Source organism: Triturus cristatus, chromosome 1_1, assembly GCF_964204655.1.
Source record: "Triturus cristatus chromosome 1_1, aTriCri1.1, whole genome shotgun sequence".
NCBI lineage: Eukaryota > Metazoa > Chordata > Amphibia > Caudata > Salamandridae > Triturus > Triturus cristatus.
In genome coordinates, this window is record NC_140579.1 from 959,493,497 (window position 1) to 959,779,820 (window position 286,324).

A 286,324-nucleotide genomic window follows, 5' to 3' on the forward strand; every position below is an offset into this window, starting at 1 on the left:
CGAACTGAGGAACCACATGATTGGATGGCAAGCAGGTGAATGGGAACGTGAGCGCAGGGAGGAAGAAAGGGCCCGGGCCTCACACCTGGAGGGTGGTGGGTCTGTGGGGAGCCCTGAAGATTCAGAAGAAAATGACAGTACCTGGACGCCAGTAGAGAGTGAGGACCCCGTAGGTAGGGAGTCCCTTGCTGGGTCCAGCGTAGGAGATAGCGCCTCATCCCTTTCCCTGTCCCCTGAGCACAGTGGTAGTTTTCTGGATTCCCCAGTGAGGGTGGAGTCCAGTGGTGGCAGCGATATAGAGTGCAGTACAGAGAGTCCCATTCCCAGTTCACCCAGTCTGGTACCTGTTTCCCAAGAAGAGGAGTATAGGTTGAAATTCAGGGGCAGTAGGAAGCTGTCTCACCATTCTTGGGAGGAGTTTTTGGGGGAATGTGATGATGCACTGTTTGATTGGGTAAGAGTTACCACAGAAGATGATTTTGATAAACTGTATAGACTGGTTATCAAAGAGCAGATGCTCAGTAGTTGTTCTCCAGGGTTGCGCCAACACCTGTTGAGGTATGGCTCTTTTTGTCCATTTGAACTTGCAGAGGAAGCAGGCCGCTGGGAAAGGGCCAGAGGTTCTCTAGAGTCATTAATGAGTGATTCCAACAATAGTGGGTCAGAGATCCTCCAGCCCAGTGTGGTGAAGGAGGCTCAGTGTAGCCCAGCTAGGTCCCAGGATAGCGAGGAGGGTGTAGGGGCTCACTGCCTGGCTCAATGGAGCAGGAGTGAGGGGGTGACCGAGGGTCCCCAGACGGCCGAAACCCTGCCTCAGGACTTGGATGGTTTCATGAGGGAACACCAAGTTGGGGACCTAGGCTGTCCTGTTAGTCCACTTGAGGAAGATCTCTTAGTGAGTAGAGGACCTGGAGCACCTGTAAACAGGGCTCCTGTGGTTCTGGAGTCTGGCAGTACCGCTCCGGTAGGGAGGGTACAGGAGTCCAGCGTGAGCAGTGATTGGGGGATGAGTTCCCCAGTGGAAGAACCGGTGGGTCAGGGACTACCCAGTTGGGCTAGGATCCCGTGTAGTGACCAGGGTGACACCACTTCTTTTCTGGGGGATCTCCGCGCACTGTCAGGTGGACAGGGGACAGGAGATCAGCGCCAAACAGACAGTCGCTCGACATATGTGTCATTTGATAGCCTCAGGGGGATGGAGTGTAAGTCCCCAGAAGTCCTGGAGTGCCAGGCAATTATTCCACCAAAGGTTCTAGGCCGGAGGTTGGGAGGCCAGGTTCAGGATCAGCCTGACCTGAAGGGTGGGACGTCTATAACCAGCGTCCCGACCGGTTCTTCTTCCAGAGGTACCGCCCCAGTTGGTAGGGAGCACAGCTCTGGAAGGGGGTGCAGAGGGTGGGAGAGCCCACCTCTGGCCCCGGTACAACCTGAGGGGTTAAACCCTGGGTTGGAATGGCGTTCTAGGTGTACCCCTCACCGGAGGAGGAGGAACCCTAGGAGAAGAGGTAGGGGGAGGAGAGCCTTCCCCGAGACTCCTGGTCCGCCTGAGGGTGCAGACCCTAGGCCGGAGAACCAGTGGCAGTCTAGTCCTGTCTTGCAGACAGGAAGAGTGGAGAATGGACGCTATGTGCCAGGGGTTCCTACCCCCCACTCTATGGTTAGGCAAAGACTGGTGGCACCTGGGTGGCCTAGGGCCTGGTCTTGGCCATGGACAGCTTGGGAGTACCAGTGGGGTAGCCCAGTTGGTCCAGACAGTGGTGTTAGAAAGAATTCCATGGGTTCACCGTGGCGTAGAACCGGAGGGTGTCCCTGCAGTTGCGGGCCCGCGTCCATGTTCTATCGCCCCAAGCAGGGAAGTCCATCACGGTGGTGATTGGTCTGCCCTGCGTTTTGGCTGGAAGGGGGTTGTGTTGGACTTGGCCCTTCTGGCAGGTTCACCCCTGAACTTTTTTGTTTTTATTGGTGACTTGGTGTGGTGATTTTTGGTTTCTGCGCACTTTCCCTGTGTCCCAGGGTAAAGTGCGTGCGCACTCTGAGTGCATGTGGTGAGATAGGCCTGCCCTCCCATAGGAATGCATGGGGAATGTATGTGTCCCTAGTAGTTCCTGATGCGTGGGGTGTGCAGGCCCGAGTTTGGTATGTGCCGACTCGTGTGATTGAATGCTGCGCGATGATGTGTGTGGCGTGCATGTACCTCATGTGGAAGTGCCACTTCTAGAAGTGGGCACTTCTGTGTGCAGTGTGTCTGGCGTGTGATTGGCTGGAGCTGGCTGGTGAGCCTGGCTCCAGGAGTCTGGTTGGGTCTGCCCCAGTGGTGAGTGTGAGATTAGCATGCTGATGGCTGGGGAGGAGTGCACCTTGGACCTGAATAGGGCAGGGCTTTCCCCACACAATGCTGGCTCCGCCCCCTGTTGTGCGACTGACGACCCTAGCCCTGCCAGTGAATAGAGTGAGGGGCTAAGCACATCAAGGGTGCTCCCCAACCAGCTGCGACTGGTTTTCCCCCTCATCCTAAACCAAGAACAAAGGGTTTTAGTGTATAAAAATGGGGCTGTGTCCCCACAGAAGCTGTTCTCTTCCAGGATCCTGCCTGAGGGGGCTGCTGCTGTTGCTGGGCCAGAGGACCGCCACTTGGACTACCTCCCTGCCTGGAGGCCCAGTGAGCTGGCTCTGGGCCCAGCCTTGCCCCCTGCCTACCTTCCTAAAAACCTTGCCAGGACTTTGTTGTGCTGGACCGTGCTTATAGCGCTGAGAGCGCTTCATTTGTAGTGCGGAGTGCTTTTCTCCGCCAAGGAGCACGTGGGCTCTGCAGCACTGAGCTGCCTCATCCACCGAGGGAATCCCGCCGTAGGGATTCCCCCGCAACTGCCCTTTGTCAAAAGCAGGTGCCCACCCTGCATCTGTGCCGGTTTGTTTGGCAGATTTATAATTCGAGGGAGCCCACCCCTCATCGCCGCTTTGGAGACGAAGAAAATCACCGCCGCAGGCCCGGAGTCTCCTCGGCGTCATCTCTCTGCCGCGCTGGGATTGGCCCAGCGGGATAGAGTGCTTCCCCGTATCGGGAGGCTCGACCGAGGGAGCTGCACGGTGATTGGAGGGAGCTCACGCCCCCTCGTGCTCTTCCCCGAGGCCACTGCGGAAGTGGAAGTTCAGCAGCGGCCGCCTCAGCGCGATCCGGGGAGAGACTGACAAGCGTGGCGGAGCCCTCCCCGCGACACGGCCTGGAGCCTCGCCAGTTCGCGGTAAGTAAAGCTGGCTGGGGGGGATAACCAAATCAAAGCACCACTCCGGTGCCTCCCTCCCGAGCAGCCCCACCTGACAGGGCGTGCTCCAACACCCGAGACATACCGGAGCAACCCCGCTGGTGCAGGCCGCCCCCAAACCAAGGCCCGAGTTTTCTCCTTGTGGTCCCGGCCACATTCCTTCCGGAGCGGCCCCACTTGGCAGCGGGCCGCTCCAACGAGGCCCGCCTCCCCGTGACAAAAGTGGCATTATTACTGCTGAGTCCCCCGAGTGGGACTCCAACGACGGGGCACGTTGTTCTCGAGCCTAGAAGGCTCCCACGTACTCGGGGGCATTGTTGTAGTTTCTGAGCGCGTGGCGCTCCAACGACGGGGCAAGATTTGCGAGAGCCCATCGAGGCTCCACCTAAAGGGGGCACCAGTTGTTTCGTGACGGGGCGGCCCCAGATGGCAGCGGGTCGCTCCCCCCTTGCCCCACAGTAACGTTTAGGGCCACGAAGGCTCTAGGGGGCATTTTAATTGTTTTAGAGCCCAGGGAGGCTCCACGGGAGCAACAGAGTTGTTTTAAAGGGCACAGTGGTGCCACGTTCATTCCTCCAGCTGCCCAGCACTTAGTGGGCAGCTGCAACGTTTAGGTTGGGAACTCTACACTCTTGGCTTGCGCAGCTGGCGCAGCCTTATCTGGACAGGGTGTCCCAGCCCCAACGAGGCCTGTTGGCCTAGGGACTGCCACAGTGTGGCTAATGTGAGTTTTGCGTTATTCTTCCTAACCTGCACCGCTGAATGTGTTTTTATGCATCATGTGCTTTCTTTTACCCCGCTGAATGTATTTTATGCATCATGTGTTTTCCTTCCCTACACCTCTGAATGTGCTGCATCATGTGTAACGTGCTATTACCCCTACAGGTATTGTGATACTTAGGTGGTTGTTTTTCTTCCTAGTACAGGTGGTACTAGTGGGGTCCTGATTCCCTGCGCAATATTTTCCTCAGGTGGTTAGGGTTGCGTAGGTGGTACTTACCTGATACCAGTAGTTACTGGTTGTGTGCGATATTTGTTATTTTGTGCTACAGTAATTTTATATCCTATTTCTAAAAAGTGCTAATCCCTGACAGTGGTCCATGTGGCCCTGTCCCCTGTACATATAATCCCTTGTAAATTCTGCCCGTGCCTGTTGGCACATTGTAAAGTGTGTGTTTTTATCTAATGTGTTTTGTAGAATACAAAGGCTATTTTTATAGAATACCTTGTGTGGAGTTTCCTTTGTGGTGGGCCTTGGGTGTTGTTGCTGGGTACGCGCGCAAACGCTTTACACATTGCCTCAGAGATAAGCCTGACTGCTCGTGCCAAGCTACCAAGGGGGTGAGCAGGGGTTATCTTTGGCGTGTAACTTCCTTGCCCTGACTAGAGTGGTGGTTTCTGCCTGACTTTGGCGCAAGCCTTAGCCAACCAGAAATCCCATTTCTAACATTTGCCTAGATGGCCGCAGAGCACTGGGCCAAAAACCCAGGTGACCCCCCTTGCAAAACCAGGTGGTTTTGAGATAGGCAAATTTGAAGTCACCTCACTATGTTTTGGGCCCTTGCCTGTCGCGGGAACTTGAGCCTCCCACACAAGTGAGGCACAATTTTTACCGGGAGACCCAGGGGAATGCTGGGAGGTGGGAAATTTGAGTGAGCCCGGTGATGCCACAACTTTCCCACACAAAAATGTGTGAAAAAAGTGATTCTTTAAGCTAAAATTGAGGTTTGCAGGGGATTCTGGGTAAGGAAACATTGGGGGATCCACGCAAGCCATACCTCCCTGGAAGCCCCCGGGTGTCTAGTTTTCAGAAATGCATGGGTTCGGTAGGTTTCCCTAGCTGGCCGCAGAGCACCGGGCCAAAAACCCAGGTGACCCCCCTTGCAAAACCAGGTGGTTTTGAGATAGGCAAATTTGAAGTCACCTCACTACGTTTTGGGCCCTTGCCTGTCGCGGGAACTTGGGCCTCCCACACAAGTGAGGCACCATTTTTACCGGGAGACCCAGGGGAACGCTGGGAGGTGGGAAATTTGAGTGAGCCCGGTGATGCCACAACTTTCCCACACAAAAATGTGTGAAAAAAGTGCTTTTTTCAGCTAAAATTAAGGTTTGCAGTGGATTCTGGGTAAGGAAACGTTGGGGAATCCACGCAAGCCATACCTCCCTGGAAGCCCCCGGGTGTCTAGTTTTCAGAAATGGATGGGTTTGGTAGGTTTCCCTAGATGGCCGCAGAGCACCGGGCCAAAAACCCAGGTGACCCCCCTTGCAAAACCAGGTGGTTTTGAGATAGGCAATTTTGATGTCACCTCACTATGTTTTGGGCCCTTGCCTGTCGCGGGTACTTGGGCCTCCCACACAAGTGAGGCGCCATTTTTACCAGGAGACCCAGGGGAACGCTGGGAGGTGGGAAATTTGAGTGAGCCCAGTGATACCACAACTTTCCCACACAAAAATGTGTGAAAAAAGTGATTTTTTCAGCTAAAATTGAGGTTTGCAGGGTATTCTGGGTAAGGAAACGTTGGGGGATCCACGCAAGCCATACCTCCCTGGAAGCCACCGGGTGTCTAGTTTTCAGAAATGTATGGGTTTGGTAGGTTTCCCTAGATGGCTGCCGAACACCGGGCCAAAAACCCAGGTGACCCCCCTTGCAAAACCAGGTGGTTTTGAGATAGGCAAATTTGAAGTCACCTCACTACGTTTTGGGCCCTTGCCTGTCGCGGGAACTTGGGCCTCCCACACAAGTGAGGCACCATTTTTACCGGGAGACCCAGGGGAATGCTGGGAGGTGGGAAATTTGAGTGAGCCCGGTGATGCCACAACTTTCCCACACAAAAATGTGTGAAAAAAGTGATTCTTTAAGCTAAAATTGAGGTTTGCAGGGGATTCTGGGTAAGGAAACATTGGGGGATCCACGCAAGCCATACCTCCCTGGAAGCCCCCGGGTGTCTAGTTTTCAGAAATGCATGGGTTCGGTAGGTTTCCCTAGCTGGCCGCAGAGCACCGGGCCAAAAACCCAGGTGACCCCCCTTGCAAAACCAGGTGGTTTTGAGATAGGCAAATTTGAAGTCACCTCACTACGTTTTGGGCCCTTGCCTGTCGCGGGAACTTGGGCCTCCCACACAAGTGAGGCACCATTTTTACCGGGAGACCCAGGGGAACGCTGGGAGGTGGGAAATTTGAGTGAGCCCGGTGATGCCACAACTTTCCCACACAAAAATGTGTGAAAAAAGTGCTTTTTTCAGCTAAAATTAAGGTTTGCAGTGGATTCTGGGTAAGGAAACGTTGGGGAATCCACGCAAGCCATACCTCCCTGGAAGCCCCCGGGTGTCTAGTTTTCAGAAATGGATGGGTTTGGTAGGTTTCCCTAGATGGCCGCAGAGCACCGGGCCAAAAACCCAGGTGACCCCCCTTGCAAAACCAGGTGGTTTTGAGATAGGCAATTTTGATGTCACCTCACTATGTTTTGGGCCCTTGCCTGTCGCGGGTACTTGGGCCTCCCACACAAGTGAGGCGCCATTTTTACCAGGAGACCCAGGGGAACGCTGGGAGGTGGGAAATTTGAGTGAGCCCGGTGATACCACAACTTTCCCACACAAAAATGTGTGAAAAAAGTGATTTTTTCAGCTAAAATTGAGGTTTGCAGGGTATTCTGGGTAAGGAAACGTTGGGGGATCCACGCAAGCCATACCTCCCTGGAAGCCACCGGGTGTCTAGTTTTCAGAAATGTATGGGTTTGGTAGGTTTCCCTAGATGGCTGCCGAACACCGGGCCAAAAACCCAGGTGACCCCCCTTGCAAAACCAGGTGGTTTTGAGATAGGCAAATTTGAAGTCACCTCACTACGTTTTGGGCCCTTGCCTGTCGCGGGAACTTGGGCCTCCCACACAAGTGAGGCACCATTTTTACCGGGAGACCCAGGGGAATGCTGGGAGGTGGGAAATTTGAGTGAGCCCAGTGATGCCACAACTTTCCCACACAAAAATGTGTGAAAAAAGTTATTTTTTTCAGCTAAAATTGAGGTTTGCAGGGGATTCTGGGTAAGGAAACGTTGGGGAATCCACGCAAGCCATACCTCCCTGGAAGCCCCCAGGTGTCTAGTTTTCAGAAATGCATGGGTTTGGTAGGTTTCCCTAGATGGCCGCAGATCACCGGGCCAAAAACCCAGGTGACCCCCCTTGCAAAACCAGGTGGTTTTGAGATAGGCAAATTTTTAGTCACCTCACTACGTTTTGGGCCCTTGCCTGTCGCGGGAACTTGGGCCTCCCACACAAGTGAGGCACCATTTTTACCGGGAGACCCAGGGGAACGCTGGGAGGTGGGAAATTTGAGTGAGCCCGGTGATACCACAACTTTCCCACACAAAAATGTGTGAAAAATGTGATTTTTTCAGCTAAAATTGAGGTTTGCAGGGTATTCTGGGTAAGGAAACGTTAGGGGATCCACGCAAGCCATACCTCCCTGGAAGCCCCCGGGTGTCTAGTTTTTAGAAATGTATGGGTTTGGCAGGTTTCCCTAGATGGCCGCCGAACACTGGGCCAAAAACCCAGGTGACCCCCCTTGCAAAACCAGGTGGTTTTGAGATAGGCAAATTTGAAGTCACCTCACTACGTTTTGGGCCCTTGCCTGTCGCGGGAACTTGGGCCTCCCACACAAGTGAGGCACCATTTTTACCGGGAAACCCAGGGGAACGCTGGGAGGTGGGAAATTTGAGTTAGCCCGGTGATGCCACAACTTTCCCACACAAAAATGTGTGAAAAAAGTGATTTTTTTCAGGTAAAACTGAGGTTTGCAGGGGGTTCTGGGTAAGGAAACGTTGGGGGATCCACGCAAGCCATACCTCCCTGGAAGCCCCCGGGTGTCTAGTTTTCAGAAATGGATGGGTTTGGTAGGTTTCCTTAGATGGCCGCCGAACACCGGGCCAAAAACCCAGGTGACCCCCCTTGCAAAACCAGGTGGTTTTGAGATAGGCAATTTTGCTGTCACCTCACTACGTTTTGGGTCCTTGCCTGTCGCGGGAACTTGGGCCTCCCACACAAGTGAGGCACCATTTTTACCGGGAGACCCAGGGGAACGCTGGGAGGTGGGAAATTTGAGTGAGCCCGGTGATACCACAACTTTCCCACACAAAAATGTGTGAAAAAAGTGATTTTTTCAGCTAAAATTGAGGTTTGCAGGGTATTCTGGGTAAGGAAACGTTGGGGGATCCACGCAAGCCATACCTCCCTGGAAGCCACCGGGTGTCTAGTTTTCAGAAATGTATGGGTTTGGTAGGTTTCCCTAGATGGCTGCCGAACACCGGGCCAAAAACCCAGGTGACCCCCCTTGCAAAACCAGGTGGTTTTGAGATAGGCAAATTTGAAGTCACCTCACTACGTTTTGGGCCCTTGCCTGTCGCGGGAACTTGGGCCTCCCACACAAGTGAGGCACCATTTTTACCGGGAGACCCAGGGGAATGCTGGGAGGTGGGAAATTTGAGTGAGCCCAGTGATGCCACAACTTTCCCACACAAAAATGTGTGAAAAAAGTTATTTTTTTCAGCTAAAATTGAGGTTTGCAGGGGATTCTGGGTAAGGAAACGTTGGGGAATCCACGCAAGCCATACCTCCCTGGAAGCCCCCAGGTGTCTAGTTTTCAGAAATGCATGGGTTTGGTAGGTTTCCCTAGATGGCCGCAGATCACCGGGCCAAAAACCCAGGTGACCCCCCTTGCAAAACCAGGTGGTTTTGAGATAGGCAAATTTTTAGTCACCTCACTACTTTTTGGGCCCTTGCCTGTCGCGGGAACTTGGGCCTCCCACACAAGTGAGGCACCATTTTTACCGGGAGACCCAGGGGAACGCTGGGAGGTGGGAAATTTGAGTGAGCCCGGTGATACCACAACTTTCCCACACAAAAATGTGTGAAAAATGTGATTTTTTCAGCTAAAATTGAGGTTTGCAGGGTATTCTGGGTAAGGAAACGTTAGGGGATCCACGCAAGCCATACCTCCCTGGAAGCCCCCGGGTGTCTAGTTTTTAGAAATGTATGGGTTTGGCAGGTTTCCCTAGATGGCCGCCGAACACTGGGCCGAAAACCCAGGTGACCCCCCTTGCAAAACCAGGTGGTTTTGAGATAGGCAAATTTGAAGTCACCTCACTACGTTTTGGGCCCTTGCCTGTCGCGGGAACTTGGGCCTCCCACACAAGTGAGGCACCATTTTTACCGGGAAACCCAGGGGAACGCTGGGAGGTGGGAAATTTGAGTTAGCCCGGTGATGCCACAACTTTCCCACACAAAAATGTGTGAAAAAAGTGATTTTTTTCAGGTAAAACTGAGGTTTGCAGGGGGTTCTGGGTAAGGAAACGTTGGGGGATCCACGCAAGCCATACCTCCCTGGAAGCCCCCGGGTGTCTAGTTTTCAGAAATGGATGGGTTTGGTAGGTTTCCTTAGATGGCCGCCGAACACCGGGCCAAAAACCCAGGTGACCCCCCTTGCAAAACCAGGTGGTTTTGAGATAGGCAATTTTGCTGTCACCTCACTACGTTTTGGGTCCTTGCCTGTCGCGGGAACTTGGGCCTCCCACACAAGTGAGGCACCATTTTTACCGAGAGACCCAGGGGAACGCTGGGAGGTGGGAAATTTGAGTGAGCCCGGTGATGCCACAACTTTCCCACACAAAAATGTGTGAAAAAAGTGATTTTTTTCAGGTAAAATTGAGGTTTGCAGGGGATTCTGGGAAAGGAAACATTGGGGGATCCATGCAAGCCATACCTCCCTGGAAGCCCCCGGGTGTCTAGTTTTCAGAAATGTATGGGTTTGGTAGGTTTCCCTAGATGGCCGCCGAACACTGGGCCAAAATCCCAGGTGACCCCCCTTGCAAAACCAGGTGGTTTTGAGATAGGCAAATTTGAAGTCACCTCACTACGTTTTGGGCCCTTGCCTGTCGCGGGAACTTGGGCCTCCCACACAAGTGAGGCACCATTTTTACCGGGAGACCCAGGGGATTGCTGGGAGGTGGGAAATTTGAGTGAGCCCGGTGATGCCACAACTTTCCCACACGAAAATGTGTGAAAAAAGTTATTTGTTTCAGCTAAAATTGAGGTTTGCAGGGGATTCTGGGTAAGGAAACGTTGGGGGATCCACGCAAGCCATACCTCCCTGGAAGCCCCCGGGTGTCTCGTTTTCAGAAATGTATGGGTTTGGTAGGTTTCCCTAGATGGCCGCAGAGCACCGGGCCAAAAACCCAGGTGACCCCCCTTGCAAAACCCGGTGGTTTTGAGACAGGCAAATTTGAAGTCACCTCACTACGTTTTGGGCCCTTGCCTGTCACGGGAACTTGGGCCTCGCACACAAGTGAGGCACCATTTTTACCGGGAGACCCAGGGGAACGCTGGAGGTGGGAAATTTGAGTGAGCCCGGTGATACCACAACTTTCCCACACAAAAATGTGTGAAAAAAGTGATTTTTTTCAGCTAAAATTGAGGTTTGCAGGGGATTCTGGGTAAGGAAACATTGGGGGATCCATGCAAGCCATTCCTCCCTAGAAGCCCCCGGGTGTCTAGTTTTCAGAAATATATGGGTTTGGTAGGTTTCCCTAGATGGCCGCAGAGCACCGGGCCCAACACCCAGGTGACCCCCCTTGCAAAACCAGGTGGTTATGAGATAGGCAAATTTGAAGTCACCTCACTGCGTTTTGGGCCTTAGCCTGTCGCGGGAACTTGGGCCTCCCACACAAGTGAGGCACCATTTTTACCGGGAGACCCAGGGGATTGCTGGGAGGTGGGAAATTTGAGTGAGCCCGGTGATGCCACAACTTTCCCACACGAAAATGTGTGAAAAAAGTTATTTGTTTCAGCTAAAATTGAGGTTTGCAGGGGATTCTGGGTAAGGAAACGTTGGGGGATCCACGCAAGCCATACCTCCCTGGAAGCCCCCGGGTGTCTCATTTTCAGAAATGTATGGGTTTGGTAGGTTTCCCTAGATGGCCGCAGAGCACCGGGCCAAAAACCCAGGTGACCCCCCTTGCAAAACCAGGTGGTTTTGAGACAGGCAAATTTGAAGTCACCTCACTACGTTTTGGGCCCTTGCCTGTCACGGGAACTTGGGCCTCGCACACAAGTGAGGCACCATTTTTACCGGGAGACCCAGGGGAACGCTGGAGGTGGGAAATTTGAGTGAGCCCGGTGATACCACAACTTTCCCACACAAAAATGTGTGAAAAAAAGTGATTTTTTCAGCTAAAATTGAGGTTTGCAGGGGATTCTGGGTAAGGAAACATTGGGGGATCCATGCAAGCCATACCTCCCTAGAAGCCCCCGGGTGTCTAGTTTTCAGAAATATATGGGTTTGGTAGGTTTCCCTAGATGGCCGCAGAGCACCGGGCCCAACACCCAGGTGACCCCCCTTGCAAAACCAGGTGGTTATGAGATAGGCAAATTTGAAGTCACCTCACTACGTTTTGGGCCCTTGCCTGTCGCGGGAACTTGGGCCTCCCACAGAAGTGAGGCACCATTTTTACCGGGAGACCCAGGGGAACGCTGGGAGGTGGGAAATTTGAGTGAGCCCGGTGATGCCACAACTTTCCCACACAACAATGTGTGAAAAAAGTGCTTTTTTCAGCTAAAATTGAGGTTTGCAGTGGATTCTGGGTAAGGAAAAGTTGGGGGATCCACGCAAGCCATACCTCCCTGGAAGCCCCCGGGTATGTAGTTGTCAGAAATGTATGGGTTTGGTAGGTTTCCCTAGATGGCCGCAGAGCACCGTGCCAAAAACCCAGGTGACCCCCCCTTGCAAAACCAGGTGGTTTTGAGATAGGCAATTTTGATGTCACCTCACTAAGTTTTGGGCCCTTGCCTGTCGCGGGTACTTGGGCCTCCCACACAAGTGAGGCACCATTTTTACCGGGAGACCCAGGGGAATGCAGGGAGGTGGGAAATTTGAGTGAGCCCGGTGATGCCACAACTTTCCCACACAAAAATGTGTGAAAAAAGTGCTTTTTTCAGCTAAAATTGAGGTTTGCAGGGTATTCTGGGTAAGGAAACGTTGGGGGATCCACGCAAGCCATACCTCCCTGGAAGCCACCGGGTGTCTAGTTTTCAGAAATGTATGGGTTTGGTAGGTGTCCCTAGATGGCTGCCGAACACCGGGCCAAAAACCCAGGTGACCCCCCTTGCAAAACCAGGTGGTTTTGAGATAGGCAAATTTGAAGTCACCTCACTAAGTTTTGGGCCCTTGCCTGTCGCGGAACCTTGGGCCTCCCACTCAAGTGAGGCACCATTTTTACCGGGAGACCCAGGGGAATGCTGGGAGGTGGGAAATTTGAGTGAGCCCAGTGATGCCACAACTTTCCCACACAAAAATGTGTGAAAAAAGTTATTTTTTTCAGCTAAAATTGAGGTTTGCAGGGGATTCTGGGTAAGGAAACGTTGGGGAATCCACGCAAGCCATACCTCCCTGGAAGCCCCCAGGTGTCTAGTTTTCAGAAATGCATGGGTTTGGTAGGTTTCCCTAGATGGCCGCAGATCACCGGGCCAAAAACCCAGGTGACCCCCCTTGCAAAACCAGGTGGTTTTGAGATAGGCAAATTTTTAGTCGCCTCACTACGTTTTGGGCCCTTGCCTGTCGCGGGAACTTGGGCCTCCCACACAAGTGAGGCACCATTTTTACCGGGAGACCCAGGGGAACGCTGGGAGGTGGGAAATTTGAGTGAGCCCGGTGATACCACAACTTTCCCACACAAAAATGTGTGAAAAATGTGATTTTTTCAGCTAAAATTGAGGTTTGCAGGGTATTCTGGGTAAGGAAACGTTAGGGGATCCACGCAAGCCATACCTCCCTGGAAGCCCCCGGGTGTCTAGTTTTTAGAAATGTATGGGTTTGGCAGGTTTCCCTAGATGGCCGCCGAACACTGGGCTGAAAACCCAGGTGACCCCCCTTGCAAAACCAGGTGGTTTTGAGATAGGCAAATTTGAAGTCACCTCACTACGTTTTGGGCCCTTGCCTGTCGCGGGAACTTGGGCCTCCCACACAAGTGAGGCACCATTTTTACCGGGAAACCCAGGGGAACGCTGGGAGGTGGGAAATTTGAGTTAGCCCGGTGATGCCACAACTTTCCCACACAAAAATGTGTGAAAAAAGTGATTTTTTTCAGGTAAAACTGAGGTTTGCAGGGGGTTCTGGGTAAGGAAACGTTGGGGGATCCACGCAAGCCATACCTCCCTGGAAGCCCCCGGGTGTCTAGTTTTCAGAAATGGATGGGTTTGGTAGGTTTCCTTAGATGGCCGCCGAACACCGGGCCAAAAACCCAGGTGACCCCCCTTGCAAAACCAGGTGGTTTTGAGATAGGCAATTTTGCTGTCACCTCACTACGTTTTGGGTCCTTGCCTGTCGCGGGAACTTGGGCCTCCCACACAAGTGAGGCACCATTTTTACCGGGAGACCCAGGGGAACGCTGGGAGGTGGGAAATTTGAGTGAGCCCGGTGATGCCACAACTTTCCCACACAAAAATGTGTGAAAAAAGTGATTTTTTTCAGGTAAAATTGAGGTTTGCAGGGGATTCTGGGAAAGGAAACATTGGGGGATCCATGCAAGCCATACCTCCCTGGAAGCCCCCGGGTGTCTAGTTTTCAGAAATGTATGGGTTTGGTAGGTTTCCCTAGATGGCCGCCGAACACTGGGCCAAAATCCCAGGTGACCCCCCTTGCAAAACCAGGTGGTTTTGAGATAGGCAAATTTGAAGTCACCTCACTACGTTTTGGGCCCTTGCCTGTCGCGGGAACTTGGGCCTCCCACACAAGTGAGGCACCATTTTTACCGGGAGACCCAGGGGATTGCTGGGAGGTGGGAAATTTGAGTGAGCCCGGTGATGCCACAACTTTCCCACACGAAAATGTGTGAAAAAAGTTATTTGTTTCAGCTAAAATTGAGGTTTGCAGGGGATTCTGGGTAAGGAAACGTTGGGGGATCCACGCAAGCCATACCTCCCTGGAAGCCCCCGGGTGTCTCGTTTTCAGAAATGTATGGGTTTGGTAGGTTTCCCTAGATGGCCGCAGAGCACCGGGCCAAAAACCCAGGTGACCCCCCTTGCAGAACCAGGTGGTTTTGAGACAGGCAAATTTGAAGTCACCTCACTACGTTTTGGGCCCTTGCCTGTCACGGGAACTTGGGCCTCGCACACAAGTGAGGCACCATTTTTACCGGGAGACCCAGGGGAACGCTGGAGGTGGGAAATTTGAGTGAGCCCGGTGATACCACAACTTTCCCACACAAAAATGTGTGAAAAAAGTGATTTTTTTCAGCTAAAATTGAGGTTTGCAGGGGATTCTGGGTAAGGAAACATTGGGGGATCCATGCAAGCCATACCTCCCTAGAAGCCCCCGGGTGTCTAGTTTTCAGAAATATATGGGTTTGGTAGGTTTCCCTAGATGGCCGCAGAGCACCGGGCCCAACACCCAGGTGACCCCCCTTGCAAAACCAGGTGGTTATGAGATAGGCAAATTTGAAGTCACCTCACTACGTTTTGGGCCCTTGCCTGTCGCGGGAACTTGGGCCTCCCACACAAGTGAGGCACCATTTTTACCGGGAGACCCAGGGGATTGCTGGGAGGTGGGAAATTTGAGTGAGCCCGGTGATGCCACAACTTTCCCACACGAAAATGGGTGAAAAAAGTTATTTGTTTCAGCTAAAATTGAGGTTTGCAGGGGATTCTGGGTAAGGAAACGTTGGGGGATCCACGCAAGCCATACCTCCCTGGAAGCCCCCGGGTGTCTCATTTTCAGAAATGTATGGGTTTGGTAGGTTTCCCTAGATGGCCGCAGAGCACCGGGCCAAAAACCCAGGTGACCCCCCTTGCAAAACCAGGTGGTTTTGAGACAGGCAAATTTGAAGTCACCTCACTACGTTTTGGGCCCTTGCCTGTCACGGGAACTTGGGCCTCGCACACAAGTGAGGCACCATTTTTACCGGGAGACCCAGGGGAACGCTGGAGGTGGGAAATTTGAGTGAGCCCGGTGATACCACAACTTTCCCACACAAAAATGTGTGAAAAAAAGTGATTTTTTCAGCTAAAATTGAGGTTTGCAGGGGATTCTGGGTAAGGAAACATTGGGGGATCCATGCAAGCCATACCTCCCTAGAAGCCCCCGGGTGTCTAGTTTTCAGAAATATATGGGTTTGGTAGGTTTCCCTAGATGGCCGCAGAGCACCGGGCCCAACACCCAGGTGACCCCCCTTGCAAAACCAGGTGGTTATGAGATAGGCAAATTTGAAGTCACCTCACTACGTTTTGGGCCCTTGCCTGTCGCGGGAACTTGGGCCTCCCACAGAAGTGAGGCACCATTTTTACCGGGAGACCCAGGGGAACGCTGGGAGGTGGGAAATTTGAGTGAGCCCGGTGATGCCACAACTTTCCCACACAACAATGTGTGAAAAAAGTGCTTTTTTCAGCTAAAATTGAGGTTTGCAGTGGATTCTGGGTAAGGAAAAGTTGGGGGATCCACGCAAGCCATACCTCCCTGGAAGCCCCCGGGTATGTAGTTGTCAGAAATGTATGGGTTTGGTAGGTTTCCCTAGATGGCCGCAGAGCACCGTGCCAAAAACCCAGGTGACCCCCCCTTGCAAAACCAGGTGGTTTTGAGATAGGCAATTTTGATGTCACCTCACTAAGTTTTGGGCCCTTGCCTGTCGCGGGTACTTGGGCCTCCCACACAAGTGAGGCACCATTTTTACCGGGAGACCCAGGGGAATGCAGGGAGGTGGGAAATTTGAGTGAGCCCGGTGATGCCACAACTTTCCCACACAAAAATGTGTGAAAAAAGTGATTCTTTCAGCTAAAATTGAGGTTTGCAGGGGGTTCTGGGTAAGGAAACGTTGGGGGATCCACGCAAGCCATACCTCCCTGGAAGCCCCCGGGTGTCCAGTTTTCTGAAATGCATGGGTTTGGTAGGTTTCCCTAGATGGCCGCAGAGCACCGGGCCAAAAACCCAGGTGACCCCCCTTGCAAAACCAGGTGGTTTTGAGATAGGCAAATTTGAAGTCACCTCACTACGTTTTGGGCCCTTGCCTGTCACTGAAACTTGGGTCTCCCACACAAGTGAGGCACCATATTTACCGGGAGACCCAGGGGAATGCTGGGAGGTGGGAAATTTGAGTGAGCCCAGTGATGCAACAACTTTCCCACACAAAAATGTGTGAAAAAGGTGATTTTTTCAGCTAAAATTGAGGTTTGCAGGGGATTCTGGGTAAGGAAACTTTGGGGGATCCACGCAAGCCATACCTCACTGGAGGCCCCCGGGTGTGTAGTTTTCAGAAATGTATGGGTTTGGTAGGTTTCCCTAGATGGCCGCAGAGCACCGGGCCAAAAACCGAGGTGACCCCCCTTACAAAACCAGGTGGTTTTGAGATAGGCAATTTTGATGTCACCTCACTATGTTTTGGGCCCTTGCCTGTCGCGGGTACTTGGGCCTCCCACACAAGTGAGGCACCATTTTTACCAGGAGACCCAGGGGAACGCTGGGAGGTGGGAAATTTGAGTGAGCCCGGTGATACCACAACTTTCCCACACAAAAATGTTTGAGAAATTTGATTTTTTCAGCTAAAATTGAGGTTTGCAGGGTATTCTGGGTAAGGAAACGTTGGGGGATCCACGCAAGCCATACCTCCCTGAAAGCCACCGGGTGTCTAGTTTTTAGAAATGTATGGGTTTGGTAGGTTTCCCTAGATGGCCGCCGAACACCGGGCCAAAAACCCAGGTGACCCCCCTTGCAAAAACAGGTGGTTTTGAGATAGGCAAATTTGAAGTCACCTCACTACGTTTTGGGCCCTTGCCTGTCGCGGGAACTTGGGCCTCCCACACAAGTGAGGCACCATTTTTACCGGGAGACCCAGGGGAATGCTGGGAGGTGGGAAATTTGAGTGAGCCCAGTGATGCCACAACTTTCCCACACAAAAATGTGTGAAAAAAGTTATTTTTTTCAGCTAAAATTGAGGTTTGCAGGGGATTCTGGGTAAGGAAACGTTGGGGGATCCACGCAAGCCATACCTCCCTGGAAGCCCCCGGGTGTCTAGTTTTCAGAAATGCATGGGTTTGGTAGGTTTCCCTAGATGGCCGCAGATCACCGGGCCAAAAACCCCAGGTGACCCCCTTGCAAAACCAGGTGGTTTTGAGATAGGCAAATTTTTAGTCACCTCACTACGTTTTGGGCCCTTGTCTGTCGCGGGAACTTGGGCCTCCCACACAAGTGAGGCACCATTTTTACCGGGAGACCCAGGGGAACGCTGGGAGGTGGGAAATTTGAGTGAGCCCGGTGATGCCACAACTTTCCCACACAAAAATGTGTGAAAAAAGTTATTTTTTTCAGCTAAAATTGAGGTTTGCAGGGTATTCTGGGTAAGGAAACGTTGGGGGATCCACGCAAGCCATACCTCCCTGGAAGCCCCCGGGTGTCTAGTTTTTAGAAATGTATGGGTTTGGCAGGTTTCCCTAGATGGCCGCCGAACACTGGGCCGAAAACCCAGGTGACCCCCCTTGCAAAACCAGGTGGTTTTGAGATAGGCAATTTTGATGTCACCTCACTATGTTTTGGGCCCTTGCCTGTCGCGGGTACTTGGGCCTCCCACACAAGTGAGGCACCATTTTAACCAGGAGACCAAGGGGAACGCTGGGAGGTGGGAAATTTGAGTGAGCCCGGTGATACCACAACTTTCCCACACAAAAATGTGTGAAAAAAGTGATTTTTTCAGCTAAAATTGAGGTTTGCAGGGTATTCTGGGTAAGGAAACGTTGGGGGATCCACGCAAGCCATACCTTCCTGGAAGCCATTGGGTGTCTAGTTTTCATAAATGTATGGGTTTGGTAGGTTTCCCTAGATGGCCGCCGAACACCGGGCCAAAAACCCAGGTGACCCCCCTTGCAAAACCAGGTGGTTTTGAGATAGGCAAATTTGAAGTCACCTCACTACGTTTTGGGCCCTTGCCTGCCGCGGGAACTTGGGCCTCCCACACAAGTGAGGCACCATTTTTACCGGGAGACCCAGGGGAATGCTGGGAGGTGGGAAATTTGAGTGAGCCCAGTGATGCCACAACTTTCCCACACAAAAATGTATGAAAAAAGTTATTTTTTTCAGCTAAAATTGAGGTTTGCAGGGGATTCTGGGTAAGGAAACGTTGGGGGATCCACGCAAGCCATACCTCCCTGGAAGCCCCCGGGTGTCTAGTTTTCAGAAATGCATGGGTTTGGTAGGTTTCCCTAGATGGCCGCAGATCACCGGGCCAAAAACCTAGGTGACCCCCTTGCAAAACCAGGTGGTTTTGAGATAGGCAAATTTGAAGTCACCTCACTACGTTTTGGGCCCTTGCCTGTCGCGGGAACTTGGGCCTCCCACACAAGTGAGGCACCATTTTTACCGGGAAACCCAGGGGAACGCTGGGAGGTGGGAAATTTGAGTTAGCCCGGTGATGCCACAACTTTCCCACACAAAAATGTGTGAAAAAAGTGATTTTTTTCAGGTAAAATTGAGGTTTGCAGGGCGTTCTGGGTAAGGAAACGTTGGGGGATCCACGCAAGCCATACCTCCCTGGAAGCCCCCGGGTGTCTAGTTTTCAGAAATGGATGGGTTTGGTAGGTTTCCCTAGATGGCCGCCGAACACCGGGCCAAAAACCCAGGTGACCCCCCTTGCAAAACCAGGTGGTTTTGAGATAGGCAATTTTGATGTCACCTCACTACGTTTTGGGTCCTTGCCTGTCGCGGGTACTTGGGCCTCCCACACAAGTGAGGCACCATTTTTACTGGGAGACCCAGGGGAACGCTGGGAGGTGGGAAATTTGAGTGAGCCCAGTGATGCCACAACTTTCCCACACAAAAATGTGTGAAAGAAGTGATTTTTTTCAGGTAAAATTGAGGTTTGCAGGGGATTCTGGGAAAGGAAACATTGGGGGATCCATGCAAGCCATACCTCCCTGGAAGCCCCCGGGTGTCTAGTTTTCAGAAATGTATGGGTTTGGTAGGTTTCCCTAGATGGCCGCCGAACACTGGGCCAAAATCCCAGGTGACCCCCCTTGCAAAACCAGGTGGTTTTGAGATAGGCAAATTTGAAGTCACCTCACTACGTTTTGGGCCCTTGCCTGTCGCGGGAACTTGGGCCTCCCACACAAGTGAGGCAACATTTTTACCGGGAGACCCAGGGGATTGCTGGGAGGTGGGAAATTTGAGTGAGCCCGGTGATGCCACAACTTTCCCACACGAAAATGTGTGAAAAAAGTTATTTGTTTCAGCTAAAATTGAGGTTTGCAGGGGATTCTGGGTAAGGAAACGTTGGGGGATCCACGCAAGCCATACCTCCCTGGAAGCCCCCGGGTGTCTCGTTTTCAGAAATGTAAGGGTTTGGTAGGTTTCCCTAGATGGCCGCAGAGCACCGGGCCAAAAACCCAGGTGACCCCCCTTGCAAAACCAGGTGGTTTTGAGACAGGCAAATTTGAAGTCACCTCACTACGTTTTGGGCCCTTGCCTGTCACGGGAACTTGGGCCTCGCAGACAAGTGAGGAACCATTTTTACCGGGAGACCCAGGGGAACGCTGGGAGGTGGGAAATTTGAGTGAGCCCGGTGATACCACAACTTTCCCACACAAAAATGTGTGAAAAAAGTGATTTTTTTCAGCTAAAATTGAGGTTTGCAGGGGATTCTGGGTAAGGAAACATTGGGGGATCCATGCAAGCCATACCTCCCTGGAAGCCCCCGGGTGTCTAGTTTTCAGAAATATATGGGTTTGGTAGGTTTCCTTAGATGGCCCCAGAGCACCGGGCCCAACACCCAGGTGACCCCCCTTGCAAAACCAGGTGGTTTTGAGATAGGCAAATTTGAAGTCACCTCACTACGTTTTGGGCCCTTGCCTGTCGCGGGAACTTGGTCCTCCCACAGAAGTGAGGCACCATTTTTACCGGGAGACCCAGGGGAACGCTGGGAGGTGGGAAATTTGAGTGAGCCCGGTGATGCCACAACTTTCCCACACAAAAATGTGTGAAAAAGTGCTTTTTTCAGCTAAAATTGAGGTTTGCAGTGGATTCTGGGTAAGGAAAAGTTGGGGGATCCACGCAAGCCATACCTCCCTGGAAGCCCCCGGGTATGTAGTTGTCAGAAATGTATGGGTTTGGTAGGTTTCCCTAGATGGCCGCAGAGCACCGTGCCAAAAACCCAGGTGACCCCCCTTGCAAAACCAGGTGGTTTTGAGATAGGCAATTTTGATGTCACCTCACTAAGTTTTGGGCCCTTGCCTGTCGCGGGTACTTGGGCCTCCCACACAAGTGAGGCACCATTTTTACCGGGAGACCCAGGGGAATGCTGGGAGGTGGGAAATTTGAGTGAGCCCTGTGATGCCACAACTTTCCCACACAAAAATGTGTGAAAAAAGTGATTCTTTCAGCTAAAATTGAGGTTTGCAGGGGATTCTGGGTAAGGAAACTTTGGGGGATCCACGCAAGCCATACCTCCCTGGAAGCCCCCGGGTGTCTAGTTTTCAGAAATGCATGGGTTTGGTAGGTTTCCCTAGATGGCCGCAGAGCACCGGGCCAAAAACCCAGGTGACCCCCCTTGCAAAACCAGGTGGTTTTGAGATAGGCAAATTTGAAGTCACCTCACTACGTTTTGGGCCCTTGCCTGTCACTGAAACTTGGGTCTCCCACACAAGTGAGGCACCATATTTACCGGGAGACCCAGGGGAACGCTGGGAGGTGGGAAATTTGAGTGAGCCCAGTGATGCAACAACTTTCCCACACAAAAATGTGTGAAAAAGGTGATTTTTTCAGCTAAAATTGAGGTTTGCAGGGGATTCTGGGTAAGGAAACTTTGGGGGAGCCACGCAAGCCATACCTCACTGGAGGCCCCCGGGTGTGTAGTTTTCAGAAATGTATGGGTTTGGTAGGTTTCCCTAGATGGCCGCAGAGCACCGGGCCAAAAACCGAGGTGACCCCCCTTACAAAACCAGGTGGTTTTGAGATAGGCAATTTTGATGTCACCTCACTATGTTTTGGGCCCTTGCCTGTCGCGGGTACTTGGGCCTCCCACACAAGTGAGGCACCATTTTTACCAGGAGACACAGGGGAATGCTGGGAGGTGGGAAATTTGAGTGAGCCCGGTGATACCACAACTTTCCCACACAAAAATGTTTGAAAAAAGTGATTTTTTCAGCTAAAATTGAGGTTTGCAGGGTATTCTGGGTAAGGAAACGTTGGGGGATCCACGCAAGCCATACCTCCCTGGAAGCCACCGGGTGTCTAGTTTTTTGAAATGTATGGGTTTGGTAGGTTTCCCTAGATGGCCGCCGAACACCGGGCCAAAAACCCAGGTGACCCCCCTTGCAAAACCAGGTGGTTTTGAGATAGGCAAATTTTTAGTCACCTCACTACGTTTTGGGCCCTTGCCTGTCGCGGGAACTTGGGCCTCCCACACAAGTGAGGCACCATTTTTACCGGGAGACCCAGGGGAACGCTGGGAGGTGGGAAATTTGAGTGAGCCCGGTGATACCACAACTTTCCCACACAAAAATGTGTGAAAAAAGTGATTTTTTCAGCTAAAATTGAGGTTTGCAGGGGATTCTGGGAAAGGAAACATTGGGGGATCCATGCAAGCCATACCTCCCTGGAAGCCCCCGGGTGTCTAGTTTTCAGAAATGTATGGGTTTGGTAGGTTTCCCTAGATGGCCGCCGAACACTGGGCCAAAATCCCAGGTGACCCCCCTTGCAAAACCAGGTGGTTTTGAGATAGGCAAATTTGAAGTCACCTCACTACGTTTTGGGCCCTTGCCTGTCGCGGGAACTTGGGCCTCCCACACAAGTGAGGCAACATTTTTACCGGGAGACCCAGGGGATTGCTGGGAGGTGGGAAATTTGAGTGAGCCCGGTGATGCCACAACTTTCCCACACGAAAATGTGTGAAAAAAGTTATTTGTTTCAGCTAAAATTGAGGTTTGCAGGGGATTCTGGGTAAGGAAACGTTGGGGGATCCACGCAAGCCATACCTCCCTGGAAGCCCCCGGGTGTCTCGTTTTCAGAAATGTAAGGGTTTGGTAGGTTTCCCTAGATGGCCGCAGAGCACCGGGCCAAAAACCCAGGTGACCCCCCTTGCAAAACCAGGTGGTTTTGAGACAGGCAAATTTGAAGTCACCTCACTACGTTTTGGGCCCTTGCCTGTCACGGGAACTTGGGCCTCGCAGACAAGTGAGGAACCATTTTTACCGGGAGACCCAGGGGAACGCTGGGAGGTGGGAAATTTGAGTGAGCCCGGTGATACCACAACTTTCCCACACAAAAATGTGTGAAAAAAGTGATTTTTTTCAGCTAAAATTGAGGTTTGCAGGGGATTCTGGGTAAGGAAACATTGGGGGATCCATGCAAGCCATACCTCCCTGGAAGCCCCCGGGTGTCTAGTTTTCAGAAATATATGGGTTTGGTAGGTTTCCTTAGATGGCCCCAGAGCACCGGGCCCAACACCCAGGTGACCCCCCTTGCAAAACCAGGTGGTTTTGAGATAGGCAAATTTGAAGTCACCTCACTACGTTTTGGGCCCTTGCCTGTCGCGGGAACTTGGGCCTCCCACAGAAGTGAGGCACCATTTTTACCGGGAGACCCAGGGGAACGCTGGGAGGTGGGAAATTTGAGTGAGCCCGGTGATGCCACAACTTTCCCACACAAAAATGTGTGAAAAAGTGCTTTTTTCAGCTAAAATTGAGGTTTGCAGTGGATTCTGGGTAAGGAAAAGTTGGGGGATCCACGCAAGCCATACCTCCCTGGAAGCCCCCGGGTATGTAGTTGTCAGAAATGTATGGGTTTGGTAGGTTTCCCTAGATGGCCGCAGAGCACCGTGCCAAAAACCCAGGTGACCCCCCTTGCAAAACCAGGTGGTTTTGAGATAGGCAATTTTGATGTCACCTCACTAAGTTTTGGGCCCTTGCCTGTCGCGGGTACTTGGGCCTCCCACACAAGTGAGGCACCATTTTTACCGGGAGACCCAGGGGAATGCTGGGAGGTGGGAAATTTGAGTGAGCCCTGTGATGCCACAACTTTCCCACACAAAAATGTGTGAAAAAAGTGATTCTTTCAGCTAAAATTGAGGTTTGCAGGGGATTCTGGGTAAGGAAACGTTGGGGGATCCACGCAAGCCATACCTCCCTGGAAGCCCCCGGGTGTCTAGTTTTCAGAAATGCATGGGTTTGGTAGGTTTCCCTAGATGGCCGCAGAGCACCGGGCCAAAAACCCAGGTGACCCCCCTTGCAAAACCAGGTGGTTTTGAGATAGGCAAATTTGAAGTCACCTCACTACGTTTTGGGCCCTTGCCTGTCACTGAAACTTGGGTCTCCCACACAAGTGAGGCACCATATTTACCGGGAGACCCAGGGGAACGCTGGGAGGTGGGAAATTTGAGTGAGCCCAGTGATGCAACAACTTTCCCACACAAAAATGTGTGAAAAAGGTGATTTTTTCAGCTAAAATTGAGGTTTGCAGGGGATTCTGGGTAAGGAAACTTTGGGGGAGCCACGCAAGCCATACCTCACTGGAGGCCCCCGGGTGTGTAGTTTTCAGAAATGTATGGGTTTGGTAGGTTTCCCTAGATGGCCGCAGAGCACCGGGCCAAAAACCGAGGTGACCCCCCTTACAAAACCAGGTGGTTTTGAGATAGGCAATTTTGATGTCACCTCACTATGTTTTGGGCCCTTGCCTGTCGCGGGTACTTGGGCCTCCCACACAAGTGAGGCACCATTTTTACCAGGAGACACAGGGGAATGCTGGGAGGTGGGAAATTTGAGTGAGCCCGGTGATACCACAACTTTCCCACACAAAAATGTTTGAAAAAAGTGATTTTTTCAGCTAAAATTGAGGTTTGCAGGGTATTCTGGGTAAGGAAACGTTGGGGGATCCACGCAAGCCATACCTCCCTGGAAGCCACCGGGTGTCTAGTTTTTTGAAATGTATGGGTTTGGTAGGTTTCCCTAGATGGCCGCCGAACACCGGGCCAAAAACCCAGGTGACCCCCCTTGCAAAACCAGGTGGTTTTGAGATAGGCAAATTTTTAGTCACCTCACTACGTTTTGGGCCCTTGCCTGTCGCGGGAACTTGGGCCTCCCACACAAGTGAGGCACCATTTTTACCGGGAGACCCAGGGGAACGCTGGGAGGTGGGAAATTTGAGTGAGCCCGGTGATACCACAACTTTCCCACACAAAAATGTGTGAAAAAAGTGATTTTTTCAGCTAAAATTGAGGTTTGCAGGGTATTCTGGGTAAGGAAACGTTGGGGGATCCATGCAAGCCATACCTCCCTGGAAGCCCCTGGGTGTCTAGTTTTCAGAAATGTATGGGTTTGGCAGGTTTCCCTAGATGGCCGCTGAACACTGGGCCGAAAACCCAGGTGACCCCCCTTGCAAAACCAGGTGGTTTTGAGATAGGCAAATTTGAAGTCACCTCACTATGTTTTGGGCCCTTGCCTGTCGCGGGAACTTGGGCCTCCCACACAAGTGAGGCACCATTTTTACCGGGAAAGCCAGGGGAACGCTGGGAGGTGGGAAATTTGAGTTAGCCCGGTGATGCCACAACTTTCCCACACAAAAATGTGTGAAAAAAGTGATTTTTTTCAGGTAAAATTGAGGTTTGCAGGGGATTCTGGGAAAGGAAACATTGGGGGATCCATGCAAGCCATACCTCCCTGGAAGCCCCCGGGTGTCTAGTTTTCAGAAATGTATGGGTTTGGTAGGTTGCCTTAGATGGCCGCCAAACACCGGGCCAAAAACCCAGGTGACCCCCCTTGCAAAACCAGGTGGTTTTGAGATAGGCAAATTTGAAGTCACCTCACCACGTTTTGGGCCCTTGCCTGTCGCGGGAACTTGGGCCTCCCACACAAGTGAGGCACCATTTTTACCGGGAGACCCAGGGGAATGCTGGGAGGTGGGAAATTTGAGTGAGCCCGGTGATGCCACAACTTTCCCACACAAAAATGTGTGAAAAAAGTTATTTTTTTCAGCTAAAATTGAGGTTTGCAGGGGATTCTGGGTAAGGAAACGTTGGGGGATCCACGCAAGCCATACCTCCCTGGAAGCCCCCTGGTGTCTAGTTTTCAGAAATGTATGGGTTTGGTAGGTTTCCCTCAATGGCCGCAGAGCACCGGGCCAAAAACCCAGGTGACCCCCCTTGCAAAACCAGGTGGTTTTGAGACAGGCAAATTTGAAGTCACCTCACTACGTTTTGGGCCCTTGCCTGTCACGGGAACTTGGGCCTCCCTCACAAGTGAGGCACCATTTTTACCGGGAGACCCAGTGGAAAGCTGGGAGGTGGGAAATTTGAGTGAGCCCGGTGATGCCACATGTGTGAAAAAAGTGATTTTTTCAGCTAAAATTGAGGTTTGCAGGGGGTTCTGGGTAAGGACACGTTGGGGGATCCACGCAAGCCATACCTCCGTGGAAGCCCCCGGGTATCTAGTTTTCAGAAATGGATGGGTTTGGTAGATTTCCCTAGATGGCCGCCGAACACCGGGCCAAAAACCCAGGTGACCCCCCTTGCAAAACCAGGTGGTTTTGAGATAGGCAATTTTGATGTCACCTCACTACGTTTTGGGCCCTTGCCTGTCGCGGGTACTTGGGCCTCCCACACAAGTGAGGCACCATTTTTACCGGGAGACCCAGGGGAACACTTGGAGGTGGGAAATTTGAGTGAGCCCGGTGATGCCACAACTTTCCTACACAAAAATGTGTGAAAAAAGTAATTTTTTCAGCTAAAATCGAGGTTTGCAGGGGATTCTGGGTAAGGAAACGTTGGGGGATCCACACAAGCCATACCTCCCTGGAAGCCCCCGGGTGTCTAGTTTTCAGAAATGTATGGGTTTGGTAGGTTTCCCTAGATGGCCGCAGAATACCGGGCCAAAAACCGAGGTGACCCCCCTTGCAAAACCAGGTGGTTTTGAGATAGGCAAATTTGAAGTCACCTCACTACGTTTTGGGCCCTTGCCTGTCACTGAAAGTTGGGTCTCCCACACAAGTGAGGCACCATATTTACCGGGAGACCCAGGGGAACGCTGGGAGGTGGGAAATTTGAGTGAGCCCAGTGATGCAACAACTTTCCTACACAAAAATGTGTGCAAAAAGTGATTTTTTCAGCTAAAATCGAGGATTGCAGGGGATTCTGGGTAAAGAAACGTTGGGGGATCCACGCAAGCCATACCTCCCTGGAAGACCCCGGGTGTCTAGTTTTCAGAAATGTATGGGTTTGGTAGGTTTCCTTAGATGGCCGCAGAGCACCGGGCCAAAAACCCAGGTGACCCCCCTTGCAAAACCAGGTGGTTTTGAGATAGGCAAATTTGAAGTCACCTCACTACGTTTTGGGCCCTTGCCTGTCGCGGGAACTTGGGCCTCCCAGACAAGTGAGGCACCATTTTTACCGGGAGACCCAGGGGAATTCTGGGAGGTAAGAAATTTGAGTGAGCCCGGTGATACCACAACTTTCCCACACAAAAATGTTTGAAATAAGTGATTTTTTCACCTAAAATTGAGGTTTGCAGGGTATTCTGGGTAAGGAAACGTTGGGGGATCGACGCAAGCCATACCTCCCTGGAAGCCCCTGGGTGTCTAGCTTTCAGAAATGGATGGGTTTGGTGGGTTTCCCTAGATGGCCGCCAAACACCGGGCCAAAAACCCAGGTGACCCCCCTTGCAAAACCAGGTGGTTTTGAGATAGGCAATTTTGATGTCACCTCACTACGTTTTGGGCCCTTGCCTGTCGCGGGTACTTGGGCCTCCCACACAAGTGAGGCACCATTTTTACCGGGAGACCGAGGGGAACACTGGGAGGTGAGAAATTTGAGTGAGCCCGGTGATGCCACAACTTTCCCACACAAAAATGTGTGAAAAAAGGGATTCTTTCAGCTAAAATTGAGGTTTGCAGGGGATTCTGGGTAAGGAAAGGTTGGGGGATCCACGCAAGCCATACCTCCCTGGAAGCCCCCGGGTGTCTAGTTTTCAGAAATGCATGGGTTTGGTATGTTTCCCTAGATGGCCGCAGAGCACCGGGCCTAAAACCTGAGGTGACCCCCCTTGCAAAACCAGGTGGTTTTGAGATAGGCAAATTTGAAGTCACCTCACTACGTTTTGGGCTTCTTCTTTCAGAGTGCAGGGCAGAGTCAGCAGACGCTCCACAGGGGGCGGAGCCGGCATTGAGGTGGCAGAGCACTGTCCTATTCAGAGCCTAGGAGTACTCCTCCCCCCCATCTACCTGTCGATCGTCCTATTCACCACCAGGCTACCTAGCCCTGCCCATCTGGGTTCCCCCAGCCCTGTCACTCACACCAGCCAGACATCAGATACACATCACGCAGAGGCGGGCTGAAATGTTTAGGCAAGCAAAGGCCAGCTTTCCAAAAGCGGCATTTGCAAACGCAGAATATTAAAATAAACCTTGGAAAAAGATGTACCTTATTATTCCAAGTTCAGGCATACTAAACTCGATCTTCTACCATGTTCCCTGGGTCGGTTAGGATCATAGGATGTAACAATCCTCGCCGCCCATACTGGCCTATGAGAACAGGGTAGCCTTACAGTAGTGAACAACAAGATGGCGGTCATTCACTACTAGGACTTGCCACGCATCCAGGTTTGTCCTACCTTAGGCTTACAACGCACCCTGCCCGTGGGCCTACCAGAGGGGTGACTAACATGAAGTTAAGGGAAGGTTTAGGGACCGGCAAGTGTGGGCACTTGCCAGTCAGCATGTCAGTACCAGACTGCACGCAGGTTCTGCGATGGCAGACCTTAGACATATTTTACCGGCCGCTTCTGTGGGTGGCACAACCAGTGCTGCAAGCCCACCAGCGGTGTTTGCATTTACATGCCCTGGCGCTCCTGGCGCACTTTACTGGGGTCTGACAGTAAACCAAACGATCCAATCATGGAATCCAACCAACATATATAATTTACAAGGGAGCACTCGCACCGCGACACTGGTTGGCAGTGGCACAGCGCGCTGAGCGGCCAACACCATAAAAGCACGTGAGGCACAGCGACAAAAAGAGGAAGGGAGACTCACGCCAAGGTGCCAGGTCTAACACGTGTCCCCTCCAGCTGAAAAGTGGGGAGAACTACCCTACCCCAGGGAGTTCCTCATCACTTAGGCGGAAAAATCTGGACAGACCGTCAGCATTGGCGTGATCTGTACCAGGGCGATGTTCCACCGTGAAATCCATACCCTGTAGGGAAATGGACCACCTCAACAGCTTCGGATTCTCACCCCTCATATGCATCAACCATCTGAGGGGCCTGTGGTCCGTCTGAACCCGGAAGTGAGACCCAAACAGGTAGGGTCTTAGCTTCTTCAGCGCCCAGACCACAGCAAATGCCTCACGCTCAATAGCACTCCACCTCTGTTCCCGTGGAAGTAACCTCCTGCTAAGAAAGGCTACGGGTTGATCTAGGCCCTCCTCATTAATCTGTGAAAGAACAGCCCCCACACCATGCTCTGAAGCGTCTGTCTGAACGATAAACTCTTTGGAGAAGTTGGGAGCCAAGAGCACGGGCGCCGTGCACATAGCAGTTTTCAAGGCATCAAAAGCTTTCTGACAGGTGTCAGTCCAAATCACTTTCCTGGGCTGCTTCTTCGAAGTCAGCGCTGTCAAGGGGGCAACCATGTTGCCATACCCCTTGACAAACCTCCTGTAGTACCCGGTGAGACCTAGGAAGCCTCTCACCTCTGTCTGGGTTTTGGGCGACTCCCAATTCAGGATGGTTTCTATCTTGGGCTGAAGGGGTGCCACCAGGCCATTCCCAACTTGGTGTCCCAAGTACACCACGGAACCCTGCCCGATCTGGCACTTACTTGCCTTGATCGTGAGGCCTGCCTTGCGCAGCGCCATCAACACTTCCCAGAGGTGGCGCAGGTGTTCTTCCCAAGTGGAGCTGAACACTGCGATGTCATCCAGGTAGGCTGCACTGAACGAATCCAGCCCAGCCAACACCTGGTTGACCAATCTCTGAAAGGTGGCAGGTGCATTCTTCATCCCAAAGGGCATAACCCAGAACTGGTAGTGCCCATCTGGGGTGGAAAATGCTGACCTCTCTTTGACCCCCTTGGTCAAGGCGATCTGCCAATACCCAGACGTTAAATCAAACGTGCTGAGGTAGTTGGCAGCCCCTAGCCGATCTATGAGCTCATCAGCTCTGGGGATGGGGTGTGCGTCGGTTTTAGTGACCGAATTGAGTCCTCTGTAGTCCACACAGAACCGGAGTTTGGGTGTGGCTCCCGGCGCTGCAGCCTTTGGGACCAAGACCACGGGGCTGGCCCAAGGACTGCTAGAAGACTCAATTACCCCGAGTGCAAACATCTTGGAGACCTCCTCCTTGATGCATGTCCTCACCCTGTCAGTCACCCTGTAGGCCTTGTGCCGCACAGGTGTACTCTCCCCAGTGTCCACATCATGGACGCACCAATCAGTGACACCAGGGACCAGGGAAAACAGGTCAGAAAATTGTCCCAGCAACTGGCGACAATCATTCTGTTGCTCAGGGGTCAGGGTGGAAGAGAGGATGACACCATCCACTGACCCATCTTGCTCCTTGGCTGACAGGAGGTCAGGAAGAGGTTCTGTCTCCTCTTCCATCCCAGCATCTGTTGCCAAGAGCATGCCCACTTGGGACCTCTCCAAGTGGGGCTTGAGGCGGTTGACATGTAGGACCCTTAAAGGGTTCCTAGGAGACTTCAGGTCCACCACGTAGGTAACAGGACTCTTGCGCTCCACCACCTCAAAGGGACCGGTCCACTTATCCTGGAGCGCACACGGCTCCACGGGGGCTAAGACCCATACCTTCTGTCCAGGCTGAAGCTCTACCAGAGTGGCATTCTGGTCGTACCACCGCTTCATCTCCTCCTGGCTGGCTTCCAGATTTGCCTCAGCAAGTTGCCTGAATCGCCTAGTCTGATTCCTGAAGGCCAGCATGTAACTATATACATTCTGGGGAGGTTTCCTGGGAGATTGCTCCCAGCCTTCCTTGACCAGACTTAGAGGTCCTCTGACTGGGTGACCATACAGAAGCTCAAAGGGACTGAACCCCAGAGACTTCTGTGGCACCTCACGGTAAGCGAAGAGAAGGCATGGTAAGAGGACGTCCCACTTACGCCTCATGGGTCCTTCTAGGCCCATTATCATGCCTTTGAGGGTTCGGTTGAATCTCTCAACCAACCCTTTTCCTTGGGGGTGGTAAGGTGTGGTGAACTTGTAGGTTACACCACACTCTTGCCAAAGGGATTTCATGTACTTGGACATGAAATTGGTACCTCGGTCAGACACCACCTCTAGAGGGAATCCCACTCGGGAGAAAATTCCCATCAGCGCACGTCCCACCACGGGGGCCGTCACTGTCCTCAGAGGAATGGCTTCCGGGTACCGGGTGGCATGGTCCACCAGGACCAGGATGAACCTGTTGCCCATCACTGTCCTGGGGTCCAGTGGCCCTACAATGTCAATCCCCACTCGCTGGAACGGGGTACTGACCACAGGGAATGGCTGGAGTGGAGCCTTTTGCTTCCTTCCACTCTTTCCACTTGCCTGGCAAGTCTGGCATGTCCTGCAGTATCTGAACTCCTGCGCATTTGAGGCCAATAAAAGTGGGTGACAAGCCTTTCAAAGGTCTTGTCCTGCCCCAAATGCCCTGCCAATGGCACATCGTGAGCCAGCTCCAGTAGGAAGGCTCTGAAGTCCTGGGGTACCACCAGCGCATGGGCTGACCCAGGCTCAGCAACCTTAGGCTCTGTATATAGGAGGTCGTTCTCCCAGTAAACGAAATGTGATCCTGACTGATCACCTGCGACCTGGTCTGCAGCCTGCTGCGGCATACCCACGAGAGAAGGGCACTCCTTCTGTGCCTTGCAAAAGTCCTCCCTGGTGGGACCTCCTTCCTGCTGCCAATGGGTCAGCTCCGGCAGGTCTCCCAGTTCAGCTATTTGCTCCCCTGTAGGCTCCAGGGCATCCCCCTCAAGGTCTGCTTCCTCCTGGACCGTGGGAACTTCAGGGGCCGGCTTCCCGCGCCCCTTGCTCCTTCTCTCTGAGGCCGGTTCCTGGGCCTCCCTCTCAGGCTCCAGGACCTCTTGAGTACCTCTACTGGCTGCCATGGACCGTGTGGTGACACACGCCCAATCCGGCATACCCAACATCTCCAGGTGAGCACGCCGCTCCACCTTAGCCCAAGGTGAGCTCTCCAAATCGTTCCCTAACAAACAGTCTACAGGCATGGCGGGCCTCACAGCTACCTGAAGAGTACCAGAGACCCCCCCAACTCAAAGGGAACCTGAGCCACCTTGCAGTGCCTCTCTGTGTTGTCAGCGGCAACAACGGGATAGAATGCATTGGGGACCACCTGCTCCTGAGACACCAGGTGACACCTGACAGCGGTCACACTGGCTCCTGTATCTCTAAGAGCTTCCACTCTATGGCCATTTATGGTCACCCACTGCCTGTACTTCTTAGTGTTCTCAGGCAGCTGGGTTGGAGGGACCACTTCACGGTCTCCTAGCGAGACAAGGGACATCTATGCAGGACCCCACCCACCTTGGATATCCCTCTCCTCCCCCAAGGCTACACTAGCCACCTGCCGGGGTGGAGCACCAGTGGGTGCTGGTTTACCAAATAATGGACACTTTACATCAGAGGCAAAATGCCCCAAATTGTTACACCTGTAACATCTTACGGGCCCCTTCTGAACAGGAGGACCTGTCGGGCCCCGGTCGGCTTCTGGGGTGGGGGAGGCTGAGAACCCTTCCCTTGGTTCCCTTGGGGACTACTTTGGGGCCCTTTTGGGAACTGCTTCTGTTTACCCCTGTCCCCCCCACTCTTCTGCTGGGGACCCTGCCCACCTGTGGCGGAATCTCCCACTGGACCCTTGTGGACCCTGGTACTGACCCAGCGGTCCGCCTCCTCAGTAAGCTTCCTAGGGTTAGTCAGCCTACTATCTATCAGGTGCTGGCGTAGCTCAGGAAAACAATTACTGGACAAGTGCTCCCATGCCATTAAATCAAAAAGCCCTTGATAATCATTTACCTTACTACCCTTTACCCAACCATCCAGCGCTCTGCAAAAGAAAGTCACATACTCCACATACGTACTATTGGGAATCTTAGTGCAACCCCTGAACCTCTGTCTATATAACTCAGGGGTCAACCCATACCTAGTCATCAAGGCTTCCTTCATATGGGCGTAAGAATTATGAACATCAGCAGGTAAATCTAACAGTGTGTCCCGCCCTTCACTCAGGAACCGTCCCCACAACCCCGCTCCCCAATCTCTCTCAGGGACCCGGTGGGAAGACATGGCTACCTCGTAGGCTCTGAACCACTGCCCGATGTCGTCATTCTTAAAGAACTCCTTCACTACATCCTTGGGAATATAAACTCTTGGTTCCGCCGGGACTGGCGGTGTGCTGCCACCAGAGGGATTAAGCTCCAAACTTTTTGCTTTCAGCTCCAGCTCCCTCAGCTTCATGTCATGCTCTAATTGTAGTTTCTTTTCTTCCATGGCTGATCTTTGTTTTTCCATATCCATCTGCCCATTAAGTCTTGCCATCTCCACTTCGTGTGCCCGGGTTGCTGCCCTGTCTGCCAACTCTTCTGGCGACAGGCCTCTGCCAAACTCATGGACACTTTCTGGTGGATCCATTTCCACCTGATTCTCGGGTGCCTTTGACTCATACCAGGCCCTCAGCGCCTTCACGAGTTGGGCCTTCTTTTTCAATCCAGTTTGGGCAATTCTGAACTTGGAGCAAAAACCTTTCAATTCTTCATTGGTATGATTCTGAAGTGCGCTTTCTTCCCAATCTATGTCCTCAAATCCAGAGATTATAGAAGCTGCCCTTTCGGCGGGAAGTGAACCAGGCATGGCTCTAACAACGGAGATTCTTGGCAAAACAAAAACAATTGCTAGTCTTGTGGCTGTGTTACTGGTCTGCTCTCACTACATGGTGATCAGTGGTTCACTATACGCAAACCACAAATGCAAATCCGTAAATCCTCACCGCTGCCACCAATGTTAGAAAGGAGGGGGCTCTGGTTGACGCAGGTGAGTACCCACAACAAGCAGGGACCCTTTACTTCTTGTCAGGGCGAAGGATGACTCCCCAGAATAACCCCTGCTCACCCTCTAGGTGCGTGGCGCGAGCAGTCTAGGCTAAGTCTCAGGCGTACACGGTTAAGCAAATGCAATTTCACATACAGTAAACCCCTTGCATGCACCACAAACGGACACCAATCCGGAAGTATATAAAAATAAGCTTTTATGTAGATTCAGCAGATTCAAATACAAGGCCCAGTAACGTTAAACTGATGGGGCCACAATTCTTAGGAATACGGTAAAGTTCTCTTGGTTACGGAAAGTTCTTTAGGCGGGCACAAGGTAACTGTGGGCCTCAGCGCACTTCGTGCTGAGGCGGCGCCCGGGAAGCACACGGCAGATGATAGGGAAATCAGAACGTTGCGGACCCTGGATCTGATGCGAGCTCGCGGTCGAGTTCGTAAGTACAGTACCTTGTTTCTTGATGCGAAGGCGGGTGCGGGCTTTCAGCGGCTCTTCGACAGAAGGGCGAGGCGGCGTCCGGGGCTCCCACACTTCACGATGGGGGTCTGATCTTCAGGCTCACGACAAGAGCGGGGTGTTGTAGGTGGCGGGTGAACAAAGCGGGGCAGCCGGGCCCGCAGATTATGTCCGGGCCGTCCGAGGCTTGGAGATGCTCACAACGCCAATTCCGGCGGGAGGGTGAAGGTGCGCAGCAAGCCTCCAGCGAGCGAGGTGACAGGGGCAGCCCAGCACAGCATAGGGGGAGCGGCTCCGATCAAGCAAGGCTCTTCCCAAGGCGGGGGCGGCTAAGCAGTCCTGGTCACGGCTCAGGGAGGGACTGGGGCACGAGGGTCACAGCCCCGGCGAGGGAAAGGACACCACAGTCCAGCGGCAGGCGAGTGAAGATCAGGTAGAGCTCAATGGTCCTGGGGCTCAGTTCAGGGGGCAAGTTCGTCTCAGGCCCTTGGAGATCGTTTTGAAAAGCACAAGTCTTGAAAGTAAAAATAAAGCAAAGTCTTCAGCAACAGTTTCTCTTCTCCCCTTTGGTAGCAAGGTCACGACTGCAGGCCAATCCCCCAGGACAGGGACAGTCTTCCTCCTACAGCTTTCCCGGTGCCTCCTCCTCAGGCAGAGATTCTTCTTGGTCAAAAGCGGATCTAGTTTCTTAGGAGCCGGGCTCCCACATTTATACAGCAAATCTTTTGTTCTCCCAGGCCAGGGGGGCCCTTGCCTAGTCCAGTCCGGTTTCTGAGCACTTTGTTTACGCGATGCAGGCTTCTTCTTTCAGAGTGCAGGGCAGAGTCATCAGACGCTCCACAGGGGGCGGAGCCGGCATTGAGGTGGCAGAGAACTGTCCTATTCAGAGCCTAGGAGTACTCCTCCCCCCCATCTACCTGTCGATCGTCCTATTCACCACCAGGCTACCTAGCCCTGCCCATCTGGGTTACCCCAGCCCTGTCACTCACACCAGCCAGACATCAGATACACATCACGCAGAGGCGGGCTGAAATGTTTAGGCAAGCAAAGGCCAGCTTTCTAAAAGCGGCATTTACAAACGCGGAATATTAAAATAAACCTTGGAAAAAGATGTACCTTATTATTCCGAGTTCAGGCATACTAAACTCGATCTTCTACCATGTTCCCTGGGTCGGTTAGGATCATAGGATGTAACAATCCTCGCCGCCCATACTGGCCTATGAGAACAGGGTAGCCTTACAGTAGTGAACAACAAGATGGCGGTCATTCACTACTAGGACATGCCACGCATCCAGGCTTGTCCTACCTTAGGCTTACAACGCACCCTGCCCGTGGGCCTACCAGAGGGGTGACTAACATGAAGTTAAGGGAAGGTTTAGGGACTGGCAAGTGTGGGCACTTGCCAGTCAGCATGTCAGTACCAGACTGCACGCAGGTTCTGCGATGGCAGACCTTAGACATATTTTACCGGCCGCTTCTGTGGGTGGCACAACCAGTGCTGCAAGCCCACCAGCGGTGTTTGCATTTACATGCCCTGGCGCTCCTGGCGCACTTTACTGGGGTCTGACAGTAAACCAAACAATCCAATCATGGAATCCAACCAACATATATAATTTACAAGGGAGCACTCGCACCGCGACAATGGTTGGCAGTGGCACAGCGCGCTGAGCGGCCAACACCATAAAAGCACATGAGGCACAGCGACAAAAAGAGGAAGGGAGACTCACGCCAAGGTGCCAGGTCTAACATTTCCCTAGATGGCCGCAGAGCACCGGGCTAAAAACCGAGGTGACCCCCCTTGCAAAACCAGGTGGTTTTGAGATAGGCAAATTTGAAGTCACCTCACTACGTTTTGGGCCCTTGCCTGTCGCGGGTACTTGGGCCTCCCACACAAGTGAGGCACCATTTTTACCGGGAGACCCAGGGGAACGCTGGGAGGTGGGAAATTTGAGTGAGCCCGGTGATACCACAACTTTCCCACACAAAAATGTGTGAAAAAAGTGATTTTTTCAGCTAAAATTGAGGTTTGCAGGGTATTCTGGGTAAGGAAACGTTGGGGGATCCACGCAAGCCATACCTCCCTGGAAGCCCCCGGGTGTCTAGTTTTCAGAAATGTATGGGTTTGGTAGGTTTCCCTAGATGGCCGCCGAACACCGGGCCAAAAACCCAGGTGACCCCCCTTGCAAAACCAGGTGGTTTTGAGATAGGCAAATTTGAAGTCACCTCACTACGTTTTGGGCCCTTGCCTGTCGCGGGAACTTAGGCCTCCCACACAAGTGAGGCACCATTTTTAACGGGAGACCCAGGGGAATGCTGGGAGGTGGGAAATTTGAGTGAGCCCGGTGATGCCACAACTTTCCCACACAAAAATGTGTGAAAAAAGTTATTTTTTTCAGCTAAAATTGAGGTTTGCAGGGGATTCTGGGTAAGGAAACGTTGGGGGATCGACGCAAGCCATACCTCCTTGGAAGCCCCCGGGTGTCTAGATTTCAGAAATGTATGGGTTTGGTAGGTTTCCCTAGATGGCCGCAGAGCACCGGGCCAAAAACCCAGGTGACCCCCCTTGCAAAACCAGGTGGTTTTGAGATAGGCAAATTTGAAGTCACCTCACTACGTTTTGGGCCCTTGCCTGTCGCCGGAACTTGGGCCTCCCACACAAGTGAGGCTCCATTTTTACCGGGAGACCCAGGGGAACGCTGGTAGATGGGAAATTTGAGTGAGCCCGGTGATGCCACAACTTTCCCACACAAAAATGTGTGAAAAAAGCGATTTTTTCAGCTAAAATTGAGGTTTGCAGGGGATTCTGGGTAAGGAAACGTTGGGGGATCCACGCAAGCCAAATCTCCCTGGAAGCCCCCGGGTGTCTAGTTTTAATAAATGCATGGGTTTGGTAGGTTTCCCTAGATGGCCGCAGAGCACCGGGCCAAAAACCCAGGTGACCCCCCTTGCAAAACCAGGTGGTTTTGAGATAGGCAAATTTGAAGTCACCTCACTATGTTTTGGGCCCTTGCCTGTCGCGGGAACTTGGGCCTCCCACACAAGTGAGGCACCATTTTTACCGGGAGACCCAGGGGAATGCTGGGAGGTGGGAAACTTGAGTGAGCCCGGTGATGCCACAACTTTCCCACACAAAAATGTGTGAAAAAAGTGATTCTTTCAGCTAAAATTGAGGTTTGCAGGGGATTCTGGGTAAGGAAACGTTGGGGGATCCACGCAAGCCATACCTCCCTGGAAGCCCCCGGGTGTCTAGTTTTCAGAAATGCATGGGTTTGGTAGGTTTCCTGTTAGAAATGAGGGGGCTCTGGTTGACGCAGGTGTGAACCCACAACAAGCAGGGACCCTTTACTTCTTGTCAGGGCGAAGGATGACTCCCCAGAATAACCCCTGCTTACCCTCTAGGTGCGTGGCGCGAGCAGTCTAGGCTAAGTCTCAGGCGTACACGGTTAAGCAAATGCAATTACACATACAGTAAACCCCTTGCATGCACCACAAATGGACACCAATCAGGCAGTATATAAAAATAAGCTTTTATGTAGTTTCAGCAGAGTTAAATACAAGGCCCAGTAACGTTGAACTGATGGGGCCACAATTCTTGGAAATACGGTCAAGTTCTCTTTGTACGGAAAGTTCTTTAGGCGGGCACAAGGTGACTGTAGGCCTCAGCACACTCCGGGCTGAGGCGGCGACCGGGAAGCACACGGCAGATGACAGGGAAATCAGAACGTTGCGGACCCTGGATCCGATGCGAGCTCGCGGTCGAGTTCGTAAGTACAGTACCTTGTTTCTTGTCGCGAAGGTGGGTGCGGGATGTCAGCGGCTCCTCCACAGAAGAGCAGGGCGGCGTCCGGGGCTCCCACACGTCACGATGGGTGTCTGATCCTCAGGCTCACGACCAGAGCGGGGTGTTGCAGGTGGCGGGTGAACAAAGCGGGGCAGCCGGGCACGCAGATGCGTCCGGGCCGTCCGAGGCTTGGAGATGCTCACAAACGCCGATTCCGGCGGGAGGGTGAAGGTGCACAGCGAGCCTCCAGCGAGCGAGGTGACAGGGGCAGCCCAGCACAGCGTCGGGGGAGCGGCTCCGATCGAGCGAGGCTCTTCCCAAGGCGGGAGCGGCTAAGCAGTCCTGGTCACGGCTCAGGGAGGGACTGCGGCACGAGGGTCACAGCTCCGGCGAGGGAAAGGACACCACGGTCTAGCAGCAGGCGAGTGAAGATCAGGTAGAGCCCAATGGTCCTGGGGCTCAGTTCAGGGGGCAAGCTCAGTTCCAAGCCCTTGGAGATCGTTTTGGAAAAGCACAAGTCTTGAAAGTAAACATAAAGCAAAGTCTTCAGCAACAGTTTCTCTTCTCCCCTTTGGCAGCGAGGTCACCACTGCAGGCCAATCCCCCAGGATAGGGACAGTCTTCCTCCTACAGCTTTCCCGGTGCCTCCTCCTCAGGCAGAGATTCTTCTTGGTCAAAAGCGGATCTAGTTTCTTAGGAGCAGGGCTCCTCCATTTATACCACAAATCTTTTGTTCTCCCAGGCCAGGGGGGCCCTTGCCTAGTTCAGTCCGGTTTCTGAGCACTTTGTTTACGTGATGCAGGCTTCTTCTTTCAGAGTGCAGGGCAGAGTCATCAGACGCTCCACAGGGGGTGGAGCCGGCATAGAGGTAGCGGAGCACTGTCCTATTCAGAACCTAGGAGCACTCCTCCCACCCATCTACCTGTCGATCGTCCTATTCATACCAGGCTACCTGGCCCTGCCCATCTGGGTTCCCCCAGCCCTGTCACTCACACCAGCCAGACATCAGATACACATCACGCAGAGGCGGCTGAAATGTTTAGGCAAGCAAAGGCCGACTTTCTAAAAGCGGCATTTGCAAACCCGGAATATTAAAATAAACCTTGCGAAAAGATGTACCTTATTATTCCGAGTTCAGGCATACTAAACTCGATCTTCTACCATGTTCCCTGGGTCGGTTAGGATCATAGGGTGTAATAATCCAGGCCGCCCATACTGGCCTATGAGAACAGGGTAGCCTTGCAGTAGTGAACAACAAGATGGCGGTAATTCACTACTAGGACATGCCACGCATCCGGGCTTGTCCTACCTTAGGCTTACAACGCACCCTGCCCGTGGGCCTACCAGAGGGGTGACTAACATGCAGCTAAGGGAAGGTTTTAGGGACTGGCAAGTGTGGGCACTTGCCGGTCAGCATGTCAGTATCAGACTGCACGCAGGTTCTGCGGTGGCAGACCTCAGACATATTTTACCGGCCGCTCCTGTGGGTGGCACAACCAGTGCTGCAAGCCCACCAGCGGTGTTCGCATTTACATGCCCTGGCGCCCCTGGCGCACTTTACTGGGGTCTGACAGTAAATCAAACAGTCCAATCATGGAATCCAACCAACATATACAATTTACATAGGGAGCACTCGCACCGCGACACTGGTTGGCAGTGGCACAGCGCGCTGAGCGGCCAACACCATAAAAACACATGAGGCACAGCGACAAAAAGAGGAAAGGGAGACTCACGCCAAGGTGCCAGGTCTAACACGTGTCCCCTCCAGCTGAAAAGTGGGGAGAACTACCCTACCCCAGGGAGTTCCTCATCACTAAGGCGGAAAAATCTGGACAGACCGTCAGCATTGGCGTGATCTGTACCAGGGCGATGTTCCACCGTGAAATCCATACCCTGTAGGGAAATGGACCACCTCAACAGCTTTGGATTCTCACCCCTCATATGCATCAACCATCTGAGGGGCCTGTGGTCCGTCTGAACCCGGAAGTGAGACCCAAACAAGTAGGGTCTTAGCTTCTTCAGCGCCCAGACCACAGCAAATGCCTCACGCTCAATAGCACTCCACCTTTGTTCCCGTGGAAGTAACCTCCTGCTAAGAAAGGCTACGGGTTGATCTAGGCCCTCCTCATTAATCTGTGAAAGAACAGCCCCCACACCATGCTCTGAAGCGTCTGTCTGAACGATAAACTCTTTGGAGAAGTTGGGAGCCAAGAGCATGGGCGCCGTGCACATAGCAGTTTTCAAGGCCTCAAAAGCTTTCTGACAGGTGTCAGTCCAAATCACTTTCCTGGGCTGCTTCTTCGAAGTCAGCGCTGTCAAGGGGGCAACCATGTTGCCATACCCCTTGACAAACCTCCTGTAGTACCCGGTGAGACCTAGGAAGGCTCTCACCTCCGTCTGGGTTTTGGGCGCCTCCCAATTCAGGATGGTTTCTATCTTGGGCTGAAGGGGTGCCACCTGGCCACTCCCAACTTGGTGTCCCAAGTACACCACGGAACCCTGCCCAATCTGGCACTTACTCGCCTTGATCGTGAGGCCTGCCTTGCGCAGCGCCATCAACACTTCCCAGAGGTGACGCAAGTGTTCCTCCCAAGTGGAGCTGAACACTGCGATGTCATCCAGGTAGGCTGCACTGAACGAATCCAGCCCAGCCAACACCTGGTTGACCAATCTCTGGAAGGTGGCAGGGGCATTCTTCATCCCAAATGGCATAACCCGGAACTGGTAGTGCCCATCTGGGGTGGAAAATGCTGACCTCTCTTTGGCCCCCTCGGTCAAGGCGATCTGCCAATACCCAGACGTTAAATCAAACGTGCTGAGGTAGTTGGCAGCCCCTAGCCGATCGATGAGCTCATCAGCTCTGGGGATGGGGTGGGCGTCTGTCCTAGTGACCGAATTGAGTCCTCTGTAGTCCACACAGAACCGGAGTTCGGGTGTGGCTCCCGGCGCTGCAGCCTTTGGGACCAAGACCACGGGGCTGGCCCAAGGACTGCTAGAAGACTCAATTACCCCGAGTGCAAACATCTTGGAGACCTCCTCCTTGATGCATGTCCTCACCCTGTCAGTCACCCTGTAGGCCTTGTGCCGCACAGGTGGACTATCCCCAGTGTCCACATCATGGACGCACCAATCAGTGACACCAGGGACCAGGGAAAACAGGTCAGAAAACTGTCCCAGCAACTGGCGACAATCATTCTGTTGCTCAGGGGTCAGGGTGGAAGAGAGGATGACACCATCCACTGACCCATCTTGCTCCTTGGCTGACAGGAGGTCAGGAAGAGGTTCTGTCTCCTCTTCCATTCCAGCATCTGTTGCCAAGAGCATGCCCACTTGGGACCTCTCCAAGTGGGGCTTGAGGCGGTTGACATGTAGGACCCTTAAGGGGTTCCTAGGAGACTTCAGGTCCACCACGTAGGTAACAGGACTCTTGCGCTCCACCACCTCAAAGGGACCGGTCCACTTATCCTGGAGCGCACACGGCTCCACGGGGGCCAAGACCCATACTTTCTGTCCAGGCTGAAGCTCTGCCAGAGTGGCATTCTGGTCGTACCACCGCTTCATCTCCTCCTGGCTGGCTTCCAGATTTGCCTCAGCAAGTTGCCTGAATCGCCTAGTCTGATTCCTGAAGGCCAGCATGTAACTATATACATTCTGGGGAGGCTTCCTGGGAGATTGCTCCCAGCCTTCTCTGACCAGACTTAGAGGTCCTCTGACTGGGTGGCCATACAGAAGCTCAAAGGGACTGAACCCCAGAGACTTCTGTGGCACCTCACGGTAAGCGAAGAGAAGGCATGGTAAGAGGACATCCCACTTACGCCTCATGGCTCCTTCTAGGCCCATTATCATGCCTTTGAGGGTTCGGTTGAATCTCTCAACCAACCCGTTTCCTTGGGGGTGGTAATGGGTGGTGAACTTGTAGGTTACACCACACTCTTGCCAAAGAGATTTCATGTACTTGGACATGAAATTGGTACCTCGGTCAGACACCACTTCTAGAGGGAATCCCACTCGGGAGAAAATTCCCATCAGTGCCCGTCCCACCACGGGGGCCGTCACTGTCCTTAGAGGAATGGCTTCCGGGTACCGGGTGGCATGGTCCACCAGGACCAGGATGAACCTATTGCCCATCGCTGTCCTGGGGTCCAGTGGCCCTACAATGTCAATCCCCACTCGCTGGAATGGGGTACCGACCACAGGGAATGGCTGGAGTGGAGCCTTCTGCTTCCTTCCACTCTTTCCACTGGCCTGGCAAGTCTGGCATGTCCTGCAGTGAGTATCTGAACTCCTGCGCATTTGAGGCCAATAAAAGTGGGTGACAAGCCTTTCAAAGGTCTTGTCCTGCCCCAAATGCCCTGCCAATGGCACATCGTGAGCCAGCCCCAGTAGGAAGGCTCTGAAGTCCTGGGGTACCACCAGCGCACGGGCTGACCCAGGCTCAGCAACCTTAGGCTCTGTATATAGGAGGTCGTTCTCCCAGTAAACGAAATGTGATCCTGACTGATCACCTGCGGCCTGGTCTGCAGCCTGCTGCCGCATACCCACGAGAGAAGGGCACTCCTTCTGTGTCTTGCAAAAGTCCTCCCTGGTGGGACCCCCTTCCTGCTGCCAATGGGTCAGCTCCGGCAGGTCTCCCAGTTCAGCTATCTGCTCCCCTGTAGGCTCCAGGGCATCCCCCTCAAGGTCTGCTCCCTCCTGGACCGTGGGAACTTCAGGGGCCGGCTTCCCGCGCCCCTTGCTCCTTCTCTCTGAGGCCGGTTCCTGGGCCTCCCTCTCAGGCTCCAGGACCTCTTGAGTACCTCTACTGGCTGCCATGGACCGTGTGGTGACACACGCCCAATCCGGCATACCCAACATCTCCAGGTGAGCACTCCGCTCCACCTTAGCCCAAGGTGAGCTCTCCAAATCGTTCCCTAACAAACAGTCTACAGGCATGGCGGGCCTCACAGCTACCTGAAGAGTACCAGAGACCCCCCCCCACTCAAAGGGAACCTGAGCCACCTTGCAGTGTCTCTCTGTGTTGTCAGCGGCAACAACGGGATAGAATGCATTGGGGACCACCTGCTCCTGAGACACCAGGTGACACCTGACAGCTGTCACACTGGCTCCTGTATCCCTAAGAGCTTCCACTCGATGGCCATTTATGGTCACCCACTGCCTGTACTTCTTAGTGTTCTCAGGCAGCTGGGTTGGAGGGACCACTTCACGGTCTCCTAGCGAGACCAGGGACATCTCTGCGGGACCCCACCCACCTTGGACATCCCTCTCCTCCCCCAAGGCTACACTAGTCACCTGCCGGGATGGAGCACCAGTGGGTGCTGGTTTACCAAACAATGGACACTTTACATCAGAGGCAAAATGCCCCAAATTGTTACACCTGTAACATCTTACGGGCCCCTTTTGAACAGGAGGACCTGTCGGGCCCCGGTCGGTTTCTGGGGTGGGGGAGGCTGAGAACCCTTCCCTTGGTTCCCTTGGGGACTATTTTGGGGCCCTTTTTGGAACTGCTTCTGTTTACCCCTGTCCCCCCCACTCTTCTGCTGGGGACCCTGCCCACCTTTGGCGGAATCTCCCACGGTACCCTTGTGGACCCTGGTACTGACCCAGCGGTCCGCCTCCTCAGCAAGCTTCCTAGGGTTAGTCAGCCTACTATCGATCAGGTGCTGGCGTAGCTCAGGAAAACAATTACTGGACAAGTGCTCCCATGCCATTAAATCAAGAAGCCCTTGATAATCATTCACCTTACTACCCTTTACCCAACCATCCAGCGCTCTGCAAAAGAAAGTCACATACTCCACATACGTACTATTGGGAATCTTAGTGCAACCCCTGAACCTCTGTCTATATAACTCAGGGGTCAACCCATACCTAGCCATCAATGCTTCCTTCATATGGGCATAAGAATTATGAACATCAGCAGGTAAATCTAACAGTGTGTCCCGCCCTTCACTCAGGAACCGTCCCCACAACCCCGCTCCCCAATCTTTCTCAGGGACCCGGTGGGAAGACATGGCTACCTCGTAGGCTCTGAACCACTGCCCGATGTCGTCATTCTTGAAGAACTCCTTCACCACATCCTTGGGAATATAAACTCTTGGTTCCGCCGGTACTGGCGGTGTGCTGCCACCAGAGGGATTAAGCTCCAAACTTTTTGCTTTCAGCTCCAGCTCCCTCAGCTTCATGTCATGCTCTAATTGTAGTTTCTTTTCTTCCATGGCTAGTCTTTGTTTTTCCATATCCATCTGCCCATGAAGTTTTGCCATTTCCACCTCGTGTGCCCGGGTTGCTGCCCTGTCCGCCAACTCTTCTGGCGACAGGCATCTGCCAAACTCATGGACACTTTCTGGTGGAACCACTTCCACCTGATTCTCTGGTGCCTTTGACTCATACCAGGCCCTCAGCGCCTTCACAAATTGCTCCTTCTTTTTCAATCCAGTTTGGGCAATCCTGAACTTGGAGCAAAGACCTTTCAAGTCTTCATTGGTACGATCCTGAAGTGCGCCTTCTTCCCAATCTACGTCTTCAAATCCAGAGATTATGGAAGCCGCCCTTCCGGCGGAAAGTGAACCAGGCATGGCTCTAACAACGGAGATTCTTGGCAACACAAAACAAATGCTAGCCTTGTGGCTGTGTTACTGGTCTGCTCTCACTACGTGGTGATCAGTGATTCACTATACGCAAACCACAAATGCAAATTCGTAAATCCTCACCGCTGCCACCAATGTTAGAAATGAGGGGGCTCTGGTTGACGCAGGTGTGAACCCACAACAAGCAGGGACCCTTTACTTCTTGTCAGGGCGAAGGATGACTCCCCAGAATAACCCCTGCTCACCCTCTAGGTGCGTGGCGCGAGCAGTCTAGGCTAAGTCTCAGGCGTACACGGTTAAGCAAATGCAATTACACATACAGTAAACCCCTTGCATGCACCACAAATGGACACCAATCAGGCAGTATATAAAAATAAGCTTTTATGTAGTTTCAGCAGAGTTAAATACAAGGCCCAGTAACGTTGAACTGATGGGGCCACAATTCTTGGAAATACGGTCAAGTTCTCTTTGTACGGAAAGTTCTTTAGGCGGGCACAAGGTGACTGTAGGCCTCAGCACACTCCGGGCTGAGGCGGCGACCGGGAAGCACACGGCAGATGACAGGGAAATCAGAACGTTGCGGACCCTGGATCCGATGCGAGCTCGCGGTCGAGTTCGTAAGTACAGTACCTTGTTTCTTGTCGCGAAGGTGGGTGCGGGATGTCAGCGGCTCCTCCACAGAAGAGCGGGGCGGCGTCCGGGGCTCCCACACTTCACGATGGGTGTCTGATCCTCAGGCTCACGACCAGAGCGGGGTGTTGCAGGTGGCGGGTGAACAAAGCGGGGCAGCCGGGCACGCAGATGCGTCCGGGCCGTCCGAGGCTTGGAGATGCTCACAAACGCCGATTCCGGCGGGAGGGTGAAGGTGCACAGCGAGCCTCCAGCGAGCGAGGTGACAGGGGCAGCCCAGCACAGCGTCGGGGGAGCGGCTCCGATCGAGCGAGGCTCTTCCCAAGGCGGGAGCGGCTAAGCAGTCCTGGTCACGGCTCAGGGAGGGACTGCGGCACGCGGGTCACAGCTCCGGCGAGGGAAAGGACACCACGGTCTAGCAGCAGGCGAGTGAAGATCAGGTAGAGCCCAATGGTCCTGGGGCTCAGTTCAGGGGGCAAGCTCAGTTCCAAGCCCTTGGAGATCGTTTTGGAAAAGCACAAGTCTTGAAAGTAAACATAAAGCAAAGTCTTCAGCAACAGTTTCTCTTCTCCCCTTTGGCAGCGAGGTCACCACTGCAGGCCAATCCCCCAGGATAGGGACAGTCTTCCTCCTACAGCTTTCCCGGTGCCTCCTCCTCAGGCAGAGATTCTTCTTGGTCAAAAGCGGATCTAGTTTCTTAGGAGCAGGGCTCCTCCATTTATACCACAAATCTTTTGTTCTCCCAGGCCAGGGGGGCCCTTGCCTAGTTCAGTCCGGTTTCTGAGCACTTTGTTTACGTGATGCAGGCTTCTTCTTTCAGAGTGCAGGGCAGAGTCATCAGACGCTCCACAGGGGGTGGAGCCGGCATCGAGGTAGCGGAGCACTGTCCTATTCAGAACCTAGGAGCACTCCTCCCACCCATCTACCTGTCGATCGTCCTATTCATACCAGGCTACCTGGCCCTGCCCATCTGGGTTCCCCCAGCCCTGTCACTCACACCAGCCAGACATCAGATACACATCACGCAGAGGCGGCTGAAATGTTTAGGCAAGCAAAGGCCGACTTTCTAAAAGCGGCATTTGCAAACCCGGAATATTAAAATAAACCTTGCGAAAAGATGTACCTTATTATTCCGAGTTCAGGCATACTAAACTCGATCTTCTACCATGTTCCCTGGGTCGGTTAGGATCATAGGGTGTAATAATCCAGGCCGCCCATACTGGCCTATGAGAACAGGGTAGCCTTGCAGTAGTGAACAACAAGATGGCGGTAATTCACTACTAGGACATGCCACGCATCCGGGCTTGTCCTACCTTAGGCTTACAACGCACCCTGCCCGTGGGCCTACCAGAGGGGTGACAAACATGCAGCTAAGGGAAGGTTTTAGGGACTGGCAAGTGTGGGCACTTGCCGGTCAGCATGTCAGTACCAGACTGCACGCAGGTTCTGCGGTGGCAGACCTCAGACATATTTTACCGGCCGCTCCTGTGGGTGGCACAACCAGTGCTGCAAGCCCACCAGCGGTGTTCGCATTTACATGCCCTGGCGCCCCTGGCGCACTTTACTGGGGTCTGACAGTAAATCAAACAGTCCAATCATGGAATCCAACCAACATATACAATTTACATAGGGAGCACTCGCACCGCGACACTGGTTGGCAGTGGCACAGCGCGCTGAGCGGCCAACACCATAAAAACACATGAGGCACAGCGACAAAAAGAGGAAGGGAGACTCACGCCAAGGTGCCAGGTCTAACATTTCCCTTGATGGCGGCAGAGCACCGGGCCAAAAACCCAGGTGACCCCCCTTACAAAACCAGGTGGTTTTGAGATAGGCAAATTTGAAGTCACCTCACTACGTTTTGGGCCCTTGCCTGTCGCGGCAACTTGGGCCTCCCACACAAGTGAGGCACCATTTTTACTGGGAGACCCAGGGGAATGCTGGGATGTGGGAAATTTGAGTGAGCCCTGTGATGCCACAACTTTCCCACACAAAAATGTGTGAAAAAAGTGAGTTTTTTCAGCTAAAATTGAGGTTTGCAGGGGATTCTGGGTAAGGAAACGTTGGGGGATCCACGCAAGCCATACCTCCCTGGAAGCCCCCGGGTGTCTAATTTTCAGAAATGTATGGGTTTGGTAGGTTTCCCTAGATGGCCGCAGAGCACCGGGCCAAAAACCCAGGTGACCCCCCTTGCAAAACCAGGTGGTTTTGAGATAGGCAATTTTGATGTCACCTCACTATGTTTTGGGCCCTAGCCTGTCGCGGGTACTTGGGCCTCCCACACAAGTGAGGCACCATTTTTACCGGGAGACCCAGGGGAACGCTGGGAGGTGGGAAATTTGAGTGAGCCCGGTGATACCACAACTTTCCCACACAAAAATGTGTGAAAAAAGTGATTTTTTCAGCTAAAATTGAGGTTTGCAGGGTATTCTGGGTAAGGAAACGTTGGGAGATCCACGCAAGCCATACCTCCCTGGAAGCCCCCGGGTGTCTAGTTTTCAGAAATGCATGGGTTTGGTAGGTTTCCCTAGATGGCGGCAGAGCAGCGGGCCAAAAACCCAGGTGACCCCCCTTGCAAAACCAGGTGGTTTTGAGATAGGCAATTTTAATGTCACCTCACTATGTTTTGGGCCCTTGCCTGTCGCGGGAACTTGGGCCTCCCACACAAGTGAGGCACGATTTTTACCGGGAGACCCAGGGGAATACTGGGAGGTGGGAAATTTGAGTGAGCCCGGTGATGCCACAACTTTCCCACACAAAAATGTGTGAAAAAAGTGATTTTTTCAGCTAAAATTGAGGTTTGCAGGGGATTCTGGGGAAGGGAACGTTGGGGGATCCATGCAAGCCATACCTCCCTGGAAGCCCCCGGGTGTCTAGTTTACAGAAATGTATGGGTTTGGTAGGCTTCCCTAGATGGCCGCAGAGCTCCGGGCCAAAAACCAAGGTGAGCCCCCTTGCAAAACCAGGTGGTTTTGAGATAGGTAATTTTGATGTCACCTCACTATGTTTTGGGCCCTTGCCTGTCGCGGGAACTTGGGCCTCCCACACAAGTGAGGCACCATTTTTACCGGGAGACCCAGGGGAACGCTGGGAGGTGGGAAATTTGAGTGAGCCCGGTGATGCCACAACTTTCCCACACAAAAATGTGTGAAAAAAGTGTTTTTTTCAGCTAAAATTGAGGTTTGCAGGGGATTCTGGGTAAGGAAACTTTGGGGAATCCACGCAAGCCATACCTCCCTGGAAGCCCCCGGGTGTCTAGTTTTCAGAAATGCATGGGTTTGGTAGGTTTCCCTAGATGGCCGCAGAGCACCGGGCCAAAAACCCAGGTGACCCCCCTTGCAAAACCAGGTGGTTTTGAGATAGGCAAATCTGAAGACACCTCACTACGTTTTGGGCCCTTGCCTGTCGTGGGAACTTGGGCCTCCCACACAAGTGAGGAACCATTTTTACCGGGAGACCCAGGGCAATGCTGGGAGGTGGGAAATTTGAGTGAGCCCAGTGATTCCACAACTTCCCACACAAAAATGTGTGAAAAAAGTGATTTTTTCAGCTAAAATTGAGGTTTGCAGGGGATTCTGGGTAAGGAAACGTTGGGGGATCCACACAAGCCATACCTCCCTGGAAGCCCCCGGGTGTCTAGTGTTCAGAAATGCATGGGTTTGGTAGGTTTCCCTAGATGGACGCAGAGCACCGGGCCAAAAACCCAGGTGACCCCCCTTGCAAAACCAGGTGGTTTTGAGATAGGCAAATTTGAAGTCACCTCACTACGTTTTGGGCCCTTGCCTGTCGCGGGAACTTGGGCCTCCCACACAAGTGAGGCACCATTTTTACCGGGAGACCCAGGGGAACGCTGGGAGGTGGGAAATTTGAGTGAGCCCGGTGATGCCACAACTTTCCCACACAAAAATGTGTGAAAAAAGTGATTTTCTTCAGCTAAAATTGAGGTTTGCAGGGGATTCTGGGTAAGGAAACGTTGGGGGATCCACGCAAGCCATACCTCCCTGGAAGCCCCCGGGTGTCTAGTTTTCAGAAATGTATGGGTTTGGTAGGTTTCCCTAGATGGCCGCAGAGCACCAGGCCAAAAACCCAGGTGACCCCCCTTGGAAAACCAGGTGGTTTTGAGATAGGCAATTTTGATGTCACCTCACTACGTTTTGGGCCCTTGCCTGTCGCGGGTACTTACGCCTCCCACACAAGTGAGCCACCACTTTTACCGGGAGACCCAGGGGAACACTGGGAGGTGGGAAATTTGAGTGAGACCGGTGATGCCACAACTTTCCCACACGAAAATGTGTGAAGAAAAAGTGATTTTTTAAGCTAAAATTGAGGTTTGCAGGGGATTCTGGGTAAGGAAACTTTGGGGGATCCACGCAAGCCATACCTCCCTGGAAGCCCCCGGGTGTCTAGTTTTCAGAAATGTATGGGTTTGGTAGGTTTCCCTCGATGGCCGCAGAGCACCGGGCCAAAAACCCAGGTGACCCCCCTTGCAAAACCAGGTGGTTTTGAGACAGGCAAATTTGAAGTCACCTCACTACGTTTTGGGCCCTTGCCTGTCACGGGAACTTGGGCCTCCCTCATAAGTGAGGCACCATTTTTACCGGGAGACCCATTGGAATGCTGGGAGGTGGGAAATTTGAGTGAGCCCGGTGATGCCACAACTTTCCCACACAAAAATGTGTGAAAAAAGTGATTTTTTCAGCTAAAATTGAGGTTTGCAGGGGGTTCTGGGTAAGGAAACTTTGGGGGATCTGTGGTAAATAAAATTCCTTTACCGGGACTTAATTTGATACAGAAACATAATAAAATAGCTCAGTAAAATGAGAGGCAGAATCCGTGGTATTAGAGGTTCGGAATGGGCTTTATTCCAATGATCGATTATAATCGGTTGCTCCAAGTTCCATCACCACGGGGGTTCAGGAAGTGAAGTACATACATTATTGACAAGAAATGACTTTTATAGATCATACATTACAATGAGGCGAATGCAGTAGGCGTAACAATTGATAAGGAAAATGACGATTTATCTGCGTAACCAAAAATGGGTGTAATAAGGAGTAAAAAGGAACATAATTGGTTATGATGTCACATATAGGTGGATCTATAAGATAATACTTGGCATAGATGCGCGCGCAGCAGCATGACGTGTAATTGACGTGCGACTAGGGGGTGAAGGGGACTTGACATTTAGCTCTACATGTGGAGACAAGAAGTCTGGGGGGTCAAGTCAACCTAATCCCAAATCATATCTAACATCCTATGTTTAAAGAACTATGTTATCCACGAAAGAAGGACTCTCGGACAGAATCTATTCTATACTGACTGTGCGTGCGTGTACAAGCGTCTAAGTGTCTACACTAAATGCGAGGGGGTAGAAATATTCCATGGTAACAGGACTATGAATTACTTGCATGAGGACAGAGAAGCCGGGCCTTTTGCTCGGTAACTGGAAGAATGTTTACTTAAACTACTAGGCAGGAATGCATCGGCTGAGGGGGAAGCAGATAATTCGAAGGTGAAATACAGATCTTGGCAGAGAATAGGCTGATGTCAGGCTTCGTGAGCCGCGCAGAGAATGAGACAAAGTTCATGGTCACAGATGCAGGCTCAGACTGGAGCTTTCAGAGGCAGAAGGCAAGAAGAGTTTGATGACAGAATCAGGGCCTACTTGCCTGGACTGCAAAATGGAGTAACTGAGCCATATAAAGCCGGTGGCCTTTCATATTTAGGAATGGAATATCCGGCCTATTCATGGCGGATCTGACAGAGGACATGTTGACGGTGGACGCACATGTATTTGCGTCTTCATAACTGGAACTGGAGGAAGCATACATGTACTTGTAACATGCACATAGAACCGTTGGGGTCCAAGATAGGGGACATAACTGACCAGAAAAATCCATATTTCCACATTCCCTCCTTGTCCCCTACTTGCCCGTCAAGAGATATCAATCTTCATTAATCCATTGATCTGTTCATATAGCATCATTTGTTCTTCTTTCTTCTTCCGTGACGAATGAAATCTTGGTGGTGGAATACACGATGTGGTACACAGACCACAAATCGCTGGTCCTCATTGTAGACATAGACAGCAACTAAATAGTATGAGGAGGCCAATACCTAGGAAGGATAAAACTCTCCATCCCCAGGCTGATATCACACTCCAAAACCAACTGGACCAAGTCCAAGTGCCTGGGTTCTGGTGTATCTGGTTTACAATCTTATGAAGGCGAGTTATGGCTTTATATACTGATGGCGAATTTTCTGGTATGAATACGCAGCAGCTTGATCCGATGACCCTACAAGCTCCGCCCCTATCAGCCAGGATGACGTCAAGGACAAGACGATTTTGAAGCACAACAATCCGCATAGCAGACTGCTCTTCTGTTAAATTGCCTAGGGCGGAAATAGTTTCATTCACTACTGCTTCAAGGGTTCTAGTTAATCTACGTATCAGTTTACTATTAGTAACAGTACCTATATAAGGAAAGATGCCTTTATTGAAATCTGTGTATTTTTCCCATGCTGTTTCAGTGTAATCGACAATTGGGAGATCTCTCCGCTCTCTGTTGTGTACTAAATGAATATTTCTGTAATAATCAGGAGGAGCTAGGAAAACAGGTGGCAAAAGGAATGCAATGTAGCAGGTACCATCCCAATCTAGAGGTAGACGCATATATGCGGTCTGACCACATATAAAGTAGGAGTGGCGAGAAGCTCTAAATGAAGATTTGCCTTGATCACTGAATTCTACTATAGTAGTGCATTTACTATGGCCCATATGTATGGAACCAACCTTTCTTACACACAATTCACCCTTCGCTGGGAATACTGACATGGTGGGTAAGACTAGTTCAACTTCGGATACGACATTTAGAATCATGAGATTAGGTGTAAAATTACCTAATCCATATACTTCATTTTCTAGATCAGTTCCTGTTCTTTTGGGGCGACCCTCCTTGTCAGGGTAGCAGACCTTGAGTAAAACTAGGTTCAGGTTTCCCCATACCCAATGATCTTGGTAAACTGCTGTGTCTGAGTCTATGGAATTGATTAAACTAAACCATGCTCCACAGGAGCCATTATGTGTAAATGGGTGTGGAAAGAATGGCAGGACTCCTTCATAATTCTGATAGGGAGGGAGCCGACCACACACCCAACAATTGGTGGCATTACTAGTCTGATGGGAATGATGTAACATACTAATGAAAGTGTTATTGCGCAGCGCAAGTCTATAAGACAATTCATGCGGAGGTAAGTCACTAAAAGAATGTTCAGCAGTAACATTATAAACATGTCTAGAAATAGGGTAATATATGTGCAGCAATATACTTGCAGTAATTATTAAAAGACTCAAGAAAAACAAGATTAATAATGTCACTATGCAGTGGCTACGCAGTGATTTACAATACGCCTGTCGTTTCAACATTTTCCGCGACTGTCCATGATTCAGGTCTAGAGGATACATGTCAGAGACAAATTCAACCGCTTCACCTTGGAGAGGACTTAAACAATCAAATTGTCTGACGTTCTAGGCCTCAATTTTACTTTATAGAGTTCGGTTTTAGTCTTTTCAACCAAAGGAAGTTTTGAATCAGTCTGTGAGGGAGTGCAGGGCACAATGTCTATATCCGAGGATAGTCCATGAAATTTCTTGATATGACTTGAATGAATCCAGCCCTTGCGGCCCTCGATCTTCACGGCTGTCCTTGTAGTGAGCAGAACCAACTTGGGTGTCTTCCACCTGGGCTCCAGCTGAGTCTTTCGGTCGAAATTTCTCACAAATACGAGATCACCCGGAACTACGTCATGGGGTTTCACCTCCGTGTTGTCGGGAAAGGCTGCAGCTACCTGTGAACGACAAGATTGTAGTGCAGACATCAAGGAAGCCAAGTAATCTGTCAGCATATTACAGTCAACATCAGTTATTTTGCGTGGTACAGGCGTCCCCCACATATTTGGTGGTCTGCCGAAGATCACCTCATACGGGGATAGCCCTGTTCGAGAGTGTGCTACCATTCTCATGTAAAAGAGTGCAACTGGTAACGCTACTATCCAGTCGACACCTTTTTCTCGGCATATTTTGGACAATCTAATTTTCAGGATCTGGTTATGTCTTTCTACGAGACCTGCTGCCTCGGGGTGTCGGACACAGTGGAATTTCCACTGATATCCTAACAGAAGTGAAACATGTTTCATTAATTCGGATGAGAACGGCTGGCCGTTATCTGAGTAGACAACACGTGGTAAACCGTATCGTGGGAAGAATTCTCGAACCAACTGTTTGGCAGTAGTCGGGGCAGTGTAATCTGAAACCGGGTATGCCTCCGTCCAACGGGACAGAGCGCAGACAACTACGAGAACATATCTGAATCCTCGACATCGTTCCATCTGGATATAATCCATCTGGAGCACTTCAAAAGGGTGATCAGGAGGATGAAATCCACCCTGTTCTACGGGAACGCTTTTTCCTGGGTTGAACTGGCAACAGATCATACAGGTACGGACCTTTTGTTTGGCTGCTGCTCGTAAATGTTTATTGAACCAAATGTGTTGAATGCTGTCTAGCATAGCTTTTTCTCCTAGATGTGCTGGACTATGTATACTGTTAATTATAACTTGGACCATTGAATCAGGAAGGAACCATACAGACTTTTCCTTCATCATCCATCCTTGGTCCGTTTGGATCCCTCCTAATTCAGTCCATTTCTTTATTTCGTCTGGTGTAGCATGTGTCTGTATGTCAATTACGTCAAGAGTAGGATCTTTAACTGTCATACACTGTGTCGGTGTCGGGACTATTGTCTTTATCATGTCGGGGGTTTGAGTTTGAGCAGTCTGTTTAGCTGTTCTGTCGGCTAGATCATTGCCTTGGGAAATGATATCAGTAACCTTCGTATGAGCCTTACATTTCATAATTGATATTGCAGTGGGTCGATGTATTGCATCTAATAAGGCATGAATGAGGGGTCCGTGCTGAATGTGGGCACCGTGGGAAGTTAAATAACCTCTCTCTCGCCACAGCACGCCGAAGTCATGTACAACTCCGAATGCATAACGTGAATCAGTGTATATGTTGACTTTTTTATTTGTGGCTTGAATACAGGCTTGTGTCAGAGCGATGAGCTCTGCGGCTTGAGCTGACAAAGTATTTATACGATTAGTTTCGATGACTTCAGTATCTGTGGTGACTGCGTAAGCAGCCACTAACTCTCCTGTACTTGTTCTCATACATGAACCATCTACATACAATGTCAGGTCTGGATCTGACAATGGGACATCGGTTAAGTCTTGTCTGGGTTTTGTCGTTATAGTAATAACTTCAATACAGTCATGAGCTAGTGGGTCTGTTCCGGTTACTGGCAAAAGTGTGGCAGGATTCAATGTGTTACAGCGTCTGATTTCTATATGTGGCTGAAACAATGTAAGTTCGTACCCTGTAAGTCGCGCTATAGTCAAGTGTTGTGTTTGCGTTCTATTTACAAGAACCTCTACTGCGTGTGGTACTTGAACTGTCAATGGATGTCCTAACACTATGGCATCGCTTTGTCTGATTGCTAAAGCTGTCGCTGCTACTGATTTCAGGCACGCAGGCAAAGCCTGAGCTACGGGATCTAATGTACTAGAAAAGTAAGCACATGGTTTGTGTGCTCCTGCTTGTTCCTGTGTGAGTACTGACAAGGCAGTACCTTCGCGTTCTGTAACAAAGAGTGTAAACTGTTTTCTGTAACATGGGGTTGCTAAAACAGGTGCTTGACATAAAGCTTTCTTTAGGCTTTCAAAAGCTTGTGTATGTTCCTGAGTCCAAGGGAGAACAGTCGATGTGGCTGCCTCCTGTGTGGTTAACTGAATGAGTGGTTTTGCTAGAAATGCGTACTGAGGGATCCACTGCCTGCAATATGAAGTGAGACCTATGAAAGCCCGCACCTCCTTTTGTGTCTTGGGTATTGGCATGTTAGCTATTAACTGAATGCGGTCCGGTGTAAGCTGCCTTCCCTCCTTGGACAGCGAGTGTCCAAGATAAACAACTCGCTGGACACAGAATTGCAGCTTAGAAGGGGACACCTTGTGCCCCTTTTCGGCTAGAAATTTTAAAACTGTCAGTGATGCTTTTTCACATTCCGGTTCGCTTCTTGCGGTGATCAGCAGATCATCGACGTATTGGAGCAGAGCAGTGTTAACTGGCATGTGGATACTATCTAGTTCTCGTTTCAGTGCTTGGCTATAGATGCTGGGGCTTTCTGTAAATCCTTGAGGTGCGCGTGAGAATTTAAAGCTACGTCCATTTAAACTAAATCCGAACAAATATTGGCTCTCCGGATCTATTGGGACGCTGAAAAAAGCATTCTTGAGATCAATTACAGTAAAGAATGTTGCTTCGGAATCAATGGCTGTCAGTAATGACGAGATATCTGGGACCACAGGGAATTGTGGCACAATGCACTTGTTTAATTCGCGCAGATCAATAACCAATCGATATACTGGCGGGGCCTTTGGATCTGTTCGTTTAAGAATCGGAATTATCGGTGAATTACATACATTGGAGTCTGTTTCCACAACTACTCCTTGGGCAATGAGCTCGTCAATGATTTGTAGTAAAGCCACTACAGCATCTGGTGGTAACTTGTATTGTCGCATTCGTGGTAGCACCACTCCTGCCTTTAATGTGACTCGATATGGTGTAATATTCATGCAACCAACATCAGTAGGGCCTTGTGCCCATAGATGTGTAGGTAAAGTCTGCAGTCGGGGATCCATGTCTCTAGACACATAGTGACCTTTAAAATCACGTAAAAACAACCTTACTCCTTCCGGAGAACAACATATTATGGCTCCTAGAGCTTTCAGTGTTTTTATTCCTAACAGATTTTCTGGACATGATTTAGTAAGCAATAAATCTGTAGTTCGGGTCAGAGGTCCTATCGTAAGTGGAAGAGGCTGTGATACTTCATTAACAATAGGTTTTCCTGAAAAACCAAGGGAAATATTCTGAGAGCCTGAGAGGGGTGCCCCTGGAACTTCACTACGTTTTATAGTTGTTCGACTTGCCCCTGTATCGAGTAAAAATTTTCTATCTTGGCCTAATAATTCACTATGTACATAAGGTCCTTCTTGATCTACAGGTATTTCAATAAGGGGTAAGTCAACTTCCCTCTCTAGGCTAGTTCATGCGTAACGCTGATACTCAGGATATTCATACTGTGCGGTCTGATACATTTGTCGTGTTGTTGTCTGTGTGGCAGCAACAGGCAACGGTGGTGCAGCTGGCACAAACTGTATTGGCTGTTGTGCGGCTGGCATGGCCTGGGCATGCTGCAGAGCTCCTTGTTCATTCTGATCTTGTCTGAGTGGCCGTGATCTTTCTTGTGTTTTACCTATGGCGATATTATGTTTTAAAACTGGACAGTCGTGTACGTAATGACCTGGCTTTTTACAATAATTGCATGTCCCTTTTACAGGTCCTGCTGAATCGGAATGTGTCATACCCTTTTTATGTCCTTCAGCTGGAACTGTCTGGGAAACTAGCATTTTCATTTTCGTGTCTTTCATGCGTCTGTGTTCATGTTCTTGTTCCTCTCTAATTCTATTGTGGTGGTACTGTAACATTTGTAACATTTGTGATGGAGTGTTACCTTGCCAGGTACTCTCGAATTTTAATACTCTATTCTTTACTGGGGGCAGGGCATTTTCTACTAATTTTGTTACAAACAGATGTGGGTATGATTCGCTACTTGCTTTTATGCCACTATTTATACCAAAACATTTTTCAAATCGGGCATAGTAATCACTAGTGTCTTCATCTTGCTTCTGTTTACAGGCTGAAATTGTACCCCAATCTTCCTTTTTCGTAGTTAATAAACGTGGCAGTACCTGTACTAATAAACCTGGTAGTGCTTTAGTTTTATCCCCAAGTCCTGCTCCTGCAGTTCGGGCCTTTTCTTCCGCTTCTAACACTGACCATTCTATCTTTTGGTCTCCTACCTCCCACTCTTTTTCCTTGAGTTTCTCATAAATACCAGCAGGCATCAATACCTTTAATATTGTCATAATGTCGGGATAGGTATACTCTCCCATGAGTAACATGTCTTTAATTTCTCGGTGAAAACCCGCTGGATCTTTGTCATGACTGGGTACCACTTTCTTCATTTGTAACAATTCTATTTTTGATATGGGCGTATATACAAATACGCGCTTAAACTCGTTGTCCTCGCCTTTTATTGGGTGCACTTCTCGTAAGGGATTCTGTCTATCCATGTGATACGTGGTTCTTTCCTTGACGGGCAATGAGACATGCTCTGCGCATACAAAAAGAATATACTGCTTTCTTGATTCTAGAATTTCTTTAATTAATTTAGTACCTGCACCTCTCCATTTATTCATAAGCAATTCAGTCAATATGTCAGGTAAGGGACCAGGGTCCGAACGCTGACTCCGATATAGTATAATGAGTTGTTGAATCATATAAATCCCAACTAACCTCTGTTCATCTGGGGTGAGATTCAAAAATGTGCGTACTACTGTATCATCACTATATTTTCCGGGACTGTCCACCCAATGGACAGCTGCCCTGGCTAAATCTTGTTCATCCATAGAATCGAGGAAGTGATAACCCCTTCGTTCTCGGAGTAGTTTGTCGGCGGTTTGGAACGAATGCTCGTTAGACCTTATATTAATTATAGGTATTTGGAAATTCCTGTTATTATCTGGACATATCGGACGTATCGGGTCAATAAGACATCTATTACTATTACAAGATCTTCCTCTACCTACATAGGCTATGGTGTCTGACTGTCCTGCGGGCAGTCCAGACCATTCCTCCTCGTTTTGTTCGAACTCGTCTACCGCTAATCTTTCTTCGTGTAGGCGTTCTATTTCTTTACGGATCTTTCGGCACATGGCTATTATACAATTTTGTTTATCATGTCTACCTTCTGATATATTCTGGCTCCATCTTGTAAGAATTTGCATTGCTTCCGGGTCTACCCCCGGTCGGTCTTGATTTCTGATCACACAATTTATGAGGAAACGTAACAGTTCCCCCTGTATCTCTACTTTCTGGTATTCCATAGCTCTGTTAATACATTCTGGATCTCGCCCTGTTTGGACAAAATGATATATTTTATCTAGATGCGCAGTCATTCCTGGTAACTTCCCTAAATACACTGCGGCTCGTCTGATACGCAATGATGCCAGGGTCATTTCGTCCTCTTTACCGGGCACAGGGTCATATCTGCAATCTATAAGAAGTTCCTTCAGCGTACGGGCACTTATGAGTTTGGGTGTACGTGAATGTGCTGACTCTTGAAAAGTAAGTTTATTTATTCTGGATGGCGTAGAAAAAATATTGGTAGCACCTCCCCTGGCCCCATCTGGGGTATCGGGCGTGAAAGGATTCGTTGAACGTGACACAGCAACTACAGGTGTGGACACAGCTATAGAAGTAGCTGTAGGAGCGGATGCAGAAACAGATGTGCTTGCCGGAACTTGTGACTCGATTTGTTGCTGTAGGGATACGGGTACTGGATCTTGGCGTTGGACCTCCCTGGTATGCGGTCTATGCGGGGCGGAATTAGCATACTCGGGAGCTGCGTCATCTAAATATGAGGAAAGAAAAACATCTTCTGCGGTTCTAGGATGCCCCTTAGGATGTACCTTTATTGGGAACAATGGGGGTGGCAAGTCTTTCGGTTTTTCTGGAGTAGCCTTAGGTAATCCTTCGGCCAGGAGGGGATACATACCATTCATAAGGGCATTTCCTTGCCTATCTACTTGTTCTGATTTCACTCGGATACCTTCCTCAATTAATGGATTCTCTCGAACTTTATTTGAACTCTCTTTATTCTTTTCTTCCTGTCTACGTGCTTTTTCTGTGCGTCTATGAGATTCTTTACGCCATAACTCAACGGCGTCTTTCTGTGACTGTCTGACCTTCCTTTTCCATAACTCTTCCTCGACTTTCATGATGCACTCCGCATCCCAGGTTCCCGCTGCGGGCCACCTCTGACTTTCTGGTAATCCCTTGGTGTAGTCTACCCATAAATCAAGAAATAATATAGCGTCTAAGCCATGTTTATGATACATGAAGTACCCTGGAGTGTCCCTAGGAGGAATAGGAACGGCTTCTTCGAGTACCCCTTTTCTTGTAGTGATCTGTCTTAGTTTCGAAAAGAACGGCATATTGAGAACTGACCTTATACTTGATTTTGACCAACTGACCTGATACTTGATTTTGAACAGACTTAATACAATAAACACGATAAAGAACAGTCATTCATACCACAATATGCAGAACGTACTTAAAACATTTAACATTTAACATTAAACCTTTAACTGAAACAACAATGATGATCGTCTGCATAACTAATCACCAAGCTTAATTCTTGACAATAACTAGATACTTCGGAATACTTGATATACTGCTAAACAGTACAGATACACTGCTAAAACAGTGCAGACCGGATTTGTGTACCCAAACCCGTCCCGACCGGCACAACCTATGTGCACGTCAGAAATGCCTCCCCAGTAATGGTACTCACCGGGTAGCTTCGGAAACGGAAGGCCTCGGTAACTTGAACTTGAACCGGACTGGACTCGACTCGACTCGTCGGACACTGGGCTTGACTTCGAACTGGTGGGTCTCTGTATACCTCGGATCTTGCTCTCTCAGCTAGGCTCTGGTCGGGATACTTCGCACTTCTCACCGCCTCGTCTGGGTGTTGATCGCAGTCTCAGTCGCCCCCGCTTGACCGGAGGGAGCTACAGGAAATCCTGCTGGTACGCGTTATTGTCCGTCCAGCTGTGGCAGGAGACCGGGCCTGCAACTCACCGCCGGCGCGTGAGATGAGAAAGTGTCCCTGTTCGGGCGCCATTCATGTGGTAAATAAAATTCCTTTACCGGGACTTAATTTGATACAGAAACATAATAAAATAGCTCAGTAAAATGAGAGGCAGAATCCGTGGTATTAGAGGTTCGGAATGGGCTTTATTCCAATGATCGATTATAATCGGTTGCTCCAAGTTCCATCTCCACGGGGGTTCAGGAAGTGAAGTACATACATTATTGACAAGAAATGACTTTTATAGATCATACATTACAATGAGGCGAATGCAGTAGGCGTAACAATTGATAAGGAAAATGACGATTTATCTGCGTAACCAAAAATGGGTGTAATAAGGAGTAAAAAGGAACATAATTGGTTATGATGTCACATATAGGTGGATCTATAAGATAATACTTGGCATAGATGCGCGCGCAGCAGCATGACGTGTAATTGACGTGCGACTAGGGGGTGAAGGGGACTTGACATTTAGCTCTACATGTGGAGACAAGAAGTCTGGGGGGTCAAGTCAACCTAATCCCAAATCATATCTAACATCCTATGTTTAAAGAACTATGTTATCCACGAAAGAAGGACTCTCGGACAGAATCTATTCTATACTGACTGTGCGTGCGTGTACAAGCGTCTAAGTGTCTACACTAAATGCGAGGGGGTAGAAATATTCCATGGTAACAGGACTATGAATTACTTGCATGAGGACAGAGAAGCCGGGCCTTTTGCTCGGTAACTGGAAGAATGTTTACTTAAACTACTAGGCAGGAATGCATCGGCTGAGGGGGAAGCAGATAATTCGAAGGTGAAATACAGTTCTTGGCAGAGAATAGGCTGATGTCAGGCTTCGTGAGCCGCGCAGAGAATGAGACAAAGTTCATGGTCACAGATGCAGGCTCAGACTGGAGCTTTCAGAGGCAGAAGGCAAGAAGAGTTTGATGACAGAATCAGGGCCTACTTGCCTGGACTGCAAAATGGAGTAACTGAGCCATATAAAGCCGGTGGCCTTTCATATTTAGGAATGGAATATCCGGCCTATTCATGGCGGATCTGACAGAGGACATGTTGACGGTGGACGCACATGTATTTGCGTCTTCATAACTGGAACTGGAGGAAACATACATGTACTTGTAACATGCACATAGAACCGTTGGGGTCCAAGATAGGGGACATAACTGACCAGAAAAATCCATATTTCCACAGATCCACGCAAGCCATACCTCCCTCGAAGCCCCCGGGTGTCTAGTTTTCAGAAATGGATGGGTTTGGTAGGTTTCCCTAGATGGCCGCCGAACACCGGGCCAAAAACCCAGGTGACCCCCCTTGCAAAACCAGGTGGTTTTGAGATAGGCAATTTTGATGTCACCTCACTACGTTTTGGGCCCTTGCCTGTCGCGGGTACTTGGGCCTCCCACACAAGTGAGGCACCATTTTTACCGGGAGACAGAGGGGAATGCTGGGAGGTGGGAAATTTGAGTGAGCCCAGTGATGCCACAACTTCCCACACAAAAATGTGTGAAAAAAGTGATTCTTTCAGCTAAAATTGAGGTTTGCAGGGGATTCTGGGTAAGGAAACGTTGGGGGATCCACGCAAGCCATACCTCCCTGGAAGCCCCCGGGTGTCTAGTTTTCAGAAATGTATGGGTTTGGTAGGTTTCCCTAGATGGCCGCAGAGCACCGGGCGAAAACCCCAGGTGACCCCCCTTGCAAAACCAGGTGGTTTTGAGATAGGCAAATTTGAAGTCACCTCACTACGTTTTGGGCCCTTGCCTGTCGCGGGAACTTTGGCCTCCCACACAAGTGAGGCACCATTTTTACCGGGAGACCCAGGGGAACGCTGGGAGGTGGGAAATTTGAGTGAGCCCGTTGTTGCCACAACTTTCCCACACAAAAATGTGTGAAAAAAGTGATTCTTTCAGCTAAAATTGAGGTTTGCAGGGGATTCTGGGTAAGGAAACGTTGGGGGATCCACGGAAGCCATACCTCCCTGGAAGCCCCCTGGTGTCTAGTTTTCAGAAATATATGGGTTTGGTAGGTTTCCCTCAATGGCCGCAGAGCAGCGGGCCAAAAACCCAGGTGACCCCCCTTGCAAAACCAGGTGGTTTTGAGACAGGCAAATTTGAAGTCACCTCACTACGTTTTGGGCCCTTGCCTGTCACGGGAACTTGGGCCTCCCACAGAAGTGAGGCACCATTTTTACCGGGAGACCCAGGGGAACGCTGGGAGGTGGGAAATTTGAGTGAGCCCGGTGATGCCACAACTTTCCCACACAAAAATGTGTGAAAAAAGTGATTTTTTCAGCTAAAATTGAGGTTTGCAGGGGGTTTTGGGTAAGGAAACGTTGGGGGATCCACGCAAGCCAAATCTCCCTGGAAGCCCCCGGGAGTCTAGTTTTCATAAATGCATGGGTTTGGTAGGTTTCCCTAGATGGCCGCAGAGCACCGGGCCAAAAACCCAGGTGACCCCCTTGCAAAACCAGGTGGTTTTGAGATAGGAAAATTTGAAGTCACCTCACTAAGTTTTGGGCCCTTGCCTGTCGCGTGAACTTGGGCCTCCCACACAAGTGAGGCACCATTTTTACCGGGAGACCCAGGGGAATGCTGAGAGGTGGGAAACTTGAGTGAGCCCGGTGATGCCACAACTTTCCCACACAAAAATGTGTGAAAAAAGTGATTCTTTCAGCTAAAATTGAGGTTTGCAGGGGATTCTGGGTAAGGAAACGTTGGGGGATCCACGCAAGCCATACCTCCCTGGAAGCCCCCGGGTGTCTAGTTTTCAGAAATGCATGGGTTTGGTAGGTTTCCCTTGATGGCGGCAGAGCACCGGGCCAAAAACCCAGGTGACCCCCCTTACAAAACCAGGTGGTTTTGAGATAGGCAAATTTGAAGTTACCTCACTACGTTTTGGGCCCTTGCCTGTCGCGGGAACTTGAGCCTCCCACACAAGTGAGGCACCATTTTTACTGGGAGACCCAGGGGAATGCTGGGATGTGGGAAATTTGAGTGAGCCCGGTGATGCCACAACTTTCCCACACAAAAATGTGTGAAAAAAGTGAGTTTTTTCAGCTAAAATTGAGGTTTGCAGGGGATTCTGGGTAAGGAAACGTTGGGGGATCCACGCAAGCCATACCTCCCTGGAAGCCCCCGGGTGTCTAATTTTCAGAAATGTATGGGTTTGGTAGGTTTCCCTAGATGGCCGCAGAGCACGGGGCCAAAAACCCAGGTGACCCCCCTTGCAAAACCAGGTGGTTTTGAGATAGGCAATTTTGAAGTCACCTCACTATGTTTTGGGCCCTTGCCTGTCGCGGGTACTTGGGCCTCCCACACAAGTGAGGCACCATTTTTACCGGGAGACCCAGGGGAACGCTAGGAGGTGGGAAATTTGAGTGAGCCCGGTGATACCACAACTTTCCCACACAAAAATGTGTGAAAAAAGTGATTTTTTTCAGCTAAAATTGAGGTTTGTAGGGTATTCTGGGTAAGGAAACGTTGGGAGATCCACGCAAGCCATACCTCCCTGGAAGCCCCCGGGTGTCTAGTTTTCAGAAATGCATGGGTTTGGTAGGTTTCCCTAGATGGCAGCAGAGCAGCGGGCCAAAAACCCAGGTGACCCCCCCTGCAAAACCAGGTGGTTTTGAGATAGGCAATTTTGATGTCACCTCACTATGTTTTGGGCCCTTGCCTGTCGCGGGAACTTGGGCCTCCCACACAAGTGAGGCACGATTTTTACCGGGAGACCCAGGGGAATACTGGGAGGTGGGAAATTTGAGTGAGCCCGGTGATGCCACAACTTTCCCACACAAAAATGTGTGAAAAAAGTGATTTTTTCAGCTAAAATTGAGGTTTGCAGGGGATTCTGGGGAAGGGAACGTTGGGGGATCCATGCAAGCCATACCTCCCTGGAAGCCCCCGGGTGTCTAGTTTACAGAAATGTATGGGTTTGGTAGGCTTCCCTAGATGGCCGCAGAGCTCCGGGCCAAAAACCAAGGTGAGCCCCCTTGCAAAACCAGGTGGTTTTGAGATAGGCAATTTTGATGTCACCTCACTATGTTTTGGGCCCTTGCCTGTCGCGGGAACTTGGGCCTCCCACACAAGTGAGGCACCATTTTTACCGGGAGACCCAGGGGAACGCTGGGAGGTGGGAAATTTGAGTGAGCCCGGTGATGCCACAACTTTCCCACACAAAAATGTGTGAAAAAAGTGATTTTTTCAGCTAAAATTGAGGTTTGCAGGGGATTCTGGGTAAGGAAACTTTGGGGAATCCACGCAAGCCATACCTCCCTGGAAGCCCCCGGGTGTCTAGTTTTCAGAAATGCATGGGTTTGGTAGGTTTCCCTAGATGGCCGCAGAGCACCGGGCCAAAAACCCAGGTGACCCCCCTTGCAAAACTAGGTGGTTTTGAGATAGGCAAATCTGAAGACACCTCACTACGTTTTGGGCCCTTGCCTGTCGTGGGAACTTGGGCCTCCCACACAAGTGAGGAACCATTTTTACCGGGAGACCCAGGGGAACGCTGGGAGGTGGGAAATTTGAGTGAGCCCAGTGATGCCACAACTTCCCACACAAAAATGTGTGAAAAAAGTGATTTTTTCAGCTAAAATTGAGGTTTGCAGGGGATTCTGGGTAAGGAAACGTTGGGGGATCCACGCAAGCCATACCTCCCTGGAAGCCCCCAGGTGTCCAGTTTTCAGAAATGGATGGGTTTGGTAGGTTTCCCTAGATGGCCGCCGAACACCGGGCCAAAAACCCAGGTGACCCCCCTTGCAAAACCAGGTGGTTTTGAGATAGGCAATTTTGATTTCACCTCACTACGTTTTGGGCCCTTGCCTGTCGCGGGTACTTACGCCTCCCACACAAGTGAGCCACCACTTTTACTGGGAGACCCAGGGGAACACTGGGAGGTGGGAAATTTGAGTGAGCCCGGTGATGCCACAACTTTCCCACACGAAAATGTGTGAATTAAAAGTGATTTTTTCAGCTAAAATTGAGGTTTGCAGGGGATTCTGGGTAAGGAAACGTTGGGGGATCCACGCAAGCCATACCTCCCTGGAAGCCCCCGGGTATGTAGTTGTCAGAAATGTATGGGTTTGGTAGGTTTCCCTAGATGGCCGCAGAGCACCGTGCCAAAAACCCAGGTGACCCCCCTTGCAAAACCAGGTGGTTTTGAGAGAGGCAATTTTGATGTCACCTCGCTACGTTTTGGGCCCTTGCCTGTCACGGGAACTTGGGCCTCCCACAGAAGTGAGGCACCATTTTTACCGGGAGACCCAGGGGAACGCTGGGAGGTGGGAAATTTGAGTGAGCCCGGTGATGCCACAACTTTCCCACACAAAAATGTGTGAAAAAAGTGATTTTTTCAGCTAAAATTGAGGTTTGCAGGGGATTCTGGGTAAGGAAACGTTGGGGGATCCACACAAGCCATACCTCCCTGGAAGCCCCCGGGTGTCTAGTGTTCAGAAATGCATGGGTTTGGTAGGTTTCCCTAGATGGACGCAGAGCACCGGGCCAAAAACCCAGGTGACCCCCCTTGCAAAACCAGGTGGTTTTGAGACAGGCAAATTTGAAGTCACCTCACTACGTTTTGGGCCCTTGCCTGTCACGGGAACTTGGGACTCCCTCACAAATGAGGCACTATTTTTACCGGGAGACCCAGTGGAACGCTGGGAGGTGGGAAATTTGAGTGAGCCCGGTGATGCCACAACTTTCCCACACAAAAATGTGTGAAAAAAGTGATTTTTTCAGCTAAAATTGAGGTTTGCAGGGGGTTCTGGGTAAGGAAACATTGGGGGATCCACACAAGCCATACCTCCCTGGAAGCCCCCGGGTGTCCAGTTTTCAGAAATGGATGGGTTTGGTAGGTTTCCCTAGATGGCCGCCGAACACCGGGCCAAAAACCCAGGTGACCCCCCTTGCAAAACCAGGTGGTTTTGAGATAGGCAATTTTGATTTCACCTCACTACGTTTTGGGCCCTTGCCTGTCACGGGAACTTGGGCCTCCCACAGAAGTGAGGCACCATTTTTACCGGGAGACCCAGGGGAACGCTGGGAGGTGGGAAATTTGAGTGTGCCCGGTGATGCCACAACTTTCCCACACAAAAATGTGTGAAAAAAGTGATTTTTTTCAGATAAAATTACGGTTTGCAGTGGATTCTGGGTAAGGAAACATTGGGGGATCCACGCAAGCCATACCTCCCTGGAAGCCCCCGGTTGTCTAGTTTTCAGAAATGCATGGGTTTGGTAAGTTTCCCTAGATGGCCGCCGAACACCGGGCCAAAAACCCAGGTGACCCCCCTTGCAAAACCAGGTGGTTTTGAGATAGGCAATTTTGAAGTCACCTCACTACGTTTTGGGCCCTTGCCTGTCGCGGGAACTTGGGCCTCCCACACAAGTGAGGCACCATTTTTACCGGGAGACCCAGGGGAACGCTGGGAGGTGGGAAATTTGAGTGAGCCCGGTGATGCCACAACTTTCCCACACAAAAATGTGTGAAAAAAGTGATTTTTTCAGATAAAATTGAGGTTTGCAGGGGATTCTGGGTAAGGAAACGTTGGGGGATCCACGCAAGCCATACCTCCCTGGAAGCCCCTTCGTGTCTAGTTTTCAGAAATGTATGGGTTTGGTAGGTTTCCCTCGATGGCCGCAGAGCACCGGGCCAAAAACCCAGGTGACCCCCCTTGCAAAACCAGGTGGTTTTGAGACAGGCAAATTTGAAGTCACCTCACTACGTTTTGGGCCCTTGCCTGTCACGGGAACTTGGGCCTCCCTCACAAGTGAGGCACCATTTTTACCGGGAGACCCAGTGGAACGCTGGGAGGTGGGAAATTTGAGTGAGCCCGGTGATGCCACAACTTTCCCACACAAAAATGTGTGAAAAAAGTGATTTTTTCAGCTAAAATTGAGGTTTGCAGGGGGTTCTGGGTAAGGAAACGTTGGGGGATCCATGCAAGCCATACCTCCCTTGAAGCCCCCGGGTGTCTAGTTTTCAGAAATGGATGGGTTTGGTAGGTTTCCCTAGATGGCCGCCGAACACCGGGCCAAAAACCCAGGTGACCCCCCTTGCAAAACCAGGTGGTTTTGAGATAGGCAATTTTGATGTCACCTCACTACGTTTTGGGCCCTTGCCTGTCGCGGGTACTTGGGCCTCCCACACAAGTGAGGCACCATTTTTACCGGGAGACAGAGGGGAATGCTGGGAGGTGGGAAATTTGAGTGAGCCCGGTGATGCCACAACTTCCCACACAAAAATGTGTGAAAAAAGTGATTCTTTCAGCTAAAATTGAGGTTTGCAGGGGATTCTGGGTAAGGAAACGTTGGGGGATCCACGCAAGCCATACCTCCCTGGAAGCCCCCGGGTGTCTAGTTTTCAGAAATGTATGGGTTTGGTAGGTTTCCCTAGATGGCCGCAGAGCACCAGGCCAAAAACCCAGGTGACCCCCCTTGGAAAACCAGGTGGTTTTGAGACAGGCAAATTTGAAGTCACCTCACTACGTTTTGGGCCCTTGCCTGTCACGGGAACTTGGGACTCCCTCACAAATGAGGCACTATTTTTACCGGGAGACCCAGTGGAACGCTGGGAGGTGGGAAATTTGAGTGAGCCCGGTGATGCCACAACTTTCCCACACAAAAATGTGTGAAAAAAGTAATTTTTTCAGCTAAAATTGAGGTTTGCAGGGGGTTCTGGGTAAGGAAACGTTGGGGGATCCACGCAAGCCATACCTCCCTGGAAGCCCCCGGGTGTCTAGTTTTCAGAAATGGATGGGTTTGGTAGGTTTCCCTAGATGGCCGCCGAACACCGGGCCAAAAACCCAGGTGACCCCCCTTGCAAAACCAGGTGGTTTTGAGATAGGCAATTTTGATGTCACCTCACTACGTTTTGGGCCCTTGCCTGTCGCGGGTACTTGGGCCTCCCACACAAGTGAGGCACCATTTTTACCGGGAGACAGAGGGGAATGCTGGGAGGTGGGAAATTTGAGTGAGCCCGGTGATGCCACAACTTCCCACACAAAAATGTGTGAAAAAAGTGATTCTTTCAGCTAAAATTGAGGTTTGCAGGGGATTCTGGGTAAGGAAACGTTGGGGGATCCACGCAAGCCATACCTCCCTGGAAGCCCCCGGGTGTCTAGTTTTCAGAAATGTATGGGTTTGGTAGGTTTCCCTAGATGGCCGCAGAGCACCGGGCGAAAAACCCAGGTGACCCCCCTTGCAAAACCAGGTGGTTTTGAGATAGGCAAATTTGAAGTCACCTCACTACGTTTTGGGCCCTTGCCTGTCGCGGGAACTTGGGCCTCCCACACAAGTGAGGCACCATTTTTACCGGGAGACCCAGGGGAACGCTGGGAGGTGGGAAATTTGAGTGAGCCCGGTGATGCCACAACTTTCCCACACAAAAATGTGTGATAAAAGTGATTTTTTCAGCTACAATTGAGGTTTGCAGGGGATTCTGGGTAAGGAAACGTTGGGGGATCCACGGAAGCCATACCTCCCTGGAAGCCCCCTGGTGTCTAGTTTTCAGAAATGTATGGGTTTGGTAGGTTTCCCTCAATGGCCGCAGAGCACCGGGCCAAAAACCCAGGTGACCCCCCTTGCAAAACCAGGTGGTTTTGAGATAGGCAAATTTGAAGTCACCTCACTACGTTTTGGGTCCTTGCCTGTCGCGGGAACTTGGGCCTCCCACACAAGTGAGGCACCATTTTTACCGGGAGACAGAGGGGAATGCTGGGAGGTGGGAAATTTGAGTGAGCCCGGTGATGCCACAACTTCCCACACAAAAATGTGTGAAAAAAGTGATTCTTTCAGCTAAAATTGAGGTTTGCAGGGGATTCTGGGTAAGGAAACGTTGGGGGATCCACGCAAGCCATACCTCCCTGGAAGCCCCCGGGTGTCTAGTTTTCAGAAATGTATGGGTTTGGTAGGTTTCCCTAGATGGCCGCAGAGCACCGGGCGAAAAACCCAGGTGACCCCCCTTGCAAAACCAGGTGGTTTTGAGATAGGCAAATTTGAAGTCACCTCACTACGTTTTGGGCCCTTGCCTGTCGCGGGAACTTGGGCCTCCCACACAAGTGAGGCACCATTTTTACCGGGAGACCCAGGGGAACGCTGGGAGGTGGGAAATTTGAGTGAGCCCGGTGATGCCACAACTTTCCCACACAAAAATGTGTGATAAAAGTGATTTTTTCAGCTACAATTGAGGTTTGCAGGGGATTCTGGGTAAGGAAACGTTGGGGGATCCACGGAAGCCATACCTCCCTGGAAGCCCCCTGGTGTCTAGTTTTCAGAAATGTATGGGTTTGGTAGGTTTCCCTCAATGGCCGCAGAGCACCGGGCCAAAAACCCAGGTGACCCCCCTTGCAAAACCAGGTGGTTTTGAGACAGGCAAATTTGAAGTCACCTCACTACGTTTTGGGCCCTTGCCTGTCACGGGAACTTGGGCCTCCCATACAAGTGAGGCACCATTTTTACCGGGAGACCCAGTGGAACGCTGGGAGGTGGGAAATTTGAGTGAGCTCGGTGATGCCACAACTTTCCCACACAAAAATGTGTGAAAAAAAGTGATTTTTTCAGCTAAAATTGAGGTTTGCAGGGGGTTCTGGGTAAGGAAACGTTGGGGGATCCACACAAGCCATACCTCCCTGGAAGCCCCCGGGTGTCTAGTTTTCAGAAATGTATGGGTTTGGTAGGTTTCCCTAGATGGCCGCAGAGCACCGGGCCAAAAACCGAGGTGACCCCCCTTGCAAAACCAGGTGGTTTTGAGATAGGCAAATTTGAAGTCACCTCACTACGTTTTGGGCCCTTGCCTGTCACGGGATCTTGGGCCTCCCACACAAGTGAGGCACCATTTTTACCGGGAGACCCAGGGGAACACTGGGAGGTGGGAAATTTGAGTGAGCCCGGTGATGCCACAACTTTCCTACACAAAAATGTGTGAAAAAAGTGATTTTTTTCAGCTAAAATCGAGGTTTGCAGGGGATTCTGGGTAAGGAAACGTTGGGGGATCCACACAAGCCATACCTCCCTGGAAGCCCCCGGGTGTCTAGTTTTCAGAAATGTATGGGTTTGGTAGGTTTCCCTAGATGGCCGCAGAGCACCGGGCCAAAAACCGAGGTGACCCCCCTTGCAAAACCAGGTGGTTTTGAGATAGGCAAATTTGAAGTCACCTCACTACGTTTTGGGCCCTTGCCTGTCACGGGAACTTGGGCCTCCCACAGAAGTGAGGCACCATTTTTACCGGGAGACCCAGGGGAACGCTGGGAGGTGGGAAATTTGAGTGAGCCCGGTGATACCACAACTTTCCCACACAAAAATGTTTGAAAAAAGTGATTTTTTCACCTAAAATTGAGGTTTGCAGGGTATTCTGGGTAAGGAAACGTTGGGGGATCGACGCAAGCCATACCTCCCTGGAAGCCCCTGGGTGTCTAGTTTTCAGAAATGGATGGGTTTGGTTGGTTTCCCTAGATGGCCGCCGAACACCGGGCCAAAAACCCAGGTGACCCCCTTGCAAAACCAGGTGGTTTTGAGATAGGCAATTTTGATGTCACCTCACTACGTTTTTGGCCCTTGCCTGTCGCGGGTACTTGGGCCTCCCACACAAGTGAGGCACCATTTTTACCGAGAGACCGAGGGGAACGCTGGGAGGTGAGAAATTTGAGTGAGCCCGGTGATACCACAACTTTCCCACACAAAAATGTTTGAAAAAAGTGATTTTTTCACCTAAAATTGAGGTTTGCAGGGTATTCTGGGTAAGGAAACGTTGGGGGATCGACGCAAGCCATACCTCCCTGGAAGCCCCTGGGTGTCTAGTTTTCAGAAATGGATGGGTTTGGTGGGTTTCCCTAGATGGCCGCCAAACACCGGGCCAAAAACCCAGTTGACCCCCCTTGCAAAACCAGGTGGTTTTGAGATAGGCAATTTTGATGTCACCTCACTACGTTTTGGGCCCTTGCCTGTTGCGGGTACTTGGGCCTCCCACACAAGTGAGGCACCATTTTTACCGGGAGACCGAGGGGAACACTGGGAGGTGAGAAATTTGAGTGAGCCCGGTGATGCCACAACTTTCCCACACAAAAATGTGTGAAAAAAGTGATTCTTTCAGCTAAAATTGAGGTTTGCAGGGGATTCTGGGTAAGGAAAGGTTGGGGGATCCACGCAAGCCATACCTCCCTGGAAGCCCCCGGGTGTCTAGTTTTCAGAAATGCATGGGTTTGGTAGGTTTACCTAGATGGCCGCAGAGCACCGGGCCAAAAACCCAGGTGACCCCCCTTGCCAAACCAGGTGGTTTTGAGATAGGCAAATTTGAAGTCACCTCACTACGTTTTGGGCTTCTTCTTTCAGAGTGCAGGGCAGAGTCAGCAGACGCTCCACAGGGGGCGGAGCCGGCATTGAGGTGGCAGAGCACTGTCCTATTCAGAGCCTAGGAGTACTTCTCCCCCCCATCTACCTGTCGATCGTCCTATTCACCACCAGGCTACCTAGCCCTGCCCATCTGGGTTCCCCCAGCCCTGTCACTCACACCAGCCAGACATCAGATACACATCACGCAGAGGCGGGCTGAAATGTTTAGGCAAGCAAAGGCCAGCTTTCCAAAAGCGGCATTTGCAAACGCAGAATATTAAAATAAACCTTGGAAAAATATGTACCTTATTATTCCGAGTTCAGGCATACTAAACTCGATCTTCTACCATGTTCCCTGGGTCGGTTAGGATCATAGGATGTGTTGGACTTGGCCCTTCTGGCAGGTTCACCCCTGAACTTTTTGCTTTTTATTGGTGACTTGGTGTGGTGATTTGTTTGGTTCCTGCGCACTTTCCCTGTGTCCCAGGGTAAAGTGCGTGCGTGCTCTGAGTGCATGTGGTGAGATAGGCCTGCCCTCCCATAGGAATGCATGGGGAATGTATGTGTCCCTAGTAGTTCCTGAGGTGTGGGGTGTGCAGGCCCGAGTTTGGTATGTGCGGACTCGTGGGAGTGAATGCTGCGCGATGATGTGTGCGGCGTGCATGTACCTAGTGTGGAAGTGCCACTTCTAGAAGTGGGCACTTCTGTGTGCAGTGCGTCTGGCGTGTGATTGGCTGGAGCTGGCTGGTGAGCCTGGCTCCAGGAGTCTGGTTGGGTCTGCCCCAGTGGTGAGTGTGAGATTAGCATGCTGATGGCTGGGGAGGAGTGCACCTTGGACCTGAATAGGGCAGGGTTTTTCCCACACACTGCTGGCTCCGCCCCCTGTGGTGCGACTGACGACCCTAGCCCTGCCAGTGAATAGAGTGAGGGGCTGAGCACATCAAGGGTGCTCCCCAACCAGCTGCGACTGGTTTTCCCCCTCACCCTGAACCCTGACAAAGGGATTTGGTATATAAAAAGGGGCTGTGTCCCCTTACAAAATGTTCTTGTTCTGACTTGAATCTGCCAGGGGCGTGCTGCTGCTGGGGCCCAGGGTAAGGCTTGCCTCCCTGGGCCCTGCCCAGCCCCTGGATGCCCTGGGCGCTGGAGGACTTCTTGGACCATTCTTGCTATTGCCCCTTCCTTTCTGAAGACCTCTTTGCTGGGAGCTTTTTGCTCCATTTCTTTATGCCTCCAGGACTTTATTGACCTAGCGCCTGGAAAGCGCTAGCTTTTCCCCCAGGAAGGAGGAACTTGTGGGCCTTGGCAGCGCTGGGCTGCGATCTCCGCTGCGGGAATCCCGACGTAGGGATTCCCCCGTAATGCTGGTCTCGCGGGTGCCCACCCCGCTGCCTTTACGTTCATTCTATGCAGGTGCCCACCCTGCGTCTTCGTGCTTAAGGAGTAATACGGGTGCCTACCCCGCGTATTTAATGATTTCAAATTGCGGGTGCCCACCCCGCACTTTGCCCGCAAAAGAAATCACCGCCGCGGCCCGAGCCGCATTCAAAACTCGCCGCCGCGGCCCGCCTGGTTGTGGGCGGGGCCGCGTGACGGAAGCGGAAGTGCCGCCATTCTCCCTGGATGTGAAAGTCAGAGCCTCGCAGGCTCCTTCAGAGAAATCCCGGTCCCGAGATGGGGGACCGGGTAAAGACCGTGGCGCGTCTAGAGGACGGGCTCTCCCGAGGTGAGAGAGCCCCGCCATGATCACCGCTGAAGAGTTCGCCCCGCAAAGAGAAGCGAAGGAGTCTGCCTGCAATAGCCCGGTGAGTAGGGCTGTGTGGAGTGTCCGGGGAGGGGTGAGAGCGCGCCTTCCCCCCCCCCCCAGGCCGCCGAAGTCCCGAGAGTGCCAGTGAAGGCACAGTGTTCCGGTTTCCTGGGCGGCCCCGTCTGGCAGCGGGTCGCCCCTTCGATGGGACATGGCCATTCTAGAGCCAGAGAAGGCTCCAACGGTTGGGGCAGTGGTTAGTGGTTGTGTTTAGAGCGCTAGTGCGCTCGGCTTCAGGGGCATTTCCTGGGTTTTCTGAGCCCACGAGGCTCCAACGCTTGGGCACGATTGTTTCTCGAGCCTACCTGGCTCCCACAAGCCTAATTGTTTCTTGAGCCCACGAGGCTCCAACGGAGGGCGCCTGTATGTCGATTTAGAGCCCCAGACGGCTCCAACGCTGGGGCATAATGATTTCAGGAGCCAGTGTGCTCCAGGGGGACATGTCATTTTCGAGCCTAGGTGGCTCCAACGTTCTGGATATTGTTTCAGGGGCTAGGGAGAGCCCCTGCCTACTATGTGCCGTCCCCAGCTGTGCAGCACTTAGTGCCAGCTGCAGCGTTTAGGCCCTGTTCTTGTCCCCAGCTGCCCAGCAAGTAGTGGGCAGCTGCTACGTTTAGGTTCTGGCGCAACCGGGACTCTGATGTGATTTGGGTGCTAGGAAATGTACGGTGTATAGTATGTTTTGCGCACCCTGTGTTGTGTACCTCTAAATGTGGTTAGTTCTGCCTAGGAGGTTGTTTTACCTTGTTTAGGTTGATGGTAGGGAGAATGTACTTCCCTGTGTTATGTACGCCCCTAGTGTAAGTATACTTAGGTGGCTAGGTCTAAGGCGTTAGACTTGCGAGAATTGCATAATGTGATTTATGCCCCTGTGATAGATACAGGATAGGTTTTATACCTGATGCTAGTGTGATGACACTGAGGTCATTATTGCGCCAGTAGATACTGGTTATGTTCTACATGTACACTTGGTAATTTGTGTTATGTTCTAAGAGTGCTAATTCCTGACAGTGGTCCATGTGGCCCTGTCCCCTGTATATATAATTCCTTGTAAATTCTGCCCGTGCCTGTTGGCACATTGTAGAGTGTGTGTTTTTATCTAATGTGTTGTGTATAATACAAAGGCTATTTTTATAGAATACCTTGTGTGGAGTTTCCTTTGTGGTGGGCCTTGGGTGTTGTTGCTGGGTGCGCGCGCAAACGCTTTACACATCGCCTCAGGGATAAGCCTGTCTGCTCGTGCCAAGCTACCAAGGGGGTGAGCAGGGGTTATCTTTGGCGTGTAACTTCCTTGCCCTGACTAGAGTGGTGGTTTCTGCCTGACTTTGGCGCAAGCCTTAGCCAACCAGAAATCCCATTTCTAACATTGGTGATCAGCGGTGGGATTTGGACTTGCGTTTGCGCTGTACCGCAGCAGCAACTGGCCGCACTACAAAACTCTGCATTTAGATAAATCACATGGTATAGGGATTATTGTTCTAAGGTTGCTTTTAAATGTCATTTCTTTGGAAATGTGTTTTTTTTGTGCACTGTGAGTTAGGTGTCCCTAGCTCGGGAGGGTAGATCATCCCCCTTAGTGCATTGTGTTTTCTGGATTCACCAGAGGGTGGGATCCAGTGGTGGCAGCAGATGTGTCCAGTGCATGTATTCCCATTCCCAGTTCCAGGGGTAGTGGTACCTGTGTCACGTGGTGGTCAGGTTGAGAAATCAGGGGCGGTAGAAACTGTCTTACCAGTCTTGGGAGAGGTGGGGATGAATGTGTAATGCGCTGGATGAATGTGAATGTCCCATTCCCAGTTCCCAGAGTGATAGTACCTGTGTCACGTGGTGGTCAGGTTGAGAAAATCAGGGGCGGTAGAAACTGTCTTACTAGTCTGGGGGGTGTGTGTGTGGATGAATGGTGTGAGTTCTCTGAAATAAGGAGCTTGCTGAATTCTTTGGTGTGAGTTCTCTGAAATAAGGAGCTTGCTGGTTGATTGGGTGTGAGTTCTCTGGGATAGGGAACTTGCATTGGGGAGTGATTCCAAAAGTAGTGGCTGAGGTGTCTTCCAGCCCAGCGTGGTGGAAGAGGTTCAGAGTAGCCCAGCTAGGTCTCGGTGTAGGGGCTCACGGCTTGTCTCTGCGGAGAAGGAGTGGGTGGGACTGCGTGTCTCCAGGTGCCCGAAACCCAGTGTCAGGGCCTGGATGGTTTCTTTAAGGAACATCAGGTCGGGGGCCTAGGCTGTACCAATAGGTCACTTGAGGAGGATCTCCCAGTGTCTAGAGGACGTGGAGCATCTGTAATCAGACCTCCAGTAGTCCTGGTGTCTGGCGGTACCGCTCCAGTTGGGAGGGTGCGGAAGTCCAGAGGGAGGGGTGAGAGGGGGAGGGATTCCCCAGTGGGAACCAGTAGGTCAGGGACCAGCCGGGAGGGCTGTGTCGCCACTGAGTGACCGTGGTGTCGCCACTTCTGTCCTGGGGGGTCTGCACGCACTGTCAGATGGACAGGAGGTAGTGAGATCAGCGCCAGGCAGACTGTCACACGACCCATTAGTTATGTGTCACCCTCGTTAAGTCCTGGTTCGCCAGGCATCTGACCAAAGGGTACGTCCCTCGGTTGGGGAGCCAGTAGTCGGTGTTTCCGGATCTGGACGTAAGGGCGGCTGTAGTCCTGAGGGCAGGTGGGGCTCATCTTAGGTGAAGAGACCCTGCTCTACAGTGGAAGGGGGTGCAGAGGGAGGGAGTCCTCGCCTCTGACCCCTTGGATCCCAGGTGGTAGACCAGTTGGTGGAGAGAGGTCCTGAACTGGTGGGAGAGTTGTGTTCTGGTGGGTGCTTCCCTGGGAGGGTGCGGAACCCCAGAAGTAGAGGTAGGGTGGGGCATTCTTGCCCGTGACCTCTGGTCAGCCTGAGGGTGCGGACCCTAGGTTGAAGGATCAGTGGTAGTTGGGAACTACACTGAGAGGGAGAGTGGAGAATGGCTTGTATGCCAGGGGTTACTACCCCCCACTCTGGGTTTGGCAAGGACCAGTGGTATCTGTGTGGCCTAGGGCCTGGTCCTGGCCGTGGACAACTAGGTAGTACCAGTGGGGTAGCCTAGTTGGGCCTGAGTTCTTTGCGGTTGTTTTTTTTTTCAGATGGAACCATGTTGATTGAGAATGGCGTAGAACCGGAGAGTGTCCCTGCAGTGCGGGCCTGCGTCCGTGTTCTATCGCCCCAAGCAGGGAAGACCATCACGGTGGTGATTGGTCTGCCCTGCGTTTTGGCTGGAAGGGGGTTGTGTTGGACTTGGCCCTTCTGGCAGGTTCACCCCTGAACTTTTTGCTTTTTATTGGTGACTTGGTGTGGTGATTTGTTTGGTTCCTGCGCACTTTCCCTGTGTCCCAGGGTAAAGTGCGTGCGTGCTCTGAGTGCCTGTGGTGAGATAGGCCTGCCCTCCCATAGGAATGCATGGGGAATGTATGTGTCCCTAGTAGTTCCTGAGGTGTGGGGTGTGCAGGCCCGAGTTTGGTATGTGCGGACTCGTGGGAGTGAATGCTGCGCGATGATGTGTGCGGCGTGCATGTACCTAGTGTGGAAGTGCCACTTCTAGAAGTGGGCACTTCTGTGTGCAGTGCGTCTGGCGTGTGATTGGCTGGAGCTGGCTGGTGAGCCTGGCTCCAGGAGTCTGGTTGGGTCTGCCCCAGTGGTGAGTGTGAGATTAGCATGCTGATGGCTGGGGAGGAGTGCACCTTGGACCTGAATAGGGCAGGGTTTTCCCCACACACTGCTGGCTCCGCCCCCTGTGGTGCGACTGACGACCCTAGCCCTGCCAGTGAATAGAGTGAGGGGCTGAGCACATCAAGGGTGCTCCCCAACCAGCTGCGACTGGTTTTCCCCCTCACCCTGAACCCAGACAAAGGGATTTGGTATATAAAAAGGGGCTGTGTCCCCTTACAAAATGTTCTTGTTCTGACTTGAATCTGCCAGGGGCGTGCTGCTGCTGGGGCCCAGGGTAAGGCTTGCCTCCCTGGGCCCTGCCCAGCCCCTGGATGCCCTGGGCGCTGGAGGACTTCTTGGACCATTCTTGCTATTGCCCCTTCCTTTCTGAAGACCTCTTTGCTGGGAGCTTTTTGCTCCATTTCTTTATGCCTCCAGGACTTTATTGACCTAGCGCCTGGAAAGCGCTAGCTTTTCCCCCAGGAAGGAGGAACTTGTGGGCCTTGGCAGCGCTGGGCTGCGATCTCCGCTGCGGGAATCCCGACGTAGGGATTCCCCCGTAATGCTGGTCTCGCGGGTGCCCACCCCGCTGCCTTTACGTTCATTCTATGCAGGTGCCCACCCTGCGTCTTCGTGCTTAAGGAGTAATATGGGTGCCTACCCCGCGTATTTAATGATTTCAAATTGCGGGTGCCCACCCCGCACTTTGCCCGCAAAAGAAATCACCGCCGCGGCCCGAGCCGCATTCAAAACTCGCTGCCGCGGCCCGCCTGGTTGTGGGCGGGGCCGCGTGACGGAAGCGGAAGTGCCGCCATTCTCCCTGGATGTGAAAGTCAGAGCCTCGCAGGCTCCTTCAGAGAAATCCCGGTCCCGAGATGGGGGACCGGGTAAAGACCGTGGCGCGTCTAGAGGACGGGCTCTCCCGAGGTGAGAGAGCCCCGCCATGATCACCGCTGAAGAGTTCGCCCCGCAAAGAGAAGCGAAGGAGTCTGCCTGCAATAGCCCGGTGAGTAGGGCTGTGTGGAGTGTCCGGGGAGGGGTGAGAGCGCGCCTTCCCCCCCCCCCAGGCCGCCGAAGTCCCGAGAGTGCCAGTGAAGGCACAGTGTTCCGGTTTCCTGGGCGGCCCCGTCTGGCAGCGGGTCGCCCCTTCGATGGGACATGGCCATTCTAGAGCCAGAGAAGGCTCCAACGGTTGGGGCAGTGGTTAGTGGTTGTGTTTAGAGCGCTAGTGCGCTCGGCTTCGGGGGCATTTCCTGGGTTTTCTGAGCCCACGAGGCTCCAACGCTTGGGCACGATTGTTTCTCGAGCCTACCTGGCTCCCACAAGCCTAATTGTTTCTTGAGCCCACGAGGCTCCAACGGAGGGCGCCTGTATGTCGATTTAGAGCCCCAGACGGCTCCAACGCTGGGGCATAATGATTTCAGGAGCCAGTGTGCTCCAGGGGGACATGTCATTTTCGAGCCTAGGTGGCTCCAACGTTCTGGATATTGTTTCAGGGGCTAGGGAGAGCCCCTGCCTACTATGTGCCGTCCCCAGCTGCGCAGCACTTAGTGCCAGCTGCAGCGTTTAGGCCCTGTTCTTGTCCCCAGCTGCCCAGCAAGTAGTGGGCAGCTGCTACGTTTAGGTTCTGGCGCAACCGGGACTCTGATGTGATTTGGGTGCTAGGAAATGTACGGTGTATAGTATGTTTTGCGCACCCTGTGTTGTGTACCTCTAAATGTGGTTAGTTCTGCCTAGGAGGTTGTTTTACCTTGTTTAGGTTGATGGTAGGGAGAATGTACTTCCCTGTGTTATGTACGCCCCTAGTGTAAGTATACTTAGGTGGCTAGGTCTAAGGCGTTAGACTTGCGAGAATTGCATAATGTGATTTATGCCCCTGTGATAGATACAGGATAGGTTTTATACCTGATGCTAGTGTGATGACACTGAGGTCATTATTGCGCCAGTAGATACTGGTTATGTTCTACATGTACACTTGGTAATTTGTGTTATGTTCTAAGAGTGCTAATTCCTGACAGTGGTCCATGTGGCCCTGTCCCCTGTATATATAATTCCTTGTAAATTCTGCCCGTGCCTGTTGGCACATTGTAGAGTGTGTGTTTTTATCTAATGTGTTGTGTATAATACAAAGGCTATTTTTATAGAATACCTTGTGTGGAGTTTCCTTTGTGGTGGGCCTTGGGTGTTGTTGCTGGGTGCGCGCGCAAACGCTTTACACATCGCCTCAGGGATAAGCCTGTCTGCTCGTGCCAAGCTACCAAGGGGGTGAGCAGGGGTTATCTTTGGCGTGTAACTTCCTTGCCCTGACTAGAGTGGTGGTTTCTGCCTGACTTTGGCGCAAGCCTTAGCCAACCAGAAATCCCATTTCTAACAGGATGTAACAATCCTCGCCGCCCATACTGGCCTATGAGAACAGGGTAGCCTTACAGTAGTGAACAACAAGATGGCGGTCATTCACTACTAGGACATTCCACGCATCCAGGTTTGTCCTACCTTAGGCTTACAACGCACCCTGCCCGTGGGCCTACCAGAGGGGTGACTAACATGAAGTTAAGGGAAGGTTTAGGGACCGGCAAGTGTGGGCACTTGCCAGTCAGCATGTCAGTACCAGACTGCACGCAGGTTCTGCGATGGCAGACCTTAGACATATTTTACCGGCCGCTTCTGTGGGTGGCACAACCAGTGCTGCAAGCCCACCAGCGGTGTTTGCATTTACATGCCCTGGCGCTCCTGGCGCACTTTACTGGGGTCTGACAGTAAACCAAACGATCCAATCATGGAATCCAACCAACATATATAATTTACAAGGAAGCACTCGCACCGCGACACTGGTTGGCAGTGGCACAGCGCGCTGAGCGGCCAACACCATAAAAGCACATGAGGCACAGCGACAAAAAGAGGAAGGGAGACTCACGCCAAGGTGCCAGGTCTAACACGTGTCCCCTCCAGCTGAAAAGTGGGGAGAACTACCCTAGCCCAGGGAGTTCCTCATCACTAAGGCGGAAAAATCTGGACAGACCGTCAGCATTGGCGTGATCTGTACCAGGGCGATGTTCCACCGTGAAATCCATACCCTGTAGGGAAATGGACCACCTCAACAGCTTCGGATTCTCACCCCTCATATGCATCAACCATCTGAGGGGCCTGTGGTCCGTCTGAACCCGGAAGTGAGACCCAAACAGGTAGGGTCTTAGCTTCTTCAGCGCCCAGACCACAGCAAATGCCTCACGCTCAATAGCACTCCACCTCTGTTCCCGTGGAAGTAACCTCCTGCTAAGAAAGGCTACGGGTTGATCTAGGCCCTCCTCATTAATCTGTGAAAGAACAGCCCCCACACCATGCTCTGAAGCGTCTGTCTGAACAATAAACTCTTTGGAGAAGTTGGGAGCCAAGAGCACGGGCGCCGTGCACATAGCAGTTTTCAAGGCATCAAAAGCTTTCTGACAGGTGTCAGTCCAAATCACTTTCCTGGGCTGCTTCTTCGAAGTCAGCGCTGTCAAGGGGGCAACCATGTTGCCATACCCCTTGACAAACCTCCTGTAGTACCCGGTGAGACCTAGGAAGGCTCTCACCTCTGTCTGGGTTTTGGGCGACTCCCAATTCAGGATGGTTTCTATCTTGGGCTGAAGGGGTGCCACCAGGCCATTCCCAACTTGGTGTCCCAAGTACACCACGGAACCCTGCCCGATCTGGCACTTACTTGCCTTGATCGTGAGGCCTGCCTTGCGCAGCGCCATCAACACTTCCCAGAGGTGGCGCAGGTGTTCTTCCCAAGTGGAGCTGAACACTGCGATGTCATCCAGGTAGGCTGCACTGAACGAATCCAGCCCAGCCAACACCTGGTTGACCAATCTCTGAAAGGTGGCAGGGGCATTCTTCATCCCAAAGGGCATAACCCGGAACTGGTAGTGCCCATCTGGGGTGGAAAATGCTGACCTCTCTTTGGCCCCCTTGGTCAAGGCGATCTGCCAATACCCAGACGTTAAATCAAACGTGCTGAGGTAGTTGGCAGCCCCTAGCCGATCTATGAGCTCATCAGCTCTGGGGATGGGGTGTGCGTCGGTCCTAGTGACCGAATTGAGTCCTCTGTAGTCCACACAGAACCGGAGTTCGGGTGTGGCTCCCGGCGCTGCAGCCTTTGGGACCAAGACCACGGGGCTGGCCCAAGGACTGCTAGAAGACTCAATTACCCCGAGTGCAAACATCTTGGAGACCTCCTCCTTGATGCATGTCCTCACCCTGTCAGTCACCCTGTAGGCCTTGTGCCGCACAGGTGTACTCTCCCCAGTGTCCACATCATGGACGCACCAATCATTGACACCAGGGACCAGGGAAAACAGATCAGAAAATTGTCCCAGCAACTGGCGACAATCATTCTGTTGCTCAGGGGTCAGGGTGGAAGAGAGGATGACACCATCCACTGGCCCATCTTGCTCCTTGGCTGACAGGAGGTCAGGAAGAGGTTCTGTCTCCTCTTCCATCCCAGCATCTGTTGCCAAGAGCATGCCCACTTGGGACCTCTCCAAGTGGGGCTTGAGGCGGTTGACATGTAGGACCCTTAAGGGGTTCCTAGGAGACTTCAGGTCCACCACGTAGGTAACAGGACTCTTGCGCTCCACCACCTCAAAGGGACCGGTCCACTTATCCTGGAGCGCACACGGCTCCACGGGGGCCAAGACCCATACCTTCTGTCCAGGCTGAAGCTCTACCAGAGTGGCATTCTGGTCGTACCACCGCTTCATCTCCTCCTGGCTGGCTTCCAGATTTGCCTCAGCAAGTTGCCTGAATCGCCTAGTCTGATTCCTGAAGGCCAGCATGTAACTATATACATTCTGGGGAGGTTTCCTGGGAGATTGCTCCCAGCCTTCCTTGACCAGACTTAGAGGTCCTCTGACTGGGTGACCATACAGAAGCTCAAAGGGACTGAACCCCAGAGACTTCTGTGGCACCTCACGGTAAGCGAAGAGAAGGCATGGTAAGAGGACGTCCCACTTACGCCTCATGGGTCCTTCTAGGCCCATTATCATGCCTTTGAGGGTTCGGTTGAATCTCTCAACCAACCCGTTTCCTTGGGGGTGGTAAGGTGTGGTGAACTTGTAGGTTACACCACACTCTTGCCAAAGGGATTTCATGTACTTGGACATGAAATTGGTACCTCGGTCAGACACCACCTCTAGAGGGAATCCCACTCGGGAGAAAATTCCCATCAGCGCACGTCCCACCACGGGGGCCGTCACTGTCCTCAGAGGAATGGCTTCCGGGTACCGGGTGGCATGGTCCACCAGGACCAGGATGAACCTGTTGCCCATCGCTGTCCTGGGGTCCAGTGGCCCTACAATGTCAATCCCCACTCGCTGGAACGGGGTACTGACCACAGGGAATGGCTGGAGTGGAGCCTTTTGCTTCCTTCCACTCTTTCCACTTGCCTGGCAAGTCTGGCATGTCCTGCAGTGAGTATCTGAACTCCTGTGCATTTGAGGCCAATAAAAGTGGGTGACAAGCCTTTCAAAGGTCTTGTCCTGCCCCAAATGCCCTGCCAATGGCACATCGTGAGCCAGCCCCAGTAGGAAGGCTCTGAAGTCCTGGGGTACCACCAGCGCACGGGCTGACCCAGGCTCAGCAACCTTAGGCTCTGTATATAGGAGGTCGTTCTCCCAGTAAACGAAATGTGATCCTGACTGATCACCTGCGACCTGGTCTGCAGCCTGCTGCCGCATACCCACGAGAGAAGGGCACTCCTTCTGTGCCTTGCAAAAGTCCTCCCTGGTGGGACCTCCTTCCTGCTGTCAATGGGTCAGCTCCGACAGGTCTCCCAGTTCAGCTATCTGCTCCCCTGTAGGCTCCAGGGCATCCCCCTCAAGGTCTGCTTCCTCCTGGACCGTGGGAACTTCAGGGGCCGGCTTCCCGTGCCCCTTGCTCCTTCTCTCTGAGACCGGTTCCTGGGCCTCCCTCTCAGGCTCCAGGACCTCTTGAGTACCTCTACTGGCTGCCATGGACCGTGTGGTGACACACGCCCAATCCGGCATACCCAACATCTCCAGGTGAGCACGCCGCTCCACCTTAGCCCAAGGTGAGCTCTCCAAATCGTTCCCTAACAAACAGTCTACAGGCATGGCGGGCCTCACAGCTACCTGAAGAGTACCAGAGACCCCCCCCAACTCAAAGGGAACCTGAGCCACCTTGCAGTGCCTCTCTGTGTTGTCAGCGGCAACAACGGGATAGAATGCATTGGGGACCACCTGCTCCTGAGACACCAGGTGACACCTGACAGTGGTCACACTGGCTCCTGTATCTCTAAGAGCTTCCACTCTATGGCCATTTATGGTCACCCACTGCCTGTACTTCTTAGTGTTCTCAGGCAGCTGGGTTGGAGGGACCACTTCACGGTCTCCTAGCGAGACAAGGGACATCTCTGGAGGACCCCACCCACCTTGGATATCCCTCTCCTCCCCCAAGGCTACACTAGCCACCTGCCGGGGTGGAGCACCAGTGGGTGCTGGTTTACGAAATAATGGACACTTTACATCAGAGGCAAAATGCCCCAAATTGTTACACCTGTAACATCTTACGGGCCCCTTCTGAACAGGAGGACCTGTCGGGCCCCGGTCGGCTTCTGGGGTGGGGGAGGCTGAGAACCCTTCCCTTGGTTCCGTTGGGGACTACTTTGGGGCCCTTTTGGGAACTGCTTCTGTTTACCCCTGTCCCCCCCACTCTTCTGCTGGGGACCCTGCCCACCTGTGGCGCAATCTCCCACTGGACCCTTGTGGACCCTGGTACTGACCCAGCGGTCCGCCTCCTCAGTAAGCTTCCTAGGGTTAGTCAGCCTACTATCTATCAGGTGCTGGCGTAGCTCAGGAAAACAATTACTGTACAAGTGCTCCCATGCCATTAAATCAAGAAGCCCTTGATAATCATTTACCTTACTACCCTTTACCCAACCATCCAGCGCTCTGCAAAAGAAAGTCACATACTCCACATACGTACTATTGGGAATCTTAGTGCAACCCCTGAACCTCTGTCTATATAACTCAGGGGTCAACCCATACCTAGTCATCAAGGCTTCCTTCATATGGGCGTAAGAATTATGAACATCAGCAGGTAAATCTAACAGTGTGTCCCGCCCTTCACTCAGGAACCGTCCCCACAACCCCGCTCCCCAATCTCTCTCAGGGACCCGGTGGGAAGACATGGCTACCTCGTAGGCTCTGAACCACTGCCCGATGTCGTCATTCTTAAAGAACTCCTTCACTACATCCTTGGGAATATAAACTCTTGGTTCCGCCGGGACTGGCGGTGTGCTGCCACCAGAGGGATTAAGCTCCAAACTTTTTGCTTTCAGCTCCAGCTCCCTCAGCTTCAAGTCATGCTCTAATTGTAGTTTCTTTTCTTCCATGGCTAATCTTTGTTTTTCCATATCCATCTGCCCATTAAGTCTTGCCATTTCCACTTCGTGTGCCCGGGTTGCTGCCCTGTCTGCCAACTCTTCTGGCGACAGGCCTCTGCCAAACTCATGGACACTTTCTGGTGGAACCATTTCCACCTGATTCTCGGGTGCCTTTGACTCATAGCAGGCCCTCAGCGCCTTCACGAGTTGGGCCTTCTTTTTCAATCCAGTTTGGGCAATTCTGAACTTGGAGCAAAAACCTTTCAATTCTTCATTGGTATGATTCTGAAGTGCGCTTTCTTCCCAATCTATGTCCTCAAATCCAGAGATTATAGAAGCTGCCCTTTTGGCGGGAAGTGAACCAGGCATGGCTCTAACAACGGAGATTCTTGGCAAAACAAAAACAATTGCTAGTCTTGTGGCTGTGTTACTGGTCTGCTCTCACTACGTGGTGATCAGTGGTTCACTATACGCAAACCACAAATGCAAATCCGTAAATCCTCACCGCTGCCACCAATGTTAGAAAGGAGGGGGCTCTGGTTGACGCAGGTGTGTACCCACAACAAGCAGGGACCCTTTACTTCTTGTCAGGGCGAAGGATGACTCCCCAGAATAACCCCTGCTCACCCTCTAGGTGCGTGGCGCGAGCAGTCTAGGCTAAGTCTCAGGCGTACACGGTTAAGCAAATGCAATTTCACATACAGTAAACCCCTTGCATGCACCACAAACGGACACCAATCCGGAAGTATATAAAAATAAGCTTTTATGTAGATTCACCATATTCAAATACAAGGCCCAGTAACGTTAAACTGATGGGGCCACAATTCTTAGGAATACGGTAAAGTTCTCTTGGTTACGGAAAGTTCTTTAGGCGGGCACAAGGTAACTGTGGGCCTCAGCGCACTTCGTGCTGAGGCGGCGCCCGGGAAGCACACGGCAGATGACAGAGAAATCAGAACGTTGCGGACCCTGGATCTGATGCGAGCTCGCGGTCGAGTTCGTAAGTACAGTACCTTGTTTCTTGACGCGAAGGCGGGTGCGGGATTTCAGCGGCTCTTCAACAGAAGGGCGAGGCGGCGTCCGGGGCTCCCACACTTCACGATGGGGGTCTGATCTTCAGGCTCACGACAAGAGCGGGGTGTTGTAGGTGGCGGGTGAACAAAGCGGGGCAGCCGGGCCCGCAGATTACGTCCAGGCCGTCCGAGGCTTGGAGATGCTCACACCGCCGATTCCGGCGGGAGGGTGAAGGTGCGCAGCGAGCCTCCAGCGAGCGAGGTGACAGGGGCAGCCCAGCACAGCGTAGGGGGAGCGGCTCCGATCAAGCAAGGCTCTTCCCAAGGCGGGGGCGGCTAAGCAGTCCTGGTCACGGCTCAGGGAGGGACTGGGGCACGAGGGTCACAGCTCCGGCGAGGGAAAGGACAGGCGAGTGAAGATCAGGTAGAGCTCAATGGTCCTGGGGCTCAGTTCAGGGGGCAAGTTCGTCTCAGGCCCTTGGAGATCGTTTTGAAAAGCACAAGTCTTGAAAGTAAAAATAAAGCAAAGTCTTCAGCAACAGTTTCTCTTCTCCCCTTTGGTAGCAAGGTCACCACTGCAGGCCAATCCCCAGGACAGGGACAGTCTTCCTCCTACAGCTTTCCCGGGCCTCCTCCTCAGGCAGAGATTCTTCTTGGTCAAAAGCGGATCTAGTTTCTTAGGAGCCGGGCTCCCACATTTATACAGCAAATCTTTTGTTCTCCCAGGCCAGGGGGGCCCTTGCCTAGGCCAGTCCGGTTTCTGAGCACTTTGTTTACGCGATGCAGGCTTCTTCTTTCAGAGTGCAGGGCAGAGTCATCAGACGCTCCACAGGGGGCGGAGCCGGCATTGAGGTGGCAGAGAACTGTCCTATTCAGAGCCTAGGAGTACTCCTCCCCCCCCATCTACCTGTCGATCGTCCTATTCACCACCAGGCTACCTAGCCCTGCCCATCTGGGTTACCCCAGCCCTGTCACTCACACCAGCCAGACATCAGATACACATCACGCAGAGGCGGGCTGAAATGTTTAGGCAAGCAAAGGCCAGCTTTCTAAAAGCGGCATTTACAAACGCGGAATATTAAAATAAACCTTGGAAAAAGATGTACCTTATTATTCCGAGTTCAGGCATACTAAACTCGATCTTCTACCATGTTCCCTGGGTCGGTTAGGATCATAGGATGTAACAATCCTCGCCGCCCATACTGGCCTATGAGAACAGGGTAGCCTTACAGTAGTGAACAACAAGATGGCGGTCATTCACTACTAGGACATGCCACGCATCCAGGCTTGTCCTACCTTAGGCTTACAACGCACCCTGCCCATGGGCCTACCAGAGGGGTGACTAACATGAAGTTAAGGGAAGGTTTAGGGACCGGCAAGTGTGGGCACTTGCCAGTCAGCATGTCAGTACCAGACTGCACGCAGGTTCTGTGATGGCAGACCTTAGACATATTTTACCGGCCGCTTCTGTGGGTGGCCCAACCAGTGCTGCAAGCCCACCAGCGGTGTTTGCATTTACATGCCCTGGCGCTCCTGGCGCACTTTACTGGGGTCTGACAGTAAACCAAACAATCCAATCATGGAATCCAACCAACATATATAATTTACAAGGGAGCACTCGCACTGCGACAATGGTTGGCAGTGGCACAGCGCGCTGAGCGGCCAACACCATAAAAGCACATGAGGCACAGCGACAAAAAGAGGAAGGGAGACTCACGCCAAGGTGCCAGGTCTAACATTTCCCTAGATGGCCGCAGAGCACCGGGCTAAAAACCGAGGTGACCCCCCTTGCAAAACCAGGTGGTTTTGAGATAGGCAAATTTGAAGTCACCTCACTACGTTTTGGGCCCTTGCCTGTCGCGGGTACTTGGGCCTCCCACACAAGTGAGGCACCATTTTTACCGGGAGACCCAGGGGAACGCTGGGAGGTAGGAAATTTGAGTGAGCCCGGTGATACCACAACTTTCCCACACAAAAATGTGTGAAAAAGTGATTTTTTCAGCTAAAATTGAGGTTTGCAGGGTATTCTGGGTAAGGAAACGTTGGGGGATCCACGCAAGCCATACCTCCCTGGAAGCCCCCGGGTGTCTAGTTTTCAGAAATGTATGGGTTTGGTAGGTTTCCCTAGATGGCCGTAGAGCACCGGGCCAAAAACCCAGGTGACCCCCCTTGCAAAACCAGGTGGTTTTGAGATAGGCAAATTTGAAGTCACCTCACTACGTTTTGGGCCCTTGCCTGTCGCCGGAACTTGGGCCTCCCACACAAGTGAGGCGCCATTTTTACCGGGAGACCCAGGGGAACGCTGGGAGGTGGGAAATTTGAGTGAGCCCGGTGATGCCACAACTTTCCCACACAAAAATGTGTGAAAAAAGTGATTTTCTCAGCTGAAATTGAGGTTTGCAGGGGATTCTGGGTAAGGAAACATTGGGGGATCCACGCAAGCCAAATCTCCCTGGAAGCCCCCGGGTGTCTAGTTTTCATACATGCATGGGTTTGGTAGGTTTCCCTAGATGGCCGCAGAGCACCGAGCCAAAAACCCAGGTGACCCCCCTTGCAAAACCAGGTGGTTTTGAAATAGGCAAATTTGAAGTCACCTCACTACGTTTTGGGCCCTTGCCTGTCGCGGGAACTTGGGCCTCCCACACAAGTGAGGCACCATTTTTACCGGGAGACCCAGGGGAATGCTGGGAGGTGGGAAACTTGAGTGAGCCCGGTGATGCCACAACTTTCCCACACAAAAATGTGTGAAAAAAGTGATTCTTTCAGCTAAAATTGAGGTTTGCAGGGGATTCTGGGTAAGGAAACGTTGGGGGATCCACGCAAGCCATACCTCCCTGGAATCCCCCGGGTGTCTAGTTTTCAGAAATGCATGGGTTTGGTAGGTTTCCCTAGATGGCGGCAGAGCACCGGGCCAAAAACCCAGGTGACCCCCCTTACAAAACCAGGTGGTTTTGAGATAGGCAAATTTGAAGTCACCTCACTAAGTTTTGGGCCCTTGCCTGTCGCGGAAACTTGGGCCTCCCACACAAGTGAGGCACCATTTTTACCGGGAGACCCAGGGGAATGCTGGGATGTGGGAAATTTGAGTGAGCCCAGTGATGCCACAACTTTCCCACACAAAAATGTGTGAAAAAAGTGATTTTTCAGCTAAAATTGAGGTTTGCAGGGTATTCTGGGTAAGGAAACGTTGGGGGATCCACACAAGCCATACCTCCCTGGAAGCCCCCGGGTGTCTAGTGTTCAGAAATGCATAGATTTGGTAGGTTTCCCTAGATGGACGCAGAGCACCGGGCCAAAAACCCAGGTGACCCCCCTTGCAAAACCAGGTGGTTTTGAGATAGGCAAATTTGAAGTCACCTCACTACGTTTTGGGCCCTTGCCTGTCGCGGGAACTTGGGCCTCCCACACAAGTGAGGCACCATTTTTACCGGGAGACCCAGGGGAATGCTGGGAGGTGGGAAATTTGAGTGAGCCCGGTGATGCCACAACTTTCCCACACAAAAATGTGTGAAAAAAGTGATTTTTTCAGCTAAAATTGAGGTTTGCAGGGTATTCTGGGTAAGGAAACGTCGGGGGATCCACACAAGCCATACCTCCCTGGTAGCCCCCTGGTGTCTATTGTTCAGAAATGCATAGGTTTGGTAGGTTTCCCTAGATGGACGCAGAGCACCGGGCCAAAAACCCAGGTGACCCCCCTTGCAAAACCAGGTGGTTTTGAGATAGGCAAATTTGAAGTCACCTCACTACGTTTTGGGCCCTTGCCTGTCGCGGGAACTTGGGCCTCCCACACAAGTGAGGCACCATTTTTACCGGGAGACCCAGGGGAATGCTGGGAGGTGGGAAATTTGAGTGAGCCCGGTGATGCCACAACTTTCCCACACAAAAATGTGTGAAAAAAGTGATTTTTTTCAGCTAAAATTGAGGTTTGCAGGGGATTCTGGTTAAGGAAACTTTGGGGGATCCATGCAAGCCATACCTCCCTGGAAGCCCCCGGGTGTCTAGTTTTCAGAAATGTATGGGTTTGGTAGGTTTCCCTAGATGGCCGCAGAGCACCAGGCCAAAAACCCAGGTGACCCCCCTTGCAAAACCAGGTGGTTTTGAGACAGGCAAATTTGAAGTCACCTCACTACGTTTTGGGACCTTGCCTGTCACGGGAACTTGGGCCTCCCTCACAAATGAGGCACTATTTTTACCGGGAGACCCAGTGGAACGCTGGGAGGTGGGAAATTTGAGTGAGCCCGGTGATGCCACAACTTTCCCACACAAAAATATGTGAAAAAGGTGATTTTTTCAGCTAAAATTGAGGTTTGCAGGGGGTTCTGGGTAAGGAAACGTTGGGGGATCCACGTAAGCCATACCTCCCTTGAAGCCCCCGGGTGTCTAGTTTTCAGAAATGGATGGGTTTGGTAGGTTTCCCTAGATGGCCGCCGAACACCGGGCCAAAAACCAAGGTGACCCCCCTTGCAAAACCAGGTGGTTTTGAGATAGGCAATTTTGATGTCACCTCACTACGTTTTGGGCCCTTGCCTGTCGCGGGTACTTACGCCTCCCACACAAGTGAGCCACCACTTTTACCGGGAGACCCAGGGCAACACTGGGAGGTGGGAAATTTGAGTGAGCCCGGTGATGCCACAACTTTCCCACACGAAAATGTGTGAAGAAAAAGTGATTTTTTCAGCTAAAATTGAGGTTTGCAGGGGATTCTGGGTAAGGAAACGTTGGGGGATCCACGCAAGCCATACCTCCCTGGAAGTCCCCGGGTGTCTAGTTTTCAGAAATGTATGGGTTTGGTAGGTTTCCCTCGATGGCCGCAGAGCACCGGGCCAAAAACCCAGGTGACCCCCCTTGCAAAACCAGGTGGTTTTGAGATAGGCAATTTTGATGTCACCTCACTACGTTTTGGGCCCTTGCCTGTCACGGGTACTTGGGCCTCCCACACAAGTGAGGCACCATTTTTACCGGGAGAACCAGGGGAATGCTGGGAGGTGGGAAATTTGAGTGAGCCCTGTGATGCCACAACTTCCCACACAAAAATGTGTGAAAAAAGTGATTCTTTCAGCTAAAATTGAGGTTTGCAGGGGATTCTGGGTAAGGAAACGTTGGGGGATCCACGCAAGCCATACCTCCCTGGAAGCCCCCGGGTGTCTAGTTTTCAGAAATGTATGGGTTTGGTAGGTTTCCCTAGATGGCCGCAGAGCACCGGGCCAAAAACCCAGGTGACCCCCCTTGCAAAACCAGGTGGTTTTGAGATAGGCAAATTTGAAGTCACCTCACTACGTTTTGGGCCCTTGTCTGTCGTGAGAACTTGGGCCTCCCACACAACTTGAGGCACCATTTTTACTGGGAGACCCAGGGGAACGCTGGGAGGTGGGAAATTTGAGTGAGCCCGGTGATGCCACAACTTTCCCACACAAAAATGTGTGAAAAAAGTGATTTTTTCACCTAAAATTGAGGTTTGCAGGGTATTCTGGGTAAGGAAACGTTGGGGGATCGACGCAAGCCATACCTCCCTGGAAGCCCCTGGGTGTCTAGCTTTCAGAAATGGATGGGTTTGGTGGGTTTCCCTAGATGGCCGCCAAACACCGGGCCAAAAACCCAGGTGACCCCCCTTGCAAAACCAGGTGGTTTTGAGATAGGCAATTTTGATGTCACCTCACTACGTTTTGGGCCCTTGCCTGTCGCGGGAACTTGGGCCTCCCACACAAGTGAGGCACCATTTTTACCAGGAGACCCAGGGGAACGCTGGGAGGTGGGAAATTTGAGTGAGCCCGATGATGCCACAACTTTCCCACACAAAAATGTGTGAAAAAAGTGTTTTTTTCAGATAAAATTTAGGTTTGCAGGGGATTTTGGGTAAGGAAACATTGGGGGATCCACGCAAGCCATACCTCCCTGGAAGCCCCCGGGTATGTAGTTGGCAGAAATGTATGGGTTTGGTAGGTTTCCCTAGATGGCCGCAGAGCACCGTGCCAAAAACCCAGGTGACCCCCCTTGCAAAACCAGGTGGTTTTGAGATAGGCAATTTTGATGTCACCTCACTACGTTTTGGGCCCTTGCCTGTCACGGGTACTTGGGCCTCCCACACAAGTGAGGCACCATTTTTACCGGGAGAACCAGGGGAATGCTGGGAGGTGGGAAATTTGAGTGAGCCCGGTGATACCACAACTTTCCCACACAAAAATGTGTGAAAAAAGTGATTCTTTCAGCTAAAATTAAGGTTTGCAGGGGATTCTGGGTAAGGAAACTTTGGGGGATCCACGCAAGCCATACCTCCCTGGAAGCCCCCGGGTGTCTAGTTTTCAGAAATGCATGGGTTTGGTAGGTTTCCCTAGATGGCCGCCGAACACCGGGCCAAAAACCCAGGTGACCCCCCTTGCAAAACCAGGTGGTTTTGAGATAGGCAATTTTGATGTCACCTCACTACGTTTTGGGCCCTTGCCTGTCGCGGGTACTTGGGCCTCCCACACAAGTGAGGCACCATTTTTACTGGGAGACAGAGGGGAATGCTGGGAGGTGGGAAATTTGAGTGAGCCCTGTGATGCCACAACTTCCCACACAAAAATGTGTGAAAAAAGTGATTCTTTCAGCTAAAATTGAGGTTTGCAGGGGATTCTGGGTAAGGAAACGTTGGGGGATCCACGCAAGCCATACCTCCCTGGAAGCCCCCGGGTGTCTAGTTTTCAGAAATGTATGGGTTTGGTAGGTTTCCCTAGATGGCCGCAGAGCACCGGGCCAAAAACCCAGGTGACCCCCCTTGCAAAACCAGGTGGTTTTGAGATAGGCAAATTTGAAGTCACCTCACTACGTTTTGGGCCCTTGTCTGTCGTGGGAACTTGGGCCTCCCACACAAGTGAGGCACCATTTTTACTGGGAGACCCAGGGGAACGCTGGGAGGTGGGAAATTTGAGTGAGCCCGGTGATGCCACAACTTTCCCACACAAAAATGTGTGAAAAAAGTGATTTTTTCAGCTAAAATTGAGGTTTGCAGGGGATTCTGGGTAAGGAAACGTTGGGGGATCCACGCAAGCCAAATCTCCCTGGAAGCCCCCGGGTGTCTAGATTTCATAAATGCATGGGTTAGGTAGGTTACCCTAGATGGCCGCAGAGCACCGGGCCAAAGACCCAGGTGACCCCCCTTGCAAAACCAGGTGGTTTTGAGATAGGCAAATTTGAAGTCACCTCACTACGTTTTGGGCCCTTGCCTGTCGCGGGAACTTGGGCCTCCCACACAAGTGAGGCACCATTTTTACCGGGAGACCCAGGGGAACGCTGGGAGGTGGGAAATTTGAGTGAGCCCAGTGATGCCACACCTTTCCCACACAAAAATGTGTGAAAAAAGTGATTCTTTCAGCTAAAATTGAGTTTTGCAGGGGATTCTGGGTAAGGAAACGTTGGGGGATCCACGCAAGCCATACCTCCGTGGAAGCCCCCGGGTGTCTAGTTTTCAGAAATGCATGGGTTTGGTAGGTTTCCTGTTAGAGTCGGGGATCTCTGGTTGGCGCAAGGTTGCCCTTGAGTCAAGCAGAAACCCTCTCCTCCACGTCAGGGCGCAGGATAACCCCTCGCCAATGACCCTTGCTCACCCTCTAGGTGCGTGGCGTGAGCAGCCAAGGCGATTCCTCAGGCGTTGTTGGTTAAGCACTTACAATCATACACACAGTAAATACATCAATCCCCCCAGAAACGGACACCAGACTTGGATATATATAAAAATACGTTTCTTTATGTAAAAATAAGGTATATATCTCTCAGCAGACTTATCACAAGACCAATAACGTTTTCGCTAGGCCACCAGGTTATACAGCAGGTAAATGTTCTTGGTTCGTAGTTTCAAATGGATAGTTCGTAGTCTCTTTACTTGTAGTTCCAGTACTCACAGAGATCGGTTCCTGCGAACGGGGAAATAAGGCGTTGCGGGCCCCGAGCCCGATACTGGAACTTCTTTCGTGATGTGGAGAGTCGGCACAGGTCGGGGCGACTCTCAGCTTGGGAAGTGTTCTTGGGTCCTCAATCAGCAGGTGTGGGCACGTAGGCAGGCGCGGCCAGCGACCCTTTAGCACGGCGGTGCAGGAGGGTCTCCACAGCGGGGGCGGCGCGGCCTGAGATGTCCGGGGATAGCGAAGCGGGGTCACAGGGCACGGTCAGTGCAGCTGGGTGACCCGGCGTGGATCACAGTCATCGGACGGCTTCCGGCAGGAGGGGTGATAGCGCGTTCAGCGCACTCCAATGGCAGGCGGTGACAGGGGTGCAGGCGGCCTGGCCCGGGGACAGAGAGCGGCTCCGGACGGAGCGGGGCTCTCACGGGATTGCGGCAGGCGAGCTCCTGAGTGTCACGGCCCTAGGAGGGGCGATGAGGGGCGCAGTCTCTTTTCCAGCGGGATGCCCACACGGCTCGAATTGGAGGATGAGCAAGAAGCACAGAGAACCCACTGTTCCTGGGGTTCAGTTCAGGGGGCAAGCTCACATCAAGCCCTTGGAGAATGTTCAAGCACAAAGTAGCAAAGTCTTTTCAGTAAGTCTCTTCCTCTCCTTTCTCAGCAAGGCAGGCAGCAGGCCAGCTCCTCCAGCGTCTCCTTCTCCTTCTAGTCGGGCAGAGGTTCTTTGTGGTAAACAGGATTCTGATTTCTTAGGAGCCAGGCTCCTACTTTTATACCATGATTCTTTTGTTCTTTAGCGCCAGGGGGCCTAGGCCTGGCTCAGTCCAGTTCTGGAGCACTTTGTTGTGGTGACTCTGCTCTTTCCTTTCAGCAGCAGGGCAGAGACATCAGCCGCCCCACAGGGGGTGGCGCCGGCTTTGTGGTGGCAGAGCACAGGTCTATTCAAGAGTCAAGGTGTACTCCTCCCACCCATCCAGGTGTCACCTCTCTACCCACCACCTGGCAGCCAACCTGTCTCTGGGGATTCCCCAACCCTGCTCCTTACTGTTGCCAGGCAGAACACATACACACAGCAGAGGCGGACTGAGATGGTCAGGTCAGTAAATACTAACTTTCTAAAAGTAGTATTTACAAACCCAGGATATTAAAATAAACTTGACTACAAGAAGTATTTTATTATTCTGAGTTCAGGCATACTAAACTTGACACTTCTACCATGCTCTCTGAGTCCACTGAGGTCACAGCGTTGGCGTGATCCCGGCAGCCCATTCTGGCCTATGGAGAGCAGGTAGCCTTCAATAGTGAAAAACGACAAGGGCTGTAATTCACTACTAAGACATGCCACACACACAGGGCATGTCCTACCTTATGCCTACAATGCACCCTGCCCTTGGGCCTACCAGAGGGGTGGCTAATATGTAGGTAAGGGAAGGTTTAGGGACTGGCAAGTGGGGGCACTTGCGCAGTCAGCGCGACGGTCCCGGACCGCGCACAGGGTCTGCGGTGGCAGGCCCTAGACACACTTTACAAGGCCGCTTCCGTGGGTGGCGCAACCAGCGCTGCAAGCCCACCAGCAGCATTGGCATTCACAAGCCCTGGCACCCTCGGTGCACTTTACTGGGGACTGACAGTGAATCCAATAAACCAATCATGGACATCAATTACAGGTACATTTTACTTTGGGAGCACTTGCACTGCGGCACGGATTAGCCGTGGCGCAGTGCCCTGAGCGGACAACACCAGCAAAACAGTCGAGGCACACCATCAAAAAGTGGAAGGGAAACTCACGCCAAGGTGCCAGGTCTAACATTTCCCTAGATGGCCGCAGAGCACCGGGCCAAAAACCCAGGTGACCCACCTTGCAAAACCAGGCGGTTTGGAGATAGGCAAATTTGAAGTCACCTCACTATGTTTTGGGCCCTTAACTGTCGCGGGAACTTGGGCCTCCCACACAAGTGAGGCACGATTTTTACCGGGAGACCCAGGGGAATTCTGGGAGGTGGGAAATTTGAGTGAGCCCGGTGATGCCACAACTTTCCCACACAAAAATGTGTGAAAAAAGTGATTCTTTCAGCTAAAATTGAGGTTTGCAGGTGATTCTGGGTAAGGAAACGTTGGGGGATCCACGCAAGCCATACCTCCCTGGAAGCCCCCGGGTGTCTAGTTTTCAGAAATGTATGGGTTTGGTAGGTTTCCCTAGATGGCCACAGAGCACCAGGCCAAAAACCCAGGTGACCCCCCTTGCAAAACCAGGTGGTTTTGAGACAGGCAAATTTGAAGTCACCTCACTACGTTTTGGGCCCTTGCCTGTCACGGGAACTTGGGCCTCCCTCACAAATGAGGCACTATTTTTACCGGGAGACCCAGTGGAATGCTGGGAGGTGGGAAATTTGAGTGAGCCCGGTGATGCCACAACTTTCCCACACAAAAATGTGTGAAAAAAGTGATTTTTTCAGCTAAAATTGAGGTTTGCAGGGGGTTCTGGGTAAGGAAACGTTGGGGGATCCACGTAAGCCATACCTCCCTGGAAGCCCCCGGGTGTCTAGTTTTCAGAAATGGATGGGTTTGGTAGGTTTCCCTAGATGGCCGCCGAACACCGGGCCAAAAACCCAGGTGACCCCCCTTGCAAAACCAGGTGGTTTTGAGATAGGCAATTTTGATGTCACCTCACTACGTTTTGGGCCCTTGCCTGTCGCGGGTACTTACGCCTCCCACACAAGTGAGCCACCACTTTTACCGGGAGACCCAGGGGAATACTGGGAGGTGGGAAATTTGAGTGAGCCCGGTGATGCCACAACTTTCCCACACGAAAATGTGTGAAGAAAAAGTGATTTTTTCAGCTAAAATTGAGGTTTGCAGGGGATTCTGGGTAAGGAAACGTTGGGGGATCCACGCAAGCCATACCTCCCTGGAAGTCCCCGGGTGTCTAGTTTTCAGAAATGTATGGGTTTGGTAGGTTTCCCTAGATGGCCGCAGAGCACCGGGCCAAAAACCCAGGTGACCCCCCTTGCAAAACCAGGTGGTTTTGAGATAGGCAAATTTGAAGTCACCTCTCTACGTTTTGGACCCTTGCCTGTCGCGGGTACTTGGGCCTCCCACACAAGTGAGGCACCATTTTTACCAGGAGACCCAGGGGAATGCTGGGAGGTGGGAAATTTGAGTGAGCCCGATGATGCCACAACTTTCCCACACAAAAATGTGTGAAAAAAGTGTTTTTTTCAGATAAAATTGAGGTTTGCAGGGGATTTTGGGTAAGGAAACATTGGGGGATCCACGCAAGCCATACCTCCCTGGAAGCCCCAGGGTATGTAGTTGGCAGAAATGTATGGGTTTGGTAGGTTTCCCTAGATGGCCGCAGAGCACCGTGCCAAAAACCCAGGTGACCCCCCTTGCAAAACCAGGTGGTTTTGAGATAGGCAATTTTGATGTCACCTCACTACGTTTTGGGCCCTTGCCTGTCACGGGTACTTGGGCCTCCCACACAAGTGAGGCACCATTTTTACCGGGAGAACCAGGGGAATGCTGGGAGGTGGGAAATTTGAGTGAGCCCGGTGATACCACAACTTTCCCACACAAAAATGTGTGAAAAAAGTGATTTTTTTCAGCTAAAATTAAGGTTTGCAGGGGATTCTGGGTAAGGAAACTTTGGGGGATCCACGCAAGCCATACCTCCCTGGAAGCCCCCGGGTGTCTAGTTTTCAGAAATGCATGGGTTTGGTAGGTTTCCCTAGATGGCCGCCGAACACCGGGCCAAAAACCCAGGTGACCCCCCTTGCAAAACCAGGTGGTTTTGAGATAGGCAATTTTGATGTCACCTCACTACGTTTTGGGCCCTTGCCTGTCGCGGGTACTTGGGCCTCCCACACAAGTGAGACACGATTTTTACCGGGAGACAGAGGGGAATGCTGGGAGGTGGGAAATTTGAGTGAGCCCTGTGATGCCACAACTTCCCACACAAAAATGTGTGAAAAAAGTGATTCTTTCAGCTAAAATTGAGGTTTGCAGGGGATTCTGGGTAAGGAAACGTTGGGGGATCCACGCAAGCCATACCTCCCTGGAAGCCCCCGGGTGTCTAGTTTTCAGAAATGTATGGGTTTGGTAGGTTTCCCTAGATGGCCGCAGAGCACCGGGCCAAAAACCCAGGTGACCCCCCTTGCAAAACCAGGTGGTTTTGAGATAGGCAAATTTGAAGTCACCTCACTACGTTTTGGGCCCTTGTCTGTCGTGGGAACTTGGGCCTCCCACACAAGTGAGGCACCATTTTTACCGGGAGACCCAGGGGAACGCTGGGAGGTGGGAAATTTGAGTGAGCCCGGTGATGCCACAACTTTCCCACACAAAAATGTGTGAAAAAAGTGATTTTTTCAGCTAAAATTGAGGTTTGCAGGGGATTCTGGGTAAGGAAACGTTGGGGGATCCACGCAAGCCAAATCTCCCTGGAAGCCCCCGGGTGTCTAGATTTCATAAATGCATGGGTTAGGTAGGTTTCCCTAGATGGCCGCAGAGCACCGGGCCAAAGACCCAGGTGACCCCCCTTGCAAAACCAGGTGGTTTTGAGATAGGCAAATTTGAAGTCACCTCACTACGTTTTGGGCCCTTGCCTGTCGCGGGAACTTGGGCCTCCCACACAAGTGAGGCACCATTTTTACCGGGAGACCCAGGGGAACGCTGGGAGGTGGGAAATTTGAGTGAGCCCAGTGATGCCACACCTTTCCCACACAAAAATGTGTGAAAAAAGTGATTTTTTCAGCTAAAATTGAGGTTTGCAGGGGATTCTGGGTAAGGAAACGTTGGGGGATCCACGCAAGCCATACCTCCCTGGAAGCCCCCGGGAGTCTAGTTTTCAGAAATGCATGGGTTTGGTAGGTTTCCCTAGATGGCCGCAGAGCACCGGGCCAAAAACCCAGGTGACCCCCCTTGCAAAACCAGGTGGTTTTGAGATAGGCAAATTTGAAGTCACCTCACTATGTTTTGGGCCGTTGCCTGTCGCGGGAACTTGGGCCTCCCACACAAGTGAGGCACGATTTTTACCGGGAGACCCAGGGGAACGCTGGGAGGTAGGAAATTTGAGTGAGTCGGTGATGCCACAACTTTCCCACACAAAAATGTGTGAAAAAAGTGATTCTTTCAGCTAAAATTGAGGTTTGCAGGGGATTCTGGGTAAGGAAACGTTGGGGGATACACGCAAGCCATACCTCCCTGGAAACCCCCGGGTGTCTAGTTTTCAGAAATGCATGGGTTTGGTAGGTTTCCCTAGATGGCCGCAGAGCACCGGGCCAAAAACCGAGGTGACCCCCCTTGCAAAACCAGGTGGTTTTGAGATAGGCAAATTCGAAGTCACCTCACTACGTTTTGGGCCCTTGCCTGTCGCAGGAACTTGGGCCTCCCACACAAGTGAGGCACCATTTTTACCAGGAGGCCCAGGGGAACGCTGGGAGGTGGGAAATTTGAGTGAGCCCAGTGATGCCACAACTTTCCCACACAAAAATGTGTGAAAAAAGTGATTTTTTTCAGCTAAAATTGAGGTTTGCAGGGGATTTTGGGTAAGGAAACTGTAGGGGATCCGCGCAAGCCATACCTCCCTGGAAGCCCCCTGGTGTGTAGTTTTCAGAAATGTATGGGTTTGGTAGGTTTCCCTAGATGGCCGCAGAGCACCGGGCCAAAAACCCAGATGACCCCCTTGCAAAACCAGGTGGTTTTGAGATAGGCAATTTTGATGTCACCTCACTTTGTTTTGGGCCCTTGCCTGAAGCGGGTACTTCGGCCTCCCACACAAGTGAGGCACCATTTTTACCGGGAGACCCAGGGGAACGGTGGGAGGTGGGAAATTTGAGTGAGCCCGGTGATACCACAACTTTCCCACACAAAAATGTGTGAAAAAAGTGATTTTTTTCAGCTAAAATTGAGGTTTGCAGGGTATTCTGGGTAAGGAAACTTTGGGGGATCCACGCAAGCCATACCTCACTAGAAGCCCCCGGGTGTCTAGTTTTCAGAAATGTATGGGTTTGGTATGTTTCCCTAGATGGCCGCCGAACACCGGGCCGAAAACCCAGGTGACCCCCCTTGCAAAACCAGGTGGTTTTGAGATAGGCAAATTCGAAGTCACCTCACTACGTTTTGGGCCCTTGCCTGTCGCAGGAACTTGGGCCTCCCACACAAGTGAGGCACCATTTTTACCAGGAGGCCCAGGGGAACGCTGGGAGGTGGGAAATTTGAGTGAGCCCAGTGATGCCACAACTTTCCCACACAAAAATGTGTGAAAAAAGTGATTTTTTTCAGCTAAAATTGAGGTTTGCAGGGGATTTTGGGTAAGGAAACTGTAGGGGATCCGCGCAAGCCATACCTCCCTGGAAGCCCCCTGGTGTGTAGTTTTCAGAAATGTATGGGTTTGGTAGGTTTCCCTAGATGGCCGCAGAGCACCGGGCCAAAAACCCAGATGACCCCCTTGCAAAACCAGGTGGTTTTGAGATAGGCAATTTTGATGTCACCTCACTTTGTTTTGGGCCCTTGCCTGAAGCGGGTACTTCGGCCTCCCACACAAGTGAGGCACCATTTTTACCGGGAGACCCAGGGGAACGGTGGGAGGTGGGAAATTTGAGTGAGCCCGGTGATACCACAACTTTCCCACACAAAAATGTGTGAAAAAAGTGATTTTTTTCAGCTAAAATTGAGGTTTGCAGGGTATTCTGGGTAAGGAAACTTTGGGGGATCCACGCAAGCCATACCTCACTAGAAGCCCCCGGGTGTCTAGTTTTCAGAAATGTATGGGTTTGGTATGTTTCCCTAGATGGCCGCCGAACACCGGGCCGAAAACCCAGGTGACCCCCCTTGCAAAACCAGGTGGTTTTGAGATAGGCAATTTTGATGTCACCTCACTAGGTTTTGGGCCCTTGCCTGTCGCGGGTACTTGGGCCTCCCACACAGGTGAGGCACCATTTTTACCGGGAGACCCAGGGGAACGCTGGGAGGTGGGAAGTTTGAGTGAGCCCGGTGATGCCACAACTTTCCCACACAAAAATGTGTGAAAAAAGTGATTTTTTCAGCTAAAATTGAGGTTTGCAGGGGATTCTGGGTAAGGAAACGTTGGGGGATCCACGCAAGCCATACCTCCCTGGAAGCCCCCGTGAGTCTAGTTTTCAGAAATGCATGGGTTTGGTAGGTTTCCCTAGATGGCCGCAGAGCACCGGGCAAAAAACCCAGGTGACCCCCCTTGCAAAACCAGGTGGTTTTGAGATAGGCAAATTTGAAGTCACCTCACTATGTTTTGGGCCCTTGCCTGTCGCGGGAACTTGGGCCTCCCACACAAGTGAGGCACGATTTTTACCGGGAGACCCAGGGGAATGCTGGGAGGTAGGAAATTTGAGTGAGTCGATGATGCCACAACTTTCCCACACAAAAATGTGTGAAAAAAGTGATTCTTTCAGCTAAAATTGAGGTTTGCAGGGGATTCTTGGTAAGGAAACGTTGGGGGATCCACGCAAGCCATACCTCCCTGGAAGCCCCCGGGTGTCTAGTTTTCAGAAATGCATGGGTTTGGTAGGTTTCCCTCGATGGCCGCAGAGCACCGGGCCAAAAACCCAGGTGACCCCCCTTGCAAAACCAGGTGGTCTTGAGTTAGGCAAATTTGAAGTTACCTCACTACGTTTTGGGCCCTTGCCTGTCGCGGGAACTTGGGCCTCCCACACAAGTGAGGCACCATTTTTACCGGGAGACCCAGGGGAACGCTGGGAGGTGGGAAATTTGAGTGAGCCCAGTGATGCCACAACTTTCCCACACAAAAATGTGTGAAAAAAGTGATTTTTTCAGCTAAAATTGAGGTTTGCAGGGGATTCTGGGTAAGGAAACTTTGGGGGATCCACGCAAGCCATACCTCCCTGGAAGCCCCCGGTTGTGTAGTTTTCAGAAATGTATGGGTTTGGTAGGTTTCCCTAGATGGCCGCAGAGCACCGGGCCAAAAACCCAGGTGACCCCCCTTGCTAAACCAGTTGGTCTTGAGATAGGCAAATTTGAAGTCACCTCACTACGTTTTGGGCCCTTGCCTGTCGCGGGAACTTGGGCCTCCCACACAAGTGAGGCACCATTTTTACCGGGAGACCCAGGGGAATGCTGGGAGGTGGGAAATTTGAGTGAGCCCGGTGATGCCACAACTTTCCCACACAAAAATGTGTGAAAAAAGTGATTTTTTTCAGCTAAAATTGAGGTTTGCAGGGGATTCTGGGTAAGGAAACGTTTGGGGATCCATGCAAGCCATACCTCCCTGGAAGCCCCCAGGTGTCTAGTTTTCAGAAATTCATGGGTTTGGTAGGTTTCCCTAGATCGCCGCAGAGCACCGGGTCAAAAACCCAGGTGACCCCCATTGCAAAACCAGGTGGTTTTGAGATAGGCAAATTTGAAGACACCTCACTACGTTTTGGGCCCTTGCCTGTCGCGGGAACTTGGGCCTCCCACACAAGTGAGGCACCATTTTTACCGGGCGACCCAGGGGAACGCTGGTAGGTGGGAAATTTGAGTGAGCCCAGTGATGCCACAACTTTCCCACACAAAAATGTGTCAAAAAAGTGATTTTTCAGCTAAAATTGAGGTTTGCAGGGGATTCTGGGTAAGGAAACTTTGGGGGATCCACGCAAGCCATACCTCACTGGAAGCCCCCGGGTGTCTAGTTTTCAGAAATGTATGGGTTTGGTAGGTTTCCTTAGATGGCCGCCGAACACCGGGCCAAAAATCCAGGTGACCCCCCCTTGCAAAACCAGGTGGTTTTGAGATAGGCAATTTTGATGTCACCTCACTACGTTTTGGGCCCTTGCCTGTCGCGGGTACTTGGGCCTCCCACACAAGTGAGGCACCATTTTTACCAGGAGACCCAGGGGAACGCTTAGAGGTGGGAAATTTGAGTGAGCCCAGTGATGCCACAACTTTCCCACACAAAAATGTGTGAAAAAAGTGATTTTTTCAGCTACAATTGAGGTTTGCAGGGGATTCTGGGTAAGGAAACTTTGGGGGATCCACGCAAGCCATACCTCCCTGGAAGCCCCCGGGTGTCTAGTTTTCAGAAATGCATGGGTTTGGTAGGTTTCCCTCGATGGCTGCAGAGCACCGGGCCAAAAACCCAGGTGACCCCCCTTGCAAAACCAGGTGGTCTTGAGTTAGGCAAATTTGAAGTCACCTCACTACGTTTTGGGCCCTTGCCTGTCGCAGGAACTTGGGCCTCCCACACAAGTGAGGCACCATTTTTACCGGGAGACCGAGGGGAATGCTGGGAGGTGGGAAATTTGAGTGAGCCCAGTGATGCCACAACTTTCCCACACAAAAATGTGTGAAAAAAGTGATTTTTTTCAGCTAAAATTGAGGTTTGCAGGGGATTTTGGGTAAGGAAACTGTAGGGGATCCACGCAAGCCATACCTCCCTGGAAGCCCCCTGGTGTGTAGTTTTCAGAAATGTATGGGTTTGGTAGGTTTCCCTAGATGGCCGCAGAGCACCGGGCCAAAAACCCAGATGACCCCCTTGCAAAACCAGGTGGTTTTGAGATAGGCAATTTTGATGTCACCTCACTTTGTTTTGGGCCCTTGCCTGAAGCGGGTACTTCGGCCTCCCACACAAGTGAGGCACCATTTTTACCGGGAGACCCAGGGGAACGGTGGGAGGTGGGAAATTTGAGTGAGCCCGGTGATACCACAACTTTCCCACACAAAAATGTGTGAAAAAAGTGATTTTTTTCAGCTAAAATTGAGGTTTGCAGGGTATTCTGGGTAAGGAAACTTTGGGGGATCCACGCAAGCCATACCTCACTAGAAGCCCCCGGGTGTCTAGTTTTCAGAAATGTATGGGTTTGGTATGTTTCCCTAGATGGCCGCCGAACACCGGGCCGAAAACCCAGGTGACCCCCCTTGCAAAACCAGGTGGTTTTGAGATAGGCAATTTTGATGTCACCTCACTAGGTTTTGGGCCCTTGCCTGTCGCGGGTACTTGGGCCTCCCACACAGGTGAGGCACCATTTTTACCGGGAGACCCAGGGGAACGCTGGGAGGTGGGAAGTTTGAGTGAGCCCGGTGATGCCACAACTTTCCCACACAAAAATGTGTGAAAAAAGTGATTTTTTCAGCTAAAATTGAGGTTTGCAGGGGATTCTGGGTAAGGAAACGTTGGGGGATCCACGCAAGCCATACCTCCCTGGAAGCCCCCGTGAGTCTAGTTTTCAGAAATGCATGGGTTTGGTAGGTTTCCCTAGATGGCCGCAGAGCACCGGGCAAAAAACCCAGGTGACCCCCCTTGCAAAACCAGGTGGTTTTGAGATAGGCAAATTTGAAGTCACCTCACTATGTTTTGGGCCCTTGCCTGTCGCGGGAACTTGGGCCTCCCACACAAGTGAGGCACGATTTTTACCGGGAGACCCAGGGGAATGCTGGGAGGTAGGAAATTTGAGTGAGTCGATGATGCCACAACTTTCCCACACAAAAATGTGTGAAAAAAGTGATTCTTTCAGCTAAAATTGAGGTTTGCAGGGGATTCTTGGTAAGGAAACGTTGGGGGATCCACGCAAGCCATACCTCCCTGGAAGCCCCCGGGTGTCTAGTTTTCAGAAATGCATGGGTTTGGTAGGTTTCCCTCGATGGCCGCAGAGCACCGGGCCAAAAACCCAGGTGACCCCCCTTGCAAAACCAGGTGGTCTTGAGTTAGGCAAATTTGAAGTTACCTCACTACGTTTTGGGCCCTTGCCTGTCGCGGGAACTTGGGCCTCCCACACAAGTGAGGCACCATTTTTACCGGGAGACCCAGGGGAACGCTGGGAGGTGGGAAATTTGAGTGAGCCCAGTGATGCCACAACTTTCCCACACAAAAATGTGTGAAAAAAGTGATTTTTTCAGCTAAAATTGAGGTTTGCAGGGGATTCTGGGTAAGGAAACTTTGGGGGATCCACGCAAGCCATACCTCCCTGGAAGCCCCCGGGTGTGTAGTTTTCAGAAATGTATGGGTTTGGTAGGTTTCCCTAGATGGCCGCAGAGCACCGGGCCAAAAACCCAGGTGACCCCCCTTGCTAAACCAATTGGTCTTGAGATAGGCAAATTTGAAGTCACCTCACTACGTTTTGGGCCCTTGCCTGTCGCGGGAACTTGGGCCTCCCACACAAGTGAGGCACCATTTTTACCGGGAGACCCAGGGGAATGCTGGGAGGTGGGAAATTTGAGTGAGCCCGGTGATGCCACAACTTTCCCACACAAAAATGTGTGAAAAAAGTGATTTTTTTCAGCTAAAATTGAGGTTTGCAGGGGATTCTGGGTAAGGAAACGTTTGGGGATCCATGCAAGCCATACCTCCCTGGAAGCCCCCAGGTGTCTAGTTTTCAGAAATTCATGGGTTTGGTAGGTTTCCCTAGATCGCCGCAGAGCACCGGGTCAAAAACCCAGGTGACCCCCATTGCAAAACCAGGTGGTTTTGAGATAGGCAAATTTGAAGACACCTCACTACGTTTTGGGCCCTTGCCTGTCGCGGGAACTTGGGCCTCCCACACAAGTGAGGCACCATTTTTACCGGGCGACCCAGGGGAACGCTGGTAGGTGGGAAATTTGAGTGAGCCCAGTGATGCCACAACTTTCCCACACAAAAATGTGTCAAAAAAGTGATTTTTCAGCTAAAATTGAGGTTTGCAGGGGATTCTGGGTAAGGAAACTTTGGGGGATCCACGCAAGCCATACCTCACTGGAAGCCCCCGGGTGTCTAGTTTTCAGAAATGTATGGGTTTGGTAGGTTTCCTTAGATGGCCGCCGAACACCGGGCCAAAAATCCAGGTGACCCCCCCTTGCAAAACCAGGTGGTTTTGAGATAGGCAATTTTGATGTCACCTCACTACGTTTTGGGCCCTTGCCTGTCGCGGGTACTTGGGCCTCCCACACAAGTGAGGCACCATTTTTACCAGGAGACCCAGGGGAACGCTTAGAGGTGGGAAATTTGAGTGAGCCCAGTGATGCCACAACTTTCCCACACAAAAATGTGTGAAAAAAGTGATTTTTTCAGCTACAATTGAGGTTTGCAGGGGATTCTGGGTAAGGAAACTTTGGGGGATCCACGCAAGCCATACCTCCCTGGAAGCCCCCGGGTGTCTAGTTTTCAGAAATGCATGGGTTTGGTAGGTTTCCCTCGATGGCTGCAGAGCACCGGGCCAAAAACCCAGGTGACCCCCCTTGCAAAACCAGGTGGTCTTGAGTTAGGCAAATTTGAAGTCACCTCACTACGTTTTGGGCCCTTGCCTGTCGCGGGAACTTGGGCCTCCCACACAAGTGAGGCACCATTTTTACCGGGAGACCCAGGGGAACGCTGGGAGGTGGGAAATTTGAGTGAGCCCAGTGATGCCACAACTTTCCCACACAAAAATGTGTGAAAAAAGTGATTTTTTCAGCTAAAATTGAGGTTTGCAGGGGATTCTGGGTAAGGAAACTTTGGGGGATCCACGCAAGCCATACCTCCCTGGAAGCCCCCGGGTGTGTAGTTTTCAGAAATGTATGGGTTTGGTAGGTTTCCCTAGATGGCCGCAGAGCACCGGGCCAAAAACCCAGGTGACCCCCTTGCTAAACCAGTTGGTCTTGAGATAGGCAAATTTGAAGTCACCTCACTACGTTTTGGGCCCTTGCCTGTCGCGGGAACTTGGGCCTCCCACACAAGTGAGGCACCATTTTTACCGGGAGACCCAGGGGAATGCTGGGAGGTGGGAAATTTGAGTGAGCCCGGTGATGCCACAACTTTCCCACACAAAAATGTGTGAAAAAAGTGATTTTTTTCAGCTAAAATTGAGGTTTGCAGGGGATTCTGGGTAAGGAAACGTTTGGGGATCCATGCAAGCCATACCTCCCTGGAAGCCCCCAGGTGTCTAGTTTTCAGAAATGCATGGGTTTGGTAGGTTTCCCTAGATCGCCGCAGAGCACCGGGTCAAAAACCCAGGTGACCCCCATTGCAAAACCAGGTGATTTTGAGATAGGCAAATTTGAAGACACCTCACTACGTTTTGGGCCCTTGCCTGTCGCGGGAACTTGGGCCTCCCACACAAGTGAGGCACCATTTTTACCGGGCGACCCAGGGGAACGCTGGGAGGTGGGAAATTTGAGTGAGCCCAGTGATGCCACAACTTTCCCACACAAAAATGTGTCAAAAAAGTGATTTTTCAGCTAAAATTGAGGTTTGCAGGGGATTCTGGGTAAGGAAACTTTGGGGGATCCACGCAAGCCATACCTCACTGGAAGCCCCCGGGTGTCTAGTTTTCAGAAATGTATGGGTTTGGTAGGTTTCCTTAGATGGCCGCCGAGCACCGGGCCAAAAATCCAGGTGACCCCCCCTTGCAAAACCAGGTGGTTTTGAGATAGGCAATTTTGATGTCACCTCACTACGTTTTGGGCCCTTGCCTGTCGCGGGTACTTGGGCCTCCCACACAAGTGAGGCACCATTTTTACCAGGAGACCCAGGGGAACGCTGGGAGGTGGGAAATTTGAGTGAGCCCAGTGATGCCACAACTTTCCCACACAAAAATGTGTGAAAAAAATGATTTTTTCAGCTACAATTGAGGTTTGCAGGGGATTCTGGGTAAGGAAACTTTGGGGGATCCACGCAAGCCATACCTCCCTGGAAGCCTCCGGGTGTGTAGTTTTCAGAAATGTATGGGTTTGGCAGGTTTCCCTAGATGGCCGCAGAGCACCGTGCCAAAAACCCAGGTGACCCCCCTTGCAAAACCAGGTGGTTTTTAGATAGGCAATTTTGATGTCACCTCACTACGTTTTGGGCCCTTGCCTGTCGCGGGTACTTGGGCCTCCCACACAAGTGAGGCACCATTTTTACCAGGAGACCCAGGGGAACGCTGGGAGGTGGGAAATTTGAGTGAGCCCAGTGATGCCACAACTTTCCCACACAAAAATGTGTGAAAAAAGTGATTTTTTCAGCTACAATTGAGGTTTGCAGGGGATTCTGGGTAAGGAAACTTTGGGGGATCCACGCAAGCCATACCTCCCTGGAAGCCTCCGGGTGTGTAGTTTTCAGAAATGTATGGGTTTGGTAGGTTTCCCTAGATGGCCGCAGAGCACCGTGCCAAAAACCCAGGTGACCCCCCTTGCAAAACCAGGTGGTTTTTAGATAGGCAATTTTGATGTCACCTCACTACGTTTTGGGCCCTTGCCTGTCGCGGGTACTTGGGCCTCCCACACAAGTGAGGCACCATTTTTACCGGGAGACCCAGGGGAACGCTGGGAGGTGGGAAATTTGAGTGAGCCCAGTGATACCACAACTTTCCCACACAAAAATGTGTGAAAAAAGTGATTTTTTCAGCTCAAATTGAGGTTTGCCTGGTATTCTGGGTAAGGAAACTTTGGGGGATCCACGCAAGCCATACCTCCCTGGAAGCCCCCGGGTGTCTAGTTTTCAGAAATGGATGGGTTTGGTAGGTTTCCCTAGATGGCCGCCGAACACCGGGCCAAAAACCCAGGTGACCCCCCTTGCAAAACCAGGTGGTTTTGAGATAGGCAATTTTGATGTCACCTCACTACGTTTTGGGCCCTTGCCTGTCGTGGGTACTTGGGCCTCCCACACAAGAGCGGCACCATTTTTACCGGGAGACCCAGGGGAACGCTGGGAGGTGGGAAATTTTAGTGAGCCCGGTGATGCCACAACTTTCCCACACAAAAATGTGTGAAAAAAAGTGATTTTTTTCAGCTAAAATTGAGGTTTGCAGGGGATTCTTGGTAAGGAAACGTTGGGGGATCCACGCAAGCCATACCTCCCTGGTAGCCCCCGGGTGTCTATTTTTCAGAAATGCATGGGTTTGGTAGGTTTCCCTCGATGGCCGCAGAGCACCGGGCCAAAAACCCAGGTGACCCCCTTTCCAAAACCAGGTGGTCTTGAGTTAGGCAAATTGAAGTCACCTCACTACGTTTTGGGCCCTTGCCTGTCGCGGGAACTTGGGCCTCCCACACAAGTGAGGCACCATTTTTACCGGGAGACCCAGGGGAACGCTGGGAGGTGGGAAATTTTAGTGAGCCCGGTGATGCCACAACTTTCCCACACAAAAATGTGTGAAAAAAAGTGATTTTTTTCAGCTAAAATTGAGGTTTGCAGGGGATTCTGGGTAAGGAAACTTTGGGGGATACACGCAAGCCATACCTCCCTGGAAGCCCCCGGGTGTGTAGTTTTCAGAAATGTATGGGTTTGGTAGGTTTCCCTAGATGGCCGCAGAGCACCGGGCCAAAAACCCAGGTGACCCCCCTTGCTAAACCAGTTGGTCTTGAGATAGGCAAATTTGAAGTCACCTCATTACGTTTTGGGCCCTTGCCTGTCGCGGGAACTTGGGCCTCCCACACAAGTGAGGCACCATTTTTACTGGGAGACCCAGGGGAATGCTGGGAGGTGGGAAATTTGAGTGAGCCCGGTGATGCCACAACTTTCCCACACAAAAATGTGTGAAAAAAGTGATTTTTTTCAGCTAAAATTGAGGTTTGCAGGGGATTCTGGGTAAGGAAACGTTTGGGGATCCACGCAAGCCATACCTCCCTGGAAGCCCCCGGGTGTCTAGTTTTCAGAAATGCATGGGTTTGGTAGGTTTCCCTAGATGGCTCAGAGCACCGGGCCAAAAACCCAGGTGACCCCTCTTTCAAAACCAGGTGGTTTTGAGATAGGCAATTTTGATGTCACCTCACTATGTTTTGGGCCCTTGCCTGTCGCGGGTACTTGGGCCTCCCACACAAGTGAGGCACCATTTTTACCGGGAGACCCAGGGGAATGCTGGGAGGTGGGAAATTTGAGTGAGCCCGGTGATACCACAACTTTCCCACACAAAAATGTGTGAAAAAAGTGATTTTTTCAGCTAAAATTGAGGTTTGCAGGGGATTCTGGGTAAGGAAACTTTGGGGGATCCACGCAAGCCATACCTCCCTGGAAGCCCCCGGGTGTCTAGTTTTCAGAAATGGATGGGTTTGGTAGGTTTCCCTAGATGGCCGCCGAACACCAGGCCAAAAACCCAGGTGACCCCCCTTGCAAAACCAGGTGGTTTTGAGATAGGCAATTTTGATGTCACCTCACTACGTTTTGGGCCCTTGCCTGTCGCGGGTACTTGGGCCTCCCACACAAGTGAGGCACCATTTTTACCGGGAGACCCAGGGGAGCGCTGGGAGGTGGGAAATTTGAGTGAGCCCAGTGATGCCACAACTTTCCCACACAAAAATGTGTGAAAAAAGTGATTTTTTTCAGCTAAAATTGAGGTTTGCAGGGGATTCTGGGTAAGGAAACGTTGGGGGATCCATGCAAGCCATACCTTCCTGGAAGCCCCCGGGTGTCTAGTTTTCAGAAATGTATGGGTTTGGTAGGTTTCCCTAGATGGCCGCAGAGCACCGGGCCAAAAACCCAGGTGACCCCCCTTGCAAAACCAGGTGGTTTTGAGATAGGCAAATTTGAAGTCACCTCACTACGTTTTGGGCCCTTGCCTGTCGCGGGAACTTGGGCCTCCCACACAAGTGAGGCACCATTTTTACCGGGAGACCCAGGGGAATGCTGGGAGGTGGGAAATTTGAGTGAGCCCGGTGATGCCACAACTTTCCCACACAAAAATGTGTGAAAAAAGTCATTTTTTCAACTAAAATTGAGGTTTGCAGGGGATTCTGGGTAAGGAAATGTTGGGGGATCCATGCAAGCCATACCTCCCTGGAAGCCCCCAGGTGTCTAGTTTTCAGAAATGCATGGGTTTGGTAGGTTTCCCTAGATCGCCGCAGAGCACCGGGCCAAAAACCCAGGTGACCCCCATTGCAAAACCAGGTGGTTTTGAGATAGGCAAATTTGAAGTCACCTCACTACGTTTTGGGCCCTTGCCTGTCGCGGGAACTTGGGCCTCCCACACAAGTGAGGCAACATTTTTACCGGGAGACCCAGGGGAACGCTGGGAGGTGGGAAATTTGAGTGAGCCCGGTGATGCCACAACTTTCCCACACAAAAATGTGTGAAAAAAAGTGATTTTTTTCAGCTAAAATTGAGGTTTGCAGGGGATTCTGGGTAAGGAAACGTTGGGGGATCCACGCAAGCCATACCTCCCTGGAAGCCCCCGGGTGTCTAGTTTTCAGAAATGCATGGGTTTGGTAGGTTTCCCTCGATGGCCGCAGAGCACCGGGCCAAAAACCCAGGTGACCCCCCTTGCAAAACCAGGTGGTTTTGAGATAGGCAATTTTGATGTCACCTCACTACGTTTTGGGCCCTTGCCTGTCGCGGGTACTTGGGCCTCCCACACAAGTGAGGCACCATTTTTACCGGGAGACCCAGGGGAACGCTGGGAGGTGGGAAATTTGAGTGAGCCCAGTGATACCACAACTTTCCCACACAAAAATGTGTGAAAAAAGTGATTTTTTCAGCTCAAATTGAGGTTTGCCTGGTATTCTGGGTAAGGAAACTTTGGGGGATCCACGCAAGCCATACCTCCCTGGAAGCCCCCGGGTGTCTAGTTTTCAGAAATGGATGGGTTTGGTAGGTTTCCCTAGATGGCCGCCGAACACCGGGCCAAAAACCCAGGTGACCCCCCTTGCAAAACCAGGTGGTTTTGAGATAGGCAATTTTGATGTCACCTCACTACGTTTTGGGCCCTTGCCTGTCGCGGGTACTTGGGCCTCCCACACAAGTGCGGCACCATTTTTACCGGGAGACCCAGGGGAACGCTGGGAGGTGGGAAATTTGAGTGAGCCCGGTGATGCCACAACTTTCCCACACAAAAATGTGTGAAAAAAAGTGATTTTTTTCAGCTAAAATTGAGGTTTGCAGGGGATTCTTGGTAAGGAAACGTTGGGGGATCCACGCAAGCCATACCTCCCTGGTAGCCCCCGGGTGTCTAGTTTTCAGAAATGCATGGGTTTGGTAGGTTTCCCTCGATGGCCGCAGAGCACCGGGCCAAAAACCCAGGTGACCCCCTTTCCAAAACCAGGTGGTCTTGAGTTAGGCAAATTGAAGTCACCTCACTACGTTTTGGGCCCTTGCCTGTCGCGGGAACTTGGGCCTCCCACACAAGTGAGGCACCATTTTTACCGGGAGACCCAGGGGAACGCTGGGAGGTGGGAAATTTGAGTGAGCCCAGTGATGCCACAACTTTCCCACACAAAAATGTGTGAAAAAAGTGATTTTTTCAGCTAAAATTGAGGTTTGCAGGGGATTCTGGGTAAGGAAACTTTGGGGGATACACGCAAGCCATACCTCCCTGGAAGCCCCCGGGTGTGTAGTTTTCAGAAATGTATGGGTTTGGTAGGTTTCCCTAGATGGCCGCAGAGCACCGGGCCAAAAACCCAGGTGACCCCCCTTGCAAAACCAGGTGGTTTTGAGATAGGCAAATTTGAAGTCACCTCACTACGTTTTGGGCCCTTGCCTGTCGCGGGAACTTGGGCCTCCCACACAAGTGAGGCACCATTTTTACCGGGCGACCCAGGGGAATGCTGGGAGGTGGGAAATTTGAGTGAGCCCAGTGATGCCACAACTTTCCCACACAAAAATGTGTCAAAAAAGTGATTTTTCAGCTAAAATTGAGGTTTGCAGGGGATTCTGGGTAAGGAAACTTTGGGGGATCCACGCAAGCCATACCTCACTGGAAGCCCCCGGTTATCTAGTTTTCAGAAATGTATGGGTTTGGTAGGTTTCCCTAGATGGCCACAGAGCACCGTGCCAAAAACCCAGGTGACCCCCCTTGCAAAACCAGGTGGTTTTTAGATAGGCAATTTTGATGTCACCTCACTACGTTTTGGGCCCTTGCCTGTCGCGGGTACTTGGGCCTCCCACACAAGTGAGGCACCATTTTTACCGGGAGACCCAGGGGAACGCTTGGAGGTGGGAAATTTGAGTGAGCCCAGTGATACCACAACTTTCCCACACAAAAATGTGTGAAAAAAGTGATTTTTTCAGCTCAAATTGAGGTTTGCCTGGTATTCTGGGTAAGGAAACTTTGGGGGATCCACGCAAGCCATACCTCCCTGGAAGCCCCTGGGTGTCTAGTTTTCAGAAATGGATGGGTTTGGTAGGTTTCCCTAGATGGCCGCCGAACACCGGGCCAAAAACCCAGGTGACCCCCCTTGCAAAACCAGGTGGTTTTGAGATAGGCAATTTTGATGTCACCTCACTACGTTTTGGGCCCTTGCCTGTCGCGGGTACTTGGGCCTCCCACACAAGTGCGGCACCATTTTTACCGGGAGACCCAGGGGAATGCTGGGAGGTGGGAAATTTGAGTGAGCCCGGTGATGCCACAACTTTCCCACACAAAAAAACAGTGAAAAAAGTGATTTTTTCAGCTAAAATTGAGGTTTGCAGGGGATTCTGGGTAAGGAAACGTTGGGGGATCCATGCAAGCCATACCTCCCTGGAAGCCCCCGGGTGTCTAGTTTTCAGAAATGTATGGGTTTGGTAGGTTTCCCTAGATGGCCGCAGATCACCGGGCCAAAAACCCAGGTGACCCCCCTTGCAAAACCAGGTGGTTTTGAGATAGGCAATTTTGATGTCACCTCACTACGTTTTGGGCCCTTGCCTGTCGCGGGTACTTGGGCCTCCCACACAAGTGCAGCACCATTTTTACCGGGAGACCCAGGGGAATGCTGGGAGGTGGGAAATTTGAGTGAGCCCGGTGATGCCACAACTTTCCCACACAAAAAAACAGTGAAAAAAGTGATTTTTTCAGCTAAAATTGAGGTTTGCAGGGGATTCTGGGTAAGGAAACGTTGGGGGATCCATGCAAGCCATACCTCCCTGGAAGCCCCCGGGTGTCTAGTTTTCAGAAATGTATGGGTTTGGTAGGTTTCCCTAGATGGCCGCAGATCACCGGGCCAAAAACCCAGGTGACCCCCCTTGCAAAACCAGGTGGTTTTGAGATAGGCAAATTTGAAGTCACCTCACTACGTTTTGGGCCCTTGCCTGTCGCGGGAACTTGGGTCTCCCACACAAGTGAGGCACCATTTTTACCGGGAGACCCAGGGGAACGCTGGGAGGTGGGAAATTTGAGTGAGCCCAGTGATGCCACAACTTTCCCACTCAAAAATGTGTGAAAAAAGTGATTTTTTCAGCTAAAATTGAGGTTTGCAGGGGATTCTGGGTAAGGAAACGTTGGGGGATCCACGCAAGCCATACCTCCCTGGAAGCCCCCGGGTGTCTAGTTTTCAGAAATGCATGGGTTTGGTAGGTTTCCCTAGATGGCCGCAGAGCACCGGGCCAAAAACCCAGGTGACCCCCTGTTAGACCTGGCACCTTGGCGTGAGTCTCCCTTCCTCTTTTTGTCGCTGTGCCTCATGTGTTTTTATGGTTTTGGCCGCTCAGCGCACTGTGCCACTGCCAACCAGTGTCGTGGTGCGAGTGCTCCCTATGTAAATTGTATATGTTGGTTGGATTCCATGATTGGATTGTTTGATTTACTGTCAGACCCCAGTAAAGTGCGCCAGGAGCGCCAGGGCATGTAAAGGCAAACACCGCTGGTGGGCTTGCAGCACGGGTTGTGCCACCCACAGAAGCGGCCGGTAAAATATGTCTAAGGTCTGCCATCGCAGAACCTGCGTGCAGTCTGGTACTGACATGCTGACTGGCAAGTGCCCACACTTGCCGGTCCCTAAAACCTTCCCTTAACTTCATGTTAGTCACTCCTCTGGTAGGCCCACGGGCAGGGTGCGTTGCAAGCATAAGGTAGGACAAGCCTGGATGCGTGGCATGTCCTGGTAGTGAATGACCGCCATTTTGTTGTTCACTACTGTAAGGCTACCCTGTTCTCATAGGCCAGTATGGGCGGCTTGGATTGTTACACCCGATGATCCTAACCGACCCAGGGAACATGGTAGAAGGTCGAGTTTAGTATGCCTGAACTCGGAATAATAAGGTACATCTTTTCGCAAGGTTTATTTTAATATTCCGGGTTTGCAAATGCCGCTTTTAGAAAGCTGGCCTTTGCTTGCCTAAACATTTCAGCCCGCCTCTGCGTGATGTGTATCTGATGTCTGGCTGGTGTGAGTGACAGGGCTGGGGGAACCCAGATGGGCAGGTCTAGGTAGCCTGGTGGTGAATAGGACGATCGACAGGTAGATGGGTGGGAGGAGTACTCCTAGGCTCTGAATAGGACAGTGCTCTGCCACCTCAATGCCGGCTCCGCCCCCTGTGGAGCATCTGAGGACTCTGCCCTGCACTCTGGAAGAAGAAGCCGGCATCGCGTAAACAAAGTGCTCAGAAACCGGACTGGACTAGGCAAGGGCCCCCCTGGCCTGGGAGAACAAAAGATTTGCTGTATAAATGTAGGAGCCCTGCTCCTAAGAAACTAGATCCGCTTTTGACCAAGAAGAATCTCTGCCTGAGGAGGAGGCACCGGGAAAGCTGTAGGAGGAAGACTGTCCCTATCCTGGGGGATTGGCCTGCAGTGGTGACCTTGCTGCCAAAGGGGAGAAGAGAAACTGTTGCTGAAGACTTTGCTTTATTTTTACTTTCAAGACTTGTGCTTTTCCAAAACGATCTCCAAGGGCTTGGAACTGAGCTTGCCCCCTGAACTGAGCCCCAGGACCATTGGGCTCTACCTGATCTTCACTCGCCTGCCGCTGGACTGTGGTGTCCTTTCCCTCGCTGGAGCTAAGACCCTCGTGCCCCAGTCCCTCCCTGAGCCATGACCAGGACTGCTTAGCCGCCCCCGCCTTGGGAAGAGCCTCGCTCGATCGGAGCCGCTCCCCCTACGCTGTGCTGGGCTGCCCCTGTCACCTCGCTCGCTGGAGGCTCACTGTGCACCTTCACCGTCCCGCCGGAATCGGCGTTGTGAGCATCACCAAGCCTCGGACGGCCCGGACGTAATCTGCGTGCCCGGCTGCCCCACTTTGTTCACCCGCCACCTGCAACACCCACTCTTGTCGTGAGCCTGAAGATCAGACCCCCATCGTGAAGTGTGGGAGCCCCGGACGCCGCCTCGCTCTTCTGTCGAAGAGCCGCTGAAATCCCGCACCCGCCTTTGCGTCAAGAAACAAGGTACTGTACTTACGAACTCGACCGCGAGCTCGCATCGGATCCAGGGTCCGCAACGTTCTGATTTCCCTGTCATCTGCTGCGTGATTCCCGGGCGCCGCCTCAGCACGAAGTGCGCTGAGGCCTACAGTTACCTTGTGCCCGCCTAAAGAACTTTCCGTAACAAAGAGAACTTTACCGTATTCCTAAGAATTGTGGCCCCATCAGTTTAACGTTACTGGGCCTTGTATTGAATCTGCTGAATCTACATAAAAGCTTATTTTTATATACTTCCTGATTGGTGTCCGTTTGTGGTGCATGCAGGGGGTTTACTGTATGTGTAATTGCATTTGCTTAACCGTGTACGCCTGAGACTTAGCCTAGACTGCTCGCGCCACGCACCTAGAGGGTGAGCAGGGGTTATTCTGGGGAGTCATCCTTCGCCCTGAAAAGAAGTAAAGGGTCCCTGCTTGTTGTGGGTTCACACCTGCGTCAACCAGAGCCCCCTCATTTCTAACACCCCCCTTGCAAAACCAGGTGGTTTTGAGATAGGCAAATTTGAAGTCACCTCACAACGTTTTGGGCCCTTGCCTGTCGCGGGAACTTGGGCCTCCCACACAAGTGAGGCACCATTTTTACCGGGAGACCCAGGGGAATGCTGGGAGGTGGGAAATGTAAGTGAGCCCGGTGATGCCACAAGTTTCCCACACAAAAATGTGTGAAAAAAGTGATTTTTTTCAGCTAAAATTGAGGTTTTCAGGGGATTCTGGGTAAGGAAACGTTGGGGGATCCATGCAAGCCATACCTCCCTGGAAGCCCCCGGGTGTCTAGTTTTCAGAAATGCATGGGTTTGGTAGGTTTCCCTCGATGGCCGCAGAGCACCGGGCCTAAAAACCCAGGTGACCCCCCTTGCAAAACCAGGTGGTTTTGAGATAGGCAATTTTGATGACACCTCACTACGTTTTGGGCCCTTGCCTGTCGCGGGTACTTGGGCCTCCCACACAAGTGAGGCACCATTTTTACCGGGAGACCCAGGGGAATGCTGGGAGGTGGGAAATTTGAGTGAGCCCGGTGATACCACAACTTTCCCACACAAAAATGTGTGAAAAAAGTGATTTTTTCAGCTAAAATTGAGGTTTGCTGGGGATTCTGGGTAAGGAAACTTTGGGGGATCCACGCAAGCCATACCTCCCTGGAAGCCCCCGGGTGTCTAGTTTTCAGAAATGGATAGGTTTGGTAGGTTTCCCTAGATGGCCGCCGAACACCAGGCCAAAAACCCAGGTGACCCCCCTTGCAAAACCAGGTGGTTTTGAGATAGGCAATTTTGATGTCACCTCACTACGTTTTGGGCCCTTGCATGTCGCGGGTACTTGGGCCTCCCACACAAGTGAGGCACCATTTTTACCGGGAGACCCAGGGGAACGCTGGGATGTGGGAAATTTGAGTGAGCCCGGTGATGCCACAACTTTCCCACACAAAAATGTGTGAAAAAAGTGATTTTTTCAGCTAGAATTGAGGTTTGCAGGGGATTCTGGGTAAGGAAACGTTGGGGGATCCATGCAAGCCATACCTTCCTGGAAGCCCCCGGGTGTCTAGTTTTCAGAAATGTATGGGTTTGGTAGGTTTCCCTTGATGGCGGCAGAGCACCGGGCCAAAAACCCAGGTGACCCCCTTGCAAAACCAGGTTGTTTTGAGATAGGCAAATTTGAAGTCACCTCACTACGTTTTGGGCCCTTGCCTGTCGCGGGAACTTGGGCCTCCCACACAAGTGAGGCACCATTTTTACCGGGAGACCCAGGGGAATGCTGGGAGGTGGGAAATTTGAGTGAGCCCGGTGATGCCACAACTTTCCCACACAAAAATGTGTGAAAAAAGTGATTTTTTTCAGCTAAAATTGAGGTTTGCAGGGGATTCTGGGTAAGGAAACGGTTGTGGATCCACGCAAGCCATACCTCCCTGGAAGCCCCCGGGTGTCTAGTTTTCAGAAATGCATGGGTTTGGTAGGTTTCCCTAGATGGCCGCAGAGCACCGGGCCAAAAACCCAGGTGACCCCTCTTTCAAAACCAGGTGGTTTTGAGATAGGCAATTTTGATGTCACCTCACTACGTTTTGGGCCCTTGCCTGTCGCGGGTACTTGGGCCTCCCACACAAGTGAGGCACCATTCTTACCGGGAGACCCAGGGGAACGCTGGGAGGTGGGAAATTTGAGTGAGCCCGGTGATACCACAACTTTCCCACACAAAAATGTGTGAAAAAAGTGATTTTTTCAGCTAAAATTGAGGTTTGCAGGGGATTCTGGGTAAGGAAACTTTGGGGGATCCACGCAAGCCATACCTCCCTGGAAGCCCCCGGGTGTCTAGTTTTCAGAAATGGATGGGTTTGGTAGGTTTCCCTAGATGGCCGCCGAACACCAGGCCAAAAACCCAGGTGACCCCCCTTGCAAAACCAGGTGGTTTTGAGATAGGCAATTTTGATGTCACCTCACTACGTTTTGGGCCCTTGCCTGTCGCGGGAACTTGGGCCTCCCACACAAGTGAGGCACCATTTTTACCGGGAGACCCAGGGGAATGCTGGGAGGTGGGAAATTTGAGTGAGCCCGGTGATGCCACAACTTTCCCACACAAAAATGTGTGAAAAAAGTGATTTTTTTTCAGCTAAAATTGAGGTTTGCAGGGGATTCTGGGTAAGGAAACGTTTGGGGATCCACGCAAGCCATACCTCCCTGGAAGCCCCCGGGTGTCTAGTTTTCAGAAATGCATGGGTTTGGTAGGTTTCCCTAGATGGCCGCAGAGCACCGGGCCAAAAACCCAGGTGACCCCTCTTTCAAAACCATGTGGTTTTGAGATAGGCAATTTTGATGTCACCTCACTACGTTTTGGGCCCTTGCCTGTCGCGGGTAATTGCGCCTCCCACACAAGTGAGGCACCATTTTTACTGGGAGACCCAGGGGAATGCTGGGAGGTGGGAAATTTGAGTGAGCCCGGTGATACCACAACTTTCCCACACAAAAATGTGTGAAAAAAGTGATTTTTTCAGCTAAAATTGAGGTTTGCTGGGGATTCTGGGTAAGGAAACTTTGGGGGATCCACGCAAGCCATACCTCCCTGGAAGCCCCCGGGTGTCTAGTTTTCAGAAATGGATAGGTTTGGTAGGTTTCCCTAGATGGCCGCCGAACACCAGGCCAAAAACCCAGGTGACCCCCCTTGCAAAACCAGGTGGTTTTGAGATAGGCAATTTTGATGTCACCTCACTACGTTTTGGGCCCTTGCATGTCGCGGGTACTTGGGCCTCCCACACAAGTGAGGCACCATTTTTACCGGGAGACCCAGGGGAACGCTGGGATGTGGGAAATTTGAGTGAGCCCGGTGATGCCACAACTTTCCCACACAAAAATGTGTGAAAAAAGTGATTTTTTCAGCTAGAATTGAGGTTTGCAGGGGATTCTGGGTAAGGAAACGTTGGGGGATCCATGCAAGCCATACCTTCCTGGAAGCCCCCGGGTGTCTAGTTTTCAGAAATGTATGGGTTTGGTAGGTTTCCCTTGATGGCGGCAGAGCACCGGGCCAAAAACCCAGGTGACCCCCCTTGCAAAACCAGGTTGTTTTGAGATAGGCAAATTTGAAGTCACCTCACTACGTTTTGGGCCCTTGCCTGTCGCGGGAACTTGGGCCTCCCACACAAGTGAGGCACCATTTTTACCGGGAGACCCAGGGGAATGCTGGGAGGTGGGAAATTTGAGTGAGCCCGGTGATGCCACAACTTTCCCACACAAAAATGTGTGAAAAAAGTGATTTTTTTCAGCTAAAATTGAGGTTTGCAGGGGATTCTGGGTAAGGAAACGGTTGTGGATCCACGCAAGCCATACCTCCCTGGAAGCCCCCGGGTGTCTAGTTTTCAGAAATGCATGGGTTTGGTAGGTTTCCCTAGATGGCCGCAGAGCACCGGGCCAAAAACCCAGGTGACCCCTCTTTCAAAACCAGGTGGTTTTGAGATAGGCAATTTTGATGTCACCTCACTACGTTTTGGGCCCTTGCCTGTCGCGGGTACTTGGGCCTCCCACACAAGTGAGGCACCATTCTTACCGGGAGACCCAGGGGAACGCTGGGAGGTGGGAAATTTGAGTGAGCCCGGTGATACCACAACTTTCCCACACAAAAATGTGTGAAAAAAGTGATTTTTTCAGCTAAAATTGAGGTTTGCAGGGGATTCTGGGTAAGGAAACTTTGGGGGATCCACGCAAGCCATACCTCCCTGGAAGCCCCCGGGTGTCTAGTTTTCAGAAATGGATGGGTTTGGTAGGTTTCCCTAGATGGCCGCCGAACACCAGGCCAAAAACCCAGGTGACCCCCCTTGCAAAACCAGGTGGTTTTGAGATAGGCAATTTTGATGTCACCTCACTACGTTTTGGGCCCTTGCCTGTCGCGGGTACTTGGGCCTCCCACACAAGTGAGGCACCATTTTTACCGGGAGACCAAGGGGAACGCTGGGAGGTGGGAAATTTAAGTGAGCCCGGTGATGCCACAACTTTCCCACACAAAAATGTGTGAAAAAAGTAATTTTTTCAGCTAAAATTGAGGTTTGCAGGGGATTCTGGGTAAGGAAACGTTGGGGGATCCATGCAAGCCATACCTTCCTGGAAGCCCCCGGGTGTCTAGTTTTCAGAAATGTGTGGGTTTGGTAGGTTTCCCTTGATGGCGGCAGAGCACCGGGCCAAAAACCCAGGTGACCCCCCTTGCAAAACTAGGTGGTTTTGAGATAGGCACATTTGAAGTAACCTCACTACGTTTTGGGCCCTTGCCTGTCGCGGGAACTTGGGCCTCCCACACAAGTGAGGCACCATTTTTACCGGGAGTCCCAGGGGAATGCTGAGAGGTGGGAAATTTGAGTGAGCCCGGTGATGCCACAACTTTCCCACACAAAAATGTGTGAAAAAAGTCATTTTTTCAACTAAAATTGACATTTGCAGGGGATTCTGGGTAAGGAAATGTTGGGGGATCCATGCAAGCCATACCTCCCTGGAAGCCCCCAGGTGTCTAGTTTTCAGAAATGCATGGGTTTGGTAGGTTTCCCTAGATCGCCGCAGAGCACCGGGCCAAAAACCCAGGTGACCCCCATTGCAAAACCAGGTGGTTTTGAGCTAGGCAAATTTGAAGACAGTGATTTTTTCAGCTAAAATTGAGGTTTGCTGGGGATTCTGGGTAAGGAAACTTTGGGGGATCCACGCAAGCCATACCTCCCTGGAAGCCCCCGGGTGTCTAGTTTTCAGAAATGGATAGGTTTGGTAGGTTTCCCTAGATGGCCGCCGAACACCAGGCCAAAAACCCAGGTGACCCCCCTTGCAAAACCAGGTGGTTTTGAGATAGGCAATTTTGATGTCACCTCACTACGTTTTGGGCCCTTGCCTGTCGCGGGAACTTGGGCCTCCCACACAAGTGAGGCACCATTTTTACCGGGAGACCCAGGGGAATGCTGGGAGGTGGGAAATTTGAGTGAGCCCGGTGATGCCACAACTTTCCCACACAAAAATGTGTGAAAAAAGTGATTTTTTTTCAGCTAAAATTGAGGTTTGCAGGGGATTCTGGGTAAGGAAACGTTTGGGGATCCACGCAAGCCATACCTCCCTGGAAGCCCCCGGGTGTCTAGTTTTCAGAAATGCATGGGTTTGGTAGGTTTCCCTAGATGGCCGCAGAGCACCGGGCCAAAAACCCAGGTGACCCCTCTTTCAAAACCATGTGGTTTTGAGATAGGCAATTTTGATGTCACCTCACTACGTTTTGGGCCCTTGCCTGTCGCGGGTAATTGCGCCTCCCACACAAGTGAGGCACCATTTTTACCGGGAGACCCAGGGGAATGCTGGGAGGTGGGAAATTTGAGTGAGCCCGGTGATACCACAACTTTCCCACACAAAAATGTGTGAAAAAAGTGATTTTTTCAGCTAAAATTGAGGTTTGCTGGGGATTCTGGGTAAGGAAACTTTGGGGGATCCACGCAAGCCATACCTCCCTGGAAGCCCCCGGGTGTCTAGTTTTCAGAAATGGATAGGTTTGGTAGGTTTCCCTAGATGGCCGCCGAACACCAGGCCAAAAACCCAGGTGACCCCCCTTGCAAAACCAGGTGGTTTTGAGATAGGCAATTTTGATGTCACCTCACTACGTTTTGGGCCCTTGCATGTCGCGGGTACTTGGGCCTCCCACACAAGTGAGGCACCATTTTTACCGGGAGACCCAGGGGAACGCTGGGATGTGGGAAATTTGAGTGAGCCCGGTGATGCCACAACTTTCCCACACAAAAATGTGTGAAAAAAGTGATTTTTTCAGCTAGAATTGAGGTTTGCAGGGGATTCTGGGTAAGGAAACGTTGGGGGATCCATGCAAGCCATACCTTCCTGGAAGCCCCCGGGTGTCTAGTTTTCAGAAATGTATGGGTTTGGTAGGTTTCCCTTGATGGCGGCAGAGCACCGGGCCAAAAACCCAGGTGACCCCCCTTGCAAAACCAGGTTGTTTTGAGATAGGCAAATTTGAAGTCACCTCACTACGTTTTGGGCCCTTGCCTGTCGCGGGAACTTGGGCCTCCCACACAAGTGAGGCACCATTTTTACCGGGAGACCCAGGGGAATGCTGGGAGGTGGGAAATTTGAGTGAGCCCGGTGATGCCACAACTTTCCCACACAAAAATGTGTGAAAAAAGGGATTTTTTTCAGCTAAAATTGAGGTTTGCAGGGGATTCTGGGTAAGGAAACGGTTGTGGATCCACGCAAGCCATACCTCCCTGGAAGCCCCCGGGTGTCTAGTTTTCAGAAATGCATGGGTTTGGTAGGTTTCCCTAGATGGCCGCAGAGCACCGGGCCAAAAACCCAGGTGACCCCTCTTTCAAAACCAGGTGGTTTTGAGATAGGCAATTTTGATGTCACCTCACTACGTTTTGGGCCCTTGCCTGTCGCGGGTACTTGGGCCTCCCACACAAGTGAGGCACCATTCTTACCGGGAGACCCAGGGGAACGCTGGGAGGTGGGAAATTTGAGTGAGCCCGGTGATACCACAACTTTCCCACACAAAAATGTGTGAAAAAAGTGATTTTTTCAGCTAAAATTGAGGTTTGCAGGGGATTCTGGGTAAGGAAACTTTGGGGGATCCACGCAAGCCATACCTCCCTGGAAGCCCCCGGGTGTCTAGTTTTCAGAAATGGATGGGTTTGGTAGGTTTCCCTAGATGGCCGCCGAACACCAGGCCAAAAACCCAGGTGACCCCCCTTGCAAAACCAGGTGGTTTTGAGATAGGCAATTTTGATGTCACCTCACTACGTTTTGGGCCCTTGCCTGTCGCGGGTACTTGGGCCTCCCACACAAGTGAGGCACCATTTTTACCGGGAGACCAAGGGGAACGCTGGGAGGTGGGAAATTTAAGTGAGCCCGGTGATGCCACAACTTTCCCACACAAAAATGTGTGAAAAAAGTAATTTTTTCAGCTAAAATTGAGGTTTGCAGGGGATTCTGGGTAAGGAAACGTTGGGGGATCCATGCAAGCCATACCTTCCTGGAAGCCCCCGGGTGTCTAGTTTTCAGAAATGTGTGGGTTTGGTAGGTTTCCCTTGATGGCGGCAGAGCACCGGGCCAAAAACCCAGGTGACCCCCCTTGCAAAACTAGGTGGTTTTGAGATAGGCACATTTGAAGTAACCTCACTACGTTTTGGGCCCTTGCCTGTCGCGGGAACTTGGGCCTCCCACACAAGTGAGGCACCATTTTTACCGGGAGTCCCAGGGGAATGCTGAGAGGTGGGAAATTTGAGTGAGCCCGGTGATGCCACAACTTTCCCACACAAAAATGTGTGAAAAAAGTCATTTTTTCAACTAAAATTGACATTTGCAGGGGATTCTGGGTAAGGAAATGTTGGGGGATCCATGCAAGCCATACCTCCCTGGAAGCCCCCAGGTGTCTAGTTTTCAGAAATGCATGGGTTTGGTAGGTTTCCCTAGATCGCCGCAGAGCACCGGGCCAAAAACCCAGGTGACCCCCATTGCAAAACCAGGTGGTTTTGAGCTAGGCAAATTTGAAGACACCTCACTACGTTTTGGGCCCTTGCCTGTCGCGGGAACTTGGGCCTCCCACACAAGTGAGGCACCATTTTTACCTGGCGACCCAGGGGAACGCTGGGAGGTGGGAAATTTGAGTGAGCCCGGTGATGCCACAACTTTCCCACACAAAAATGTGTGAAAAAAGTGATTTTTTTCTGCTAAAATTGAGGTTTTCAGGGGATTCTGGGTAAGGAAACGTTGGGGGATCCACGCAAGCCATACCTCCCTGGAAGCCCCCGGGTGTCTAGTTTGCAGAAATGTATGGGTTTGGTAGGTTTCCCTCAATGGCCGCAGAGCACCAGGCCAAAAACCCAGGTGACCCCCCTTGCAAAACCAGGTGGTCTTGAGTTAGGCAAATTTGAAGTCACCTCACTACGTTTTGGGCCCTTGCCTGTCGCGGGAACTTGGGCCTCCCACACAAGTGAGGCACCATTTTTACCGGGAGACCCAGGGGAATGCTGGGAGGTGGGAAATTTGAGTGAGCCCGGTGATACCACAACTTTCCCACACAAAAATGTGTGAAAAAAGTGATTTTTTCAGCTAAAATTGAGGTTTGCTGGGGATTCTGGGTAAGGAAACTTTGGGGGATCCACGCAAGCCATACCTCCCTGGAAGCCCCCGGGTGTCTAGTTTTCAGAAATGGATAGGTTTGGTAGGTTTCCCTAGATGGCCGCCGAACACCAGGCCAAAAACCCAGGTGACCCCCCTTGCAAAACCAGGTGGTTTTGAGATAGGCAATTTTGATGTCACCTCACTACGTTTTGGGCCCTTGCATGTCGCGGGTACTTGGGCCTCCCACACAAGTGAGGCACCATTTTTACCGGGAGACCCAGGGGAACGCTGGGATGTGGGAAATTTGAGTGAGCCCGGTGATGCCACAACTTTCCCACACAAAAATGTGTGAAAAAAGTGATTTTTTCAGCTAAAATTGAGGTTTGCAGGGGATTCTGGGTAAGGAAACGTTGGGGGATCCATGCAAGCCATACCTTCCTGGAAGCCCCCGGGTGTCTAGTTTTCAGAAATGTATGGGTTTGGTAGGTTTCCCTTGATGGCGGCAGAGCACCGGGCCAAAAACCCAGGTGACCCCCCTTGCAAAACCAGGTGGATTTGAGATAGGCAAATTTGAAGTCACCTCACTACGTTTTGGGCCCTTGCCTGTCGCGGGAACTTGGGCCTCCCACACAAGTGAGGCACCATTTTTACCGGGAGACCCAGGGGAATGCTGGGAGGTGGGAAATTTGAGTGAGCCCGGTGATGCCACAACTTTCCCACACAAAAATGTGTGAAAAAAGTGATTTTTTTCAGCTAAAATTGAGGTTTGCAGGGGATTCTGGGTAAGGAAACGGTTGTGGATCCACGCAAGCCATACCTCCCTGGAAGCCCCCGGGTGTCTAGTTTTCAGAAATGCATGGGTTTGGTAGGTTTCCCTAGATGGCCGCCGAACACCAGGCCAAAAACCCAGGTGACCCCCCTTGCAAAACCAGGTGGTTTTGAGATAGGCAATTTTGATGTCACCTCACTACGTTTTGGACCCTTGCCTGTCGCGGGTACTTGGGCCTCCCACACAAGTGAGGCACCATTTTTACCGGGAGACCCAGGGGAACGCTGGGAGGTGGGAAATTTAAGTGAGCCCGGTGATGCCACAACTTTCCCACACAAAAATGTGTGAAAAAAGTAATTTTTTCAGCTAAAATTGAGGTTTGCAGGGGATTCTGGGTAAGGAAACGTTGGGGGATCCATGCAAGCCATACCTTCCTGGAAGCCCCCGGGTGTCTAGTTTTCAGAAATGTGTGGGTTTGGTAGGTTTCCCTTGATGGCGGCAGAGCACCGGGCCAAAAACCCAGGTGACCCCCCTTGCAAAACCAGGTGGTTTTGAGATAGGCACATTTGAAGTAACCTCACTACGTTTTGGGCCCTTGCCTGTCGCGGGAACTTGGGCCTCCCACACAAGTGAGGCACCATTTTTACCGGGAGTCCCAGGGGAATGCTGAGAGGTGGGAAATTTGAGTGAGCCCGGTGATGCCACAACTTTCCCACACAAAAATGTGTGAAAAAAGTCATTTTTTTAACTAAAATTGACGTTTGCAGGGGATTCTGGGTAAGGAAATGTTGGGGGATCCATGCAAGCCATACCTCCCTGGAAGCCCCCAGGTGTCTAGTTTTCAGAAATGCATGGGTTTGGTAGGTTTCCCTAGATCGCCGCAGAGCACCGGGCCAAAAACCCAGGTGACCCCCATTGCAAAACCAGGTGGTTTTGAGCTAGGCAAATTTGAAGACACCTCACTACGTTTTGGGCCCTTGCCTGTCGCGGGAACTTGGGCCTCCCACACAAGTGAGGCACCATTTTTACCTGGCGACCCAGGGGAACGCTGGGAGGTGGGAAATTTGAGTGAGCCCAGTGATACCACAACTTTCCCACACAAAAATGTGTGAAAAAAGTGATTTTTTCAGCTCAAATTGAGGTTTGCCTGGTATTCTGGGTAAGGAAACTTTGGGGGATCCATGCAAGCCATACCTCCCTGGAAGCCCCCGGGTGTCTAGTTTTCAGAAATGGATGGGTTTGGTAGGTTTCCCTAGATGGCCGCCGAACACCGGGCCAAAAACCCAGGTGACCCCCCTTGCAAAACCAGGTGGTTTTGAGATAGGCAATTTTGATGTCACCTCACTACGTTTTGGGCCCTTGCCTGTCGCGGGTACTTGGGCCTCCCACACAAGTGCGGCACCATTTTTACCGGGAAACCCAGGGGAACGCTGGGAGGTGGGAAATTTGAGTGAGCCCGGTGATGCCACAACTTTCCCACACAAAAAACAGTGAAAAAAGTGATTTTTTTCAGCTAAAATTGAGGTTTGCAGGGGATTCTGGGTAAGGAAACGTTGGGGGATCCATGCAAGCCATACCTCCCTGGAAGCCCCCGGGTGTCTAGTTTTCAGAAATGTATGGGTTTGGTAGGTTTCCCTAGATGGCCGCAGATCACCGGGCCAAAAACCCAGGTGACCCCCTTGCAAAACCAGGTGGTTTTGAGATAGGCAAATTTGAAGTCACCTCACTACGTTTTGGGCCCTTGCCTGTCGCGGGAACTTGGGTCTCCCACACAAGTGAGGCACCATTTTTACCGGGAGACCCAGGGGAACGCTGGGAGGTTTGAAATTTGAGTGAGCCCAGTGATGCCACAACTTTCCCACTCAACAATGTGTGAAAAAAGTGATTTTTTCAGCTAAAATTGAGGTTTGCAGGGGATTCTGGGTAAGGAAACGTTGGGGGATCCACGCAAGCCATACCTCCCTGGAAGCCCCCGGGTGTCTAGTTTTCATAAATGCATGGGTTTGGTAGGTTTTCCTAGATGGCCGCAGAGCACCGGGCCAAAAACCCAGGTGACCCCCTGTTAGACCTGGCACCTTGGCGTGAGTCTCCCTTCCTCTTTTTGTCGCTGTGCCTCATGTGTTTTTATGGTGTTGGCCGCTCAGCGCACTGTGCCACTGCCAACCAGTGTCACGGTGTGAGTGCTCCCTATGTAAATTGTATATGTTGGTTGGATTCCATGATTGGATTGTTTGATTTACTGTCAGACCCCAGTAAAGTGCGCCAGGAGCGCCAGGGCATGTAAAGGCAAACACCGCTGGTGGGCTTGCAGCACGGGTTGTGCCACCCACAGAAGCGGCCGGTAAAATATGTCTAAGGTCTGCCATCACAGAACCTGCGTGCAGTCTGGTACTGACATGCTGACTGGCAAGTGCCCACACTTGCCGGTCCCTAAAACCTTCCCTTAACTTCATGTTAGTCACCCCTCTGGTAGGCCCACGGGCAGGGTGCGTTGCAAGAATAAGGTAGGACAAGCCTGGATGCGTGGCATGTCCTGGTAGTGAATGACCACCATTTTGTTGTTCACTACTGTAAGGCTACCCTGTTCTCATAGGCCAGTATGGGCGGCTTGGATTGTTACACCCGATGATCCTAACCGACCCAGGGAACATGGTAGAAGGTCGAGTTTAGTATGCCTGAACTCGGAATAATAAGGTACATTTTTTCGCAAGGTTTATTTTAATATTCCGGGTTTGCAAATGCCGCTTTTAGAAAGCTGGCCTTTGCTTGCCTAAACATTTCAGCCCGCCTCTGCGTGATGTGTATCTGATGTCTGGCTGGTGTGAGTGACAGGGCTGGGGGAACCCAGATGGGCAGGGCTAGGTAGCCTGGTGGTGAATAGGACGATCGACAGGTAGATGGGTGGGAGGAGTACTCCTAGGCTCTGAATAGGACAGTGCTCTGCCACCTCAATGCCGGCTCCGCCCCCTGTGGAGCGTCTGAGGACTCTGCCCTGCACTCTGGAAGAAGAAGCCGGCATCGCGTAAACAAAGTGCTCAGAAACCGGACTGGACTAGGCAAGGGCCCCCCTGGCCTGGGAGAACAAAAGATTTGCTGTATAAATGTAGGAGCTCTGCTCCTAAGAAACTAGATCCGCTTTTGACCAAGAAGAATCTCTGCCTGAGGAGGAGGCACCGGGAAAGCTGTAGGAGGAAGACTGTCCCTATCCTGGGGGATTGGCCTGCAGTGGTGACCTTGCTGCCAAAGGGGAGAAGAGAAACTGTTGCTGAAGACTTTGCTTTATTTTTACTTTCAAGACATGTGCTTTTCCAAAACGATCTCCAAGGGCTTGGAACTGAGCTTGCCCCCTGAACTGAGCCCCAGGACCATTGGGCTCTACCTGATCTTCACTCGCCTGCCGCTGGACTGTGGTGTCCTTTCCCTCGCTGGAGCTGTGACCCTCGTGCCCCAGTCCCTCCCTGAGCCGTGACCAGGACTGCTTAGCCGCCCCCGCCTTGGGAAGAGCCTCGCTCGATCGGAGCCGCTCCCCCTACGCTGTGCTGGGCTGCCCCTGTCACCTCGCTCGCTGGAGGCTCGCTGTGCACCTTCACCCTCCCGCCGGAATCGGCGTTGTGAGCATCACCAAGCCTCGGACGGCCCGGACGTAATCTGCGTGCCCGGCTGCCCCGCTTTGTTCACCCGCCACCTGCAACACCCGCTCTTGTCGTGAGCCTGAAGATCAGACCCCCATCGTGAAGTGTGGGAGCCCCGGACGCCGCCTCGCTCTTCTGTCGAAGAGCCGCTAAAATCCCGCACCCGCCTTTGCGTCAAGAAACAAGGTACTGTACTTACGAACTCGACCGCGAGCTCGCATCGGATCCAGGGTCTGCAACGTTCTGATTTCCCTGTCATCTGCTGCGTGCTTCCCGGGCGCCGCCTCAGCACGAAGTGCGCTGAGGCCTACAGTTACCTTGTGCCCGCCTAAAGAACTTTCCGTAAGAAAGAGAACTTTACCGTATTCCTAAGAATTGTGGCCCCATCAGTTTAACGTTACTGGGCCTTGTATTGAATCTGCTGAATCTACATAAAAGCTTATTTTTATATACTTCCTGATTGGTGTCCGTTTGTGGTGCATGCAGGGGGTTTACTGTATGTGTAATTGCATTTGCTTAACCGTGTACGCCTGAGACTTAGCCTAGACTGCTCGCGCCACGCACCTCGAGGGTGAGCAGGGGTTATTCTGGGGAGTCATCCTTCGCCCTGACAAGAAGTAAAGGGTCCCTGCTTGTTGTGGGTTCACACCTGCGTCAACCAGAGCCCCCTCATTTCTAACACCCCCTTGCAAAACCAGGTGGTTTTGAGATAGGCAAATTTGAAGTCACCTCACAACGTTTTGGGCCCTTGCCTGTCGCGGGAACTTGGGCCTCCCACACAAGTGAGGCACCATTTTTACCGGGAGACCCAGGGGAACGCTGGGAGGTGGGAAATTTGAGTGAGCCCGGTGATGCCACAACTTTCCCACACAAAAATGTGTGAAAAAAAGTGATTTTTTTCAGCTAAAATTGAGGTTTTCAGGGGATTCTGGGTAAGGAAACGTTGGGGGATCCATGCAAGCCATACCTCCCTGGAAGCCCCCGGGTGTCTAGTTTTCAGAAATGCATGGGTTTGGTAGGTTTCCCTCGATGGCCGCAGAGCACCGGGCCAAAAACCCAGGTGACCACCCTTGCAAAACCAGGTGGTCTTGAGTTAGGCAAATTTGAAGTCACCTCACTACGTTTTGGGCCCTTGCCTGTCGCGGGTACTTGGGCCTCCCACACAAGTGAGGCACCATTTTTACCGGGAGACCCAGGGGAGTGCTGGGAGGTGGGAAATTTGAGTGAGCCCGGTGATGCCACAACTTTCCCACACAAAAATGTGTGAAAAAGTGATTTTTTTCAGCTAAAATTGAGGTTTGCAGGGGATTCTGGGTAAGGAAACGTTTGGGGATCCACGCAAGCCATACCTCCCTGGAAGCCCCCGGGTGTCTAGTTTTCAGAAATGCATGGGTTTGGTAGGTTTCCCTAGATGGCCGCAGAGCACCGGGCCAAAAACCCAGGTGACCCCTCTTTCAAAACCAGGTGGTTTTGAGATAGGCAATTTTGATGTCACCTCACTACGTTTTGGGCCCTTGCCTGTCGCGGGTACTTGGGCCTCCCACACAAGTGAGGCACCATTCTTACCGGGAGACCCAGGGGAATGCTGGGAGGTGGGAAATTTGAGTGAGCCCGGTGATACCACAACTTTCCCACACAAAAATGTGTGAAAAAAGTGATTTTTTCAGCTAAAATTGAGGTTTGCAGGGGATTCTGGGTAAGGAAACTTTGGGGGATCCACGCAAGCCATACCTCCCTGGAAGCCCCCGGGTGTCTAGTTTTCAGAAATGGATGGGTTTGGTAGGTTTCCCTAGATGGCCGCCGAACACCAGGCCAAAAACCCAGGTGACCCCCCTTGCAAAACCAGGTGGTTTTGAGATAGGCAATTTTGATGTCACCTCACTACGTTTTGGGCCCTTGCCTGTCGCGGGAACTTGGGCCTCCCACACAAGTGAGGCAACATTTTTACCAGGAGACCCAGGGGAACGCTGGGAGGTGGGAAATTTGAGTGAGCCTGGTGATGCCACAACTTTCCCACACAAAAATGTGTGAAAAAAAGTGATTTTTTTCAGCTAAAATTGAGGTTTGCAGGGGATTCTGGGTAAGGAAATGTTGGGGGATCCACGCAAGCCATACCTCCCTGGAAGCCCCCGGGTGTCTAGTTTTCAGAAATGCATGGGTTTTGTAGGTTTTCCTCGATGGCCGCAGAGCACCGGGCCAAAAACCCAGGTGACCCCCTTGCAAAACATGGTGGTCTTGAGTTAGGCAAATTTGAAGTCACCTCACTACGTTTTGGGCCCTTGCCTGTCGCGGGTACTTGGGCCTCCCACACAAGTGAGGCACCATTTTTACCGGGAGACCCAGGGGAGTGCTGGGAGGTGGGAAATTTGAGTGAGCCCGGTGATGCCACAACTTTCCCACACAAAAATGTGTGAAAAAGTGATTTTTTTCAGCTAAAATTGAGGTTTGCAGGGGATTCTGGGTAAGGAAACGTTTGGGGATCCACGCAAGCCATACCTCCCTGGAAGCCCCCGGGTGTCTAGTTTTCAGAAATGCATGGGTTTGGTAGGTTTCCCTAGATGGCCGCAGAGCACCGGGCCAAAAACCCAGGTGACCCCTCTTTCAAAACCAGGTGGTTTTGAGATAGGCAATTTTGATGTCACCTCACTACGTTTTGGGCCCTTGCCTGTCGCGGGTACTTGGGCCTCCCACACAAGTGAGGCACCATTCTTACCGGGAGACCCAGGGGAATGCTGGGAGGTGGGAAATTTGAGTGAGCCCGGTGATACCACAACTTTCCCACACAAAAATGTGTGAAAAAAGTGATTTTTTCAGCTAAAATTGAGGTTTGCAGGGGATTCTGGGTAAGGAAACTTTGGGGGATCCACGCAAGCCATACCTCCCTGGAAGCCCCCGGGTGTCTAGTTTTCAGAAATGGATAGGTTTGGTAGGTTTCCCTAGATGGCCGCCGAACACCAGGCCAAAAACCCAGGTGACCCCCCTTGCAAAACCAGGTGGTTTTGAGATAGGCAATTTTGATGTCACCTCACTACGTTTTGGGCCCTTGCATGTCGCGGGTACTTGGGCCTCCCACACAAGTGAGGCACCATTTTTACCGGGAGACCCAGGGGAACGCTGGGATGTGGGAAATTTGAGTGAGCCCGGTGATGCCACAACTTTCCCACACAAAAATGTGTGAAAAAAGTGATTTTTTCAGCTAAAATTGAGGTTTGCAGGGGATTCTGGGTAAGGAAACGTTGGGGGATCCATGCAAGCCATACCTTCCTGGAAGCCCCCGGGTGTCTAGTTTTCAGAAATGTATGGGTTTGGTAGGTTTCCCTTGATGGCGGCAGAGCACCGGGCCAAAAACCCAGGTGACCCCCCTTGCAAAACCAGGTGGATTTGAGATAGGCAAATTTGAAGTCACCTCACTACGTTTTGGGCCCTTGCCTGTCGCGGGAACTTGGGCCTCCCACACAAGTGAGGCACCATTTTTACCGGGAGACCCAGGGGAATGCTGGGAGGTGGGAAATTTGAGTGAGCCCGGTGATGCCACAACTTTCCCACACAAAAATGTGTGAAAAAAGTGATTTTTTTCAGCTAAAATTGAGGTTTGCAGGGGATTCTGGGTAAGGAAACGGTTGTGGATCCACGCAAGCCATACCTCCCTGGAAGCCCCCGGGTGTCTAGTTTTCAGAAATGCATGGGTTTGGTAGGTTTCCCTAGATGGCCGCCGAACACCAGGCCAAAAACCCAGGTGACCCCCCTTGCAAAACCAGGTGGTTTTGAGATAGGCAATTTTGATGTCACCTCACTACGTTTTGGGCCCTTGCCTGTCGCGGGTACTTGGGCCTCCCACACAAGTGAGGCACCATTTTTACCGGGAGACCCAGGGGAACGCTGGGAGGTGGGAAATTTAAGTGAGCCCGGTGATGCCACAACTTTCCCACACAAAAATGTGTGAAAAAAGTAATTTTTTCAGCTAAAATTGAGGTTTGCAGGGGATTCTGGGTAAGGAAACGTTGGGGGATCCATGCAAGCCATACCTTCCTGGAAGCCCCCGGGTGTCTAGTTTTCAGAAATGTGTGGGTTTGGTAGGTTTCCCTTGATGGCGGCAGAGCACCGGGCCAAAAACCCAGGTGACCCCCCTTGCAAAACCAGGTGGTTTTGAGATAGGCACATTTGAAGTAACCTCACTACGTTTTGGGCCCTTGCCTGTCGCGGGAACTTGGGCCTCCCACACAAGTGAGGCACCATTTTTACCGGGAGTCCCAGGGGAATGCTGAGAGGTGGGAAATTTGAGTGAGCCCGGTGATGCCACAACTTTCCCACACAAAAATGTGTGAAAAAAGTCATTTTTTTAACTAAAATTGACGTTTGCAGGGGATTCTGGGTAAGGAAATGTTGGGGGATCCATGCAAGCCATACCTCCCTGGAAGCCCCCAGGTGTCTAGTTTTCAGAAATGCATGGGTTTGGTAGGTTTCCCTAGATCGCCGCAGAGCACCGGGCCAAAAACCCAGGTGACCCCCATTGCAAAACCAGGTGGTTTTGAGCTAGGCAAATTTGAAGACACCTCACTACGTTTTGGGCCCTTGCCTGTCGCGGGAACTTGGGCCTCCCACACAAGTGAGGCACCATTTTTACCTGGCGACCCAGGGGAACGCTGGGAGGTGGGAAATTTGAGTGAGCCCAGTGATACCACAACTTTCCCACACAAAAATGTGTGAAAAAAGTGATTTTTTCAGCTCAAATTGAGGTTTGCCTGGTATTCTGGGTAAGGAAACTTTGGGGGATCCATGCAAGCCATACCTCCCTGGAAGCCCCCGGGTGTCTAGTTTTCAGAAATGGATGGGTTTGGTAGGTTTCCCTAGATGGCCGCCGAACACCGGGCCAAAAACCCAGGTGACCCCCCTTGCAAAACCAGGTGGTTTTGAGATAGGCAATTTTGATGTCACCTCACTACGTTTTGGGCCCTTGCCTGTCGCGGGTACTTGGGCCTCCCACACAAGTGCGGCACCATTTTTACCGGGAAACCCAGGGGAACGCTGGGAGGTGGGAAATTTGAGTGAGCCCGGTGATGCCACAACTTTCCCACACAAAAAACAGTGAAAAAAGTGATTTTTTTCAGCTAAAATTGAGGTTTGCAGGGGATTCTGGGTAAGGAAACGTTGGGGGATCCATGCAAGCCATACCTCCCTGGAAGCCCCCGGGTGTCTAGTTTTCAGAAATGTATGGGTTTGGTAGGTTTCCCTAGATGGCCGCAGATCACCGGGCCAAAAACCCAGGTGACCCCCTTGCAAAACCAGGTGGTTTTGAGATAGGCAAATTTGAAGTCACCTCACTACGTTTTGGGCCCTTGCCTGTCGCGGGAACTTGGGTCTCCCACACAAGTGAGGCACCATTTTTACCGGGAGACCCAGGGGAACGCTGGGAGGTTTGAAATTTGAGTGAGCCCAGTGATGCCACAACTTTCCCACTCAACAATGTGTGAAAAAAGTGATTTTTTCAGCTAAAATTGAGGTTTGCAGGGGATTCTGGGTAAGGAAACGTTGGGGGATCCACGCAAGCCATACCTCCCTGGAAGCCCCCGGGTGTCTAGTTTTCATAAATGCATGGGTTTGGTAGGTTTTCCTAGATGGCCGCAGAGCACCGGGCCAAAAACCCAGGTGACCCCCTGTTAGACCTGGCACCTTGGCGTGAGTCTCCCTTCCTCTTTTTGTCGCTGTGCCTCATGTGTTTTTATGGTGTTGGCCGCTCAGCGCACTGTGCCACTGCCAACCAGTGTCACGGTGTGAGTGCTCCCTATGTAAATTGTATATGTTGGTTGGATTCCATGATTGGATTGTTTGATTTACTGTCAGACCCCAGTAAAGTGCGCCAGGAGCGCCAGGGCATGTAAAGGCAAACACCGCTGGTGGGCTTGCAGCACGGGTTGTGCCACCCACAGAAGCGGCCGGTAAAATATGTCTAAGGTCTGCCATCACAGAACCTGCGTGCAGTCTGGTACTGACATGCTGACTGGCAAGTGCCCACACTTGCCGGTCCCTAAAACCTTCCCTTAACTTCATGTTAGTCACCCCTCTGGTAGGCCCACGGGCAGGGTGCGTTGCAAGAATAAGGTAGGACAAGCCTGGATGCGTGGCATGTCCTGGTAGTGAATGACCACCATTTTGTTGTTCACTACTGTAAGGCTACCCTGTTCTCATAGGCCAGTATGGGCGGCTTGGATTGTTACACCCGATGATCCTAACCGACCCAGGGAACATGGTAGAAGGTCGAGTTTAGTATGCCTGAACTCGGAATAATAAGGTACATTTTTTCGCAAGGTTTATTTTAATATTCCGGGTTTGCAAATGCCGCTTTTAGAAAGCTGGCCTTTGCTTGCCTAAACATTTCAGCCCGCCTCTGCGTGATGTGTATCTGATGTCTGGCTGGTGTGAGTGACAGGGCTGGGGGAACCCAGATGGGCAGGGCTAGGTAGCCTGGTGGTGAATAGGACGATCGACAGGTAGATGGGTGGGAGGAGTACTCCTAGGCTCTGAATAGGACAGTGCTCTGCCACCTCAATGCCGGCTCCGCCCCCTGTGGAGCGTCTGAGGACTCTGCCCTGCACTCTGGAAGAAGAAGCCGGCATCGCGTAAACAAAGTGCTCAGAAACCGGACTGGACTAGGCAAGGGCCCCCCTGGCCTGGGAGAACAAAAGATTTGCTGTATAAATGTAGGAGCTCTGCTCCTAAGAAACTAGATCCGCTTTTGACCAAGAAGAATCTCTGCCTGAGGAGGAGGCACCGGGAAAGCTGTAGGAGGAAGACTGTCCCTATCCTGGGGGATTGGCCTGCAGTGGTGACCTTGCTGCCAAAGGGGAGAAGAGAAACTGTTGCTGAAGACTTTGCTTTATTTTTACTTTCAAGACTTGTGCTTTTCCAAAACGATCTCCAAGGGCTTGGAACTGAGCTTGCCCCCTGAACTGAGCCCCAGGACCATTGGGCTCTACCTGATCTTCACTCGCCTGCCGCTGGACTGTGGTGTCCTTTCCCTCGCTGGAGCTGTGACCCTCGTGCCCCAGTCCCTCCCTGAGCCGTGACCAGGACTGCTTAGCCGCCCCCGCCTTGGGAAGAGCCTCGCTCGATCGGAGCCGCTCCCCCTACGCTGTGCTGGGCTGCCCCTGTCACCTCGCTCGCTGGAGGCTCGCTGTGCACCTTCACCCTCCCGCCGGAATCGGCGTTGTGAGCATCACCAAGCCTCGGACGGCCCGGACGTAATCTGCGTGCCCGGCTGCCCCGCTTTGTTCACCCGCCACCTGCAACACCCGCTCTTGTCGTGAGCCTGAAGATCAGACCCCCATCGTGAAGTGTGGGAGCCCCGGACGCCGCCTCGCTCTTCTGTCGAAGAGCCGCTAAAATCCCGCACCCGCCTTTGCGTCAAGAAACAAGGTACTGTACTTACGAACTCGACCGCGAGCTCGCATCGGATCCAGGGTCTGCAACGTTCTGATTTCCCTGTCATCTGCTGCGTGCTTCCCGGGCGCCGCCTCAGCACGAAGTGCGCTGAGGCCTACAGTTACCTTGTGCCCGCCTAAAGAACTTTCCGTAAGAAAGAGAACTTTACCGTATTCCTAAGAATTGTGGCCCCATCAGTTTAACGTTACTGGGCCTTGTATTGAATCTGATGAATCTACATAAAAGCTTATTTTTATATACTTCCTGATTGGTGTCCGTTTGTGGTGCATGCAGGGGGTTTACTGTATGTGTAATTGCATTTGCTTAACCGTGTACGCCTGAGACTTAGCCTAGACTGCTCGCGCCACGCACCTCGAGGGTGAGCAGGGGTTATTCTGGGGAGTCATCCTTCGCCCTGACAAGAAGTAAAGGGTCCCTGCTTGTTGTGGGTTCACACCTGCGTCAACCAGAGCCCCCTCATTTCTAACACCCCCTTGCAAAACCAGTTGGTTTTGAGATAGGCAAATTTGAAGTCACCTCACAACGTTTTGGGCCCTTGCCTGTCGCGGGAACTTGGGCCTCCCACACAAGTGAGGCACCATTTTTACCGGGAGACCCAGGGGAACGCTGGGAGGTGGGAAATTTGAGTGAGCCCGGTGATGCCACAACTTTCCCACACAAAAATGTGTGAAAAAAAGTGATTTTTTTCAGCTAAAATTGAGGTTTTCAGGGGATTCTGGGTAAGGAAACGTTGGGGGATCCATGCAAGCCATACCTCCCTGGAAGCCCCCGGGTGTCTAGTTTTCAGAAATGCATGGGTTTGGTAGGTTTCCCTCGATGGCCGCAGAGCACCGGGCCAAAAACCCAGGTGACCACCCTTGCAAAACCAGGTGGTCTTGAGTTAGGCAAATTTGAAGTCACCTCACTACGTTTTGGGCCCTTGCCTGTCGCGGGTACTTGGGCCTCCCACACAAGTGAGGCACCATTTTTACCGGGAGACCCAGGGGAGTGCTGGGAGGTGGGAAATTTGAGTGAGCCCGGTGATGCCACAACTTTCCCACACAAAAATGTGTGAAAAAGTGATTTTTTTCAGCTAAAATTGAGGTTTGCAGGGGATTCTGGGTAAGGAAACGTTTGGGGATCCACGCAAGCCATACCTCCCTGGAAGCCCCCGGGTGTCTAGTTTTCAGAAATGCATGGGTTTGGTAGGTTTCCCTAGATGGCCGCAGAGCACCGGGCCAAAAACCCAGGTGACCCCTCTTTCAAAACCAGGTGGTTTTGAGATAGGCAATTTTGATGTCACCTCACTACGTTTTGGGCCCTTGCCTGTCGCGGGTACTTGGGCCTCCCACACAAGTGAGGCACCATTCTTACCGGGAGACCCAGGGGAATGCTGGGAGGTGGGAAATTTGAGTGAGCCCGGTGATACCACAACTTTCCCACACAAAAATGTGTGAAAAAAGTGATTTTTTCAGCTAAAATTGAGGTTTGCAGGGGATTCTGGGTAAGGAAACTTTGGGGGATCCACGCAAGCCATACCTCCCTGGAAGCCCCCGGGTGTCTAGTTTTCAGAAATGGATGGGTTTGGTAGGTTTCCCTAGATGGCCGCCGAACACCAGGCCAAAAACCCAGGTGACCCCCCTTGCAAAACCAGGTGGTTTTGAGATAGGCAATTTTGATGTCACCTCACTACGTTTTGGGCCCTTGCCTGTCGCGGGAACTTGGGCCTCCCACACAAGTGAGGCAACATTTTTACCAGGAGACCCAGGGGAACGCTGGGAGGTGGGAAATTTGAGTGAGCCTGGTGATGCCACAACTTTCCCACACAAAAATGTGTGAAAAAAAGTGATTTTTTTCAGCTAAAATTGAGGTTTGCAGGGGATTCTGGGTAAGGAAATGTTGGGGGATCCACGCAAGCCATACCTCCCTGGAAGCCCCCGGGTGTCTAGTTTTCAGAAATGCATGGGTTTTGTAGGTTTTCCTCGATGGCCGCAGAGCACCGGGCCAAAAACCCAGGTGACCCCCCTTGCAAAACATGGTGGTCTTGAGTTAGGCAAATTTGAAGTCACCTCACTACGTTTTGGGCCCTTGCCTGTCGCGGGTACTTGGGCCTCCCACACAAGTGAGGCACCATTTTTACCGGGAGACCCAGGGGAGTGCTGGGAGGTGGGAAATTTGAGTGAGCCCGGTGATGCCACAACTTTCCCACACAAAAATGTGTGAAAAAGTGATTTTTTTCAGCTAAAATTGAGGTTTGCAGGGGATTCTGGGTAAGGAAACGTTTGGGGATCCACGCAAGCCATACCTCCCTGGAAGCCCCCGGGTGTCTAGTTTTCAGAAATGCATGGGTTTGGTAGGTTTCCCTAGATGGCCGCAGAGCACCGGGCCAAAAACCCAGGTGACCCCTCTTTCAAAACCAGGTGGTTTTGAGATAGGCAATTTTGATGTCACCTCACTACGTTTTGGGCCCTTGCCTGTCGCGGGTACTTGGGCCTCCCACACAAGTGAGGCACCATTCTTACCGGGAGACCCAGGGGAATGCTGGGAGGTGGGAAATTTGAGTGAGCCCGGTGATACCACAACTTTCCCACACAAAAATGTGTGAAAAAAGTGATTTTTTCAGCTAAAATTGAGGTTTGCAGGGGATTCTGGGTAAGGAAACTTTGGGGGATCCACGCAAGCCATACCTCCCTGGAAGCCCCCGGGTGTCTAGTTTTCAGAAATGGATGGGTTTGGTAGGTTTCCCTAGATGGCCGCCGAACACCAGGCCAAAAACCCAGGTGACCCCCCTTGCAAAACCAGGTGGTTTTGAGATAGGCAATTTTGATGTCACCTCACTACGTTTTGGGCCCTTGCCTGTCGCGGGAACTTGGGCCTCCCACACAAGTGAGGCAACATTTTTACCAGGAGACCCAGGGGAACGCTGGGAGGTGGGAAATTTGAGTGAGCCTGGTGATGCCACAACTTTCCCACACAAAAATGTGTGAAAAAAAGTGATTTTTTCAGCTAAAATTGAGGTTTGCAGGGGATTCTGGGTAAGGAAATGTTGGGGGATCCACGCAAGCCATACCTCCCTGGAAGCCCCCGGGTGTCTAGTTTTCAGAAATGCATGGGTTTTGTAGGTTTTCCTCGATGGCCGCAGAGCACCGGGCCAAAAACCCAGGTGACCCCCCTTGCAAAACATGGTGGTCTTGAGATAGGCAAATTTGAAGTCACCTCACTACGTTTTGGGCCCTTGCCTGTCGTGGGAACTTGGGCCTCCCACACAAGTGAGGCACCATTTTTACCGGGAAACCCAGGGGAACGCTGGGAGGTGGGAAATTTGAGTGAGCCCGGTGATGCCACAACTTTCCCACACAAAAAAGTGTGAAAAAAGTGATTTTTTCAGCTAAAATTGAGGTTTGCAGGGGATTCTGGGTAAGGAACCGTGGGGGGATCCACGCAAGCCATACCTCCCTGGAAGCCCCCGGGTGTGTAGTTTTCAGAAATGTATGGGTTTGGTAGGTTTCCCTAGATGGCCGCAGAGCACCGGGCCAAAAACCCAGGTGACCCCCTTGCAAAACCAGGTGGTTTTGAGATAGGCAATTTTGATGTCACCTCACTACGTTTTGGGCCCTTGCCTGTCGCGGGTACTTGGGCCTCCCACACAAGTGAGGCACCATTTTTACCGGGAGACCCAGGGGAATGCTGGGAGGTGGGAAATTTGAGTGAGCCCGGTGATGCCACAACTTTCCCACACAAAAATGTGTGAAAAAAGTGATTTTTTCAGCTAAAATTGAGGTTTGCAGGGGATTCTGGGTAAGGAAACTTTGGGGGATCCACGCAAGCCATACCTCCCTGGAAGCCCTCGGGTGTCTAGTTTTCAGAAATGGATGGGTTTGGTAGGTTTCCCTTGATGGCGGCAGAGCACCGGGCCAAAAACCCAGGTGACCCCCCTTGCAAAACCAGGTGGTTTTGAGATAGGCAAATTTGAAGTCACCTCACTATGTTTTGGGCCCTTGCCTGTCGCGGGAACTTGGGCCTCCCACACAAGTGAGGCACCATTTTTACCGGGAGACCCAGGGGAACGCTGGGAGGTGGGAAATTTGAGTGAGCCCGGTGATGCCACAACTTTCCCACACAAAAATGTGTGAAAAAAGTGATTTTTTCAACTAAAATTGAGGTTTGCAGGGGATTCTGGGTAAGGAAACTTTGGGGGATCCACGCAAGCCATACCTCACTGGAAGCCCCCGGGTGTCTAGTTTTCAGAAATGTATGGGTTTGGTAGGTTTCCCTAGATGGCCACCGAACACCGGGCCAAAAATCCAGGTGACCCCCCTTGCAAAACCAGGTGGTTTTGAGATAGGCAATGTTGATGTTACCTCAGTACGTTTTGGGCCCTTGCCTGTCGCGGGTACTTGGGCCTCCCACACAAGTGAGGCTCCATTTTTACCAGGAGACCCAGTGGAACGCTGGGAGGTGGGAAATTTGAGTGAGCCCGGTGATGCCACAACTTTCCCACACAAAAAACAGTGAAAAAAGTGATTTTTTCAGCTAAAATTGAGGTTTGCCGGGGATTCTGGGTAAGGAAACGTTGGGGGATCCATGCACGCCATACCTCCCTTGAAGCCCCCGGGTGTCTAGTTTTCAGAAATGTATGGGATTGGTAGGTTTCCCTAGATGGCCGCAGAGCACCGGGCCAAAAACCCAGGTGACCCCCCTTGCAAAACCAGGTGGTTTTGAGATAGGCAAATTTGAAGTCACCTCACTACGTTTTGGGCCCTTGCCTGTCGCGGGAACTTGGGTCTCCCACACAAGTGAGGCACCATTTTTACCGGGAGACCCAGGGGAATGCTGGGAGGTGGGAAATTTGAGTGAGCCCAGTGATGCCACAACTTTCCCACTCAAAAATGTGTGAAAAAAGTGATTTTTCAGCTAAAATTGAGATTTGCAGGGGATTCTGGGTAAGGAAACTTTGGGGGATCCTCGCAAGCCATACCTCCCTGGAAGCCCCCGGGTGTCTAGTTTTCAGAAATGCATGGGTTTGGTAGGTTTCCCTAGATGGCCGCAGAGCACCGGGCCAAAAACCCAGGTGACCCCCCTTGCACAACCAGGTGGTTTTGAGATAGGCAAATTTGAAGTCACCTCACAAAGTTTTGGGCCCTTGCCTGTCGCGGGAACTTGGGCCTCCCACACAAGTGAGGCACCATTTTTACCGGGAGACCCAGGGGAACGCTGGGAGGTGGGAAATTTGAGTGAGCCCAGTGATGCCACAACTTTCCCACACAAAAATGTGTGAAAAAAGTGATTTTTTTCAGCTAAAATTGAGGTTTTCAGGGGATTCTGGGTAAGGAAACGTTGGGGGATCCATGCAAGCCATACCTCCCTGGAAGCCCCCGGGTGTCTAGTTTGCAGAAATGTATGGGTTTGGTAGGTTTCCCTAGATGGCCGCAGAGCACCGGGCCAAAAACAACAGGTGACCCCCCTTGCCAAACCAGGTGGTTTTGAGATAGGCAAATTTGAAGTCACCTCACTACGTTTTGGGCCCTTGCCTGTCGCGGGAACTTGGGCCTCCCACACAAGTGAGGCAACATTTTTACCGGGAGACCCAGGGGATTGCTGGGAGGTGGGAAATTTGAGTGAGCCCGGTGATGCCACAACTTTCCCACACAAAAATGTGTGAAAAAAAGTGATTTTTTTCAGCTAAAATTGAGGTTTGCAGGGGATTCTGGGTAAGGAAATGTTGGGGGATCCACGCAAGCCATACCTCCCTGGAAGCCCCCGGGTGTCTAGTTTTCAGAAATGCATGGGTTTGGTAGGTTTCCCTCAATGGCCGCAGAGCACCGGGCCAAAAACCCAGGTGACCCCCCTTGCAAAACCAGGTGGTTTTGAGATAGGCAATTTTGATGTCACCTCACTACGTTTTGGGCCCTTGCCTGTCGCGGGTACTTGGGCCTCCCACACAAGTGAGGCACCATTTTTACCAGGAGACCCAGGGGAACGCTGGGAGGTGGGAATTTTGAGTGAGCCCGGTGATGCCACAACTTTCCCACACAATAATGTGTGAAAAAAGTGATTTTTTCAGCTAAAATTGAGGTTTGCAGGGGATTCTGGGTAAGGAAACGTTGGGTGAAACACGCAAGCCATACCTCCCTGGAAGCCCCCGGGTGTCTAGTTTGCAGAAATGTATGGGATTGGTAGGTTTCCCTAGATGGCCGCAGAGCACCGGGCCAAAAACCCAGGTGACCCCCCTTGCAAAACCAGGTGGTTTTGAGATAGGCAAATTTGAAGTCACCTCACTACGTTTTGGGCCCTTGCCTGTCGCGGGAACTTGGGTCTCCCACACAAGTGAGGCACCATTTTTACCGGGAGACCCAGGGGAATGCTGGGAGGTGGGAAATTTGAGTGAGCCCAGTGATGCGACAACTTTCCCACACAAAAATGTGTGAAAAAAGTGATTTTTTCAGCTAAAATTGAGATTTGCAGGGGATTCTGGGTAAGGAAACTTTGGGGGATCCTCGCAAGCCAATCCTTTCCTGGAAGCCCCCGGGTGTCTAGTTTTCAGAAATACATGGGTTTGGTAGGTTTCCCTAGATGGCCGCAGAGCACCGGGCCAAAAACCCAGGTGACCCCCATTGCAAAACCAGGTGGTTTTGAGATAGGCAAATTTGAAGACACCTCACTACGTTTTGGGCCCTTGCCTGTCGCGGGAACTTGGGCCTCCCACACAAGTGAGGCACCATTTTTACCGGGCGACCCAGGGGAACGCTGGGAGGTGGGAAATTTGAGTGAGCCCAGTGATGCCACAACTTTCTCACACAAAAATGTGTCAAAAAAGTGATTTTTGTCAGCTAAAATTGAGGTTTGCAGGGGATTCTGGGTAAGGAAACTTTGGGGGATCCACGCAATCCATACCTCACTGGAAGCCCCCGGGTGTCTAGTTTTCAGAAATGTATGGGTTTGGTAGGTTTCCCTAGATGGCCGCCGAACACTGGGCCAAAAATCCAGGTGACCCCCCTTGCAAAACCAGGTGGTTTTGAGATAGGCAATTTTGATGTCACCTCACTTCGTTTTGGGCCCTTGCCTGTCGTGGGTACTTGGGCCTCCCACACAAGTGAGGCACCATTTTTACCAGGAGACCCAGGGGAACGCTGGGAGGTGGGAAATTTGAGTGAGCCCAGTGATGCCACAACTTTCCCACACAAAAATGTGTGAAAAAAGTGATTTTTTTCAGCTACAATTGAGGTTTGCAGGGCATTCTGGGTAAGGAAACTTTGGGGGATCCACGCAAGCCATACCTCCCTGGAAGCCTCCGGGTGTGTAGTTTTCAGAAATGTATGGGTTTGGTAGGTTTCCCTAGATGGCCGCAGAGCACCGTGCCAAAAACCCAGGTGACCCCCCTTGCAAAACCAGGCGGTTTTGAGATAGGCAATTTTGATGTCACCTCACTACGTTTTGGGCCCTTGCCTGTCGCGGGTACTTGGGCCTCCCACACAAGTGAGGCCCCATTTTTACCGGGAGACCCAGGGGAACGCTGAGAGGTGGGAAATTTGAGTGAGCCCGGTGATACCCCAACTTTCCCACACAAAAATGTGTGAAAAAAGTGATTTTTTTCAGCTACAATTGAGGTTTGCAGGGCATTCTGGGTAAGGAAACTTTGGGGGATCCACGCAAGCCATCCCTCCCTGGAAGCCTCCGGGTGTGTAGTTTTCAGAAATGTATGGGTTTGGTAGGTTTCCCTAGAAGGCCGCAGAGCACCGTGCCAAAAACCCAGGTGACCCCCCTTGCAAAACCAGGTGGTTTTGAGATAGGCAATTTTGATGTCACCTCACTACGTTTTGGGCCCTTGCCTGTCGCGGGTACTTGGGCCTCCCACACAAGTGCGGCACCATTTTTACAGGGAGACCCAGGGGAACGCTGGGAGGTGGGAAATTTGAGTGAGCCCAGTGATGCCACAACTTTCCCACTCAAAAATGTGTGAAAAAAGTGATTTTTTCAGCTAAAATTGAGGTTTGCAGGGGATTCTGGGTAAGGAAACGTTGGGGGATCCACGCAAGCCATACCTCCCTGGAAGCCCCGGGTGTCTAGTTTTCAGAAATGCATGGGTTTGGTAGGTTTCCCTCGATGGCCGCAGAGCACCGGGCCAAAAACCCAGGTGACCCCCTGTTAGACCTGGCACCTTGGCGTGAGTCTCCCTTCCTCTTTTTGTCGCTGTGCCTCATGTGTTTTTATGGTGTTGGCCGCTCAGCGCGCTGTGCCACTGCCAACCAGTGTCGCGGTGCGAGTGCTCCCTATGTAAATTGTATATGTTGGTTGGATTCCATGATTGGATTGTTTGATTTACTGTCAGACCCCAGTAAAGTGCGCCAGGAGCGCCAGGGCATGTAAAGGCAAACACCGCTGGTGGGCTTGCAGCACGGGTTGTGCCACCCACAGAAGCGGCCGGTAAAATATGTCTAAGGTCTGCCATCACAGAACCTGCGTGCAGTCTGGTACTGACATGCTGACTGGCAAGTGCCCACACTTGCCGGTCCCTAAAACCTTCCCTTAACTTCATGTTAGTCACCCCTCTAGTAGGCCCACGGGCAGGGTGCGTTGCAAGAATAAGGTAGGACAAGCCTGGATGCGTGGCATGTCCTGGTAGTGAATGACCGCCATTTTGTTGTTCACTACTGTAAGGCTACCCTGTTCTCAAATGCCAGTATGGGCGGCTTGGATTGTTACACCCTATGATCCTAACCGACCCAGAGAACATGGTAGAAGGTCAAGTTTAGTATGCCTGAACTCGGAATAATAAGGTACATCTTTTCGCAAGGTTTATTTTAATATTCCGGGTTTGCAAATGCCGCTTTTAGAAAGCTGGCCTTTGCTTGCCTAAACATTTCAGCCCGCCTCTGCGTGATGTGTATCTGATGTCTGGCTGGTGTGAGTGACAGGGCTGGGGGAACCCAGATGGGCAGGGCTAGGTAGCCTGGTGGTGAATAGGACGATCGACAGGTAGATGGGTGGGAGGAGTACTCCTAGGCTCTGAATAGGACAGTGCTCTGCCACCTCAATGCCGGCTCCGCCCCCTGTGGAGCGTCTGAGGACTCTGCCCTGCACTCTGGAAGAAGAAGCCGGCATCGCGTAAACAAAGTGCTCAGAAACCGGACTGGACTAGGCAAGGGCCCCCCTGGCCTGGGAGAACAAAAGATTTGCTGTATAAATGTAGGAGCCCTGCTCCTAAGAAACTAGATCTGCTTTTGACCAAGAAGAATCTCTGCCTGAGGAGGAGGCACCGGGAAAGCTGTAGGAGGAAGACTGTCCCTATCCTGGTGGATTGGCCTGCAGTGGTGACCTTGCTGCCAAAGGGGAGAAGAGAAACTGTTGCTGAAGACTTTGCTTTATTTTTACTTTCAAGACTTGTGCTTTTCCAAAACGAACTCCAAGGGCTTGGAACTGAGCTTGCCCCCTGAACTGAGCCCCAGGACCATTGGGCTCTACCTGATCTTCACTCGCCTGCCGCTGGACTGTGGTGTCCTTTCCCTCGCTAGAGCTGTGACCCTCGTGCCCCAGTCCCTCCCTGAGCCGTGACCAGGACTGCTTAGCCGCCCCCGCCTTGGGAAGAGCCTCGCTCGATCGGAGCCGCTCCCCCTACGCTGTGCTGGGCTGCCCCTGTCACCTCGCTCGCTGGAGGCTCGCTGTGCACCTTCACCCTCCCGCCGGAATCGGCGTTGTGAGCATCACCAAGCCTCGGACGGCCCGGACGTAATCTGCGTGCCCGGCTGCCCCGCTTTGTTCACCTGCCACCTGCAACACCCGCTCTTGTCGTGAGCCTGAAGATCAGACCCCCATCGTGAAGTGTGGGAGTCCCGGACGCCGCCTCGCTCTTCTGTCGAAGAGCCGCTGAAATCCCGCACCCGCCTTTGCGTCAAGAAACAAGGTACTGTACTTACGAACTCGACCGCGAGCTCGCATCGGATCCAGGGTCCGCAACGTTCTGATTTCCCTGTCATCTGCTGCGTGCTTCCCGGGCGCCGCCTCAGCACGAAGTGCGCTGAGGCCTACAGTTACCTTGTGCCCGCCTAAAGAACTTTCCGTAACAAAGAGAACTTTACCGTATTCCTAAGAATTGTGGCCCCATCAGTTTAATGTTACTGGGCCTTGTATTGAATCTGCTGAATCTACATAAAAGCTTACTTTTATATACTTCCTGATTGGTGTCCGTTTGTGGTGCATGCAGGGGGTTTACTGTATGTGTAATTGCATTTGCTTAACCGTGTACGCCTGAGACTTAGCCTAGACAGCTCGCGCCACGCACCTAGAGGGTGAGCAGGGGTTATTCTGGGGAGTCATCCTTCGCCCTGACAAGAAGTAAAGGGTCCCTGCTTGTTGTGGGTTCACACCTGCGTCAACCAGAGCCCCCTCATTTCTAACACCCCCCTTGCAAAACCAGGTGGTTTTGAGATAGGCAAATTTGAAGTCACCTCACAACGTTTTGGGCCCTTGCCTGTCGCGGGAACTTGGGCCTCCCAAACAAGTGAGGCATCATTTTTACCGGGAGACCCAGGGGAACGCTGGGAGGTGGGAAATTTGAGTGAGCCCGGTGATGCCAAAACTTTCCCACACAAAAATGTGTGAAAAAGTGATTTTTTTCAGCTAAAATTGAGGTTTGCAGGGGATTCTGGGTAAGGAAACGTTTGGGGATCCACGCAAGCCATACCTCCCTGGAAGCCCCCGGGTGTCTAGTTTTCAGAAATGCATGGGTTTGGTAGGTTTCCCTAGATGGCCGCAGAGCACCGGGCCAAAAACCCAGGTGACCCCTCTTTCAAAACCAGGTGGTTTTGAGATAGGCAATTTTGATGTCACCTCACTACGTTTTGGGCCCTTGCCTGTCGCGGGTACTTGGGCCTCCCACACAAGTGAGGCACCATTCTTACCGGGAGACCCAGGGGAATGCTGGGAGGTGGGAAATTTGAGTGAGCCCGGTGATACCACAACTTTCCCACACAAAAATGTGTGAAAAAAGTGATTTTTTCAGCTAAAATTGAGGTTTGCAGGGGATTCTGGGTAAGGAAACTTTGGGGGATCCACGCAAGCCATACCTCCCTGGAAGCCCCCGGGTGTCTAGTTTTCAGAAATGGATGGGTTTGGTAGGTTTCCCTAGATGGCCGCCGAACACCAGGCCAAAAACCCAGGTGACCCCCCTTGCAAAACCAGGTGGTTTTGAGATAGGCAATTTTGATGTCACCTCACTACGTTTTGGGCCCTTGCCTGTCGCGGGAACTTGGGCCTCCCACACAAGTGAGGCAACATTTTTACCAGGAGACCCAGGGGAACGCTGGGAGGTGGGAAATTTGAGTGAGCCTGGTGATGCCACAACTTTCCCACACAAAAATGTGTGAAAAAAAGTGATTTTTTTCAGCTAAAATTGAGGTTTGCAGGGGATTCTGGGTAAGGAAATGTTGGGGGATCCACGCAAGCCATACCTCCCTGGAAGCCCCCGGGTGTCTAGTTTTCAGAAATGCATGGGTTTTGTAGGTTTTCCTCGATGGCCGCAGAGCACCGGGCCAAAAACCCAGGTGACCCCCCTTGCAAAACATGGTGGTCTTGAGATAGGCAAATTTGAAGTCACCTCACTACGTTTTGGGCCCTTGCCTGTCGTGGGAACTTGGGCCTCCCACACAAGTGAGGCACCATTTTTACCGGGAAACCCAGGGGAACGCTGGGAGGTGGGAAATTTGAGTGAGCCCGGTGATGCCACAACTTTCCCACACAAAAAAAGTGTGAAAAAAGTGATTTTTTCAGCTAAAATTGAGGTTTGCAGGGGATTCTGGGTAAGGAACCGTGGGGGGATCCACGCAAGCCATACCTCCCTGGAAGCCCCCGGGTGTGTAGTTTTCAGAAATGTATGGGTTTGGTAGGTTTCCCTAGATGGCCGCAGAGCACCGGGCCAAAAACCCAGGTGACCCCCTTGCAAAACCAGGTGGTTTTGAGATAGGCAATTTTGATGTCACCTCACTACGTTTTGGGCCCTTGCCTGTCGCGGGTACTTGGGCCTCCCACACAAGTGAGGCACCATTTTTACCGGGAGACCCAGGGGAATGCTGGGAGGTGGGAAATTTGAGTGAGCCCGGTGATGCCACAACTTTCCCACACAAAAATGTGTGAAAAAAGTGATTTTTTCAGCTAAAATTGAGGTTTTGCAGGGGATTCTGGGTAAGGAAACTTTGGGGGATCCACGCAAGCCATACCTCCCTGGAAGCCCTCGGGTGTCTAGTTTTCAGAAATGGATGGGTTTGGTAGGTTTCCCTTGATGGCGGCAGAGCACCGGGCCAAAAACCCAGGTGACCCCCCTTGCAAAACCAGGTGGTTTTGAGATAGGCAAATTTGAAGTCACCTCACTATGTTTTGGGCCCTTGCCTGTCGCGGGAACTTGGGCCTCCCACACAAGTGAGGCACCATTTTTACCGGGAGACCCAGGGGAACGCTGGGAGGTGGGAAATTTGAGTGAGCCCGGTGATGCCACAACTTTCCCACACAAAAATGTGTGAAAAAAGTGATTTTTTCAACTAAAATTGAGGTTTGCAGGGGATTCTGGGTAAGGAAACTTTGGGGGATCCACGCAAGCCATACCTCACTGGAAGCCCCCGGGTGTCTAGTTTTCAGAAATGTATGGGTTTGGTAGGTTTCCCTAGATGGCCACCGAACACCGGGCCAAAAATCCAGGTGACCCCCCTTGCAAAACCAGGTGGTTTTGAGATAGGCAATGTTGATGTTACCTCAGTACGTTTTGGGCCCTTGCCTGTCGCGGGTACTTGGGCCTCCCACACAAGTGAGGCTCCATTTTTACCAGGAGACCCAGTGGAACGCTGGGAGGTGGGAAATTTGAGTGAGCCCGGTGATGCCACAACTTTCCCACACAAAAAACAGTGAAAAAAGTGATTTTTTCAGCTAAAATTGAGGTTTGCCGGGGATTCTGGGTAAGGAAACGTTGGGGGATCCATGCACGCCATACCTCCCTTGAAGCCCCCGGGTGTCTAGTTTTCAGAAATGTATGGGATTGGTAGGTTTCCCTAGATGGCCGCAGAGCACCGGGCCAAAAACCCAGGTGACCCCCCTTGCAAAACCAGGTGGTTTTGAGATAGGCAAATTTGAAGTCACCTCACTACGTTTTGGGCCCTTGCCTGTCGCGGGAACTTGGGTCTCCCACACAAGTGAGGCACCATTTTTACCGGGAGACCCAGGGGAATGCTGGGAGGTGGGAAATTTGAGTGAGCCCAGTGATGCCACAACTTTCCCACACAAAAATGTGTGAAAAAAGTGATTTTTCAGCTAAAATTGAGATTTGCAGGGGATTCTGGGTAAGGAAACTTTGGGGGATCCTCGCAAGCCATACCTCCCTGGAAGCCCCCGGGTGTCTAGTTTTCAGAAATGCATGGGTTTGGTAGGTTTCCCTAGATGGCCGCAGAGCACCGGGCCAAAAACCCAGGTGACCCCCCTTGCACAACCAGGTGGTTTTGAGATAGGCAAATTTGAAGTCACCTCACAAAGTTTTGGGCCCTTGCCTGTCGCGGGAACTTGGGCCTCCCACACAAGTGAGGCACCATTTTTACCGGGAGACCCAGGGGAACGCTGGGAGGTGGGAAATTTGAGTGAGCCCAGTGATGCCACAACTTTCCCACACAAAAATGTGTGAAAAAAGTGATTTTTTTCAGCTAAAATTGAGGTTTTCAGGGGATTCTGGGTAAGGAAACGTTGGGGGATCCATGCAAGCCATACCTCCCTGGAAGCCCCCGGGTGTCTAGTTTGCAGAAATGTATGGGTTTGGTAGGTTTCCCTAGATGGCCGCAGAGCACCGGGCCAAAAACAACAGGTGACCCCCCTTGCCAAACCAGGTGGTTTTGAGATAGGCAAATTTGAAGTCACCTCACTACGTTTTGGGCCCTTGCCTGTCGCGGGAACTTGGGCCTCCCACACAAGTGAGGCAACATTTTTACCGGGAGACCCAGGGGATTGCTGGGAGGTGGGAAATTTGAGTGAGCCCGGTGATGCCACAACTTTCCCACACAAAAATGTGTGAAAAAAAGTGATTTTTTTCAGCTAAAATTGAGGTTTGCAGGGGATTCTGGGTAAGGAAATGTTGGGGGATCCACGCAAGCCATACCTCCCTGGAAGCCCCCGGGTGTCTAGTTTTCAGAAATGCATGGGTTTGGTAGGTTTCCCTCAATGGCCGCAGAGCACCGGGCCAAAAACCCAGGTGACCCCCCTTGCAAAACCAGGTGGTTTTGAGATAGGCAATTTTGATGTCACCTCACTACGTTTTGGGCCCTTGCCTGTCGCGGGTACTTGGGCCTCCCACACAAGTGAGGCACCATTTTTACCAGGAGACCCAGGGGAACGCTGGGAGGTGGGAATTTTGAGTGAGCCCGGTGATGCCACAACTTTCCCACACAATAATGTGTGAAAAAAGTGATTTTTTCAGCTAAAATTGAGGTTTGCAGGGGATTCTGGGTAAGGAAACGTTGGGTGAAACACGCAAGCCATACCTCCCTGGAAGCCCCCGGGTGTCTAGTTTGCAGAAATGTATGGGATTGGTAGGTTTCCCTAGATGGCCGCAGAGCACCGGGCCAAAAACCCAGGTGACCCCCCTTGCAAAACCAGGTGGTTTTGAGATAGGCAAATTTGAAGTCACCTCACTACGTTTTGGGCCCTTGCCTGTAGCGGGAACTTGGGTCTCCCACACAAGTGAGGCACCATTTTTACCGGGAGACCCAGGGGAATGCTGGGAGGTGGGAAATTTGAGTGAGCCCAGTGATGCGACAACTTTCCCACACAAAAATGTGTGAAAAAAGTGATTTTTTCAGCTAAAATTGAGATTTGCAGGGGATTCTGGGTAAGGAAACTTTGGGGGATCCTCGCAAGCCAATCCTTTCCTGGAAGCCCCCGGGTGTCTAGTTTTCAGAAATACATGGGTTTGGTAGGTTTCCCTAGATGGCCGCAGAGCACCGGGCCAAAAACCCAGGTGACCCCCATTGCAAAACCAGGTGGTTTTGAGATAGGCAAATTTGAAGACACCTCACTACGTTTTGGGCCCTTGCCTGTCGCGGGAACTTGGGCCTCCCACACAAGTGAGGCACCATTTTTACCGGGCGACCCAGGGGAACGCTGGGAGGTGGGAAATTTGAGTGAGCCCAGTGATGCCACAACTTTCTCACACAAAAATGTGTCAAAAAAGTGATTTTTGTCAGCTAAAATTGAGGTTTGCAGGGGATTCTGGGTAAGGAAACTTTGGGGGATCCACGCAATCCATACCTCACTGGAAGCCCCCGGGTGTCTAGTTTTCAGAAATGTATGGGTTTGGTAGGTTTCCCTAGATGGCCGCCGAACACTGGGCCAAAAATCCAGGTGACCCCCCTTGCAAAACCAGGTGGTTTTGAGATAGGCAATTTTGATGTCACCTCACTTCGTTTTGGGCCCTTGCCTGTCGTGGGTACTTGGGCCTCCCACACAAGTGAGGCACCATTTTTACCAGGAGACCCAGGGGAACGCTGGGAGGTGGGAAATTTGAGTGAGCCCAGTGATGCCACAACTTTCCCACACAAAAATGTGTGAAAAAAGTAATTTTTTTCAGCTACAATTGAGGTTTGCAGGGCATTCTGGGTAAGGAAACTTTGGGGGATCCACGCAAGCCATACCTCCCTGGAAGCCTCCGGGTGTGTAGTTTTCAGAAATGTATGGGTTTGGTAGGTTTCCCTAGATGGCCGCAGAGCACCGTGCCAAAAACCCAGGTGACCCCCCTTGCAAAACCAGGTGGTTTTGAGATAGGCAATTTTGATGTCACCTCACTACGTTTTGGGCCCTTGCCTGTCGCGGGTACTTGGGCCTCCCACACAAGTGAGGCACCATTTTTACCGGGAGACCCAGGGGAACGCTGAGAGGTGGGAAATTTGAGTGAGCCCGGTGATACCCCAACTTTCCCACACAAAAATGTGTGAAAAAAGTGATTTTTTTCAGCTACAATTGAGGTTTGCAGGGCATTCTGGGTAAGGAAACTTTGGGGGATCCACGCAAGCCATCCCTCCCTGGAAGCCTCCGGGTGTGTAGTTTTCAGAAATGTATGGGTTTGGTAGGTTTCCCTAGAAGGCCGCAGAGCACCGTGCCAAAAACCCAGGTGACCCCCCTTGCAAAACCAGGTGGTTTTGAGATAGGCAATTTTGATGTCACCTCACTACGTTTTGGGCCCTTGCCTGTCGCGGGTACTTGGGCCTCCCACACAAGTGCGGCACCATTTTTACAGGGAGACCCAGGGGAACGCTGGGAGGTGGGAAATTTGAGTGAGCCCAGTGATGCCACAACTTTCCCACTCAAAAATGTGTGAAAAAAGTGATTTTTTCAGCTAAAATTGAGGTTTGCAGGGGATTCTGGGTAAGGAAACGTTGGGGGATCCACGCAAGCCATACCTCCCTGGAAGCCCCGGGTGTCTAGTTTTCAGAAATGCATGGGTTTGGTAGGTTTCCCTCGATGGCCGCAGAGCACCGGGCCAAAAACCCAGGTGACCCCCTGTTAGACCTGGCACCTTGGCGTGAGTCTCCCTTCCTCTTTTTGTCGCTGTGCCTCATGTGTTTTTATGGTGTTGGCCGCTCAGCGCGCTGTGCCACTGCCAACCAGTGTCGCGGTGCGAGTGCTCCCTATGTAAATTGTATATGTTGGTTGGATTCCATGATTGGATTGTTTGATTTACTGTCAGACCCCAGTAAAGTGCGCCAGGAGCGCCAGGGCATGTAAAGGCAAACACCGCTGGTGGGCTTGCAGCACGGGTTGTGCCACCCACAGAAGCGGCCGGTAAAATATGTCTAAGGTCTGCCATCACAGAACCTGCGTGCAGTCTGGTACTGACATGCTGACTGGCAAGTGCCCACACTTGCCGGTCCCTAAAACCTTCCCTTAACTTCATGTTAGTCACCCCTCTAGTAGGCCCACGGGCAGGGTGCGTTGCAAGAATAAGGTAGGACAAGCCTGGATGCGTGGCATGTCCTGGTAGTGAATGACCGCCATTTTGTTGTTCACTACTGTAAGGCTACCCTGTTCTCAAATGCCAGTATGGGCGGCTTGGATTGTTACACCCTATGATCCTAACCGACCCAGAGAACATGGTAGAAGGTCAAGTTTAGTATGCCTGAACTCGGAATAATAAGGTACATCTTTTCGCAAGGTTTATTTTAATATTCCGGGTTTGCAAATGCCGCTTTTAGAAAGCTGGCCTTTGCTTGCCTAAACATTTCAGCCCGCCTCTGCGTGATGTGTATCTGATGTCTGGCTGGTGTGAGTGACAGGGCTGGGGGAACCCAGATGGGCAGGGCTAGGTAGCCTGGTGGTGAATAGGACGATCGACAGGTATATGGGTGGGAGGAGTACTCCTAGGCTCTGAATAGGACAGTGCTCTGCCACCTCAATGCCGGCTCCGCCCCCTGTGGAGCGTCTGAGGACTCTGCCCTGCACTCTGGAAGAAGAAGCCGGCATCGCGTAAACAAAGTGCTCAGAAACCGGACTGGACTAGGCAAGGGCCCCCCTGGCCTGGGAGAACAAAAGATTTGCTGTATAAATGTAGGAGCCCTGCTCCTAAGAAACTAGATCTGCTTTTGACCAAGAAGAATCTCTGCCTGAGGAGGAGGCACCGGGAAAGCTGTAGGAGGAAGACTGTCCCTATCCTGGTGGATTGGCCTGCAGTGGTGACCTTGCTGCCAAAGGGGAGAAGAGAAACTGTTGCTGAAGACTTTGCTTTATTTTTACTTTCAAGACTTGTGCTTTTCCAAAACGAACTCCAAGGGCTTGGAACTGAGCTTGCCCCCTGAACTGAGCCCCAGGACCATTGGGCTCTACCTGATCTTCACTCGCCTGCCGCTGGACTGTGGTGTCCTTTCCCTCGCTAGAGCTGTGACCCTCGTGCCCCAGTCCCTCCCTGAGCCGTGACCAGGACTGCTTAGCCGCCCCCGCCTTGGGAAGAGCCTCGCTCGATCGGAGCCGCTCCCCCTACGCTGTGCTGGGCTGCCCCTGTCACCTCGCTCGCTGGAGGCTCGCTGTGCACCTTCACCCTCCCGCCGGAATCGGCGTTGTGAGCATCACCAAGCCTCGGACGGCCCGGACGTAATCTGCGTGCCCGGCTGCCCCGCTTTGTTCACCTGCCACCTGCAACACCCGCTCTTGTCGTGAGCCTGAAGATCAGACCCCCATCGTGAAGTGTGGGAGTCCCGGACGCCGCCTCGCTCTTCTGTCGAAGAGCCGCTGAAATCCCGCACCCGCCTTTGCGTCAAGAAACAAGGTACTGTACTTACGAACTCGACCGCGAGCTCGCATCGGATCCAGGGTCCGCAACGTTCTGATTTCCCTGTCATCTGCTGCGTGCTTCCCGGGCGCCGCCTCAGCACGAAGTGCGCTGAGGCCTACAGTTACCTTGTGCCCGCCTAAAGAACTTTCCGTAACAAAGAGAACTTTACCGTATTCCTAAGAATTGTGGCCCCATCAGTTTAATGTTACTGGGCCTTGTATTGAATCTGCTGAATCTACATAAAAGCTTACTTTTATATACTTCCTGATTGGTGTCCGTTTGTGGTGCATGCAGGGGGTTTACTGTATGTGTAATTGCATTTGCTTAACCGTGTACGCCTGAGACTTAGCCTAGACAGCTCGCGCCACGCACCTAGAGGGTGAGCAGGGGTTATTCTGGGGAGTCATCCTTCGCCCTGACAAGAAGTAAAGGGTCCCTGCTTGTTGTGGGTTCACACCTGCGTCAACCAGAGCCCCCTCATTTCTAACACCCCCCTTGCAAAACCAGGTGGTTTTGAGATAGGCAAATTTGAAGTCACCTCACAACGTTTTGGGCCCTTGCCTGTCGCGGGAACTTGGGCCTCCCAAACAAGTGAGGCATCATTTTTACCGGGAGACCCAGGGGAATGCTGGGAGGTGGGAAATTTGAGTGAGCCCGGTGATGCCAAAACTTTCCCACACAAAAATGTGTGAAAAAAGTGATTTTTTTCAGCTAAAATTGAGGTTTTCAGGGGATTCTGGGTAAGGAAACGTTGGGGGATCCATGCAAGCCATACCTCCCTGGAAGCCCCCGGGTGTCTAGTTTGCAGAAATGTATGGGTTTGGTAGGTTTCCCTAGATGGCCGCAGAGCACCGGGCCAAAAACCCAGGTGACCCCCCTTGCTAAACCAGGTGGTTTTGAGATAGGCAAATTTGAAGTCACCTCACTACGTTTTGGGCCCTTGCCTGTCACGGGAACTTGGGCCTCCCACACAAGTGAGGCAACGTTTTACCGGGAGACCCAGGGGAATGCTGGGAGGTGGGAAATTTGAGTGAGCCCGGTGATGCCACAACTTTCCCACACAAAAATGTGTGAAAAAAAGTGATTTTTTTCAGCTAAAATTGAGGTTTGCAGGGGATTCTGGGTAAGGAAACGTTGGGGGATCCACGCAAGCCATACCTCCCTGGAAGCCCCCGGGTGTCTAGTTTTCAGAAATGCATGGGTTTGGTAGGTTTCCCTCGATGGCCGCAGACCACCGGGCCAAAAACCCAGGTGACCCCCCTTGCAAAACATGGTGGTCTTGAGATAGGCAAATTTGAAGTCACCTCACTACGTTTTGGGCCCTTGCCTGTCGCGGGAACTTGGGCCTCCCACACAAGTGAGGCACCATTTTTACCGGGAGACCCAGGGGAACGCTGGGAGGTGGGAAATTTGAGTGAGCCCGGTGATGCCACAACTTTCCCACACAAAAAACTGTGAAAAAAGTGATTTTTTTCAGCTAAAATTGAGGTTTTCAGGGGATTCTGGGTAAGGAAACGTTGGGGGATCCATGCAAGCCATACCTCCCTGGAAGCCCCCGGGTGTCTAGTTTGCAGAAATGTATAGGTTTGGTAGGTTTCCCTAGATGGCCGCAGAGCACCAGTCCAAAAACCCAGGTGACCCCCATTGCAAAACCAGGTGGTTTTGAGATAGGCAATTTTGATGTCACCTCACTACGTTTTGGGCCCTTGCCTGTCGCGGGAACTTGGGCCTCCCACACAAGTGAGGCACCATTTTTACCGGGAGACCCAGGGGAACGCTGGGAGGTGGGAAATTTAAGTGAGCCCGGTGATGCCACAACTTTCCCACACAAAAATGTGTGAAAAAAGTGATTTTTCCAGCTAAAATTGAGGTTTGCAGGGGATTCTGGGTAAGGAAACGTTGGGGGATCCATGCAAGCCATACCTTCCTGGAAGCCCCCAGGTGTCTAGTTTTCAGAAATGTGTGGGTTTGGTAGGTTTCCCTTGATGGCGGCAGAGCACCAGGCCAAAAACCCAGGTGACCCCCCTTGCAAAACCAGGTGGTTTTGAGATAGGCAAATTTGAAGACACCTCACTACGTTTTGGGCCCTTGCCTGTCGCGGGAACTTGGGCCTCCCACACAAGTGAGGCACCATTTTTACCGGGCGACCCAGGGGAACGCTGGGAGGTGGGAAATTTGAGTGAGCCCAGTGATGCCACAACTTTCCCACACAAAAATGTGTCAAAAAAGTGATTTTTTCAGCTAAAATTGAGGTTTGCAGGGGATTCTGGGTAAGGAAACTTTGGGGGATCCACGCAAGCCATACCTCACTGGAAGCCCCCGGGTGTCTAGTTTTCAGAAATGCATGGGTTTGGTAGGTTTCCCTCGATGGCCGCAGAGCACCGGGCCAAAAACCCAGGTGACCCCCCTTGCAAAACCAGGTGGTTTTGAGATAGGCAATTTTGATGTCACCTCACTACGTTTTGGGCCCTTGCCTGTCGCGGGAACTTGGGCCTCCCACACAAGTGAGGCACCATTTTTACCGGGAGACCCAGGGGAACGCTGGGAGGTGGGAAATTTAAGTGAGCCCGGTGATGCCACAACTTTCCCACACAAAAATGTGTGAAAAAAGTGATTTTTTCAGCTAAAATTGAGGTTTGCAGGGGATTCTGGGTAAGGAAACGTTGGGGGATCCATGCAAGCCATACCTTCCTGGAAGCCCCCGGGTGTCTAGTTTTCAGAAATGTGTGGGTTTGGTAGGTTTCCCTTGATGGCGGCAGAGCACCGGGCCAAAAACCCAGGTGACCCCCCTTGCAAAACCAGGTGGTTTTGAGATAGGCAAATTTGAAGTCGCCTCACTACGTTTTGGGCCCTTGCCTGTCGCGGGAACTTGGGCCTCCCACACAAGTGAGGCACCATTTTTACCGGGAGACCCAGGGGAACGCTGGGAGGTGGGAAATTTAAGTGAGCCCGGTGATGCCACAACTTTCCCACACAAAAATGTGTGAAAAAAGTGATTTTTTCAGCTAAAATTGAGGTTTGCAGGGGATTCTGGGTAAGGAAACGTTGGGGGATCCATGCAAGCCATACCTTCCTGGAAGCCCCCGGGTGTCTAGTTTTCAGAAATGTGTGGGTTTGGTAGGTTTCCCTTGATGGCGGCAGAGCACCGGGCCAAAAACCCAGGTGACCCCCCTTGCAAAACCAGGTGGTTTTGAGATAGGCAAATTTGAAGACACCTCACTACGTTTTGGGCCCTTGCCTGTCGCGGGAACTTGGGCCTCCCACACAAGTGAGGCACCATTTTTACCGGGCGACCCAGGGGAATGCTGGGAGGTGGGAAATTTGAGTGAGCCCAGTGATACCACAACTTTCCCACACAAAAATGTGTCAAAAAAGTGATTTTTTCAGCTAAAATTGAGGTTTGCAGGGGATTCTGGGTAAGGAAACTTTCGGGGATCCACGCAAGCCATACCTCACTGGAAGCCCCCGGGTGTCTAGTTTTCAGAAATGCATGGGTTTGGTAGGTTTCCCTCGATGGCCGCAGAGCACCGGGCCAAAAACCCAGGTGACCCCCCTTGCAAAACCAGGTGGTTTTGAGATAGGCAATTTTGATGTCACCTCACTACGTTTTGGGCCCTTGCTTGTCGCGGGTACTTGGGCCTCCCACACAAGTGAGGCACCATTTTTACCAGGAGACCCAGGGGAACGCTGGGAGGTGGGAATTTTGAGTGAGCCCGGTGATGCCACAACTTTCCCACACAAAAATGTGTGAAAAATGTGATTTTTTCAGCTAAAATTGAGGTTTGCAGGGGATTCTGAGTAAGGAAACATTGGGGGATCCACGCAAGCCATATCTCCCTGGAAGACCCCGGGTGTCTAGTTTGCAGAAATGTATGGGTTTGGTAGGTTTCCCTAGATGGCCGCAGAGCACCGGGCCAAAAACCCAGGTGACCCCCCTTGCAAAACCAGGTGGTTTTGAGATAGGCAAATTTGAAGTCACCTCACCACGTTTTGGGCCCTTGCCTGTCGCGGGAACTTGGGCCTCCCACACAAGTGAGGCAACATTTTTACCGGGAGACCCAGGGGAACGCTGGGAGGTGGGAAATTTGAGTGAGCCCGGTGATGCCACAACTTTCCCACACAAAAATGTGTGAAAAAAAGTGATTTTTTTCAGCTAAAATTGAGGTTTGCAGGGGATTCTGGGTAAGGAAACGTAGGGGGATCCACGCAAGCCATACCTCCCTGGAAGCCCCCGGGTGTCTAGTTTTCAGAAATGCATGTGTTTGGTAGGTTTCCCTCGATGGCCGCAGAGCACTGGGCCAAAAACCCAGGTGACCCCCCTTGCAAAACCAGGTGGTCTTGAGATAGGCAAATGTGAAGTCGCCTCACTATGTTTTGGGCCCTTGCCTGTCGCGGGAACTTGGACCTCCCACACAAGTGAGGCACCATTTTTACCGGGAGACCCAGGGGAACGCTGGGAGGAGGGAAATTTGAGTGAGCTCAGTGATGCCACAACTTTCCCACACAAAAATGTGTGAAAAAAGTGATTTTTTCAGCTAAAATTGAGGTTTGCAGGGGATTCTGGGTAAGGAAACTTTGGGGGATCCACGCAAGCCATACCTCCCTGGAAGCCCCCGGGTGTCTAGTTTTCAGAAATGCATGGGTTTGGTAGGTTTCCCTCGATGGCCGCAGAGCACCGGGCCAAAAACCCAGGTGACCCCCCTTGCAAAACCAGGTGGTCTTGAGATAGGCAAATTTGAAGTCGCCTCACTATGTTTTGGGCCCTTGCCTGTCGCGGGAACTTGGACCTCCCACACAAGTGAGGCACCATTTTTACCGGGAGACCTAGGGGAACGCTGGGAGGAGGGAAATTTGAGTGAGCTCAGTGATGCCACAACTTTCCCACACAAAAATGTGTGAAAAAAGTGATTTTTTCAGCTAAAATTGAGGTTTGCAGGGGATTCTGGGTAAGGAAACTTTGGGGGATCCACGCAAGCCATACCTCCCTGGAAGCCCCCGGGTGTCTAGTTTTCAGAAATGTGTGGGTTTGGTAGGTTTCCCTTGATGGCGGCAGAGCACCGGGCCAAAAACCCAGGTGACCCCCCTTGCAAAACCAGGTGGTTTTGAGATAGGCAAATTTGAAGACACCTCACTACGTTTTGGGCCCTTGCCTGTCGCGGGAACTTGGGCCTCCCACACAAGTGAGGCACCATTTTTACCGGGCGACCCAGGGGAACGCTGGGAGGTGGGAAATTTGAGTGAACCCAGTGATACCACAACTTTCCCACACAAAAATGTGTCAAAAAAGTGATTTTTTCAGCTAAAATTGAGGTTTGCAGGGGATTCTGGGTAAGGAAACTTTGGGGGATCCACGCAAGCCATACCTCACTGGAAGCCCCCGGGTGTCTAGTTTTCAGAAATGCATGGGTTTGGTAGGTTTCCCTCGATGGCCGCAGAGCACCGGGCCAAAAACCCAGGTGACCCCCCTTGCAAAACCAGGTGGTTTTGAGACAGGCAATTTTGATGTCACCTCACTACGTTTTGGGCCCTTGCCTGTCGCGGGTACTTGGGCCTCCCACACAAGTGAGGCACCATTTTTACCAGGAGACCCAGGGGAACGCTGGGAGGTGGGAATTTTGAGTGAGCCCGGTGATGCCACAACTTTCCCACACAAAAATGTGTGAAAAATGTGATTTTTTCAGCTAAAATTGAGGTTTGCAGGGGATTCTGGGTAAGGAAACGTTGGGGGATCCACGCAAGCCATATCTCCCTGGAAGCCCCCGGGTGTCTAGTTTGCAGAAATGTATGGGTTTGGTAGGTTTCCCTAGATGGCCGCAGAGCACCGGGCCAAAAACCCATGTGACCCACCTTGCAAAACCAGGTGGTTTTGGGATAGGCAAATTTGAAGTCACCTCACTACGATTTGGGCCCTTGCCTGTCGCGGGAACTTGGGCCTCCCACACAAGTGAGGCAACATTTTTACCGGGAGACCCAGGGGAACGCTGGGAGGTGGAAAATTTGAGTGAGCCCGGAGATGCCACAACTTTCCCACACAAAAATGTGTGAAAAAAAGTGATTTTTTTCAGCTAAAATTGAGGTTTGCAGGGGATTCTGGGTAAGGAAACGTAGGGGGATCCACGCAAGCCATACCTCCCTGGAAGCCCCCGGGTGTCTAGTTTTCAGAAATGCATGGGTTTGGTAGGTTTCCCTCGATGGCCGCAGAGCACTGGGCCAAAAACCCAGGTGACCCCCCTTGCAAAACCAGGTGGTCTTGAGATAGGCAAATTTGAAGTCGCCTCACTTTGTTTTGGGCCCTTGCCTGTCGCGGGAACTTGGGCCTCCCACACAAGTGAGGCACCATTTTTACCGGGAGACCCAGGGGAACGCTGGGAGGTGGGAAATTTGAGTGAGCTCAGTGATGCCACAACTTTTCCACACAAAAATGTGTGAAAAAAGTGATTTTTTCAGCTAAAATTGAGGTTTGCAGGGGATTCTGGGTAAGGAAACTTTGGGGGATCCACGCAAGCCATACCTCACTGGAAGCCCCCGGGTGTCTAGTATTCAGAAATGTATGGGTTTGGTAGGTTTCCCTTGATGGCCGCCGAACACCAGGCCAAAAATCCAGGGGACCCCCCTTGCAAAACCAGGTGGTTTTGAGATAGGCAATTTTGATGTCACCTCACTACGTTTTGGGCCCTTGCCTGTCGCGGGTACTTGGGCCTCCCACACAAGTGAGGCACCATTTTTACCAGGAGACCCAGGGGAACGCTGGGAGGTGGGAATTTTGAGTGAGCCCGGTGATGCCACAACTTTCCCACACAAAAATGTGTGAAAAAAGTGATTTTTTCAGCTAAAATTGAGGTTTGCAGGGGATTCTCGGTAAGGAAACGTTGGGGGATCCACGCAAGCCATACCTCCCTGGAAGCCCCCGGGTGTCTAGTTTGCAGAAATGTATGGGTTTGGTAGGTTTCCCTAGATGGCCGCAGAGCACCGGGCCAAAAACCCAGGTGACCCCCCTTGCAAAACCAGGTGGTTTTGAGATAGGCAAATTTGAAGTCACCTCACTACGTTTTGGGCCCTTGCCTGTCGCGGGAACTTGGGCCTCCCACACAAGTGAGGCAACATTTTTACCGGGAGACCCAGGGGAACGCTGGGAGGTGGGAAATTTGAGTGAGCCCGGTGATGCCACAACTTTCCCACACAAAAATGTGTGAAAAACAGTGATTTTTTTCAGCTAAAATTGAGGTTTGCAGGGGATTCTGGGTAAGGAAACGTAGGGGGATCCACGCAAGCCATACCTCCCTGGAAGCCCCCGGGTGTCTAGTTTTCAGAAATGCATGGGTTTGGTAGGTTTCCCTCGATGGCCGCAGAGCACCGGGCCAAAAACCCAGGTGACCCCCCTTGCAAAACCAGGTGGTTTTGAGATAGGCAAATTTGAAGTCACCTCACTATGTTTTGGGCCCTTGCCTGTCGCGGGAACTTGGGCCTCCCACACAAATGAGGCATCATTTTTACCGGGAGACCCAGGGGAACGCTGGGAGGTGGGAAATTTGAGTGAGCCCGGTGATGCCACAACTTTCCCTCACAAAAATGTGTGAAAAAAAGTGATTTTTTTCAGCTAAAATTGAGGTTTGCAGGGGATTCTGGGTAAGGAAACGTTGGGGGATCCACGCAAGCCATACCTCCCTGGAAGCCCCCGGGTGTCTAGTTTTCAGAAATGCATGGGTTTGGTAGGTTTCCCTCGATGGCCACAGAGCACCGGGCCAAAAACCCAGGTGACCCCCCTTGCAAAACCAGGTGGTTTTGAGATAGGCAATTTTGATGTCACCTCACTACGTTTTGGGCCCTTGCCTGTCGCGGGTACTTGGGCCACCCACACAAGTGAGGCACCATTTTTACCAGGAGACCCAGGGGAATGCTGGGAGGTGGGAAATTTGAGTGAGCCCGGTGATGCCATAACTTTCCCACACAAAAATGTGTGAAAAAAGTGATTTTTTCAGCTAAAATTGAGGTTTGCAGGGGATTCTGGGTAAGGAAACTTTGGGGGATCCACGCAAGCCATACCTCACTGGAAGCCCCCGGGTGTCTAGTTTTCAGAAATGCATGGGTTTGGTAGGTTTCCCTCGATGGCCGCAGAGCACCGGGCCAAAAACCCAGGTGACCCCCCTTGCAAAACCAGGTGGTTTTGAGATAGGCAATTTTGATGTCACCTCACTAGGTTTTGGGCCCTTGCCTGTCGCGGGTACTTGGGCCTCCCACACAAGTGAGGCACCATTTTTACCAGGAGACCCAGGGGAACGCTGGGAGGTGGGAATTTTGAGTGAGCCCTGTGATGCCACAACTTTCCCACACAAAAATGTGTGAAAAATGTGATTTTTTCAGCTAAAATTGAGGTTTGCAGGGGATTCTGGGTAAGGAAACGTTGGGGGATCCACGCAAGCCATATCTCCCTGGAAGCCCCCGGGTGTCTAGTTTGCAGAAATGTATGGGTTTGGTAGGTTTCCCTAGATGGCCGCAGAGCACCGGGCCAAAAACCCAGGTGACCCACCTTGCAAAACCAGGTGGTTTTGGGATAGGCAAATTTGAAGTCACCTCACTACGTTTTGGGCCCTTGCCTGTCGCGGGAACTTGGGCCTCCCACACAAGTGAGGCAACATTTTTACCAGGAGACCCAGGGGAACGCTGGGAGGTGGGAAATTTGAGTGAGCCCGGTGATGCCACAACTTTCCCACACAAAAATGTGTGAAAAAAAGTGATTTTTTTCAGCTAAAATTGAGGTTTGCAGGGGATTCTGGTTAAGGAAACGTAGGGGGATCCACGCAAGCCATACCTCCCTGGAAGCCCCCGGGTGTCTAGTTTTCAGAAATGCATGGGTTTGGTAGGTTTCCCTCGATGGCCGCAGAGCACTGGGCCAAAAACCCAGGTGACCCCCCTTGCAAAACCAGGTGGTCTTGAGATAGGCAAATTTGAAGTCGCCTCACTTTGTTTTGGGCCCTTGCCTGTCGCGGGAACTTGGGCCTCCCACACAAGTGAGGCACCATTTTTACCGGGAGACCCAGGGGAACGCTGGGAGGTGGGAAATTTGAGTGAGCTCAGTGATGCCACAACTTTCCCACACAAAAATGTGTGAAAAAAGTGATTTTTTCTGCTAAAATTGAGGTTTGCAGGGGATTCTGGGTAAGGAAACTTTGGGGAATCCACGCAAGCCATACCTCACTGGAAGCCCCCGGGTGTCTAGTTTTCAGAAATGTATGGGTTTGGTAGGTTTCCCTTGATGGCCGCCGAACACCAGGCCAAAAATCCAGGGGACCCCCCTTGCAAAACCAGGTGGTTTTGAGATAGGCAATTTTGATGTCACCTCACTACGTTTTGGGCCCTTGCCTGTCGCGGGTACTTGGGCCTCCCACACAAGTGAGGCACCATTTTTACCAGGAGACCCAGGGGAACGCTGGGAGGTGGGAATTTTGAGTGAGCCCGGTGATGCCACAACTTTCCCACACAAAAATGTGTGAAAAAAGTGATTTTTTCAGCAAAAATTGAGGTTTGCAGGGGATTCTCGGTAAGGAAACGTTGGGGGATCCACGCAAGCCATACCTCCCTGGAAGCCCCCGGGTGTCTAGTTTGCAGAAATGTATGGGTTTGGTAGGTTTCCCTAGATGGCCGCAGAGCACCGGGCCAAAAACCCAGGTGACCCCCCTTGCAAAACCAGGTGGTTTTGAGATAGGCAAATTTGAAGTCACCTCACTACGTTTTGGGCCCTTGCCTGTCGCGGGAACTTGGGCCTCCCACACAAGTGAGGCAACATTTTTACCGGGAGACCCAGGGGAACGCTGGGAGGTGGGAAATTTGAGTGAGCCCGGTGATGCCACAACTTTCCCACACAAAAATGTGTGAAAAAAAGTGATTTTTTTCAGCTAAAATTGAGGTTTGCAGGGGATTCTGGGTAAGGAAACGTAGGGGGATCCACGCAAGCCATACCTCCCTGGAAGCCCCCGGGTGTCTAGTTTTCAGAAATGCATGGGTTTGGTAGGTTTCCCTCGATGGCCGCAGAGCACTGGGCCAAAATCCCAGGTGACCCCCCTTGCAAAACCAGGTGGTCTTGAGATAGGCAAATTTGAAGTCGCCTCACTATGTTTTGGGCCCTTGCCTGTCGCGGGAACTTGGACCTCCCACACAAGTGAGGCACCATTTTTACCGGGAGACCCAGGGGAACGCTGGGAGGTGGGAAATTTGAGTGAGCTCAGTGATGCCACAACTTTCCCACACAAAAATGTGTGAAAAAAGTGATTTTTTCAGCTAAAATTGAGGTTTGCAGGGGATTCTGGGTAAGGAAACTTTGGGGGATCCACGCAAGCCATACCTCCCTGGAAGCCCCAGGGTGTCTAGTTTTCAGAAATGCATGGGTTTGGTAGGTTTCCCTCGATGGCCGCAGAGCACCGGGCCAAAAACCCAGGTGACCCCCCTTGCAAAACCAGGTGGTTTTGAGATAGGCAATTTTGATGTCACCTCACTACGTTTTGGGCCCTTGCCTGTCGAGGGTACTTGGGCCTCCCACACAAGTGAGGCACCATTTTTACCAGGAGACCCAGGGGAACGCTGGGAGGTGGGAATTTTGAGTGAGCCCGGTGATGCCACAACTTTCCCACACAAAAATGTGTGAAAAAAGTGATTTTTTCAGCTAAAATTGAGGTTTGCAGGGGATTCTGGGTAAGGAAACGTTGGGGGATCCACGCAAGCCATACCTCCCTGGAAGCCCCCGGGTGTCTAGTTTGGCGAAATGTATGGGTTTGGTAGGTTTCCCTAGATGGCCGCAGAGCACCGGGCCAAAAACCCAGGTGACCCCCCTTGCAAATCCAGGTGGTTTTGAGATAGGCAAATTTGAAGTCACCTCACTATGTTTTGGGCCCTTGCCTGTCGCGGGAACTTGGGCCTCCCACACAAGTGAGGCAACATTTTTACCGGGAGACCCAGGGGAATGCTGGGAGGTGGGAAATTTGAGTGAGCCCGGTGATGCCATAACTTTCCCACACAAAAATGTGTGAAAAAAGTGATTTTTTCAGCTAAAATTGAGGTTTGCAGGGGATTCTGGGTAAGGAAACTTTGGGGGATCCACGCAAGCCATACCACACTGGAAGCCCCCGGGTGTTTAGTTTTCAGAAATGCATGGGTTTGGTAGGTTTCCCTCGATGGCCGCAGAGCACCGGGCCAAAAACCCAGGTGACCCCCCTTGCAAAACCAGGTGGTTTTGAGATAGGCAATTTTGATGTCACCTCACTACATTTTGGGCCCTTGCCTGTCGCGGGTACTTTGGCCTCCCACACAAGTGAGGCACCATTTTTACCAGGAGACCCAGGGGAATGCTGGGAGGTGGGAATTTTGAGTGAGCCCGGTGATGCCACAACTTTCCCACACAAAAATGTGTGAAAAATGTGATTTTTTCAGCTAAAATTGAGGTTTGCAGGGGATTCTGGGTAAGGAAACGTTGGGGGATCCACGCAAGCCATATCTCCCTGGAAGCCCCCGGGTGTCTAGTTTGCAGAAATGTATGGGTTTGGTAGGTTTCCCTAGATGGCCGCAGAGCACCGGGCCAAAAACCCAGGTGACCCACCTTGCAAAACCAGGTGGTTTTGAGATAGGCAAATTTGAAGTCACCTCACTACGTTTTGGGCCCTTGCCTGTCGCGGGAACTTGGGCCTCCCACACAAGTGAGGCAACATTTTTACCGGGAGACCCAGGGGAACGCTGGGAGGTGGGAAATTTGAGTGAGCCCAGTGATGCCACAACTTTCCCACACAAAAATGTGTGAAAAAAAGTGATTTTTTTCAGCTAAAATTGAGGTTTGCAGGGGATTCTGGGTAAGGAAACGTTGGGGGATCCACGCAAGCCATACCTCCCTGGAAGCCCCCGGGTGTCTAGTTTTCAGAAATGCATGGGTTTGGTAGGTTTCCCTCGATGGCCGCAGAGCACCGGGCCAAAAACCCAGGTGACCCCCCTTGCAAAACCAGGTGGTTTTGAGATAGGCAATTTTGATGTCACCTCACTACGTTTTGGGCCCTTGCCTGTCGCGGGTACTTGGGCCTCCCACACAAGTGAGGCACCATTTTTACCAGGAGACCCAGGGGAACGCTGGGAGGTGGGAATTTTGAGTGAGCCCGGTGATGCCACAACTTTCCCACACAAAAATGTATGAAAAAAGTGATTTTTTCAGCTAAAATTGAGGTTTGCAGGGGATTCTGGGTAAGGAAACGTTGGGGGATCCACGCAAGCCATACCTCCCTGGAAGCCCCCGGGTGTCTAGTTTGCCGAAATGTATGGGTTTGGTAGGTTTCCCTAGATGGCCGCAGAGCACCGGGCCAAAAACCCAGGTGACCCCCCTTGCAAATCCAGGTGGTTTTGAGATAGGCAAATTTGAAGTCACCTCACTATGTTTTGGGCCCTTGCCTGTCGCGGGAACTTGGGCCTCCCACACAAGTGAGGCAACATTTTTACCGGGAGACCCAGGGGAACGCTGGGAGGTGGGAAATTTGAGTGAGCCCGGTGATGCCACAACTTTCCCACACAAAAATGTGTGAAAAAAAGTGATTTTTTTCAGCTAAAATTGAGGTTTGCAGGGGATTCTGGGTAAGGAAACGTTGGGGGATCCACGCAAGCCATACCTCCCTGGAAGCCCCCGGGTGTCTAGTTTTCAGAAATGCATGGGTTTGGTAGGTTTCCCTCGATGGCCGCAGAGCACCGGGCCAAAAACCCAGGTGACCCCCCTTGCAAAACCAGGTGGTTTTGAGATAGGCAATTTTGATGTCACCTCACTACGTTTTGGGCCCTTGCCTGTCGCGGGTACTTGGGCCTCCCACACAAGTGAGGCACCATTTTTACCAGGAGACCCAGGGGAATGCTGGGAGGTGGGAAATTTGAGTGAGCCCGGTGATGCCATAACTTTCCCACACAAAAATGTGTGAAAAAAGTGATTTTTTCAGCTAAAATTGAGGTTTGCAGGGGATTCTGGGTAAGGAAACTTTGGGGGATCCACGCAAGCCATACCTCACTGGAAGCCCCCGGGTGTCTAGTTTTCAGAAATGCATGGGTTTGGTAGGTTTCCCTCGATGGCCGCAGAGCACCGGGCCAAAAACCCAGGTGACCCCCCTTGCAAAACCAGGTGGTTTTGAGATAGGCAATTTTGATGTCACCTCACTACATTTTGGGCCCTTGCCTGTCGCGGGTACTTTGGCCTCCCACACAAGTGAGGCACCATTTTTACCAGGAGACCCAGGGGAACGCTGGGAGGTGGGAATTTTGAGTGAGCCCGGTGATGCCACAACTTTCCCACACAAAAATGTGTGAAAAATGTGATTTTTTCAGCTAAAATTGAGGTTTGCAGGGGATTCTGGGTAAGGAAACGTTGGGGGATCCACGCAAGCCATATCTCCCTGGAAGCCCCCGGGTGTCTAGTTTGCAGAAATGTATGGGTTTGGTAGGTTTCCCTAGATGGCCGCAGAGCACCGGGCCAAAAACCCAGGTGACCCACCTTGCAAAACCAGGTGGTTTTGAGATAGGCAAATTTGAAGTCACCTCACTACGTTTTGGGCCCTTGCCTGTCGCGGGAACTTGGGCCTCCCACACAAGTGAGGCAACATTTTTACCGGGAGACCCAGGGGAACGCTGGGAGGTGGGAAATTTGAGTGAGCCCGGTGATGCCACAACTTTCCCACACAAAAATGTGTGAAAAAAAGTGATTTTTTTCAGCTAAAACTGAGGTTTGCAGGGGATTCTGGGTAAGGAAACGTAGGGGGATCCACGCAAGCCATACCTCCCTGGAATCCCCCGGGTGTCTAGTTTTCAGAAATGCATGGGTTTGGTAGGTTTCCCTCGATGGCCGCAGAGCACTGGGCCAAAAACCCAGGTGACCCCCCTTGCAAAACCAGGTGGTCTTGAGATAGGCAAATTTGAAGTCGCCTCACTTTGTTTTGGGCCCTTGCCTGTCGCGGGAACTTGGGCCTCCCACACAAGTGAGGCACCATTTTTACCCGGAGACACAGGGGAACGCTGGGAGGTGGGAAATTTGAGTGAGCTCAGTGATGCCACAACTTTCCCACACAAAAATGTGTGAAAAAAGTGATTTTTTCAGCTAAAATTGAGGTTTGCAGGGGATTCTGGGTAAGGAAACTTTGGGGGATCCACGCAAGCCATACCTCACTGGAAGCCCCCGGGTGTCTAGTTTTCAGAAATGTATGGGTTTGGTAGGTTTCCCTTGATGGCCGCCGAACACCAGGCCAAAAATCCAGGGGACCCCCCTTGCAAAACCAGGTGGTTTTGAGATAGGCAATTTTGATGTCACCTCACTACGTTTTGGGCCCTTGCCTGTCGCGGGTACTTGGGCCTCCCACACAAGTGAGGCACCATTTTTACCAGGAGACCCAGGGAAACGCTGGGAGGTGGGAATTTTGAGTGAGCCCAGTGATGCCACAACTTTCCCACACAAAAATGTGTGAAAAAAGTGATTTTTTCAGCTAAAATTGAGGTTTGCAGGGGATTCTCGGTAAGGAAACGTTGGGGGATCCACGCAAGCCATACCTCCCTGGAAGCCCCCGGGTGTCTAGTTTGCAGAAATGTATGGGTTTGGTAGGTTTCCCTAGATAGCCGCAGAGCACCGGGCCAAAAACCCAGGTGACCCCCCTTGCAAAACCAGGTGGTTTTGAGATAGGCAAATTTGAAGTCACCTCACTACGTTTTGGGCCCTTGCCTGTCGCGGGAACTTGGGCCTCCCACACAAGTGAGGCAACATTTTTACCGGGAGACCCAGGGGAACGCTGGGAGGTGGGAAATTTGAGTGAACCCGGTGATGCCACAACTTTCCCACACAAAAATGTGTGAAAAAAAGTGATTTTTTTCAGCTAAAATTGAGGTTTGCAGGGGATTCTGGGTAAGGAAACGTTGGGGGATCCACGCAAGCCATACCTCCCTGGAAGCCCCCGGGTGTCTAGTTTTCAGAAATGCATGGGTTTGGTAGGTTTCCCTCGATGGCCGCAGAGCACCGGGCCAAAAACCCAGGTGACCCCCCTTGCAAAACCAGGTGGTTTTGAGATAGGCAATTTTGATGTCACCTCACTACGTTTTGGGCCCTTGCCTGTCGCGGGTACTTGGGCCTCCCACACAAGTGAGGCACCATTTTTACCAGGAGACCCAGGGGAATGCTGGGAGGTGGGAAATTTGAGTGAGCCCGGTGATGCCATAACTTTCCCACACAAAAATGTGTGAAAAAAGTGATTTTTTCAGCTAAAATTGAGGTTTGCAGGGGATTCTGGGTAAGGAAACTTTGGGGATCCACGCAAGCCATACCTCACTGGAAGCCCCCGGGTGTCTAGTTTTCAGAAATGCATGGGTTTGGTAGGTTTCCCTCGATGGCCGCAGAGCACCGGGCCAAAAACCCAGGTGACCCCCCTTGCAAAACCAGGTGGTTTTGAGATAGGCAATTTTGATGTCACCTCACTACATTTTGGGCCCTTGCCTGTCGCGGGTACTTTGGCCTCCCACACAAGTGAGGCACCATTTTTACCAGGAGACCCAGGGGAACGCTGGGAGGTGGGAATTTTGAGTGAGCCCGGTGATGCCACAACTTTCCCACACAAAAATGTGTGAAAAATGTGATTTTTTCAGCTAAAATTGAGGTTTGCAGGGGATTCTGGGTAAGGAAACGTTGGGGGATCCACGCAAGCCATATCTCCCTGGAAGCCCCCGGGTGTCTAGTTTGCAGAAATGTATGGGTTTGGTAGGTTTCCCTAGATGGCCGCAGAGCACCGGGCCAAAAACCCAGGTGACCCACCTTGCAAAACCAGGTGGTTTTGAGATAGGCAAATTTGAAGTCACCTCACTACGTTTTGGGCCCTTGCCTGTCGCGGGAACTTGGGCCTCCCACACAAGTGAGGCAACATTTTTACCGGGAGACCCAGGGGAACGCTGGGAGGTGGGAAATTTGAGTGAGCCCGGTGATGCCACAACTTTCCCACACAAAAATGTGTGAAAAAAAGTGATTTTTTTCAGCTAAAATTGAGGTTTGCAGGGGATTCTGGGTAAGGAAACGTAGGGGGATCCACGCAAGCCATACCTCCCTGGAATCCCCCGGGTGTCTAGTTTTCAGAAATACATGGGTTTGGTAGGTTTCCCTTGATGGCCGCAGAGCACTGGGCCAAAAACCCAGGTGACCCCCCTTGCAAAACCAGGTGGTCTTGAGATAGGCAAATTTGAAGTCGCCTCACTTTGTTTTGGGCCCTTGCCTGTCGCGGGAACTTGGGCCTCCCACACAAGTGAGGCACCATTTTTACCGGGAGACACAGGGGAACGCTGGGAGGTGGGAAATTTGAGTGAGCTCAGTGATGCCACAACTTTCCCACACAAAAATGTGTGAAAAAAGTGATTTTTTCAGCTAAAATTGAGGTTTGCAGGGGATTCTGGGTAAGGAAACTTTGGGGGATCCACGCAAGCCATACCTCACTGGAAGCCCCCGGGTGTCTAGTTTTCAGAAATGTATGGGTTTGGTAGGTTTCCCTTGATGGCCGCAGAACACCAGGCCAAAAATCCAGGGGACCCCCCTTGCAAAACCAGGTGGTTTTGAGATAGGCAATTTTGATGTCACCTCACTACGTTTTGGGCCCTTGCCTGTTGCGGGTACTTGGGCCTCCCACACAAGTGAGGCACCATTTTTACCAGGAGACCCAGGGGAACGCTGGGAGGTGGGAATTTTGAGTGAGCCCAGTGATGCCACAACTTTCCCACACAAAAATGTGTGAAAAAAGTGATTTTGTCAGCTAAAATTGAGGTTTGCAGGGGATTCTCGGTAAGGAAACGTTGGGGGATCCACGCAAGCCATACCTCCCTGGAAGCCCCCGGGTGTCTAGTTTGCAGAAATGTATGGGTTTGGTAGGTTTCCCTAGATAGCCGCAGAGCACCGGGCCAAAAACCCAGGTGACCCCCCTTGCAAAACCAGGTGGTTTTGAGATAGGCAAATTTGAAGTCACCTCACTACGTTTTGGGCCCTTGCCTGTCGCGGGAACTTGGGCCTCCCACACAAGTGAGGCAACATTTTTACCGGGAGACCCAGGGGAACGCTGGGAGGTGGGAAATTTGAGTGAGCCCGGTGATGCCACAACTTTCCCACACAAAAATGTGTGAAAAAAAGTGTTTTTTTTCAGCTAAAATTGAGGTTTGCAGGGGATTCTGGGTAAGGAAACGTAGGAGGATCCACGCAAGCCATACCTCCCTGGAAGCCCCCGGGTGTCTAGTTTTCAGAAATGCATGGGTTTGGTAGGTTTCTCTCGATGGCCGCAGAGCACTGGGCCAAAAACCCAGGTGACCCCCCTTGCAAAACCAGGTGGTCTTGAGATAGGCAAATTTGAAGTCGCCTCACTATGTTTTGGGCCCTTGCCTGTCGCGGGAACTTGGGCCTCCCACACAAGTGAGGCACCATTTTTACCGGGAGATCCAGGGGAACGCTGGGAGGTGGGAAATTTGAGTGAGCTCAGTGATGCCACAACTTTCCCACACAAAAATGTGTGAAAAAAGTGATTTTTTCAGCTAAAATTGAGGTTTGCAGGGGATTCTGGGTAAGGAAACTTTGGGGGATCCACGCAAGCCATACCTCACTGGAAGCCCCCGGGTGTCTAGTTTTCAGAAATGTATGGGTTTGGTAGGTTTCCCTAGATGGCCGCAGAGCACCGGGCCAAAAACCCAGGTGACCCCCCTTGCAAAACCAGGTGGTTTTGAGATAGGCAAATTTGAAGTCACCTCACTACGTTTTGGGCCCTTGCCTGTCGCGGGAACTTGGGCCTCCCACACAAGTGAGGCAACATTTTTACCGGGAGACCCAGGGGAACGCTGGGAGGTGGGAAATTTGAGTGAGCCCGGTGATGCCACAACTTTCCCACACAAAAATGTGTGAAAAAAGTGATTTTTTCAGCTAAAATTGAGGTTTGCAGGGGATTCTGGGTAAGGAAACGTTGGGGGATCCACGCAAGCCATACCTCCCTGGAAGCCCCTGGGTGTCTAGTTTGCAGAACTGTATGGGTTTGGTAGGTTTCCCTAGATGGCCGCAGAGCACCGGGCCAAAAACCCAGGTGACCCCCCTTGTAAAACCAGGTGGTTTTGAGATAGGCAAATTTGAAGTCACCTCACTACGTTTTGGGCCCTTGCCTGTCGCGGGAACTTGGGCCTCCCACACAAGTGAGGCAACATTTTTACCGGGAGACCCAGGGGAACGCTGGGAGGTGGGAAATTTGAGTGAGCCCGGTGATGCCACAACTTTCCCACACAAAAATGTGTGAAAAAAAGTGATTTTTTTCAGCTAAAATTGAGGTTTGCAGGGGATTCTGGGTAAGGAAACTTTGGGGGATCCTCGCAAGCCATACCTCCCTGGAAGCCCCCGGGTGTCTAGTTTTCAGAAATGCATGGGTTTGGTAGGTTTCCCTAGATGGCCGCAGAGCACCGGGCCAAAAACCCAGGTGACCCCCCTTGCAAAACTAGGTGGTTTTGAGATAGGCAAATTTGAAGTCACCTCACAAAGTTTTGGGCCCTTGCCTGTCGCGGGAACTTGGGCCTCCCACACAAGTGAGGCACCATTTTTACCGGGAGACCCAGGGGAACGCTGGGAGGTGGGAAATTTGAGTGAGCCCAGTGATGCCACAACTTTCCCACACAAAAATGTGTGAAAAAAGTGATTTTTTTCAGCTAAAATTGAGGTTTTCAGGGGATTCTGGGTAAGGAAACGTTGGGGGATCCATGCAAGCCATACCTCCCTGGAAGCCCCCGGGTGTCTAGTTTGCAGAAATGTATGGGTTTGGTAGGTTTCCCTAGATGGCCGCAGAGCACCGGGCCAAAAACAACAGGTGACCCCCCTTGCCAAACCAGGTGGTTTTGAGATAGGCAAATTTGAAGTCACCTCACTACGTTTTGGGCCCTTGCCTGTCGCGGGAACTTGGGCCTCCCACACAAGTGAGGCAACATTTTTACCGGGAGACCCAGGGGATTGCTGGGAGGTGGGAAATTTGAGTGAGCCCGGTGATGCCACAACTTTCCCACACAAAAATGTGTGAAAAAAAGTGATTTTTTTCAGCTAAAATTGAGGTTTGCAGGGGATTCTGGGTAAGGAAATGTTGGGGGATCCACGCAAGCCATACCTCCCTGGAAGCCCCCGGGTGTCTAGTTTTCAGAAATGCATGGGTTTGGTAGGTTTCCCTCGATGGCCGCAGAGCACCGGGCCAAAAACCCAGGTGACCCCCCTTGCAAAACCAGGTGGTTTTGAGATAGGCAATTTTGATGTCACCTCACTACGTTTTGGGCCCTTGCCTGTCGCGGGTACTTGGGCCTCCCACACAAGTGAGGCACCATTTTTACCAGGAGACCCAGGGGAACGCTGGGAGGTGGGAATTTTGAGTGAGCCCGGTGATGCCACAACTTTCCCACACAATAATGTGTGAAAAAAGTGATTTTTTCAGCTAAAATTGAGGTTTGCAGGGGATTCTGGGTAAGGAAACGTTGGGTGAAACACGCAAGCCATACCTCCCTGGAAGCCCCCGGGTGTCTAGTTTGCAGAAATGTATGGGATTGGTAGGTTTCCCTAGATGGCCGCAGAGCACCGGGCCAAAAACCCAGGTTACCCCCCTTGCAAAACCAGGTGGTTTTGAGATAGGCAAATTTGAAGTCACCTCACTACGTTTTGGGCCCTTGCCTGTCGCGGGAACTTGGGTCTCCCACACAAGTGAGGCACCATTTTTACCGGGAGACCCAGGGGAATGCTGGGAGGTGGGAAATTTGAGTGAGCCCAGTGATGCCACAACTTTCCCACACAAAAATGTGTGAAAAAAGTGATTTTTTCAGCTAAAATTGAGATTTGCAGGGGATTCTGGGTAAGGAAACTTTGGGGGATCCTCGCAAGCCATACCTCCCTGGAAGCCCCCGGGTGTCTAGTTTTCAGAAATGCATGGGTTTGGTAGGTTTCCCTAGATGGCCGCAGAGCACCGGGCCAAAAACCCAGGTGACCCCCCTTGCAAAACCAGGTGGTTTTGAGATAGGCAAATTTGAAGTCACCTCACAACGTTTTGGGCCCTTGCCTGTCGCGGGAACTTGGGCCTCCCACACAAGTGAGGCACCATTTTTACCGGGAGACCCAGGGGAACGCTGGGAGGTGGGAAATTTGAGTGAGCCCGGTGATGCCACAACTTTCCCACACAAAAATGTGTGAAAAAAGTCATTTTTTCAACTAAAATTGAGGTTTGCAGGGGATTCTGGGTAAGGAAATGTTGGGGGATCCATGCAAGCCATACCTCCCTGGAAGCCCCCAGGTGTCTAGTTTTCAGAAATGCATGGGTTTGGTAGGTTTCCCTAGATCGCCGCAGAGCACCGGGCCAAAAACCCAGGTGACCCCCATTGCAAAACCAGGTGGTTTTGAGATAGGCAAATTTGAAGACACCTCACTACGTTTTGGGCCCTTGCCTGTCGCGGGAACTTGGGCCTCCCACACAAGTGAGGCAACATTTTTACCGGGAGACACAGGGGAACGCTGGGAGGTGGGAAATTTGAGTGAGCCCAGTGATGCCACAACTTTCTCACACAAAAATGTGTCAAAAAAGTGATTTTTGTCAGCTAAAATTGAGGTTTGCAGGGGATTCTGGGTAAGGAAACTTTGGGGGATCCACGCAATCCATACCTCACTGGAAGCCCCCGGGTGTCTAGTTTTCAGAAATGTATGGGTTTGGTAGGTTTCCCTAGATGGCCGCCGAACACTGGGCCAAAAATCCAGGTGACCCCCCTTGCAAAACCAGGTGGTTTTGAGATAGGCAATTTTGATGTCACCTCACTACGTTTTGGGCCCTTGCCTGTCGTGGGTACTTGGGCCTCCCACACAAGTGAGGCACCATTTTTACCAGGAGACCCAGGGGAACGCTGGGAGGTGGGAAATTTGAGTGAGCCCAGTGATGCCACAACTTTCCCACACAAAAATGTGTGAAAAAAGTGATTTTTTTCAGCTACAATTGAGGTTTGCAGGGCATTCTGGGTAAGGAAACTTTGGGGGATCCACGCAAGCCATACCTCCCTGGAAGCCTCCGGGTGTGTAGTTTTCAGAAATGTATGGGTTTGGTAGGTTTCCCTAGATGGCCGCAGAGCACCGTGCCAAAAACCCAGGTGACCCCCCTTGCAAAACCAGGTGGTTTTGAGATAGGCAATTTTGATGTCACCTCACTACGTTTTGGGCCCTTGCCTGTCGCGGGTACTTGGGCCTCCCACACAAGTGAGGCACCATTTTTACCGGGAGACCCAGGGGAACGCTGAGAGGTGGGAAATTTGAGTGAGCCCGGTGATACCCCAACTTTCCCACACAAAAATGTGTGAAAAAAGTGATTTTTTTCAGCTACAATTGAGGTTTGCAGGGCATTCTGGGTAAGGAAACTTTGGGGGATCCACGCAAGCCATACCTCCCTGGAAGCCTCCGGGTGTGTAGTTTTCAGAAATGTATGGGTTTGGTAGGTTTCCCTAGATGGCCGCAGAGCACCGTGCCAAAAACCCAGGTGACCCCCCTTGCAAAACCAGGTGGTTTTGAGATAGGCAATTTTGATGTCACCTCACTACGTTTTGGGCCCTTGCCTGTCGCGGGTACTTGGGCCTCCCACACAAGTGCGGCACCATTTTTACCGGGAGACCCAGGGGAACGCTGGGAGGTGGGAAATTTGAGTGAGCCCAGTGATGCCACAACTTTCCCACTCAAAAATGTGTGAAAAAAGTGATTTTTTCAGCTAAAATTGAGGTTTGCAGGGGATTCTGGGTAAGGAAACGTTGGGGGATCCACGCAAGCCATACCTCCCTGGAAGCCCCGGGTGTCTAGTTTTCAGAAATGCATGGGTTTGGTAGGTTTCCCTCGATGGCCGCAGAGCACCGGGCCAAAAACCCAGGTGACCCACTGTTAGACCTGGCACCTTGGCGTGAGTCTCCCTTCCTCTTTTTGTCGCTGTGCCTCATGTGTTTTTATGGTGTTGGCCGCTCAGCGCGCTGTGCCACTGCCAACCAGTGTCGCGGTGCGAGTGCTCCCTATGTAAACTGTATATGTTGGTTGGATTCCATGATTGGATTGTTTGATTTACTGTCAGACCCCAGTAAAGTGCGCCAGGAGCGCCAGGGCATGTAAAGGCAAACACCGCTGGTGGGCTTGCAGCACGGGTTGTGCCACCCACAGAAGCGGCCGGTAAAATATGTCTAAGGTCTGCCATCACAGAACCTGCGTGCAGTCTGGTACTGACATGCTGACTGGCAAGTGCCCACACTTGCCGGTCCCTAAAACCTTCCCTTAACTTCATGTTAGTCACCCCTCTGGTAGGCTCACGGGCAGGGTGCGTTGCAAGCATAAGGTAGGACAAGCCTGGATGCGTGGCATGTCCTGGTAGTGAATGACTGCCATTTTGTTGTTCACTACTGTAAGGCTACCCTGTTCTCATAGGCCAGTATGGGCGGCTTGGATTGTTACACCCTTTGATCCTAACCGACCCAGAGAACATGGTAGAAGGTCAAGTTTAGTATGCCTGAACTCGGAATAATAAGGTACATCTTTTCGCAAGGTTTATTTTAATATTCCGGGTTTGCAAATGCCGCTTTTAGAAAGCTGGCCTTTGCTTGCCTAAACATTTCAGCCCGCCTCTGCGTGATGTGTATCTGATGTCTGGCTGGTGTGAGTGACAGGGCTGGGGGAACCCATATGGGCAGGGCTAGGTAGCCTGGTGGTGAATAGGACGATCGACAGGTAGATGGGTGGGAGGAGTACTCCTAGGCTCTGAATAGGACAGTGCTCTGCCACCTCAATGCCGGCTCCGCCCTCTGTGGAGCGTCTGAGGACTCTGCCCTGCACTCTGGAAGAAGAAGCCGGCATCGCGTAAACAAAGTGCTCAGAAACCGGACTGGACTAGGCAAGGGCCCCCCTGGCCTGGGAGAACAAAAGATTTGCTGTATAAATGTAGGAGCCCTGCTCCTAAGAAACTAGATCTGCTTTTGACCAAGAAGAATCTCTGCCTGAGGAGGAGGCACCGGGAAAGCTGTAGGAGGAAGACTGTCCCTATCCTGGGGGTTGGCCTGCAGTGGTGACCTTGCTGCCAAAGGGGAGAAGAGAAACTGTTGCTGAAGACTTTGCTTTATTTTTACTTTCAAGACTTGTGCTTTTCCAAAACGAACTCCAAGGGCTTGGAACTGAGCTTGCCCCCTGAACTGAGCCCCAGGACCATTGGGCTCTACCTGATCTTCACTCGCCTGCCGCTGGACTGTGGTGTCCTTTCCCTCGCTAGAGCTGTGACCCTCGTGCCCCAGTTCCTCCCTGAGCCGTGACCAGGACTGCTTAGCCGCCCCCGCCTTGGGAAGAGCCTCGCTCGATCGGAGCCGCTCCCCCTACGCTGTGCTGGGCTGCCCCTGTCACCTCGCTCGCTGGAGGCTCGCTGTGCACCTTCACCCTCCCGCCGGAATCGGCGTTGTGAGCATCACCAAGCCTCGGACGGCCCGGACGTAATCTGCGTGCCCGGCTGCCCCGCTTTGTTCACCTGCCACCTGCAACACCCGCTCTTGTCGTGAGCCTGAAGATCAGACCCCCATCGTGAAGTGTGGGAGCCCCGGACGCCGCCTCGCTCTTCTGTCGAAGAGCCGCTGAAATCCCGCACCCGCCTTTGCGTCAAGAAACAAGGTACTGTACTTACGAACTCGACCGCGAGCTCGCATCGGATCCAGGGTCCGCAACGTTCTGATTTCCCTGTCATCTGCTGCGTGCTTCCCGGGCGCCGCCTCAGCACGAAGTGCTCTGAGGCCTACAGTTACCTTGTGCCCGCCAAAAGAACTTTCCGTAACAAAGAGAACTTTACCGTATTCCTAAGAATTGTGGCCCCATCAGTTTAACGTTACTGGGCCTTGTATTGAATCTGCTGAATCTACATAAAAGCTTACTTTTATATACTTCCTGATTGGTGTCCGTTTGTGGTGCATGCAGGGGGTTTACTGTATGTGTAATTGCATTTGCTTAACCGTGTACGCCTGAGACTTAGCCTAGACAGCTCGCGCCACGCACCTAGAGGGTGAGCAGGGGTTATTCTGGGGAGTCATCCTTCGCCCTGACAAGAAGTAAAGGGTCCCTGCTTGTTGTGGGTTCACACCTGCGTCAACCAGAGCCCCCTCATTTCTAACACCCCCCTTGCAAAACCAGGTGGTTTTGAGATAGGCAAATTTGAAGTCACCTCACAACGTTTTGGGCCCTTGCCTGTCGCGGGAACTTGGGCCTCCCAAACAAGTGAGGCACCATTTTTACCGGGAGACCCAGGGGAACGCTGGGAGGTGGGAAATTTGAGTGAGCCCGGTGATGCCAAAACTTTCCCACACAAAAATGTGTGAAAAAAGTGATTTTTTTCAGCTAAAATTGAGGTTTTCAGGGGATTCTGGGTAAGGAAACGTTGGGGGATCCATGCAAGCCATACCTCCCTGGAAGCCCCCGGGTGTCTAGTTTGCAGAAATGTATGGGTTTGGTAGGTTTCCCTAGATGGCCGCAGAGCACCGGGCCAAAAACCCAGGTGACCCCCCTTGCTAAACCAGGTGGTTTTGAGATAGGCAAATTTGAAGTCACCTCACTACGTTTTGGGCCCTTGCCTGTCACGGGAACTTGGGCCTCCCACACAAGTGAGGCAACGTTTTTACCGGGAGACCCAGGGGAATGCTGGGAGGTGGGAAATTTGAGTGAGCCCGGTGATGCCACAACTTTCCCACACAAAAATGTGTGAAAAAAAGTGATTTTTTTCAGCTAAAATTGAGGTTTGCAGGGGATTCTGGGTAAGGAAACGTTGGGGGATCCACACAAGCCATACCTCCCTGGAAGCCCCCGGGTGTCTAGTTTTCAGAAATGCATGGGTTTGGTAGGTTTCCCTCGATGGCCGCAGACCACCGGGCCAAAAACCCAGGTGACCCCCCTTGCAAAACATGGTGGTCTTGAGATAGGCAAATTTGAAGTCACCTCACTACGTTTTGGGCCCTTGCCTGTCGCGGGAACTTGGGCCTCCCACACAAGTGAGGCACCATTTTTACCGGGAGACCCAGGGGAACGCTGGGAGGTGGGAAATTTGAGTGAGCCCGGTGATGCCACAACTTTCCCACACAAAAAACTGTGAAAAAAGTGATTTTTTTCAGCTAAAATTGAGGTTTTCAGGGGATTCTGGGTAAGGAAACGTTGGGGGATCCATGCAAGCCATACCTCCCTGGAAGCCCCCGGGTGTCTAGTTTGCAGAAATGTATGGGTTTGGTAGGTTTCCCTAGATGGCCGCAGAGCACCAGGCCAAAAACCCAGGTGACCCCCATTGCAAAACCAGGTGGTTTTGAGATAGGCAATTTTGATGTCACCTCACTACGTTTTGGGCCCTTGCCTGTCGCGGGAACTTGGGCCTCCCACACAAGTGAGGCACCATTTTTACCAGGAGACCCAGGGGAACGCTGGGAGGTGGGAATTTTGAGTGAGCCCGGTGATGCCACATCTTTCCCACACAAAAATGTGTGAAAAAAGTGATTTTTTTCAGCTAAAATTGAGGTTTTCAGGGGATTCTGGGTAAGGAAACGTTGGGGGATCCATGCAAGCCATACCTCCCTGGAAGCCCCCGGGTGTCTAGTTTGCAGAAATGTATGGGTTTGGTAGGTTTCCCTAGATGGCCGCAGAGCACCAGGCCAAAAACCCAGGTGACCCCCATTGCAAAACCAGGTGGTTTTGAGATAGGCAATTTTGATGTCACCTCACTACGTTTTGGGCCCTTGCCTGTCGCGGGAACTTGGGCCTCCCACACAAGTGAGGCAACATTTTTACCGGGAGACCCAGGGGAACGCTGGGAGGTGGGAAATTTGAGTGAGCCCGGTGATGCTACAACTTTCCCACACAAAAATGTGTGAAAAAAAAGTGATTTTTTTCAGCTAAAATTAAGGTTTTCAGGGGATTCTGGGTAAGGAAACGTAGGGGGATCCACGCAAGCCATACCTCCCTGGAAGCCCCCGGGTGTCTAGTTTTCAGAAATGCATGGGTTTGGTAGGTTTCCCTCGATGGCCGCAGAGCACCGGGCCAAAAACCCAGGTGACCCCCCTTGCAAAACCAGGTGGTCTTGAGATAGGCAAATTTGAAGTTGCCTCACTACGTTTTGGTCCCTTGCCTGTCGCGGGAACTTGGGCCTCCCACACAAGTGAGGCACCATTTTGACCGGGAGACCCAGGGGAACGCTGGGAGGTGGGAAATTTAAGTGAGCCCGGTGATGCCACAACTTTCCCACACAAAAATGTGTGAAAAAAGTGATTTTTTCAGCTAAAATTGAGGTTTGCAGGGGATTCTGGGTAAGGAAACGTTGGGGGATCCATGCAAGCCATACCTTCCTGGAAGCCCCCGGGTGTCTAGTTTTCAGAAATGTGTGGGTTTGGTAGGTTTCCCTTGATGGCGGCAGAGCACCGGGCCAAAAACCCAGGTGACCCCCCTTGCAAAACCAGGTGGTTTTGAGATAGGCAAATTTGAAGACACCTCACTACGTTTTGGGCCCTTGCCTGTCGCGGGAACTTGGGCCTCCCACACAAGTGAGGCACCATTTTTACCGGGCGACCCAGGGGAACGCTGGGAGGTGGGAAATTTGAGTGAGCCCAGTGATGCCACAACTTTCCCACACAAAAATGAGTCAAAAAAGTGATTGTTTCAGCTAAAATTGAGGTTTGCAGGGGATTCTGGGTAAGGAAACTTTGGGGGATCCACGCAAGCCATACCTCACTGGAAGCCCCCAGGTGTCTAGTTTTCAGAAATGCATGGGTTTGGTAGGTTTCCCTCGATAGCCGCAGAGCACCGGGCCAAAAACCCAGGTGACCCCCCTTGCAAAACCAGGTGGTTTTGAGATAGGCAATTTTGATGTCACCTCACTACGTTTTGGGGTCTTGCCTGTCGCGGGTACTTGGGCCTCCCACACAAGTGAGGCACCATTTTTACCAGGAGACCCAGGGGAACGCTGGGAGGTGGGAATTTTGAGTGAGCCCGGTGATGCCACAACTTTCCCACACAAAAATGTGTGAAAAATGTGATTTTTTCAGCTAAAATTGAGGTTTGCAGGGGATTCTGGGTAAGGAAACGTTGGGGGATCCACGCAAGCCATATCTCCCTGGAAGACCCCGGGTGTCTAGTTTGCAGAAATGTATGGGTTTGGTAGTTTTCCCTAGATGGCCGCAGAGCACCGGGCCAAAAACCCAGGTGACCCCCCTTGCAAAACCAGGTGGTTTTCAGATAGGCAAATTTGAAGTCACCTCACCACGTTTTGGGCCCTTGCCTGTCGCGGGAACTTGGGCCTCCCACACAAGTGAGGCACCATTTTTACCGGGAGACCCAGGGGAACGCTGGGAGGAGGGAAATTTGAGTGAGCTCAGTGATGCCACAACTTTCCCACACAAAAATGTGTGAAAAAAGTGATTTTTTCAGCTAAAATTGAGGTTTGCAGGGGATTCTGGGTAAGGAAACTTTGGGGGATCCACGCAAGCCATACCTCCCTGGAAGCCCCCGGGTGTCTAGTTTTCAGAAATGCATGGGTTTGGTAGGTTTCCCTCGATGGCCGCAGAGCACCGGGCCAAAAACCCAGGTGACCCCCCTTGCAAAACCAGGTGGTTTTGAGATAGGCAAATTTGAAGTCACCTCACTATGTTTTGGGCCCTTGCCTGTCGCGGGAACTTGGGCCTCCCACACAAGTGAGGCAACATTTTTACCGGGAGACCCAGGGGAACGCTGGGAGGTGGGAAATTTGAGTGAGCCCGGTGATGCCACAACTTTCCCTCACAAAAATGTGTGAAAAAAAGTGATTTTTTTCAGCTAAAATTGAGGTTTGCAGGGGATTCTGGGTAAGGAAACGTTGGGGGATCCACACAAGCCATACCTCCCTGGAAGCCCCCGGGTGTCTAGTTTTCAGAAATGCATGGGTTTGGTAGGTTTCCCTCTATGGCCACAGAGCACCGGGCCAAAAACCCAGGTGACCCCCCTTGCAAAACCAGATGGTTTTGAGATAGGCAATTTTGATGTCACCTCACTACGTTTTGGGCCCTTGCCTGTCGCGGGTACTTGGGCCACCCACACAAGTGAGGCACCATTTTTACCAGGAGACCCAGGGGAATGCTGGGAGGTGGGAAATTTGAGTGAGCCCGGTGATGCCATAACTTTCCCACACAAAAATGTGTGAAAAAAGTGATTTTTTCAGCTAAAATTGAGGTTTGCAGGGGATTCTGGGTAAGGAAACTTTGGGGGATCCACGCAAGCCATACCTCACTGGAAGCCCCCGGGTGTCTAGTTTTCAGAAATGCATGGGTTTGGTAGGTTTCCCTCGATGGCCGCAGAGCACCGGGCCAAAAACCCAGGTGACCCCCCTTGCAAAACCAGGTGGTCTTGAGATAGGCAAATTTGAAGTCGCCTCACTTTGTTTTGGGCCCTTGCCTGTCGCGGGAACTTGGGCCTCCCACACAAGTGAGGCACCATTTTTACCGGGAGACCCAGGGGAACGCTGGGAGGTGGGAAATTTGAGTGAGCTCAGTGATGCCACAACTTTCCCACACAAAAATGTGTGAAAAAAGTGATTTTTTCAGCTAAAATTGAGGTTTGCAGGGGATTCTGGGTAAGGAAACTTTGGGGGATCCACGCAAGCCATACCTCACTGGAAGCCCCCGGGTGTCTAGTTTTCAGAAATGTATGGGTTTGGTAGGTTTCCCTTGATGGCCGCCGAACACCAGGCCAAAAATCCAGGGGACCCCCCTTGCAAAACCAGGTGGTTTTGAGATAGGCAATTTTGATGTCACCTCACTACGTTTTGGGCCCTTGCCTGTCGCGGGTACTTGGGCCTCCCACACAAGTGAGGCACCATTTTTACCAGGAGACCCAGGGGAACGCTGGGAGGTGGGAATTTTGAGTGAACCCGGTGATGCCACAACTTTCCCACACAAAAATGTGTGAAAAAAGTGATTTTTTCAGCTAAAATTGAGGTTTGCAGGGGATTCTCGGTAAGGAAACGTTGGGGGATCCACGCAAGCCATACCTCCCTGGAAGCCCCCGGGTGTCTAGTTTGCAGAAATGTATGGGTTTGGTAGGTTTCCCTAGATGGCCGCAGAGCACCGGGCCAAAAACCCAGGTGACCCCCCTTGCAAAACCAGGTGGTTTTGAGATAGGCAAATTTGAAGTCACCTCACTACGTTTTGGGCCCTTGCCTGTCGCGGGAACTTGGGCCTCCCACACAAGTGAGGCAACATTTTTACCGGGAGACCCAGGGGAACGCTGGGAGGTGGGAAATTTGAGTGAGCCCGGTGATGCCACAACTTTCCCACACAAAAATGTGTGAAAAAAAGTGATTTTTTTCAGCTAAAATTGAGGTTTGCAGGGGATTCTGGGTAAGGAAACGTAGGGGGATCCACGCAAGCCATACCTCCCTGGAAGCCCCCGGGTGTCTAGTTTTCAGAAATGCATGGGTTTGGTAGGTTTCCCTCGATGGCCACAGAGCACCGGGCCAAAAACCCAGGTGACCCCCCTTGCAAAACCAGGTGGTTTTGAGATAGGCAATTTTGATGTCACCTCACTACGTTTTGGGCCCTTGCCTGTCGCGGGTACTTGGGCCACCCACACAAGTGAGGCACCATTTTTACCAGGAGACCCAGGGGAATGCTGGGAGGTGGGAAATTTGAGTGAGCCCGGTGATGCCATGACTTTCCCACACAAAAATGTGTGAAAAAAGTGATTTTTTCAGCTAAAATTGAGGTTTGCAGGGGATTCTGGGTAAGGAAACTTTAGGGGATCCACGCAAGCCATACCTCACTGGAAGCCCCCGGGTGTCTAGTTTTCAGAAATGCATGGGTTTGGTAGGTTTCCCTCAATGGCCGCAGAGCACCGGGCTAAAAACCCAGGTGACCCCCCTTGCAAAACCAGGTGGTTTTGAGATAGGCAATTTTGATGTCACCTCACTACGTTTTGGGCCCTTGCCTGTCGCGGGTACTTGGGCCTCCCACACAAGTGAGGCACCATTTTTACCGGGAGACCCAGGGGAACGCTGGGAGGTGGGAATTTTGAGTGAGCCCGGTGATGCCACAACTTTCCCACACAAAAATGTGTGAAAAATGTGATTTTTTCAGCTAAAATTGAGGTTTGCAGGGGATTCTGGGTAAGAAAACGTAGGGGGATCCACGCAAGACATACCTCCCTGGAAGCCCCCGGGTGTCTAGTTTTCAGAAATGCATGGGTTTGGTAGGTTTCCCTCGATGGCCGCAGAGCACTGGGCCAAAAACCCAGGTGACCCCCCTTGCAAAACCAGGTGGTCTTGAGATAGGCAAATTTGAAGTCGCCTCACTTTGTTTTGGGCCCTTGCCTGTCGCGGGAACTTGGGCCTCCCACACAAGTGAGGCACCATTTTTACCGGGAGACCCAGGGGAACGCTGGGAGGTGGGAAATTTGAGTGAGCTCAGTGATGCCACAACTTTCCCACACAAAAATGTGTGAAAAAAGTGATTTTTTCTGCTAAAATTGAGGTTTGCAGGGGATTCTGAGTAAGGAAACTTTGGGGAATCCACGCAAGCCATACCTCACTGGAAGCCCCCGGGTGTCTAGTTTTCAGAAATGTATGGGTTTGGTAGGTTTCCCTTGATGGCCGCCGAACACCAGGCCAAAAATCCAGGGGACCCCCCTTGCAAAACCAGGTGGTTTTGAGATAGGCAATTTTGATGTCACCTCACTACGTTTTGGGCCCTTGCCTGTCGCGGGTACTTGGGCCTCCCACACAAGTGAGGCACCATTTTTACCAGGAGACCCAGGGGAACGCTGGGAGGTGGGAATTTTGAGTGAGCCCGGTGATGCCACAACTTTCCCACACAAAAATGTGTGAAAAAAGTGATTTTTTCAGCTAAAATTGAGGTTTGCAGGGGATTCTCGGTAAGGAAACGTTGGGGGATCCACGCAAGCCATACCTCCCTGGAAGCCCCCGCGTGTCTAGTTTGCAGAAATGTATGGGTTTGGTAGGTTTCCCTAGATGGCCGCAGAGCACCGGGCCAAAAACCCAGGTGACCCCCCTTGCAAAACCAGGTGGTTTTGAGATAGGCAAATTTGAAGTCACCTCACTACGTTTTGGGCCCTTGCCTGTCGCGGGAACTTGGGCCTCCCACACAAGTGAGGCAACATTTTTACCGGGAGACCCAGGGGAACGCTGGGAGGTGGGAAATTTGAGTGAGCTCAGTGATGCCACAACTTTCCCACACAAAAATGTGTGAAAAAAGTGATTTTTTCAGCTAAAATTGAGGTTTGCAGGGGATTCTGGGTAAGGAAACTTTGGGGGATCCACGCAAGCCATACCTCCCTGAAAGCCCCCGGGTGTCTAGTTTTCAGAAATGCATGGGTTTGGTAGGTTTCCCTCGATGGCCGCAGAGCACCGGGCCAAAAACCCAGGTGACCCCCCTTGCAAAACCAGGTGGTTTTGAGATAGGCAATTTTGATGTCACCTCACTACATTTTGGGCCCTTGCCTGTCGCGGGTACTTTGGCCTCCCACACAAGTGAGGCACCATTTTTACCAGGAGACCCAGGGGAACGCTGGGAGGTGGGAATTTTGAGTGAGCCCGGTGATGCCACAACTTTCCCACACAAAAATGTGTGAAAAATGTGATTTTTTCAGATAAAATTGAGGTTTGCAGGGGATTCTGGGTAAGGAAACGTTGGGGGATCCACGCAAGCCATATCTCCCTGGAAGCCCCTGGGTGTCTAGTTTGCAGAAATGTATGGGTTTGGTAGGTTTCCCTAGATGGCCGCAGAGCACCGGGCCAAAAACCCAGGTGACCCACCTTGCAAAACCAGGTGGTTTTGAGATAGGCAAATTTGAAGTCACCTCACTACGTTTTGGGCCCTTGCCTGTCGCGGGAACTTGGGCCTCCCACACAAGTGAGGCAACATTTTTACCGGGAGACCCAGGGGAACGCTGGGAGGTGGGAAATTTGAGTGAGACCGGTGATGCCACAACTTTCCCACACAAAAATGTGTGAAAAAAAGTGATTTTTTTCAGCTAAAATTGAGGTTTGCAGGGGATTCTGGGTAAGGAAACGTAGGGGGATCCACGCAAGCCATACCTCCCTGGAATCCCCCGGGTGTCTAGTTTTCAGAAATGCATGGGTTTGGTAGGTTTCCCTCGATGGCCGCAGAGCACTGGGCCAAAAACCCAGGTGACCCCCCTTGCAAAACCAGGTGGTCTTGAGATAGGCAAATTTGAAGTCGCCTCACTTTGTTTTGGGCCCTTGCCTGTCGCGGGAACTTGGGCCTCCCACACAAGTGAGGCACCATTTTTACCGGGAGACACAGGGGAACGCTGGGAGGTGGGTAATTTGAGTGAGCTCAGTGATGCCACAACTTTCCCACACAAAAATGTGTGAAAAAAGTGATTTTTTCAGCTAAAATTGAGGTTTGCAGGGGATTCTGGGTAAGGAAACTTTGGGGGATCCACGCAAGCCATACCTCACTGGAAGCCCCCGGGTGTCTAGTTTTCAGAAATGTATGGGTTTGGTAGGTTTCCCTTGATGGCCGCCGAACACCAGGCCAAAAATCCAGGGGACCCCCCTTGCAAAACCAGGTGGTTTTGAGATAGGCAATTTTGATGTCACCTCACTACGTTTTGGGCCCTTGCCTGTCGCGGGTACTTGGGCCTCCCACACAAGTGAGGCACCATTTTTACCAGGAGACCCAGGGGAACGCTGGGAGGTGGGAATTTTGAGTGAGCCCAGTGATGCCACAACTTTCCCACACAAAAATGTGTGAAAAAAGTGATTTTTTCAGCTAAAATTGAGGTTTGCAGGGGATTCTCGGTAAGGAAACGTTGGGGGATCCACGCAAGCCATACCTCCCTGGAAGCCCCCGGGTGTCTAGTTTGCAGAAATGTATGGGTTTGGTAGGTTTCCCTAGATAGCCGCAGAGCACCGGGCCAAAAACCCAGGTGACCCCCCTTGCAAAACCAGGTGGTTTTGAGATAGGCAAATTTGAAGTCACCTCACTACGTTTTGGGCCCTTGCCTGTCGCGGGAACTTGGGCCTCCCACACAAGTGAGGCACCATTTTTACCGGGAGATCCAGGGGAACGCTGGGAGGTGGGAAATTTGAGTGAGCTCAGTGATGCCACAACTTTCCCACACAAAAATGTGTGAAAAAAGTGATTTTTTCAGCTAAAATTGAGGTTTGCAGGGGATTCTGGGTAAGGAAACTTTGGGGGATCCACGCAAGCCATACCTCACTGGAAGCCCCCGGGTGTCTAGTTTTCAGAAATGTATGGGTTTGGTAGGTTTCCCTAGATGGCCGCAGAGCACCGGGCCAAAAACCCAGGTGACCCCCCTTGCAAAACCAGGTGGTTTTGAGATAGGCAAATTTGAAGTCACCTCACTACGTTTTGGGCCCTTGCCTGTCGCGGGAACTTGGGCCTCCCACACAAGTGAGGCAACATTTTTACCGGGAGACCCAGGGGAACGCTGGGAGGTGGGAAATTTGAGTGAGCCCGGTGATGCCACAACTTTCCCACACAAAAATGTGTGAAAAAAAGTGATTTTTTTCAGCTAAAATTGAGGTTTGCAGGGGATTCTGGGTAAGGAAACGTAGGGGGATCCACGCAAGCCATACCTCCCTGGAATCCCCCGGGTGTCTAGTTTTCAGAAATGCATGGGTTTGGTAGGTTTCCCTCGATGGCCGCAGAGCACTGGGCCAAAAACCCAGGTGACCCCCCTTGCAAAACCAGGTGGTCTTGAGATAGGCAAATTTGAAGTCGCCTCACTTTGTTTTGGGCCCTTGCCTGTCGCGGGAACTTGGGCCTCCCACACAAGTGAGGCACCATTTTTACCGGGAGACACAGGGGAACGCTGGGAGGTGGGTAATTTGAGTGAGCTCAGTGATGCCACAACTTTCCCACACAAAAATGTGTGAAAAAAGTGATTTTTTCAGCTAAAATTGAGGTTTGCAGGGGATTCTGGGTAAGGAAACTTTGGGGGATCCACGCAAGCCATACCTCACTGGAAGCCCCCGGGTGTCTAGTTTTCAGAAATGTATGGGTTTGGTAGGTTTCCCTTGATGGCCGCCGAACACCAGGCCAAAAATCCAGGGGACCCCCCTTGCAAAGCCCAGGTGGTTTTGAGATAGGCAATTTTGATGTCACCTCACTACGTTTTCGGCCCTTGCCTGTCGCGGGTACTTGGGCCTCCCACACAAGTGAGGCACCATTTTTACCAGGAGACCCAGGGGAACGCTGGGAGGTGGGAATTTTGAGTGAGCCCAGTGATGCCACAACTTTCCCACACAAAAATGTGTGAAAAAAGTGATTTTTTCAGCTAAAATTGAGGTTTGCAGGGGATTCTCGGTAAGGAAACGTTGGGGGATCCACGCAAGCCATACCTCCCTGGAAGCCCCCGGGTGTCTAGTTTGCAGAAATGTATGGGTTTGGTAGGTTTCCCTAGATAGCCGCAGAGCACCAGGCCAAAAACCCAGGTGACCCCCCTTGCAAAACCAGGTGGTTTTGAGATAGGCAAATTTGAAGTCACCTCACTACGTTTTGGGCCCTTGCCTGTCGCGGGAACTTGGGCCTCCCACACAAGTGAGGCAACATTTTTACCGGGAGACCCAGGGGAACGCTGGGAGGTGGGAAATTTGAGTGAGCCCGGTGATGCCACAACTTTCCCACACAAAAATGTGTGAAAAAAAGTGATTTTTTTCAGCTAAAATTGAGGTTTGCAGGGGATTCTGGGTAAGGAAACGTAGGGGGATCCACGCAAGCCATACCTCCCTGGAAGCCCCCGGGTGTCTAGTTTTCAGAAATGCATGGGTTTGGTAGGTTTCCCTCGATGGCCGCAGAGCACTGGGCCAAAAACCCAGGTGACCCCCCTTGCAAAACCAGGTGGTCTTGAGATAGGCAAATTTGAAGTCGCCTCACTATGTTTTGGGCCCTTGCCTGTCGCGGGAACTTGGGCCTCCCACACAAGTGAGGCACCATTTTTACCGGGAGATCCAGGGGAACGCTGGGAGGTGGGAAATTTGAGTGAGCTCAGTGATGCCACAACTTTCCCACACAAAAATGTGTGAAAAAAGTGATTTTTTCAGCTAAAATTGAGGTTTGCAGGGGATTCTGGGTAAGGAAACTTTGGGGGATCCACGCAAGCCATACCTCACTGGAAGCCCCCGGGTGTCTAGTTTTCAGAAATGTATGGGTTTGGTAGGTTTCCCTAGATGGCCGCAGAGCACCGGGCCAAAAACCCAGGTGACCCCCCTTGCAAAACCAGGTGGTTTTGAGATAGGCAAATTTGAAGTCACCTCACTACGTTTTGGGCCCTTGCCTGTCGCGGGAACTTGGGCCTCCCACACAAGTGAGGCAACATTTTTACCGGGAGACCCAGGGGAACGCTGGGAGGTGGGAAATTTGAGTGAGCCCGGTGATGCCACAACTTTCCCACACAAAAATGTGTGAAAAAAGTGATTTTTTTCAGCTAAAATTGAGGTTTGCAGGGGATTCTGGGTAAGGAAACGTTGGGGGATCCACGCAAGCCATACCTCCCTGGAAGCCCCTGGGTGTCTAGTTTGCAGAAATGTATGGGTTTGGTAGGTTTCCCTAGATGGCCGCAGAGCACCGGGCCAAAAACCCAGGTGACCCCCCTTGTAAAACCAGGTGGTTTTGAGATAGGCAAATTTGAAGTCACCTCACTACGTTTTGGGCCCTTGCCTGTCGCGGGAACTTGGGCCTCCCACACAAGTGAGGCAACATTTTTACCGGGAGACCCAGGGGAACGCTGGGAGGTGGGAAATTTGAGTGAGCCCGGTGATGCCACAACTTTCCCACACAAAAATGTGTGAAAAAAAGTGATTTTTTTCAGCTAAAATTGAGGTTTGCAGGGGATTCTGGGTAAGGAAACTTTGGGGGATCTTCGCAAGCCATACCTCCCTGGAAGCCCCCGGGTGTCTAGTTTTCAGAAATGCATGGGTTTGGTAGGTTTCCCTAGATGGCCGCAGAGCACCGGGCCAAAAACCCAGGTGACCCCCCTTGCAAAACCAGGTGGTTTTGAGATAGGCAAATTTGAAGTCACCTCACAAAGTTTTGGGCCCTTGCCTGTCGCGGGAACTTGGGCCTCCCACACAAGTGAGGCACCATTTTTACCGGGAGACCCAGGGGAACGCTGGGAGGTGGGAAATTTGAGTGAGCCCAGTGATGCCACAACTTTCCCACACAAAAATGTGTGAAAAAAGTGATTTTTTTCAGCTAAAATTGAGGTTTGCAGGGGATTCTGGGTAAGGAAACGTTGGGGGATCCACGCAAGCCATATCTCCCTGGAAGCCCCCGGGTGTCTAGTTTGCAGAAATGTATGGGTTTGGTAGGTTTCCCTCGATGGCCGCAGAGCACCGGGCCAAAAACCCAGGTGACCCACCTTGCAAAACCAGGTGGTTTTGGGATAGGCAAATTTGAAGTCACCTCACTACGTTTTGGGCCCTTGCCTGTCGCGGGAACTTGGGCCTCCCACACAAGTGAGGCAACATTTTTACCGGGAGACCCAGGGGAACGCTGGGAGGTGGGAAATTTGAGTGAGCCCGGTGATGCCACAACTTTCCCACACAAAAATGTGTGAAAAAAAGTGATTTTTTTCAGCTAAAATTGAGGTTTGCAGGGGATTCTGGGTAAGGAAACTTTGGGGGATCCACGCAAGCCATACCTCACTGGAAGCCCCCGGGTGTCTAGTTTTCAGAAATGTATGGGTTTGGTAGGTTTCCCTTGATGGCCGCCGAACACCAGGCCAAAAATCCAGGGGACCCCCCTTGCAAAACCAGGTGGTTTTGAGATAGGCAATTTTGATGTCACCTCACTACGTTTTGGGCCCTTGCCTGTCGCGGGTACTTGGGCCTCCCACACAAGTGAGGCACCATTTTTACCAGGAGACCCAGGGGAACGCTGGGAGGTGGGAATTTTGAGTGAGCCCGTGATGCCACAACTTTCCCACACAAAAATGTGTGAAAAAAGTGATTTTTTCAGCTAAAATTGAGGTTTGCAGGGGATTCTCGGTAAGGAAACGTTGGGGGATCCACGCAAGCCATACCTCCCTGGAAGCCCCCGGGTGTCTAGTTTGCAGAAATGTATGGGTTTGGTAGGTTTCCCTAGATGGCCGCAGAGCACCGGGCCAAAAACCCAGGTGACCCCCCTTGCAAAACCAGGTGGTTTTGAGATAGGCAAATTTGAAGTCACCTCACTACGTTTTGGGCCCTTGCCTGTCGCGGGAACTTGGGCCTCCCACACAAGTGAGGCAACATTTTTACCGGGAGACCCAGGGGAACGCTGGGAGGTGGGAAATTTGAGTGAGCCCGGTGATGCCACAACTTTCCCACACAAAAATGTGTGAAAAAAAGTGATTTTTTTCAGCTAAAATTGAGGTTTGCAGGGGATTCTCGGTAAGGAAACGTTGGGGGATCCACGCAAGCCATACCTCCCTGGAAGCCCCCGGGTGTCTAGTTTTCAGAAATGCATGGGTTTGGTAGGTTTCCCTCGATGGCCACAGAGCACCGGGCCAAAAACCCAGGTGACCCCCCTTGCAAAACCAGGTGGTTTTGAGATAGGCAATTTTGATGTCACCTCACTACGTTTTGGGCCCTTGCCTGTCGCGGGTACTTGGGCCACCCACACAAGTGAGGCACCATTTTTACCAGGAGACCCAGGGGAATGCTGGGAGGTGGGAAATTTGAGTGAGCCCGGTGATGCCATAACTTTCCCACACAAAAATGTGTGAAAAAAGTGATTTTTTCAGCTAAAATTGAGGTTTGCAGGGGATTCTGGGTAAGGAAACTTTGGGGGATCCACGCAAGCCATACCTCACTGGAAGCCCCCGGGTGTCTAGTTTTCAGAAATGCATGGGTTTGGTAGGTTTCCCTCAATGGCCGCAGAGCACCGGGCCAAAAACCCAGGTGACCCCCCTTGCAAAACCAGGTGGTTTTGAGATAGGCAATTTTGATGTCACCTCACTACGTTTTGGGCCCTTGCCTGTCGCGGGTACTTGGGCCTCCCACACAAGTGAGGCACCATTTTTACCGGGAGACCCAGGGGAACGCTGGGAGGTGGGAATTTTGAGTGAGCCCGGTGATGCCACAACTTTCCCACACAAAAATGTGTGAAAAATGTGATTTTTTCAGCTAAAATTGAGGTTTGCAGGGGATTCTGGGTAAGGAAACGTTGGGGGATCCACGCAAGCCATATCTCCCTGGAAGCCCCCGGGTGTCTAGTTTGCAGAAATGTATGGGTTTGGTAGGTTTCCCTAGATGGCCGCAGAGCACCGGGCCAAAAACCCAGGTGACCCACCTTGCAAAACCAGGTGGTTTTGGGATAGGCAAATTTGAAGTCACCTCACTACGTTTTGGGCCCTTGCCTGTCGCGGGAACTTGGGCCTCCCACACAAGTGAGGCAACATTTTTACCGGGAGACCCAGGGGAACGCTGGGAGGTGGGAAATTTGAGTGAGCCCGGTGATGCCACAACTTTCCCACACAAAAATGTGTGAAAAAAAGTGATTTTTTTCAGCTAAAATTGAGGTTTGCAGGGGATTCTGGGTAAGAAAACGTAGGGGGATCCACGCAAGACATACCTCCCTGGAAGCCCCCAGGTGTCTAGTTTTCAGAAATGCATGGGTTTGGTAGGTTTCCCTCGATGGCCGCAGAGCACTGGGCCAAAAACCCAGGTGACCCCTCTTGCAAAACCAGGTGGTCTTGAGATAGGCAAATTTAAAGTCGCCTCACTTTGTTTTGGGCCCTTGCCTGTCGCGGGAACTTGGGCCTCCCACACAAGTGAGGCACCATTTTTACCGGGAGACCCAGGGGAACGCTGGGAGGTGGGAAATTTGAGTGAGCTCAGTGATGCCACAACTTTCCCACACAAAAATGTGTGAAAAAAGTGATTTTTTCAGCTAAAATTGAGGTTTGCAGGGGATTCTGAGTAAGGAAACTTTGGGGAATCCACGCAAGCCATACCTCACTGGAAGCCCCCGGGTGTCTAGTTTTCAGAAATGTATGGGTTTGGTAGGTTTCCCTTGATGGCCGCCGAACACCAGGCCAAAAATCCAGGGGACCCCCCTTGCAAAACCAGGTGGTTTTGAGATAGGCAATTTTGATGTCACCTCACTACGTTTTGGGCCCTTGCCTGTCGCGGGTACTTGGGCCTCCCACACAAGTGAGGCACCATTTTTACCAGGAGACCCAGGGGAACGCTGGGAGGTGGGAATTTTGAGTGAGCCCGGTGATGCCACAACTTTCCCACACAAAAATGTGTGAATAAAGTGATTTTTTCAGCTAAAATTGAGGTTTGCAGGGGATTCTCGGTAAGGAAACGTTGGGGGATCCACGCAAGCCATACCTCCCTGGAAGCCCCCGGGTGTCTAGTTTGCAGAAATGTATGGGTTTGGTAGGTTTCCCTAGATGGCCGCAGAGCACCGGGCCAAAAACCCAGGTGACCCCCCTTGCAAAACCAGGTGGTTTTGAGATAGGCAAATTTGAAGTCACCTCACTACGTTTTGGGCCCTTGCCTGTCGCGGGAACTTGGGCCTCCCACACAAGTGAGGCAACATTTTTACCGGGAGACCCAGGGGAACGCTGGGAGGTGGGAAATTTGAGTGAGCTCAGTGATGCCACAACTTTCCCACACAAAAATGTGTGAAAAAAGTGATTTTTTCAGCTAAAATTGAGGTTTGCAGGGGATTCTGGGTAAGGAAACTTTGGGGGATCCACGCAAGCCATACCTCCCTGGAAGCCCCCGGGTGTCTAGTTTTCAGAAATGCATGGGTTTGGTAGGTTTCCCTCGATGGCCGCAGAGCACCGGGCCAAAAACCCAGGTGACCCCCCTTGCAAAACCAGGTGGTTTTGAGATAGGCAATTTTGATGTCACCTCACTACGTTTTGGGCCCTTGCCTGTCGCGGGAACTTGGGCCTCCCACACAAGTGAGGCACCATTTTTACCAGGAGACCCGGGGGAACGCTGGGAGGTGGGAATTTTGAGTGAGCCCGGTGATGCCACAACTTTCCCACACAAAAATGTGTGAAAAAAGTGATTTTTTCAGCTAAAATTGAGGTTTGCAGGGGATTCTGGGTAAGGAAACGTTGGGGGATCCACGCAAGCCATACCTCCCTGGAAGCCCCCGGGTGTCTAGTTTGCCGAAATGTATGGGTTTGGTAGGTTTCCCTAGATGGCCGCAGAGCACCGGGCCAAAAACCCAGGTGACCCCCCTTGCAAAACCAGGTGGTTTTGAGATAGGCAATTTTGATGTCACCTCACTACATTTTGGGCCCTTGCCTGTCGCGGGTACTTTGGCCTCCCACACAAATTAGGCACCATTTTTACCAGGAGACCCAGGGGAACGCTGGGAGGTGGGAATTTTGAGTGAGCCCGGTGATGCCACAACTTTCCCACACAAAAATGTGTGAAAAATGTGATTTTTTCAGATAAAATTGAGGTTTGCAGGGGATTCTGGGTAAGGAAACATTGGGGGATCCACGCAAGCCATATCTCCCTGGAAGCCCCCGGGTGTCTAGTTTGCAGAAATGTATGGGTTTGGTAGGTTTCCCTAGATGGCCGCAGAGCACCGGGCCAAAAACCCAGGTGACCCACCTTGCAAAACCAGGTGGTTTTGAGATAGGCAAATTTGAAGTCACCTCACTACGTTTTGGGCCCTTGCCTGTCGCGGGAACTTGGGCCTCCCACACAAGTGAGGCAACATTTTTACCGGGAGACCCAGGGGAACGCTGGGAGGTGGGAAATTTGAGTGAGCCCGGTGATGCCACAACTTTCCCACACAAAAATGTGTGAAAAAAAGTGATTTTTTTCAGCTAAAATTGAGGTTTGCAGGGGATTCTGGGTAAGGAAACGTAGGGGGATCCACGCAAGCCATACCTCCCTGGAATCCCCCGGGTTTCTAGTTTTCAGAAATGCATGGGTTTGGTAGGTTTCCCTCGATGGCCGCAGAGCACTGGGCCAAAAACCCAGGTGACCCCCCTTGCAAAACCAGGTGGTCTTGAGATAGGCAAATTTGAAGTCGCCTCACTTTGTTTTGGGCCCTTGCCTGTCGCGGGAACTTGGGCCTCCCACACAAGTGAGGCACCATTTTTACCGGGAGACACAGGGGAACGCTGGGAGGTGGGTAATTTGAGTGAGCTCAGTGATGCCACAACTTTCCCACACAAAAATGTGTGAAAAAAGTGATTTTTTCAGCTAAAATTGAGGTTTGCAGGGGATTCTGGGTAAGGAAACTTTGGGGGATCCACGCAAGCCATACCTCACTGGAAGCCCCCGGGTGTCTAGTTTTCAGAAATGTATGGGTTTGGTAGGTTTCCCTTGATGGCCGCCGAACACCAAGCCAAAAATCCAGGGGACCCCCCTTGCAAAACCAGGTGGTTTTGAGATAGGCAATTTTGATGTCACCTCACTACGTTTTGGGCCCTTGCCTGTCGCGGGTACTTGGGCCTCCCACACAAGTGAGGCACCATTTTTACCAGGAGACCCAGGGGAACGCTGGGAGGTGGGAATTTTGAGTGAGCCCAGTGATGCCACAACTTTCCCACACAAAAATGTGTGAAAAAAGTGATTGTTTCAGCTAAAATTGAGGTTTGCAGGGGATTCTCGGTAAGGAAACGTTGGGGGATCCACGCAAGCCATACCTCCCTGGAAGCCCCCGGGTGTCTAGTTTGCAGAAATGTATGGGTTTGGTAGGTTTCCCTAGATAGCCGCAGAGCACCGGGCCAAAAACCCAGGTGACCCCCCTTGCAAAACCAGGTGGTTTTGAGATAGGCAAATTTGAAGTCACCTCACTACGTTTTGGGCCCTTGCCTGTCGCGGGAACTTGGGCCTCCCACACAAGTGAGGCAACATTTTTACCGGGAGACCCAGAGGAACGCTGGGAGGTGGGAAATTTGAGTGAGCCCAGTGATGCCACAACTTTCCCACACAAAAATGTGTGAAAAAAAGTGATTTTTTTCAGCTAAAATTGAGGTTTGCAGGGGATTCTGGGTAAGGAAACGTAGGGGGATCCACGCAAGCCATACCTCCCTGGAAGCCCCCGGGTGTCTAGTTTTCAGAAATGCATGGGTTTGGTAGGTTTCCCTCGATGGCCGCAGAGCACTGGGCCAAAAACCCAGGTGACCCCCCTTGCAAAACCAGGTGGTCTTGAGATAGGCAAATTTGAAGTCGCCTCACTATGTTTTGGGCCCTTGCCTGTCGCGGGAACTTGGGCCTCCCACACAAGTGAGGCACCATTTTTACCGGGAGATCCAGGGGAACGCTGGGAGGTGGGAAATTTGAGTGAGCTCAGTGATGCCACAACTTTCCCACACAAAAATGTGTGAAAAAAGTGATTTTTTCAGCTAAAATTGAGGTTTGCAGGGGATTCTGGGTAAGGAAACTTTGGGGGATCCACGCAAGCCATACCTCACTGGAAGCCCCCGGGTGTCTAGTTTTCTGAAATGTATGGGTTTGGTAGGTTTCCCTAGATGGCCGCAGAGCACCGGGCCAAAAACCCAGGTGACCCCCCTTGCAAAACCAGGTGGTTTTGAGATAGGCAAATTTGAAGTCACCTCACTACGTTTTGGGCCCTTGCCTGTCGCGGGAACTTGGGCCTCCCACACAAGTGAGGCAACATTTTTACCGGGAGACCCAGGGGAACGCTGGGAGGTGGGAAATTTGAGTGAGCCCGGTGATGCCACAACTTTCCCACACAAAAATGTGTGAAAAAAGTGATTTTTTTCAGCTAAAATTGAGGTTTGCAGGGGATTCTGGGTAAGGAAACGTTGGGGGAGGATCCACGCAAGCCATACCTCCCTGGAAGCCCCTGGGTGTCTAGTTTGCAGAAATGTATGGGTTTGGTAGGTTTCCCTAGATGGCCGCAGAGCACCGGGCCAAAAACCCAGGTGACCCCCCTTGTAAAACCAGGTGGTTTTGAGATAGGCAAATTTGAAGTCACCTCACTACGTTTTGGGCCCTTGCCTGTCGCGGGAACTTGGGCCTCCCACACAAGTGAGGCAACATTTTTACCGGGAGACCCAGGGGAACGCTGGGAGGTGGGAAATTTGAGTGAGCCCGGTGATGCCACAACTTTCCCACACAAAAATGTGTGAAAAAAAGTGATTTTTTTCAGCTAAAATTGAGGTTTGCAGGGGATTCTGGGTAAGGAAACTTTGGGGGATCCTCACAAGCCATACCTCCCTGGAAGCCCCCGGGTGTCTAGTTTTCAGAAATGCATGGGTTTGGTAGGTTTCCCTAGATGGCCGCAGAGCACCGGGCCAAAAACCCAGGTGACCCCCCTTGCAAAACCAGGTGGTTTTGAGATAGGCAAATTTGAAGTCACCTCACAAAGTTTTGGGCCCTTGCCTGTCGCGGGAACTTGGGCCTCCCACACAAGTGAGGCACCATTTTTACCGGGAGACCCAGGGGAACGCTGGGAGGTGGGAAATTTGAGTGAGCCCAGTGATGCCACAACTTTCCCACACAAAAATGTGTGAAAAAAAGAGATTTTTTTCAGCTAAAATTGAGGTTTGCAGGGGATTCTGGGTAAGGAAATGTTGGGGGATCCACGCAAGCCATACCTCCCTGGAAGCCCCCGGGTGTCTAGTTTTCAGAAATGCATGGGTTTGGTAGGTTTCCCTCGATGGCCGCAGAGCACCGGGCCAAAAACCCAGGTGACCCCCCTTGCAAAACCAGGTGGTTTTGAGATAGGCAATTTTGATGTCACCTCACTACGTTTTGGGCCCTTGCCTGTCGCGGGTACTTGGGCCTCCCACACAAGTGAGGCACCATTTTTACCAGGAGACCCAGGGGAACGCTGGGAGGTGGGAATTTTGAGTGAGCCCGGTGATGCCATAACTTTCCCACACAATAATGTGTGAAAAAAGTGATTTTTTCAGCTAAAATTGAGGTTTGCAGGGGATTCTGGGTAAGGAAACGTTGGGTGAAACACGCAAGCCATACCTCCCTGGAAGCCCCCGGGTGTCTAGTTTGCAGAAATGTATGGGATTGGTAGGTTTCCCTAGATGGCCGCAGAGCACCGGGCCAAAAACCCAGGTGACCCCCCTTGCAAAACCAGGTGGTTTTGAGATAGGCAAATTTGAAGTCACCTCACTACGTTTTGGGCCCTTGCCTGTCGCGGGAACTTGGGTCTCCCACACAAGTGAGGCACCATTTTTACCGGGAGACCCAGGGGAATGCTGGGAGGTGGGAAATTTGAGTGAGCCCAGTGATGCCACAACTTTCCCACACAAAAATGTGTGAAAAAAGTGATTTTTTCAGCTAAAATTGAGATTTGCAGGGGATTCTGGGTAAGGAAACTTTGGGGGATCCTCGCAAGCCATACCTCCCTGGAAGCCCCCGGGTGTCTAGTTTTCAGAAATGCATGGGTTTGGTAGGTTTCCCTAGATGGCCGCAGAGCACCGGGCCAAAAACCCAGGTGACCCCCCTTGCAAAACCAGGTGGTTTTGAGATAGGCAAATTTGAAGTCACCTCACAACGTTTTGGGCCCTTGCCTGTCGCGGGAACTTGGGCCTCCCACACAAGTGAGGCACCATTTTTACCGGGAGACCCAGGGGAACGCTGGGAGGTGGGAAATGTGAGTGAGCCCGGTGATGCCACAACTTTCCCACACAAAAATGTGTGAAAAAAGTCATTTTTTCAACTAAAATTGAGGTTTGCAGGGGATTCTGGTTAAGGAAATGTTGGGGGATCCATGCAAGCCATACCTCCCTGGAAGCCCCCAGGTGTCTAGTTTTCAGAAATGCATGGGTTTGGTAGGTTTCCCTAGATCGCCGCAGAGCACCGGGCCAAAAACCCAGGTGACCCCCATTGCAAAACCAGGTGGTTTTGAGATAGGCAAATTTGAAGACACCTCACTACGTTTTGGGCCCTTGCCTGTCGCGGGAACTTGGGCCTCCCACACAAGTGAGGCACCATTTTAACCGGGCGACCCAGGGGAACGCTGGGAGGTGGGAAATTTGAGTGAGCCCAGTGATGCCACAACTTTCTCACACAAAAATGTGTCAAAAAAGTGATTTTTGTCAGCTAAAATTGAGGTTTGCAGGGGATTCTGGGTAAGGAAACTTTGGGGGATCCACGCAATCCATACCTCACTGGAAGCCCCCGGGTGTCTAGTTTTCAGAAATGTATGGGTTTGGTAGGTTTCCCTAGATGGCCGCCGAACACTGGGCCAAAAATCCAGGTGACCCCCCTTGCAAAACCAGGTGGTTTTGAGATAGGCAATTTTGATGTCACCTCACTACGTTTTGGGCCCTTGCCTGTCGTGGGTACTTGGGCCTCCCACACAAGTGAGGCACCATTTTTACCAGGAGACCCAGGGGAACGCTGGGAGGTGGGAAATTTGAGTGAGCCCAGTGATGCCACAACTTTCCCACACAAAAATGTGTGAAAAAAGTGATTTTTTTCAGCTACAATTGAGGTTTGCAGGGCATTCTGGGTAAGGAAACTTTGGGGGATCCACGCAAGCCATACCTCCCTGGAAGCCTCCGGGTGTGTAGTTTTCAGAAATGTATGGGTTTGGTAGGTTTCCCTAGATGGCCGCAGAGCACCGTGCCAAAAACCCAGGTGACCCCCCTTGCAAAACCAGGTGGTTTTGAGATAGGCAATTTTGATGTCACCTCACTACGTTTTGGGCCCTTGCCTGTTCCGGGTACTTGGGCCTCCCACACAAGTGAGGCACCATTTTTACCGGGAGACCCAGGGGAACGCTGAGAGGTGGGAAATTTGAGTGAGCCCGGTGATACCCCAACTTTCCCACACAAAAATGTGTGAAAAAAGTGATTTTTTTCAGCTACAATTGAGGTTTGCAGGGCATTCTGGGTAAGGAAACTTTGGGGGATCCACGCAAGCCATACCTCCCTGGAAGCCTCCGGGTGTGTAGTTTTCAGAAATGTATGGGTTTGGTAGGTTTCCCTAGATGGCCACAGAGCACCGTGCCAAAAACCCAGGTGACCCCCCTTGCAAAACCAGGTGGTTTTGAGATAGGCAATTTTGATGTCACCTCACTACGTTTTGGGCCCTTGCCTGTCGCGGGTACTTGGGCCTCCCACACAAGTGCGGCACCATTTTTACCGGGAGACCCAGGGGAACGCTGGGAGGTGGGAAATTTGAGTGAGCCCAGTGATGCCACAACTTTCCCACTCAAAAATGTGTGAAAAAAGTGATTTTTTCAGCTAAAATTGAGGTTTGCAGGGGATTCTGGGTAAGGAAACGTTGGGGGATCCACGCAAGCCATACCTCCCTGGAAGCCCCGGGTGTCTAGTTTTCAGAAATGCATGGGTTTGGTAGGTTTCCCTCGATGGCCGCAGAGCACCGGGCCAAAAACCCAGGTGACCCCCTGTTAGACCTGGCACCTTGGCGTGAGTCTCCCTTCCTCTTTTTGTCGCTGTGCCTCATGTGTTTTTATGGTGTTGGCCGCTCAGCGCGCTGTGCCACTGCCAACCAGTGTCGCGGTGCGAGTGCTCCCTATGTAAATTGTATATGTTGGTTGGATTCCATGATTGGATTGTTTGATTTACTGTCAGACCCCAGTAAAGTGCGCCAGGAGCGCCAGGGCATGTAAAGGCAAACACCGCTGGTGGGCTTGCAGCACGGGTTGTGCCACCCACAGAAGCGGCCGGTAAAATATGTCTAAGGTCTGCCATCACAGAACCTGCGTGCAGTCTGGTACTGACATGCTAACTGGCAAGTGCCCACACTTGCCGGTCCCTAAAACCTTCCCTTAACTTCATGTTAGTCACCCCTCTGGTAGGCCCACGGGCAGGGTGCGTTGCAAGCATAAGGTAGGACAAGCCTGGATGCTTGGCATGTCCTGGTAGTGAATGACCGCCATTTTGTTGTTCACTACTGTAAGGCTACCCTGTTCTCATAGGCCAGTATGGGCGGCTTGGATTGTTACACCCTATGATCCTAACCGACCCAGAGAACATGGTAGAAGGTCAAGTTTAGTATGCCTGAACTCGGAATAATAAGGTACATCTTTTCGCAAGGTTTATTTTAATATTCCGGGTTTGCAAATGCCGCTTTTAGAAAGCTGCCTTTGCTTGCCTAAACATTTCAGCCCGCCTCTGCGTGATGTGTATCTGATGTCTGGCTGGTGTGAGTGACAGGGCTGGGGGAACCCAGATGGGCAGGGCTAGGTAGCCTGGTGGTGAATAGGACGATCGACAGGTAGATGGGTGGGAGGAGTACTCCTTGGCTCTGAATAGGACAGTGCTCTGCCACCTCAATGCCGGCTCCGCCCCCTGTGGAGCGTCTGAGGACTCTGCCCTGCACTCTGGAAGAAGAAGCCGGCATCGCGTAAACAAAGTGCTCAGAAACCGGACTGGACTAGGCAAGGGCCCCCCTGGCCTGGGAGAACAAAAGATTTGCTGTATAAATGTAGGAGCCCTGCTCCTAAGAAACTAGATCTGCTTTTGACCAAGAAGAATCTCTGCCTGAGGAGGAGGCACCGGGAAAGCTGTAGGAGGAAGACTGTCCCTATCCTGGGGGATTGGCCTGCAGTGGTGACCTTGCTGCCAAAGGGGAGAAGAGAAACTGTTGCTGAAGACTTTGCTTTATTTTTACTTTCAAGACTTGTGCTTTTCCAAAACGAACTCCAAGGGCTTGGAACTGAGCTTGCCCCCTGAACTGAGCCCCAGGACCATTGGGCTCTACCTGATCTTCACTCGCCTGCCGCTGGACTGTGGTGTCCTTTCCCTCGCTAGAGCTGTGACCCTCGTGCCCCAGTCCCTCCCTGAGCCGTGACCAGGACTGCTTAGCCGCCCCCGCCTTGGGAAGAGCCTCGCTCGATCGGAGCCGCTCCCCCTACGCTGTGCTGGGCTGCCCCTGTCACCTCGCTCGCTGGAGGCTCGCTGTGCACCTTCACCCTCCCGCCGGAATCGGCGTTGTGAGCATCACCAAGCCTCGGACGGCCCGGACGTAATCTGCGTGCCCGGCTGCCCCGCTTTGTTCACCTGCCACCTGCAACACCCGCTCTTGTCGTGAGCCTGAAGATCAGACCCCCATCGTGAAGTGTGGGAGCCCCGGACGCCGCCTCGCTCTTCTGTCGAAGAGCCGCTGAAATCCCGCAGCCGCCTTTGCGTCAAGAAACAAGGTACTGTACTTACGAACTCGACCGCGAGCTCGCATCGGATCCAGGGTCCGCAACGTTCTGATTTCCCTGTCATCTGCTGCGTGCTTCCCGGGCGCCGCCTCAGCACGAAGTGCGCTGAGGCCTACAGTTACCTTGTGCCCGCCTAAAGAACTTTCCGTAACAAAGAGAACTTTACCGTATTCCTAAGAATTGTGGCCCCATCAGTTTAACGTTACTGGGCCTTGTATTGAATCTGCTGAATCTACATAAAAGCTTACTTTTATATACTTCCTGATTGGTGTCCGTTTGTGGTGCATGCAGGGGGTTTACTGTATGTGTAATTGCATTTGCTTAACCGTGTACGCCTGAGACTTAGCCTAGACAGCTCGCGCCACGCACCTAGAGGGTGAGCAGGGGTTATTCTGGGGAGTCATCCTTCGCCCTGACAAGAAGTAAAGGGTCCCTGCTTGTTGTGGGTTCACACCTGCGTCAACCAGAGCCCCCTCATTTCTAACACCCCCCTTGCAAAACCAGGTGGTTTTGAGATAGGCAAATTTGAAGTCACCTCACAACGTTTTGGGCCCTTGCCTGTCGCGGGAACTTGGGTCTCCCAAACAAGTGAGGCACCATTTTTACCGGGAGACCCAGGGGAACGCTGGGAGGTGGGAAATTTGAGTGAGCCCGGTGATGCCAAAACTTTCCCACACAAAAATGTGTGAAAAAAGTGATTTTTTTCAGCTAAAATTGAGGTTTTCAGGGGATTCTGGGTAAGGAAACGTTGGGGGATCCATGCAAGCCATACCTCCCTGGAAGCCCCCGGGTGTCTAGTTTGCAGAAATATATGGGTTTGGTAGGTTTCCCTAGATGGCCGCAGAGCACCGGGCCAAAAACCCAGGTGACCCCCCTTGCTAAACCAGGTGGTTTTGAGATAGGCAAATTTGAAGTCACCTCACTACGTTTTGGGCCCTTGCCTGTCACGGGAACTTGGGCCTCCCACACAAGTGAGGCAACGTTTTTACCGGGAGACCCAGGGGAATGCTGGGAGGTGGGAAATTTGAGTGAGCCCGGTGATGCCACAACTTTCCCACACAAAAATGCGTGAAAAAAAGTGATTTTTTTCAGCTAAAATTGAGGTTTGCAGGGGATTCTGGGTAAGGAAACGTTGGGGGATCCACGCAAGCCATACCTCCCTGGAAGCCCCCGGGTGTCTAGTTTTCAGAAATGCATGGGTTTGGTAGGTTTCCCTCGATGGCCGCAGACCACCGGGCCAAAAACCCAGGTGACCCCCCTTGCAAAACATGGTGGTCTTGAGATAGGCAAATTTGAAGTCACCTCACTACGTTTTGGGCCCTTGCCTGTCGCGGGAACTTGGGCCTCTCACACAAGTGAGGCACCATTTTTACCGGGAGACCCAGGGGAACTCTGGGAGGTGGGAAATTTGAGTGAGCCCGGTGATGCCACAACTTTCCCACACAAAAAACTGTGAAAAAAGTGATTTTTTTCAGCTAAAATTGAGGTTTTCAGGGGATTCTGGGTAAGGAAACGTTGGGGGATCCATGCAAGCCATACCTCCCTGGAAGCCCCCGGGTGTCTAGTTTGCAGAAATGTATGGGTTTGGTAGGTTTCCCTAGATGGCCGCAGAGCACCAGGCCAAAAACCCAGGTGACCCCCATTGCAAAACCAGGTGGTTTTGAGATAGGCAATTTTGATGTCACCTCACTACGTTTTGGGCCCTTGCCTGTCGCGGGAACTTGGGCCTCCCACACAAGTGAGGCACCATTTTTACCAGGAGACCCAGGGGAACGCTGGGAGGTGGGAATTTTGAGTGAGCCCGGTGATGCCACATCTTTCCCACACAAAAATGTGTGAAAAAAGTGATTTTTTCAACTAAAATTGAGGTTTGCAGGGGATTCTGGGTAAGGAAACGTTGGGGGATCCACGCAAGCCATACCTCCCTGGAAGCCCCCGGGTGTCTAGTTTGCAGAAATGTATGGGTTTGGTAGGTTTCCCTCGATGGCCGCAGAGCACCCGGCCAAAAACCCAGGTGACCCCCCTTGCAAAACCAGGTGGTTTTGAGATAGGCAAATTTGAAGTCACCTCACTACGTTTTGGGCCCTTGCCTGTCGCGAGAACTTGGGCCTCCCACACAAGTGAGGCAACATTTTTACCGGGAGACCCAGGGGAACGCTGGGAGGTGGGAAATTTGAGTGAGCCCGGTGATGCTACAACTTTCCCACACAAAAATGAGTGAAAAAAAGTGATTTTTTTCAGCTAAAATTAAGGTTTTCAGGGGATTCTGGGTAAGGAAACGTAGGGGGATCCACGCAAGCCATACCTCCCTGGAAGCCCCCGGGTGTCTAGTTTTCAGAAATGCATGGGTTTGGTAGGTTTCCCTCGATGGCCGCAGAGCACCGGGCCAAAAACCCAGGTGACCCCCCTTGCAAAACCAGGTGGTCTTGAGATAGGCAAATTTGAAGTCGCCTCACTACGTTTTGGGCCCTTGCCTGTCGCGGGAACTTGGGCCTCCCACACAAGTGAGGCACCATTTTTACCGGGAGACCCAGGGGAACGCTGGGAGGTGGGAAATTTAAGTGAGCCCGGTGATGCCACAACTTTCCCACACAAAAATGTGTGAAAAAAGTGATTTTTTCAGCTAAAATTGAGGTTTGCAGGGGATTCTGGGTAAGGAAACGTTGGGGGATCCATGCAAGCCATACCTTCCTGGAAGCCCCCGGGTGTCTAGTTTTCAGAAATGTGTGGGTTTGGTAGGTTTCCCTTGATGGCGGCAGAGCACCGGGCCAAAAACCCAGGTGACCCCCCTTGCAAAACCAGGTGGTTTTGAGATAGGCAAATTTGAAGACACCTCACTACGTTTTGGGCCCTTGCCTGTCGCGGGAACTTGGGCCTCCCACACAAGTGAGGCACCATTTTTACCGGGCGACCCAGGGGAACGCTGGGAGGTGGGAAATTTGAGTGAGCCCAGTGATGCCACAACTTTCCCACACAAAAATGTGTCAAAAAAGTGATTTGTTCAGCTAAAATTGAGGTTTGCAGGGGATTCTGGGTAAGGAAACTTTGGGGGATCCACGCAAGCCATACCTCACTGGAAGCCCCCGGGTGTCTAGTTTTCAGAAATGCATGGGTTTGGTAGGTTTCCCACGATGGCCGCAGAGCACCGGGCCAAAAACCCAGGTGACCCCCCTTGCAAAACCAGGTGGTTTTGAGATAGGCAATTTTGATGTCACCTCACTACGTTTTGGGCCCTTGCCTGTCGCGGGTACTTGGGCCTCCCACACAAGTGAGGCACCATTTTTACCAGGAGACCCAGGGGAACGCTGGGAGGTGGGAATTTTGAGTGAGCCCAGTGATGCCACAACTTTCCCACACAAAAATGTGTGAAAAATGTGATTTTTTCAGCTAAAATTGAGGTTTGCAGGGGATTCTGGGTAAGGAAACGTTGGGGGATCCACGCAAGCCATATCTCCCTGGAAGACCCCGGGTGTCTAGTTTGCAGAAATGTATGGGTTTGGTAGGTTTCCCTAGATGGCCGCAGAGCACCGGGCCAAAAACCCAGGTGACCCCCCTTGCAAAACCAGGTGGTTTTGAGATAGGCAAATTTGAAGTCACCTCACCACGTTTTGGGCCCTTGCCTGTCGCGGGAACTTGGGCCTCCCACACAAGTGAGGCAACATTTTTACCGGGAGACCCAGGGGAACGCTGGGAGGTGGGAAATTTGAGTGAGCCCGGTGATGCCACAACTTTCCCACACAAAAATGTGTGAAAAAAAGTGATTTTTTTCAGCTAAAATTGAGGTTTGCAGGGGATTCTGGGTAAGGAAACGTAGGGGGATCCACGCAAGCCATACCTCCCTGGAAGCCCCCGGGTGTCTAGTTTTCAGAAATGCATGTGTTTGGTAGGTTTCCCTCGATGGCCGCAGAGCACTGGGCCAAAAACCCAGGTGACCCCCCTTGCAAAACCAGGTGGTCTTGAGATAGGCAAATTTGAAGTCGCCTCACTATGTTTTGGGCCCTTGCCTGTCGCGGGAACTTGGACCTCCCACACAAGTGAGGCACCATTTTTACCGGGAGACCCAGGGGAACGCTGGGAGGAGGGAAATTTGAGTGAGCTCAGTGATGCCACAACTTTCCCACACAAAAATGTGTGAAAAAAGTGATTTTTTCAGCTAAAATTGAGGTTTGCAGGGGATTCTGGGTAAGGAAACTTTGGGGGATCCACGCAAGCCATACCTCCCTGGAAGCCCCCGGGTGTCTAGTTTTCAGAAATGCATGGGTTTGGTAGGTTTCCCTCGATGGCCGCAGAGCACCGGGCCAAAAACCCAGGTGACCCCCCTTGCAAAACCAGGTGGTTTTGAGATAGGCAAATTTGAAGTCACCTCACTATGTTTTGGGCCCTTGCCTGTCGCGGGAACTTGGGCCTCCCACACAAGTGAGGCAACATTTTTACCGGGAGACCCAGGGGAACGCTGGGAGGTGGGAAATTTGAGTGAGCCCGGTGATGCCACAACTTTCCCTCACAAAAATGTGTGAAAAAAAGTGATTTTTTTCAGCTAAAATTGAGGTTTGCAGGGGATTCTGGGTAAGGAAACGTTGGGGGATCCACGCAAGCCATAACTCCCTGGAAGCCCCCGGGTGTCTAGTTTTCAGAAATGCATGGGTTTGGTAGGTTTCCCTCGATGGCCACAGAGCACCGGGCCAAAAACCCAGGTGACCCCCCTTGCAAAACCAGGTGGTTTTGAGATAGGCAATTTTGATGTCACCTCACTACGTTTTGGGCCCTTGCCTGTCGCGGGTACTTGGGCCACCCACACAAGTGAGGCACCATTTTTACCAGGAGACCCAGGGGAATGCTGGGAGGTGGGAAATTTGAGTGAGCCCGGTGATGCCATAACTTTCCCACACAAAAATGTGTGAAAAAAGTGATTTTTTCAGCTAAAATTGAGGTTTGCAGGGGATTCTGGGTAAGGAAACTTTGGGGGATCCACGCAAGCCATACCTCACTGGAAGCCCCCGGGTGTCTAGTTTTCAGAAATGCATGGGTTTGGTAGGTTTCCCTCGATGGCCGCAGAGCACCGGGCCAAAAACCCAGGTGACCCCCCTTGCAAAACCAGGTGGTTTTGAGATAGGCAATTTTGATGTCACCTCACTACGTTTTGGGCCCTTGCCTGTCGCGGGTACTTGGGCCTCCCACACAAGTGAGGCACCATTTTTACCAGGAGACCCAGGGGAACGCTGGGAGGTGGGAATTTTGAGTGAGCCCGGTGATGCCACAACTTTCCCACACAAAAATGTGTGAAAAATGTGATTTTTTCAGCTAAAATTGAGGTTTGCAGGGGATTCTGGGTAAGGAAACGTTGGGGGATCCACGCAAGCCATATCTCCCTGGAAGCCCCCGGGTGTCTAGTTTGCAGAAATGTATGGGTTTGGTAGGTTTCCCTAGATGGCCGCAGAGCACCGGGCCAAAAACCCAGGTGACCCACCTTGCAAAACCAGGTGGTTTTGGGATAGGCAAATTTGAAGTCACCTCACTACGTTTTGGGCCCTTGCCTGTCGCGGGAACTTGGGCCTCCCACACAAGTGAGGCAACATTTTTACCGGGAGACCCAGAGGAACGCTGGGAGGTGGGAAATTTGAGTGAGCCCGGTGATGCCACAACTTTCCCACACAAAAATGTGTGAAAAAAAGTGATTTTTTTCAGCTAAAATTGAGGTTTGCAGGGGATTCTGGGTAAGGAAACGTAGGGGGATCCACGCAAGCCATACCTCCCTGGAAGCCCCCGGGTGTCTAGTTTTCAGAAATGCATGGGTTTGGTAGGTTTCCCTCGATGGCCGCAGAGCACTGGGCCAAAAACCCAGGTGACCCCCCTTGCAAAACCAGGTGGTCTTGAGATAGGCAAATTTGAAGTCGCCTCACTTTGTTTTGGGCCCTTGCCTGTCGCGGGAACTTGGGCCTCCCACACAAGTGAGGCACCATTTTTACCGGGAGACCCAGGGGAATGCTGGGAGGTGGGAAATTTGAGTGAGCTCAGTGATGCCACAACTTTCCCACACAAAAATGTGTGAAAAAAGTGATTTTTTCAGCTAAAATTGAGGTTTGCAGGGGATTCTGGGTAAGGAAACTTTGGGGGATCCACGCAAGCCATACCTCACTGGAAGCCCCCGGGTGTCTAGTTTTCAGAAATGTATGGGTTTGGTAGGTTTCCCTTGATGGCCGCCGAACACCAGGCCAAAAATCCAGGGGACCACCCTTGCAAAACCAGGTGGTTTTGAGATAGGCAATTTTGATGTCACCTCACTACGTTTTGGGCCCTTGCCTGTCGCGGGTACTTGGGCCTCCCACACAAGTGAGGCACCATTTTTACCAGGAGACCCAGGGGAACGCTGGGAGGTGGGAATTTTGAGTGAGCCCGGTGATGCCACAACTTTCCCACACAAAAATGTGTGAAAAAAGTGATTTTTTCAGCTAAAATTGAGGTTTGCAGGGGATTCTCGGTAAGGAAACGTTGGGGGATCCACGCAAGCCATACCTCCCTGGAAGCCCCCGGGTGTCTAGTTTGCAGAAATGTATGGGTTTGGTAGGTTTCCCTAGATGGCCGCAGAGCACCGGGCCAAAAACCCAGGTGACCCCCCTTGCAAAACCAGGTGGTTTTGAGATAGGCAAATTTGAAGTCACCTCACTACGTTTTGGGCCCTTGCCTGTCGCGGGAACTTGGGCCTCCCACACAAGTGAGGCAACATTTTTACCGGGAGACCCAGGGGAACGCTGGGAGGTGGGAAATTTAAGTGAGCCCGGTGATGCCACAACTTTCCCACACAAAAATGTGTGAAAAAAGTGATTTTTTCAGCTAAAATTGAGGTTTGCAGGGGATTCTGGGTAAGGAAACGTTGGGGGATCCATGCAAGCCATACCTTCCTGGAAGCCCCCGGGTGTCTAGTTTTCAGAAATGTGTGGGTTTGGTAGGTTTCCCTTGATGGCGGCAGAGCACCGGGCCAAAAACCCAGGTGACCCCCCTTGCAAAACCAGGTGGTTTTGAGATAGGCAAATTTGAAGACACCTCACTACGTTTTGGGTCCTTGCCTGTCGCGGGAACTTGGGCCTCCCACACAAGTGAGGCACCATTTTTACCGGGCGACCCAGGGGAACGCTGGGAGGTGGGAAATTTGAGTGAGCCCAGTGATGCCACAACTTTCCCACACAAAAATGTGTCAAAAAAGTGATTTTTTCAGCGAAAATTGAGGTTTGCAGGGGATTCTGGGTAAGGAAACTTTGGGGGATCCACGCAAGCCATACCTCACTGGAAGCCCCCGGGTGTCTAGTTTTCAGAAATGCATGGGTTTGGTAGGTTTCCCTCGATGGCCGCAGAGCACCGGGCCAAAAACCCAGGTGACCCCCCTTGCAAAACCAGGTGGTTTTGAGATAGGCAATTTTGATGTCACCTCACTACGTTTTGGGCCCTTGCCTGTTGCGGGTACTTGGGCCTCCCACACAAGTGAGGCACCATTTTTACCAGGAGACCCAGGGGAACGCTGGGAGGTGGGAATTTTGAGTGAGCCCGGTGATGCCACAACTTTCCCACACAAAAATGTGTGAAAAATGTGATTTTTTCAGCTAAAATTGAGGTTTGCAGGGGATTCTGGGTAAGGAAACGTTGGGGGATCCACGCAAGCCATATCTCCCTGGAAGACCCCGGGTGTCTAGTTTGCAGAAATGTATGGGTTTGGTAGGTTTCCCTAGATGGCCGCAGAGCACCGGGCCAAAAACCCAGGTGACCCCCCTTGCAAAACCAGGTGGTTTTGAGATAGGCAAATTTGAAGTCACCTCACCACGTTTTGGGCCCTTGCCTGTCGCGGGAACTTGGGCCTCCCACACAAGTGAGGCAACATTTTTACCGGGAGACCCAGGGGAACGCTGGGAGGTGGGAAATTTGAGTGAGCCCGGTGATGCCACAACTTTCCCACACAAAAATGTGTGAAAAAAGTGATTTTTTTCAGCTAAAATTGAGGTTTGCAGGGGATTCTGGGTAAGGAAACGTAGGGGGATCCACGCAAGCCATACCTCCCTGGAAGCCCCCGGGTGTCTAGTTTTCAGAAATGCATGTGTTTGGTAGGTTTCCCTCGATGGCCGCAGAGCACTGGGCCAAAAACCCAGGTGACCCCCCTTGCAAAACCAGGTGGTCTTGAGATAGGCAAATTTGAAGTCGCCTCACTATGTTTTGGGCCCTTGCCTGTCGCGGGAACTTGGACCTCCCACACAAGTGAGGCACCATTTTTACCGGGAGACCCAGGGGAACGCTGGGAGGAGGGAAATTTGAGTGAGCTCAGTGATGCCACAACTTTCCCACACAAAAATGTGTGAAAAAAGTGATTTTTTCAGCTAAAATTGAGGTTTGCAGGGGATTCTGGGTAAGGAAACTTTGGGGGATCCACGCAAGCCATACCTCCCTGGAAGCCCCCGGGTGTCTAGTTTTCAGAAATGCATGGGTTTGGTAGGTTTCCCTCGATGGCCGCAGAGCACCGGGCCAAAAACCCAGGTGACCCCCCTTGCAAAACCAGGTGGTTTTGAGATAGGCAAATTTGAAGTCACCTCACTATGTTTTGGGCCCTTGCCTGTCGCGGGAACTTGGGCCTCCCACACAAGTGAGGCAAAATTTTTACCGGGATACCCAGGGGAACGCTGGGAGGTGGGAAATTTGAGTGAGCCCGGTGATGCCACAACTTTCCCTCACAAAAATGTGTGAAAAAAAGTGATTTTTTTCAGCTAAAATTGAGGTTTGCAGGGGATTCTGGGTAAGGAAACGTTGGGGGATCCACGCAAGCCATACCTCCCTGGAAGCCCCCGGGTGTCTAGTTTTCAGAAATGCATGGGTTTGGTAGGTTTCCCTCGATGGCCACAGAGCACCGGGCCAAAAACCCAGGTGACCCCCCTTGCAAAACCAGGTGGTTTTGAGATAGGCAATTTTGATGTCACCTCACTACGTTTTGGGCCCTTGCCTGTCGCGGGTACTTGGGCCACCCACACAAGTGAGGCACCATTTTTACCAGGAGACCCAGGGGAATGCTGGGAGGTGGGAAATTTGAGTGAGCCCGGTGATGCCATAACTTTCCCACACAAAAATGTGTGAAAAAAGTGATTTTTTCAGCTAAAATTGAGGTTTGCAGGGGATTCTGGGTAAGGAAACTTTAGGGGATCCACGCAAGCCATACCTCACTGGAAGCCCCCGGGTGTCTAGTTTTCAGAAATGCATGGGTTTGGTAGGTTTCCCTCGATGGCCGCAGAGCACCGGGCCAAAAACCCAGCGGACCCCCCTTGCAAAACCAGGTGGTTTTGAGATAGGCAATTTTGATGTCACCTCACTACGTTTTGGGCCCTTGCCTGTCGCGGGTACTTGGGCCTCCCACACAAGTGAGGCACCATTTTTACCAGGAGACCCAGGGGAACGCTGGGAGGTGGGAATTTTGAGTGAGCCCGGTGATGCCACAACTTTCCCACACAAAAATGTGTGAAAAATGTGATTTTTTCAGCTAAAATTGAGGTTTGCAGGGGATTCTGGGTAAGGAAACGTTGGGGGATCCACGCAAGCCATATCTCCCTGGAAGCCCCCGGGTGTCTAGTTTGCAGAAATGTATGGGTTTGGTAGGTTTCCCTAGATGGCCGCAGAGCACCGGGCCAAAAACCCAGGTGACCCACCTTGCAAAACCAGGTGGTTTTGGGATAGGCAAATTTGAAGTCACCTCACTACGTTTTGGGCCCTTGCCTGTCGCGGGAACTTGGGCCTCCCACACAAGTGAGGCAACATTTTTACCGGGAGACCCAGGGGAACGCTGGGAGGTGGGAAATTTGAGTGAGCCCGGTGATGCCACAACTTTCCCACACAAAAATGTGTGAAAAAAAGTGATTTTTTTCAGCTAAAATTGAGGTTTGCAGGGGATTCTGGGTAAGGAAACGTAGGGGGATCCACGCAAGCCATACCTCCCTGGAAGCCCCCGGGTGTCTAGTTTTCAGAAATGCATGGGTTTGGTAGGTTTCCCTCGATGGCCGCAGAGCACTGTGCCAAAAACCCAGGTGACCCCCCTTGCAAAACCAGGTGGTCTTGAGATAGGCAAATTTGAAGTCGCCTCACTTTGTTTTGGGCCCTTGCCTGTCGCGGGAACTTGGGCCTCCCACACAAGTGAGGCACCATTTTTACCGGGAGACCCAGGGGAACGCTGGGAGGTGGGAAATTTGAGTGAGCTCAGTGATGCCACAACTTTCCCACACAAAAATGTGTGAAAAAAGTGATTTTTTCAGCTAAAATTGAGGTTTGCAGGGGATTCTGGGTAAGGAAACTTTGGGGGATCCACGCAAGCCATACCTCACTGGAAGCCCCCGGGTGTCTAGTTTTCAGAAATGTATGGGTTTGGTAGGTTTCCCTTGATGGCCGCCGAACACCAGGCCAAAAATCCAGGGGACCCCCCTTGCAAAACCAGGTGGTTTTGAGATAGGCAATTTTGATGTCACCTCACTACGTTTTGGGCCCTTGCCTGTCGCGGGTACTTGGGCCTCCCACACAAGTGAGGCACCATTTTTACCAGGAGACCCAGGGGAACGCTGGGAGGTGGGAATTTTGAGTGAGCCCGGTGATGCCACAACTTTCCCACACAAAAATGTGTGAAAAAAGTGATTTTTTCAGCTAAAATTGAGGTTTGCAGGGGATTCTCGGTAAGGAAACGTTGGGGGATCCACGCAAGCCATACCTCCCTGGAAGCCCCCGGGTGTCTAGTTTGCAGAAATGTATGGGTTTGGTAGGTTTCCCTAGATGGCCGCAGAGCACCGGGCCAAAAACCCAGGTGACCCCCCTTGCAAAACCAGGTGGTTTTGAGATAGGCAAATTTGAAGTCACCTCACTACGTTTTGGGCCCTTGCCTGTCGCGGGAACTTGGGCCTCCCACACAAGTGAGGCAACATTTTTACCGGGAGACCCAGGGGAACGCTGGGAGGTGGGAAATTTGAGTGAGCCCGGTGATGCCACAACTTTCCCACAAAAAATGTGTGAAAAAAAGTGATTTTTTTCAGCTAAAATTGAGGTTTGCAGGGGATTCTGGGTAAGGAAACGTAGGGGGATCCACGCAAGCCATACCTCCCTGGAAGCCCCCGGGTGTCTAGTTTTCAGAAATGCATGGGTTTGGTAGGTTTCCCTCGATGGCCGCAGAGCACCGGGCCAAAAACCCAGGTGACCCCCCTTGCAAAACCAGGTGGTTTTGAGATAGGCAAATTTGAAGTCACCTCACTATGTTTTGGGCCCTTGCCTGTCGCGGGAACTTGGGCCTCCCACACAAGTGAGGCAAAATTTTTACCGGGAGACCCAGGGGAACGCTGGGAGGTGGGAAATTTGAGTGAGCCCGGTGATGCCACAACTTTCCCTCACAAAAATGTGTGAAAAAAAGTGATTTTTTTCAGCTAAAATTGAGGTTTGCAGGGGATTCTGGGTAAGGAAACGTTGGGGAATCCACGCAAGCCATACCTCCCTGGAAGCCCCCGGGTGTCTAGTTTTCAGAAATGCATGGGTTTGGTAGGTTTCCCTCGATGGCCACAGAGCACCGGGCCAAAAACCCAGGTGACCCCCCTTGCAAAACCAGGTGGTTTTGAGATAGGCAATTTTGATGTCACCTCACTACGTTTTGGGCCCTTGCCTGTCGCGGGTACTTGGGCCACCCACACAAGTGAGGCACCATTTTTACCAGGAGACCCAGGGGAATGCTGGGAGGTGGGAAATTTGAGTGAGCCCGGTGATGCCATAACTTTCCCACACAAAAATGTGTGAAAAAAGTGATTTTTTCAGCTAAAATTGAGGTTTGCAGGGGATTCTGGGTAAGGAAACTTTGGGGGATCCACGCAAGCCATACCTCACTGGAAGCCCCCGGGTGTCTAGATTTCAGAAATGCATGGGTTTGGTAGGTTTCCCTCGATGGCCGCAGAGCACCGGGCCAAAAACCCAGCGGACCCCCCTTGCAAAACCAGGTGGTTTTGAGATAGGCAATTTTGATGTCACCTCACTACGTTTTGGGCCCTTGCCTGTCGCGGGTACTTGGGCCTCCCACACAAGTGAGGCACCATTTTTACCAGGAGACCCAGGGGAACGCTGGGAGGTGGGAATTTTGAGTGAGCCCGGTGATGCCACAACTTTCCCACACAAAAATGTGTGAAAAATGTGATTTTTTCAGCTAAAATTGAGGTTTGCAGGGGATTCTGGGTAAGGAAACTTTGGGGGATCCACGCAAGCCATACCTCACTGGAAGCCCCCGGGTGTCTAGTTTTCAGAAATGTATGGGTTTGGTAGGTTTCCCTTGATGGCCGCCGAACACCAGGCCAAAAATCCAGGGGACCCCCCTTGCAAAACCAGGTGGTTTTGAGATAGGCAATTTTGATGTCACCTCACTACGTTTTGGGCCCTTGCCTGTCGCGGGTACTTGGGCCTCCCACACAAGTGAGGCACCATTTTTACCAGGAGACCCAGGGGAACACTGGGAGGTGGGAATTTTGAGTGAGCCCGGTGATGCCACAACTTTCCCACACAAAAATGTGTGAAAAAAGTGATTTTTTCAGCTAAAATTGAGGTTTGCAGGGGATTCTCGGTAAGGAAACGTTGGGGGATCCACGCAAGCCATACCTCCCTGGAAGCCCCCGGGTGTCTAGTTTGCAGAAATGTATGGGTTTGGTAGGTTTCCCTAGATGGCCGCAGAGCACCGGGTCAAAAACCCAGGTGACCCCCCTTGCAAAACCAGGTGGTTTTGAGATAGGCAAATTTGAAGTCACCTCACTACGTTTTGGGCCCTTGCCTGTCGCGGGAACTTGGGCCTCCCACACAAGTGAGGCAACATTTTTACCGGGAGACCCAGGGGAACGCTGGGAGGTGGGAAATTTGAGTGAGCCCGGTGATGCCACAACTTTCCCACACAAAAATGTGTGAAAAAAAGTGTTTCAGCTAAAATTGAGGTTTGCAGGGGATTCTGGGTAAGGAAACGTAGGGGGATCCACGCAAGCCATACCTCCCTGGAAGCCCCCGGGTGTCTAGTTTTCAGAAATGCATGGGTTTGGTAGGTTTCCCTCGATGGCCGCAGAGCACCGGGCCAAAAACCCAGGTGACCCCCCTTGCAAAACCAGGTGGTTTTGAGATAGGCAAATTTGAAGTCACCTCACTATGTTTTGGGCCCTTGCCTGTCGCGGGAACTTGGGCCTCCCACACAAGTGAGGCAACATTTTTACCGGGAGACCCAGGGGAACGCTGGGAGGTGGGAAATTTGAGTGAGCCCGGTGATGCCACAACTTTCCCTCACAAAAATGTGTGAAAAAAAGTGATTTTTTTCAGCTAAAATTGAGGTTTGCAGGGGATTCTGGGTAAGGAAACGTTGGGGGATCCACGCAAGCCATACCTCCCTGGAAGCCCCCGGGTGTCTAGTTTTCAGAAATGCATGGGTTTGGTAGGTTTCCCTCGATGGCCACAGAGCACCGGGCCAAAAACCCAGGTGACCCCCCTTGCAAAACCAGGTGGTTTTGAGATAGGCAATTTTGATGTCACCTCACTACGTTTTGGGCCCTTGCCTGTCGCGGGTACTTGGGCCACCCACACAAGTGAGGCACCATTTTTACCAGGAGACCCAGGGGAATGCTGGGAGGTGGGAAATTTGAGTGAGGCCGGTGATGCCATAACTTTCCCACACAAAAATGTGTGAAAAAAGTGATTTTTTCAGCTAAAATTGAGGTTTGCAGGGGATTCTGGGTAAGGAAACTTTGGGGGATCCACGCAAGCCATACCTCACTGGAAGCCCCCGGGTGTCTAGTTTTCAGAAATGCATGGGTTTGGTAGGTTTCCCTCGATGGCCGCAGAGCACCGGGCCAAAAACCCAGGTGACCCCCCTTGCAAAACCAGGTGGTTTTGAGATAGGCAAATTTGAAGTCACCTCACTACGTTTTGGGCCCTTGCCTGTCGCGGGAACTTGGGCCTCCCACACAAGTGAGGCAACATTTTTACCGGGAGACCCAGGGGAACGCTGGGAGGTGGGAAATTTGAGTGAGCCCGGTGATGCCACAACTTTCCCACACAAAAATGTGTGAAAAAAAGTGATTTTTTTCAGCTAAAATTGAGGTTTGCAGGGGATTCTGGGTAAGGAAACGTAGGGGGATCCACGCAAGCCATACCTCCCTGGAAGCCCCCGGGTGTCTAGTTTTCAGAAATGCATGGGTTTGGTAGGTTTCCCTCGATGGCCGCAGAGCACCGGGCCAAAAACCCAGGTGACCCCCCTTGCAAAACCAGGTGGTTTTGAGATAGGCAAATTTGAAGTCACCTCACTATGTTTTGGGCCCTTGCCTGTCGCGGGAACTTGGGCCTCCCACACAAGTGAGGCAACATTTTTACCGGGAGACCCAGGGGAACGCTGGGAGGTGGGAAATTTGAGTGAGCCCGGTGATGCCACAACTTTCCCTCACAAAAATGTGTGAAAAAAAGTGATTTTTTTCAGCTAAAATTGAGGTTTGCAGGGGATTCTGGGTAAGGAAACGTTGGGGGATCCACGCAAGCCATACCTCCCTGGAAGCCCCCGGGTGTCTAGTTTTCAGAAATGCATGGGTTTGGTAGGTTTCCCTCGATGGCCACAGAGCACCGGGCCAAAAACCCAGGTGACCCCCCTTGCAAAACCAGGTGGTTTTGAGATAGGCAATTTTGATGTCACCTCACTACGTTTTGGGCCCTTGCCTGTCGCGGGTACTTGGGCCACCCACACAAGTGAGGCACCATTTTTACCAGGAGACCCAGGGGAATGCTGGGAGGTGGGAAATTTGAGTGAGCCCGGTGATGCCATAACTTTCCCACACAAAAATGTGTGAAAAAAGTGATTTTTTCAGCTAAAATTGAGGTTTGCAGGGGATTCTGGGTAAGGAAACGTTGGGGGATCCACGCAAGCCATACCTCACTGGAAGCCCCCGGGTGTCTAGTTTTCAGAAATGCATGGGTTTGGTAGGTTTCCCTCGATGGCCGCAGAGCACCGGGCCAAAAACCCAGGTGACCCCCCTTGCAAAACCAGGTGGTTTTGAGATAGGCAATTTTGATGTCACCTCACTACGTTTTGGGCCCTTGCCTGTCGCGGGTACTTGGGCCTCCCACACAAGTGAGGCACCATTTTTACCGGGAGATCCAGGGGAACGCTGGGAGGTGGGAATTTTGAGTGAGCCCGGTGATGCCACAACTTTCCCACACAAAAATGTGTGAAAAATGTGATTTTTTCAGCTAAAATTGAGGTTTGCAGGGGATTCTGGGTAAGGAAACGTTGGGGGATCCACGCAAGCCATATCTCCCTGGAAGCCCCCGGGTGTCTAGTTTGCAGAAATGTATGGGTTTGGTAGGTTTCCCTAGATGGCCGCAGATCACCGGGCCAAAAACCCAGGTGACCCACCTTGCAAAACCAGGTGGTTTTGGGATAGGCAAATTTGAAGTCACCTCACTACGTTTTGGGCCCTTGCCTGTCGCGGGAACTTGGGCCTCCCACACAAGTGAGGCAACATTTTTACCGGGAGACCCAGGGGAACGCTGGGAGGTGGGAAATTTGAGTGAGCCCGGTGATGCCACAACTTTCCCACACAAAAATATGTGAAAAAAAGTGATTTTTTTCAGCTAAAATTGAGGTTTGCAGGGGATTCTGGGTAAGAAAACGTAGGGGGATCCACGCAAGACATACCTCCCTGGAAGCCCCCGGGTGTCTAGTTTTCAGAAATGCATGGGTTTGGTAGGTTTCCCTCGATGGCCGCAAAGCACTGGGCCAAAAACCCAGGTGACCCCCCTTGCAAAACCAGGTGGTCTTGAGATAGGCAAATTTGAAGTCGCCTCACTTTGTTTTGGGCCCTTGCCTGTCGCGGGAACTTGGGCCTCCCTCACAAGTGAGGCACCATTTTTACCGGGAGACCCAGGGGAACGCTGGGAGGTGGGAAATTTGAGTGAGCTCAGTGATGCCACAACTTTCCCACACAAAAATGTGTGAAAAAAGTGATTTTTTCTGCTAAAATTGAGGTTTGCAGGGGATTCTGGGTAAGGAAACTTTGGGGAATCCACGCAAGCCATACCTCACTGGAAGCCCCCGGGTGTCTAGTTTTCAGAAATGTATGGGTTTGGTAGGTTTCCCTTGATGGCCGCCGAACACCAGGCCAAAAATCCAGGGGACCCCCCTTGCAAAACCAGGTGGTTTTGAGATATGCAATTTTGATGTCACCTCACTACGTTTTGGGCCCTTGCCTGTCGCGGGTACTTGGGCCTCCCACACAAGTGAGGCACCATTTTTACCAGGAGACCCAGGGGAACGCTGGGAGGTGGGAATTTTGAGTGAGCCCGGTGATGCCACAACTTTCCCACACAAAAATGTGTGAAAAAAGTGATTTTTTCAGCTAAAATTGAGGTTTGCAGGGGATTCTCGGTAAGGAAACGTTGGGGGATCCACGCAAGCCATACCTCCCTGGAAGCCCCCGGGTGTCTAGTTTGCAGAAATGTATGGGTTTGGTAGGTTTCCCTAGATGGCCGCAGAGCACCGGGCCAAAAACCCAGGTGACCCCCCTTGCAAAACCAGGTGGTTTTGAGATAGGCAAATTTGAAGTCACCTCACTACGTTTTGGGCCCTTGCCTGTCGCGGGAACTTGGGCCTCCCACACAAGTGAGGCACCATTTTTACCGGGAGACCCAGGGGAACGCTGGGAGGTGGGAAATTTGAGTGAGCTCAGTGATGCCACAACTTTCCCACACAAAAATGTGTGAAAAAAGTGATTTTTTCAGCTAAAATTGAGGTTTGCAGGGGATTCTGGGTAAGGAAACTTTGGGGGATCCACGCAAGCCATACCTCCCTGGAAGCCCCCGGGTGTCTAGTTTTCAGAAATGCATGGGTTTGGTAGGTTTCCCTCGATGGCCGCAGAGCACCGGGCCAAAAACCCAGGTGACCCCCCTTGCAAAACCAGGTGGTTTTGAGATAGGCAATTTTGATGTCACCTCACTACGTTTTGGGCCCTTGCCTGTCGCGGGTACTTGGGCCTCCCACACAAGTGAGGCACCATTTTTACCAGGAGACCCAGGGGAACGCTGGGAGGTGGGAATTTTGAGTGAGCCCGGTGATGCCACAACTTTCCCACACAAAAATGTGTGAAAAAAGTGATTTTTTCAGCTAAAATTGAGGTTTGCAGGGGATTCTGGGTAAGGAAACGTTGGGGGATCCACGCAAGCCATACCTCCCTGGAAGCCCCCGGGTGTCTAGTTTGCCAAAATGTATGGGTTTGGTAGGTTTCCCTAGATGGCCGCAGAGCACCGGGCCAAAAACCCAGGTGACCCCCCTTGCAAATCCAGGTGGTTTTGAGATAGGCAAATTTGAAGTCACCTCACTATGTTTTGGGCCCTTGCCTGTCGCGGGAACTTGGGCCTCCCACACAAGTGAGGCAACATTTTTACCAGGAGACCCAGGGGAATGCTGGGAGGTGGGAATTTTGAGTGAGCCCGGTGATGCCACAACTTTCCCACACAAAAATGTGTGAAAAATGTGATTTTTTCAGCTAAAATTGAGGTTTGCAGGGGATTCTGGGTAAGGAAACGTTGGGGGATCCACGCAAGCCATATCTCCCTGGAAGCCCCCGGGTGTCTAGTTTGCAGAAATGTATGGGTTTGGTAGGTTTCCCTAGATGGCCGCAGAGCACCGGGCCAAAAACCCAGGTGACCCACCTTGCAAAACCAGGTGGTTTTGAGATAGGCAAATTTGAAGTCACCTCACTACGTTTTGGGCCCTTGCCTGTCGCGGGAACTTGGGCCTCCCACACAAGTGAGGCAACATTTTTACCGGGAGACCCAGGGGAACGCTGGGAGGTGGGAAATTTGAGTGAGCCCGGTGATGCCACAACTTTCCCACACAAAAATGTGTGAAAAAAAGTGATTTTTTTCAGCTAAAATTGAGGTTTGCAGGGGATTCTGGGTAAGGAAACTTTGGGGGATCCACGCAAGCCATACCTCCCTGGAAGCCCCCGGGTGTCTAGTTTTCAGAAATGCATGGGTTTGGTAGGTTTCCCTCGATGGCCGCAGAGCACCGGGCCAAAAACCCAGGTGACCCCCCTTGCAAAACCAGGTGGTTTTGAGATAGGCAATTTTGATGTCACCTCACTACGTTTTGGGCCCTTGCCTGTCGCGGGTACTTGGGCCTCCCACACAAGTGAGGCACCATTTTTACCAGGAGACCCAGGGGAACGCTGGGAGGTGGGAATTTTGAGTGAGCCCGGTGATGCCACAACTTTCCCACACAAAAATGTATGAAAAAAGTGATTTTTTCAGCTAAAATTGAGGTTTGCAGGGGATTCTGGGTAAGGAAACGTTGGGGGATCCACGCAAGCCATACCTCCCTGGAAGCCCCCGGGTGTCTAGTTTGCCGAAATGTATGGGTTTGGTAGGTTTCCCTAGATGGCCGCAGAGCACCGGGCCAAAAACCCAGGTGACCCCCCTTGCAAATCCAGGTGGTTTTGAGATAGGCAAATTTGAAGTCACCTCACTATGTTTTGGGCCCTTGCCTGTCGCGGGAACTTGGGCCTCCCACACAAGTGAGGCAACATTTTTACCGGGAGACCCAGGGGAACGCTGGGAGGTGGGAAATTTGAGTGAGCCCGGTGATGCCACAACTTTCCCACACAAAAATGTGTGAAACAAAGTGATTTTTTTCAGCTAAAATTGAGGTTTGCAGGGGATTCTGGGTAAGGAAACGTTGGGGGATCCACGCAAGCCATACCTCCCTGGAAGCCCCCGGGTGTCTAGTTTTCAGAAATGCATGGGTTTGGTAGGTTTCCCTCGATGGCCGCAGAGCACCGGGCCAAAAACCCAGGTGACCCCCCTTGCAAAACCAGGTGGTTTTGAGATAGGCAATTTTGATGTCACCTCACTACGTTTTGGGCCCTTGCCTGTCGCGGGTACTTGGGCCTCCCACACAAGTGAGGCACCATTTTTACCAGGAGACCCAGGGGAATGCTGGGAGGTGGGAAATTTGAGTGAGCCCGGTGATGCCATAACTTTCCCACACAAAAATGTGTGAAAAAAGTGATTTTTTCAGCTAAAATTGAGGTTTGCAGGGGATTCTGGGTAAGGAAACTTTGGGGGATCAACGCAAGCCATACCTCACTGGAAGCCCCCGGGTGTCTAGTTTTCAGAAATGCATGGGTTTGGTAGGTTTCCCTCGATGGCCGCAGAGCACCGGGCCAAAAACCCAGGTGACCCCCCTTGCAAAACCAGGTGGTTTTGAGATAGGCAATTTTGATGTCACCTCACTACGTTTTGGGCCCTTGCCTGTCGCGGGTACTTGGGCCTCCCACACAAGTGAGGCACCATTTTTACCAGGAGACCCAGGGGAACGCTGGGAGGTGGGAATTTTGCAGTGAGCCCGGTGATGCCACAACTTTCCCACACAAAAATGTGTGAAAAAAGTGATTTTTTCAGCTAAAATTGAGGTTTGCAGGGGATTCTGGGTAAGGAAACGTTGGGGGATCCACGCAAGCCATACCTCCCTGGAAGCCCCCGGGTGTCTAGTTTGCCAAAATGTATGGGTTTGGTAGGTTTCCCTAGATGGCCGCAGAGCACCGGGCCAAAAACCCAGGTGACCCCCCTTGCAAATCCAGGTGGTTTTGAGATAGGCAAATTTGAAGTCACCTCACTATGTTTTGGGCCCTTGCCTGTCGCGGGAACTTGGGCCTCCCACACAAGTGAGGCAACATTTTTACCAGGAGACCCAGGGGAATGCTGGGAGGTGGGAATTTTGAGTGAGCCCGGTGATGCCACAACTTTCCCACACAAAAATGTGTGAAAAATGTGATTTTTTCAGCTAAAATTGAGGTTTGCAGGGGATTCTGGGTAAGGAAACGTTGGGGGATCCACGCAAGCCATACCTCCCTGGAAGCCCCCGGGTGTCTAGTTTGCCGAAATGTATGGGTTTGGTAGGTTTCCCTAGATGGCCGCAGAGCACCGGGCCAAAAACCCAGGTGACCCCCCTTGCAAATCCAGGTGGTTTTGAGATAGGCAAATTTGAAGTCACCTCACTATGTTTTGGGCCCTTGCCTGTCGCGGGAACTTGGGCCTCCCACACAAGTGAGGCAACATTTTTACCGGGAGACCCAGGGGAACGCTGGGAGGTGGGAAATTTGAGTGAGCCCGGTGATGCCACAACTTTCCCACACAAAAATGTGTGAAAAAAAGTGATTTTTTTCAGCTAAAATTGAGGTTTGCAGGGGATTCTGGGTAAGGAAACGTTGGGGGATCCACGCAAGCCATACCTCCCTGGAAGCCCCCGGGTGTCTAGTTTTCAGAAATGCATGGGTTTGGTAGGTTTCCCTCGATGGCCGCAGAGCACCGGGCCAAAAACCCAGGTGACCCCCCTTGCAAAACCAGGTGGTTTTGAGATAGGCAATTTTGATGTCACCTCACTACGTTTTGGGCCCTTGCCTGTCGCGGGTACTTGGGCCTCCCACACAAGTGAGGCACCATTTTTACCAGGAGACCCAGGGGAATGCTGGGAGGTGGGAAATTTGAGTGAGCCCGGTGATGCCATAACTTTCCCACACAAAAATGTGTGAAAAAAGTGATTTTTTCAGCTAAAATTGAGGTTTGCAGGGGATTCTGGGTAAGGAAACTTTGGGGGATCCACGCAAGCCATACCTCACTGGAAGCCCCCGGGTGTCTAGTTTTCAGAAATGCATGGGTTTGGTAGGTTTCCCTCGATGGCCGCAGAGCACCGGGCCAAAAACCCAGGTGACCCCCCTTGCAAAACCAGGTGGTTTTGAGATAGGCAATTTTGATGTCACCTCACTACATTTTGGGCCCTTGCCTGTCGCGGGTACTTTGGCCTCCCACACAAGTTAGGCACCATTTTTACCAGGAGACCCAGGGGAACGCTGGGAGGTGGGAATTTTGAGTGAGCCCGGTGATGCCACAACTTTCCCACACAAAAATGTGTGAAAAATGTGATTTTTTCAGCTAAAATTGAGGTTTGCAGGGGATTCTGGGTAAGGAAACGTTGGGGGATCCACGCAAGCCATATCTCCCTGGAAGCCCCCGGGTGTCTAGTTTGCAGAAATGTATGGGTTTGGTAGGTTTCCCTAGATGGCTGCAGAGCACCGGGCCAAAAACCCAGGTGACCCACCTTGCAAAACCAGGTGGTTTTGAGATAGGCAAATTTGAAGTCACCTCACTACGTTTTGGGCCCTTGCCTGTCGCGGGAACTTGGGCCTCCCACACAAGTGAGGCAACATTTTTACCGGGAGACCCAGGGGAACGCTGGGAGGTGGGAAATTTGAGTGAGCCCGGTGATGCCACAACTTTCCCACACAAAAATGTGTGAAAAAAAGTGATTTTTTTCAGCTAAAATTGAGGTTTGCAGGGGATTCTGGGTAAGGAAACGTAGGGGGATCCACGCAAGCCATACCTCCCTGGAATCCCCCGGGTGTCTAGTTTTCAGAAATGCATGGGTTTGGTAGGTTTCCCTCGATGGCCGCAGAGCACTGGGCCAAAAACCCAGGTGACCCCCCTTGCAAAACCAGGTGGTCTTGAGATAGGCAAATTTGAAGTCACCTCACTTTGTTTTGGGCCCTTGCCTGTCGCGGGAACTTGGGCCTCCCACACAAGTGAGGCACCATTTTTACCGGGAGACACAGGGGAACGCTGGGAGGTGGGAAATTTGAGTGAGCTCAGTGATGCCACAACTTTCCCACACAAAAATGTGTGAAAAAAGTGATTTTTTCAGCTAAAATTGAGGTTTGCAGGGGATTCTGGGTAAGGAAACTTTGGGGGATCCACGCAAGCCATACCTCACTGGAAGCCCCCGGGTGTCTAGTTTTCAGAAATGTATGGGTTTGGTAGGTTTCCCTTGATGGCCGCCGAACACCAGGCCAAAAATCCAGGGGACCCCCCTTGCAAAACCAGGTGGTTTTGAGATAGGCAATTTTGATGTCACCTCACTACGTTTTGGGCCCTTGCCTGTCGCGGGTACTTGGGCCTCCCACACAAGTGAGGCACCATTTTTACCAGGAGACCCAGGGGAACGCTGGGAGGTGGGAATTTTGAGTGAGCCCGGTGATGCCACAACTTTCCCACACAAAAATGTGTGAAAAAAGTGATTTTTTCAGCTAAAATTGAGGTTTGCAGGGGATTCTCGGTAAGGAAACGTTGGGGGATCCACGCAAGCCATACCTCCCTGGAAGCCCCCGGGTGTCTAGTTTGCAGAAATGTATGGGTTTGGTAGGTTTCCCTAGATAGCCGCAGAGCACCGGGCCAAAAACCCAGGTGACCCCCCTTGCAAAACCAGGTGGTTTTGAGATAGGCAAATTTGAAGTCACCTCACTACGTTTTGGGCCCTTGCCTGTCGCGGGAACTTGGGCCTCCCACACAAGTGAGGCAACATTTTTACCGGGAGACCCAGGGGAACGCTGGGAGGTGGGAAATTTGAGTGAGCCCGGTGATGCCACAACTTTCCCACACAAAAATGTGTGAAAAATGTGATTTTTTCAGCTAAAATTGAGGTTTGCAGGGGATTCTGGGTAAGGAAACGTTGGGGGATCCACGCAAGCCATACCTCCCTGGAAGCCCCCGGGTGTCTAGTTTGCCGAAATGTATGGGTTTGGTAGGTTTCCCTAGATGGCCGCAGAGCACCGGGCCAAAAACCCAGGTGACCCCCCTTGCAAATCCAGGTGGTTTTGAGATAGGCAAATTTGAAGTCACCTCACTATGTTTTGGGCCCTTGCCTGTCGCGGGAACTTGGGCCTCCCACACAAGTGAGGCAACATTTTTACCGGGAGACCCAGGGGAACGCTGGGAGGTGGGAAATTTGAGTGAGCCCGGTGATGCCACAACTTTCCCACACAAAAATGTGTGAAAAAAAGTGATTTTTTTCAGCTAAAATTGAGGTTTGCAGGGGATTCTGGGTAAGGAAACGTTGGGGGATCCACGCAAGCCATACCTCCCTGGAAGCCCCCGGGTGTCTAGTTTTCAGAAATGCATGGGTTTGGTAGGTTTCCCTCGATGGCCGCAGAGCACCGGGCCAAAAACCCAGGTGACCCCCCTTGCAAAACCAGGTGGTTTTGAGATAGGCAATTTTGATGTCACCTCACTACGTTTTGGGCCCTTGCCTGTCGCGGGTACTTGGGCCTCCCACACAAGTGAGGCACCATTTTTACCAGGAGACCCAGGGGAATGCTGGGAGGTGGGAAATTTGAGTGAGCCCGGTGATGCCATAACTTTCCCACACAAAAATGTGTGAAAAAAGTGATTTTTTCAGCTAAAATTGAGGTTTGCAGGGGATTCTGGGTAAGGAAACTTTGGGGGATCCACGCAAGCCATACCTCACTGGAAGCCCCCGGGTGTCTAGTTTTCAGAAATGCATGGGTTTGGTAGGTTTCCCTCGATGGCCGCAGAGCACCGGGCCAAAAACCCAGGTGACCCCCCTTGCAAAACCAGGTGGTTTTGAGATAGGCAATTTTGATGTCACCTCACTACATTTTGGGCCCTTGCCTGTCGCGGGTACTTTGGCCTCCCACACAAGTTAGGCACCATTTTTACCAGGAGACCCAGGGGAACGCTGGGAGGTGGGAATTTTGAGTGAGCCCGGTGATGCCACAACTTTCCCACACAAAAATGTGTGAAAAATGTGATTTTTTCAGCTAAAATTGAGGTTTGCAGGGGATTCTGGGTAAGGAAACGTTGGGGGATCCACGCAAGCCATATCTCCCTGGAAGCCCCCGGGTGTCTAGTTTGCAGAAATGTATGGGTTTGGTAGGTTTCCCTAGATGGCTGCAGAGCACCGGGCCAAAAACCCAGGTGACCCACCTTGCAAAACCAGGTGGTTTTGAGATAGGCAAATTTGAAGTCACCTCACTACGTTTTGGGCCCTTGCCTGTCGCGGGAACTTGGGCCTCCCACACAAGTGAGGCAACATTTTTACCGGGAGACCCAGGGGAACGCTGGGAGGTGGGAAATTTGAGTGAGCCCGGTGATGCCACAACTTTCCCACACAAAAATGTGTGAAAAAAAGTGATTTTTTTCAGCTAAAATTGAGGTTTGCAGGGGATTCTGGGTAAGGAAACGTAGGGGGATCCACGCAAGCCATACCTCCCTGGAATCCCCCGGGTGTCTAGTTTTCAGAAATGCATGGGTTTGGTAGGTTTCCCTCGATGGCCGCAGAGCACTGGGCCAAAAACCCAGGTGACCCCCCTTGCAAAACCAGGTGGTCTTGAGATAGGCAAATTTGAAGTCACCTCACTTTGTTTTGGGCCCTTGCCTGTCGCGGGAACTTGGGCCTCCCACACAAGTGAGGCACCATTTTTACCGGGAGACACAGGGGAACGCTGGGAGGTGGGAAATTTGAGTGAGCTCAGTGATGCCACAACTTTCCCACACAAAAATGTGTGAAAAAAGTGATTTTTTCAGCTAAAATTGAGGTTTGCAGGGGATTCTGGGTAAGGAAACTTTGGGGGATCCACGCAAGCCATACCTCACTGGAAGCCCCCGGGTGTCTAGTTTTCAGAAATGTATGGGTTTGGTAGGTTTCCCTTGATGGCCGCCGAACACCAGGCCAAAAATCCAGGGGACCCCCCTTGCAAAACCAGGTGGTTTTGAGATAGGCAATTTTGATGTCACCTCACTACGTTTTGGGCCCTTGCCTGTCGCGGGTACTTGGGCCTCCCACACAAGTGAGGCACCATTTTTACCAGGAGACCCAGGGGAACGCTGGGAGGTGGGAATTTTGAGTGAGCCCGGTGATGCCACAACTTTCCCACACAAAAATGTGTGAAAAAAGTGATTTTTTCAGCTAAAATTGAGGTTTGCAGGGGATTCTCGGTAAGGAAACGTTGGGGGATCCACGCAAGCCATACCTCCCTGGAAGCCCCCGGGTGTCTAGTTTGCAGAAATGTATGGGTTTGGTAGGTTTCCCTAGATAGCCGCAGAGCACCGGGCCAAAAACCCAGGTGACCCCCCTTGCAAAACCAGGTGGTTTTGAGATAGGCAAATTTGAAGTCACCTCACTACGTTTTGGGCCCTTGCCTGTCGCGGGAACTTGGGCCTCCCACACAAGTGAGGCAACATTTTTACCGGGAGACCCAGGGGAACGCTGGGAGGTGGGAAATTTGAGTGAGCCCGGTGATGCCACAACTTTCCCACACAAAAATGTGTGAAAAAAAGTGATTTTTTTCAGCTAAAATTGAGGTTTGCAGGGGATTCTGGGTAAGGAAACGTAGGGGGATCCACGCAAGCCATACCTCCCTGGAAGCCCCCGGGTGTCTAGTTTTCAGAAATGCATGGGTTTGGTAGGTTTCCCTCGATGGCCGCAGAGCACTGGGACAAAAACCCAGGTGACCCCCCTTGCAAAACCAGGTGGTCTTGAGATAGGCAAATTTGAAGTCGCCTCACTATGTTTTGGGCCCTTGCCTGTCGCGGGAACTTGGGCCTCCCACACAAGTGAGGCACCATTTTTACCGGGAGATCCAGGGGAACGCTGGGAGGTGGGAAATTTGAGTGAGCTCAGTGATGCCACAACTTTCCCACACAAAAATGTGTGAAAAAAGTGATTTTTTCAGCTAAAATTGAGGTTTGCAGGGGATTCTGGGTAAGGAAACTTTGGGGGATCCACGCAAGCCATACCTCACTGGAAGCCCCCGGGTGTCTAGTTTTCAGAAATGTATGGGTTTGGTAGGTTTCCCTAGATGGCCGCAGAGCACCGGGCCAAAAACCCAGGTGACCCCCCTTGCAAAACCAGGTGGTTTTGAGATAGGCAAATTTGAAGTCACCTCACTACGTTTTGGGCCCTTGCCTGTCGCGGGAACTTGGGCCTCCCACACAAGTGAGGCAACATTTTTACCGGGAGACCCAGGGGAACGCTGGGAGGTGGGAAATTTGAGTGAGCCCGGTGATGCCACAACTTTCCCACACAAAAATGTGTGAAAAAAGTGATTTTTTCAGCTAAAATTGAGGTTTGCAGGGGATTCTGGGTAAGGAAACGTTTCTGGGATCCACGCAAGCCATACCTCCCTGGAAGCCCCTGGGTGTCTAGTTTGCAGAAATGTATGGGTTTGGTAGGTTTCCCTAGATGGCCGCAGAGCACCGGGCCAAAAACCCAGGTGACCCCCCTTGTAAAACCAGGTGGTTTTGAGATAGGCAAATTTGAAGTCACCTCACTACGTTTTGGGCCCTTGCCTGTCGCGGGAACTTGGGCCTCCCACACAAGTGAGGCAACATTTTTACCGGGAGACCCAGGGGAACGCTGGGAGGTGGGAAATTTGAGTGAGCTCAGTGATGCCACAACTTTCCCACACAAAAATGTGTGAAAAAAGTGATTTTTTCAGCTAAATTTGAGGTTTGCAGGGGATTCTGGGTAAGGAAACTTAGGGGGATCCACGCAAGCCATAGCTCCCTGGAAGCCCCCGGGTGTCTAGTTTTCAGAAATGCATGGGGTTGGTAGGTTTCCCTCGATGGCCGCAGAGCACTGGGCCAAAAACCCAGGTGACCCCCCTTGCAAAACCAGGTGGTCTTGAGATAGGCAAATTTGAAGTCGCCTCACTATGTTTTGGGCCCTTGCCTGTCGCGGGAACTTGGGCCTCCCACACAAGTGAGGCACCATTTTTACCGGGAGACCCAGGGGAACGCTGGGAGGTGGGAAATTTGAGTGAGCTCAGTGATGCCACAACTTTCCCACACAAAAATGGGTGAAAAAAGTGATTTTTTCAGCTAAAATTGAGGTTTGCAGGGGATTCTGGGTAAGGAAACTTTGGGGGATCCATGCAAGCCATACCTCACTGGAAGCCCCGGGGTGTCTAGTTTTCAGAAATGTATGGGTTTGGTAGGTTTCCCTTGATGGCCGCCGAACACCAGGCCAAAAATCCAGGGGACCCCCCTTGCAAAACCAGGTGGTTTTGAGATAGGCAATTTTGATGTCACCTCACTACGTTTTGGGCCCTTGCCTGTCGCGGGTACTTGGGCCTCCCACACAAGTGAGGCACCATTTTTACCAGGAGACCCAGGGGAACGCTGGGAGGTGGGAAATTTGAGTGAGCCCGGTGATGCCACAACTTTCCCACACAAAAATGTGTGAAAAAAGTGATTTTTTCAGCTAAAATTGAGGTTTGCAGGGGATTCTGGGTAAGGAAACTTTGGGGCATCCACGCAAGCCATACCTCACTGGAAGCCTCCGGGTGTCTAGTTTTCAGAAATGCATTGGTTTGGTAGGTTTCCCTCGATGGCCGCAGAGCACCGGGCCAAAAACCCAGGTGACCCCCCTTGCAAAACCAGGTGGTTTTGAGATAGGCAATTTTGATGTCACCTCACTACGTTTTGGGCCCTTGCCTGTCGCGGGTACTTGGGCCTCCCACACAAGTGAGGCACCATTTTTACCAGGAGACCCAGGGGAACGCTGGGAGGTGGGAATTTTGAGTGAGCCCGGTGATGCCACAACTTTCCCACACAAAAATGTGTGAAAAAAGTGATTTTTTCAGCTAAAATTGAGGTTTGCAGGGGATTCTGGGTAAGGAAACGTTGGGGGATCCATGCAAGCCATACCTCCCTGGAAGCCCCCGGGTGTCTAGTTTGCAGAAATGTATGGGTTTGGTAGGTGTCCCTAGATGGCCGCAGAGCACCGGGCCAAAAACCCAGGTGACCCCCCTTGCAAAACCAGGTGGTTTTGAGATAGGCAAATTTGAAGTCACCTCACTACGTTTTGGGCCCTTGCCTGTCGCGGGAACTTGGGCCTCCCACACAAGTGAGGCAACATTTTTACCGGGAGACCCAGGGGAACGCTGGGAGGTGGGAAATTTGAGTGAGCCCGGTGATGCCACAACTTTCCCACACAAAAATGTGTGAAAAAAGTGATTTTTTCCAGCTAAAATTGAGGTTTGCAGGGGATTCTGGGTAAGGAAACGTAGGGGGATCCATGCAAGCCATACCTCCCTGGAAGCCCCTGGGTGTCTAGTTTTCAGAAATGCATGGGTTTGGTAGGTTTCCCTAGATGGCCGCAGAGCACCGGGCCAAAAACCCAGGTGACCCCCCTTGCAAAACCAGGTGGTTTTGAGATAGGCAAATTTGAAGTCACCTCACTACGTTTTGGGCCCTTGCCTGTCGCGGGAACTTGGGCCTCCCACACAAGTGAGGCAACATTTTTACCGGGAGACCCAGGGGAACGCTGGGAGGTGGGAAATTTGAGTGAGCCCGGTGATGCCACAACTTTCCCACACAAAAATGTGTGAAAAAAGTGATTTTTTCAGCTAAAATTGAGGTTTGCAGGGGATTCTGGGTAAGGAAACGTTGGGGGATCCACGCAAGCCATACCTCCCTGGAAGCCCCTGGGTGTCTAGTTTGCAGAAATGTATGGGTTTGGTAGGTTTCCCTAGATGGCCGCAGAGCACCGGGCCAAAAACCCAGGTGACCTCCCTTGCAAAACCAGGTGGTTTTGAGATAGGCAAATTTGAAGTCACCTCACTACGTTTTGGGCCCTTGCCTGTCGCGGGAACTTGGGCCTCCCACACAAGTGAGGCAACATTTTTACCGGGAGACCCAGGGGAACGCTGGGAGGTGGGAAATTTGAGTGAGCCCGGTGATGCCACAACTTTCCCAACCAAAAATGTGTGAAAAAAAGTGATTTTTTTCAGCTAAAATTGAGGTTTGCAGGGGATTCTGGGTAAGGAAACGTTGGGAGATCCACGCAAGCCATACCTCCCTGGAAGCCCCAGGGTGTCTAGTTTTCAGAAATGCATGGGTTTGGTAGGTTTCCCTCAATGGCCGCAGAGCACCGGGCCAAAAACCCAGGTGACCCCCCTTGCAAAACCAGGTGGTCTTGAGATAGGCAAATTTGAAGTCGCCTCACTACGTTTTGGGCCCTTGCCTGTCGCGGGAACTTGGGCCTCCCACACAAGTGAGGCAACATTTTTACCGGGAGACCCAGGGGAACGCTGGGAGGTGGGAAATTTGAGTGAGCCCGGTGATGCCACAACTTTCCCACACAAAAATGTGTGAAAAAAGTGATTTTTTCAGCTAAAATTGAGGTTTGCAGGGGATTCTGGGTAAGGAAACGTTGGGGGATCCACGCAAGCCATACCTCCCTGGAAGCCCCTGGGTGTCTAGTTTGCAGAAATGTATGGGTTTGGTAGGTTTCCCTAGATGGCCGCAGAGCACCGGGCCAAAAACCCAGGTGACCCCCCTTGTAAAACCAGGTGGTTTTGAGATAGGCAAATTTGAAGTCACCTCACTACGTTTTGGGCCCTTGCCTGTCGCGGGAACTTGGGCCTCCCACACAAGTGAGGCAACATTTTTACCGGGAGACCCAGGGGAACGCTGGGAGGTGGGAAATTTGAGTGAGCCCGGTGATGCCACAACTTTCCCACACAAAAATGTGTGAAAAAAAGTGATTTTTTTCAGCTAAAATTGAGGTTTGCAGAGGATTCTGGGTAAGGAAACGTTGGGGGATCCACTCAAGCCATACCTCCCTGGAAGCCCCCGGGTGTCTAGTTTTCAGAAATGCATGGGTTTGGTAGGTTTCCCTCGATGGCCGCAGAGCACCGGGCCAAAAACCCAGGTGACCCCCCTTGCAAAACCAGGTGGTCTTGAGATAGGCAAATTTGAAGTCGCCTCACTACGTTTTGGGCCCTTGCCTGTCGCGGGAACTTGGGCCTCCCACACAAGTGAGGCAACATTTTTACCGGGAGACCGAGGGGAACGCTGGGAGGTGGGAAATTTGAGTGAGCCCGGTGATGCCACAACTTTCCCACACAAAAATGTGTGAAAAAAAGTGATTTTTTTCAGCTAAAATTGAGGTTTGCAGGGGATTCTGGGTAAGGAAACGTAGGGGGATCCACGCAAGCCATACCTCCCTGGAAGCCCCCGGGTGTCTAGTTTTCAGAAATGCATGGGTTTGGTAGGTTTCCCTAGATGGCCGCAGAGCACCGGGCCAAAAACCCAGGTGACCCCCCTTGCAAAACCAGGTGGTCTTGAGATAGGCAAATTTGAAGTCGCCTCACTACGGTTTGGGCCCTTGCCTGTCGCGGGAACTTGGGCCTCCCACACAAGTGAGGCACCATTTTTACCGGGAGACCCAGGGGAACGCTGGGAGGTGGGAAATTTGAGTGAGCTCAGTGATGCCACAACTTTCCCACACACAAATGTGTGAAAAAAGTGATTTTTTCAGCTAAATTTGAGGTTTGCAGGGGATTCTGGGTAAGGAAACGTAGGGGGATCCACGCAAGCCATACCTCCCTAGAAGCCCCCGGGTGTCTAGTTTTCAGAAATGCATGGGTTTGGTAGGTTTCCCTCGATGGCCGCAGAGCACTGGGCCAAAAACCCAGGTGACCCCCCTTGCAAAACCAGGTGGTTTTGAGATAGGCAATTTTGATGTCACCTCACTACGTTTTGGGCCCTTGCCTGTCGCGGGTACTTGGGCCTTGTTAGAACCGGCGGTCTCTAGTTGGCAGAGGTATACACTTCTGACAAATAGGGACCAACCAACTCTAGTCAGGGCAAGGGGATTACACACTCAGATAACCCCTGCTACCCCCTTGGTAGCTTGGCAGAGCAGACAGGCTTATCTCAGAGGCAGTGTGTTAAGCATTTATGACCACATACAGTAATAAAGTGAATACACTACAGATGGACACGACACAGAAGTTATTATAAAAATCGTATTTTTATATAAGGCTTAGCACAAGACCAAATAACGACAAAAATATACCACAGTCTTAATAAATACTCTTTGGAAGGAAAAATAATAGTTCAAGTAAGGTTTCTTCTTGGCAAATAGTTCTTTAGCAAAGTATTCTTCTGAGCACAGTTCTTTGGCAACAATGTAACCCCCACAGGAGTCACACGACGTTGAGTCTACAAGATTCCCAAGGTTCGGCGTCGACCGCGAGGAGCGCTACGTCAAGCCTGGAGTCGCAACAGACCCCACAAGTACAGTACCTTGAGAAACGAAGAAAACGATGATCCACGGCGTCGAGATGTCGGCGTCGAGGTCGGCGTCGATCGTGCCTCGGAGTCGGGCCAATCCACAGCGGCGTCGAGGGATGTCGGGCCGGAGCAGCGCTCACGGCGTCGAGACGGGCGTCGAGTCGATGCGATCAGCAGCGGCGTCGGGACGGGGTCGCTTGGAGGCAGAGCCGATACTCACTCCTCACTGGCGTCGATACCGGCGTCGAGACGGGGTCACTTGGAGCCGGGGCCGATACCCACTGCTCACTGGCGTTGCTGCTGGCGTCGAGACTGCAGATTTTCCCTTGTGTACTGGAAACAACACTTTCCAGCAATTCAGCAAATGGTGAAGTCCTTTGGCCCTGTGACTTCAGCAGGAGACTGGCACTCTTCCAGTCCTTGGAGATTTTCTAGCAAGTGTTCAGAGAGTACACACCAAGTTCCTCTCTCCTTGTTCCTTGGCAAAAATAAAGAAGCAGCTTTCAGGTTCCTCCACAGCAAAACAGCACTCTGGCAGAAAGGGGAGGCAAGTCCTTAGATCAGCAGGCTTCTTGTCCTTGGTACAGGTTTCCTTGTCAGAAGTGATCTGAGTTCTTGGTTCAGGGGTCCTTCTCTTATACCCCTTTTTCCCTTTGTTCCCTTTGTCCAAGCAGGGCGATTCCCACCATCTCAGGTTTGTTGTGGGTGTTGCCAGGCAGAGGCACCTGGCCTATTCACTGAGCAGGGCAGAGTCCTCAGCCGCCCAGCAGGAGGCGGAGCCAGTATTGTCACTGGCAGGAGCAGGGCTATCAGTCGCCCAGCAGGAGGCGGGGCCAGTATTGTGTCAGGCAGGGCAGGCTACTCTTCCCTCACTCTACGTGTAAACGCCCCATTCACCCCATACTGACTCACTCAGACCTCTGGAGCCACCCAGCCCCTGACACACACACCAAACCAGCAGAGACCGGTAGATAGTTGGACAAGAAAATAGCCACTTTCTAAAAGGGCTATTTTCAAACATAGAATTTAAAAACCATCCAGCCTAAAGGGTGTGTTATTAAATTCTGAGTTCAGGGATACTAAACTCGACTTGCTACCATGCTCCCTGAGTCAGATAGATTATAATGGAGTTAATAATCAGTCTGCCCAGTCTGGCCTATTGGAGGCAGGTAGCCCTTCAATAGTGAAAAACGAAAATGGCTGTAATTCACTATTAGGTCATGCCACACACATCAGGGCATGACCTACCTTTTACCAACAATGCACCCTGCCCTAGGGCCTACCATAGAGGTGTCTGAAATGTGGCAAAGTGAAGGTTTAGAGACTGGTAAGTAGGTTTCCTTACCAAGTCGACATGGCAGTCAGGGACTGCGCGCAGGCGCTGCGGTGGCAGGCCTGAGACACATTTTACACGCTGCTTCTGTGGGTGGCACAACCCGTACTGCAAGCCCACCAGCAGCAGTTAACTTACACGCCCTTGGCACGCGCAGTGCACTAGACTAGGGTCTGAACAGTAAGTCAACCAAGCCAATCATGGTAACACCAATCAATGTAACAATTTAGCATAGGGAGCACTTGCACTGTGGCACTGATCAGCAGTGGCACAGTGCCCAAAGCAATAATCCAGCAAAAACATCGTAAACAGAGGAGGCAAACAGAAAAAATGGAGGAGAGACTCATGCCAATGATGCCAGGTCTAAAACGTGTCTCCTCCAGCTGAAATGTGGGGAGAACTACCCTTCACCCAGGGAGTCCTCATCACTAAGGCGGAAAAATCTGGACAGACCATCAGCATTGGCGTGATCTGTACCAGGGCGGTGTTCCACCGTAAAGTCCATCCCCTGTAGGGAAATGGACCACCTCAACAGCTTTGGGTTCTCACCCCTCATCTGCATTAACCATCTGAGGGGCCTGTGGTCCGTCTGAACCCGGAAGTGAGACCCAAACAAGTAGGGTCTTAGCTTCTTCAGCGCCCAGACCACAGCAAATGCCTCACGCTCTATCGCACTCCACCTTTGTTCCCTGGGAAGTAACCTCCGGCTGATGAAGGCTACAGGTAAGTCTCGGCCCTCCTCATTCATCTGTGCTAGAACAGCCCCCACACCATGCTCTGAAGCGTCCGTCTGGACAATGAATTCTTTTGAAAAGTCGGGTGCCTGGAGGACCGGTGCTGTACACATTGCAGTTTTCAGGGTGTCAAAGGCTTTCTGACAGGCGTCAGTCCAGATCACAAGTCTCGGCTGCTTCCTGGAAGTCAGCGAGGTCAAGGGGTGCACAATGTTGCCATACCCCTTGACAAACCTCCTGTAGTAACCCGTGAGACCCAAGAAGGCTCTCACCTGAGTCTGGGTTTTGGGCGGTTCCCAAGCCAGGATGGTATCTATCTTGGGTTGCAGGGGGGCCACCTTGCCGCTCCCTACTTGGTGCCCCAAGTACACCACTGAACCCTGCCCAATCTGGCACTTACTGGCCTTGATTGTGAGGCCTGCTCTGCGCAGGGCCAACAACACTTCCTGGAGGTGGCGCAAGTGTTCCTCCCAGCTGGCGCTGAACACTGCTATATCGTCCAGGTAGGCGGCGCTGAAATCTTCCAGTCCGGCCAATACCTGGTTAACCAACCTCTGGAAGGTGGCAGGGGCATTCTTCATCCCAAAGGGCATCACCCGGAACTGGTAGTGCCCATCTGGTGTGGAGAATGCAGACCTCTCTTTTGCCCCATCAGTCAAGGCGATCTGCCAGTACCCAGACGTTAGATCAAACGTACTAAGGTACCGGGCAGCCCCCAACCGATCGATGAGCTCATCAGCTCTGGGGATGGGGTGCGCGTCAGTCTTGGTGACCGAATTGAGCCCTCGGTAATCCACACAGAACCGAAGTTCTGGTGAAGCACCAGGCGCTGCAGCCTTTGGGACCAAGACCACTGGGCTGGCCCAAGGACTGCTAGAGGACTCAACCACCCCTAAGGCAAACATCTTGGAGACCTCCTCCTTGATGTATGCTCTGACCTTGTCAGTCACCCTGTAGGCCTTGTGCCTCACAGGAGTGCTGTCCCCAGTGTCCACATCATGGACACACCACTGAGTGACACCAGGGATCAAGGAGAACAGATCAGGGAATTGTACCAACAGATGGCGACAATCTTGCTGCTGCTCAGGGGTCAGTGTGTCAGAGAGGACAACACCATCCACTGACCCATCTTTTTCTTTTGCACACAGGAGGTCAGGAAGAGGCTCACTCTCCTCCTCCATCCCAGCATCTGTGGCAAGGAGCATGCCCACTTCGGACCTTTCTAAGTGGGGCTTTAATCGGTTGACATGCAGGACCCTTAAGGGGTTCCTGGGAGATTTCAAGTCCACCAAGTAGGTGACATCGCTCTTTTTCTCCACAACCTCAAACGGTCCAGTCCACCTGTCCTTGAGCGCACAAGGTTCCACAGGGGCCATGACCCAAACTTTCTGACCAGGTTGAAGCTCAACCAGAGTGGCATTCTGATCGTACCACCGCTTCATCTCTTCCTGGCTGGCCTCCAGATTTGCCTGAGCAAGATCTCTGAAGCGCCGAGTCTGGTTCCTAAAGGCCAGCATGTAACTATATACATCCTGGGGAGGTTTCCTGGGAGATTGCTCCCAGCCTTCTTTGACCAGACTCAAAGGTCCTCTTACCGGGTGACCATACAAAAGCTCAAAGGGGCTGAACCCTAGAGACTTCTGTGGCACCTCACGGTAAGCAAACAGCAGGCATGGCAAGAGGACGTCCCATTTACGCCTCATTGGTTCTTCAAGACCCATGATCATGCCTTTTAGGGTCCGGTTGAATCTCTCAACCAGCCCATTACCTTGAGGGTGGTAAGGAGTGGTAAACTTGTAGGTTACCCCACACTCCTTCCACAGAGACTTCATATAATTCGAAATGAAGTTGGTGCCCCGGTCTGACACCACCTCTCTGGGGAACCCCATGCGGGAGAAAACACCCATCAGTGCCCGTCCCACCACGGGGGCCGTCACTGTTCGGAGAGGGATGGCTTCCGGGTACCGGGTGGCATGGTCCACCAAGACCAGGATAAACCTGTTGCCCATGGCTGTCTTGGGGTCCAGTGGCCCCACAATGTCAATTCCCACTCGCTCAAAGGGGGTACTGACGACGGGAAAAGGTTGGAGGGGAGCCTTCTGCTTCCGCCCACTTTTCCCACTTGCCTGGCAAGTTTGACAGGTCCTACAATGGATATCTGAATCCCTTCTCATCTGAGGCCAATAAAAATGGGTGACAAGCCTGTCATAGGTCTTGTCCTGCCCCAGATGTCCAGCTAACGGAACGTCATGAGCCAACCCCAGTAGGAAGGCTCTGAAGCGCTGGGGTACCACCAGCACACGGGCTGACCCAGGTTCAGCAGCCTTAGGCTCGCTATACAGGAGGTCGTTCTCCCAGTAGACCCAATGTGATCCTGACTGATCACCTGTCGTTTGGGCTGAGGCCTGCTGCCTCATACCCACAAGAGAAGGGCACACTTTCTGTTCAGCACAAAATTCCTCCCTGGAGGGACCACCATCCTGCTGCCAATGGGTCAGCTCGGGCAGGTCTCCCAGTTCGGCCACTTGTTCTCCTGTCGGTTCCAGGGCATCCCCCTCAGGGTCTGCTCCCTCCTGGACCGCGGGAACGATGGGGGACGGTTTCCCGCGCCCCCTGCCTCTTCTCTTCACGGTTGGGACCTGGGCCATACTTTCAGGCTCCGGGCCCCCATCAACACCCTTACTGACTGACATGGACCGGGTGGTCGCACACACCCACTCCGGCAGACCCAACATTTCCAGATGCGCTTTTCTCTCCACCTTAGCCCAAGGGGAGTCCTCCAAATCATTGCCCAGGAGACAATCAACAGGCATGGCGGGCCTCACAGCAACCTGAAGAGTACCTGAGACCCCCCCCCACTCAAAAGGAACTTGAGCTACCTCACACTTACTCTGTGAGTTGTCAGCAGCTACAACGGGGTAGAATGCATGAGGGACCACCTGCTCTCTGGACACCAAGTGACACTTGACAGCTGTCACACTCGCTCCGGTGTCTCTGAGAGCTTCCACCCTATGGCCATTAATGGTCACCCACTGCCTATATTTCTTAGTGTTACTAGGCAGAGGGGTTGGAGGGACCATTTCCACGTCTCCTAAAGAGACCAGGGACATTTCTGCGGGACCCCACCCACCGGGGGCACCCATCTCCTCCCCTCCCAGGGCTACACTCGCTACCTGACGAGGGGGTGCACGCGGCGGTGCATTCGAATCCTTCATGGGACACTGGGGATCATAATAACGGTGTCCCACCTGCTTACAGGCATAGCAGGTCATGGGGCCCCTGTGAACAGGTTTACCTGTCGGGGCCTCTGGTTTCTTTACAGGGGGAGGCTGGGAACCCTTCCCTTGGTTCCCTTGGGGACTACTTTGGGGCCCTTTCTGAAACTCCCTCTGTTTACCCCTGTCCCCCCCACTCTTCTGCTGGGGACCCTTGTGGACCCTGGTACTGACCCAGCGGTCCGCCTCCTCAGCAAGTTTTCTAGGGTTAGATAGCTTGCTATCAACAAGGTGCTGGCGTAGCTCTGGAAAACAGTTATTAGACAAGTGCTCCCAAGCAAACAAATCATAAAGAGCATCATAACTATCAACCTTGCTACCCTTTATCCAACCATCCATGGTTCTGCAGAAAAAAGACACATATTCAACCCACGTAGTACCAGGCAACTTCTTACATTCTCTAAAGGTTTGTCTGTACTTTTCTGGGGTTAAGCCATATCTCAGCATTAAAGCATCTTTCATATGAGTATAAGACATCCTATCCTCAGCAGGAAGGCTCAACAAGGTATCTCTCCCCTCGTTTGTAAAGCGGCTCCACAACCCCGTTCCCCAATCCTTCTCAGGGACCCGGTGGGCCAACAATGCTAACTCATACGCTTTAAACCATTGGCTAATATCTTCATTCTTACTGTAATCCTTGATCACATCCTTAGGAAAATAAAACCTACTTTCTGCAGGCACGGATGTAGTGCTGCCACCAGAGGGATTCAACTCTAAACTCTTAGTTTTAAGCTCCATCTCCCTCACCATCTTCTCACGTTCAAACGCTAATTTCTCTCTCTCAAAATCTAATCTTTTGCTCTCCATTTCAGCTTCTCTCTTGCTTCTTGCATTCTCTAATTCCAACTGCCCTCCTAATTTAAGTTTTGCCATTTCCAACTTGTACCCCCTCTCCTTCTCCCTGTCTTCTAATTCTTCGGGGGAAAGGCTCCTAGAGGACGCACTACTGCCTGGAGATGACACTGGCCCACCTGTGGGCTCTTCCTCTTCCTCTTCCTCTTCCGGTACCACCACCGGATCAGAGGGATTTCTGGCCTCTAACCAGGCCTTCAGCGCTTTGAGGAAGCCCTCTTTCTTGGAGACACCTGTGGTAGGAACTTTAAACTGCTTGCAAAATCCTTTTAGATCTTTTAGCGTGTAGGAATCTATCTTCTCCTTATCGAATTCCCCCACAACATTCTCCACAGGTGTAGCAGCTCCGGCATTCTCCATGGTCAAAACTGGCAGTGTTTAAGAAAATAAGCTCCAGGAAAGCGGAGAACAAAAATAGAATATCCTACCAAACAGACTGTGGCTGCGTTATGGTCTGCTTTCACTATGTAGCGTACACTAATCACTGCACATGAGTCATAAATGCAAAGTTCAAATCCTCACCGCTGACCACCAATGTTAGAACCGGCGGTCTCTAGTTGGCAGAGGTATACACTTCTGACAAATAGGGACCAACCAACTCTAGTCAGGGCAAGGGGATTACACACTCAGATAACCCCTGCTACCCCCTTGGTAGCTTGGCAGAGCAGACAGGCTTATCTCAGAGGCAGTGTGTTAAGCATTTATGACCACATACAGTAATAAAGTGAATACACTACAGATGGACACGACACAGAAGTTATTATAAAAATCGTATTTTTATATAAGGCTTAGCACAAGACCAAATAACGACAAAAATATACCACAGTCTTAATAAATACTCTTTGGAAGGAAAAATAATAGTTCAAGTAAGGTTTCTTCTTGGCAAATAGTTCTTTAGCAAAGTATTCTTCTGAGCACAGTTCTTTGGCAACAATGTAACCCCCACAGGAGTCACACGACGTTGAGTCTACAAGATTCCCAAGGTTCGGCGTCGACCGCGAGGAGCGCTACGTCAAGCCTGGAGTCGCAACAGACCCCACAAGTACAGTACCTTGAGAAACGAAGAAAACGATGATCCACGGCGTCGAGATGTCGGCGTCGAGGTCGGCGTCGATCGTGCCTCGGAGTCGGGCCAATCCACAGCGGCGTCGAGGGATGTCGGGCCGGAGCAGCGCTCACGGCGTCGAGACGGGCGTCGAGTCGATGCGATCAGCAGCGGCGTCGGGACGGGGTCGCTTGGAGGCAGAGCCGATACTCACTCCTCACTGGCGTCGATACCGGCGTCGAGACGGGGTCACTTGGAGCCGGGGCCGATACCCACTGCTCACTGGCGTTGCTGCTGGCGTCGAGACTGCAGATTTTCCCTTGTGTACTGGAAACAACACTTTCCAGCAATTCAGCAAATGGTGAAGTCCTTTGGCCCTGTGACTTCAGCAGGAGACTGGCACTCTTCCAGTCCTTGGAGATTTTCTAGCAAGTGTTCAGAGAGTACACACCAAGTTCCTCTCTCCTTGTTCCTTGGCAAAAATAAAGAAGCAGCTTTCAGGTTCCTCCACAGCAAAACAGCACTCTGGCAGAAAGGGGAGGCAAGTCCTTAGATCAGCAGGCTTCTTGTCCTTGGTACAGGTTTCCTTGTCAGAAGTGATCTGAGTTCTTGGTTCAGGGGTCCTTCTCTTATACCCCTTTTTCCCTTTGTTCCCTTTGTCCAAGCAGGGCGATTCCCACCATCTCAGGTTTGTTGTGGGTGTTGCCAGGCAGAGGCACCTGGCCTATTCACTGAGCAGGGCAGAGTCCTCAGCCGCCCAGCAGGAGGCGGAGCCAGTATTGTCACTGGCAGGAGCAGGGCTATCAGTTGCCCAGCAGGAGGCGGGGCCAGTATTGTGTCAGGCAGGGCAGGCTACTCTTCCCTCACTCTACGTGTAAACGCCCCATTCACCCCATACTGACTCACTCAGACCTCTGGAGCCACCCAGCCCCTGACACACACACCAAACCAGCAGAGACCGGTAGATAGTTGGACAAGAAAATAGCCACTTTCTAAAAGGGCTATTTTCAAACATAGAATTTAAAAACCATCCAGCCTAAAGGGTGTGTTATTAAATTCTGAGTTCAGGGATACTAAACTCGACTTGCTACCATGCTCCCTGAGTCAGATAGATTATAATGGAGTTAATAATCAGTCTGCCCAGTCTGGCCTATTGGAGGCAGGTAGCCCTTCAATAGTGAAAAACGAAAATGGCTGTAATTCACTATTAGGTCATGCCACACACATCAGGGCATGACCTACCTTTTACCAACAATGCACCCTGCCCTAGGGCCTACCATAGAGGTGTCTGAAATGTGGCAAAGTGAAGGTTTAGAGACTGGTAAGTAGGTTTCCTTACCAAGTCGACATGGCAGTCAGGGACTGCGCGCAGGCGCTGCGGTGGCAGGCCTGAGACACATTTTACACGCTGCTTCTGTGGGTGGCACAACCCGTACTGCAAGCCCACCAGCAGCAGTTAACTTACACGCCCTTGGCACGCGCAGTGCACTAGACTAGGGTCTGAACAGTAAGTCAACCAAGCCAATCATGGTAACACCAATCAATGTAACAATTTAGCATAGGGAGCACTTGCACTGTGGCACTGATCAGCAGTGGCACAGTGCCCAAAGCAATAATCCAGCAAAAACATCGTAAACAGAGGAGGCAAACAGAAAAAATGGAGGAGAGACTCATGCCAATGATGCCAGGTCTAACAGGCCTCCCACACAAGTGAGGCACCATTTTTACCAGGAGACCCAGGGGAACGCTGGGAGGTGGGAATTTTGAGTGAGCCCGGTGATGCCACAACTTTCCCACACAAAAATGTGTGAAAAAAGTGATTTTTTCAGCTAAAATTGAGGTTTGCAGGGGATTCTGGGTAAGGAAACGTTGGGGGATCCATGCAAGCCATACCTCCCTGGAAGCCCCCGGGTGTCTAGTTTGCAGAAATGTATGGGTTTGGTAGGTGTCCTGTTGGACTTGGCCCTTCTGGCAGGTTCACCCCCGAGACTTTTTGCTTAATATTGTGACTTGGTGTAATAGATTTTGGTTTCTGCGCACTTTACCGCTGTGTCTCAGGGTAAAGTGCGTGCGTGTTGTGAGGTTGGCCTGCCCTCCCATAGGAATGCATGGGGGAATGTATGTGTCCCGGTAGTTCCTGATGCGTGGGGTGTGCAGGCCCGTGTTTGGTATGTGCGGACTCGTGGGAGTGAATGCTGCGCGTTGATGTGTGCGGCGTGCATGTACCTGGTGTGGAAGTGCCACTTCTAGAAGTGGGCACTTCAGTGTGCAGTCTGAAATGTGTGGCTTGTCTGGCGATTGGCTGGTGAGGTCAGGTGACGGACTAGGGAATTCCCCAGAGTCAGGAGGAGTCACCCAGTGGTGAATGGGGAGTTAGCATGTTGATGGCTGGGGAGGAGTGTACCTGGGTCCTGAATAGGACAGGGATTCCCCCACACAATGCTGGCGCCGGCCCCTGTGGTGCGTCTAATGACCCTAGCCCTGCCAGTGAATAGGGAGAGGGGCTGAGCAAAACAAAGTGCTCAGGAACCTGTTGGAACTGGTTCGCCCCTTCCCTGCACCTTAGACAAAGGATTTGCCTGTATAAAAATGGGGCTGTGTCCCCACAGAAGTTGTTCTCTTCCAGGATCCACTTGAGGGGGGGCCTGCTGCTGCTGGGCGCCAGGAGAGACCGCCACTGGGGACTGCCTCCCTGCTGGAGGGCCCTGTGAGCTGGCTCTGGGCCCAGCCTTTGCCCCCTGCTCTCTGAAGAACCTTTTTTGTTGCTGAAACCTGCTTGTAGCGCCTGGGAGCGCTTTTTGGACTTCCTAGCGCTGGGCGCGCTGTTTTGCTGGACCTTCCTTTGTTTATAGCGCTGGGAGCGCTGTTTTGCTCTATGGCGCTGTGAGCGCTTGGGATCTGATAGCGGGTGCCCACCCCGCGATCCTGACGGTGTCTGCCAAGTTCGGCGGGTGCCCACCCCGCCGTTGTGCTCGCTGGCGAGGGAGCCTACCCCTCTCATTTGCCAAGGAATTCACCGCCGCGGCCGGGCTTCAGCCGGAAGTCAGGCAGGCCTGGGGGCGGGCCCCGAGACGGAAGCAGGAAGCGGACGGGAGCCTACCCCGCGCTCCTGTGCAGTGAAGATCCAGGCGGGAGCCTACCCCGCGCTGGACCCGAGAGAGGAGAAGTGCGGCCGGAGCTGGTGCGGAGGGGGCGCGAGGCACATTGTCGGTGCCTGCCCCTCCGCGTTGCAAAGAAGCCTCGGCGTCCATTGAGAGAGGAGACGACGCGGGAGTCCCCGAGCAGCCCGGTGAGTGTTTAGCAGGGCTGGGGGACTCCGCGCCTGTGCAGAGGGGGTGCGGGGGCAGTGTGACGAGCCCCGTGAGGCTCCATCCGAGGGGTCCCGAGTAGCTAGAGCGCTAGACGCTCCAACGTGCGCAGTATTGCTCCTCGAGCCTAGAAGGCTCCCACGTACCCGGGGGCATTGTGGTAGTTTCTGAGCGCGTGGCGCTCCAACAACGGTGCCACTCTTGATTTAGAGCCCCGTGAGGCTCTAGGGGGCATTTCAGGTGACGCAGAGTCCAGAGGGACTCCAACGTGTGGGGCATTGTTGCTTCTCGAGCCCAGTGAGGTTCCAACGATGTGCTGAGCCCCGAAGGCTCTAGAGGGCCCATTTTTAATGGTCAGAGCCCAGAGAGGGCTCCAGAGGCACGCAGAGTGCCTGAAGTTCGTTTTCCAGCTGCCCAGCACTTAGTGGGCAGCTGCCACGTTTAGGTGGGGGACCATTCTTGTTCTAGTCTGCGCAGCTGGCGCAGCCTGACTTTGCTGAACGCAGGGCGTCCTAGCCCCTTCCAGGCCAGTTGGCCCAGGGACTGCCACAGGTGGTGGCATAGGAGTTTGCGCAATTGTGTTCCTACTTGCACCTCTGAATGTGTGTTGATGCATCATGTGCCATTGCTTTTACACCTCTGAATGTTTTATGCATCATGTGTGTTCCTACCTGCACCTCTGAATGTGTTTTGATGCGTCATGTGCCATTGCTCTACACCTCTGAATGTTTTAGGCATCATGTGTTTTTCCTTCCATACACCTCTGAATGTGATGCATCATGTGTAACGCTCTATTACCCCTACAGGTATCGTGATACGTAGGTGGTTGTTGCTTTCTCCTAGTACAGGTGGTGCTAGTGAGGTTCTAGTTCCCTGCGTGACAGTCTCCTAAAGTAGTTAGGGTTACGTAGGTGGTACTTCCCCGATACCAGTGAGTACTGGTTGTGTGCTATACAGTTTATTTTAGTGCTACAGTGATTTTATATATTTATGTGCTAAATATCTAAAAAGTGCTAATTCCTGACAGTGGTCCAGGTGGCCCTGTCTTGTACATAATCCCTTGTAAATTCTGCCCGTGCCTGTTGGCACATTGTAAAAGTGTGTATTTTTATCTAATGTGTCGTGTATAATACAAAGGTTATTTTTATAGAATACCTTGTGTGGAGTTTCCTTTGTGGTGGGCCTTGGGTGTTGTTGCTGGGTGCGCGCGCAAACGCTTTACACATCGCCTCAGAGATAAGCCTGACTGCTCGTGCCAAGCTACCAAGGGGGTGAGCAGGGGTTATCTTTGGCGTGTAATTTCCTTGCCCTGACTAGAGTGGTGGTTTCTGCCTGGCTTTGGCGCAAGCCTTAGCCAACCAGAAATCGCCAGGTCTAACATTGGTGATCAGCGGTGGGATTTGGACTTGCGTTTGCGCTGTACCGCAGCAGCGACTGGCCACACTGCAAAACTCTGCATTAGATAACCACATTTTAGGGATTATTGTTTTGAAGTTCCTTTATTTCTTCTCCTGAATGTATCATTGTGTAATTGTGTCCAGTACATTTGTCCCCCGCCCTGCGCCCAGAGTTTGGTACCTGTGTCACGTGGTGGTCAGGTTGAGGGATCAGGGGTGGTAGAAACTGCCTTACCAGTCCGAGGGGAGGGTTGTGTGTGGATGGTGTGTGGGGCACTAGACAGTGAGTGTGAGTTCTCCAGGATAGAGAGCTCACTGAAACCTTTTGTGAATTGTGTACTCCTGTGTAGCTCCGACCCCCAGGTTCCTTGTGTTGAACTCTTCTCAGGAACGTCCGCCAAAATGGAGCCTGCTTTTAACTTCTGTAGTCTGTTTAGGTACAGTAGGTTGGAGCTGGTAGGGTTCTGTGAGGAGAGGGACATAGAGGTGGGTGAGTCAGATACCCAGTCCAAACTGAGGGACAACCTGATCCTTTGGCAAAAGGAGGAGTGGGAGCGAGAGCGCAGCGAGGAAGATAGGGCCCGGGCCGCACGCCGAGAGGGTGGTGGGTCTGAGGAGAGCCCTGAGGAATCTGAGGAGGAGGAAGGTTACCTGACAGGGACGCCAGTAGAGAGTGAAGACCCCATAGATAGGGAGTCCCTTGCTGGGTCCAGTGTCAGGAGCAGCACCCCATCCCTTTCCCTGTCCCCAGAGGAGTGGGTAGATAGGAGTGAAGAGAGGGAGCATCAGCTGGCCATGGAGAAGCTCAGGTTAGAGCATGCCCGGGGGATGGCGCAGCTGACCATAGAGGAGAAAAAGCTGGAGACCGAGAGGGTCTTAGCGCAGGAGAGGATAGAGGAGGCTGAGAGGGCCTTCACCAGGGAGAAATCAGCGCTGGAGAGTAGACTATCCCCTGCGCGCAGTCGTAGTTTTCTGGGCTCCCCAGGGAGGGTTGAGTCCAGTGGTGGCAGCGAGATAGATTTCAGTATAGGAAGTCCCAGTTCCCCCAGTCTGGTACCTAGTTCCCGAGAGGAGGAATGTAGGTTGAAATTCAGAACCAGTAGGAAGCTGTCTCACCAGTCTTGGGAGAAGTTTTTGGATGATTGCGATAAATCACTGACTGAGTGGGCGAGGGCCAGCCCGGAAGGTGGTTATTGCGGACTATTTGGTCTGGTTATTAAAGAGCAGCTATGCCGTAGTCTTTATCCCGGATTGCGCCAACACCTGTTGGGGTGTGACGCCTTAGATGTTTGGGACCTTGCAGAGGAAGCCGACCGTTGGGAAAGGGCCCAAGGTTCGCTAGAGTCATTAGGGTGTGACTCCAAAAGTAGTGGTTCAGGGATCTTCCAGCCCAGCGTGGTGGGAGAGGCTCCGGGTAGCCCAGCTAGGTCCCAGTATAGCGAGGAGGGTGTAGGGGCTTACGGCCTGGCTCAGTGGAGCGGGAGTAAGTGGGTGACTGAGGGTCCCCAGACGTACGAAACCCTGCCTCAGGACTTGGGTGGTTTCATGAGGGAACACCAAGTTGGGGACCTAGGCTGTCCTGTTAGCCCATTTGAGGAGGATCACCTAGTGAGTAGAGGACCGGGAGCGCCTGTAAACAGGGCTCCTGTGGTTCTAGTGTCTGGCAGTACCGCTCCAGTAGGGAGGGTACAGAAGTCCAGCGAGAGGAGTGGCATGGGGCTGTGTTCCCCGGTGGAGGAGCCAGTGGGTCAGAGACCAGCCGGGAGGGCTGAGTCTCCTAGAAGTGACCATGGCGACTACACGTCTGGCCTGGGGGATCTTCGCGCACTGTCAGGTGGACAGGGGACGGGAGATCTGCGCCAGGCAGACGGTCATGCAACATATGAGGCATATGTTACTCTCGGGGGGATGGTGTGCAAATCCCCAGAAGTCCTGGAGTGCCAGGCAATTATTCCACCGAAGGTTCTAGACCAGAGGTTGGAAGGCCAGGTTCAGGAGCAGCCTGACCTGAAGGGTCTGACTACTGTAACCAGTGTCCTGACCGGTTCTTCTTCCAGAGGGACCGCCCCAGTTGGTAGGGAGCAGGACTCTGGAAGGGGGTGCAGAGGGTGGGAGAGCCCACCTCTGACCCCGGTGCAACCTGAGGGGTTAAACCCTAGGTTGGGAGACCAGTTCTCAGGGAGGGGTCCTGAGCTGGTTGGTGAGTTATGTTACGGGGTCGCCTCTCAGAGGAAGAGAGGGCGGAACCCTAGGAGAAGAGGTAGGGGGAGGAGAGCCCCACCCGTGACTTTTGGTCAGTCTGAGGGTACGGACCCTAGGCTGGAGGATCAGTGGCAGTTTAGAACTGCCCTGATGAGGGGTAGAGTGGAAAATGGTCACTATGTGCCAGGGGTTACTACCCCCCACTCTGTGGTTAGGCCAGGACCAGTGGCGCCTAGGTGTTCTAGGGCCTGGTCCTGGCCACGGACAGCTGAGGAGTACCAGGGGGGTAGCCCAGTTGGTCCGCCGAGTTTTTTCAGAGGAAACCCTGTGAGTTCAGAGTGGCGTAAAACCGGAGAGTGTCCCTGCCGTTGCGGGCCTGCGTCCGTGTTTTATCGCCCCAAGCAGGGAAGACCATCACGGTGGTGATTGGTCTACCCTGCGTTTTGGCTGGAAGGGGGTCGTGTTGGACTTGGCCCTTCTGGCAGGTTCACCCCCGAGACTTTTTGCTTAATATTGTGACTTGGTGTAATAGATTTTGGTTTCTGCGCACTTTACCGCTGTGTCTCAGGGTAAAGTGCGTGCGTGTTGTGAGGTTGGCCTGCCCTCCCATAGGAATGCATGGGGGAATGTATGTGTCCCGGTAGTTCCTGATGCGTGGGGTGTGCAGGCCCGTGTTTGGTATGTGCGGACTCGTGGGAGTGAATGCTGCGCGTTGATGTGTGCGGCGTGCATGTACCTGGTGTGGAAGTGCCACTTCTAGAAGTGGGCACTTCAGTGTGCAGTCTGAAATGTGTGGCTTGTCTGGCGATTGGCTGGTGAGGTCAGGTGACGGACTAGGGAATTCCCCAGAGTCAGGAGGAGTCACCCAGTGGTGAATGGGGAGTTAGCATGTTGATGGCTGGGGAGGAGTGTACCTGGGTCCTGAATAGGACAGGGATTCCCCCACACAATGCTGGCGCCGGCCCCTGTGGTGCGTCTAATGACCCTAGCCCTGCCAGTGAATAGGGAGAGGGGCTGAGCAAAACAAAGTGCTCAGGAACCTGTTGGAACTGGTTCGCCCCTTCCCTGCACCTTAGACAAAGGATTTGCCTGTATAAAAATGGGGCTGTGTCCCCACAGAAGTTGTTCTCTTCCAGGATCCACTTGAGGGGGGGCCTGCTGCTGCTGGGCGCCAGGAGAGACCGCCACTGGGGACTGCCTCCCTGCTGGAGGGCCCTGTGAGCTGGCTCTGGGCCCAGCCTTTGCCCCCTGCTCTCTGAAGGACCTTTTTTGTTGCTGAAACCTGCTTGTAGCGCCTGGGAGCGCTTTTTGGACTTCCTAGCGCTGGGCGCGCTGTTTTGTGGACCTTCCTTTGTTTATAGCGCTGGGAGCGCTGTTTTGCTCTATGGCGCTGTGAGCGCTTGGGATCTGATAGCGGGTGCCCACCCCGCGATCCTGACGGTGTCTGCCAAGTTTGGCGGGTGCCCACCCCGCCGTTGTGCTCGCTGGCGAGGGAGCCTACCCCTCTCATTTGCCAAGGAATTCACCGCCGCGGCCGGGCTTCAGCCGGAAGTCAGGCAGGCCTGGGGGCGGGCCCCGAGACGGAAGCAGGAAGCGGACGGGAGCCTACCCCGCGCTCCTGTGCAGTGAAGATCCAGGCGGGAGCCTACCCCGCGCTGGACCCGAGAGAGGAGAAGTGCGGCCGGAGCTGGTGCGGAGGGGGCGCGAGGCACATTGTCGGTGCCTGCCCCTCCGCGTTGCAAAGAAGCCTCGGCGTCCATCGAGAGAGGAGACGACGCGGGAGTCCCCGAGCAGCCCGGTGAGTGTTTAGCAGGGCTGGGGGACTCCGCGCCTGTGCAGAGGGGGTGCGGGGGCAGTGTGACGAGCCCCGTGAGGCTCCATCCGAGGGGTCCCGAGTAGCTAGAGCGCTAGACGCTCCAACGTGCGCAGTATTGCTCCTCGAGCCTAGAAGGCTCCCACGTACCCGGGGGCATTGTGGTAGTTTCTGAGCGCGTGGCGCTCCAACAACGGTGCCACTCTTGATTTAGAGCCCCGTGAGGCTCTAGGGGGCATTTCAGGTGACGCAGAGTCCAGAGGGACTCCAACGTGTGGGGCATTGTTGCTTCTCGAGCCCAGTGAGGTTCCAACGATGTGCTGAGCCCCGAAGGCTCTAGAGGGCCCATTTTTAATGGTCAGAGCCCAGAGAGGGCTCCAGAGGCACGCAGAGTGCCTGAAGTTCGTTTTCCAGCTGCCCAGCACTTAGTGGGCAGCTGCCACGTTTAGGTGGGGGACCATTCTTGTTCTAGTCTGCGCAGCTGGCGCAGCCTGACTTTGCTGAACGCAGGGCGTCCTAGCCCCTTCCAGGCCAGTTGGCCCAGGGACTGCCACAGGTGGTGGCATAGGAGTTTGCGCAATTGTGTTCCTACTTGCACCTCTGAATGTGTGTTGATGCATCATGTGCCATTGCTTTTACACCTCTGAATGTTTTATGCATCATGTGTGTTCCTACCTGCACCTCTGAATGTGTTTTGATGCGTCATGTGCCATTGCTCTACACCTCTGAATGTTTTAGGCATCATGTGTTTTTCCTTCCATACACCTCTGAATGTGATGCATCATGTGTAACGCTCTATTACCCCTACAGGTATCGTGATACGTAGGTGGTTGTTGCTTTCTCCTAGTACATGTGGTGCTAGTGAGGTTCTAGTTCCCTGCGTGACAGTCTCCTAAAGTAGTTAGGGTTACGTAGGTGGTACTTCCCCGATACCAGTGAGTACTGGTTGTGTGCTATACAGTTTATTTTAGTGCTACAGTGATTTTATATATTTATGTGCTAAATATCTAAAAAGTGCTAATTCCTGACAGTGGTCCAGGTGGCCCTGTCTTGTACATAATCCCTTGTAAATTCTGCCCGTGCCTGTTGGCACATTGTAAAAGTGTGTATTTTTATCTAATGTGTCGTGTATAATACAAAGGTTATTTTTATAGAATACCTTGTGTGGAGTTTCCTTTGTGGTGGGCCTTGGGTGTTGTTGCTGGGTGCGCGCGCAAACGCTTTACACATCGCCTCAGAGATAAGCCTGACTGCTCGTGCCAAGCTACCAAGGGGGTGAGCAGGGGTTATCTTTGGCGTGTAATTTCCTTGCCCTGACTAGAGTGGTGGTTTCTGCCTGGCTTTGGCGCAAGCCTTAGCCAACCAGAAATCGCCAGGTCTAACATGTCCCTAGATGGCCGCAGAGCACCGGGCCAAAAACCCAGGTGACCCCCCTTGCAAAACCAGGGGGTTTTGAGATAGGCAAATTTGAAGTCACCTCACTACGTTTTGGGCCCTTGCCTGTCGCGGGAACTTGGGCCTCCCACACAAGTGAGGCAACATTTTTACCGGGAGACCCAGGGGAACGCTGGGAGGTGGGAAATTTGAGTGAGCCCGGTGATGCCACAACTTTCCCACACAAAAATGTGTGAAAAAAGTGATTTTTTTCAGCTAAAATTGAGGTTTGCAGGGGATTCTGGGTAAGGAAACGTAGGGGGATCCACGCAAGCCATACCTCCCTGGAAGCCCCTGGGTGTCTAGTTTTCAGAAATGCATGGGTTTGGTAGGTTTCCCTAGATGGCCGCAGAGCACCGGGCCAAAAACCCAGGTGACCCCCCTTGCAAAACCAAGTGGTTTTGAGATAGGCAAATTTGAAGTCACCTCACTACGTTTTGGGCCCTTGCCTGTCGCGGGAACTTGGGCCTCCCACACAAGTGAGGCAACATTTTTACCGGGAGACCCAGGGGAACGCTGGGAGGTGGGAAATTTGAGTGAGCCCGGTGATGCCACAACTTTCCCACACAAAAATGTGTGAAAAAAGTGATTTTTTCAGCTAAAATTGAGGTTTGCAGGGGATTCTGGGTAAGGAAACGTTGGGGGATCCACGCAAGCCATACCTCCCTGGAAGCCCCTGGGTGTCTAGTTTGCAGAAATGTATGGGTTTGGTAGGTTTCCCTAGATGGCCGCAGAGCACCGGGCCAAAAACCCAGGTGACCTCCCTTGCAAAACCAGGTGGTTTTGAGATAGGCAAATTTGAAGTCACCTCACTACGTTTTGGGCCCTTGCCTGTCGCGGGAACTTGGGCCTCCCACACAAGTGAGGCAACATTTTTACCGGGAGACCCAGGGGAACGCTGGGAGGTGGGAAATTTGAGTGAGCCCGGTGATGCCACAACTTTCCCACACAAAAATGTGTGAAAAAAAGTGATTTTTTTCAGCTAAAATTGAGGTTTGCAGGGGATTCTGGGTAAGGAAACGTTGGGAGATCCACGCAAGCCATACCTCCCTGGAAGCCCCCGGGTGTCTAGTTTTCAGAAATGCATGGGTTTGGTAGGTTTCCCTCAATGGCCGCAGAGCACCGGGCCAAAAACCCAGGTGACCCCCCTTGCAAAACCAGGTGGTCTTGAGATAGGCAAATTTGAAGTCGCCTCACTACGTTTTGGGCCCTTGCCTGTCGCGGGAACTTGGGCCTCCCACACAAGTGAGGCAACATTTTTACCGGGAGACCCAGGGGAACGCTGGGAGGTGGGAAATTTGAGTGAGCCCGGTGATGCCACAACTTTCCCACACAAAAATGTGTGAAAAAAGTGATTTTTTCAGCTAAAATTGAGGTTTGCAGGGGATTCTGGGTAAGGAAACGTTGGGGGATCCACGCAAGCCATACCTCCCTGGAAGCCCCTGGGTGTCTAGTTTTCAGAAATGTATGGGTTTGGTAGGTTTCCCTAGATGGCCGCAGAGCAACGGGCCAAAAACCCAGGTGACCCCCCTTGTAAAACCAGGTGGTTTTGAGATAGGCAAATTTGAAGTCACCTCACTACGTTTTGGGCCCTTGCCTGTCGCGGGAACTTGGGCCTCCCACACAAGTGAGGCAACATTTTTACCGGGAGACCCAGGGGAACGCTGGGAGGTGGGAAATTTGAGTGAGCCCGGTGATGCCACAACTTTCCCACACAAAAATGTGTGAAAAAAAGTGATTTTTTTCAGCTAAAATTGAGGTTTGCAGAGGATTCTGGGTAAGGAAACGTTGGGGGATTCACTCAAGCCATACCTCCCTGGAAGCCCCCGGGTGTCTAGTTTTCAGAAATGCATGGGTTTGGTAGGTTTCCCTCGATGGCCGCAGAGCACCGGGCCAAAAACCCAGGTGACCCCCCTTGCAAAACCAGGTGGTCTTGAGATAGGCAAATTTGAAGTCGCCTCACTACGTTTTGGGCCCTTGCCTGTCGCGGGAACTTGGGCCTCCCACACAAGTGAGGCAACATTTTTACCGGGAGACCCAGGGGAACGCTGGGAGGTGGGAAATTTGAGTGAGCCCGGTGATGCCACAACTTTCCCACACAAAAATGTGTGAAAAAAAGTGATTTTTTTCATCTAAAATTGAGGTTTGCAGGGGATTCTGGGTAAGGAAACTTTGGGGGATCCACGCAAGCCATACCTCCCTGGAAGCCCCCGGGTGTCTAGTTTTCAGAAATGCATGGGTTTGGTAGGTTTCCCTAGATGGCCGCAGAGCACCGGGCCAAAAACCCAGGTGACCCCCCTTGCAAAACCAGGTGGTTTTGAGATAGGCAAATTTGAAGTCACCTCACTACGTTTTGGGCCCTTGCCTGTCGCGGGAACTTGGGCCTCCCACACAAGTGAGGCAACATTTTTACCGGGAGACCCAGGGGAACGCTGGGAGGTGGGAAATTTGAGTGAGCCCGGTGATGCCACAACTTTCCCACACAAAAATGTGTGAAAAAAGTGATTTTTTCAGCTAAAATTGAGGTTTGCAGGGGATTCTGGGTAAGGAAACGTTGGGGGATCCACGCAAGCCATACCTCCCTGGAAGCCCCTGGGTGTCTAGTTTGCAGAAATGTATGGGTTTGGTAGGTTTCCCTAGATGGCCGCAGAGCACCGGGCCAAAAACCCAGGTGACCTCCCTTGCAAAACCAGGTGGTTTTGAGATAGGCAAATTTGAAGTCACCTCACTACGTTTTGGGCCCTTGCCTGTCGCGGGAACTTGGGCCTCCCACACAAGTGAGGCAACATTTTTACCGGGAGACCCAGGGGAACGCTGGGAGGTGGGAAATTTGAGTGAGCCCGGTGATGCCACAACTTTCCCACACAAAAATGTGTGAAAAAAAGTGATTTTTTTCAGCTAAAATTGAGGTTTGCAGGGGATTCTGGGTAAGGAAACGTTGGGGGATCCATGCAAGCCATACCTCCCTGGAAGCCCCCGGGTGTCTAGTTTTCAGAAATGCATGGGTTTGGTAGGTTTCCCTCAATGGCCGCAGAGCACCGGGCCAAAAACCCAGGTGACCCCCCTTGCAAAACCAGGTGGTCTTGAGATAGGCAAATTTGAAGTCGCCTCACTACGTTTTGGGCCCTTGCCTGTCACGGGAACTTGGGCCTCCCACACAAGTGAGGCAACATTTTTACCGGGAGACCCAGGGGAACGCTGGGAGGTGGGAAATTTGAGTGAGCCCGGTGATGCCACAACTTTCCCACACAAAAATGTGTGAAAAAAGTGATTTTTTCAGCTAAAATTGAGGTTTGCAGGGGATTCTGGGTAAGGAAACGTTGGGGGATCCACGCAAGCCATACCTCCCTGGAAGCCCCTGGGTGTCTAGTTTGCAGAAATGTATGGGTTTGGTAGGTTTCCCTAGATGGCCGCAGAGCACCGGGCCAAAAACCCAGGTGACCCCCCTTGTAAAACCAGGTGGTTTTGAGATAGGCAAATTTGAAGTCACCTCACTACGTTTTGGGCCCTTGCCTGTCGCGGGAACTTGGGCCTCCCACACAAGTGAGGCAACATTTTTACCGGGAGACCCAGGGGAACGCTGGGAGGTGGGAAATTTGAGTGAGGCCGGTGATGCCACAACTTTCCCACACAAAAATGTGTGAAAAAAAGTGATTTTTTTCAGCTAAAATTGAGGTTTGCAGGGGATTCTGGGTAAGGAAACGTTGGGGGATCCACTCAAGCCATACCTCCCTGGAAGCCCCCGGGTGTCTAGTTTTCAGAAATGCATGGGTTTGGTAGGTTTCCCTCGATGGCCGCAGAGCACCGGGCCAAAAACCCAGGTGACCCCCCTTGCAAAACCAGGTGGTCTTGAGATAGGCAAATTTGAAGTCGCCTCACTACGTTTTGGGCCCTTGCCTGTCGCGGGAACTTGGGCCTCCCACACAAGTGAGGCACCATTTTTACCGGGAGACCCAGGGGAACGCTGGGAGGTGGGAAATTTGAGTGAGCTCAGTGATGCCACAACTTTCCCACACACAAATGTGTGAAAAAAGTGATTTTTTCAGCTAAATGTGAGGTTTGCAGGGGATTCTGGGTAAGGAAACGTAGGGGGATCCATGCAAGCCATACCTCCCTGGAAGCCCCCGGGTGTCTAGTTTTCAGAAATGCATGGGTTTGGTAGGTTTCCCTCGATGGCCGCAGAGCACTGGGCCAAAAACCCAGGTGACCCCCCTTGCAAAACCAGGTGGTTTTGAGATAGGCAATTTTGATGTCACCTCACTACGTTTTGGGCCCTTGCCTGTCGCGGGTACTTGGGCCTCCCACACAAGTGAGGCACCATTTTTACCAGGAGACCCAGGGGAACGCTGGGAGGTGGGAAATTTGAGTGAGCCCGGTGATGCCACAACTTTCCCACACAAAAATGTGTGAAAAAAGTGATTTTTTCAGCTAAAATTGAGGTTTGCAGGGGATTCTGGGTAAGGAAACTTTGGGGGATCCACGCAAGCCATACCTCACTGGAAGCCCCCGGGTGTCTAGTTTTCAGAAATGCATTGGTTTGGTAGGTTTCCCTTGATGGCCGCAGAGCACCGGGCCAAAAACCCAGGTGACCCCCCTTGCAAAACCAGGTGGTTTTGAGATAGGCAATTTTGATGTCACCTCACTACGTTTTGGGCCCTTGCCTGTCGCGGGTACTTGGGCCTCCCACACAAGTGAGGCACCATTTTTACCAGGAGACCCAGGGGAACGCTGGGAGGTGGGAATTTTGAGTGAGCCCGGTGATGCCACAACTTTCCCACACAAAAATGTGTGAAAAAAGTGATTTTTTCAGCTAAAATTGAGGTTTGCAGGGGATTCTGGGTAAGGAAACGTTGGGGGATCCATGCAAGCCATACCTCCCTGGAAGCCCCCGGGTGTCTAGTTTGCAGAAATGTATGGGTTTGGTAGGTTTCCCTAGATGGCCGCAGAGCACCGGGCCAAAAACCCAGGTGACCCCCCTTGCAAAACCAGGTGGTTTTGAGATAGGCAAATTTGAAGTCACCTCACTACGTTTTGGGCCCTTGCCTGTCGCGGGAACTTGGGCCTCCCACACAAGTGAGGCAACATTTTTACCGGGAGACCCAGGGGAATGCTGGGAGGTGGGAAATTTGAGTGAGCCCGGTGATGCCACAACTTTCCCACGCAAAAATGTGTGAAAAAAAGTGATTTTTTTCAGTTAAAATTGAGGTTTGCAGGGGATTCTGGGTAAGGAAACGTAGAGGGATCCACGCATGCCATACCTACCTGGAAGCCCCTGGGTGTCTAGTTTTCAGAAATGCATGGGTTTGGTAGGTTTCCCTAGATGGCCGCAGAGCACCGGGCCAAAAACCCAGGTGACCCCCCTTGCAAAACCAGGTGGTTTTGAGATAGGCAAATTTGAAGTCACCTCACTACGTTTTGGGCCCTTGCCTGTCGCGGGAACTTGGGCCTCCCACACAAGTGAGGCAACATTTTTACCGGGAGACCCAGGGGAACGCTGGGAGGTGGGAAATTTGAGTGAGCCCGGTGATGCCACAACTTTCCCACACAAAAATGTGTGAAAAAAGTGATTTTTTCAGCTAAAATTGAGGTTTGCAGGGTATTCTGGGTAAGGAAACGTTGGGGGATCCACGCAAGCCATACCTCCCTGGAAGCCCCTGGGTGTCTAGTTTGCAGAAATGTATGGGTTTGGTAGGTTTCCGTAGATGGCCGCAGAGCACCGGGCCAAAAACCCAGGTGACCCCCCTTGCAAAACCAGGTGGTTTTGAGATAGGCAAATTTGAAGTCACCTCACTACGTTTTGGGCCCTTGCCTGTCGCGGGAACTTGGGCCTCCCACACAAGTGAGGCAACATTTTTACCGGGAGACCCAGGGGAACGCTGGGAGGTGGGAAATTTGAGTGAGCCCGGTGATGCCACAACTTTCCCACACAAAAATGTGTGAAAAAAGTGATTTTTTTCAGCTAAAATTGAGGTTTGCAGGGGATTCTGGGTAAGGAAACGTTGGGGGATCCACGCAAGCCATACCTCCCTGGAAGCCCCCGGGTGTCTAGTTTTCAGAAATGCATGGGTTTGGTAGGTTTCCCTCGATGGCCGCAGAGCACCGGGCCAAAAACCCAGGTGACCCCCCTTGCAAAACCAGGTGGTCTTGAGATAGGCAAATTTGAAGTCGCCTCACTACGTTTTGGGCCCTTGCCTGTCGCGGGAACTTGGGCCTCCCACACAAGTGAGACAACATTTTTACCGGGAGACCCAGGGGAACGCTGGGAGGTGGGAAATTTGAGTGAGCTCAGTGATGTCACAACTTTCCCACACAAAAATGTGTGAAAAAAGTGATTTTTTCAGCTAAATTTGAGGTTTGCAGGGGATTCTGGGTAAGGAAACGTAGGGGGATCCACGCAAGCCATACCTCCCTAGAAGCCCCCGGGTGTCTAGTTTTCAGAAATGCATGGGTTTGGTAGGTTTCCCTCGATGGCCGCAGAGCACTGGGCCAAAAACCCAGGTGACCCCCCTTGCAAAACCAGGTGGTCTTGAGATAGGCAAATTTGAAGTCGCCTCACTATGTTTTGGGCCCTTGCCTGTCGCGGGAACTTGGGCCTCCCACACAAGTGAGGCACCATTTTTACCGGGAGACCCAGGGGAACGCTGGGAGGTGGGAAATTTGAGTGAGCTCAGTGATGCCACAACTTTCCCACACAAAAATTTGTGAAAAAAGTGATTTTTTCAGCTAAAATTGAGGTTTGCAGGGTATTCTGGGTAAGGAAACGTTGGGGGATCCACGCAAGCCTTACTTCCCTGGAAGCCCCCGGGTGTCTAGTTTTCAGAAATGTATGGGTTTGGTAGGTTTCCCTAGATGGCCGCCGAACACCGGGCCAAAAACCCAGGTTACCCCCCTTGAAAAACCAGGTGGTTTTGAGATAGGCAATTTTGATGTCACCTCACTACGTTTTGGGCCCTTGCGTGTCGCGGGTACTTGGGCCTCCCACACAAGTGAGGCACCATTTTTACCGGGAGACCCAGGGGAATGCTGGGAGGTGGGAAATTTGAGTGAGCCCGGTGATGCCACAACTTTCCCACACAAATGTGTGAAAAAAAGTGATTTTTTCAGCTAAAATTGAGGTTTGCAGGGGATTCTGGGTAAGGAAACTTTAGGGGATCCACACAAGCCATACCTCCCTGGAAGACCCCGGGTGTCTAGTTTTCAGAAATGTATGGGTTTGGTAGGTTTCCCTAGATAGCTGCAGAGCACCGGGCCAAAAACCCAGGTGACCCCCCTTGCAAAACTAGGTGGTTTTGAGATAGGCAAATTTGAAGTCGCCTCACTACGTTTTGGGCCCTTGCCTGTCGCGGGAACTTGGGCCTCCCACACAAGTGAGACACCATTTTTACCGGGAGACCCAGGGGAACGCTGGGAGGTGGGAAATTTGAGTGAGCTCAGTGATGTCACAACTTTCCCACACAAAAATGTGTGAAAAAAGTGATTTTTTCAGCTAAATTTGAGGTTTGCAGGGGATTCTGGGTAAGGAAACGTAGGGGGATCCACGCAAGCCATACCTCCCTAGAAGCCCCCGGGTGTCTAGTTTTCAGAAATGCATGGGTTTGGTAGGTTTCCCTCGATGGCCGCAGAGCACTGGGCCAAAAACCCAGGTGACCCCCCTTGCAAAACCAGGTGGTCTTGAGATAGGCAAATTTGAAGTCGCCTCACTATGTTTTGGGCCCTTGCCTGTCGCGGGAACTTGGGCCTCCCACACAAGTGAGGCACCATTTTTACCGGGAGACCCAGGGGAACGCTGGGAGGTGGGAAATTTGAGTGAGCTCAGTGATGCCACAACTTTCCCACACAAAAATTTGTGAAAAAAGTGATTTTTTCAGCTAAAATTGAGGTTTGCAGGGTATTCTGGGTAAGGAAACGTTGGGGGATCCACGCAAGCCTTACTTCCCTGGAAGCCCCCGGGTGTCTAGTTTTCAGAAATGTATGGGTTTGGTAGGTTTCCCTAGATGGCCGCCGAACACCGGGCCAAAAACCCAGGTGACCCCCCTTGCAAAACCAGGTGGTTTTGAGATAGGCAAATTTGAAGTCACCTCACTACGTTTTGGGCCCTTGCCTGTCGCGGGAACTTGGGCCTCCCACACAAGTGAGGCAACATTTTTACCGGGAGACCCAGGGGAACGCTGGGAGGTGGGAAATTTGAGTGAGCCCGGTGATGCCACAACTTTCCCACACAAAAATGTGTGAAAAAAGTGATTTTTTTCAGCTAAAATTGAGGTTTGCAGGGGATTCTGGGTAAGGGAACGTTGGGGGATCCACGCAAGCCATACCTCCCTGGAAGCCCCCGGGTGTCTAGTTTTCAGAAATGCATGGGTTTGGTAGGTTTCCCTCGATGGCCGCAGAGCACCGAGCCAAAAACCCAGGTGACCCCCCTTGCAAAACCAGGTGGTCTTGAGATAGGCAAATTTGAAGTCGCCTCACCACGTTTTGGGCCCTTGCCTGTCGCGGGAACTTGGGCCTCCCACACAAGTGAGACACCATTTTTACCGGGAGACCCAGGGGAACGCTGGGAGGTGGGAAATTTGAGTGAGCTCAGTGATGTCACAACTTTCCCACACAAAAATGTTTGAAAAAAGTGATTTTTTCAGATAAATTTGAGGTTTGCAGGGGATTCTGGGTAAGGAAACGTAGGGGGATCCACGCAAGCCATACCTCCCTGGAAGCCCCCGGGTGTCTAGTTTTCAGAAATGCATGGGTTTGGTAGGTTTCCCTCAATGGCCGCAGAGCACTGGGCCAAAAACCCAGGTGACCCCCCTTGCAAAACCAGGTGGTCTTGAGATAGGCAAATTTGAAGTCGCCTCACTATGTTTTGGGCCCTTGCCTGTCGCGGGAACTTGGGCCTCCCACACAAGTGAGGCACCATTTTTACCGGGAGACCCAGGGGAACGCTGGGAGGTGGGAAATTTGAGTGAGCTCAGTGATGCCACAACTTTCCCACTCAAAAATTTGTGAAAAAAGTGATTTTTTCAGCTAAAATTGAGGTTTGCAGGGTATTCTGGGTAAGGAAACGTTGGGGGATCCACGCAAGCCTTACTTCCCTAGAAGCCCCCGGGTGTCTAGTTTTCAGAAATGTATGGGTTTTGTAGGTTTCCCTAGATGGCCGCCGAACACCGGGCCAAAAACCCAGGTTACCCCCCTTGAAAAACCAGGTGGTTTTGAGATAGGCAATTTTGATGTCACCTCACTACGTTTTGGGCCCTTGCGTGTCGCGGGTACTTGGGCCTCCCACACAAGTGAGGCACCATTTTTACCGGGAGACCCAGGGGAATGCTGGGAGGTGGGAAATTTGAGTGAGCCCGGTGATGCCACAACTTTCCCACACAAATGTGTGAAAAAAGTGATTTTTTCAGCTAAAATTGAGGTTTGCAGGGGATTCTGGGTAAGGAAACTTTAGGGGATCCACGCAAGCCATACCTCCCTGGAAGACCCCGGGTGTCTAGTTTTCAGAAATGTATGGGTTTGGTAGGTTTCCCTAGATGGCTGCAGAGCACCGGGCCAAAAACCCAGGTGACCCCCCTTGCAAAACTAGGTGGTTTTGAGATAGGCAAATTTGAAGTCGCCTCACTACGTTTTGGGCCCTTGCCTGTCGCGGGAACTTGGGCCTCCCACACAAGTGAGACACCATTTTTACCGGGAGACCCAGGGGAACGCTGGGAGGTGGGAAATTTGAGTGAGCTCAGTGATGTCACAACTTTCCCACACAAAAATGTGTGAAAAAAGTGATTTTTTCAGCTAAATTTGAGGTTTGCAGGGGATTCTGGGTAAGGAAACGTAGGGGGATCCACGCAAGCCATACCTCCCTGGAAGCCCCCGGGTGTCTAGTTTTCAGAAATGCATGGGTTTGGTAGGTTTCCCTCGATGGCCGCAGAGCACTGGGCCAAAAACCCAGGTGACCCCCCTTGCAAAACCAGGTGGTCTTGAGATAGGCAAATTTGAAGTCGCCTCACTATGTTTTGGGCCCTTGCCTGTCGCGGGAACTTGGGCCTCCCACACAAGTGAGGCACCATTTTTACCGGGAGACCCAGGGGAACGCTGGGAGGTGGGAAATTTGAGTGAGCTCAGTGATGCCACAACTTTCCCACACAAAAATTTGTGAAAAAAGTGATTTTTTCAGCTAAAATTGAGGTTTGCAGGGTATTCTGGGTAAGGAAACGTTGGGGGATCCACGCAAGCCTTACTTCCCTGGAAGCCCCCGGGTGTCTAGTTTTCAGAAATGTATGGGTTTGGTAGGTTTCCCTAGATGGCCGCCGAACACCGGGCCAAAAACCCAGGTTACCCCCCTTGAAAAACCAGGTGGTTTTGAGATAGGCAATTTTGATGTCACCTCACTACGTTTTGGGCCCTTGCGTGTCGCGGGTACTTGGGCCTCCCACACAAGTGAGGCACCATTTTTACCGGGAGACCCAGGGGAATGCTGGGAGGTGGGAAATTTGAGTGAGCCCGGTGATGCCACAACTTTCCCACACAAATGTGTGAAAAAAGTGATTTTTTCAGCTAAAATTGAGGTTTGCAGGGGATTCTGGGTAAGGAAACTTTAGGGGATCCACGCAAGCCATACCTCCCTGGAAGACCCCGGGTGTCTAGTTTTCAGAAATGTATGGGTTTGGTAGGTTTCCCTAGATGGCTGCAGAGCACCGGGCCAAAAACCCAGGTGACCCCCCTTGCAAAACTAGGTGGTTTTGAGATAGGCAAATTTGAAGTCACCTCACTACGTTTTGGGCCCTTGCCTGTCGCGGGAACTTGGGCCTCCCACACAAGTGAGGCACCATTTTTACCTGGAGACGCAGGGGAACGCTGGGAGGTGGGAAATTTGAGTGAGCCCGGTGATGCCACAACTTTCCCACACAAAAATGTGTGAAAAAAGTGATTTTTTCAGCTAAAATTCAGGTGTGCAGGGGATTCTGGGTAAGGAAACGTTGGGGGATCCACGCAAGCCATACCTCCCTGGAAGCCCCCGGGTGTCTAGTTTTCAGAAATGCATGGGTTTGGTAGGTTTCCCTAGATGGCCGCAGAGCACCGGGCCAAAAATCCAGGTGACCCCCTTGCAAAACCAGGTGGTTTTGAGATAGGCAAATTTGAAGACACCTCACTACGTTTTGGGCCCTTGCCTGTCGTGGGATCTTAGGCCTCGCACAGAAGTGAGGCACCATTTTTACCGGGAGATGCAGGGGAACGCTGGGAGGTGGGAAATTTGAGTGAGCCCAGGGATACCACAACTTTCCCACACAAAAATGTGTGAAAAAAGTGATTTTTTCAGCTAAAATTGAGGTTTGCAGGAGATTCTGGGTGAGGAAACGTTGGGGGATCCACGCAAGCCATACCTCCCTGGAAGCCCCCATGTGTCTAGTTTTCAGAAATGTATGGGTTTGGTAGGTTTCCCTAGATGGCCGCAGAGCACCGGGCCAAAAACCCAGGTGACCCCCCTTGCAAAACCAGGTGGTCTTGAGATAGGCAAATTTGAAGTCGCCTCACTATGTTTTGGGCCCTTGCCTGTCGCGGGAACTTGGGCCTCCCACACAAGTGAGGCACCATTTTTACCGGGAGATCCAGGGGAACGCTGGGAGGTGGGAAATTTGAGTGAGCTCAGTGATGCCACAACTTTCCCACACAAAAATGTGTGAAAAAAGTAATTTTTTCAGCTAAAATTGAGGTTTGCAGGGGATTCTGGGTAAGGAAACTTTGGGGGATCCACGCAAGCCATACCTCACTGGAAGCCCCCGGGTGTCTAGTTTTCAGAAATGTATGGGTTTGGTAGGTTTCCCTTGATGGCCGCCGAACACCGGGCCAAAAATCCAGGGGACCCCCCTTGCAAAACCAGGTGGTTTTGAGATAGGCAATTTTGATGTCACCTCACTATGTTTTGGGCCCTTGCCTGTCGCGGGTACTTGGGCCTCCCACACAAGTGAGGCAACATTTTTACCGGGAGACCCAGGGGAACGCTGGGAGGTGGGAAATTTGAGTGAGCCCGGAGATGCCACAACTTTCCCACACAAAAATGTGTGAAAAAAAGTGATTTTTTTCAGCTAAAATTGAGGTTTGCAGGGGATTCTGGGTAAGGAAACGTTGGGGGATCCACGCAAGCCATACCTCCCTGGAAGCCCCTGGGTGTCTAGTTTTCAGAAATGTATGGGTTTGGTAGGTTTCCCTAGATGGCCACAGAGCACCGGGCCAAAAACCCAGGTGACCCCCCTTGCAAAACCAGGTGGTCTTGAGATAGGCAAATTTGAAGTCGCCTCACTATGTTTTGGGCCCTTGCCTGTCGCGGGAACTTGGGCCTCCCACACAAGTGAGGCACCATTTTTACCGGGAGATCCAGGGGAACGCTGGGAGGTGGGAAATTTGAGTGAGCTCAGTGATGCCACAACTTTCCCACACAAAAATGTGTGAAAAAAGTGATTTTTTTTCAGCTAAAATTGAGGTTTGCAGGGGATTCTGGGTAAGGAAACTTTGGGGGATCCACGCAAGCCATACCTCACTGGAAGCCCCCGGGTGTCTAGTTTTCAGAAATGTATGGGTTTGGTAGGTTTCCCTTGATGGCCGCCGAACACCGGGCCAAAAATCCAGGGGACCCCCCTTGCAAAACCAGGTGGTTTTGAGATAGGCAATTTTGATGTCACCTCACTACGTTTTGGGCCCTTGCCTGTCGCGGGTACTTGGGCCTCCCACACAAGTGAGGCAACATTTTTACCGGGAGACCCAGGGGAACGCTGGGAGGTGGGAAATTTGAGTGAGCCCGGAGATGCCACAACTTTCCCACACAAAAATGTGTGAAAAAAAGTGATTTTTTTCAGCTAAAATTGAGGTTTGCAGGGGATTCTGGGTAAGGAAACGTTGGGGGATCCACGCAAGCCATACCTCCCTGGAAGCCCCTGGGTGTCTAGTTTTCATAAATGCATGGGTTTGGTAGGTTTCCCTAGATGGACGCAGAGCACCGGGCCAAAAACCCAGGTGACCCCCCTTGCAAAACCAGGTGGTTTTGAGATAGGCAAATTTGAAGTCACCTCACTACGTTTTGGGCCCTTGCCTGTCGCGGGAACTTGGGCCTCCCACACAAGTGAGGCAACATTTTTACCGGGAGACCCAGGGGAACGCTGGGAGGTGGGAAATTTGAGTGAGCCCGGTGATGCCACAACTTTCCCACACAAAAATGTGTGAAAAAAGTGATTTTTTCAGCTAAAATTGAGGTTTGCAGGGGATTCTGGGTAAGGAAACATTGGGGGATCCACGCAAGCCATACCTCCCTGGAAGCCCCTGGGTGTCTAGTTTGCAGAAATGTATGGGTTTGGTAGGTTTCCCTAGATGGCCGCAGAGCACCGGGCCAAAAACCCAGGTGACCCCCCTTGCAAAACCAGGTGGTTTTGAGATAGGCAAATTTGAAGTCACCTCACTATGTTTTGGGCCCTTGCCTGTCGCGGGAACTTGGGCCTCCCACACAAGTGAGGCAACATTTTTACCGGGAGACCCAGGGGAACGCTGGGAGGTGGGAAATTTGAGTGAGCCCGGTGATGCCACAACTTTCCCACACAAAAATGTGTGAAAAAAAGTGATTTTTTTCAGCTAAAATTGAGGTTTGCAGGGGATTCTGGGTAAGGAAACGTTGGGGGATCCACGCAAGCCATACCTCCCTGGAAGCCCCCGGGTGTCTAGTTTTCAGAAATGCATGGGTTTGGTAGGTTTCCCTCGATGGCCGCAGAGCACTGGGCCAAAAACCCAGGTGACCCCCCTTGCAAAACCAGGTGGTCTTGAGATAGGCAAATTTGAAGTCGCCTCACTATGTTTTGGGCCCTTGCCTGTCGCGGGAACTTGGGCCTCCCACACAAGTGAGGCACCATTTTTATCGGGAGACCCAGGGGAACGCTGGGAGGTGGGAAATTTGAGTGAGCTCAGTGATGCCACAACTTTCCCACACAAAAATTTGTGAAAAAAGTGATTTTTTTCAGCTAAAATTGAGGTTTGCAGGGGATTCTGGGTAAGGAAACGTTGGGGGATCCACGCAAGCCATACCTCCCTGGAAGCCCCCGGGTGTCTAGTTTTCAGAAATGCATGGGTTTGGTAGGTTTCCCTCGATGGCCGCAGAGCACCGGGCCAAAAACCCAGGTGACCCCCCTTGCAAAACCAGGTGGTCTTGAGATAGGCAAATTTGAAGTCGCCTCACTACGTTTTGGGCCCTTGCCTGTCGCGGGAACTTGGGCCTCCCACACAAGTGAGACAACATTTTTACCGGGAGACCCAGGGGAACGCTGGGAGGTGGGAAATTTGAGTGAGCTCAGTGATGTCACAACTTTCCCACACAAAAATGTGTGAAAAAAGTGATTTTTTCAGCTAAATTTGAGGTTTGCAGGGGATTCTGGGTAAGGAAACGTAGGGGGATCCACGCAAGCCATACCTCCCTAGAAGCCCCCGGGTGTCTAGTTTTCAGAAATGCATGGGTTTGGTAGGTTTCCCTCGATGGCCGCAGAGCACTGGGCCAAAAACCCAGGTGACCCCCCTTGCAAAACCAGGTGGTCTTGAGATAGGCAAATTTGAAGTCGCCTCACTATGTTTTGGGCCCTTGCCTGTCGCGGGAACTTGGGCCTCCCACACAAGTGAGGCACCATTTTTACCGGGAGACCCAGGGGAACGCTGGGAGGTGGGAAATTTGAGTGAGCTCAGTGATGCCACAACTTTCCCACACAAAAATTTGTGAAAAAAGTGATTTTTTCAGCTAAAATTGAGGTTTGCAGGGTATTCTGGGTAAGGAAACGTTGGGGGATCCACGCAAGCCTTACTTCCCTGGAAGCCCCCGGGTGTCTAGTTTTCAGAAATGTATGGGTTTGGTAGGTTTCCCTAGATGGCCGCCGAACACCGGGCCAAAAACCCAGGTTACCCCCCTTGAAAAACCAGGTGGTTTTGAGATAGGCAATTTTGATGTCACCTCACTACGTTTTGGGCCCTTGCGTGTCGCGGGTACTTGGGCCTCCCACACAAGTGAGGCACCATTTTTACCGGGAGACCCAGGGGAATGCTGGGAGGTGGGAAATTTGAGTGAGCCCGGTGATGCCACAACTTTCCCACACAAATGTGTGAAAAAAAGTGATTTTTTCAGCTAAAATTGAGGTTTGCAGGGGATTCTGGGTAAGGAAACTTTAGGGGATCCACGCAAGCCATACCTCCCTGGAAGACCCCGGGTGTCTAGTTTTCAGAAATGTATGGGTTTGGTAGGTTTCCCTAGATGGCTGCAGAGCACCGGGCCAAAAACCCAGGTGACCCCCCTTGCAAAACTAGGTGGTTTTGAGATAGGCAAATTTGAAGTCGCCTCACTACGTTTTGGGCCCTTGCCTGTCGCGGGAACTTGGGCCTCCCACACAAGTGAGACACCATTTTTACCGGGAGACCCAGGGGAACGCTGGGAGGTGGGAAATTTGAGTGAGCTCAGTGATGTCACAACTTTCCCACACAAAAATGTGTGAAAAAAGTGATTTTTTCAGCTAAATTTGAGGTTTGCAGGGGATTCTGGGTAAGGAAACGTAGGGGGATCCACGCAAGCCATACCTCCCTAGAAGCCCCCGGGTGTCTAGTTTTCAGAAATGCATGGGTTTGGTAGGTTTCCCTCGATGGCCGCAGAGCACTGGGCCAAAAACCCAGGTGACCCCCCTTGCAAAACCAGGTGGTCTTGAGATAGGCAAATTTGAAGTCGCCTCACTATGTTTTGGGCCCTTGCCTGTCGCGGGAACTTGGGCCTCCCACACAAGTGAGGCACCATTTTTACCGGGAGACCCAGGGGAACGCTGGGAGGTGGGAAATTTGAGTGAGCTCAGTGATGCCACAACTTTCCCACACAAAAATTTGTGAAAAAAGTGATTTTTTCAGCTAAAATTGAGGTTTGCAGGGTATTCTGGGTAAGGAAACGTTGGGGGATCCACGCAAGCCTTACTTCCCTGGAAGCCCCCGGGTGTCTAGTTTTCAGAAATGTATGGGTTTGGTAGGTTTCCCTAGATGGCCGCCGAACACCGGGCCAAAAACCCAGGTGACCCCCCTTGCAAAACCAGGTGGTTTTGAGATAGGCAAATTTGAAGTCACCTCACTACGTTTTGGGCCCTTGCCTGTCGCGGGAACTTGGGCCTCCCATACAAGTGAGGCAACATTTTTACCGGGAGACCCAGGGGAACGCTGGGAGGTGGGAAATTTGAGTGAGCCCGGTGATGCCACAACTTTCCCACACAAAAATGTGTGAAAAAAGTGATTTTTTTCAGCTAAAATTGAGGTTTGCAGGGGATTCTGGGTAAGGAAACGTTGGGGGATCCACGCAAGCCATACCTCCCTGGAAGCCCCCGGGTGTCTAGTTTTCAGAAATGCATGGGTTTGGTAGGTTTCCCTCGATGGCCGCAGAGCACCGGGCCAAAAACCCAGGTGACCCCCCTTGCAAAACCAGGTGGTCTTGAGATAGGCAAATTTGAAGTCGCCTCACTACGTTTTGGGCCCTTGCCTGTCGCGGGAACTTGGGCCTCCCACACAAGTGAGACACCATTTTTACCGGGAGACCCAGGGGAACGCTGGGAGGTGGGAAATTTGAGTGAGCTCAGTGATGTCACAACTTTCCCACACAAAAATGTTTGAAAAAAGTGATTTTTTCAGATAAATTTGAGGTTTGCAGGGGATTCTGGGTAAGGAAACGTAGGGGGATCCACGCAAGCCATACCTCCCTGGAAGCCCCCGGGTGTCTAGTTTTCAGAAATGCATGGGTTTGGTAGGTTTCCCTCGATGGCCGCAGAGCACTGGGCCAAAAACCCAGGTGACCCCCCTTGCAAAACCAGGTGGTCTTGAGATAGGCAAATTTGAAGTCGCCTCACTATGTTTTGGGCCCTTGCCTGTCGCGGGAACTTGGGCCTCCCACACAAGTGAGGCACCATTTTTACCGGGAGACCCAGGGGAACGCTGGGATGTGGGAAATTTGAGTGAGCTCAGTGATGCCACAACTTTCCCACACAAAAATTTGTGAAAAAAGTGATTTTTTCAGCTAAAATTGAGGTTTGCAGGGTATTCTGGGTAAGGAAACGTTGGGGGATCCACGCAAGCCTTACTTCCCTGGAAGCCCCCGGGTGTCTAGTTTTCAGAAATGTATGGGTTTGGTAGGTTTCCCTAGATGGCCGCCGAACACCGGGCCAAAAACCCAGGTTACCCCCCTTGAAAAACCAGGTGGTTTTGAGATAGGCAATTTTGATGTCACCTCACTACGTTTTGGGCCCTTGCGTGTCGCGGGTACTTGGGCCTCCCACACAAGTGAGGCACCATTTTTACCGGGAGACCCAGGGGAATGCTGGGAGGTGGGAAATTTGAGTGAGCCCGGTGATGCCACAACTTTCCCACACAAATGTGTGAAAAAAGTGATTTTTTCAGCTAAAATTGAGGTTTGCAGGGGATTCTGGGTAAGGAAACTTTAGGGGATCCACGCAAGCCATACCTCCCTGGAAGACCCCGGGTGTCTAGTTTTCAGAAATGTATGGGTTTGGTAGGTTTCCCTAGATGGCTGCAGAGCACCGGGCCAAAAACCCAGGTGACCCCCCTTGCAAAACTAGGTGGTTTTGAGATAGGCAAATTTGAAGTCGCCTCACTACGTTTTGGGCCCTTGCCTGTCGCGGGAACTTGGGCCTCCCACACAAGTGAGACACCATTTTTACCGGGAGACCCAGGGGAACGCTGGGAGGTGGGAAATTTGAGTGAGCTCAGTGATGTCACAACTTTCCCACACAAAAATGTGTGAAAAAAGTGATTTTTTCAGCTACATTTGAGGTTTGCAGGGGATTCTGGGTAAGGAAACGTAGGGGGATCCACGCAAGCCATACCTCCCTGGAAGCCCCCGGGTGTCTAGTTTTCAGAAATGCATGGGTTTGGTAGGTTTCCCTCGATGGCCGCAGAGCACTGGGCCAAAAACCCAGGTGACCCCCCTTGCAAAACCAGGTGGTCTTGAGATAGGCAAATTTGAAGTCGCCTCACTATGTTTTGGGCCCTTGCCTGTCGCGGGAACTTGGGCCTCCCACACAAGTGAGGCACCATTTTTACCGGGAGACCCAGGGGAACGCTGGGAGGTGGGAAATTTGAGTGAGCTCAGTGATGCCACAACTTTCCCACACAAAAATTTGTGAAAAAAGTGATTTTTTCAGCTAAAATTGAGGTTTGCAGGGTATTCTGGGTAAGGAAACGTTGGGGGATCCACGCAAGCCTTACTTCCCTGGAAGCCCCCGGGTGTCTAGTTTTCAGAAATGTATGGGTTTGGTAGGTTTCCCTAGATGGCCGCCGAACACCGGGCCAAAAACCCAGGTTACCCCCCTTGAAAAACCAGGTGGTTTTGAGATAGGCAATTTTGATGTCACCTCACTACGTTTTGGGCCCTTGCGTGTCGCGGGTACTTGGGCCTCCCACACAAGTGAGGCACCATTTTTACCGGGAGACCCAGGGGAATGCTGGGAGGTGGGAAATTTGAGTGAGCCCGGTGATGCCACAACTTTCCCACACAAATGTGTGAAAAAAGTGATTTTTTCAGCTAAAATTGAGGTTTGCAGGGGATTCTGGGTAAGGAAACTTTAGGGGATCCACGCAAGCCATACCTCCCTGGAAGACCCCGGGTGTCTAGTTTTCAGAAATGTATGGGTTTGGTAGGTTTCCCTAGATGGCTGCAGAGCACCGGGCCAAAAACCCAGGTGACCCCCCTTGCAAAACTAGGTGGTTTTGAGATAGGCAAATTTGAAGTCACCTCACTACGTTTTGGGCCCTTGCCTGTCGCGGGAACTTGGGCCTCCCACACAAGTGAGGCACCATTTTTACCTGGAGACGCAGGGGAACGCTGGGAGGTGGGAAATTTGAGTGAGCCCGGTGATGCCACAACTTTCCCACACAAAAATGTGTGAAAAAAGTGATTTTTTCAGCTAAAATTCAGGTGTGCAGGGGATTCTGGGTAAGTAAACGTTGGGGGATCCACGCAAGCCATACCTCCCTGGAAGCCCCCGGGTGTCTAGTTTTCAGAAATGCATGGGTTTGGTAGGTTTCCCTAGATGGCCGCAGAGCACCGGGCCAAAAATCCAGGTGACCCCCTTGCAAAACCAGGTGGTTTTGAGATAGGCAAATTTGAAGACACTTCACTACGTTTTGGGCCCTTGCCTGTCGTGGGATCTTAGGCCTCGCACAGAAGTGAGGCACCATTTTTACCGGGAGATGCAGGGGAACGCTGGGAGGTGGGAAATTTGAGTGAGCCCAGGGATACCACAACTTTCCCACACAAAAATGTGTGAAAAAAGTGATTTTTTCAGCTAAAATTGAGGTTTGCAGGAGATTCTGGGTGAGGAAACGTTGGGGGATCCACGCAAGCCATACCTCCCTGGAAGCCCCCATGTGTCTAGTTTTCAGAAATGTATGGGTTTGGTAGGTTTCCCTAGATGGCCGCAGAGCACCGGGCCAAAAACCCAGGTGACCCCCCTTGCAAAACCAGGTGGTCTTGAGATAGGCAAATTTGAAGTCGCCTCACTATGTTTTGGGCCCTTGCCTGTCGCGGGAACTTGGGCCTCCCACACAAGTGAGGCACCATTTTTACCGGGAGATCCAGGGGAACGCTGGGAGGTGGGAAATTTGAGTGAGCTCAGTGATGCCACAACTTTCCCACACAAAAATGTGTGAAAAAAGTAATTTTTTCAGCTAAAATTGAGGTTTGCAGGGGATTCTGGGTAAGGAAACTTTGGGGGATCCACGCAAGCCATACCTCACTGGAAGCCCCCGGGTGTCTAGTTTTCAGAAATGTATGGGTTTGGTAGGTTTCCCTTGATGGCCGCCGAACACCGGGCCAAAAATCCAGGGGACCCCCCTTGCAAAACCAGGTGGTTTTGAGATAGGCAATTTTGATGTCACCTCACTACGTTTTGGGCCCTTGCCTGTCGCGGGTACTTGGGCCTCCCACACAAGTGAGGCAACATTTTTACCGGGAGACCCAGGGGAACGCTGGGAGGTGGGAAATTTGAGTGAGCCCGGAGATGCCACAACTTTCCCACACAAAAATGTGTGAAAAAAAGTGATTTTTTTCAGCTAAAATTGAGGTTTGCAGGGGATTCTGGGTAAGGAAACGTTGGGGGATCCACGCAAGCCATACCTCCCTGGAAGCCCCTGGGTGTCTAGTTTTCAGAAATCCATGGGTTTGGTAGGTTTCCCTAGATGGACGCAGAGCACCGGGCCAAAAACCCAGGTGACCCCCCTTGCAAAACCAGGTGGTTTTGAGATAGGCAAATTTGAAGTCACCTCACTACGTTTTGGGCCCTTGCCTGTCGCGGGAACTTGGGCCTCCCACACAAGTGAGGCAACATTTTTACCGGGAGACCCAGGGGAACGCTGGGAGGTGGGAAATTTGAGTGAGCCCGGTGATGCCACAACTTTCCCACACAAAAATGTGTGAAAAAAGTGATTTTTTCAGCTAAAATTGAGGTTTGCAGGGGATTCTGGGTAAGGAAACGTTGGGGGATCCACGCAAGCCATACCTCCCTGGAAGCCCCTGGGTGTCTAGTTTGCAGAAATGTATGGGTTTGGTAGGTTTCCCTAGATGGCCACAGAGCACCGGGCCAAAAACCCAGGTGACCCCCCTTGCAAAACCAGGTGGTCTTGAGATAGGCAATTTTGATGTCACCTCACTATGTTTTGGGCCCTTGCCTGTCGCGGGTACTTGGGCCTCCCACACAAGTGAGGCACCATTTTTACCGGGAGACCCAGGGGAACGCTGGGAGGTGGGAAATTTGAGTGAGCTCAGTGATGCCACAACTTTCCCACACAAAAATTTGTGAAAAAAGTGATTTTTTCAGCTAAAATTGAGGTTTGCAGGGTATTCTGGGTAAGGAAACGTTGGGGGATCCACGCAAGCCTTACTTCCCTGGAAGCCCCCGGGTGTCTAGTTTTCAGAAATGTATGGGTTTGGTAGGTTTCCCTAGATGGCCGCCGAACACCGGGCCAAAAACCCAGGTGACCCCCCTTGCAAAACCAGGTGGTTTTGAGATAGGCAAATTTGAAGTCACCTCACTACGTTTTGGGCCCTTGCCTGTCGCGGGAACTTGGGCCTCCCATACAAGTGAGGCAACATTTTTACCGGGAGACCCAGGGGAACGCTGGGAGGTGGGAAATTTGAGTGAGCCCGGTGATGCCACAACTTTCCCACACAAAAATGTGTGAAAAAAGTGATTTTTTTCAGCTAAAATTGAGGTTTGCAGGGGATTCTGGGTAAGGAAACGTTGGGGGATCCACGCAAGCCATACCTCCCTGGAAGCCCCCGGGTGTCTAGTTTTCAGAAATGCATGGGTTTGGTAGGTTTCCCTCGATGGCCGCAGAGCACCGGGCCAAAAACCCAGGTGACCCCCCTTGCAAAACCAGGTGGTCTTGAGATAGGCAAATTTGAAGTCGCCTCACTACGTTTTGGGCCCTTGCCTGTCGCGGGAACTTGGGCCTCCCACACAAGTGAGACACCATTTTTACCGGGAGACCCAGGGGAACGCTGGGAGGTGGGAAATTTGAGTGAGCTCAGTGATGTCACAACTTTCCCACACAAAAATGTTTGAAAAAAGTGATTTTTTCAGATAAATTTGAGGTTTGCAGGGGATTCTGGGTAAGGAAACGTAGGGGGATCCACGCAAGCCATACCTCCCTGGAAGCCCCCGGGTGTCTAGTTTTCAGAAATGCATGGGTTTGGTAGGTTTCCCTCGATGGCCGCAGAGCACTGGGCCAAAAACCCAGGTGACCCCCCTTGCAAAACCAGGTGGTCTTGAGATAGGCAAATTTGAAGTCGCCTCACTATGTTTTGGGCCCTTGCCTGTCGCGGGAACTTGGGCCTCCCACACAAGTGAGGCACCATTTTTACCGGGAGACCCAGGGGAACGCTGGGATGTGGGAAATTTGAGTGAGCTCAGTGATGCCACAACTTTCCCACACAAAAATTTGTGAAAAAAGTGATTTTTTCAGCTAAAATTGAGGTTTGCAGGGTATTCTGGGTAAGGAAACGTTGGGGGATCCACGCAAGCCTTACTTCCCTGGAAGCCCCCGGGTGTCTAGTTTTCAGAAATGTATGGGTTTGGTAGGTTTCCCTAGATGGCCGCCGAACACCGGGCCAAAAACCCAGGTTACCCCCCTTGAAAAACCAGGTGGTTTTGAGATAGGCAATTTTGATGTCACCTCACTACGTTTTGGGCCCTTGCGTGTCGCGGGTACTTGGGCCTCCCACACAAGTGAGGCACCATTTTTACCGGGAGACCCAGGGGAATGCTGGGAGGTGGGAAATTTGAGTGAGCCCGGTGATGCCACAACTTTCCCACACAAATGTGTGAAAAAAGTGATTTTTTCAGCTAAAATTGAGGTTTGCAGGGGATTCTGGGTAAGGAAACTTTAGGGGATCCACGCAAGCCATACCTCCCTGGAAGACCCCGGGTGTCTAGTTTTCAGAAATGTATGGGTTTGGTAGGTTTCCCTAGATGGCTGCAGAGCACCGGGCCAAAAACCCAGGTGACCCCCCTTGCAAAACTAGGTGGTTTTGAGATAGGCAAATTTGAAGTCGCCTCACTACGTTTTGGGCCCTTGCCTGTCGCGGGAACTTGGGCCTCCCACACAAGTGAGACACCATTTTTACCGGGAGACCCAGGGGAACGCTGGGAGGTGGGAAATTTGAGTGAGCTCAGTGATGTCACAACTTTCCCACACAAAAATGTGTGAAAAAAGTGATTTTTTCAGCTACATTTGAGGTTTGCAGGGGATTCTGGGTAAGGAAACGTAGGGGGATCCACGCAAGCCATACCTCCCTGGAAGCCCCCGGGTGTCTAGTTTTCAGAAATGCATGGGTTTGGTAGGTTTCCCTCGATGGCCGCAGAGCACTGGGCCAAAAACCCAGGTGACCCCCCTTGCAAAACCAGGTGGTCTTGAGATAGGCAAATTTGAAGTCGCCTCACTATGTTTTGGGCCCTTGCCTGTCGCGGGAACTTGGGCCTCCCACACAAGTGAGGCACCATTTTTACCGGGAGACCCAGGGGAACGCTGGGAGGTGGGAAATTTGAGTGAGCTCAGTGATGCCACAACTTTCCCACACAAAAATTTGTGAAAAAAGTGATTTTTTCAGCTAAAATTGAGGTTTGCAGGGTATTCTGGGTAAGGAAACGTTGGGGGATCCACGCAAGCCTTACTTCCCTGGAAGCCCCCGGGTGTCTAGTTTTCAGAAATGTATGGGTTTGGTAGGTTTCCCTAGATGGCCGCCGAACACCGGGCCAAAAACCCAGGTTACCCCCCTTGAAAAACCAGGTGGTTTTGAGATAGGCAATTTTGATGTCACCTCACTACGTTTTGGGCCCTTGCGTGTCGCGGGTACTTGGGCCTCCCACACAAGTGAGGCACCATTTTTACCGGGAGACCCAGGGGAATGCTGGGAGGTGGGAAATTTGAGTGAGCCCGGTGATGCCACAACTTTCCCACACAAATGTGTGAAAAAAGTGATTTTTTCAGCTAAAATTGAGGTTTGCAGGGGATTCTGGGTAAGGAAACTTTAGGGGATCCACGCAAGCCATACCTCCCTGGAAGACCCCGGGTGTCTAGTTTTCAGAAATGTATGGGTTTGGTAGGTTTCCCTAGATGGCTGCAGAGCACCGGGCCAAAAACCCAGGTGACCCCCCTTGCAAAACTAGGTGGTTTTGAGATAGGCAAATTTGAAGTCACCTCACTACGTTTTGGGCCCTTGCCTGTCGCGGGAACTTGGGCCTCCCACACAAGTGAGGCACCATTTTTACCTGGAGACGCAGGGGAACGCTGGGAGGTGGGAAATTTGAGTGAGCCCGGTGATGCCACAACTTTCCCACACAAAAATGTGTGAAAAAAGTGATTTTTTCAGCTAAAATTCAGGTGTGCAGGGGATTCTGGGTAAGGAAACGTTGGGGGATCCACGCAAGCCATACCTCCCTGGAAGCCCCCGGGTGTCTAGTTTTCAGAAATGCATGGGTTTGGTAGGTTTCCCTAGATGGCCGCAGAGCACCGGGCCAAAAATCCAGGTGACCCCCTTGCAAAACCAGGTGGTTTTGAGATAGGCAAATTTGAAGACACCTCACTACGTTTTGGGCCCTTGCCTGTCGTGGGATCTTAGGCCTCGCACAGAAGTGAGGCACCATTTTTACCGGGAGATGCAGGGGAACGCTGGGAGGTGGGAAATTTGAGTGAGCCCAGGGATACCACAACTTTCCCACACAAAAATGTGTGAAAAAAGTGATTTTTTCAGCTAAAATTGAGGTTTGCAGGAGATTCTGGGTGAGGAAACGTTGGGGGATCCATGCAAGCCATACCTCCCTGGAAGCCCCCATGTGTCTAGTTTTCAGAAATGTATGGGTTTGGTAGGTTTCCCTAGATGGCCGCAGAGCACCGGGCCAAAAACCCAGGTGACCCCCCTTGCAAAACCAGGTGGTCTTGAGATAGGCAAATTTGAAGTCGCCTCACTATGTTTTGGGCCCTTGCCTGTCGCGGGAACTTGGGCCTCCCACACAAGTGAGGCACCATTTTTACCGGGAGATCCAGGGGAACGCTGGGAGGTGGGAAATTTGAGTGAGCTCAGTGATGCCACAACTTTCCCACACAAAAATGTGTGAAAAAAGTAATTTTTTCAGCTAAAATTGAGGTTTGCAGGGGATTCTGGGTAAGGAAACTTTGGGGGATCCACGCAAGCCATACCTCACTGGAAGCCCCCGGGTGTCTAGTTTTCAGAAATGTATGGGTTTGGTAGGTTTCCCTTGATGGCCGCCGAACACCGGGCCAAAAATCCAGGGGACCCCCCTTGCAAAACCAGGTGGTTTTGAGATAGGCAATTTTGATGTCACCTCACTACGTTTTGGGCCCTTGCCTGTCGCGGGTACTTGGGCCTCCCACACAAGTGAGGCAACATTTTTACCGGGAGACCCAGGGGAACGCTGGGAGGTGGGAAATTTGAGTGAGCCCGGAGATGCCACAACTTTCCCACACAAAAATGTGTGAAAAAAAGTGATTTTTTTCAGCTAAAATTGAGGTTTGCAGGGGATTCTGGGTAAGGAAACGTTGGGGGATCCACGCAAGCCATACCTCCCTGGAAGCCCCTGGGTGTCTAGTTTTCAGAAATCCATGGGTTTGGTAGGTTTCCCTAGATGGACGCAGAGCACCGGGCCAAAAACCCAGGTGACCCCCCTTGCAAAACCAGGTGGTTTTGAGATAGGCAAATTTGAAGTCACCTCACTACGTTTTGGGCCCTTGCCTGTCGCGGGAACTTGGGCCTCCCACACAAGTGAGGCAACATTTTTACCGGGAGACCCAGGGGAACGCTGGGAGGTGGGAAATTTGAGTGAGCCCGGTGATGCCACAACTTTCCCACACAAAAATGTGTGAAAAAAGTGATTTTTTCAGCTAAAATTGAGGTTTGCAGGGGATTCTGGGTAAGGAAACGTTGGGGGATCCACGCAAGCCATACCTCCCTGGAAGCCCCTGGGTGTCTAGTTTGCAGAAATGTATGGGTTTGGTAGGTTTCCCTAGATGGCCACAGAGCACCGGGCCAAAAACCCAGGTGACCCCCCTTGCAAAACCAGGTGGTCTTGAGATAGGCAAATTTGAAGTCGCCTCACTATGTTTTGGGCCCTTGCCTGTCGCGGGAACTTGGGCCTCCCACACAAGTGAGGCACCATTTTTACCGGGAGATCCAGGGGAACGCTGGGAGGTGGGAAATTTGAGTGAGCTCAGTGATGCCACAACTTTCCCACACAAAAATGTGTGAAAAAAGTGATTTTTTTTCAGCTAAAATTGAGGTTTGCAGGGGATTCTGGGTAAGGAAACTTTGGGGGATCCACGCAAGCCATACCTCACTGGAAGCCCCCGGGTGTCTAGTTTTCAGAAATGTATGGGTTTGGTAGGTTTCCCTTGATGGCCGCCGAACACCGGGCCAAAAATCCAGGGGACCCCCATTGCAAAACCAGGTGGTTTTGAGATAGGCAATTTTGATGTCACCTCACTACGTTTTGGGCCCTTGCCTGTCGCGGGTACTTGGGCCTCCCACACAAGTGAGGCAACATTTTTACCGGGAGACCCAGGGGAACGCTGGGAGGTGGGAAATTTGAGTGAGCCCGGAGATGCCACAACTTTCCCACACAAAAATGTGTGAAAAAAAGTGATTTTTTTCAGCTAAAATTGAGGTTTGCAGGGGATTCTGGGTAAGGAAACTTTGGGGGATCCACGCAAGCCATACCTCCCTGGAAGCCCCTGGGTGTCTAGTTTTCAGAAATGCATGGGTTTGGTAGGTTTCCCTAGATGGACGCAGAGCACCGGGCCAAAAACCCAGGTGACCCCCCTTGCAAAACCAGGTGGTTTTGAGATAGGCAAATTTGAAGTCACCTCACTACGTTTTGGGCCCTTGCCTGTCGCGGGAACTTGGGCCTCCCACACAAGTGAGGCAACATTTTTACCGGGAGACCCAGGGGAACGCTGGGAGGTGGGAAATTTGAGTGAGCCCGGTGATGCCACAACTTTCCCACACAAAAATGTGTGAAAAAAGTGATTTTTTCAGCTAAAATTGAGGTGTGCAGGGGATTCTGGGTAAGGAAACGTTGGGGGATCCACGCAAGCCATACCTCCCTGGAAGCCCCCGGGTGTCTAGTTTTCAGAAATGCATGGGTTTGGTAGGTTTCCCTAGATGGCCGCAGAGCACCGGGCCAAAAATCCAGGTGACCCCCTTGCAAAACCAGGTGGTTTTGAGATAGGCAAATTTGAAGACACCTCACTACGTTTTGGGCCCTTGCCTGTCGTGGGATCTTAGGCCTCGCACAGAAGTGAGGCACCATTTTTACCGGGAGATGCAGGGGAACGCTGGGAGGTGGGAAATTTGAGTGAGCCCAGGGATACCACAACTTTCCCACACAAAAATGTGTGAAAAAAGTGATTTTTTCAGCTAAAATTGAGGTTTGCAGGAGATTCTGGGTGAGGAAACGTTGGGGGATCCACGCAAGCCATACCTCCCTGGAAGCCCCCATGTGTCTAGTTTTCAGAAATGTATGGGTTTGGTAGGTTTCCCTAGATGGCCGCAGAGCACCGGGCCAAAAACCCAGGTGACCCCCCTTGCAAAACCAGGTGGTCTTGAGATAGGCAAATTTGAAGTCGCCTCACTATGTTTTGGGCCCTTGCCTGTCGCGGGAACTTGGGCCTCCCACACAAGTGAGGCACCATTTTTACCGGGAGATCCAGGGGAACGCTGGGAGGTGGGAAATTTGAGTGAGCTCAGTGATGCCACAACTTTCCCACACAAAAATGTGTGAAAAAAGTAATTTTTTCAGCTAAAATTGAGGTTTGCAGGGGATTCTGGGTAAGGAAACTTTGGGGGATCCACGCAAGCCATACCTCACTGGAAGCCCCCGGGTGTCTAGTTTTCAGAAATGTATGGGTTTGGTAGGTTTCCCTTGATGGCCGCCGAACACCGGGCCAAAAATCCAGGGGACCCCCCTTGCAAAACCAGGTGGTTTTGAGATAGGCAATTTTGATGTCACCTCACTACGTTTTGGGCCCTTGCCTGTCGCGGGTACTTGGGCCTCCCACACAAGTGAGGCAACATTTTTACCGGGAGACCCAGGGGAACGCTGGGAGGTGGGAAATTTGAGTGAGCCCGGAGATGCCACAACTTTCCCACACAAAAATGTGTGAAAAAAAGTGATTTTTTCAGCTAAAATTGAGGTTTGCAGGGGATTCTGGGTAAGGAAACGTTGGGGGATCCACGCAAGCCATACCTCCCTGGAAGCCCCTGGGTGTCTAGTTTTCAGAAATCCATGGGTTTGGTAGGTTTCCCTAGATGGACGCAGAGCACCGGGCCAAAAACCCAGGTGACCCCCCTTGCAAAACCAGGTGGTTTTGAGATAGGCAAATTTGAAGTCACCTCACTACGTTTTGGGCCCTTGCCTGTCGCGGGAACTTGGGCCTCCCACACAAGTGAGGCAACATTTTTACCGGGAGACCCAGGGGAACGCTGGGAGGTGGGAAATTTGAGTGAGCCCGGTGATGCCACAACTTTCCCACACAAAAATGTGTGAAAAAAGTGATTTTTTCAGCTAAAATTGAGGTTTGCAGGGGATTCTGGGTAAGGAAACGTTGGGGGATCCACGCAAGCCATACCTCCCTGGAAGCCCCTGGGTGTCTAGTTTGCAGAAATGTATGGGTTTGGTAGGTTTCCCTAGATGGCCACAGAGCACCGGGCCAAAAACCCAGGTGACCCCCCTTGCAAAACCAGGTGGTCTTGAGATAGGCAAATTTGAAGTCGCCTCACTATGTTTTGGGCCCTTGCCTGTCGCGGGAACTTGGGCCTCCCACACAAGTGAGGCACCATTTTTACCGGGAGATCCAGGGGAACGCTGGGAGGTGGGAAATTTGAGTGAGCTCAGTGATGCCACAACTTTCCCACACAAAAATGTGTGAAAAAAGTGATTTTTTTTCAGCTAAAATTGAGGTTTGCAGGGGATTCTGGGTAAGGAAACTTTGGGGGATCCACGCAAGCCATACCTCACTGGAAGCCCCCGGGTGTCTAGTTTTCAGAAATGTATGGGTTTGGTAGGTTTCCCTTGATGGCCGCCGAACACCGGGCCAAAAATCCAGGGGACCCCCCTTGCAAAACCAGGTGGTTTTGAGATAGGCAATTTTGATGTCACCTCACTACGTTTTGGGCCCTTGCCTGTCGCGGGTACTTGGGCCTCCCACACAAGTGAGGCAACATTTTTACCGGGAGACCCAGGGGAACGCTGGGAGGTGGGAAATTTGAGTGAGCCCGGAGATGCCACAACTTTCCAACAAAAATGTGTGAAAAAAAGTGATTTTTTTCAGCTAAAATTGAGGTTTGCAGGGGATTCTGGGTAAGGAAACGTTGGGGGATCCACGCAAGCCATACCTCCCTGGAAGCCCCTGGGTGTCTAGTTTTCAGAAATGCATGGGTTTGGTAGGTTTCCATAGATGGACGCAGAGCACCGGGCCAAAAACCCAGGTGACCCCCCTTGCAAAACCAGGTGGTTTTGAGATAGGCAAATTTGAAGTCACCTCACTACGTTTTGGGCCCTTGCCTGTCGCGGGAACTTGGGCCTCCCACACAAGTGAGGCAACATTTTTACCGGGAGACCCAGGGGAACGCTGGGAGGTGGGAAATTTGAGTGAGCCCGGTGATGCCACAACTTTCCCACACAAAAATGTGTGAAAAAAGTTATTTTTTCAGCTAAAATTGAGGTTTGCAGGGGATTCTGGGTAAGGAAACATTGGGGGATCCACGCAAGCCATACCTCCCTGGAAGCCCCTGGGTGTCTAGTTTGCAGAAATGTATGGGTTTGGTAGGTTTCCCTAGATGGCCGCAGAGCACCGGGCCAAAAACCCAGGTGACCCCCCTTGCAAAACCAGGTGGTTTTGAGATAGGCAAATTTGAAGTCACCTCACTATGTTTTGGGCCCTTGCCTGTCGCGGGAACTTGGGCCTCCCACACAAGTGAGGCAACATTTTTACCGGGAGACCCAGGGGAACGCTGGGAGGTGGGAAATTTGAGTGAGCCCGGTGATGCCACAACTTTCCCACACAAAAATGTGTGAAAAAAAGTGATTTTTTTCAGCTAAAATTGAGGTTTGCAGGGGATTCTGGGTAAGGAAACGTTGGGGGATCCACGCAAGCCATACCTCCCTGGAAGCCCCCGGGTGTCTAGTTTTCAGAAATGCATGGGTTTGGTAGGTTTCCCTCGATGGCCGCAGAGCACTGGGCCAAAAACCCAGGTGACCCCCCTTGCAAAACCAGGTGGTCTTGAGATAGGCAAATTTGAAGTCGCCTCACTATGTTTTGGGCCCTTGCCTGTCGCGGGAACTTGGGCCTCCCACACAAGTGAGGCAACATTTTTACCGGGAGACCCAGGGGAACGCTGGGAGGTGGGAAATTTGAGTGAGCCCGGTGATGCCACAACTTTCCCACACAAAAATGTGTGAAAAAAGTGATTTTTTCAGCTAAAATTGAGGTTTGCAGGGGATTCTGGGTAAGGAAACGTTGGGGGATCCACGCAAGCCATACCTCCCTGGAAGCCCCTGGGTGTCTAGTTTGCAGAAATGTATGGGTTTGGTAGGTTTCCCTAGATGGCCACAGAGCACCGGGCCAAAAACCCAGGTGACCCCCCTTGCAAAACCAGGTGGTCTTGAGATAGGCAAATTTGAAGTCGCCTCACTATGTTTTGGGCCCTTGCCTGTCGCGGGAACTTGGGCCTCCCACACAAGTGAGGCACCATTTTTACCGGGAGATCCAGGGGAACGCTGGGAGGTGGGAAATTTGAGTGAGCTCAGTGATGCCACAACTTTCCCACACAAAAATGTGTGAAAAAAGTGATTTTTTTTCAGCTAAAATTGAGGTTTGCAGGGGATTCTGGGTAAGGAAACTTTGGGGGATCCACGCAAGCCATACCTCACTGGAAGCCCCCAGGTGTCTAGTTTTCAGAAATGTATGGGTTTGGTAGGTTTCCCTTGATGGCCGCCGAACACCGGGCCAAAAATCCAGGGGACCCCCCTTGCAAAACCAGGTGGTTTTGAGATAGGCAATTTTGATGTCACCTCACTACGTTTTGGGCCCTTGCCTGTCGCGGGTACTTGGGCCTCCCACACAAGTGAGGCAACATTTTTACCGGGAGACCCAGGGGAACGCTGGGAGGTGGGAAATTTGAGTGAGCCCGGAGATGCCACAACTTTCCCACACAAAAATGTGTGAAAAAAAGTGATTTTTTTCAGCTAAAATTGAGGTTTGCAGGGGATTCTGGGTAAGGAAACGTTGGGGGATCCACGCAAGCCATACCTCCCTGGAAGCCCCTGGGTGTCTAGTTTTCAGAAATGCATGGGTTTGGTAGGTTTCCCTAGATGGACGCAGAGCACCGGGCCAAAAACCCAGGTGACCCCCCTTGCAAAACCAGGTGGTTTTGAGATAGGCAAATTTGAAGTCACCTCACTACGTTTTGGGCCCTTGCCTGTCGCGGGAACTTGGGCCTCCCACACAAGTGAGGCAACATTTTTACCGGGAGACCCAGGGGAACGCTGGGAGGTGGGAAATTTGAGTGAGCCCGGTGATGCCACAACTTTCCCACACAAAAATGTGTGAAAAAAGTGATTTTTTCAGCTAAAATTGAGGTTTGCAGGGGATTCTGGGTAAGGAAACATTGGGGGATCCACGCAAGCCATACCTCCCTGGAAGCCCCTGGGTGTCTAGTTTGCAGAAATGTATGGGTTTGGTAGGTTTCCCTAGATGGCCGCAGAGCACCGGGCCAAAAACCCAGGTGACCCCCCTTGCAAAACCAGGTGGTTTTGAGATAGGCAAATTTGAAGTCACCTCACTATGTTTTGGGCCCTTGCCTGTCGCGGGAACTTGGGCCTCCCACACAAGTGAGGCAACATTTTTACCGGGAGACCCAGGGGAACGCTGGGAGGTGGGAAATTTGAGTGAGCCCGGTGATGCCACAACTTTCCCACACAAAAATGTGTGAAAAAAAGTGATTTTTTTCAGCTAAAATTGAGGTTTGCAGGGGATTCTGGGTAAGGAAACGTTGGGGGATCCACGCAAGCCATACCTCCCTGGAAGCCCCCGGGTGTCTAGTTTTCAGAAATGCATGGGTTTGGTAGGTTTCCCTCGATGGCCGCAGAGCACTGGGCCAAAAACCCAGGTGACCCCCCTTGCAAAACCAGGTGGTCTTGAGATAGGCAAATTTGAAGTCGCCTCACTATGTTTTGGGCCCTTGCCTGTCGCGGGAACTTGGGCCTCCCACACAAGTGAGGCACCATTTTTACCGGGAGACCCAGGGGAACGCTGGGAGGTGGGAAATTTGAGTGAGCTCAGTGATGCCACAACTTTCCCACACAAAAATTTGTGAAAAAAGTGATTTTTTTCAGCTAAAATTGAGGTTTGCAGGGTATTCTGGGTAAGGAAACGTTGGGGAATCAACGCAAGCCTTACCTCCCTGGAAGCCCCCGGGTGTCTAGTTTTCAGAAATGTATGGGTTTGGTAGGTTTCCCTAGATGGCCGCCGAACACCGGGCCAAAAACCCAGGTTACCCCCCTTGCAAAACCAGGTGGTTTTGAGATAGGCAATTTTGATGTCACCTCACTACGTTTTGGGCCCTTGTTTGTCGCGGGTACTTGGGCCTCCCACACAAGTGAGGCACCATTTTTACCGGGAGACCCAGGGGAACGCTGGGAGGTGGGAAATTTGAGTGAGCCCGGTGATGCCACAACTTTCCCACACAAATGTGTGAAAAAAGTGATTTTTTCAGCTAAAATTGAGGTTTGCAGGGGATTCTGGGTAAGGAAACTTTAGGGGATCCACGCAAGCCATACCTCCCTGGAAGACCCCGGGTGTCTAGTTTTCAGAAATGTATGGGTTTGGTAGGTTTCCCTAGATGGCTGCAGAGCACCGGGCCAAAAACCCAGGTGACCCCCCTTGCAAAACCAGGTGGTTTTGAGATAGGCAAATTTGAAGTCACCTCACTACGTTTTGGGCCCTTGCCTGTCGCGGGAACTTGGGCCTCCCACACAAGTGAGGCACCATTTTTACCTGGAGACGCAGGGGAACGCTGGGAGGTGGGAAATTTGAGTGAGCCCGGTGATGCCACAACTTTCCCACACAAAAATGTGTGAAAAAAGTGATTCTTTCAGCTAAAATTCAGGTGTGCAGGGGATTCTGGGTAAGGAAACGTTGGGGGATCCACGCAAGCCATACCTCCCTGGAAGCCCCCGGGTGTCTAGTTTTCAGAAATGTATGGGTTTGGTAGGTTTCCCTAGATGGCCGCAGAGCACCGGGCCAAAACCCCAGGTGACCCCCCATGCAAAACCAGGTGGTTTTGAAATCAGCAAATTTGAAGTCACCTCACTACGTTTTGGGCCCTTGCCTGTCGCGGGAACTTGGGCCTCCCACACAAGTGAGGCACCATTTTTACCGGGAGACCCAGGGGAACACTGAGAGGTGGGAAATTTGAGTGAGCCCGGTGATGCCACAACTTTCCCACACAAAAATGTGTGAAAATAGTGATTTTTTCAGCCAAAATTGAGGTTTGCAGGGGATTCTGGGTAAGGAAACGTTGGGGGATCCACGCAAGCCATACCTCCCTGGAAGCCCCCGGGTGTCTAGTTTTCAGAAATGCATGGGTTTGGTAGGTTTCCCTCGATGGCCGCAGAGCACCGGGACAAAAACCCAGGGGACCCCCCTTGCAAAACCAGGTGGTTTTGAGATAGGCAAATTTGAAGTCGCCTCACTATGTTTTGGGCCCTTGCCTGTCGCGGGAACTTGGGCCTCCCACACAAGTGAGGCACCATTTTTACCGGGAGACCCAGGGGAACGCTGGGAGGTGGGAAATTTGAGTGAGCTCAGTGATGCCACAACTTTCCCACACAAAAATTTGTGAAAAAAGTGATTTTTTTCAGCTAAAATTGAGGTTTGCAGGGTATTCTGGGTAAGGAAACGTTGGGGGATCCACGCAAGCCTTACCTCCCTGGAAGCCCCCGGGTGTCTAGTTTTCAGAAATGTATGGGTTTGGTAGGTTTCCCTAGATGGCCGCTGAACACCGGGCCAAAAACCCAGGTTACCCCCCTTGCAAAACCAGGTGGTTTTGAGATAGGCAATTTTGATGTCACCTCACTACGTTTTGGGCCCTTGTTTGTCGCGGGTACTTGGGCCTCCCACACAAGTGAGGCACCATTTTTACCGGGAGACCCAGGGGAACGCTGGGAGGTGGGAAATTTGAGTGAGCCCGGTGATGCCACAACTTTCCCACACAAATGTGTGAAAAAAGTGATTTTTTCAGCTAAAATTGAGGTTTGCAGGGGATTCTGGGTAAGGAAACTTTAGGGGATCCACGCAAGCCATACCTCCCTGGAAGACCCCGGGTGTCTAGTTTTCAGAAATGTATGGGTTTGGTAGGTTTCCCTAGATGGCTGCAGAGCACCGGGCCAAAAACCCAGGTGACCCCCCTTGCAAAACCAGGTGGTTTTGAGATAGGCAAATTTGAAGTCACCTCACTACGTTTTGGGCCCTTGCCTGTCGCGGGAACTTGGGCCTCCCACACAAGTGAGGCACCATTTTTACCTGGAGACGCAGGGGAACGCTGGGAGGTGGGAAATTTGAGTGAGCCCGGTGATGCCACAACTTTCCCACACAAAAATGTGTGAAAAAAGTGATTCTTTCAGCTAAAATTCAGGTGTGCAGGGGATTCTGGGTAAGGAAACGTTGGGGGATCCACGCAAGCCATACCTCCCTGGAAGCCCCCGGGTGTCTAGTTTTCAGAAATGTATGGGTTTGGTAGGTTTCCCTAGATGGCCGCAGAGCACCGGGCCAAAACCCCAGGTGACCCCCCATGCAAAACCAGGTGGTTTTGAAATCAGCAAATTTAAAGTCACCTCACTACGTTTTGGGCCCTTGCCTGTCGCGGGAACTTGGGCCTCCCACACAAGTGAGGCACCATTTTTACCGGGAGACCCAGGGGAACACTGAGAGGTGGGAAATTTGAGTGAGCCCGGTGATGCCACAACTTTCCCACACAAAAATGTGTGAAAATAGTGATTTTTTCAGCCAAAATTGAGGTTTGCAGGGGATTCTGGGTAAGGAAACGTTGGGGGATCCACGCAAGCCATACCTCCCTGGAAGCCCCCGGGTGTCTAGTTTTCAGAAATGCATGGGTTTGGTAGGTTTCCCTCGATGGCCGCAGAGCACCGGGACAAAAACCCAGGGGACCCCCCTTGCAAAACCAGGTGGTTTTGAGATAGGCAAATTTGAAGACACCTCACTACGTTTTGGGCCCTTGCCTGTCGTGGGATCTTGGGCCTCGCACAGAAGTGAGGCACCATTTTTACCGGGAGATGCAGGGGAACGCTGGGAGGTGGGAAATTTGAGTGAGCCCAGGGATACCACAACTTTCCCACACAAAAATGTGTGAAAAAAGTGATTTTTTCAGCTAAAATTGAGGTTTGCAGGAGATTCTGGGTGAGGAAACGTTGGGGGATCCACGCAAGCCATACCTCCCTGGAAGCCCCCATGTGTCTAGTTTTCAGAAATGTATGGGTTTTGGTAGGTTTCCCTAGATGGCCGCAGGGCACCGGGCCAAAAACCCAGGTGACCCCCCTTGCAAAACCAGGTGGTTTTGAGATAGGCAATTTTGATGTCACCTCACTACGTTTTGGGCCCTTGCGTGTCGCGGGTACTTGGGCCTCCCACACAAGTGAGGCACCATTTTTACCGGGAGACCCAGGGGAACGCTGGAAGGTGGGAAATTTGAGTGAGCCCGGTGATGCCACAACTTTCCCACACAAATGTGTGAAAAAAGTGATTTTTTCAGCTAAAATTGAGGTTTGCAGGGGATTCTGGGTAAGGAAACTTTAGGGGATCCACGCAAGCCATACCTCCCTGGAAGCCCCCGGGTGTCTAGTTTTCAGAAATGTATGGGTTTGGTAGGTTTCCCAGATGGCCTCAGAGCACCGGGCCAAAAACCCAGGTGACCCCCCCTTGCAAAACCTGGTGGTTTTGAGATAGGCAATTTTGATGTCACCTCACTATGTTTTGGGCCCTTGCCTGTCGCGGGTACTTGGGCCTCCCACACAAGTGAGGCACCATTTTTACCGGGAGACCCAGGGGAACGCTGGGAGGTGGGAAATTTGAGTGAGCCCGGTGATGCCACAACTTTCCCACACAAAAATGTGTGAAAAAAGTGATTTTTTCAGCTAAAATTGAGGTTTGCAGGGGATTCTGGGTAAGGAAACGTTGGGGGATCCACGCAAGCCATACCTCCCTGGAAGCCCCTGGGTGTCTAGTTTGCAGAAATGTATGGGTTTGGTAGGTTTCCCTAGATGGCCACAGAGCACCGGGCCAAAAACCCAGGTGACCCCCCTTGCAAAACCAGGTGGTCTTGAGATAGGCAAATTTGAAGTCGCCTCACTATGTTTTGGGCCCTTGCCTGTCGCGGGAACTTGGGCCTCCCACACAAGTGAGGCACCATTTTTACCGGGAGATCCAGGGGAACGCTGGGAGGTGGGAAATTTGAGTGAGCTCAGTGATGCCACAACTTTCCCACACAAAAATGTGTGAAAAAAGTGATTTTTTTTCAGCTAAAATTGAGGTTTGCAGGGGATTCTGGGTAAGGAAACTTTGGGGGATCCACGCAAGCCATACCTCACTGGAAGCCCCCAGGTGTCTAGTTTTCAGAAATGTATGGGTTTGGTAGGTTTCCCTTGATGGCCGCCGAACACCGGGCCAAAAATCCAGGGGACCCCCCTTGCAAAACCAGGTGGTTTTGAGATAGGCAATTTTGATGTCACCTCACTACGTTTTGGGCCCTTGCCTGTCGCGGGTACTTGGGCCTCCCACACAAGTGAGGCAACATTTTTACCGGGAGACCCAGGGGAACGCTGGGAGGTGGGAAATTTGAGTGAGCCCGGAGATGCCACAACTTTCCCACACAAAAAT